The sequence below is a fragment of the Xenopus tropicalis genome, chromosome 2, assembly GCF_000004195.4.
Source record: "Xenopus tropicalis strain Nigerian chromosome 2, UCB_Xtro_10.0, whole genome shotgun sequence".
Taxonomy (NCBI): domain Eukaryota; kingdom Metazoa; phylum Chordata; class Amphibia; order Anura; family Pipidae; genus Xenopus; species Xenopus tropicalis.
The window spans coordinates 37,533,966-37,822,323 of record NC_030678.2 but is presented as its reverse complement, the minus strand read 5'-3'; the positions used below and the strand labels follow the sequence as shown (position 1 = coordinate 37,822,323).

General features: G+C 35.1%; 1 protein-coding gene across 3 annotated transcripts; it reads right to left on the bottom strand.

Moving 5' to 3' along the window:
• Positions 1-112,791: 112,791 nt before the first annotated feature.
• On the bottom strand, positions 112,792-281,436 carry nlgn4x (neuroligin 4 X-linked). 3 transcript variants are annotated; one of them, XM_018091124.2, is made up of 7 exons: positions 281,040-281,436; positions 218,672-219,434; positions 174,186-174,245; positions 168,376-168,528; positions 134,792-134,977; positions 130,126-130,915; positions 112,792-115,096 (listed from the first exon to the last, which is right to left on the bottom strand). In XM_018091124.2, exons 2-7 carry the CDS (start codon positions 219,141-219,143, stop codon positions 114,256-114,258), a joined length of 2,502 nt encoding a protein of 833 aa, XP_017946613.1. In that variant the 5' UTR covers positions 219,144-219,434; positions 281,040-281,436; the 3' UTR covers positions 112,792-114,255.
• Positions 281,437-288,358: the final 6,922 nt, after the last annotated feature.

Genomic DNA, 288,358 nt, shown 5'->3' with positions numbered 1-288,358 from the left:
CACCAAGGGACGTGCCCATTCTTAATTATTCTGAATATATTAATAAAAAGAAGGGGGGAAAAATTAATTGTTCTTATAGGAAAAAGACAAATGTACAAATAATGCACAATGTACTGAGCAAGCATATTCATTTTCAAAAGACCACCAATAGAAGAACAGGTGTGAGAGTGCTACAACCACATCAATATTTGCCTTCTTTCCTGCCAGTTAAAGCTACTAAAAATACTAACATGCAAGGTTAGTTTAAATATAGTATAATTGAAATGCAAGTTACCTGACCCAGTTATCCTCAGACTACGGCCATAACCCTTTCTATTTGTGTTTTAACAGTACTTATAGGAAAGGTGAACAATACAGTTCTGTCTCAGCAGATGTAAAACATTAATGCAATAAAATCATAAAAGTAAATAGAAAAATTATGTACTATACAACACAACAAGACAGGCAAGTGGTTATTTACAAAACAGTTTGAATTCTTTTGAACCTTTAAAACTTGAGCATCATTATATGCCATTGTGTTACCATTGTGAGTGTCCAATACTTTTTTCCTTCTTCTTTAAACTACATTGCTGTGAAATTCCACACAAAAATTTGCCACAACAAAAATTTTCCGAATGAGAATTATAATTTGAGTTTCACAGATGGAACAATTAAACCAGAGATTATTTATGAGACTTCAGTCATTTATCAAAAGATCTGAAGTGAAAAAGCATGAACCGAAATAAGTTGCGGAAAAGTCGCAAAAAAACTTTTGGGGGCAGATTTATCAAAATGTGAGTTTAGAGTTTAATACATAAAAACTCACCCACGTTCTACTTATTCCTGTGGGATTTTTTAAAAGTTTATATATCAAATCCTAAATTCTAACTTTCAGCCATTGATAAATATGCTTCTAAAATCCCATGAAAATGTCTGTGATTTTTTTATGTATTAAGCTCTAAACTCACATTTTGATAAACTGCTTCTTTGTACTGTTGCACAAAAGCCAGTGTCAAAACTGCCCGAAAACCTGTAAAACCATGAAAGAGAAAGATCTTTTAATTGTAAAAGGAATATTTGCCATTGACTTCTACATGATCTTGGCAGGTTTTATCTGGCATATTTCAGCCTTCTGAATTGTTTTGTTTTTGTCACATAATAAATCACAACAAATGGTGATAAAATTGTGTTATTGGCGGCAAATAACCCGAAGTAAAAAAAAAACGAGGTTTAGTAGATGCCCCCTTATTTAAAAATACTGTGAATATTGGGTCAGTGGTCAGTGATAGTAAACTTACTTCTAGCGATGAGCAAATCTCTCCCGTTTTGCTCCGCCAAAAAATGCCAAAAACAGCAGGAAAATCTGTTAAATTGGTTTGTTATGCAACTTTTTTGATGGGCGCACCATGTTTTTTTATGCACTCGCGCCTTCTTTGATGTGATCGCGACCACACCTATTTTGATGCGACTGTGCCAATTTGACATGACCACACCCAATTTTTTGGCTGCGGATTTTCGCTGAAGCTTCGTTAAACAATTCGCCAATGGCGAAATGTGGAAACTCGCTGTGAATCCGTGCGAAAAAATTCGCTCATCACTATTTACTACCTTTTTCAGTCAAACAACAGTTACTATTTTGCTAACTACTGTACGTATATTGCATGTCCTTATCATTTCACTGAAAAATATATTTTTTCAGTGGTTTAAAGCTAAATCTGTGTGTGCCTACATATGATTATTTTTTTAAATTGTATGCATTTTAATAACTACTTGTGGTCTCCTTTGTCAATATAATAAACATATTGAAACATTTTGAAACTGAAACAACAAGTATACAAATGAAGAACAAAAACATACAGTAATAAAGCACAGAAATTTTGGAGTTAACCCACCTCTGACCTTTTAAAGGTTATCTTGATGATTGCAGTGCAGTAGACTGAAAGTAAAACACGTTACAATCCAGACAAGGCCAGCTATGCTGGAATTTTGTTAGATGCAAAAGAGTCTTTCTTAATTCAAAATATTTTACAGTTGTAGCTTTCTCACCTTTCTGGGACTTTTATAGATATTATGTAGCTCATGTACATGTACCTCGATAACCATTTTATGAGGACAATATAAAATATGAATGTGTCCTTAATATGACACATGGGCTGGAGAGATAAATGGGATCTTTAGGAAAAATGCATTCCCCTTAAAAAATGGATTTTAATGACAAAAATAAAAATGTTATGATGTATTCTGATTACTGGTATGTTACAAAAAAGGCAGCAATTTGTATATACTGTAATGTGATTGATGTACATTTTGAAGGTGAAACTTTAAAGACATTTTCATATTCCCAGAATCAAATCAGATTTGTAAAAAAAGACATATTTTTGCATAACACTTAAATTAGGTACTGCCAGAGTGATTAATTACATACTTGATTGCTCCACGTGAGTCACTATTTCCTGTAGTTCACCTAAATGAGTTTAAAGGAACAATGCAGGTTTTTGAAATCCTTGATCTCAAGCATATTTATATGCAAAAGATCTTGTTTTTTTTTTATATAATTGTGCATTTGGTTCAAAATATAACAGACCCATAGAGCATTGTCTACAGTATTTTTTTTATTTGTTATTAGGTGACATAAGAAATCCAGGAAAGGAGGAAGTGAAAAGGGAACAGAAAAGGGGCAAAAATTGTAAGATTTCACCTTGCTAAATTTGTAAAAGGTAAATAAACATAACACATGTAAGAACCAGGAAATCCACAGGAAAATTTCAGGTGCACAGGAATGAAGCAGGGATTTAGAAATAGTGATTAGCGCATTTTTTGCCAGGCGTGGATTCGCAGCAAATTTCACCATTGGCAAATTGTTTAGCAAAACTTCTGTGAAAATTTGTGAGGAGAAATTTGGCCTGCATCAAAAAAAGTTAAGTCAAATTGGGCACAGTCATGAAAAAATGGCCGTGGTAAAATAGGTGCACGACAAAATGACGCACACGACAAAAACAGATGCGCAACAGTAAAAAACACGAGTGACAAAAAAGTTGCAAGCAAAGCTTGTTTTGCAGATATTTCGTGGATTTTCCTGTCATTTTGCCAATTTTCCGGTAAAGTGAAATGGGACAGATTCATTTATCACTACTCAGAAACAAGACAGTGAATATGAACAAGGCATGAACCAGTCAGAAACAAGACAAGAATCACAGGCTCTTTGAAAATAGCAGATGGTATCAAAGACCTTTATTGAATCAAAAAGTCAAAGAAAAAAAATAGGAAGAACTGAATTAACAAAGAAAAGACAGATCATATTAAATTAATTTACATAAAACCATATAACATCATTTTAAAATTTGTGACAATAAAAATTGTGCTTTCCGAAGATCTTCTTTAAAGGGGTAGTTCACTTAGTATGTTATAGAATGGGCCCTTTCTTAGCAAGTTTTCAATTTGTCTTTATTTGTATTTTTCGTAGTTTTTGAATTATTTGATTTGTCACTTTAGATTAGTGGAACAGAATGCTGGAAAGCATAAGTGCTACCCATGAAGCCACATAAAACCTAATGGGCATCACCATATTTTTTTAAAATTGTGGATAGTGTCAAAGATCTTCATTCATCATGATTAAAACAGTAGTATCATTACATCTTCCATGTTTACAGGGTAACCCTTTTGAAATAAAAAATAACAAAAGTGGTATAAAGGTGATACCTTTATTGGCTAACTAAGATAACCATAGCAAGCTTTCAGAACATTCTAGTTCCTTTTTCAAGCTGATTACCTTTTTTTTCAAGCTTGAAAAAGAAACTAGAATGTTCTGAAAGCTTGCTATGGTTATCTTAGTTAGCCAATAAAGGTATCACCTTTATACCACTTTTGTTATATTTTATTTCAAAAGGGTTACCCTGTAAACACTTTTTGACTGGCTAACACGGTACATCACCTTTTCCTGCATCTACATCTTCCATAAAACCATCAATATTCTGGGTCATGTAAGTTCTCAAAAAACAGAACTTTTCTTTTAAAGTCCCCCTGTACATCTTACCCTTTAGCTTTGTAATCAATTCTCTGGAGAACTAGACTTTCCTGAAAAAACACATAGCACATTTCACATTTTTTATTTTTCATTTTTTTGCATTTTAATTTTGAAAAGCACATCCTTTGCCTTTTTTATTTTCAGAGGATGTTAAAATGTTGTTTTTTTTGCACAGGAAAAAAGTTATATAAAAGACTAGCTTTCCTTTTTATATTTTGCTTTTTTAATAGATGTGTAGGATTTATTTTAAGACATAATTTGTGCAGAAAAATAATGTAAATGTATGCAGAATTAATTAACTACAACTGAGTATCATTAGGCAGTCATATCTTATGGGATTTTAAGTATATCTAGTATTACCAGACCCATGATATTGACCTGGACTGTTTGCCATGAAACCAGCTGCACTCATTTACATTATTGGGTTCAATTGGGGCCTTGTTTGTGCTAAGAGTAGTTGAATAATGGGTCTGTGGTGCATTATGGGTATACTAATGGCTGCTGTAATATATTGTTGCAGGGTCTGAGGAATCTGCTCTGATACTTAAAATTAACCTTTAAATTAACTTTTAGTACGATGTAGAGGATTCTATTCTAAGAAAATATGCAATTGGTCTTAATTTTTGTTTTTATTATTGGTGTTTTTTTAATTATTTAGCATTTTGTTTGAAAGAGAGACAGAAATATGAATAGAGGAGGGTCTAAATAGAAAGATAAGTAATAAAAAGTAGCAATAAAATTGTAGTCTCACAGAGCAATAGCTTTTTGGTTGTTGGGGTCAGTGACCCCCGTTTAAAATTTGTAAAGAGTCAGAAGAGGAAGGCAAATAATTAAAAAAGTATAAAAAATGAAGACCAATTAAAAAAGTTAGAAAGAATACTCCATTCTATAACATACTAAAGGGCAGATTTACCAAAATGTGAGTTTAGAGATTGATACATAAAAACTCACCAATGTTCTATTCATTCCTATGGGATTTTTAGAAGTGTATTTATCAAAGGGTGAAAGTTAGAACTCACCATTTCATAAATAGGCTTCTGAAAATCCCATAGGAATGAATAGAAGAGTGAGTTTTTTGGTGAGTTTTTATGTATCAATCTATAAACTCAAATTTCGATAAATCTGCCATACAATAACAGAACGTTTGCTATGAGATAAATGAATAATAAATAAATAAATGATTTCTAAAGATCACATTTGTTGTTAGAATAAACTCTAAATATGCCTTAAACTGTCACAGTTGTGTCAAGTTACTTGTATCTTTTTTTTTATATTTTAATACAGAATGATGGATTAGCCTTAAAAAAAAATGAGTATGGTTTATGCATTAGTTTGTCGTTTGAAATGAATGTGATAACAGAAATATGAATGTGACTTTACTGATAAATGGTAGAATATATTTAGAATATAATAGGAACTTTTTGGATCTTTTTATAAAACAGGCAGAGATCATGGCATTTACTCACACTGCATTCACCCTTTTTTCAGTACTTTGAAGGGGGATAATAAATGTATATGAAGTACCCACTTGCATCCATACAGTAAAGAAGTCATTTTCGACCAAAACATATGAGACTGATTACACTTTGCCTATAATGTTGTCAGTACAAAATGATTACCCTATGCCCATGTTTTCCTGACCCTGCCAATCAAAGAGAGATACTTTATAAGCGCCAGCAAAGAAATGACAGTTATAAGCTTTTTTCCTTTGAAAATCTACATAGTTAAATAGTTACAGGGGTAATAATGCTTGTAGTGTGCTAGACATTGCAGTCAATGATACTTTATTTTAGCAGACTACTTACACTTCAACTATCCTTGCAGTGGATACCCAGCATTAAACTGGATTATTATACATCCGCTATCACATAATCCAGGCAACCATTTAAGTATAATTAGCTCTTTCGGCTCACAACGCAGTGCTTCAAGCTTTTAAAAGAGTACAAAGGGTTTACTGTGTTTTAAATATGAAAGTTTTAGTATGAGCACTTTAAACAGTCTTTGCTGTTACACCCAAAAGCAACAGTATGTATCTACATATCGCAGACTGAATTTTAAATTGAAAGATGGTTAATTCCTAGTTAAAGGCATTCTGTCAATTTACAAACAGAAAACTAAGCAGTATGCTTTGGGTTGTACTATACTGCTAATGGGCACAATTAATTGCGGCCAGTTTAAAATGTGACAGTACTTGTAGAATATGGAATCTTGGATAACACTTGAAGGTCTCTGCAGTAATTATGGACTGCACGGCAGTATGCAGCCAAAAAAATCTCAAAGATTTAGGTTTCACTGTAACTTTGTTAAATGGTTGCATGAACTAACTAATTAAATGATTGCATTAAATAAATAACAAACTTATCACATATGGACGAAAGTTCACCATTTGATAAATACACTTTTAAAAATCCCATATAGTTACATAGTTACATAGGGTTGAAAAAAGACCAGAGTCCATCAAGTTCAACCCTTCCAACTAAACCCAGCACACACAACCCACACCTACCAATCTATACACTCATATAGATAAACTAAATATACAACCACTAATACTAACTGTAGATATTAGTATCACAATAACCTTGGATACTATGCTTGTTCAAGAACTCATCCAGACCCCTCTTACAGGCATTAACTGAATCTGCCATCACAACATCTCTAGGAAGGGCATTCCACAACCTCACTGCCCTCACCATGAAAAACCCCCTATGCTGCTTCAAATGGAAGCTCCGTTCCTCTAATCTAAAGGGGGGGCCTCTGGTGCCTTGATCGTTTTTATGGGAAAAAAGAACATCCCCTATCTGCCTATAAGCCCCTCTAATGTACTTGTACAGAGTAATCATGTCCCCTCGCAAGTGCCTCTTTTCCAGAGAAAACAACCCCAATCGTGACAGTCTAACCTCATAGTTTAAATCTTCCATCCCCTTTACCAGTTTAGTTGCAGTCTCTGCACTCTCTCCAGCTCATTAATATCCTTCTTAAGGACTGAAGCCCAAAACTGCACCGCATACTGAAGGTGAGGCCTTACCAGGGACCTATAAAGGGGCAAAATTATGTTTTCATCCCTTGAGTCAATGCCCTTTTTTATAAAAGACAGCACTTTATTTGCTTTAGTAGCCACAGAATGGCACTGCCTGGAATTAGGCAACAAAAACCCCTAGATCCTTCTCCATTAAAGATACCCCCAACAAACTACCATTCAGTAGATAGTTTGCGTTTATATTATTTCTACCAAATTGCATAGCTTTGCACTTGTCCACACTGAACTTCATTTTCAAGTTTGCTGCCCAGTTTCCCAATTTTGTCAAATCGCTCTGCAAAGCGGCAGCATCCTGCATGGAACTTATAGCTTTGCACAATTTAGTGTTGTCAACAAAAATAGAAACAGTACTGTCTATGCCCACCTCCAGGTTATTAATAAACAAGTTAAAAAGCAAAGGACTAGTGACTGACCCCTGCGGTCCACTAACAACACTGGTCCAATTAGAAAATGTTCCATTTAACACCACTCTTTGTAATCTATCCTTCAGCCAGTTCTCTATCCAAGCACAAATATTATGTTCAAGGCCAATATTCCTCAATTTGATCATTAATCTTCTGTACGGTACTGTATCAAATGCTTTAGCAAAGTCCAAGTAGATGACATCAACTGCCATTCCAGCATCAAGGTTCCTGCTCACCTCCTCATAAAAGGCAACTAAATTAGTCTGGCAAGATCTGTTACGCATAAAACCATGCTGGCACAAACTAATAGTATTGTGAACTGCAATGTATTTAAGTACCCTATCCCTTATTACCCCTTCCAAAATCTTTCCTACTACTGATGTCAGACTAACAGGCCTGTAGTTTTCACGCTGAGAGCGGGATCCCTTTTCAAATAACGGCACCACATTAGCTATTCGCCAGTCTCTTGGCACCATGCCAGACCTCAACGAATCCTGAAAAATTAAGTGAAGAGGCTTGGCAATCACAGTGCTAAGCTCATTTAATACCCTGGGATGAATCCCATCTTGTCCTGGACCTTTGTTTACCTTTACATGTTCAAGTCTCTTTTGAATTTCCTCCCGAGTGACCCATGCGTCAGTAGCTAAATTACTAGAACTGGGCATATAAAAAGGGAAGCCTTCATTAGCTGAATGAATAGAAAGTGGTTTTTCTGTGGTGAGCTCCAATCTCACATTTTAATAAATCTAAGTCTTGTCCAGTGTCCACTTTATGTTACTAGATTTAACCATAACTTGATTAAGGTATTTGGTGTGATCTGTTTGTCACAGGTAGCAGAAATTCATGATACAATTTCAACAACCAGGCAATTGGTTGAAAGTAACGATGGGAGAATCTATTCCATTTTGCCTAGCCAACGAAATGGCAAAAATTTGCAACTCACATTGAAGTCAATATGCATTTTTTTATGGCTACGTTTCCAGTGTTTTAGAGTCTATGGGCATTTTTTCATGACAAAAGCTGCTGAAAAAAGGAATTTCTGCCTTTAAAGAAAGGTATGCAGCCTTGAGCCCTACACTGTGTATATCTAGTATGCTGGTTATGTTATGTTAGCATAACTGGAAAGATACTGGAAATATATCTGTTCAAATATTTATGTATCTCAGCATTTCATAGTTCACAGATAAGCAAAATAATTTGATAACATGTGGATTTCAGATTTAATGTGTGATACACGGAGAGGCTATACCTTTTCTAAAGACAGAGGGGTACAAAGCTTTGACATACTGTATTTCCTTACAGTAATGTTACAAACTGTAATATTTTATTTAAATTCCTTCAGACTTATCAGCTTCACAAGCCAGTGTACACATTACATGCCAGTAGCATCAATGAGATATGTTCATCTCTCTGGCTGAGAACAGCCAACCGGTCCTCTCATCTGTTACATGTCACTGTTATTGCTTCTGGTCACATTTGTCACCAACCACATTATTTATAGATTGCCTGATAGCTTAGGGGTATATTTATCATGCTGTGTAAAAAGTGGAGTAAAACATCACCAGTGTTGTTGTATATAGCAGCCAATCAGATGCTTTGATTTGATTTTCTAACTGTTGAAATCTAATTGCTGATTGGTTGCTCTGGGTAACATCACCAGTACTGCTTTACTCCACTTTTTACACAGCATGATAAGTATACCCCAAAGTCTGAGAACTTTTCAGTGGTCTATGATCTCCATGCCCTCCATGAACTCTTAACCACTATAATTTTTAAATGTTGTTCTTAATGTATGCTTAAAAATGTAGGAATTTTGTTCAGGGTAGAATACACACAAGAAAAGTTATCTGAGTGTATGGGGAGGATTTGCATGAATCAGCTACATGTTTGGCCACTTGTAGTTAGATACCCAATGTTCTATAAGGCATAAGAGGTCATTGACTTACCTCACTCATTCCAGACACACAATGTTTTTTTTTTACCACAATGCAGCATTTTATCCCCATTCCAGTGTAAATGTGGTCATGAGAAGATGCATCTTGGGGGCAATACTGTATAATGTTTTAGCAGAAAAAATAATCAACTTTTCATCCATTATATCAAACCAGGGCTTCCAGGTTGACTAATTCATTTCAGCCTGGGGTTATTTCTGCTAACTTAACTATCTCTGTGACTAAAGTCATAAAAAAGAGGGAGAGAGGGTTGAGATTTCCTCAACTAAGAACTTTTGAAGCATGGAGAAAATGGAAGAGAAAGTTGTTTTTTTTGTAGTAGATCAAGTATGTCTTTTTCATTAATAATGGTTTGAGAAAATGTTTAAATGTAGGAGCTAATTCCTAGCCAAATGGTTTGATTTCAAAATATTAGATGTGGCAATATGACTCTTTCACTTTTAATGAAGCTGAATTGATTAGTGTTTCTATTTTTATAGATACTGTACTCCAAACTTAGCAGTCTAAGTTTCCTGTATATAGTTTATATAAGTCATTTGTAATTTGAAAACAATAATTTTAAAATAACAGCAGTTATTGTATGTTTAGATCCACCAATTTCAGGAAAATCTGTCAAAGGCTTTCTAATGGGCCCATTTACTAACCATCAGATTTTTTTTTCTCGACTCATGTTTTTAGTGCTAAAAGTCACAGGGAAAAAATGTTCATGTAGTTAAGTCAATGGCAGAGGTCCCTTCCCTTTACTGGAAGATCCTTCTTTTGTCACAAAACTTTAGAAGTTTCAGATTTGCGATGCCATTTTTTTGTGCGATGACTCAAAAAAAGAAGAGTTTTTGCAGCGTCAATTCAGAAAAGTCAAGTTTTCTCAGAAAAAAGTAGCATCGACTTTTCCTATCGGATTTTTTAGTAAATGTTAGACATTCGAGGAATTGAGTTTAGTCAAGTTTGAAAATAAAAAAAAACAGAAATTATAGAGTTTTTTTTAAATGTTCCCCTAAGTGTTGCAGGTAAGAATCATAAAAGACATTTTGATTTTTACAAGATACAAATCTGGCCTGATGAATTACTGAATACCTGAGAAGGGACCCATGGAGGTCTCCTACATGTACTTCATTTCTCTAATACATTCACTTGAATGTATTCTTCTGATGTACTCTACAACTCTACAGCTGCATAATCTTTTATTCTACTTGTTATAATTTTTGTTTTTAAGACTATTGTAATCAGGGACATATGTCTGAAACTAGTGAAGTGTTAAGGGACTTTTTCTTGTTTGGGAATGACTATAATATTCTTTTGCAGTTGGGTAATTATTATTAATTGAATTAACATATGATTGCAGTGAGTTGCTAATCCTCTATGTATAAACTACCCTACCCTTTGGATGTTGCTTTTGGTGCCTCCAAACCAAGTAGTTTATTTTGAATTTCTGACTTGGTTGAATAAAAACAAGATTTACTGCCAAATAAAATCCCCTGTAAGATGATAGTGTGCAAAGAGTCTGCATAATAGCCAATTACAGCCCTATTTGGCACCTCATTGAACTTTTATGGTGCTTGTGTTGCTCTCCAAGTCTTTTTACATTTGACTATGGCTTACGAGTAAGAAAGGTTGGGGACCCCTACCTTACATAAAGTACATGAAGAATCTAATGCTTGCATGAAGTAGAAAAAAGTTGTCTAAATTTGATGTATTAATAAGTTGGTTATGTTTGTAGAGGAAATCCCCTGGTCTTGCACTCTATATAGGGATTGGCAATAATATTGGAAGTAATTAGATATATAGATATATAGATTGTAGCAAAATGGCTATTTTGTTGTTAGTCTTTAGTGGAAGCAATATGTGTAGTATATATATATATGTGGTGGTAAGCAGTTTAGTACTTCCCCCCCCTAATTCTTAAGTCTTTTGCTTATGATTTAATTAGGCCTTGTCGGTATATTGATCTAAGAATGCTTTCAGTAGTAGACTATTTTCTTTCAAATTGGAGAAGGTACTTTTAGCTATGGATTCTTTATGGGACTGCTCTAGTTTATGTATGTCAGAAAGTAAGGCATTGATTTCTTTCTTTTTCTTTATTCTAGAACTTAATGTGATCAGATGGAGCCAAACTATGCATTTATGAAAATCCCAAAGGAGTGGCAGATTTAATAACACATGAATAATTATCCATGAATGCCAATTTCACCATCGCTCTCTCTAATTTGGTAATGAGTTTTAGCCTTTTATTGTAGCATATTGTTACATTTCCCGGTAAAATCAAATTTCATGGTATTTAGTACCATGACTGGTAAATGAGACCATCCCTTGTTTGATGTTTCAGTGCACTGAAATAGGTGTGACCAATTATAAGATGAAAATATGGAATCAATCTTAGTATAGCATGAGTGTGCTTTGTAAAAATGTGTGCATCTACAGACATTCGCTAGTCATAGGTCATTTTTAACTGGCTTTAAACCTTTTTTTGAAATGTTGCTCTTTTAACTTAAAGAATCTGTGTGGGTTAAAGGGATTCTGTCATGATTTTTATGGTGTACTTTTCATACCATTGTATTAAGTTACAATGTTACACTGTCCACACTGAAAATTATTTACTCTACCATTTAGCTGCAATATTTGTATGTAGGTGCCTGATTCTGAGCTTTCAGAAAGTGCCAGGACTTCACAATAGAACTGCTTTGAGATACACTATTGTTTCTCCTACTCAGTGTAACTGGAGGAGTCATGATTTTGGTGAGCTGGACTCAGATTTTTAGTACTATTCTCATATCTACCAGTAGGTGGGGCATGGGAGCATTTTTAGAAAGACAAATGAAATGAGGGAACTGTTATCTTTCTACCCTCCAATTGTTCTGCTGATAAGCTGTTGGGGAGGATGGAGAGGATGGGGAGGTGGCATCACTCCAATTTGCAATGCAGCAGTAAAAATGGACTGAAGTTTATCAGAGCACAAGTCACGTGGCTGCGGGCCATATGTTCTTATATGTTTGAACTTATAAAAACTTAAAAAATGGATTTCTGATGGAGCAGCAATATTACCAGGTAAGTTTCGAAAAGACATGTTATCCAGAGACAGAATCTTTTTAACAACTAAATTCAGACCTCCTCCCAAAAAGACATCCAGCCCTTGGTGAACAAGGCAAAGGTTTTTGAGAATTATTTTAAAAATCACATTTGCCCTTGATTAAAAACATACATACATACATTTATTATAGTCACTGTGTGTTTTTCAAAAACAATTATTGACCCTTTGAGTCCTTCTTCATATCTAGTTATCGAAAAGGAAATCTGTGTGTATCAAAGACACGTGTCCAATGTTTTGTTTTTTAATTAGGCCTATTGCTCATGTTTCTTAGAAATTTTATTGCCCTTAGAATAACTTTTAAATGGTGTTAGTTTAGTTTGACACTTAGGGGCCCATTTACTTACTCACGAACGGGCCGAATGCGTCCAATTGCGTTTTTTTCGTAATGATCGGTATTTTGCGATTTTTTCGGAAAATTATCACCACTTTTTCGTTACCAATACGATTTTTGCGGAAAAACGCGAGTTTTTCGTAGCCATTTCGAAAGTTGCGATTTTTTCGTAGCATTAAAACTTGCGCAAAAAGTTGCGATTTTTTCGTAGTGTTAAAACTTGCGCAAAACGTCGCGCCTTTTAAGTTTTACCGCTACGAAAAAAGCGCAACTTTTCGTGCAAGTTTTAACGCTACGAAAAAATCGCAACTTTCGGAATGGCTACGAAAAACTCGCGTTTTTTCTCGCAAATCGTATTGGTAACGAAAAAGTCGCGATAATTTCCGAAAAGTCGTAAAGGCGCCGAAAAAATCACAAAAAATACGAAAAAGTCGCAAAATGTTCGTTTTCCAATCGGAATTTTTCCAATTCGGATTCGAATTCGTGGGTTAGTAAATCAGCCCCTTAGGAAAAGAAAGGGTTTACTACAACTACTACTAAGATTTATACTAAATAGACCACCTAAAAACATTTAAAACCTTAAGTAAGTACTAATGATAGAAAATCTGGATTTGTTTTTTTTTCTGCATCCGGATTATTTTCTGGATAATTTACAAGTTAAAGAATATCTGAATTCTTTACAACAGAAAAAATTATGACTGCTTACTCTGAGTCTGAAATCAAGAAAGCCCTTGCTACATGCCACAACCTTCTAATTTCAGATAAAAAGAAATTGATTAAATGCTATATCTATAACAGAAAATACTTTCTAAATGCTTTACACCTTACCTCACCTTTTACAAGATATTAAATAATTGCTACCTAGCCTATAAAAATCACTTGGGCATCCATAACAAAACTACTTTCAAATATTTCACAGAAATGTAGGTGTAATGCTCCAGAAACTTTCCTTCTGAATATATTTTTAGAGCCAGTAAGCTCTTAATGCAAGACAGGTGCCAACTTTTTCACAGGTCATAAAGAAAGTATCCTCTAACCTGAGCTTTGAATCATCATTTTTATTTGAGTGGGGAAAAAAAAAGGCATTTTTACAAAATTGGTGTTTATGGAATGACTTTATTAAGTCACAATATACACACATTCAAGACAGATTACCCTATAAGTATATAGTAAGTAATCTAAGGTATACCATATTTGTGAAGTTTGTTATATTTTGGGGGGGTTTTGGTATTTTTTTCTTGTTAGATTGTATAACTTTTGCAGTCTCATTAATGATTGCAAGCTCAAATGGATTGGTGCTAAAATTGATGCAAATTGTGTTAATAAAGGAGCATATCAAAATGATGTATATTGCAGTGTCACCCACTGTAACCTGTAGCACCCAATACCTTCCTATTTGTGTCTGTAACTTACCCTTCCATTTAGATTGTAAGCTTTATGAGGCAGAGACCTCCATCCTCTTGTCACTCTGTAAAATCTTTAATGCAAATGTGCTTTTTATTTATTTGTATTCATTATTGTACTCTGTATTTATTTATCTATTAGTGCTAGTAGCTCTATATATTTGCTCCTGAAAGGTGTACTTCGACCATGATTTGCACAATTGCAAATGTGCATTTTACTCTTGTTATTTGGGGAATTAAAATGCCTTACCTTACTGTAAAGCAATATTATGTTTACAATAAAAATTGAGTTAACATCAACATATCACTTTCCTTATTTTTTTCATACAGTTTACATTCAGTTTGTTTGCTTTAGTATAATAGAATTATTTCAATTTAATTTGTACTTGGGTGCTAGAAAAAATACTTGTATACTGTGTCTTTATTTAGGGTTAGATTCTAAAGGAAGGAATATGTTATGAAACACGGATGTGTCATTAATGAATTTGCTTCAATGGAAAAGGAGATGGATTTATGTTACAAGGATTGGCAAGCTAACTAAACCAAATGTCTAGATAAACTTCCTTCTGTAGATGCTGCAATGATTTCAGTTAATTTTATTAATCCAAATATATTTAAGATTGTTATTCAATTTAGACTTATGGCTCTTGTAATTTAGCAAGTAATCAATGGTGATTGTAGGGTATATGGTGTATATTATATTGTCACCAAATAATCCCGTTTTGTGTGTTTCATTTAATATAATTTCAGTGGAATGTCAGTGTTTTGATGCAGTGGGTTTATGACTTAAGCAAACATGAATAGGGCCACCTGTATATGTATTATTACTTTTTTTTTTTAATTTACCTTTGCTAATAAAACTCATACATACATGCAAGAAAGTAAAACACAGGGCACCATGCAAAAAGGTAACACTTTCATTTTTTTTTTGCTTGTCAATAGCAGAACAGAAAAGGTTCCTTTTATCTCTTTTATCTTTAGGGCTCATTTATTTCCCAAATGCAGTGGGCAAGTTGAACTTCTCTCCGTAAAGAGTTGTGCATTAAACCACTCATTAAAGATGCTTACATCAAAATGCACTCCTTGCCAGGCTTCCATATAGTTGTGCTTGGTGCCACTTAGTCCATCCTGCCTTCCATTCCCAGTCGGGCACTTCTGCACCTGTTGACGCAGGTGAACCTTGGACCTCTTTACCAGGTGGCAGCTCAAGGTTTCCTTTAGTGCCCTGCAACAATAGGCGCAGCACACTTGCAACACTAGAAATGACTCCAGACAGACTTAAAAAATATTTGGCGCAATTGCGCCTGATTTGTGACACAATGCACGTGTAGTTGCATCCATTTTTGGCAAATCAGATGCCACCACAGTAGACATGGGGCACTTGCTTCCAGAGAATTACCTCTTTGCATGCATTGTGGGAAAAAAAGATGGCGACTGTGCTCAAAATTTCACTTTGCACCTCGCATCTAGATAAGTGAACCCTAAAATGTTTGGCTTGTTAACATATAATAAGGCCATTCCTGTTAAACTTCATTGTGAAAATGACCTGGATTTATAGAAAATAGAACAAACATGATTATAATATTGCTTTAGTAGAATATATAGTGCAAGGACTTACCACTAAATGGCAATAGTTCCCAAACTGTAGGTTTGGCTTTCCATTAAATTTCCATTATATAATATATAAATATGTAATGTATTAATACTATTTGGTTAATTTTGTTTTAGTCTAACTATATATACTGCATTTTCACATTGTAAGGCTAAATTGTAATTAGGGAAACATAGAAGCAATTGCTGTGTCTTGGAGTCTCAGAAAATGTCTTCATGGTTTTTATGTTGCTATTTTTATTTAAATTTACTGAACAGTAATTGCCTCTGGCTTGTACATCAAGCTGTTAAGTTACAGGGCAAAAACTAGGAATACAAAGTTTAATAAAATCATCATATTTTAGAAATATTTGGTAATTATTAGAATGTTATTATGCATAAATTGTACAAGATGTACATGTTACATATTCATTCCTAGTAAAAGTATGATATTTCAAAATGCTTCTGAAAGGACACATTCAAGTATTAGCAATAATAACTTAAAAATAACTTAATCATAAAAGTAATGGTGACAGTTTTCTCATGAATATCTGCAAGGCTTTGCAGGTTCTGTATCTTTCTCAAGGCAACTATAATAAATCACTTATAAGCTTCTATGGGATGACTTGCCTACATGGAGTGACAGAAACAATTTTTTTTATGACTGAGGACAATTTCATTTTATTTAAAAAAGGACATGCTATACAAAATGATATCAGATTATACAAATATTCATAAAGAATTCCAAATATTTCAGAAATGAGAATGGAAAATTGTATCATACTTACATTTATGATTGCTCAAACCTTTTGGGGTTTTTTTCACCAATTTAAATAAGTTCTGCACCTAAAAGCTGCCAAACTTTTTATTATTTAAGAAAGCCCCATTGGAGAAATAAAGCCCCATTGGAGAAATAAATCCTACTAATGAGGTATCACTACATGTGAGTCTCTTATGCGGGTAGTGATGAGCAAATCTGTCCCATTTCGCTTCGACAAAAAACTAGCAAATCTTTGAAAAAATTTGTGAAATGCAGAAAATTACACATGGCAAAAGAAAATGTTGAGAATGTTATTTTTTTGAGAAAAAATCTCTTTGACGCATGCAATGGAATTTTTCCATAGCAAATTTTTGTGCCCTTTTCACATAAAAGTCCAATGGCCAATTGCAAAACACGATTTCCCGCGAATTCGTGCTTGGTGAACAATTTTGCTTGTCACTACATGTGGGGTTCAAAGTTCCTTAACTCATATAGGGTTTCCTTTATGATTTGGGCGCAGTTGTGCAAAATATTTTTTAAGTTTGTCTGGCATTATTTCTGTTGTTTAGTGTATGAGTGATGTGTATACTCTCTTCTTTTGCAAACATAGAGAACATTTAGGGCCACATTTACTAAAACTCTATATTTTCTAATTTTTGTACATTTTCAAACTTGACCAAACTCATTTACTAAAAATATCCAATAAAAAAGTCCATGCAAGAAAAAGTTGAAAAACCACAACTTTTCCAAATTGTCGCACAGAAAAATCCGAAAACAAAAGTTTCGAGACAAAAGAAGGACCTTCCAGGACAGTGAAGGGACATCTGCCATTGACTTCTACACGATCTTGTCAAGTTTTAGCTGGTTAATTGTCGGATTCAGATTTTTAGCCCTGGACATATACAGTAGTTAATCTCTAAAAATTCAAGTTTTTTTTTTTAGTGCTAAAAAATCCCAATCGAAGTTCCCCTTAATATAAACCTTCATGCTTGTACTATAAGTTTTCTGTAAGTTAAGACTTTTTAGAGTTTGCTAAGACTTGATGTACAAAGTTGTGCATCGCATAGAATCAAGATTAATGTTTCTTATTGTTTTCTTAAAAAAAAGAATGCGTTAAACAGGAGGCATTTACCTATCACCAGCTGTTCCTCCAGAATATCACTATCCAAAGATTATTTATAACGTACTACTATAAATGTCTGTAGGCTACAGTGTGATATTTGAAGTGTGCTTAACAGATGGCCTACATCCCTTGGCACTAGCCAGTCTGTTAGCACCATTAGGTAAGCCGTTTTGTGTTTCTTTAAGCTTATTTTTGTCTTAGAACTACAAACATGAAACGGTGGTTATGTAATTCATGATTATTAATAACTTTGTAACTAGATATTAAAATTCTATTCAGCCTTTCGTTTTTTTTAATTTTAATGAGAATCTAGGTTATTAGTATTGTCTATATTAATTACCAGCAACTTTGCAACTCAAATCACAAATAAATAAATTTGAGAAATTCACATATTTGTTACTAGTCTAAAGAGGTAAATACCATTTGGAGATTTTATGCTCTGCTTAACCATGATATTCATGCATTTGCTAATCAGATGTCTGCAGCTTTTCACCCCCCTAAGCTAATTTATTTGTCCTTAAGTTTTGCTAACAAGCAATTCTGTATGTTAAATCAAAGGGTCACAAATTCCAGAGAGCTGCATTATGCCACAGAGCCGCACGTTGAAGGAGCATCTTGTAGTAGGCAGTGCCGCACAGTGCTTTACAACTAATTAAGTAAAATAAAAAGCAAGTAGAGGGTAGAGGTTAACAAACAGTTTTATGTTCAACATACATATATGTAACACGTAAACATGTATATATATATATATATATATATATATATATATTTTATTTATTTATTTTTTTTAAGATTTTTAGCCATATTTTCTTCAATATAGTGTTATTTTAAATTGCTAACTTTAAAGGCTTTTAACTCTATCATTGGTGGATTAATATTATCTTTTATAAAGCGAGTGCAAGGAAGAAGATGCACTTAAAGGAACAGTAACACCAAAAATGAAAGTTTTTTAAATCAATTAAAATATAATGTACTGTTGCCCTGCACTGGTAAAAGTTGTGTTTTTGCTACAGTAACGCTAATATAGTTTATATAAATAAGATGGTGTGTGGCCATGGGGGCAGCCATTCAAGCTGGAAAAATGGAGAAAAGGCACAGGTTACATAGCAGATAACAGATAAGCTCTGTAGAATACAATAGTGTTTTATCTGCTATCTGCTATGTGCCTGTGCCTTTTCTCCTTTGAATGGCTGCCCCCATTGCTACAGAGCAACTATGTTTATATAAGTTTCTGGGGAAAACCCCCCAGTTGTACCAGTGCAGGGCAGCAGTACATTATATTCTAATTACTTTCATACACTTTTATTTTTTGGCGTTACTGTTCCTTTAAACTCATTTAAACTCAAACTGCCATGTTTTTTTCCCAAAATGCAAATTTACCCAGTAATTCTAGTGCCATTGTAGGGCTAGCTATCAAAATGAAAACAAATATAATCAAATATAATTTATTTTGACAAATGGAGTGCAAGTGGACAATTTGAAGTGATAGGGATCAATAATGACACTAGTGACCCGGTCACTTGAAACTAGTGGTTTACACTCAACAAACCACCTGGCTATGACTAAGGATTTATTATAGGGCTTATTATTGTCCATGTTTGCATTTGCACACTAATCATAATAACAGACCAGTGGGGTTAACTGGGGCTTCCCATCATCTTGCTAGGAGCATGTTTGGTTTGAAAACTCATCAATCCAAACACCTGTACTGGCTTCCCCAGCCCAATCATATTCCTCTGTATTTCTTGGTTAATGCCACAGGAGAAAGTTCCTTTCATGACTTGGCATAGTTAATTGATGGAAGGATAACTAGGCATAGCCATAATTTACCTTCACCCACTATGTTATGGTATATTACTGTCTTATACAATAAGACAATTACACCAGTCTTGTGATTGAAAGGCCACAACTTTAATTTAAAAAAAAAATGTATTGTACAAATACCAATAATGTGCAATTTAACACATTATAACATTGAATATGTGTATGACTAATATAATATTTATAGATATAATATATTAAGTTATACAGTAACAATAGATACATCAGTGCTTAATGGTAGTTTGTTGGAGGAATCCTTAATGGAGAAGGATCTGGGGATTTTTGTGGATAACAAGTTGTCTAATTCCAGGCAATGTCATTTGGTGGCTACTAAAGCAACTAAAGTGCTGTCTTGTATAAAAAAGGGCATTGACTCAAGGGATAAAAACATAATTTTGCCCCTTTATAGGTCCCTGGTAAGGCCTCACCTTGAGTATGCAGTGCAGTTTTGGGCTCCAGTCCTTAAGAAGGATATTAATGAGCTGGAGAGAGTGCAGAGACTGCTACTAAACTGGTAAAGGGGATGGAAGATTTAAGCTATGAGGTGAGACTGTCGTGGTTTGGGTTGTTTTCTCTGGAAAAAGGTGCTTGCGAAGGGACTACTCTTGGATTACTCTGTACAAGTACATTAGAGGGGATTACAGGCATATAGGGGATGTTTTTTTCCCATAAAAATTATCAACGCACCAGAGGCCACCCCTTTAGATTTAGAGGAATGGAGCTTCCATTTGAAGCAGCATAGGTGGTTTTTCACAGTGAGGGCAGTGAGGTTGTGGAATGCCCTTCCTAGTGATATGGTAATGGCAGAATCTATTAATGCCTTTAAGAGGGGCCTGGATGAATTTTCATCTTTCAGCAGTTTTGAAACTGCTGAAAAATTTGTGAAATGGCTAGCACACAATTTCATATGACCACGACGGATTTGACATAAGCACAAATTTTTTATGCAACTTTTTCCTCACTCTGCAAATTTTTGCATCAGTTTCGTGAAAAAATTTGCCAATGGCAAAATGTGGAATTTCACAGTGAATCCATGCCTGGCAAAAAAATTTTTTGCTCATCAATAATTCCCACCAGAAGCATCTTCTGAACCAGTCAGGTAGCTTTCCGTAAATACCCTCAGGCCTAAGCCCTAAACTAGCAACTAGCAAGCATTCCTCACCAGCTGTGACAGATCATCAATGCATGAATTGGAATTGAACACAAACCTGCCTCAACCCCTTACCTAACTAATGGGTGGGTGGGACTCTTGCTGCTGCTAGAAAATGGCACCATATACTTTACCTCTCGCAAGAAGTTATTTCCTTTCTGATGCAATGCTAACACTGCTGCCCCCACTCCTCGCCACATCATAGCTCCCTGCCTACACTGCCCATTTGGGAGTCCCTTTCTAATATTTGGGGCTAGTGATGAGCGAATCTGTCCCATTTTGATTCGCTGAAAAATTTGCAAAACTGTGAAAAGTTCTTAAAACACTGAAAAATCTATTGTGTAACTTTTTTAATGCACACAACTTTTTTGATGTGACCATGTCTATATTTAATGCGACCACAACTCTTTTTCTGCAACCACAACATCCTCACTCGCCAAATTTTTTTTGTGGTGAACTTTTGCATCCGTTTCACCAGTGGCGAAATCCATGACTGGTGAAAAATTTCGCTCATCACTATTCGCATCAATGTTTTCCAGCAAAAAAAATAGATCTGTCAAAAGCAAGACCTTCAGTATACATGACCATTATAAGAACATATATTCTGGTACTACAAAATTTAAAAAAAGAGATAAAGAAAAAAGAAACTGCAAAATGGCAACTCAAAAGTCAAAACCAATCACACACAAATTAATACAGTTATGCAATTAACAACTTTAAGTCTTTATTAGAAGTATGTTTTCTGCAACCTTTTTTTGGATAAATGCCTGCCATTTGAAATAATTATTACTTGATTTCAAACAAATATAAATCTGAGAAATCGAGTTTTAGTAAATTTCCCTTCAGTTAAGAAAAAATTATTTCGATAAATAAAATATTTGTATTCAAAAGTGAATTCAATAGTAAATTTCCCTTATTATTATGGTATAAAACACATAGATAAGAAATTATTTATAATAATATTAGGAATAATTATTATAATTTACTAAATTAAAGATAATTAAATTTACATTAACAGTATTTTTCTTGTTTGAGCTTAAGGTATTAAACGCCCCCCTCACACACACACACAAACACGCCTTTATTGCATTTATGTAAGTACTCCTTCTGAAGGCTCTTCTTGTATTATACTGATTCTAGGGCACTTGTACTGTTCACTATTCTATGCTTTAATCTATCAAGATAATAAGTATTTAAATCAAATCAAGTACTCATTACAAAATTAATTCATGGTCTAAAAATATTTACATTATTCTTTTATGTCATTTACCCTCTCTATTGATGGAGTATGCATACATGCCTCACTTTTTTTTTTACCTTATTATTTTTCATTTTAAAAATGTGAAATTAGAGCTTACCACAGTTAAAGTTCCACTACTCTCTATTAATTTTTATGGGGGTTTAGAGGCATAATTATTAAATGGTTGACTCTTTTACCCATTGTAATAACACCAATAAAAATCAAAGGTTAATAACTGCAGAAACCTCAAACAGAGCTGAAAATGTGTAAATCCCAAGGTAGACCTACTGTATGCAGAGATGTTTCCTAGCAGATCACATAAACATAAAAATAAATGCATGTAAGCAATACAGGCAAACATATATTTAATAAACCAGTGAGAAATCTAATAGCAGAAGGAAATCTGCAGGGGTAAATTCAATTAAACAAACTGCCGAAAAAGTCAATGACCACCCAAGGTCAGTGTTACTACTGGAGGGTGGTAAATCACGTATAAAATTTACAGGAAAATGAATCCAAGGGCCAGACAAGAAACATATGGGTTAACATACAAATCCAGAAGCTAAAGTACCAACTGAACACCCATTTGTATTAAATATATAAAATATTGATGCAACAGCAAATACAAAGCATTTAGCACAAAAAAAACTTTACCCAACTCCCCCAAACAATTAGAACAGAACTCAGCTGGCTAGGCTGCATCATATCTTTTATAAACTTAGAGGTATATTTATTATTCTGTGTAAAAAGTGGAGTGAAAAATTACCTGTGATAATGCTCATATCAGCCAATTAGTTCTTACTTTGGTTTTCTAACTGTTTAAATCTAATTGCTAATTGGTTGCTCTAGGCAACATCCCCTGTAATGTTTCACTCCACTTTTTAAAAAGCATGATAAATATAAACCTTTTTTTCTGGGGCCCCACCATGAAGTACAAGCACGTATTAACAAAATGTTGGCCCTGTCCCTTGTATGTGCTACACAAAAGATGAACTAGCTGTTACGTAGACTTGGGCTAGGACAAAAGGTTAAACTGTATGTGTGTGTGGTTTTTTTTTTAACCACAGCTACTGTGACACAAACACCAATAATTTTAATAAAAAGGTAACAGAGCCTGAAGCTGCTGGGGGCCTAGTAGGATGTGCAGCTGCAACAAATATTTATAGAAAATGTTTTGTTCCCAAAGTTTAGGGGGCCATTCAACTGCGGAGTCCATGTAGGTGATAGCTCATATAATTCATTAAAAAGATCCCAATACAAAAAGCTGATGTTACCCTATAATAAGTAGTTCATAATCAGTTCATTGGGGGTCAAGAGAGTCTGCTAAGTTTAATCATCGCACCCCTTTTTTCCCACCCCGTCAGCATGATGTTTTCTTGATACCAAATTAACATAAGTTTTTGGGCAAGTTTAGGTGCCTATTTATCTTGCTGTGGGGCCCAGTAACTAGTCATTCCATTACTGAAATGTTATATATATATATATAGGATATAGCTCATATAATTTAGTAAGTAGATCACAATATAAATACCTGTATATATGATGTAATACTATAATAAGTAGTTCAAATAAATAGTTAAAATATAAATCAGTTCTAGTGATGGATTTTTTCGCCAGGTATGGATTCACAGTGAAATTATGCATTTTGCCATCAGCAATTGTTTTCCCAAAACGGCCAGAAAATTTAGTCATGAAAAATTTGTGGTTGCATAAAAAAAAATTTGAGATGAACTCACCAATATACAGTAGATGGTTCACATGTCTCAGACCTTTTGCTTGAGGGAGGTTATAAACAATTTTTCTTTATAATAGTAGGCTGCCATTTAAACCAAAAAATACCTAAAAACCTAAATAAAGATGCAAGAGAATTGACTAATGAAAAGATGCCAGGCATCTTGCTGTTATCTTACATATAGAGATAAATATGTCATTTTCCCCTTCATTATATGACACAGGAATCAAACATGGGGATAAAGGACAGACTTGTTCAGCGCTGGGAAACTGTACGTAATGCTCCCAACTCCAATTGCAGGAACAGAGAACAGGGAGCCAGATTTACACAGATCAGCTGGAATTCTCATTGGAGGTTTGTCTTGCATGTCAATGCTGCTGCAGGCACTGGAAAACCTGAAACGTTTTATTGTGCAATATTGCTTTAAGAATACAACCCTGATGTTGCTGTACTACAGCTCCCAGCATGGCTTTACCTTAATTATATGTTATGTTATTTTGGGATTTGTAGTCCAGCAACAATTGAGTAAAGTTTGGTTGAGCAGTGCAGTGCAGCAGGGTTTAGTGTCCCTTTAAAGAGTATCATCTCAGGGTGAACTTAATCATAGATTAAAGAAGTACCAAATAACCCTGCCACCATTGATAACGTTTCCCGGTTCACTCATTATGCACATATGTGTAACTTCGAGAACTGGGATACTATGCTTAGGGGTATATTTATGATGCTGTGTAAAAAGTTGAGTGCCCAGGGCAAACAATCAGCAAATAGATTTCAACAGTTAGAAAACCAAAGCAAAGCATCTGATTGGCTGCTATGAGCTACATTATTGGTAATGTTTTACTCCACTTTTTACACAGCATGATAAATATACCCCATATGTGGCCCAAAGTGGCCACACCTTAAGTGGTGGAAACATTTTTAATATGAAGGGTGCCCTTTAATACCCTGGATCCTAAGGGTCTCAATATGGAATCTAATTTGGAAGCATTTTCTGACATATAAGTATTGCGATCAGTAAGAGAATGCTGACTATATTTGGCAGTTTTGTATATATACTTTATATAGTTAGTCTTCTATCTTAAATGTATTGACCATTGCTTTTAAGACTTCCTGGATATATTTTATGTGATAGAAGGGTATTTAGCTGTGAATGATCCTAACCAGCATCATTTATTTAATTGGATATTTTAACATATGTTTCAGTATATTTAATGATCTAATATTAAAGAAAGCAATTTGAATTGGATTTTGTATGGAAGTCACACTTTTTTATTAGGTGAACCATTACACCTGATAAACCATGATGACTCCTGTAAAGTGTTTTGACTGTTCTTGGTTCTCTTAAGGACACATTTACTAATCCACAAATCCGAATGGGAAAAATTCAGATTGGAAACTAACATTTTGCGACTTTTTCGTTGCTGTTACATCTTTTTCGTAAATTGTTGCGACTTTTTCGTAGCTGTTACGACTTGCGCGAATTGTCGCAACTTTTTCGCAGACATTACGATTTGCTTGTATATTGTCGTGACTTTTTCGTATTGAGCGCTCGTAAACGGCGGGCAAACCTTTGCGACTTTGCATGATTTTGGAAGCCTCCCATAGGACTCAATGGCACTCAATGGCAATGGCTCCAACCTGGCCCAAGGAAAGTCATGATACTGAAGCTTGAATGAATCCGAAACTTTTGTACTCGGTGAGAAAAGGTCGCGACAATTCATAACGCTACGAAAAAGTCGCGACAATTTGCGAAAAAGTCGCAACGGCTACAAAAAAGTCGCGACAATTTACGAAAAAAATCGCAAAATACCGATCATTACGAAAAAAACACATTCGAACGCATTTCGGACGTTTGTGGATTAGTAAATGTGCCCCCTAGTCTTTTCTATAATCTCAGATGCTACCCATGTTTGTCATGCCTACTTGAACTCTGGGGTTTATGAGTATACAGCAAGTCTTCATCCAAATAGTATATTGATACGTTTTGTTTAATCTTAATATCCACAGAACATTTTTAGAGCATAGAATTACATAGAAAATAAAATACTTCACAATTTGCTGCACTAGTGAACATAATGTTTTTTGAATGCAAATGAAATCATTTGTATTTGTATGAAGCTCTGATTTCTGGGAATGCTATAAATATGTGAATACCCAATCACCCCAGGCAAAATATGTACAGTTATTAGATCTGTAATCTGGAAGTTCCAGATTAGGTGACATTTTGTAATGGAAAACAACATAGATAAATCAACATGAATTTATGGTAATTTAGGTATTATCCAAGTATAATCATTTAATCTGAAGGAACAGCAAATTAGTCAAGAATTAAAAATGAAGGGGGTTATTTATGAACAATACAGTAATCAAAAACTCTAAAGTATACATGCACTTTGCAAGTTTTAGATGACATTGTCGGATTCCGGTGACTTTTAATTTGAATCAAGAAAAAATATTCAGTGGTTAGAAAATGGGCCCCTTCAAGTTTTGGTTCAAAAACTTGAATGTCTGGTATTTATTAAGTGCAAAAATCTGAAAATCTATAGTTTTAGGTGATTGGTGAATAGTGGTAATTCTAATTTTTGTAATTCCACTACTCTTTTAAATACGCCTCTAAAAATCCTATAGAAATGAATATAGAGCAGTGGAATTTTCTTTGAATTGATAAATCTGTCCCATAGGGTCCATCCCTGGACCAGAAGTGATGGGATCATACATTGCTATAGCTATGCTATTATAGTCTGTGCATATTCTTTGTAAAATACGTTCTAGTCTATACTGTATTGTTTTATTTCCTATTTTAATTATTTCCTGCTATTTATATAGCGCATTTTCACAGTTATTTACAGAGATTATTTATCATTCACATCAGTCCCTGCCCCATAGGAGCTTGTGATCTAAGGTCCCCATTGCCATCTTAGGCACCAGACCTAAATAAGCCCCCCTATGTTGTGTAAGTGACATAATGTGCAGCACAAACATAAATAAATGCTGTTTCCCGCCTTAAACCTTTCTGCCTTGCTGCCCCTTACATTTGGAATGCCCTCCCTGATTTCCTCTGGAGAGAATCCTCCCCCAGTCTTTTTAAAACTAAACTTAAAGACTACCTTTTGGAGCACTCACCCAGCACCTGATCTGGAAACTGGCACTTATACTGTAGTGTCACCCACTGTGACCTACAGCACTTTTGCCCATTTGTGTCTGTAAATTACCCCTCCCATATAGATTGTAAGCTCTACGGGGCAGGGACCTCCTTCATCTTGTGTTTCTGACTCTTATTGCAACTGTACCTTGTATTTATTGTTGTACTTTGTATTTATCCATTATTATAACCCCCTGTTTGTATTAATGTATTTTACTGTACAGTGCTGCGTACATAAGTAGCGCTTTATAAATAAAGATATACATACATACATACATACCTACATTGCAGAAGTGATGTAAATGCTGATGTGTGACCCAACCCTCCCCATCAACCCCCCCAGTTCCATCATATTCATGTGGAAATCTGCAGTGGAGTGAATATTTTACTTTTTAAAAACAAATCAGAAACTACTGTGTATATAAATAAGGCCCTGTCCATCAAATTCAAACTCACTATGGTCAATTTAATCAGAAGTAGTGATGAGCGAATCTGTCCCGTTTCGCTTTGTGAAACGGCGAAAAATTTGCGAAACGCATTTGCTGCGCCCATTTTTTTTTGACACAACCACACCTTATTTGATGTGGCTGCGCCCGATTTGTCGCGCAACAAAAAAAATTCAGCTCAACAAAAAAAAAATGACGCGCAACGAATTTTCACGAAACGATTCACCTCTGCCGAAACGTGGAAATTCACTGCGAATCCATGCCTGCCAAAAATTTTTTCTCATCACTAATCAGAAGCCAATTAACCTGCCTGTATATTTCTGGAGTGTGGGAAGAAACCGGAATACCCAAAGGAAACCCATGCAAACACAGGGAGAACATACATACTTGCAGACTACACACTACTTAATCGCTAGATTGATGTTTAGAAGTTCTTGTAAGATTGCTGATTTACAGTGCTAAGGTTTAGGGTTTTGTTCTGAGTTGGGCACTTATCTACAGTATGCAGAGTTTGCTGGTTGACTGCATGTTTGCTCTGAATTCTGCAGGGAAAAAAAATAAATATATATATATATATATATCACTGAATTCTATTTAAAACAATAATTGTTCTATAAGATGTTTCTTAAATCTATGTCAGCAAGTTTCAGGTATCTGACCTATTCTCTCTCTAGTCTATTTTTGCATCACTTGCAGACTGTCTTTGAAAAGCAGATCTCTATTTATAGTGCTGAAAATGCAGTAAACCTTTTCAACTGTGTGGCATTTTAGGTTCAAGACCAAAGGTATTGTATCTGTGTTTTTTTCCCTTTGTATTATTATTATTTCTTTCTGACATTCTTTCATAACTGCACCTTTTGTTCCACAAGATGATGAAAGATGCAGCACTGAGCTCTGACAGTAATTTTATGTCTCTGGTGTGTGGCATAAGAAATGAATTATATGCTCTCTCTGATGCTTCATTTGCTGAGCTATTTCTGTGCTCTAGTGCTGCTGCAATATATATGAAAGAACAGCTTGAGTCTCTGCAATGCAGGTGCAAACATAAGAAACCTAACATTTAACAGAATGCAATTTCCGTGATCAAATTGTTAGGAGATAGGTTGTACTTTATAGATGACATATAGTGCCATATGTAAATCTCTGCCAAAAGCAATTGTTTGTAGATACTGAACAGAATTACCTGTGGGCTTTGCATTACAAAATTTAATTTAAGATAAAAAGGCAACCAGTACATAATTATAACAACGTCATTCAGAATGTTAAGTATCTGCTGTTGTCTAAATTATGTACCTTCCCCCATCATTCAAATATATTTATAAGAAGTTTGCATTCTTATACAACTGTATTATTATTAACAGGTCATGTAATTTGTACATTATATATCAGGTTAACCAGGTAAACAAAATAAAAACAGAAAAAAAACTAGATAGATAGATGATAGATAGATAGATAGATAGATAGATAGATAGATAGATAGATATCAAGTGATCATGATCATATATATACAATATATATACAATATAATAAATGTATGGTAAGGTATTTTTTTTTTATTTTTTTAGAAGAACCTAAATAATATGTACACAATTTACAGAAGGAGGGAGTCCTACAGAAATGGTCTGCATAGTAAAGGCAATCGATCAATAAAGAGGGAGCTTAATATGTATAGCTTAAAAAGAAGAAAAGGCTTTGTAAGACACAAAAAAACATCTTCATTAGGGAGTTTAGCCAGATATTTCAGAGAAAAGCTGAAAAACAAAAGGTCATCGGCAGAAGCTGGAAAGATACAGAGTTCCTGTAAATCTTTTTACAAAGAAAAGGGCAGCATTATGAAATGCATTAGCTAAAGGGAAAAAAAAGCCAGAACAAAGATAAGTGGGCTGGTTTAAGACATAAACATCTTCCTAAAAGGTGCTGTTAAGAAAGTATAACACACACATAATGGTCAAATACAACAAATAATATGCATTTCTGTGAATGTATTGTAGTTATTTTGTCAATGTGTTTTAATGCCAAAAACTGGCCCAATGAGTGTCATATGTTTTAAAATATATTGACAAATAAACAACAGGCATTTTATGAAGATTATTTTAGAATTTAATATAGATATGTGATCAATATAGATATCTGTATATAGATATATGTGGATTTGGTATATATATACTGTATATATATATATTCCCCAGAGAAAAAGGGAATTATTTGCTTAAAATTGACTTTATATGGGCCATGCTGTATGCTCTGTTTGTGAGGTTCTGGGTACATATATATATATATATATAGTATATATATATATATATATTATATATATATATATATATCAAAAACACTATCAAAATCAAACCAGTGCCAAATCAGAACAAAAAAAAGGAAAACTGGGAACCAAGGAAAACTAATATGAAGCAACAAAACAAGAAGCCTCTACCAATATAAAAACAAATGGGGAATGTAATAAAAGTCGTAAACAAAAAAATTGCACACAAATAAGAATAAACATTTGCATTTTGCAATGTAATATTGTTCATTAGACTGTTACTGCATTGCAAATTTGAATTGCACATTGCAAACTTTTTAAGGCATGCTTGAAGGTGGCGTAATCTTTTGGTGCAAACGTAACAACTTTTTCATTAAGAGGTTTTATTACATTCACTGCGCACTGTTGCAAACAATAACATTCTCAAACTTTCTTCCACTGTCAGAAGTGGTCGCTAAACAGCTTTCACATTCGCAAAGCCCACATAAAATTCGCACAGAGGCATACAATTTCAGAATGCAAATAAATTTCTTGTTACACACTTTTATTACATTACCCCCTAAGTGTAAGTGCAGTGTGCTCTGGCTCAAAACATTTTTCTGGCTCAAATCATAATTTTTTTTGCCTACAATGCAGTGTTTCCTCCCCATAATTCCAGCATCATTGTGTACACCAGGTAGAGTTGCATTTGGTGCTACTGTGGTCAAAATGCATTCAGCTCACTTCCTCTTCAATGGGAATCAGATTGAATTGTGCTGAAAGTCTTTGGTGCCAGGAAGTCATCATTTTCTGTGCTCTGCATCAAAATTACATCTGTATTTGATTCTTGAGACACAATTACACTGTGTCTATATGCAAGGTGCTGTGGGTAACCTGAAGATAGTGTTACTTAGCATTAATAATTCAGAACCAGTGTCAAGTGCAACCATACGGAAGTGCAAGGAGTTGCTTTGGACACAACGACTAGCATTAAAATTGACAATAACCGCAGCCATTTTTGAGCAACTGCGGTTGTGGTTTGTAAATGAGCCCTTGTATTTGAGGAGTTTGCATAACAGAAAAGAGATTTAGCACAGGAATGTTAAAAGTTATGGAGCATATATATTCTCTGAATGTATAGAGAAATTTCATGCCACTTCTTGAGTAACATTTTAATTTTTAAAAAATGTTTAAAAAACATCCACATAATACAGTGAGCCAAAACAGACACAAATTCAAACTGGACAAAGTCATTAGATTCCAAGGAATTATTAAACAAGTTATGGTATTTGTCTATAAGTAGCTGTTCTACAAGGAATTAAAAGCCAACATAATTCCAACATAACTGCAATGCCCAATATTGTTTTGTACATTACCCAATATATCATATTATAAAGAAAGCTTAAGCCTTCAATTTCTAAATTGACAGATATACATTTAAATAGTAAGTTGGGTTGAAAAAAAGACATTTGTCCATCACGGTCAACTCTTTAATGTCTGTTACGGACTGTAATTTGAGGAAGCCCATAGATTGCTAGTAACAACCCTTTAGGTAAAATAGAAGAGCCCTGGAAACCCTGGTTTTCAATGATGCACTTTTGGGGCTCAGGACATTCTGCTGCAGGGGAGACAGGTATTCTATACACTTCCATGGTTGTTACAAAATTGTGGTACAAAATGGATCAGGCAGAGGCAACTTCAGTGTCAGGCAAAGGGTCGAGGGCAGACAGAAAAGATTCAGTGTCAAAAAACCATAAATTTGGTGGCAAAGTGATGTCAGCCGCTGACATCACTATGCTCTGGCAAACAGGAATGCGTGCTGCGCCCAAGACATCTTTATTACTATATAAATACTATCACAAATATTCAATACAAATCTTTATAGCTATATGCATTGGTACATAGGTAACTCTAGAGTAAAAAGTGTCAATAAAAATTAAGAATCTTTTAAAGTATACCCTTATATGTTCAAATGTTTTCTCTTTTTTCAAAGTTACAGTTGTAATAGTAAGATTCATTTTTTATTAATACCTCTTTTTTGTGTTGCTTGATAATTGGGCGAAACAACTTCCTTAGTACAAAAATTGCTCTAATTAAAATAGGAAAAGAATCTTAATGAAAACATAATTAGGATTATTTAATAACACTATAGCTTGCATTAACTGCCAGCATATTTGTTGTATTATTCCCCTTATGTAGCAAGATGTACGATGATAAATAACTTAAAATGTCAAAATGTGCATATTTGTCATAATATAGATAGTATAGATAATATAGATATTAGCTAGGTGTTGGACCATGCTTACAATGTGGCTTGCAACTTGCCCTAGATTCAATGTCATTTGCAAGAAAACAACTGTGCACAAAACCCCCATTTTGTAAATGACCCCTTATTAGTGATGGGCGAAACGTTTCACCAGGCATGGATTCGCTGCGAATTTCTGCGTTTTGCCATTGGCGGATTGTTTCGCGAAACGGATGAAAAAAATCGCTGCAGAAAAATTTGCCATGTGTCCAAAAATTGCCACGTCAAAAGAATAGTAGCACGACAAAAGAATAGCTGCGGGCGTCAAAATAATAGCCGTGGGAGACAAAAGAATAGCCACGCAACAAAAGAATAGCCGCGGATGACAAAAGAATAGCCGCGTGACAAAAGATTAGCCGCGGGCAACAAAAGAATAGCCGCGAGACAAAAGAATAGCTGCGGGTGACAAAAGAATAGTTGTGGGCAACAATTTTTTGACGTGCAACATTTTCGCCGTTTAACGAATCTTTTGAAAGATTTGCGAATTTTTCGGCGAAGCAAAACGGGACAGATTCACTCATTACTACCCCTTATATGTTTTTGGAAAGTGCACATTACAATACCTTTTAAATAGTTAAATATTGCTGCTCCAAAATGAAAAAAATATTGCTACATTTTGAGAGTTATGTGAACCTTTTTAAATGTAATTCAAGGCTTCTAAATCACATCTTCCACATGTCAATGAGTATAGTTTTAAAACATCATAAATATTAAAGTCAGAGGTCTTCTGTAAAGTGTAGTTTCCAATATATGCCTGCGGTCGCCTGAACAAATTAATGCTCAATATGCATAGGTTACCAAAGTACTGTATGTTGCTATAGAGACCCCAATATTAGTTGGCACAGAAAGCCATATATTTTTGTAGAGTATGCATTCTGATGTATTCAATACGGGTAAAAATGTCTTTCTGTTCAAAAGTATTTAATGACAAACTATTACTAGATTTAGTAGTTTTACCAAATTTCTGGAAATAACCACAAAACATATACTTTTCTATCATGTGCTCATTTATGGTACAATGATAAAACATCATAATTATTACTGTCCTGACTCCTGAATAGTTCCATATTCAAAATGCATAGTACACAACTACCTGTATGTGTCACATTGAAATACAAAACGAATCTACAAAACCTGCAAAACAAACTGCAAGGCAAAACCAAGTAATCTGAAACTATAAAGAGGATTATCCCACAGTGATTGGTGGTCTAAGTATACCTTCTCTCCTCATCATTGATTTATTTTTAACCATCATAAACAAGAAATTAACAGCTATGTGAAAATGAAAATGCAAAAAAAAATTAAATTACTACAAATCTAATAAAACCTCCAAAATAAAAAGAGCAATTGCATAATATGATTCACCTTCACACTTTGGGAAAAAAAGGGTGTGCACTTGTGTGACAAAAAAGTGTGAAAAGTGTTAGTGTAAATGTGTGCTTTTAAAAAAAAAAGTGTGTGTGTTTTTGTAATTGGGGTGCAAGCAAGCAGGCTGAAATGCAGGATAGGGGGGCCACATTATGGTCCAAGATGGCAGGATATTTTGCTGGAGGGACCCCAGATGCAAGTACAACAACAGGTACATGATTTCTATAGATGGCAGGTAGAAAGCCTACTCATACCCTTTCCCCATGCAATATGAATGGGAGGTTGCCCATGGCTGCAGGACAACCCTACGTTTATACTATACATACCACTCAGCAATAAGCATCAAAAAAAGATGAAGGCAGATATTTTGCAAGAGAGAATAACCCCAACATTTCAGCTTTCATGCCTTTGTCAATGGAACTTGGGGTATCTGAGTATCCTTCAGTGTGCAAGGTCTTTATATGGTGTATCTTTATATATATATATAAAACCCTTTATCAGTGTCGGACTGGGCCATCGGTACACCGGGAAAAAACGCGGTGGGCCCCGGCCCAGACCCAACCCCTGCGTTAAACTTACACACACTCAGGGGAGGATGGGCGAGGGCCCCTGAGAGGGGTTAGGGAGGTGCAGCAGGGGTTAGGGGGGTGCACAGGGGGCCTCTGTGGAGGTTAGGGAGGTGCAGTGGGTGCCCCTAGGGGATGCGGGGGACTCAGCTGGTGGGGGCCCTGCACCCCCCAGTCCAACCCTGCCCTTTATTGGGAGGAATGTATGACCTTAGCACCTGAATTAATTATTTATAGGTGAAATTGTTTAAGAGCAAGTATTTCTGATTCCCTCCCATTAGTACAATCACAGATTATTTTTTTAAGCTCAAATGATAAGCATTTTACTACTAATTTCCACTTTCATTCTGAATTCACTGGATTTCAATAAATAATTCCAGGTGCCTAACATATATTTATGTGTAGGTAATGTTAGGGAGGCTCCATCCAAAGTGTAAGGGAACATGTAACCAATCCTTTACTATGGACTAGCCAAGATACTAACCCAAATTAATTAATATAAGAGGGTTTAACATAAAATGCACAGCAATACAATTGTGAACCAACACTTCTTTTAGCGTGCTCTTTAGAGGGTGATTAGGAAAGGATCCACTGATATTACTGTAATATTTGTAAACCAATGTTAAATATCCTCATTGAAAATTACACACTCATAAGAATCCTATTCCTATGTCAGCTTCAATACTAAATGAAATGCCAGCTGGCTCAGTGAGTTGTTTGGCACATGTCTGCCGCATCAGTTTGAATAACTTTTTATAAAGGGAAATTCAGTTTGAGAATGAATTGAATGAAATGTTCTGCTTTAATGACAGGAAAAAAAGTTTAAAGCATTTTAATTTGCATGCTTTTTGATTTTTAAGCATTTTAATTTGCAACTTTTATTGCATTACAAGACACAGTCCTGCTATATGTGTCAGATCAGCGACTAAAGGAGGATTTTTATAGTTCACCTGATGAAATTTGACTGGAAATAAGCAAAAATAAAATAAATGTTTCCTGTCCTTTTATGAAAATAAAAATTAACTTGTCATAAAAAATACTTTTTGTACTTGAAATCAAGAGCTTGATGAATCTGTTAAATGCTACATTGCTTTTTCTAGTGTTATTTTGCTTTAGAGGTTGTTTTAGGCTGTAAAGGAAAGAGACAATATTCCAAGTTCATTCGAATGTACATTCTGTAGATTTTGTCAGGTAAAGGTCAACAGCATCATTTAGGAGCTCGGCGACCATACAGGGTTACCAGTAGTAGATTACTAGCTCTGCTGAGTTGTTTTATAATAATAAGTATATGACCCGTTATCCAGAATGCTCGGGACCAAGGGTATTCCGGATAAGGGGTCTTTCTGTAATTTGGATCTTCATACCTTAAGTCTACTGAAAAACCAATAAAACATTAATTATACCCAATAGGATTGTTTTGCCTCCAATAAGGATTAATTATATCTTAGTTGGGATCAAATAAAAGGTACAGTTTTATTTTTACAGAGAAAAAGGAAATCAGTTTTAAAAATCTGAATTACTTGATTAAAATGGAGTCTATGGGAGACAGGCTTTCCATAATTTGGAGCTTTCTGGATAATGGGTTTCCGGATAAGGGGTCCAATACCTGTACATGTACTACTATCTATTGGTCAAAATGCTACAGTGTATTGATATTTATATATAATAATGCAGAGCTATTTTTACTACAACCATTCTTCTAAGGCAGTGATCCCCCAACCAGTGGCTCAGGGGCAACATGTTGCTCACCAACCCCTTGGATGTTGCTCTCAGTGCCCCCAAACCTGGTAGTTATTTTTGAATTCCTGACTTTGGGGCATGTTTTGGTTGAATAAAAACAATATTTAGCAGGATTTGGAATCAGCCGAATTCACGCTCCTGGCCTAACCGAATCCAAATCCTAAAAATCACGTGACTTTTTGTCACGTAAACACAGAAGTTGAAAAATGTTCATTGCGTGCTGCATGCACGCCAACATTAGCATATGCTAATTAGGATTCGCTTTAGCATTTGGGCAAATCCAAAAAAGTGTATTCGGTGCATCCCTAGTTAAAGGAACATAATTTTTTTGTCTACTTTGAAAATAGGTGCCAGAGAGGAGTAATCTGAGTGAGAATTAAAATATCTCATTTTGCTTTTAAAAGAATGCTACCAGGCAAATTTATCAACGTTAAAATTGAGTTTCTACTATAATTTGAGCTAAAACTCACAAACTTAAATGAGAGTTTCAGAAACTAGAATGTTCAAAATGTATTAAGCGTAAAACAAAAAAACAAAAACTCAAATAAATATTTTGATACTCAAGAAATATTCAGGATCTTAAAGTTGTCGAGTTCACGTAGAGTTCTAGGCAAAACAACAATTTATTTTGTACAATTCACGTTTTTTGAAAGATAGTAGACTCAACGTAATTTTGCAGCTTTTTTTCATGTTTTTAATTAATCAAGTTACATTTAAATAAAAAAGCACACATTTGTGTTTGGTGTATTATCAATTTTTTTAAAAATAAAAAACAAAAAAAATTCTCATATTTGAATTTTGCTAAATATGCCTCCCTATGAGCAGCATGGAGCATGGGAATATCTTTGGCTTCAAAAAAAAGTTCTCATTTGATATATTTTAGAATTTGAAATTTTCTGAATTAGGTGTGGATTGAAATGTTCTTAATTATAAATAAAATTTTATTACTGTCACTTAGTGATTGGTGAAAAAATTCGGCAGGCATTGATTCACAGCAAATTTCTGCGTTTCGGCATTGGTGGATTTTTTTGTGAAACGGGCGACAAAATTTGCTGCTTGCCCACGTCGAAAGAATTGTGGCGTGTCAAAAAAGAATTGTTGTGCTTGTCAAAAGACTTGTCTTGTGCCGAAAAGAATTGTCTCTCGCATGTAAAAGAATTATCTCTCTCATCAAACGAATCGTTGCTCATCAAACGTATTTTTGTGCAATATTTTTTTTTTTGATCACAACATTTTCCCCATTTCGTGAAAGGGACAGATTTGCTCATCACTACTGTCCTTGAATACATACACATACTTTTTAGCATTCCACAAAAAAATTCCTTTTTTTTCTATATTTTGTTAGCCTGTGTTTGTAAAACATATCTTTTGTTCAGAAAGAATTACTAGCAGAGTTACTAGCAGAGCTTACAGTATCTTTTTTTAGACTGACAAAGTCCAAGACAAAAGTTGGCTAGAACATAGATCTGTCTGTCTTCAGCATTCTCTTTGACTGTGTTGTTAAAGTTGCTGATTATGGCCATTACTGAAAACCTTCAGGCTATTTGCTCAAATCAATAGCAGTCATTTACTGTATATATCCCACCTTACCTTAACAATCTTTTTCTTCTCTGGTAGTTTTCATATATGAGTATTTCCAAAATGAATCAAGTATTTATTTTAAATCCTTTTTATTCTTGATTAAAATGTGATGGGAATAGTATCCATACCTTTAACATGTAAAAAATGTTTGTGTGAATAGTACAAGCTATTCATAATTATATTATAAGTACCCCTGTACCCCCATAATGGTGGCCCTGAACAAATATATCCACAATTATGTTTTGTGGTTATAAATATGTTTACCAATGTTATCTTGAATTACTTGCATTTTAACTTAGGGGCAGATTTACTAATCCACGAACGGACCGAAAGTGTCCGAACACGTTTTTTGGTAATGATTAGTATTTTTGCGACTTTTTCGTCACCGTTGTGACTTTTTCGTATGTCCCGCAATTTTTTCGTCGCCGTCACGAAAAAATCGGATTGGTTTTTCCGCCATTTACTATTGCTCAATATGAAAAAGTTGTGACGGCGACTAAAAAAACACGCAACATTTCCAATCCGATTTTTTCCCATTCGGGATTCGGATTCGTGGATTAGTAAATGTGCCCCTTAGTGTATCCACACGGAAGAAGAGAGTGGACTGCATTAAAAAGAATACACATGTTCTTTTGTCCACTACCGAAATATACATGGGTAGGTATACAAAAAAAGGAAAATGACAGGGAATATAAGAATTTACACATAAATACATTTAGTCTTCATCTTAAAAAGGGTGATGGAGAAACATAGGTTGCAAAACTATATTGTTATTATTAATTTCCTTTACTTACACTGGACTAACATTGTTCCCTGTTTAAGTGGGTACCTATTATCATTTAAAGGAGAAGGAAAGGTATGATCACTGGGGGGTGCCAAAATATTAGGCACAGCTTTTTCACTGTACTGCATGTTCGTCGGCCCCAAGAGAATCACTTGCGCAGAGGTACCCCAAGTTGATGCAGTTTTCTGCTGACAACAGAAACTCTTTGGAGACTAAGGGGCTGATTTACTAAGACACGATTTCGAATCCGAATTGGAAAAATTCCGTTTGGAAACGAACATTTTGCGACTTTTTCGTATTTTTTGCGATTTTTTCGGCGTCTTTACGATTTTTGCGAAAAAACGCGAGTTTTTCGTAGCCATTACGAAAGTTGCGCAAACTCGCGATTTTTTCGTAGCGTTAACACTTGCGCGCAAAGTTGCGCCTTTTTCGTAGCGTTAAAACTTAAAAGGCGCGACGTTTCGCGTAAGTTTTAACGCTACGAAAAAATCGCGACTTTGTGCAACTTTCGGAATGGCTACGAAAAACTCGCGTTTTTTCGCAAAAAAAAAAATCGCAAAATACCGATCATTACGAAAAAAACGCAATCGGACACATTCGGCTCGTTCGTGGGTTAGTAAATGTGCCCCTTAGTGTGTGCATTAATTGGGATTAGGTGGAGGAAGGCGGCTCACTATTTTTGGATTAATATAATAATTATCCACTTTATTATTGTTTTGTAGACTGTGTAAGGGTGGAACTAATTGAATATCTAATTTTATTTTACCTTTTTTTTTCTCTCACTTTCACTGATTCTCGTTATAGAATTGAAGGGACACTTACATTTTGGCGCGGGTTTGGTTATCTTAAAGGTAAGTGATAACAATTAGTGATGAGCGAATTTATCGGCAGACATGGATTTGCAGCGAATTTCTGCATTGCGTCATTGTCAAATTGTTTCATGAAACTTCCATGAAAATTTGCAGTGGAAAATTCGGCGCGCATCAAAAAAAGTTGTGGTCGCATTAAGACAAAAAAAAAGACGTGGGCAACAAAAAAGTCACATGACAATGCGTTTTGCAGATTTTTCGCTGTTTCACAAATTTTCTTGTTGTTTCATGAATTTTATGGTGAAGCAAAACGGGACAAATTCACTCATCACTAATTACAATCACTGGGGGGTGCCTAATATTTGGCACCCCTTAGTGATTGTACTTTTCCTTCTTCTTTAATTCCTTCAGCCCCTGAAACAGTAATCTAACTTTTCTTATAGCAGTTAAACCAGGGATCCCCAACCTTTTTTACCCGTGAGTCACATTCAAAAAAAGGGGAGCAACCCAAGCATTAAAAATGTACATGGGGGTAATAAATAAGAGCTTTGATTGGCTATTTGGTAGCCCCTATGTGCACTGGCAGCCTACAGGATGCCTTGTTTGGCAGTTCACATGGTTTTTTGCTGCTAAAACTTGCCTTCAAGTCAGGAATTCAAAAATAAGCACCTAGTTTAAGGCCTCTGGGAGCAACATCCAAGGTTTTGTGATCAACATGTTGCTCCTGAGCCACTGGTTGGGGACCACTGAGTTAAACAGTACATACACTCCAGTCAGTGTCATTGGGATCAAGTAACATATTATTATGTGGGAGGAAGCAAGAGCACATGGAATGAATATACAAGTTTGGACAGTCACAAAAGTTTTCAAGCACTTGTATTCACTTGGAGTTTTATTTAATGGGTAGACACAACCTGATATGTTCACCTTCACATACCTTCAATGTTACAAGGATTGCAATAATCCCAGTTACGATAATACAACCACCTTTATTTCATATATGCAGCTGCTACCGTGCCATATGTGAAAAAAAGGCGGTTTTATTATCGTGAGCTGGGAGTGCTGCAATTCTTGTAATAAGAATATACAAGCTTCCCAGAAATAGTATCTCGATCTAATATTGACCCCATCGCTACAAGGAGAGAAAAGCTGACCACAATGTCACTATTCCACTCCATACAAATGAATTAAAATAAGGAAAGAAGTTAAGACAAGGGACAAAAGACAAGGACAGGAGATAATATGAATTATTTACTGCATGAGTCCTGTCCTCTCAAAGTAGAAATAAATATGCAGTACTGAACGGCCTTCTGAGCAGCATGTACATTTTTGTTTAATAAAGCATAAAATGCTTGAGAAAAAATCATCTTATTTTTTTCTTGAAGAGTGTTATTTATAGTTATCTTATTTTTCAGCATCTATGTGTGAATAGCTATTGCATTTATCTTTTTTCCCTTCTTACCAGAAGATAGAGGCAAGCAATTTGAAGGTCATATCAAGTTGCCAGAAAGAATATTGGAAATGTGTGATTTAAATACTGATGAGGCCATGTGGGACTGTAAAATGTGATGTATTTTTTACTTTCCCAAGCTGTAGCTTAAGGTAACCTGATCAAAATCAAGTACAAATGCCACAGTGTGTATTACAAAGTCAGGCTATCTGTTCTTCACATCTAGCCTGATCTATACTTGTTTGACAGGCTTGGAAATGAGAATGAATAAGGAAGGGCTTATTACAATTTTAAAGAATGTTTTTTTAAGGCTCGGAAATTAAATAATTGATTCAATTAATTAAGACAATATATATCTGGGCTTACAAATTGTTAAATATTTGAAACTGTTTATTGAACTTTTTTTTTTAAATAATTGAGAATGTTTGCTGCAGTTGTATTTAAATAACTGCTGTTAAATTTAAAAATGTTACAGCACTAGTGTATACTTCTTATGGTTATTATTATTCTGCAATAAAGTAATTGTTAAAAAAAAAAGTGTCATAATCCCCTGGGGTCTTAGGGACATAGCTGCCATTGGGCCTGGTTCTCTAGGGGCACACTCAGACTAATTGTGAGCCATACCTGCAATATATCATTTAAAAATGTAAATTCACTCACCCAGGCAATTTTAATTGCTCAGTTGCCTCACTGTCCCTACTGATTACTCTGCTGAATTATTTGCAGAGCAGTGATAATTTTTTTCTTTAGTGAAGGTAAGAATAAAAGGGAGGGGAGGGGGTGGCACTGAATCAATCACAAAGGCCTAACAGGGTGTAGCTAGGTTCTCGGTTGACAAAGTGCAAGGTGTATGGCTTGGAATTGGGAACCAGGTAAGCAGGACCACTGAACATTATGGTCTGTTGTTGTACTGTGTAAAACAGAGGACTGTGACATTTTTGGATTTTTTGGTAAGTGTTTGCACAAGCTTGTGTGCAGTGTCACATAAGCAAGTCTTTACTTTGTAATTCTGCCTCCTGCTATAATTCCCCACCCTTATACATGCCCCAACCCCATACATGCCCCACCCCCATTTTTTACAGTAGGAAACCAGGAACACAATGTGGCATAGGTTACTTATTGTAGTCTGAATTCTATGGGTCTTTATTTGTTGCAATAAACAATGTAACAGGTCAGTAAAGAAGCTAAATACATTCTCCCTTCCCATTGCAAACCCTTGAATAATGGAAACCCCCTTTTACTAAAATCTGAGGCACAGGCAACAAATGGTCAAGGGAGTGGCTTTTGCATTTGGAGTTGGGGATAGGAAAAAAAGAAAAAGTGATTTTTAAGATGTGATCATTCAACTTTACATTATGTAAAAATAGTGCCTAAACATATAAATCCATAAGGATTAAAGTTTAATGCAGCCCCTCATTTCTGTAGGATCAGGTATGTCTATGTAAAAATCATATATTGATATTATTTTGTTCAGATAGTGTTTATGCACCTTTTCTACATCAGCCAACTGATTGAGTTCATGTCAAAAAGGGAGGTATATTTCCCCTTTAAAATAAGGCAAAAATGTGGCAGGATTGTTTAACATTTCCAAAGTAATGGGATGATTAACTTTTATACCCTGTGCTCAGGGTCAATTTTTGCTATAATGATGATAACATTCAATAAAGTCTTGAATAATGGAGTTCATAGGCAGGCTAAGGAACATTATAAAAACTTGTTTTGAAGGGGCATCTCTGGTCCAAGGTCCTCTATTAGGACAGCTTCACAGATAAAGCATTTATGTCTGACTCTTCATCTTGAGTGGGAGATGAATGCCCTATTAAATACTGAAAAAAGTTTAGGACTCAGAAGAAGGAGAGTGTAAAAATGTCATAGTAGACTAGCAATTGCACTTCTGGTTCATTTATGCTAGAGATTAATAATGCAGATTGAATATTTTTTTTTTTTTAATAATCGCATGGTGTACATGTTACAACACAGCACAACTCTTTACATAATGAATTTCAATAAAAAAAAGGTATAATAAAGATCTATTTAAATAAAGAGACCTGTTGGAACATGGTAAGCCATGCTATAGGTATCATAAAATCAAGCACTAGTCAACATACAGATGTTTACGAGTATAATATTTACCCTAACAATAATGGAATGCTCAAAAAAGGTTGTTCATGAGAGCTTAACTGTTTGTAGAATTTAGATAATTTTCCATGCCCCTCATAGCAAATTGAAATAAGTATCTAGGTTACATTCTTCTCTTCACAAATGCTTAAAAGCCCATATAGTCTCATGTTGACTAATTAGCTGCTGGACTATAGTCACTAAACTATAAATACTAGCAAGCCACTGACTAGGTAGAATAAGAGGAGTGCTCCTACAAAAATGTAAATGAGAAAAAAAATCATTATTTTGTTTATTGGAACAAAAATGTTCAGTGAATTTCTATGATACATTTGAAAACATCTGAAAATCTTTGATGTAGATGTGTCAGAGCAACTTTGAATATCTCAATAGAAAGATAGAATGAATTAAAAGGTTTTACAAGCAACAAAAGAATCCTATCAGGGCCTGGTCTTCTGCTAAACATATCTGAATAGAAGATACAAATCAAGGCTGAAGTTAAGAAGTAGAAAATATAGATAGAAAAGAACACTCTGTCTCATCCTTTTATTAAGAACTTTGTGAAATGAATGGCCAATTGTGTCTGTATGCATTGTTAAATTTTTAAAATATATTAATACATTCATTTATTAAACATATTTCTGAAATACAATAAGTCTAAGGTGACAAGTTTGATTTGGTAGGATAGGTATGGCAATTGCAGGAAGGCCATCTCCCTTAGACTCCATAATTATAAAATAATTAAAATTTTTATTAATGATTTCCTTTTATTGTGTAATAATAAAACAGTACCTTGTACTTGATTCCAAATAAGATATAATTATTCCTTATTGGAGGCAAAACAATCCTATTGGGTTTATTGAATGTTTAAATGATTTTAGTGGACTTAAAATATGATGATCCAAATTAAAGAATGATCCCTTATCTGGAAAACCCCAGCTTCCAACCATTCTCAAACTCCTATACCAAATTTAAAACATACTCCTTTGTTACCCGTGAGTTCAATTAATAGGGATAGTCCAACACACTATTGTGTTTTAATCACAAATATATATGATTGTGTTATTTATTGAGCTAAACAAGGCAAACTCAAAACTTGAAGCTACTCCATGTTTGGTCTTGTGAGGTACAGGGAATAGGGCTCGCGTTTCAAACTGCGCTTTGCTCACTGCACTTGTGGACAACATATAACCTAATGAGATTACAAGTGTATAGATATTATCCCTTTGCATAGTGTACTGCTATAGTGATAAGGGAATCTGTCCCGTTTCGCTGCGCCATAAAATTCGCCAAACGGTGAAAAATTCACAAAATTTGCATCTTTTTTTGTCACCTGCGTCTATTTTTTGCGGCCCGTGCTTTTTTTATGTGAGCACGCCCAATTTTGACATGTCTGCGCCTTTTTTTGTCGTGATCACGCCCAGTTTGACGTCACCACGCCCCTTTTGACATGCAGCAAAAAATTAATTGTGACTAATTTTCACAGAAGTTTTGCAAAATAATTCGCTAATGGCGAAATGCGGAAATTTGCTGCGAATCCATGCCTGCCGAAAAAATTTGCTCATCACTGGACTGCTATTAAAACAGTGAGTACAAAGGGTTTAGAAAGGAGCTTCTATACTTTTAGTCTTAATATGTACCTTGCAAAGATGAAATATTCAGCACATGAAATGATAAAAAACAGGCATTTTTCATGACAAAAATCAGCAAGGTTTGCTTAGCTTAAATCATTTTCACAGAGATACCATAAACTATGTCAGCATGGTTATTTCCATGTAAAAAATGCACATAAATATTTATAAACATGTATACAAGTCTGAGAATTAGTTTAAAAAGTAAAGACACCTGCAAGTTTTGTATGTTTTTTTAAGGTTTTTAAAAGCTTTATGTGGGAATCCAAGCATATTTAGAAAGTGTATGTTGTCCTGCCCCAAAGAAATTCCACTAAATTGAAAGACCAGTTGTATTTGTTTCAAATTTACCAATATATATAATATATTTGCCAGCATAACATAATGGCAGCATAAAATAATGGCACTTAGGGAACAGAGACATTCATTAAATAAAATCTATGATTTCAAACTAAAGCTACGGCTTCCCTTGCTTATTCTATCATATTTAATTGATTTAGTCCTGTAGATATGTTTCTTTTTCTGACTCATAAGGGCTCATTATCATGAGTAAGGGTGCAAGTACTGGAGTGCTCAAGAACCCAAGTTTGCACACCTTAGATATCTTCAACTTACCACTTGGGCCCCTGCTCATTTTTCATTGCACTTTTTTTTCAACTTACTTTTTTATTCGTTTTTACATTGCACCATAAACCATAATAATTACACTGCTTACTTTGTCAATATCTAAAAAGAGGAAAAGAAAAACACATTAACTTAATATTGCAGAAAGGTGCTAGTTAACCTAGCAAATTGAATCCCCCAATGCACAGGGAATGCTCATTCTTAATGACATGGCAGGCTAGGGCTGTGCCTTGTGCTGCCCATCTCCTTCCTCTCCTGAATTCATTCAGTCAGTGCTGCCTTCAGAGACAAAGGCAACTCTTTGCATTCACAGATTTTCACCTAAAGGCTCTAGATGCCAATTTTGTGGGGAAAAAAAATATGGGTTGTTACTTGTAATAAATGAGTCAAAAATTATTTTATTTTTCAAGAAATCAAGTAGATAAACTAAATTAGGCAGCAATATTGTATGGAGTAATGGTAATTACACTAATATTTAATCTTTTAAATAGTCAAGTATCAACAAGAACTAAAATGCAGGGACCTTGGCCTCTGGAATATCAGTTTACTCAAGATTTGTTCACCATTCTGCTTTGCTTAACAAATTTAAATTGAATGTGGATTGCCCATTATTGGGAGAGGCTTGGTTAAACAGTTTTATAGATGAAATATTTTTTTTTTTAATATGTGATACAATATCTTACCAGTTTTAAACAATTTCACTGTTTTTCCCCATTGGTCTGCAAACTTTTTTAAATGACATTGCATATGAATATTTCTTCTCCTTTAAAAGAAAGAGTCACCACATCAACAGTCAATGTTTAGAGCTGAGCAAAGGAATACGGCAAAACCATGGGAGATGTCACCTCAGCAGGTGTTGCTAAACAGAGAATGTTTTCTCTGTTAAAATACTTTAGCTATCAGGTCTTGGAAGCTAGAGTATTCTGAAAGCAACATGTAGGCCAGACACTGAATTCCATATATCCAGTTTACATGGTGGAGTTCACTTTCCACAAGAATGTTGTCCTGTAGAAATTTATATAATTGCAGTAAAAATGGCAAAAAAGGTCTCTCTGAGCAAGACATGGAGCAGGAAGCTCCTAGAAGGGCTGGGGTGGTGTCTGCAATTGCAAGATGCAAGAGGAGCAACTGACTAATTGAGAATGACAGAGAATTTGAGAAAATCCAGGAGGCTGAGCAATCACCCAAAGAAGTATTGTGAGTACAGGGGTGACCCCAGCATATGTGTATTTTTACTGATAGTCCACAAGGGACTCTGTATAGTAAGGAACTTACCAAATATACGAAGGTAGCACCCAGAAGGCAGAAGTTATTTTTATGATTTGTAATTTAATGTTACTATGGTCAACCCCATGTATTAATAAACTGCCTTACAGTGATGAAAGTGTCTGTTTTTGATCCCACAAGCTTCCAAGTTATACACAAAAAAAATACATTTTTACGCCAGCCGTTTCCATTACCAGATAATTCTGAAAACTTTAAAGTCTGTCAATTCTTTGCATCAGTTTTTATTTTCATACTGTGAAGCCAGTTTCAATTCTGAAGTTACTAGCAAATTCTGTGATGCTAAAATGAATTTGTTGCCTCTCATGCATGTTTGGTGTTGCCTGCTTATTGAATATGATGTGCATACAAGGCCTGGCTGGAAAAAAGATTGAGAAGCAATGGTCAGCACTATAATAATATTATACAGTTAAGTAGGTTTATCTCACTTCCACAAAAGTAAGGGAATAACCAGAAGTAAATAAATGCACTGAGGAGCACTGAAAAGCAATAATCTACACTATAGCATCATAAAATACAGTTAAGCAGGCCTATCTCACTACACAAGGAAAGGAAAAAAGTAGAAAGTATCAGAAAATATATTGGATTGCAGAACAAAATGTTGTGGGTGTCTCACACTTTAAAAGAGCCACATGAGGCCAAAAAAGATTGCTGCCGAGGGGAACCTGGGATAAGAGTCCATAACTTACAAAGGCTGATTGGCTAGTTTATGGGGTTTCAACCCTATCGATGACTTGGGCCTATGATCTTCTCTATATGTGAATATGATGTTTAACTTATCTATGATCATTTATTTTTCCTATTTTATATTCTAGATGTGCTGTAATCTTGAAGTGTTAATATTATTTGGTCATTTACATGGTCCTGTATTAATCTGCATTTTTATTCACTTTTGTAGTATATCAAGGGTGACACATAACTTGAAGGATAAAGTCATATGGTTCTTACCTTTTATTTAATTCTGTGATCAAAGTTGAAAGCTATTTTTGCTGCTATAATTAATCTTTTTCATTACTGGACAATTTCAGATTGCCGTATTCCCATTAACATTAGAAAACAGTCACGAGGTTACGCCCCTGGGGCATAAAGGGGAATTATAACATTACAGAAGGGCTAAGATAAGTGACTTTTGGTACAGGCAGAATCTTAATCATTAATATTTGAACAGGGAAATAATTATACATTGAAGTCTTTACCTATGTTTTATTAACTATATTAAAATAAGAATATAAAAAATTTGACAACTCCTATATTTTACATTGTAGGGGTCATTTACAACCTTTGAGACGGTTAACAAAATGCAAAAAATGATTAAATTGCACCCATTTCATGAATTGCCACAGGTCTTTGCACTTGTTTTCAGAGTAGTGATGAGCACATTTTTTCACCAGGCATGGATTCTGCATTTTGCTATTGGGTTATTTTTGGGAAAACTGGCAAAAAAGTCATAGCGAAAAAATTTTGCAGAGTGAGGAAAAAGTTGTGGTTGCATGAAAAAAAGTCACGGTTGCATGAAAAAAAATCACAGCCACATCAAAAGAAGTCATACTGTAGCTGCATTTTGCACATTTTTCAGCAGTTTTGCAAATTTTTCGGCAAGGCAAAATGGGACACTCATCACTATTTTTAGAGCACAGAGACCTGTGGCTGCCCTGATGGCAGCAGGAAGGGCAGGGCTGGTCATGCCCCATAAAGCTGTACTGAGAACCTGGGGCAAGGTGCACAGCAATTCTCATTTATTTTCAGCAATAAATATGTATACTATCTGTATCGATCGAGCAGTATCAAATTACAGTGTAGTTTCCATCTTGGATTGAAATGTATCTACAGTAGTGATGAGTGAATCTGCTACATTTCACTTCACCAAAAAATGTGCAAAACTGTGAAAAAAATCGCTTAATGGTGAAAAATTCATGAAACATGGCTATTGCGCAACTTTTTAAAACTTTTTGTGACACCTGCAACTTTTTTATGTGACGTGCGCAACTTTTTTTGATGTGGTCAACTTTTCTTTTTTGGTGCAACCATGACTTTTTCCTCACTCTCACTTGCAAATTTTTCCGTGTTGAATTCATGTCTGGCAAAAAATTTTGCTCATCACTAATCTACAGTAGATTGCACATTCAAAACCATAACATGCTTACTTACTTGTATTTATTGTTTAGTAAAAAATGGCATCACTTTGTAAATCAATATAAAATAGCAAGGTTATCAATTTAGTTCTTCAATATAATATTTTATGACTATGGCTTAGAGTTCCTAGAATTATCAATGAAGATAAAATGGAGTAAGAGATGTGCACATTAAGATTAGTTATGCATTTGTAAATAAGTAGATATTGTATAGCAATATTAATAGCATCAGCCTAATTTTTCCAAGGTCCTTATGGTTCTTAGAAATGATGACAGCATTGTCCTAACCTTGTTTTCAGGTTCAATCCATGTACAACGTTATTTAAGGAAATTTTAAATGTCATGTTCACCTTAACCAACTGCAAACTAATCTTTGAATCTTCTATTTTCTGACAGTGCCAGAAAGTAGTAAGGACTGGATGAAACAAAGTCTTAAAGAATCGAGATGTTATATCACACCAGCTTGCTCATTAGATCTATAATGCCGTATATGAGTGTTACATTCTGGCACAGGCAGTGTTTCACAAAATATATAATGAATAATGTACTGTATCCCCTGTTGTAAAATACAGGGAGTAATGTGACAGAAATTACATAACAAAGCAACTATACAGTAGCTCTGTTTATAAGGATATAATTTACAGGATATTAATGGCTCTTGTGTATTATAAGGTTACATTTAATGATGAGCAAATCTGTCCCATTTCTCTGTGGCAGAAAATTTGCAAAACTACAGAAAAATTTGCAAAAGCGTAAAAAATTAATGAATCACAGGCCTTTTTTTTAACGTGCCCGCGCCCATTTCAACCTACCCTCGCCTACTTTCATGCGGCCTGCCCATTTTTACAAGACCACACCCATTTTGACATGCCCATGCCTATTTTAATGCAGCCGCGAAAGTTTCCCAAGACAATTCATCACTATATTTTTTATTATTATATTATTTTTATTATGAAGAAACAATATCCTAATTATTGCCACAAAAACACTTTGCTACAGTATATCCTAAATCCAAGTAAAGCTGAAGCAAATATATAATATATATAGGAAAGTAATACTTTAAGAATTATTGCAATATAAGAATATTACCGTAATACTCTTCTTCCTGCCAGGCACTGATATTATGCAAACTACACTTCAATGTGGTCAATCAGGTTTCATGCAGATAGATATCCATTAGGCTATACTGCTAACCCCAAAGTCACACATAATTACATTTCACATACGTTACTTAAAGTGGACCTGTCACTCAGACATAAAAAGATGTATAATAAAAGTCCTTTTCAAATTAAACAAGAAACCCAAAATTATTTTTTTATTACCGCATACATACCCATTATAAAAGCATTTAAAAATCCCAGCTGTCAATCATATATTGCCTTCCCCCCCTCTATGCCTTAGGCATAGAGATGGGGCAGAGAGTTACTTTCACTTTCAATTCAGAACTTCTTAGATGTTGCTGCTCTCCTCTCATTCCCCCTCCCTTCGCACCATGTAATTTTGTAACCAGTGCATGGACATGAGCATCAGGTCCCCCCATACTGGCACAGAAACAAGATTTTGGCAGGATTCAATGCCTGCTTTGATAACAGTGTCCACAAAATGGTGCCGGCCTGCTTGCTGCAACTGTGAATTCCAAGGCTGAAGAATATAAGATCAAAATAATTTATATAGTGTAAGTAAAGTTTATTTTTCTTGACAAACACAAGAGAAAACTATTTGCAATTATTTCTTAAGGTGACAGGTCTCCTTTAAAACTAGTAGTTTATATAACAAACCCAAACTTAATAAAATGTCATCATGTGTATATATACACTCTGTTGTGTAAACTGACCTCATTACTGCTGAAGTAAATAAATTTGTGAATCTCCTGCAAAAGTTCACTGCAACAAAAAAAAACACTGGATTTTTCACAATTTTGCAAATTTTTCAGCAGTTTTGCTAATTTTTTGTATCAAAAATTGGGACTAGTGATGAGCGAATCTGTCCCATTTCGCTTCACCATAAAATTTGCGAACCGGCAAGAAAATTCGCGAATTTTTCAGTTTCCTGAATTTTTTCGCAAAGTGAAATGGGACAGATTCACTCATCAGTAATTCCTTGAAGGTTATATATTCTTCAAACAAGGAACATGAGAGCTTTTCGCCTCTAACTTCGTGGATGCATTTTGTACTTGGAGAATCCTGAGCTAAGTTAACCCCTTAAATAGTGTTGTCTTCAATGACCCTGCCAGTACAACCCAGATATCAAGTTAAAGTAAAATCTTCCATAAATATAGTTTATGCATGGGATCTGCTATCCAGAGTGCTTGAAATCTCAGCTTTTATGGATAGGATACGTAACACAAGAGGGCACATTAATGAAAAATCTAGTTAGTTTTTTTCTGTAGTGAAAATGTGAAAAACACTAGAACTCAGCAACTAAAAGCTGTTGAGAGTTGAAACATCTCAGAGGTGCCTTTAAACCTTTAGGGTATCCTATTGGGCCTTTGTTAAGACCAATAGAGAAGCAATAACACCAAAACTACTGGTGAAGCAGGACAGGTGAAAAAAATGGGCCTCCCATATGTAGCTGGGGTGTCCGAAAAACTTAAAAGGATTTTTAATAAACACTGCATCCCATTTTGCTTTAAACCCAGCAACACACTGAGACAGCAACTGGTTTACCCAAAAGCTGGTTTACCAAATCACAAAGCAAAAGAAGAGTAACACTGTGTAGCCAGTGCAGTGCAGAGTGTATGAGGGAGAAACCAAACAACAGTTACATCAGCGTATGGCACTGCATAGAAGGGCCAGCTCCTCTGGTCAGGACTCATCTAAAGAAGAAAGGACACACATTTGAAGTCACAATCTGGACAGGGAGGAGGCCTGGTTAAAAAGAGGTGTTAAAAAAACCATATACAGTATTTGAAAATGGAATAACACACACTTGAGCCAGGACACACATTTGAGCCAGGACACACATTTGAAGACTGCCAAGTCACAATCTGGACAGGGAGGAGGCCTGGTTCAAAAGAGGTGTTAAAAAAACCATATACAGTATTTGAAAATGGAATAACCACACTTGAGCCAGGGGGCGACATCTATTGTCTGCCACATACAAGGCTGTTTTGGCACCTCTCCCTGGATGTTTTAATATCACTTCATAGCTCCAATCATGCTAATGCAATTAACACCTCACCTTCATAAGATCCCTGATCCCCTGCTGGTTATGATACAGATTATGCTGACTGGAGCACCATTCCAGGGTATTTATTCCAGGATGATCTTTGTCATTTTGAATAGTGATGAGCATTTCTGTTTTATTTTGCTGAAAAATTTGCAAATCCTTCAAAAGATTTGCAAAACGGCAAAAAATTAGAAAAATACGGCAAATGATGTGCAGCAAGAAAATGGTTGCGCATGTCCAAATTTTTCAGCGAGAATATTAGTGCCCATTTCATGAAAAAATTTGCCAATAGCGGAATGCAGAAAATTCCTGCAAAACCATGTCTGGCAAAAAATTTCCCTCACCAATTCAGAATTGAGAAAGCAGACTGTTCAGATGATGTCTATAAGAAAAACACAGCATGTCCAGTTGATTTGACTTATTACTAGAGATACAATTGCGTAAAAAAAGATGCACACGATTTGTCACCCCCTTTTGTTTGCATTTGCATTTTTTTCTCAGCCTTCAAAAATTAGTAAATCGACCTCCCCTTCTAAAACCTATTGTAAAATATTTAAATATATAGATATTATAAATAACTAATGTCACACTTTTTTTTAACAACAGTACATAGTCACCTTTGTGCATTCACATAAATTTATAGTTGTTAGTTAACATCAAGAAGAAAAATTGTCATACTATTACAAATTTGTAAGTGTTGCTTCTTTTTTGTATCCATGTGATGACCTAGTTCATGCAGCAGAACTTTGTCCACATCTTTTTTCACTACCCCCCCATTTGCCAAGCAGATAATACATATTAAAATAAACAAAATATAAAATTTACTAGTGATGGGCGAAATATTTTGCCAGGCATGGATTTGCGGCGAATTTCCGCGTTTCGCCATTGGCGGATTGTTTCGCGAAACAGATGAAAAAATTAGCCGCGGAAAAATTCGTTGCACGTCCAAAAATTGTCGCCGGTGTCAAAAAAGAATAGCCGCGGGCGTCAAAAGAATAGCCGCGCGACAAAATAATAGCCGCGGGCGACAAAAGAATAGCCGTGCGGCAAAATAATAGCCGTGGGCGACGAAATAATAGCCGCGCGACAAAATAATAGCCGCGGGTGACGAAATAATAGCCGCGGGCGACGAAACAATAGCCGCACGACAAAATAATAGCCGCGGGCGACGAAACAATAGCCGCGGGCGATGAAACAATAGCCGTGCGACAAAATAATAGCCGCGGGCGACGAAACAATAGCCGCGCGACAAAATAATAGGCGCGGGCGACGAGACAATTGCCGTGCAACAAAACAATAGCCACGGGCGGCAAATTTTTTTGTTGCACAACATTTTCGGCGTTTCATGAATTTTTCGCCGTTTCGCGGATCTTTTGAAAGATTCGCAAATTTTTCGGCGAAGCGAAACGGAACAGATTCGCTCATCACTAAAATTTACATATTTAAAATTTTACATTTTTACAGAAATGGATTTTATTCCATTTTCTAAACTAACCTTTTTTTACTGAACAATAGGAAGGTGTACACAACAAACCTATTAATTACTGTATATACAAATATTAATTGATATGGGGTTCAAGCTCAATAGAGTTTACAATCTTAAAGGAGAAGGGAGCATAAAATACTAGAGGGCACCGGCTTAAGGCCCGACTAAAGGTCGATAAAACAAGCGCTATTTATAGCATGCGTTAAAAATTTAATCACTTCTTGTTTTTTGCGACTTTACACTCGATTCACTAAAAGGACACTTGTCATAATTAAGAAGCAATGTTCTTTGCGTTATTTAACTCATGATTTTTTTTTGCGTTATTTTCTGCCGCATGCATTATTTCCCGTTGCGCGATATATTTCGCCATGTGCGATATTAGCACACGATATTCCGCACGTAACCATTACTTTTTGAAAACTACTGTTCTGAAAATGACCATTTCCCTGCAAACTGGAGGCTGCATCACTCTAGGACGATCACATACTTGAAAAAATGCAAAGTCCATGTTGTGTTGCCAAAAGCTCACAAACCGCAATGTTCTTTAAGTACCACCTACCCCAAGTAGGTGTTACTATTCACACAGATTAAAGCGAAATTTTGAACGTTTAACGCTTCAAATGTGTTTGTGAATCATGCGTTAGTATTATTTCTATTCACTAATAAACGCAAGGCATTAGAAATAACGCTTTGCGATGATGTGTTTTTTTGCACATGTGATATGCGGATTAACACATGCGAAATGAATTCATTCAAATATTGAATAAACCCGATAGGCTTGTTTTGCCTCCAATAAGGATTAATCATATCTTAGTTGGGATCAAGTACAAGGTACTATTTTATCACTACAGTAAAAAAAGGAAATCAATTTTAAAAATTAGTCTATGGGAGATGGCCTTTCTGTAATTTGGAACTTTATGGATAAGGGATTTCCGCATAAGGGATCCCATGCACTGATGCATTATACATTTGTTTTCACCAGTTTAAGGTGTAGTTCTACAAATAATATAATAAGTATAATAATAAGTAAAATAAGTATAATAATTATAAAATGCTAATTATTTCAAAGTATTAATGTACTAAAAATGTACTTTTGAAAGTCTGTGAACCACTTTTTAAATATTTATTTGCTCAAGGAAGATTCCATTCTCAAATGTTGCAAGATATTAAAGTGGATTTTTCATTTTTAACTGATAGCACAGTTCAGCATTATCATTCTCTTGAAATGCATTTGTAACTCAATTTCATGAATAGTAATAATAAAAAAAATACCTACAGAAACTTCTAATTGCTTTGTCCACTTAAAAAGCTTCAAGTTATTCTCTCTGGTCATTTTCTCTTCAATCATTTACATTTTTATTGCTTTGTTGCTGATAACAATTTTAATGTGATAGAATTTTAGATTACTGTAGAAACTATTTTATCTTTTCAGAGATTATTAAAAAAAATGATAACACTTAAAACTGTGCTCGGGATTGTTTTTACTATTGAAGTTTAAAGTCAGCAGCTCAGTTGGCATCTATTTAAGCGACATAAATGTATTTTCCAACGCTTGGATTTTTAACTTTTTTATATTACAGTATATTATTAAGGAGATTTATGTAAAATTACACAAATGTACAGCATCTGAAATTGTAATCTATATCATCTGTGTCTGAACTCGATGCACAATTTTACAATATACCCTTTATTTTCAAACTGCAGCAATAAAATAATTGCGTAGAAAGGAATTTAAAATTGCATTAGGCATCACTGTTAGAATGAGCAACTGTGAAGCATGAAGGATGTATCAGTGGGTGCTGCTGTTCATGATTGTGGCTACTATGGGGATAGGAAGACACCTTCTTTGAATTTGAATGAGGAGTGATTTTGGAGAGTTTGAATTGGCAAAAGTTAAGCAACCTTTACTATACAGAGAATTACTGTAAGGGCCACCTGTAGAGAAACATGCATTCTCCTTAATGACTTTTATACATTGGTTGGTTCTTCATGGTAAACTATAAATACATATTTTTTGGGATTTATAACCCCTTATTAAGAAAGTTCAGGAATTCAGAATATAATTTTGTTTCATTTCCTATTCAATCATTATTTCGTTTCGTTTAAAGGAATACTGTCATGGGAAGACATGATTTTTTTTTTCTCAAAACACATCAGTTAATAGAGTTTCTTCAGCGGAATCCTGCATTGAAATCTGAATTTATTTTTTTTTTATATTTAATTTGGAAATTTCACATGGGGCTAGCCATATTCTTCATTTCCCACAGCCATGTGACCTGTGCTTTGATAAACTTCACTCTTGAGCTGCAAGTTGAGCTGATGGAATGATATCACCCCCCTCCCAGCAGCCGATCAGTGGAACAGTGGGAAGGGAGCAAGATAGCAGCTCCCAGTAGATATCAGAATAGCACTCAATAGTAAGAAATCCAAGTCCAGCTTGGGACTCCTCCAGTTACATGGGAGTAGGAGAAACAATAGGTTACCTGAAAGCAGTTCTAATTTGTAGTGCTGGCTCCTTCTGAAAGCTCAGACTCAGGCACAATGCACTGATCTGGTGCCTACACACCAATATTACAACTAAAAAATACATTTGTTGGTTCAAGAATACAATTTTAAATGGTAGAGTGAATTATTTGCTATGTAAACGGTGTAATTTAGAAATAAAAAATGCACCATAAAAATCACGATAGTATCCCTTTAAAGAACTGACTTTTTCTCGGTAACATGTTAAAAAACAGTACTAACTACTTGATCAAAACAAAGTTGGAAAAAAAATATAGTGGTGGTAAAGCAATATAAGTGTTATGGGCTTATTTATCAGTTATTAAATTTGTGAATTGCAATTTGTTTTTATTTTTAATTAAATAACTTACTTATTTAATGCTCTCTTATTTATTTATATGAGATTTTTAGAAGTGTATTTATCAATGGGTGAAAGTTAGAACTCACTATTTGATAAATATGCTTCTAAAAATCCCATACGAAAGAATAGACATGGGTGAGTTTTTATGGATTAAGCTCCAAATTCTCATTTTGATAACTCTGGCCCTATTAGTCCCATAGAAATAAATAGAGTGGAGGAATTTTACTGTGTTGAGCTAAATGGAGCAAATCAATCTGGGCACTGATGGCAATTTTGCAAACATAAACATTTTTTCTGCGACCAAAGTTGCGGTGTAACTAAAAGGCAGAGTGTGCACATAAATATTTGCAGTTATACCATATTTAAAAAATCTCTAAAGGAGAATTGCAGCTCAAATAACCATTAACAATTATATTTCGAAATTAAATATATATCTTGTCCAGCTTTATTAATATAAACATGCGTAGGGCAAATATGTTCCCTGTGTGAATCATTCTGTGCTGCATGAAGTTTATAAATGAGCCTCAGCTAGTTGTATTTGTAACAAAAAACTAAAAACAGAAAACTTGCCCTTACCTTTTGAAAATTAATTTTTCCCATTATGGTTCTCTTTTTCTAAAAAGGAGGTACTTCGTATCAGGGAAAACAAACTTATTTTATTGATAATGATGTCACTTTAGACTCTGGCTAATTTTAGTTCACGTATGTATTTGTTGTATTGTTACCAGTGTCTATTTATATGACATTTTGAGAAATGAATCATTTGCAAGCATACAGTATATTGAAATTAAAGAAACAATGTCATTGAGATCATATAATTGGAACTTGTCAAAAATATTCAGACATGATATTTAGACAGGATGAAGTAGAATGTTTTTTCTACTTCATATACTTCTTGCCAGGTCTTTTATAACAACGTCCCAATTAAAATGTAGCTCTACTGATATCATATTACTTCATACATTTAAGACCTGCCTTTTATCACAATGCATGATAAAACCTGTAACCTTAAGGTTAACATAGATGTTGCCATTGAATGCCTTAGGCATTCAAGAGAGATTTCCATTTATATAATATGTCCATGTGGAATTGTCCTCAGTAATACTTTTTGCAAGATGTTCTTCCTTCAGCAGCAACATTTATAGTATTTGCCTGAAGGAAGACAAGGGAGATAAAAACACAACAATGCTTTTAATTCATGGCCCTCGGCTTTAAACATGATTTTTTTTTATCAGCTAATGAAAACTTGAAAAAAAATGTGTTTAAAAAAGATAATCACATGTATGTGTAAACATAATTATCGCTTGTTGTTGATACAGGTCAGCTAATGTTTATAACATTTATTGGATAAATATTACCAGTAACAATAAATGTATGTAATAAATGTTTTCAACTAAACAGTGTAGATTTTTATGTTACAGATGATACTCAAACAACACAAAAATTCTATTGCACTAGTTCTGAGTTAATTAATTTGCAGGAAGATATAAGATCTTAAATGCTTATTTATCTGTTTTTCGAATTTATGAATTTGACGTTTTTTTTTAAATCCGAATAAACTAAAAAATTTTACCAGACTTTAATGTTTGCATTCTACTTATCATTTTCAATAGGCCTAAAAATGCTCAAAATTTTTTTAAGAGTTCCTAAAAATTAAAACAAATTTAGCCTAGGACAACTCCCATCGACTTCTACATGAACTTGAAAGCTTTTAGATGACAAAGTTTTATATTCAAATCTTTTATATTTTTTTGTGCTTAATAAATCAGGTTTTAAAAACCATCATTTGAATTCAGTATTTGAGCAAAAAATTTAAATAATGAAAAAAGTGTGAATTGAAATGTTGATAAGTCACCCCCTTTGTGGTTTAATGAATAAGCCCCTATGTATTAATCTTTAAACTCTCATTTTGATAAATCTGCCCCTTAGTGATTTCGCTTCAACGGAAAGTCTGTGAATCTTTCAAAAGATTCTTGAAACGACAAAAATGCTGCGCATCAAAAAATATTGTTGCTCTCGTCATTTGTAATATCCTGTTAAGAAGATGTTCCTCAAACATAGTAACACGCTTTCAAAATACATGCGCTATTTGCAATTGGGTAATAATTTTTATGAATGTTTACTTTAAAAATAATATCCCAGTTGGACCTGAATGTTTTATATCTGGTCCTGAGGGAACTAAGCTAGGCTAGAGACTAATGTCTTAAACTTTTCCCATTTTGGGTGTAAAATATATATCCTTAGTGGATTATACAGTATAAGAAAAACACCATACAGAAGTACACATTTTTTGACTTTCAAAAAGAGTCAGTGATTTTTAATGAAAATGTTCATACCTTGGTAAGTTTCCATGGAAATCATTTATGACACATATTTTGACCTTCTTTCAGCAAAATAAATACAAAAACATACAAGTTAAATCATCCTTTTCAACAATTCTACACAATTCTCAACCTTGGACATGACTGCGAAAGTGCTACCATGGATACATATATTATAGTCTAGAAATAGAAACAGAAAAACAAACAGGCAGTAATTAAAATCAGGGATACTCACCAAACAACACATTTTAATTTGGGTTTAAATTTATGTGATTTATGTAAGTATGTTTTCTATGAGTAGATCCATACACAATGACACATACAAATGCTCTGCATATAACTAACAACTAGAATTATAATACTCAGAAAAATTTGGATTCAAATTGAAATGCTCAAACTTGGGAATCAGATTATGCTATAAATGGCATAAATAAAAATGCATGGCACATTGAACAATTTTTAAAACTTGGTTTATCGAGACATGATTTCTAACTCCTTATAAATTTGCCCTTATTTGCATTGTCCAGCTATTGACTACTTCACATACGATGAAAATTATGAATATTTTATAATCTACTAACTTGTTTGGTATCTTTTGCAAATTACTCATAGATATTTAATGAGAATTGACATGTCTGCCACATAGACCATCTTTTCATGTTCTTATCCTGGTCTGCTATATAGTTACATAGTTACATAGGGTTGAAAAAAGACCAGAGTCCATCAAGTCCACCAATTTAGCATACACAACCTATACTTACCAATCTATACCAACACATATTATAAACTAGATAAACAAACATTACATACTAACTGTAAATATTAGTATCACAATAGCCTTGGATATTATGCTTGTTGAAGAACTCAACCAGGCCCCTCTTATAAGCATTAACAGAATCTGCCATCACAACATCACTAGGAAGGGCATTCCCCAACCTCACTGCCCTCACTGTGAAAAATCCCCTACGCTGCTTCAAATGGAAGCTCTGTTCCTCTAATCTAAAGGGCTGGCCTCTGGTGTGTTGATCATTTTTATGGGAAAAAAGAACACCGCCTATCTGCCTATAATCCCCTCTAATGTACTTGTACAGAGTAATCATGTCCCCTCGCAAGCGCCTCTTTTCCAGAGAAAACAACCCCAACCTCGACAGTCTAACCTCATAGCTTAAATCTTCCATCCCCTTTACCAGTTTAGTTGCAGTCTCTGCACTCTCTCCAGCTCATTTATTCCTTCTTAAGGACTGGAGCCCAAAACTGCACTGCATATATTACCAGGAACCTATAAAGAGGCAAAATTATGTTGTCGTCCCTTGAGTCAATGCCCTATTTTATATGCAGTAAAACAACTAGCCAGTAGTGATGAGTTAATCTGTCTTGTTTCGATTCAAAATTTGCAAATCTTGCAAAAGTTTTGTGAAACAGTGAAGAATTAGTGAAACGGCGAAAATGGTGCGTCGAAAAAAAATTGTCACGCGTGTAATTATTTTTTTTTTGGCGCATGACAAATTTCTTTAAGGCGAATTTTGTTGCCTGTTTCATGAATCCATGCCAAGGAGATTATTTCGCCCCATCGCTACTAGCCAGGGTCTGTGAGCCTCACTTGTGACCAAAAGTGGCCTGCTCTGACTCAAAGAATAAATATCACCAGTGATATTGCCTGTAGCAACCAATTAGGCCTTTGCTTTTATTTCTAACTTGTAGGTGACTGTTCAAATCTTATTGTTGATTGGTTGCTATGGGCAACATCACCAGAGATATTTATCTCCAATCTTAGTAAACACACCCCTAAGTGGCAGAAACCACTGAATGGTAGCTTCTTAATTAGTGATGGGCGAAATATTTCGCCAGGCATGGATTCGCGGCAAATTTCCACGCTTCGCCATTGGCGGAGTGTTTCACGAAACGGATGAAAAAATTTGCTGCACAAAAATTCACAGCATGTCCAAAAATTGTCGCGGGCATCAAAAGAATTATTAAGGATAATTAATTTGTTGATTCAATGGAATGCAATATTTGTACCCATGCTAAACCTCGCCATAATTTAATGTCTTTGTAAGATTTATCGCTAAATGATTTATTAATCGTTTCATTAATAACCCTTTGTTTTCCCTTATAAAAGAAGCATTTATAAGCATGTTATTCTTCACTAAACACAAAATCAGAAGATTACAGTTTCACAGAACTAAGGGTGTATAATGCAAAATCTTAATTGTAACAAGCCAATTAAACTTAGTTGACCTTTTTTGTAGGCTTTCACTTTAAGAAAATCAAATTGACATGGAGAATTTAAAAGGAATGCAACAGTCAGTTTTAATGTGTTGATAATTTAAAGAAGATAAAAGCAAATCTTTAAATATTACGGACGAGTTGCTTATAAAATAAATTACTATTGTTTCACTATTTGATATGTTAATTATGTTAATGTATATATATAGTTATGAGCAAATTTTTTTGGCAGGCATGGATTTGTAGCGAATTTCCACATTTTACCATTGGTGAATTGTTCCCGAAACTTCAGTGAAAAATCAGCTGCAAAAAAATTTGTTGCGCGTCAAAAAAAAGTCACGGTTGTGTCAAAATGGGTGAGGTCATGTCAAAAATAGGCGTGGCTACAACAAATTGGGCATTCGAGTCAAAATAGGTGCAGTCCCTGCAAAAAAAGACATGCACAAAAAAAAATAAAAAAACAAATGCGTTTTGTGGATTTTTCTCCATTTTGCGAATTTTCCATCGAAACAAAACAGGACAGATTCGCTCATCAATATATATATATAAACTTACAACTGTTGTAGTAGCCTAATAGGTCATTTATCAAATTTTGAATTGTGAAAAAAAAGATATCATTAAACATTAAACGTTTTTAATGGGTGCAAACCCTTGAAAACCTTGAAATGAAAATCTGTGTACATTTTGTTTAACTCCCATTGACTTCTACATGAACTTGAAAGCTTTACATTAAAGCTTTTTATTTTTTTGTGCTTAATAAATATCAAACATACAAGTTTTTAAAACCATAATTCGAATTTGGAAGTTTTAGAGAAAAAAAATTGAATTGCAGCTAAATTTTGAAAATTTGAACATTGAATAATCACCCCCTTAAAGTCCAGAGAATCAAACATCAGTCATAGGGTTAAATCTGGGACCTACATAAAGACATTCCTTTTTAAAATTAAATTAAGTGCAATTTCAGATGCAATTCACCATGTTTTTTTACATGTTGGGATTGCATAATTTATGGTTCTCAGGATGTGACCCTTTAGGGCACTGTCACATGGGGAGGATTTTCGGCCTGCGGAAGAATCCACAGCTACACTTTGAATGATGTGCCTGCAGAGCCATTGCGTCAGCCCGAGTGCAGGCACATGGAGCCATATAATGTAATATATAGTGGAGATTGAGGCATTCTGGGAGCTGTAGGTCCACATCAGGGTTGTATTCTTAAAGCAATATTGCACAATAAAACTTTTCCAAAACATTTTCCAAATATCCACAGTCAGTGGCTGCATTAAAATGCAATATATTCTCCAATGAGAATTCCAGCTCATCTGTGTAAATCTGGCTTTATGTTCCTTGTTTCTGAAATTGGAGTTGAATGCAATAAACATTTTCCTAGCACTGAACAAGTCTGCCCTTTATCCCCATATCTGATCACAGGATAATATAATGAAGAAAAATATAACATAATCTCTATGGGGCACATTTACTAACCCACGAACGGGCCGAATGCGTCCGATTGCGGTTTTTTCGTAATGATCGTTTTTTTGCGATTTTTTCGGAAAATTATCGCGACTTTTTCGTTACCAATACGATTTTTGCGAAAAAACGCGAGTTTTCCGTAGCCATTCCGAAAGATGCGATTTTTTCGTAGCGTTAAAACTTGCGCAAAAAGTTGCGATTTTTTCGTAGTGTTAAAACTTGCGCGAAACGTCACGCCTTTTAAGTTTTAACGCTACGAAAAAAGCGCAACTTTTCGCGCAAGTTTTAACGCTACGAAAAAATTGCAACTTTCGGAATGGCTACGAAAAACTCGCGTTTTTTCGCGTAAATCGTATTGGTAACGAAAAAGTCGCGATAATTTCCAAAAAGTCGTAAAGGCGCCGAAAAAAATCGCAAAAAATACGAAAAAGTCGCAAAATGTTCGTTTTCCAATCGGAATTCTTCCAATTCGGTCGGAATTCGTGTCTTAGTAAATCAGCCCCTAGATGTAAGCATCATGCCTAACATGTGCAGGGAATCATCATTCTCAGCGGTGAATTATTTTGCATTTATAATGTATAATAAAGTTTTTGTACTTGTTTTTTTTGTACTTTTCTTGCCTTTTGATGTTCCAAAACCTCACAAGACCTATAAAAAACTAATCCAAAAATGTCAACAAATAATGGGCCAGATTCAATTTTATGAGAAAAATTGTAAATTTCTTCATAGACTCCTATTTTGAGTTTTCATAAAATAATAATTTAAGTGTCCCCAGCATAAGCAAACCTATTAAAAGATGTTCTAGTAGGAAATGGTCCTTTTGAAGGCTCTGTTGTTTTCACCTATCTGTTGGAAACTTCCTTGAAAAAGAACCATACATTTTGATGTTTAGAGCTGTCACTGCAGTAGTGATTAATATTTCTATAGCTGACAGTAGTTTAATGTAGCCATGCTAACATGTGCCTCAGACTTTTAAAAACTAGAATTACTAAAACGATAACGTATGTGCTGAATCATAGATGTAATCTTAAAATTGCTGAATAGCTTGTTAGAAAACTGAAGTTACTGTGTAAAATACAAGTGTTTGGACACTGGATAGCTTCTTTCTGAAAGTGCATTTGATGCATTAATAATAAGTTTCTGCTGTTTGATCTTTGGTGACACTCACTATATCACTGAAGAAAAGCTCTTGAGATGTAAAACTTGTTTGAAGAGTGTTAGGAGAAAGAGCAGCAGGATATTGCACTCACAAAGAAAAAATCATTATAAAATATTGACAAAATAAATATTTCAAATAAAAACTGACATTATTACTTGGCACATCTGTGGCAAGGCTACAATTTCTTTCACAAAATAGAAACAGAGACTGGAATTTGCAAAACTAAAAGAAAAGGTTTTCACTTAATGAACAACAACAAATATTTCTTTAGACATTTTTAAAAATTCCCATTGGAAAAGCTTAGAAATAAAATGTCTTACTTTTCGAGACTGCAAAATACAGAATTTGAAAACCAGGGCATTTTACAGTGCATAAAAAAATAAAATCAACATATAAAAAACATATATACACATATAAAAATATAATCAACATGCATTTCTTATGAGGTTTTGAGTATATTTATTACCTTGGAGACATCTAAATTTATTTTTAAAACGTTTTTTTTCATAAAATAATGGACTTTATGTAAAGCCTCCAAGTCACTGAGTGATAAATGGTCAAGTAGGTAATTTGTATTATATGTTTGTTATTATATATTTGTATGTAAGCAAATTATATAAGGTTACTGTCTTCCATATTGCTAATAATAAAAATTACACTTTCATGGTTTTCTAATTCTCTATACAGGTATGGGGCCTGATATCCAGAATGCTTGGGACCTGGAGTTTTCCAGATAAGGGGTATTTCTGTAATTGTGACCTCCATACCTTAAGTCTACTAAAAAATAATTTAAACATTAAATAAACCCAATAGAATTGTTTTGTCTCCAGTAAGGAGTAAATATATCTTAGTTGGGATCAAGTACAATGTACTGTTTTTTTTATTACAGAAAAATGAAATAATTTGTAAAAATTAGAATTATTTGCTTATAATGGAGTCTATGGGAGATTGCCTTTCTGTAATTCAGAGCTTTCTGGATAACAGGTTTCTGGATAATGGATCCCATACCTGTACTACTTTTGCCATGCAGTGAATGCTATGAATATAAAGACTTCATTGGGCTCTAGCTAGGTAAATCATTCCAGACACATGTTTTGGCAGCATAAACGCAGCAAATATTAACACTGGAAACTTAACCAATAAATATTAAATCTTTCAGGTACAAATCATTCTACTAAGGAGACAGACTCTGCATGTAGTACTAATCAGGGATTCAGGATTTGGGAAGAGCAAATGTTTTTGCTAGGGGCGAAAATGTCCACAAATCTGCTCTAGAACTGTACCAAGTTTTGGTCAGAAAAAAATGTATGTTTTTTCATATTGGAAAAAAGAGAGAGAATAACACCTATTGACTCTAATGCATATTGCACAAAAAAAGTGGTGCAATTTTGCACATTTTTTTCAGTGAAGCAAAATGGGGCACTTTCACTTATCACTAGTCTGAATCTTTATGATTGACAGGGAATAGTGCCATTGCTGAGCATCTTAGCATAGGGCAGAATAGCTTTGAACTGTGAAAAGCAGCCAAACTGTCTGCCAACATGTATTTGATAAAGGTGTCAATCTATTAAAAAAAATCCTGACTTTAAGAAAAGAGCAGGAAAGATTTGACATAAGAGATCAAACTACTAGAAATCACAGACTTTTGGTCTTTTTTTTCAGTCAGCCCTGAGTTTTTCTGAAACCAGGTCACAGTTGTAAAATGTATGAGCATTATTGCAACATACAGTACATGTAATTAGATATTAAAGAAATCAAAAGTGTTTTGTTTATACACTGCCTATGATATATTTTGTGCTGTTTTTGCTTTGTGACTGTTTTGAGAAAAATACTACTAAGTTTGGTCATATTTGCACATTTCAACATTCTTTCATGGGATTAGCATAATTGTGCTCGCTGCATTCAGTGCCAGATACCATCAGTATCCAACAGTAGTTGGAAATGCAGTGAAACGCGTTTGTTGTGCTGCTTTTTTGTTACCTGTGTCTTTTTTTTTTTTTGACTGCGCCCATTTAGATGCTACCATGCCCAATTTGACATGGCAGTGCCCAATTTGACGCAACCCCAAATTTTTTTTTACGGTGACAAATTTTTCTGCAGTGAATTTTCGCTGAAGTCTCGCAAAACAATTTGTTAATGGTGAACTGGGGAAATTAATTGGGAATCTAGTTATCTTAACAGGTCCTTTATTTTCCTGTGTCCACTTCTGTGCAGATATCATGCCAAACCAGTGTAAAGATCATTTATAAAGAGAATTTAGCCAGCCATCCAAGTCTAATAGCTGCAAATACCTTTTTGTTATTACATTAAATTTTACATATTAACTATTTATCCTTTATTTTTCATTCTGTATCTACTGTAAGTGAGCTGTTGGCTTTATCCTTGAAAATAATATGAAAATGATTAAATGGGTCAGTTTAAATGAAGAGGTCAACATATGGTTTCAGAGTTTATGTTTTTGTAATATCTACTTACTACAAAATGTCAGTTCCATATGAGTTGGCATGTCTTTATAGGAACAGTGAAGGCTGATTACTGAGTTAACCTTATAGACTGTTGGATGTTCAGGGTCACGCCACTTTAACCTTGTCGCACTGATACATTTTAAAAGAGGCGCAGAAGACAATTTGGAATTCATGGGGAAAAAAAGTAACCAAATAGTTTCCCAGTACTGTTTAATGTCAGGACAAATTTCTTATATGCGGAAAGTGTTGCTTTATACTTTTCTACATAATAGTAATATTTGGAATATTTCTTCAAATTTCTGACTACCTATAGGACCAAAGTTCCTTTCTTAGGGGCTGATTTACTAAGACACGAATTCGAAACCGAATTGGAAAAATTCCGATTGGACAACGAACATTTTGCGACTTTTTCGTATATTTTGCGATTTTTTCTGCGACTTTACGACTTTTCGGAAATTATCGCGACTTTTTCGTTACCAATACGATTGGCGTGAAAAAACGCGAGTTTTTCGTAGCCATTCCGAAAGTTGCGCAAAATCTGGCGATTTTTTCGTAGCGGTAAAACTTGCGCGAAAAGTCGCGCCTTTTCCGTAGCGTTAAAACTTAAAAGGCGTGATGTTTCGTGCAAGTTTTAACACTACGAAAAAATTGTGACTTTTCACGCAAGTTTTAACGCTACGAAAAATCGCAAGATTTTGCGCAACTTTCGGAATGGCTACGAAAAACTCGCGTTTTTTCGCACAAATCGTATTGGTAACGAAAAAGTCGCGAAAATTTTCCAAAAAAATCGCAAAATACTGATCATTACGAAAAAAACGCAATCGGACGCATTCGGCCCGTTCGTGGGTTAGTAAATGTGCCCCTTAGGGGCTGATTTACTTACCCACGAACGGGTCGAATGGAGTCCGATTGCGTTTTTTTCGTAATGATTGGTATTTTGCGTTTTTTTCGTATGTTTTGCGATTTTTTCGGATTCTTTACGAATTTTTCGTTACCAATACAATTTTTGCGTAAAAACGCGCGTTTTCCTATCCATTACGAAAGTTGCGTAAAAAGTTGCGCATTTTTCGTAGCGTTAAAACTTACGCGAAAAGTTGCGCATTTTTCGTAGCGTTAAGTTTTAACGCTACGAAAAATGCGCAACTTTTCGCGTAAGTTTTAACGCTACGAAAAATGCGCAACTTTTTACGCAACTTTCGTAATGGATACGAAAAACTCGCGTTTTTACGCAAAAATCGTATTGGTAACGAAAAATTCGTACAGAATCCGAAAAAATCGCAAAACATACGAAAAAATCGCAAAATGTTCGTTTTCAAGTCGGAACTTTTCCAATTCGGGTCGGATTCGTGGGTTAGTAAATCAGCCCCTTAGTGTATGATATTCTTAGATTTTATTAATGCCTTATGATTTATGAGTATGTTACAACATTTTTCTATTGATTGATTGGCTCCTGTTTTTTTTTGTGCATACCATTTGTACCAGGTAGTATTCCTAATTTGTAAATTTTTTCAAGTTATTCATGGATAGGATGATCCTTCAGAGGATGATTTATTTTAGCAAGTGGCAACATTACTTAAGATAACTCAGGCAACTAATTACTTTATTTTTCAAACTGGATCGATTCTGATCTGCATTTATTTGGGTAAAGAACCCCAAAATTAAAAAAAATACATATCTTCTATGCATTTTATGGAAAAAAAGTGTATTCACTTTTGATCACATTGCACTTACCTGGTGATATTTCCATTTAACAGTTTCTACAAGTATTACAATTTCAAAAGTAACATTTCACCCTACATACCTCACCTTCCACTGTGGAGAGATGTCAGCCAAAAAAGTGTAGATAACCTAATTGTTTAATGATAAACTAACTCTATATACCACGCTCATAGATAAGAGGGCACCCCTTAAAGGGTTTGTTACTTTTGATCCTGCTTTTGAAACAGGACAAATGGCTATACAGGTATGGGACCTGTTATGTAGAATGCTCAGGACCTGTTGTTTTTTTTCAGATAAGGGATCTTTCTGTAATTTGCATCAGCATACCTTAAGTCTACTAGAAATGTATTTAAACATTACATAAACCCAATAGGAGTTTCTGGATAATAGATCTATACCTGTATGGTGTGGCAAGTATTGAAACAATTATGTTCAGTTAATTATGTATAATTGATCAAATAAGTCAACTGTCTGTAGAATATATTTGATAGAAGGGCAGCAGCATAAGCAAATTTGGCAGTAGTTGTAAGACAATGTATCCAATCAACCTAATTATATCAGATTAATGAACCATACTTATACAGATAAATCATCCAATAATGGTATGCAATTTTAAATGATATTGCGTTTTGGGTGGACATGGCACTATTTGATATTGAATGTTGAAGTATCCCAAAATAGAGACATAGTGCAATAATGTAGAGCAGCAATGCCAAATTGTGTGCTTGTTAGCCTTTCTGTACACATGGTATCAAATTCTGCAGTTCACATGACACCTTTTTACTACTCTAGGGGGCACATTTACTTACCCACGAAGGGGCCGAATGCGTCCGATTGCGTTTTTTCGTAATGATCGGTATTTGGTGATTTTTCGGAAAATTATCGCGACTTTTTCGTTGCCATTCTGAATGTTGCGCAAAATCTGGTGATTTTTTGTAGCGTTCGGATTCATTCAAGCTTCAGTATGGTAACTTTTCTTGGGCCAGGTTGGAGCTGCAGGGTGCCATTGAGTCCTATGGGAGGCTTCCAAAATCATGCTAAGTCAGAAAGTTTCGTCCGCCGCTTACGAACGCTCAATACGAAAAAGTCGCGACAAGATACGAGCGAATCGTAACGGCTACGAAAAACTCACGTTTTTTTGCGCAAATCGTATCGGTAATGAAAAAGTCGCGACAATTTCCGAAAAGTAATAAAGGCGCCGAAAAAATCGCAAAAAATACGAAAAAGTGGCAAAATGTTCGTTTTCCAATCGGAATTTTTCCAATTCGGATTCGAATTCGTGTCTTAGTAAATCAGCCCCTTGGTATAATTTATATTGCATAGTATTATATATATTGCTGTTTCTTTGCGGAATTCACAACTGTTTGGATGCAATATAGCACTGGATATGCGTAACTACTTGATTCTATACAAAGTAAGCAGTACTAAATATACTTATCAAATGTATTGTGTGCCAAACACCATATCTGTATCATTTAAATTTACATACCACTAGTGATGAGCGAATCTGTTCCGTTTCGCCGAAAAATTCGCGAAACGGCGAAAAGATCCGCGAAACGACGAAAAATTCGCGAAACGGCGAAAATGTTGTGCGACAAAAAAAATTGTCGCCCGCGGCTATTATTTTGTCACGCGGCTATTGTTTCGTCTCCCGCAGCTATTGTTTTGTCGCGCGGCTATTATTTCGTCGCGCGCGGCTCTTGTTTCGTCGCCCGCGGCTCTTGTTTCGTCGCCCGCAGCTATTATTTTGTCGCACGGCTTTTGTTTCGTCGCTCGGCTCTTGTTTCGTCGCGCGGCTCTTGTTTCGTCGCCCGTGGCTATTATTTTGTCGCGCGCTATTGTTTTGTCGCCCGCGACTATTCTTTTTTGCTGCCGGCGACAATTTTTGGACGTGCGGCGAATTTTTCCGCGGCGAAATTTTTCATCCGTTTCGCGAAACAATCTGCCAATGGCGAAACGCGGAAATTCGCCGCGAATCCATGCCTGCCGAAACTTTTCGCCCATCACTACATACCACCATCGGATGATGCATCCCTATCATTATTTATCATTAACCTAATATAATTAAGCTGATTGGATACAGTGTCTTATGATTACTGCGCTATGCTGATAAACAACTCCTGAATATATGCTGCAATCAGATGATCAATTATACATCATTAATTGAACATAATCCCTGTAGTATCTGCAGCTCTATGCTGACATATTTCCTGTTTTGGAACAAAAGCACCAAACATTTGGAGGACCCCTCCTACCCACTGTTTCTTGTTTTTGTGGGTTGGGAAGTACTTTTTATAATATTGTTTAGGACTAAGAAAAAAGGAAATGTATTTTATAAGTATTTTATAACTATTTTATAACTCTTGTTTATGATACTATAGATGTTTATGATTTTTGAAAGATATAGGGGGCCATTTATTAATTGTTGGATTTTTTGGTTTTCCAAGTCTATAACTATGTGTCCAAACAGCTAAAAACCCGAATCTGACAATTTGCCAGCTAAAATTTGGCGAAATGTAGAAGTCAATGGTAGATGTACTTTCCCTTTCCTGAAAGATTTGCCTCGAAAATTTAGATGGTTTCGGATTTTTGATGCTGGTTTTTGTGCAACAATTCATTTGAGTTTTCAGGGCAACAATTTAAAAAAGTCTCAGTTTCTGTGACTTTTTCCCACATGGATATCAGACATTAAAGACAGAGTTTTAGCAAATTTGCCCCATAGAGTGAATTTGTCATTAAACTTTTATAGTTTCATTCAGTAATACAAGTAGGCCTCCAAGACTGAATTCCAGTTAAAAGAACCCCAATTAGTTCATTTATTATGTTAATTTATTGCAGGCAGGTAACTCGTCATTACGACAGTTATGGGTAAATATAACAAAAAGTGTAAAGTATTGATCAAGTGATCAATAAATGCAGCCTAGTGATTGGTGGTTATCAAACATGCTAAATCCTGGTGAGAGAAATGGTGTTCTTTAACCACTGAATAAATCTAGTATAATATGCAAAGATGCTATTTTTTTCTATATGGGATAGAAAACACTAATGTTATATGGCCCTTATCTGCTTTACCAATATCATAATATTTCTATATGGGATATCTAATAAAGTAACAACTTCATTTTTAGTAATACATATTGTTTTGTTACACAGCTAAATAAAATGATGCATTTGCACAGAGCGCTATTGTGCTCTCTGCACTAGCAGAGCTAAATTTTCATTTTAAAAAGTGAAAATTCAGCTCTTAAAAGTTCCAGAGGCGGCTTTTTGCCACCTCTGGTAACTGGCTGCTACCTGCCACCTGAGGCAAAGGCAAGGTTTTCAACTTGCCTCACGGCAGGAGTGGCCCTGGTTAGAACCATTAGGCAGGTATTTCTTGGGACCACCTGCATTTCTTGTAATGAAAATAATAGAATGTGCCATGGCCAATGCATTTCCCAAAACCAAAAATAAAGGCACAAAATGATCAGTAGCATATTCGCTAACCACACTGCACAATACCCTTTGTGTATTATTTTGGTGTTTTTATTACATTTTCTGTGATTTTGGTGCATTTTTAGTCAATTTATTGCATTTTTAGCCATTTTATTGCATTTTCAGTTATGCATAGTTGTTGTTCGCTTGACTTTGTCTGTAAAACTAATTTGCCCAAACCAAAATACTCAAACTTTGATTCTGACTGCAGATATCACTAGGAAAAACCCCCCATTGATTTTAGCGTTTTTTTATTTTTTTATTTTAGCAATTTTATTGCATTTCACATTGTTCTTTGTTACTTGTTTTTGCACATGGACATTTTGTCTGCTGTATTTCAATTTTCAAACTGTTCATTAGATCCCTGCAGTTCATATTTATAGTGTTTTATGTTGATACGTTACAAAATGTGGGGGTACATAATAAGGTGAAAAACCGTTCTGTTTAGCATAGCTTTGTAGTTTGGAGGTTTGCAGTAGAAAGATGTATTTACCCATTTTTGTTTTGTTAGAATGTGTACTTTTGGAAAATGTATGGTTTTCTAGGGTCTCTGTACTGTTAGGGGGTCTTATGGCACATAATACACATACAAGGTGCAAAAACTGCACAAGCCGGAGCGTCATATGTGAAAATTCATATAGACTATTTTTATTTGGGTGCCACAGTACGCCACATAATTTGGTAAATCTATGCATATAGGGTATCAAACTGTTCAGTAGACCCCTGGTATTCATATTTAGAGTGTTTTATATTGATACATTACAAAATGTGGGAGTACATAATGGGGTAAAATGCAAGCTTTGTGACAATTTTCAGAAATGTCATAAAAACCGTTCTGTTTAGCATAGCTTTGTAGTTTGGTAGTTTGCCATAGAAAGATGTATTTACCCATTTTTGTTTTGTCAGAATGTGTACTTTCGTAAAATATATGGTTTTCTAGGGTCTCCATACTGCTAGGGGGTCTTATGGCACATATTACACATACCGGGTGCAAAAAAAGGAACGAGTCGGAGCGTCATATGTGAAAATTCATATGCACTATTTTTATTTTAGTGCCACTGTACTCCACATAGTTTAGTAGATCTATGCATATAGGGCATCAAACAGTAGACCGTTGGCGTTCATATTTACAGTGTTTTATGTTGATATGTTACAAAATGCGGGAGTACATTATGGGGTAAAATGCAAGCTTTGTGACAATTTTCAGAAATATCATAACAGTTGTTATGGTTAGCATAGCTTTGTAGTTTGGTAGTTTGCCATAGAAAGATGTATTTACCCATTTTTGTTTTGTCAGAATGTGTACTTTTGGAAAATATATGGTTTTCTAGGGTCTCCGTACTGCTAGGGGGTCTTATGGCACATAATACACATGCCGGTAGCTTATATTGCAGCGTATTCACTTTGTAGTTCCTTTTGGGGTCTCTAAATGCCAGATACATTGGTGATCCTATGCACAATGGGCATCAAACTGTTCAGTGGACCCCTGGCTTTCATATTTAGGATGTGTTTTCTTGGTAACTAATGTTATGTGGGTGGTAAGGTGCTTAAAAGTGGAAGGTTTGATGCGATTTTCAGGTATTTCATCAAAGCTGGTAATTTTGGGAAAGCATTGCAACTCTGCAGTTTGGAGTAGAAAGACATTGGTGCCCATTTTGAATTCGCCTGATGTGCACTTTCCAAAAATATATGGTTTTGGGCGGGTCAATGTATTTTTTGTGTTTTTACCCCACAGAAAATGCAGTAAACATGTTGAATTTTCAGTAGATAAATAGATCTCCGGGGAAATTTGTATGTACTACTGTAACTTCCTTTTGGGGTCTCTAAATTCCAGATACTTTAGTAATCCTATGCACAATGGGCATCAAACTGTTCGGTGGACCCTTGACTTTCATATTTAGGATTTCTTGCTATCTAATGCTATGTGGGAGATAAGGTGCTTGAAAGTGGAAGCTTTGAGGTGATTTTTTTGAATTTCCATAATTTTTTATAGAAACTGCTAACTTCAGGAAAGCTTTGCTGTTTGGTACTTGGGAGTTGGAAGACTTGGTTACCTATTTCGGATTCAGCAGAATGTGTACTTATCAAAAATATATCGTTTCCTGGGGTAAACTTAATATTCCAGGATTTTTGGCTTTGGAATCTAAAGTATGCCGTATTCTGCTGTAATGCTTTGAAAATTTAGTAATATACTGCTGGGAGTTTTTGATCTATAGAAGTGAGAAATCTCCATAAAGCTATACATATCAGGTATTGGCATGGGACTTTTGTATTTCAAGCTCTAAATCTTGTTCCAGAAGTGTAAATACACAAAAATTCTGGCAGATTTGGAAAGCTCAGGTTCTCCTGAAAAAAAACAATATATAGTTTGTCTACCTAAACTTAACCCTTCCCCCAGTAAAAGCCCCTACATTGAGAGAGCACAGAATGTTTACAAAATGTCTGGCACTGAGCGGAACCGAAATGTGAAATTCTGCTGGCAATTAAAGGGTTAAAGAACCTACAGAATGTGTTTTACTTTTTCTGATAATTTATTTACATATATAGGGTCTTTTATCTGGGTACCTGTGACCTGGGGTTTTCCAGATATTGGTCTTTTACATAAAATAAATTTATACTAGATTACAATCAAGCACAAGGTACTGTTATAGTATTAAAAGGAAATCATTAAAAAATAAGAATTGTTGGCTTTAATAAGCATTCCTTTATTTATAAGATTTCTGTATAAAACATTTAATTCCTAGGCATCAATACCATAGCACTGAAGTTTACTATTTAGAAATTTTGAGCATGGATTTTCTAATATTAAAAATTGAAAATTTCATTACTCATTATAATAATTTAATGAAACAGACAACTCATGTGTCACTGCGTTTATTTATATATTTATTGAGCTGCGAACATATTATCATAATTATAGAAACCTGTTATGAAACAAACATTTTGAAACAAATGAAATGGAGAAACTAAAATCAGTTCTGTCTGTTTTGACACACACACACTTTTAAATTGGTTCTGTTTCTCATATAGAACTAAGTGCATATATTCTATATAACAATATGCTATTATTTCATTTTAGGCTTCTGCTTTTTAGCAGATCTTACAGTTTCAGCACAGCTTTGAAATTCCATATCTGTGTGTTCCTCTTTCTTCTTTCTCATTCTCTAATGCCATGTGCTATATTGGTAATTGAAAAATGGAAGGGAAAAGAAATTGAGAAAGACAACAACATGTATACCTGAAGCAAGAACTTTAATATGTTTTCACCTTGAAAGTCTTTTGGAACAGGTTGCAAAACAGAATATACAGCATTATATTTTGTACTGCTGGTTTGTATAGTATTCAAAACAAGAAGTATGCACACTAATAAGCACACTAATAATATCTGTAGCTCCACACACACATATTATACTACAGTTTTTTTTCTATTATTCTATATTACATTTGTTATGGCATAGAGCAACAAAAAGCAATTGAGATTGTGGTATACTGTATATAGAATAGGTATAGAACATGTACGTTTTGACTGGTTTGGTTTTGATGTAGTTGTGTAAAATTGGTTCCTGTGCTTAGGGGCGGGCCGAACCGAGCGGGCGCCCTAGGCAACCCGGTTGGCCACCTTGCCCCTGCATCGCGCACGCCCCCCCCCTCGTGCGGGGAGGGGGGCGGCGATGTGCGATAAGAAGCAACGAGAAACAGATCACAGACTAGGGGTTGGCAGGAGAGGCTCCTGTCTGGCGCCCCCCAGTCGTTGCACCCTAGGCAGCTGCCTCTTCTGCCTACCCCTAGTTCCAGCCCTGCCTGTGCTTACAAGAGGTGTAGTTGTTGAGAAGTTTCTTTAAGGAAAATTTAAAGGTGTTGCACTTGTGCCTGACCGTTGAAAACACAAGGGCTTTAATCTGTAATTGCTTCAATATTTAAGTCCCACTATTGTTTTTCTAATTGTATCCATAGAATGGTGCTGTTTTTTTCAATATTCATGTTTGCCACTCATTATCAGTGAGTTCTGGCTTTTAATCTTTATCATTGCAAATACAAACCTGTAGTAATGGACAAAAACATTTGGCAGGAATGGATTTGTGGCGAATTTCTGCGTTTCGACATTGACAGATTTTTACACGGAATGGGGGTCAAAATTCAAAAAAAGAAAAATTTGCTGTGCATCCAAAAATTGACAGTTCATTTGGTCAAAACAATAGCCGCGCATCAAAAATAATTATCTCGCTCATCAAAAGAATTGTCTCTCATCAAAAGAATTGTCTTGCACGTCTAAAGAAGTGTCTCACTCATCAAAATAATTGTCTTTCTCATCAAAAAGAATTGTTGTGCGTCATTTTAACCATTTTGCAAATTTTTCACCATTTTGCAAAAAGATTTGAGAATTTTCAGTGAAGCGAAATGGGACAGATTTGCTCATCACTACAAACCTGTACAAGTTAGTCAATTTGATAGATGCATAGGTGTCTACATAATTTTTTATATTTAATGAGCTATCCACCTCTTGATTTTGGGGTTGTTATTGAGGAAAATGTCATTAATTCCTAAATATTTTTCCAAAATATCTTGGCTTAGTCCATAAAATAGCAAAGTGGTGCTGACAGATTTTTCATTTTACTTTCTTCCATATGCAAGAAGACGGATTTGGATAATGAAGCAACTTGTAGTTACTGGGCTCCATGAAAAAATCTGTTTAGTACCCAACAAAGCTTTACGAAGATGACCTGTTGTAAAAATGTGTATTTAACCTTTTCAGCTACCGCTATTGTTACACTTGCAACATTTGTATTTTCTTAAACAACGTACCAAAAGAGCAAAATGATATTTTTTTGTTTACTCATTTTGGATATTGGGAGACATTAGTGTAGCATCTTGGAAGGGGGAATAAAATAAAATTCCTTTAAAACTCCTGCTTTTTTCCAGGTCCTGCCTCATGCAACTCTCTGTCTCAGCTGGGCTCTTGTAGAATATTGGATTCTCACACACACACAAGATATCTTAAACAGGAACAATAATGCCTCACTTTATAAACTGCAGTTGCTTCAATATATTCAACAAGTATGCACACAGATTGCTCCTTTCTCATAAATACACAATGATGGTAGAAGATAGTTTCTACATAAATTAATCTCACCGCAGATGTCAGGTACAATTGACTCAAAGCCAATACAGACTACATCTAATCCCTACAGACTGATGTCTGGAGAATAGGGTCTCACATGGTAGTAGTCTATCACTAACTACAAACCCTCATTTACAGATTTATTTTTCTCTAACATTTACTAATGTTACTAACATTTACTAATTTACATTTATTAATTAACCTCCATACCCTAGGGTTGAGACTTTTAATTTATTGGGGTGAATATAAAGGGGTTGGTTAATTTTATTAAAGAAACACCAATAGGCAGTAAACTACATTAGTGGGGAAAAATGTGCAGTGCAAACAACTTCCAAACAACACATCCTTGTAAATAATTGCAATTGCAACTCCTCCTTGCAAAAGATGCAACTCTTTTGTTTCCAAAATGGAATGCATGTCTTTGTGTATTTGACACTACCTGCATTTAACAGTACTGCTAATGGGTGGGGAAGGAGATGGGCGGTATATGGTGGCATATTTGCCAAAAAAATTAAAGAAGTTAAAGTAAATATCATTAAACTTCATAGTCTGTCTGTTATTTTGAGGGGGGGAAGTCTTGGGTCCCAACAAACAGCTGTGTGGAAGAAATAGCTAATGATTTAAAAAAATGCAAAATAAGCCATAAATACCAAAAAAAGTGATGAGCAAATGCCTTTTGTAGCTTCCCAGAAAAATCTGCTGCTTTGCCAAATGCATTGGATTTAATGGGCATTTTTTTCTCAGTGTTTTTCTCATGTCAAATTCATTGAAGTCAATTTCTTACAATTTTTTGTGTGGGCATAAACTTGAAATATAACTCATGACAAAATGTTATCACAGATTAGTGGAAATTTGCGACACTTGTAAAAACACAAGTTTTGCCATGAATCTGTATTAGATGAAAAAATGAGCTCCTCCACAGTCACATGCACTACATACTAAAAGTCAAAGTTTAGATGAAATATCTATCAAAATCTGTTTTTTGTTTCTGCTTTACTTTCTTTTTATACCTCTGTCTTAATATTCTTGTGTAATATTATATATTCCTGGCTTTTGTATTATTTAAATATTAATAAAATCAATGCTTACATTCCTGCATCTTAATAAAAATAATATGTATCCTTTTAATATTTCATAACATCGCAACCATAACAGTTTTTAATATCAAATGTACTAAGGGAGTATTTGATATATGATTACAAATGAATATTAATAAAGTGAAACTGCATATGCTGTATTTAAACTTGAAGAGATTTGAATTGTCATCTTTCTTATACGTTGGAAACCATACGAACATGTAAATGCAAAATTATTTCCTAAAACCAATATTTTCCCAGCTTCCTAGCAGTTGTCTTCATCAAGAAATACATTATCCTTAAATGTATCTTTATTATCAGAATTTTACTTTCTGATCAGTGATGACACTGCAAATTATGTGATGTCAGAGATATATGAAGTTGAGTATTTTTTGGAATTTTTCGAATGTGGACTTCTTCTGTCTTCTTCTGTCTTCTGAAACTGTAAAATTGTAATTTAATCACATATACATTGTGAATCATCACAGCTTTTGAGAAAGTGGTGTGATACCACGAAACGCGTCGAGCGTATGGTCTTTTTCTGTATAAGCACAATATGCTTTTAAGGAGACTAAACAAAGAAATGTTTTTTTAAACAGCAGTGTGGATGTTGCTCCGTACATAGTTTTTTCGGTTGCGGATTGATTTGCCGTCTCGGTTTCGGCTGTGCGTTTGAGCATACACTGCTGGCTCGGTAAGTGCTCCCGTGAGTTTCTAAAAAATATGAATCATCACAAGACTCTTACCATGCATGTTCTTGTTGTCTTTGCGATAAAGGTGCACAGAACATAATTTGCTCTCTTCATCAATTTTTTTTACAAAAAGTAATGTGTTTGTTTGTGGGTTGATGTGGGTCAGGAATAGCTAACCCCACAGAGCTCATTCACCTCCCCCAGTTCCTCAATTCCCTTACAAACCCAGTTTCAAATAAGTCATACAAATTTCTCAATATGCAGCCTATTTTCTAGCTATTTGACCACCTGCTGAGATGGTTTCTCTTTTAGGGGGTTAGGAATATATAAGGTGCATGAGTCCCAGATGCAGTGGTGCTTGTTTAATCTAAGTTGTAACAAGGGGCCCATAACATAGTTCCTGTAACACAGATGTTTGTTTTCCACTTGGGTTTATTTTATAAAATCTATATAAATCTAGCTCCTTTGGAATTTGGCTTGATATCTACAATTACCCCACATAAAAAAAGAACAATCAGTCTGGATTTATTATTATTTTCTGGCAATGATTCATGGCTTAATGATGTGGGAAAGAATGTTAGTTATCACTTCATAAAGCCAACTTCAGTGCAATAAGAATAATGCAATGTTCCTCCTTCAGCTTTAGGAATCACTTCAGTGTAACAGTGCATAGCTGCCTTATATGATATCTTCTTATACAAAACATATTTCATTTTAAATGTATAGTTCACTACTAATGCAGTGTGGATTAGCTAACTATAACATACTGTAACTTGCCTGTTCAGCTTAATTTATAGGAAGGCCAAGTTGTGTATCCCTTCACCAAGAACCAATACAAATATCATACCTTAAGAAAACATTTGGTAAAATTAGAGCCCAGTATAAATGTTTTATAGGATGATAAAAGGCAAAAAAAAGTTCTATTATGTTTTGTTTTTTTACTCAAAGGCATTTTTCTTTAGGATCAAATGTCACTAAAAGGGTTTTGAATAGTGTTGAACATAATGGGCCACATTTTTTTAAATTTGTCATTATGTACAGTACATAATTATATTAATGTGTTAAAACACCACTCTTTGAATTCTCAGAAATAATAATGGGGGTAGATTTAGCTCACATTATAGGATGTTTATAATGACTGAAATATGTGAGACAATCTTGTCTCAGTAATGAGCTATAGTATATTCTTAAACCACCAGCTATCACAGGAAGTCCATTAGCACCTTAGCAATAAAGTCTCTTAGTAGCAGTGTAATACATTAGGCAATAATACATTTTAGTTATTTCATTCTGTCTGAAATACAGTTGTAAAAAGTTTAAACAAACAATTTCACAGACAACATGAAATACATGTCAGGACAAGATCTATGATGTATACTATACCAGCACTCCTTTTATTATAAGTTGTTATTATATATATTTGTGTATATCATATGCATCCAATGTATGTTTGTAAATGGCATTTTCACAGAGCGCCGAAACTTTGTGAAAAAGTTAATACTTTTGTGCGGATACTTTGTGGACTTTTTTATAAGTATAAATATACAAATATATGAGTATATATATATATATGCAAATAAAGGGTAAGGCACACACCTATATGAGTTACAACCTGGGTGCAAATCAGGAAAATACAAAGTTCACACACCGTTGGCCTGCATACCATTGTTGTGATCCGATTATTTTGCCCTATGATGTCCTTACCTCAAACAGTGTGTAAACCACTTATTCTCCAGCACATAATATGTACTTGATGCTATAAGTAGACTGAGACTAACTTAATTATAGCCACTCATACACCACAGCAGAAGTAACTGGCTGTTTAAATAGCCAGTCCCTAACAAAAAGACACGTCTGCATAGGTATTTAGTAAGGGGAGGATCCACACACTTGCAGCTCTAGTTAAAAAGTTAATCTTTCAGATAATATGTATTCATTCCTTGATCTATAGAATGATCTATAACTAGTCAACATCTAATTGGTCAAGCCTCCTGTGGATTCATCAGGTAAATTATAACAATTAAGCCAAATGACTAAAAATATGAGACTGACAGCATTTTACAATGTGAAATGTTATTGGCTGTTGGTGGCTAGGGATGTAGCGAACCTCAAAAAAAAAGTTCGCGAACCTGTTCGTGAACTTCCGCCGAAAATTGCGAATATTCGCGAACTTTGCGAACCCCATAGACTTCAATGGGAAGGCGAACTTTAAAACCTAGAAAAGCCATTTCTGGCCAGAAAACTGATTTTAAAGTTGTTTAAAGGGTGCCACGACCTGGACAGTGGCATGCAGGAGGGGGATCAAGGGCAAAAACTTCTCTGAAAAATTGACACACGCCGTTTTTCGAAATGATCGGTAATTTTGCGACTTTTTCATAATTTCCGGCGCTTTCGTAAAGTTATCGTAAGTTTTGCGACTTTTTCGGAGCATTCGTAACGTTATCGTAAGTTTTGCGACTTTTTCGGAGCATTCGTAACGTTATCGTAAGTTTTGCGACTTTTTCGGAGCATTCGTAACGTTATCGTAAGTTTTGCGACTTTTTCGGAGCATTCGTAACGTTATCGTAAGTTTTGCGACTTTTTCGGAGCAGTCGTACCGTTATCGTAAGTTTTGCGACTTTTTCGAAGCATTCGTAACGTTATCGTAAGTTTTGCGACTTTTTCGGAGCATTCGTACCGTTATCGTAAGTTTTGCGACTTTTTCGGAGCAGTCGTAACGTTATCGTAAGTTTTGCGACTTTTTCGGAGCATTCGTAACGTTATCGTAAGTTTTGCGATTTTTTCGGTGCCGGCGAACCCAAATTGCGAACATCACGAAAAGTTCGCGAATTTGCGGACTTGCGAACACCCGATGTTCGCGCGAATTAGTTCGCCGGCGAACAGTTCGCTACATCTCTATTGGTGGCCCTGCCCACTTTTTTCTGACTTTGAACAGCAAATACCCAGTGACTAATTCTGGCAGCAGGTTGAAAATCAATAGTTTAAATCTGATTGGCTGTTGGTGGCTCCACCCACTTTTTCTAACGCTGAACCGCAGTTACTTAGTGGCTAGGTCTGAAAAAAGTTTGGGGACCTTAGTATTAATATTTAAAGAATGGCAGCAGTTTAAATTTAAACATATGAAGTGTATAGGTGAAATCTGAAAATCTATAGTTAAAATCTGATTGGCTGTTGGGAGCCCTGCTGACTTTTTCTAACCTTGAGTACAAAGTCACCCAGTGACTGACTGTGCAAAGTTTGGGAACCCTGGCATCAAACCAATAAAATTCAATAGGTGAAATCTGATTGGCTGTTGGTAGCCCCGCCCACTTTTTCAAAACTAAAACTGCAGTCCCCTAGTGACCAACTGTGAAAAGTATGGGGACCCTGGTGTTATTACTGAGAATGGCAGCAGGTTGAATTTCTGCCAAGTCAATAGGTAAAATCTGATTGGCTGTTCACAGCTCCTCCCACTTTTGGGCATCCAACAATCATCATATTTTTATTCGGGCTGACCCCATGACTGTGTGATTCAAGTTTGGGGGGTGTAGCTTCAAAGCAGTTTGAAAATCTTCCCTGTCGAAGTCAGTGGAAAAATAGTGGTGTTCGGAGCGGCGCCACAAAACAACGGGGGGCCGGATCGCTTAGAAAAGCACAAGCAACCTGCTCCGTTATAGAGCGAAGAAGTGTGGATAGTTTGGGTGTTGCACCCCTAAAACTGTAGGAGGATTAGCTTTTAGAAAATAGGGGGCGCTAAGAATAAGAAGAAAAATCAGAAGAATAAGCTGAAGTCGAAGGTTTTCAACCCAACATAAATATATTAAATCAAGAAAATATCAGAAACACTGTATATAAATCAATGTACACCTTAGAATGGAAAACTATTTTTGTAATGTTTTCTACTTTTATGACTTATGACTTTTGTTTAACATATTTTTATAGTTAGGCAGAGAAATAAAATTAACCCCTTTTTGTTTATACTGTAAGATGAAATATCAGATGTTTTTACTTTCACAGCATGAAAAAACAGCCAAAGTAACATCATTATAACCAATCATTTTGTGACAAGCATGCACATTTTCTCATTTTATTTGTCTCTGTGAATGAAGTAACCTGTTTCAATATGTTTTACACTTGATTTATAAAGGACAGTACATGAGTTCAAAGACCAGCTTTGCATTTATTACACTTGATTTAATAGCAAATGAAATCCTATACAATAATTATTAAATCAAATTTCAAGTTGATATGCAATGCAACTACAACAAAACTATATGCTATCCCCCTCAGTAAATGTAATAGCTGAAATACTGCATTATAAATGATTTATTGTTTTTAAGCAAGTGTCCTTATTTCTAACAAGAACATCAAATAGGATCTTGGTCAAATTGTTTCTGAAGGCAATAGATTCCAGGGTAATGAGCCTGTGGTTTCAGACATTTTTACAACAATGCTGCAAGATCATATAAGGTATACTTCATAAATGGCGAAGTAAATGAGAAGTAAAAAGAATTCAACATTCAACTTAATCTCAAAGTAATAAAAAGAGGCTGAAAATGAGATGTGACTCTTGGCTCTCAATAACTTAACAGCAAAAAAGTGGACTGCAGTAACAACAAATTACACTATCCATATAGCTAATTAACAATAAAACCTATAAGCTAATGTGATAGATAGTGATGAGCAAATCTGTTCCGTTTCGCTTCGCCATAATATTCCCAAAACGGGGAAAAATTTGTGAAACGCATTCGTCACGTGATTTTTTTTGTCGCCCGCGTCTTTTTTGTCGCCTGTGTCTTTTTTGGTCACCCATGTTTTTTTTGTCGGGCGCACTTTTTTTGGAGCAACCAAGCCCTTTTTTATGCGACCGCGCCCTTTTTTGATGCGCCTAACTTGTCACAACAACACCCTTTGACGCACAACAAAAAATTTTTTACGCATGGGGAATTTTTCCGCTGAGAAATTTCACTGAAGTTTTGCAAAACAATTCGCCAATGGAGAAATGCGGAAATTCGCTGTGAATCCATGCCTGGTGAAAAAATTTGCTCATCACAAGTGATATAGATAGATAGATATGTATTAATATTTTGAGGAGTAGCTTCACTTTAATGTCTATTTATTAATTGTTGTGGGTAAGATTTTTATAGTGAGGAAGACATGATTTCCAGCATTCTGAAGAGAGTGATTCTTCACAAGTCTGTTGCATCTGTTGCATCTGTTGATGCAGCAAGCTGTGAGAACCCTAGAATTATCTATTTTTTTTTTCTTGAATTAAATACAACATTTTAGACCCTTAACAAAGAAACCCCACACTACTGGCAGCCCACAGGCCACATTTTGCCTGCTGCTTGTCATGTAATCTGCAGATAATTCTGTGTGACTTGATAAGCCTGCTATGAACAGTGCCTGGATTGGAAAACCATGACATTTAAACTGCTGTCAAATACATCCAATCAGAGCAAGGCTCCCCTGTTACTTATGTCAGAGTTTATTAAGGTGGCTAAGAATAACTTGTGATTTAATTGGCAGCAAAGGAAAAGTTAAAGGGAAAAAGGGGAGAAATTACTTTATTTAGAGCACAGAAAAATATTGAAATTGGAAAGCAAAAGGGCAAGAGGTGGGGTCCTACCAGAGATAAGAAGGAAAGAAGGAAGAAGAAGTCAATGGACAGGATTTTAAAGCATAAGGTACAGTGGAAATACAAAATATAAGGAAAGAAGATAGCAGTAGAGGCAGACAGATAGTAAACATTAATATAAACCAGTATAATTAACAGAAAAACGGAGAGAAGTAGAGTGACATGACACTTTTTGAAAAAATGGTTAAGCATCTACCTGATATAGATTTTAATTATCACGTTGTGGTATATTAAATTACTCTATACTGTATGCCTTAATTCTGTATTAACATTTTCATTTTCAAGTTCCCTTTTAGCAATTCACATTTGGCCTGAAACGCAACATACTGTAGGGCAAAAGAACATACTGTATGAAAACATTCCTGTATCAGCAAGTCATCTATTCATCCTAATTCTCGCCCTAATTGACTTTTTAGCTCAGCTCCCAGGAGTTCTCACCCCAGTAACTCTCGAGCTCAGCTTCCAGCAGTAACTAGAACATATATGTTGTACATGTTCTCCCTAAAGCTCACCATAACTAGCCTTCAGTTGGCCCAAACCTTACCACTGTTTTGGAGAATCCCTAGGAGAGCCAGCTACACATTTTCATTTTTTCAGAATAACTGTTTCAGAACTGGGATAAACACAAATCCTACAATACACTCTTTGAGAAAATTAAGATATAGCAGTACATCATGCCCTCTGCCAGCAAATTACTAGGATAGCCAGCTGTACAGACGTAATGGTGGCAGATTTTAATATTTTCTACATATTTTATATTCCTTGCTACTAGTTGTTTAGGAGTGCACATTTTTGGTCCATGTAAAATATTGTTTTGGGAATATTAGAATATATTAATATTAAATACAATCTTGTCTATCTTCATGTTTATTCTTATGCCATTATGCCATAACTACTCTTTCATCTACAATGCAATGTATGCTCAGATTACCATGAAATAATACCTTTCCTGTATAACATTAAAGAAAAATCTCATGTACACAATTCTCTTTGCATCTTGAAAACCCTTTCACAGTCTATGCATGTTTCCATTCGCATTTTGAAAACAAACAAAACTATATAAAATTATAACATTGTTTTAAATGCATTTATGAACAAAAACGTGTGCAAAAGCTCATCCAAGGAAAACATAGGAGTTTCATGCTCTGCAGCTTAATACACTGTACTGTGCATAATATATAAAAGAGGCACACTAGAACACACTAGAGATTTTGCTCACCAGGGCAGAGAATGGGGTAACTAAGAAATTGAGACAATTATCTATTTTCTTTAATAGTATCACAAATGGTGAATATTTGGTTTAAATTCCGACATTCAGTTTTCAAAAGTAATTTATTTAGAATACTTTCAGATTTTGCCATTTCAGAATTCCATTTCACAGCATGATTTTTTAAATTCACATTTTGATAAAGTAGAAAACCTACCAAATGTTTGGCTATGTTTGCAGTATCATATTCAAGAATGATAAAAGTATTATACAGGTATTTGTTTTATAAAGTGTATTTCTGTTATGTTAATTTTATTGTTTAATGAAATCACAATTATCTAACATATACTTATGGAATGGAATGAACATAAAAGTCATTATGTTTTTGTAATAATTGTTTTTATTTTACATAAAATGCTAACTGACATATATACTATTCCGTATTGATGAGTTTGCAGTAGTTTTAGCTGACCACTGGAATAGAAGATGATAAATATATGAAGAGACATCTATGTGTATATGTATGAGTGGTAGATTTATGACATGCAATTTTACATCTCATTTTACATTTTTTCCTATCTCATATTAGACAAAAAGCTATTCATAAGAATCAAAGCAATAGGGATCATATTTTGAAGAGCAATACTAATGGCCCTATACAATAGACTCTAAAGAGTGGGCCTTGATTTTTTTGTTCATGAATAGAAGCATCTCTAGACTTTATTCAAAAAAAGATTGAAAAGACAGAAAAATTACCCTGGAAAAAGTAGTGTATTAAAGGCAAGTCTGCCTGAATTCAAATGATCATACAATTTAAGCAATTTTACCAAGCACTCAATGTGATACTTTACAAAATTGTTAAAAAAGATTATTTTATTGTGAATTGTCCAAGATAGCTACTTTGCCATCCTTTATAAGGGCAAAATGTTCTGCATATATATTTCTGTGTTCTGCTTTTACGGGTTGGATTTTCTAAACCTTAGTAAATTATATACATATAAAATCCTTACAGATGCATAAAAAGTATAACAAAACAAATCATAATCAAATTATAATTTGTGAAATGAATGTATATGGGTTCAATATGTGGTTAAATAATTATTTTGGATGTGTTCATTCTAATATTTTAATTGAAAAAAAAATAATAGGTATTTGTTATGAAAATTAATGCAGACAATGTGATGGAAGGAGGAAGAAAAGCTATTATAGCTATATATGCCTACCCAATTATCATCTAGTTAATGAGCGCTTACCTATATCTATTATGTCTGGCACACAGTTGTACTAAAGAGGATATCTGCCACTTGTCATGCAAACACCATTACCAGTTCTTATTATGGATTTGAGCAGAAGGAAATAAGGCTGACAAGAAAACCATGATCCTTCTGTCGTTTTAAAATATTATAATCTTTGGTTTCTCTATATTGAAATGATCATTTTTCAGCAAAATCCCTATTAGGTTTGGTTAAGAAATGTATATGTACAACTGTATTTGTAGACTGCATGTGAAAACAGATTTTTTACAGGTTTTTATTTCTTGATGATGGAATGGTTTGTCTTATTTTAACATACAAAATCATAGAATATATTTTGTAATAATTGCTTGGGTGCATAAAGTCCTGAGTGAGGCACTTGAAATAAAGAGAACCCCTCACTGATCAGAGATCAGAATTTTGCATGAATCCTTTTTACCCAGGACAGGTTTGCGGCAAAAATTTTTCTGTGAATCTGTTATAGACTTTCACCATGCACTTGACAATTCTGCACCAGACCATCACATCCAACATCCCTGTGCCAAGACTGACACATCTGAATTCTTGCATCGAATTCGGTACATCATAGGTATTATGTTGCCTTCTGGAAAGTGTCACTCAGAGGAAGCAGAAAGCCTGCACAAAACCCTTTGTTGTATTTGATCTGGTTCAGGCAAAATTACCTTAACCATAATGTAATTTCATATCCCCATTGGGGATAATAACAGATTTTAGTGAACTACCATTAAAAAAAAACAAGCAACAAGTTTCGTTTTGGGTTAGAAAATAAAATGATACCTGGTTAAGTGTGAATTCTTTTCTTGTCTAACTTCACCAGGCATATTTTCACAACAGATATCATATTTAATGTAACTCTACCTTGGCCAGAAAAGGCCTTGTTTGGCTAGATGAGATAGAAGTCAGATTACATTGGACTCTAACACACAGGATAGGCCTTTGCTAAGTGGAAGGGTGAAGTGGAACAGTGTTGTGTGCCTACATCTCTCCAATGTCAAAAGTAATAAAATAAAAAGTATGCCAGAAGTTCTTTGCAAAACAAAACAGGGCTTTATTGTTCAAGACAATCCACAGGGTTAAAGTCAATGAGGAGACAGCACAGTGTGACTGGATCCCATACAGCAGAAATGTATCAGGGAATTAATATAGCCTAATTCTCTCTTCAGTACTGTGGCCCCTTTAGTTAGGCAAGCAGCGCCTAGAGCTGCTCCCTTCTACCTCTCCTAGTTGGAGTACAGGCTGCCCTTGCTAGCTAGTTGTATCTGTCTCACTTTGGCTTTGTTGGTCCCAGACTCAGTGGAACATCCAACAGGTTCAACAGATGCAGTCCAAGAAGGACTGCCCCTTGTCAAACACTAGTTAAACTAGTTACTTGGGCATCTAACTAATAACTAGGAAATAAGGAAGTATAGGGATTTAAAGCCATAGGTGACATTAATGCTATGGGCCCCTGCATTGCTAAAAATTACAAGTACACTGTTGTAAGAGAAATGCTGTGAATTTTCTCCTGCCATGAATTCACCATTTTCTATATATTTGTGCTGGGGAAAGATATCTAGAAAATATTTGCCATAAAAAATGATGTATGTAGAGGAGGTAACATAGATAATGAGACGCAAATGCTACTCTGTATTAATAATGGCAGTTAGCTAGTCTGAACTGGCTTTTTCTCAATGGAATCACATCAGACATAATTATCCATATACTGTATTTGTGTATAATTTTCTATATATATGAGACACCCCTGTGTTATGAAGGCATACAGGATCATATCCAAAAGTAAGTTAAGCCACTCTGTGAGGCTTTGAGAGCATTATTACACCATTGAAGTGCTGGCTTTGATTAATGGTTGGGTGCTGTCATTATGTTGAAAATGTAGTTTTCCATCATGCATTTCAAAACAGAGACAGCCTAATAATTTAATATCCTTCAAACCCACCTGAGGTAAATAATGGTGTACCTATTTCATTGGTCTGCTTGAACTGACTGACACAAATGACTCTGAAGCTGGCAGCATATCATTATTCATTTCTGCATCAAGTAACTCTATTATACTCTTTATCAGAAGGAATACAGCTAGGTTTTTGTACTGCTGATTTCCAAAACCTTGACATCTACAATGCATGTCTACTCAGCAACACTGATTGACTTTAGAGTTTTGTGGCTCAGTGTTAGCATATCCTTATACTAGAGAATATGGCCTTAAGTCAGTACATGCCATGTAGCATAGTTTCCCAATGTCACTGAAGGAAAATGCAGTGCTGTGCTTTGAAACAGCCATTAACCTCCAGCAATAGGAGTTGTGCCATTGTTTCTTATTTACTGGCTAAAAATAAGCTTGTATAATGATTTCTCTTCCCATATTTGAACATATTATAAAGTATTTGCTGACTAGTGATATACTCACAATACATCATGCTACTGCATTGATACACAGCTTATAAAAATACTTATTACTTTAAAGTATTATTTCATAGTTGTAGTGTGTGATATATGTTATATTTTAAGTGTTGTGAACAAAAACAACCCAATATATATCTATTAATGTACAAACGTTATCAAGCTGTTGCGATTCACACTTCTCTGTCTGAGTGCTATGCACCACTCCAAGGTATTTATCAAGCTGTATTTCAGGCTGTGATTGATTTTAGGTAAAAATGAAAAAGATTTTTTTACTGTTTATGTAGCATACATACACATCCCTTTGCATTGTATACACTGATATACACAGTGGAAAATGTACGTCACCTTGTATTCATACTGCAGGTACGGGACCCGTTATCCAGAATGCTTGGGACCTGGGGTTTTCTGGATAAGGGGTCTTTCTGTAATTCAGATCTCCCACCTTAAGTCTGCTAAAAAAATTATTTAAACAGTAATTAAACCCAATAGGATTGTTTTGGCTCCAATAAGGATTAATTATACCTAAGTTGGGATCAAGTACAAGGTACCGTTTTATTATTACAAAGAAAAAGGAAATAATTTTTAAAAATGTTAATTATTTAAATAAAATGGAGTCTATGGGAGATGACCTTTCCATAATTCGGAACTTTCTGGATAATGGGTTTCCGGCTAAGGGGTCCGATACCTGTACTATATTTGCAATCTGTCTCACCCATAAATTACATTAAAATATAAATCATATAATTTCAGTTATATAACTATTTACTTTAAAAAGCAGTTTAAAAAGCAACAAACTGCGCTGCTTGCAACAATCTCTTCGAAAATGACATCAATCACAACTTCCTGTAAGGCTGGTTTTTATTTGGCCCTTTATGTAGGATCAAAAACCAATGAATCCTATGAATGTAGGGTTACAAGGATACTGATACATTTTATAAATGTTAAAAACAAAGCATTGGTTTGTGATGCTCTGGCTGGAACCAACTTCCTTGGGATAAGAAAGAAGAGGCAGAACCAAAAATGGGACATTTTAGAAGAAAATGTATTCAAGATCAAGTTTAAAAAAAAAAACAAAATACAACCTTGCCTCGCAAAGCCTGGTAAGTAGGTAAAATTTTGCCAAATGGCTTGTTTTTTTTAGCCAAATGCATTTGAGTCAGTGGATGTTTTTTCACCCAGTTTTTTTTTCTTCATGCCAAATGCATTGAAGTCAGCGAGTGTGTCTTCATTGCATTTTCTTCTCACACCAAAAGCACTGGACACAATAGCCATTTTTTCTCTTGTTTTTTTTTTTTGAGTGAAATGCATTGAAGTCAATAGTTGTTTTTTCTCTTGCGCCAAATACACTGGAATCAAAAAGCAGTTTTTCGAAAATGTTTTTTTCTCGTGAGCAAAAAACACATGAAGAAATTCTAGCACAGTTTCATGGAGCTTATCACCACTCCGAAAAAAAGCAAATTTTGCCATGAATCTGCAACAGATGAAATAGTCACTCACCATTACTAGCAAAATTTTATTTTTTGCAAAAACATGATAGTAAATGTAAAAATGCATAATTGGGGACATAAAGAAGCAATGGGGTAAAAAGAAACAACTTTCAAGTACAGTATATGCCAATAATAAGTCATTTTTGATGCTAAGGCAGTTCCATATGTGTAGCATGAGAATACATTTTGTTTTCAGAAGGCTTTATAATGCAATTTAAAGGAACAACACGTCTACAAACATAACGGAATGAACTTTGCTTGCAATTACACAAATCCATATTTTAATTTTACTGTTTGCAATGAACTATTTCCATTCATTTTTCAATAATATCAAGCCCCATATTGGGTACCTAGTTAAATAAAGAAAAAAATGCAGTGTTTCCAATTTTATCCACTAGATGGCATGGTGGCTTAGGAATTATTGTACAGTTGTCCAAACATTTTTTAATATTGTCATTTAGTTTGGGTCATTTTTAAATCAACCAGTTCAAGACGGGACTATGAGTGGATTGGTGGGTTTGTATTTTTGTTAACTGATAACTGATAACTGATGATAATTGATCAGGCAAGTTTAAAAACACATTTAGTTGACAATTGTATCAGTCACCTAATAATTGCCCCTGTACTTGTATCCTTCATACACCTTTATAATACCACTCTTTCAGAAAATGTTTTAAAATCCAAACCCAACTTATTTTTAGGTTTTTAATAGGAAAGACGTTAAAGAGGACCTGTCACCCAAAGAAATAACTACAAATTATTTTATACTATGATAGTTGAGCAAAATAAACTTGACTTACACAATATAAATAATATGAATCTTGTTTCCTTTAGTCTTGGAATTAAATAATTACAGCAAGCAGGCAGCTGCCATTTTATGGACACTGTCAGTAAGGCAAGCTTTGTATCACCCCAGTACCAGTCAAACCAGTACCAGTCTTGCACTCTATCTTCCATTTGAAAGATGATGTAATTCTCAGGGGCTGATTCATCAAAGTACAAGTTCGAATCCTGAAATGGGTAAAATTCGGATTAGATACGATAATTTCTGTTAATCGGAAATGTCACGAAAATGCTTATGAAAAAATCGTATTAGTCACGATAATATCGTATTGGCGATCCGAAAGTCACAAAATTTCCGTATTCGAACGATCGGAAACGGCGGGAAAACCTTTCTGACTTTGATCCTTCTGTGCATGATTTTGGAAGCCTCCCAAAGGAATCAATGGCACTCTGCAGCTCCAACCTGGCCCAAGGAAAATCTCCCATAGGGCTCAATGGCACTCTGCAGCTCCAACCTGGCCCAAGAAAAGTCTCCCATAGGGCTCAATGGCACTCTGCAGCTCCAACCCGGCCCAAGGAAAGTCTCCCATAGGGCTCAATGGCACTCTGTAGCTCCAACCCGGCCCAAGGAAAGTCTCCCATAGGGCTCAATGGCACTCTGCAGCTCCAACCCGGCCCAAGGAAAGTCTCCCATAGGGCTCAATGGCACTCTGCAGCTCCAACCTGGCCCAAGGAAAGTCTCCCATAGGGCTCAATGGCACTCTGCAGCTCCAACCTGGCCCAAGGAAAGTCTCCCATAGGGCTCAATGGCACTCTGCAGCACCAACCTGGCCCAAGGAAAGTCTCCCATAGGGCTCAATGGCACTCTGCAGCTCCAACCTGGCCCAAGGAAAGTCTCCCATAGGGCTCAATGGCACTCTGCAGCTCCAACCCGGCCCAAGGAAAGTCTCCCATAGGGCTCAATGGCACTCTGCAGCTCCAACCCGGCCCAAGGAAAGTCTCCCATAGGACTCAATGGCACTCTGCAGTTCCAACCTGGCCCAAGGAAAGTCTCTCATAGGGCTCAATGGCACTCTGCAGCTCCAACCTGGCCCAACGAAAATCACGATACCGAAGCTTGAATGAATCCAAACCTTTCGTACTCAGCACAACAAATATGATTATGTCGCAAAAATTGTTGCAAAGTATAAAAAAGTTGTGCAAATGAAGGAAAAAGACGCAAAAAATACGCAGAGTACGAAAACTTAGAAAAAATACGATTTTTTTTTGTATTCAGAAGCGATCGTACTTTGATAAATGGTCCCCTCAGTGTCTTTAAATATAATGGGGCATACATTGGCAGGGGACAGAGTGGTGGTATTGATCTCAAGTCAGCATTTTTCTGCATTTACTTTTATTATGACATCATGATCCCTCACCTTTTTAATAATACATCTATTATAGTAGAAGCTTATCATTTATACCAAGTCTATAGATTTGTTCCCCACATCTTTACTTCTAAACACCTATAGGATAGATAACCAAGTAGTAAAGTTCTGTCATTTGTATCTACAGAAATTTCTACAGAGTTTTCTTTTAAGCATGGGATTAACTTTCAATGCATATTTGTCTGCAATTAGTTGAAAGAACAATTCAAATGTGTCAATTAAGGAATGTGCAACCCTGGATTGCATGTTAAATAAGCAACTCTGTCACAGGGCCGGATTAAGCACTGCAGTCCTATAGAAATTCTGTTATTTGTTTAATATGAGTAGGGATGAGCAACTGTATTCACCCTATACAGATTTGCTGCAAAATTTAACTTTATAAGAGTTGAAAAATATTATTGTGAATATGCTCTAGAACTTAAAATTGACATTGACTCCATTGCATTTGGCACAAGAAAAAAATGTATGAAAAACATTGACTCCAAAGCATTTGAAACAAACAAACAAAAAAATACCCACTGACTTAAATGCATTTGGCACAAAAAAGGCCCATTGATTCCCTTACATTTGCCAAATGCTCTGTGACATTTTTGTAAAGACGTTACCATTTCACAAAATAAATGTTAAGCAGTAGGGATGGAAATATCACTGTAATGAAACTACTCTGACTAGTTTCCCTGTATTGTTTTAGGAAATAATGTTAAAATAAATATTTTAGACTATACTTATTTTAACACAATTGAAAGGTTTATTTATTCAGGTATAGGATCCCTTATCCGGAAACCCATTATCCAGAAAGTTCTGAATTACGCTAAGGCCATCTCCCATAGACTCCATTATAAGCAAATAATTTTATTATTTTTTTTAAATGGTTTTCTTTTTCTCTGTAATTATAAAACAGTACCTTGTACTTGATCCCAACCAATAAAATGCAATTTTACTACCATATATAATATTTATCATAAGTCACAACTGAATAGCATGTATTTATAATTTCAACATGAAATGCATTTCTTGAATCCAGCTTCCCCTGAGCATAAAACGGCTTCTCATTATTTATTGTTAATTAATGCAACCAAACTTGAAAGCTCAAGATATCTTTAATATCCAGAGTATGGGGAAATCAATATCCTTTTGGCCTAGTTATCCAAAGTAAATATTCTTTTTTTTTCTTATTCATTTGCCGACAGCTAAATATTCATTCATCCTGAGTTTCCAAAACACATCAACAAATTGTGTTAAAGTTTGTTTAAGCGTACTACTTTTACATAAACAAAAGGTCGCAAAGTATTGATTAGACCCCAGTATTGTATATATAATATATATAATATGTCACCTAATTAACTATATATATATATATATATATATATATATATACATACACACACACACACAGATTTATCAAACTTTGAGTTTAGAGCTTAATACATAAAAACTCACCCACGTTCTATTCATTCCTATGGGATTTTTAGAAGCATATTTATGAAATGGTGAACTCTACATTTTACCCATTGGTAGATATGCTTCTAAAAATCCCTTAGGGAGGAATAGAACGTGGGTGAGTTTTTATGTATTAAGCTATAAACGCAAGCTTATCTGACGGAGATAAATTACAGGTAAAATAAATAAAGCCAAATGGTATGCTGGTAACTTCACCATTTAAAATTCAAACTAGTGTTCACCATTTGATAAAATATACATCTAAAAAAAGAGCAGTTACATTTTCCTGTGGTAAGCTGTTTTTTATGGTTTGATAAATCTGGAATGGAGCACTGTAACTAGTCTGAAGTCCTGGACAGTTTATATAGAAAAATAAAATGGTCCAGACTCATATAAAAGCAAAATAAGTTAGTCTGCATGGTGCAGAAAAATATCCTTTTTTCGCTATTATATGAGTCTGGACCTTTTTGTTTTTCTCTATTGTGTGTGTGTATTTGCATAATCCCAGACAAATTCTTTAGTTTAATACTGTAATGCTAAACCTTCTGCAAGATGAAGAAAATATATTTGTAGCAGCAATCCACTTAAGCACAGTCCTAATACTAAGAACCAGGGACACTGACATAACAGATCTATAATTTCACTCAACAGATGAGTGCTTAGTAGTAGTTTAATGTGGATAGTATACCAAAGTAATCTAAGGACTGCTACTTTACTAGTATAGTATATATTAAATAGAAAGTGTGTGACTTTTACTTTGTAATGATTCCCATGTATCAATTTGTTATTGTACAATGTTTTCAAATATGTGGTAATTTACTGCTACAGATTAATAAAACAAAGTAAAATAACAAGAATAGCTGAAGAAGAGTACAGTCAGTACTCGAAACGTTGGATTTTTTCAAATAAATTTTTTCACTAATCCCTAAGTCCTTGTGCGTGCGGCTCTCTGTCCTTATATTTCCTAATTTTGCCAGCACCCAAGGCATTTGAGCCTTTGTAGGGTGTGCTCCACTCTTCCTTGTATATATATATATATTCAATGTATATGGCTTTCCAGTTACAGTAAAAATATACAGTAGAAACACGAGAAAAGAGCCAAGTAATACATATTTTAGGTTAATTTATTTGATCCCCCATTTGATGACCCAGGTTCAAATATGAGTAAACCTTTTTTTGCAGTTGTTCATGTTTTTAAAGCAGTGCAATGTTTTCAAAATTTACTGCCCTTAAACTCCCCCACACAGTTTTATTCTCTCCGCTTTAATCAATCTCTCTCCCTCCCACTTCAGCTTTTCTCAATTTGTCAGTTTTTTTCTGTCCTTTTAGCTCTCCATCATCCTGTTCTTTCCCTTTCCTCGATACAAGCTTCTCATTTTCACAGAGCAGGGTGACAGATGTCTTAAAAGAAGAAGAAAAAAATAAAATAATAATTGTCTGATGAAATAAATGTTGAATCGTATATCTCATTTGTTGTATCTAAAGTTGATTCATGCACATTTTTACCAGATATTTTCAAGCTGTAGTTTGAATTCTATGCAGACAGCAAAAAGGAAAATATTGCATACAAAATGCAATTATTTTTCACATTATATATGCAGTTCACACACTGTACACATACATACATACACACAGGAACACATTCATACGCAAACTTTGCAAAGTAGATCCACACTCACATGACTTATTTTTTCAAAAGTGCATTTATTTAGGAGACTTGTGGCTGGGTATTTCCAACCTCCAACTTCAGGGTAAGCAGTTACATAGTAATTGAGTTTGAGACAAAGCAAATGCTTGTCAAATTTAGCTTTCTGCAGTAATGATTCCTACCTAACATCTACTGTAGGCTAAGTCCATTAAGTCTTGTCAGCTGATGTTAGTGACCAATGCTACTGTATCTTTAGAGGTTATTAGTCAATATCTATTTAATTCTAAAAGGATTATTATGTGACAATTGTATGCTACAAGAACAGACAACAAAATGTTTCAGTGAGATAAAATAACATTTAATGGCTCAAAATGTAAACAAACAATTTACAAATAAAGCAAACCATATTATACCAAACAATGGAAAGTTGCATCCCAGTGCCTCATGGTACCCACTCTCCTAACGCATTTCGCACCAATGGGTGCTTCATCAGATGAGGTGTGGCATGTTTGTGTAACTTCCTTTTTATACCCCCAATATATCATTTACACAGTGTACAGAGTTAATATCAAGCTTAGTACCAAGGCTTGGTATTAACCCTGTACACTGTGTAAATGATACCATCAAACCAACCAGGAAACCTGGAAGTGAGTTAAGAAACTTACACAGAGTTTCAGGGAAAAAATTTGTTTTTCGCTGAGATATTTTTCCCTGAGTGAGCTTTCTTAAATAATACAAAGTTTGGCAGCTTTTAGATACTGTTTTTAGACTACAATGCCTAGTGATGTCTGGTGTATTTGTCTAGTACTGTATAAGTAAATCTAAAGCAACTGGACTTGTTAAGTAATCATTGAAGACATTTCACTACTCATCTGAGCAGCTTCTTCAGTTCAACTGACTGGTATGGGAAGTCCCCAGCATAGGAACTCTTCCACTAATCCAATCACAATGGCACATTGTAACTTCTTCAGAGAGTTATGAGTAGTGAAACATTTTCAATGATTACTTAACAAGTCCAGTTGCTTCAGATTTACTTATACTAGATATACCATGACCTGGATAAATGAAAATCTTCAAAGTCATCTGGTGTATTTGGTTGCCATTTTTTACACAGTATGATAAGGCCCTATAACTTCAACTGTAATTTTTTTTTTATTATTTTACAATATGCTTTTTTCATTTGAGATGTTCGGCATCCTATTAACATTTTCTATTTTGTAATTGCTTTATCAAGTTTTTAAATAATTTTGCCTTTTTAGCACTTCAAAAATCAGGCTAATGGCTCTTAGCATATTGGCAAATTGGCTAAAGTACTTAATTTGCCAATAAAATCCCATGAACAGAAACAATTAGTCAGCCTTTGAAATCTGTAAAGGAGATTATATTTAGGCATGAAAATATTCCTTCACTTACCTTTAACTGGAAAAATGATAACATTCTCTCTATTAAGTGAATTTAATACCTGAAATTAGCTTCTAAACTTCCCATTTCCTATTAGTCTATAACATATTAGCTAATTTACTTTAATGTTATACCTTAGCCAACAATAAAAATTGAAACTGTAAGCTAATATATAATTCAAATTTAATTTTCATTTAAATTAGGTGTTTCACTTTGTTCCACTGCTTGTAAAATGTTGTCAACACTTTAATTGTTCAGATCACATACATTTTCACATGCATTCAATAAAAAAAGTAATATAATATTAATAGTAGCTTTGCTTCTTTTATTTTACAAGGGTGTCTAAAACTTTTTGAAGCAATTCTAACAATGATCTATCAACAGGAAATAATCCACAATTTTCTTACTCCAACACTGATAAGCGAATTTGTCCCCGAAACACGTTTGTATCGCAATTTTTTGTTGCACGCGTCTTTTTTTGTCACGTGCATGTTTTTTTGGTGTGATTGCACCTATTTCAATGCGACCGCACCTATGTTGACACGACTACTGGTATCTTGGACATGATCGCGCCTATTTTGACATGACTGCACCCATTTTGACGTAACCACAACTTTTTTGCATTAGTGAACATTTAATTGATCTTTGGGGCTTATACTTTTATAAGTTCCTCTGAGATATCAGCGAGATTTCTCTGTACTAATTTGCACAAGTGTCATACTGCCTATTGAGAATGTTTTCTCCAGTTTTGTCGTACATTTTTTATAATTGTTTTTGCTGTTTTAACTATATCAAATCCCAAACAAATAATGGTCAAACCAAATGTAACAAACAAGAGAACCAACATTTTTGAATAGGTGCTTCACATAGGGTATTCTTACTTTTATTTCTGTAGTACTACACGGTAACTACATAAGTACTTAATGAAGGGAGTTTTGTCATAATTTTTATGGCATGGTTTTTTATTACTAAATTACACTGTGTACATTGCAAATAATTAATTGTACCATTTAAAATGTTCTTTATTCCCCAATAAATGTATTTTTTTATAATATTGGTATGTTGGCTCATTGTGCCTGAGTCTGAGCTTTGAGAAAGGGCAAATATCAAGGGTACAATATAATGGGCCGGTGTGTTAACTATGTTAAGTGGAAATCTTTTTACATTACATAGAAAGGTTATAATTGGGATTGGCAAAAATGTGCATTGTAGGTTAACCAGAATCATACGAACATTTTAGCAATTATTTAAGTAAAGTTGAATTAAACCTGCTCAAAAGTATTCAGGCAATAAAAAATAAATTATTTTAAACCTAATATTACACAATAATAAGGCAAAAGGTTTTAAAGTTGTTCATGTATATGTTTTCTAAGTTTGTTTATGAAAATTAGGTTAGACTCAGAGTAGCAACCATAAATGATTAGTTAACTGAAAAAAGAGGTTAGAGTATTTGACGTTAAGGAACTACTTTCTAGAGGTGTGCCAGATCACAATAGCATTATTTCATTCACATTAGGCTGCTCTATAGACCAATTATGCAAGATGCTTTTAAAGGGAACATTAAAGTACAGGTATGGTATCCGATATCCGGAAACCTGTTATCCAGAAAGCTCAGAATTATGGAAAGCCCGTCTCCCATATACTCCATTTAAATCAAATATGTCAGAATTTTAAAATTGATTTCCCTTTTCTCTGTAGTAATAAAACAATACCTTGGAATTAAGTAATTAAGTTTTATTGATTTTTTTAGTAGACATAAGGTATGGCGATCCGAATTACGGAAAGACCCCTTATCTGGAATACCCTTGGTCCCAAGCATTCTAGATAATGGGTCCTATACCTGTATGATATATTGGAATAATATTCAATGTGCAACTTGGTAGACTGATATACTGTAATATCTTACCTATTTTAGGTAATACTATGGGGCCCATTTACTAAGGTTTTTTGGGAAATGTTCAAATGTTTTTATGTTTTTTTTAATTTTTTTATTTATATATGTGTTTTCTGGCATTGTAAGATTGTTTCTTTTTTTCTTAAAAAAAATAAAGATAATTCTAAGTATTCTCTTGAAAAATTAGAGATTTTTTAAAAACCCACGGACGTTCGAGATTTATAAAACTTTATGTGACTTTTTAGACTGATAAAAAGCATGCCAGGTTTAATCTGCCAGGGAATAGAGATGTAGCGAACTGTTCGCCGGCGAACTAATTCGCGCGAGCATCGGGTGTTCGCGTTCGCGCAAATTCGCGGACTTTTGCCGATGTTCGCCACTTTGGGTTAGCCGCGTTTTTTTTGGCGCCGCGTTTTTTCGCCTTGGTTTTTCCACCGCGTTTTATCGCCTATGCATATACATAGGAATAGCTTGTGGGTTTTTTTTTACGTTATTTTTTTGTGTTTTTTTGGCGGTTTTTTTTGGCGGTTTTTTTACAAAGTATTTTTCAGATAAATTTTTGCTTGATCCCCCTCCTGCATGCCACTGTCCAGGTCGTAGCACCCTTTAAACAACTTAAAAATCAGTTTTCTGGCCAGAAATGGCTTTTCTAGGTTTTAAAGTTCGCCTTCCCATTGAAGTCTATGGGGTTCGCAAAGTTCGCAAATATTTGCGAGTTTAGCCGAAAGTCCGCGAACGGGTCCGCAAACATTTTTGGCGATGTTCGCTACATCCCTACCAGGGAATATTGAGTCCTATGGAGGCTTAAATTAGTAGAGAAATAGAATAGTGAGTGACAGCCTGTCTATGACACATTTTAAGGGGGAAGTTAAATGCATTATTTATTTCTATTTTACACACCTTCAAGGGGAAGCTAATCCAATAACTGTTTTCTATTTTACACACTTTCAAGGGAAGTTAATCACATCATTGTTTTCTATTTCACACAGTTTCAAGGGGAAGTAAATCCCATCATTGTTTTCTATTTCACACAGTCTCAAGTGATACTGAAACACATTATGGTTTCCAAGAATGAACTCCAATGCTCCTAATATGGCCACTGCAGCACATCCTGTTTGGAAGTTCATGGAAATGAACCTGACGATTTTTTCGAGAAATGGCAATTTATTTTTAAAGATTTCGTAAAACTTTCACCAAAACTCTCTAATTTTTCGAGAAACGTTTGTATGATCAACTTACAAATTATTACGACTATTAATAAATACATCATTGATCAAATTTTTTAATAAAAAAACGCTCATGAGTTTATCTGATTTTCTAAAAACAAAAAAAACAGATTTTTAGTAAATCTTCCGATATGTGTATAAAATTTAAATACCTTAAGATCTTTAAAGGAGAAGGTCTTACTAAATGCTTTTAGCCTTGCCATTAGACATTAATTTAAACTATAGATATAGATTTATAGCTGGAACATAAAAAGTACCCTTTATGTGTTTCATGTCAAGAATGATATTGAGAAACATGTAATTCATTTTTTATTGGTTGACTATTTCTTTTCACTTTCCACTTTAATTACTTACCACTGGCCAAAAACAGGGCCAGAACTAGGGGTAGGTAGAAGAGGCACTTGCCTAGGGTGCAATGGTGGTGGAGGTTCTGGGCAGGTAGCTTTTCTATCTATCCCTATTCCTTGCTCTCTTGCCCCCCCACCAATACTTGTCACTGTGCTCTCTTCTTGCCCCTCTTCTGTGTCACTATGCATGCATGGGATGGTTCACTCTATTTATGAGTAGGGATGTAGCGAACCTCAAAAAAAAAGTTCGCGAACCTGTTCGCGAACTTCCGCCGAAAATTGCGAATATTCGCGAACTTTGCGAACCCCATAGACTTCAATGGGAAGGCGAACTTTAAAACCTAGAAAAGCCATTTCTGGCCAGAAAACTGATTTTAAAGTTGTTTAAAGGGTGCCACGACCTGGACAGTGGCATGCAGGAGGGGGATCAAGGGCAAAAACTTCTCTGAAAAATTGACACACGCCGTTTTTCGAAATGATCGGTAATTTTGCGACTTTTTCGTAATTTCCGACGCTTTCGTAAAGTTATCGTAAGTTTTGCGACTTTTTCGGAGCATTCGTAACGGTATCGTAAGTTTTGCGACTTTTTTGGAGCATTCGTAATGTTACCGTAAGTTTTGCGACTTTTTCGGAGCATTCGTAACGTTATCGTAAGTTTTGCGACTTTTTCGGAGCATTCGTAACGTTATCGTAAGTTTTGCGACTTTTTCGGAGCAGTCGTAACGTTATCGTAAGTTTTGCGACTTTTTCGGAGCATTCGTAACGTTATCGTAAGTTTTGCGATTTTTTCGGTGCCGGCGAACCCAATTTGCGGACTTGCGAACACCCGATGTTCGCGCGAATTAGTTCGCCGGCGAACAGTTCGCTACATCTCTATTTATGAGGGGCAGGCTGCAAGAATATAATGATCTATGTGCAATGTAGAGACCCCCAACATGAACAGTGCATAAAAATGTTCTTGGCAACTTTAAAACACAAAACACTGCCTGTGTTTTATAAGTTATAAAAGTCCTTAAAGGTGTACTAAACTGTGCTGTGCTGCACTGCACTGCTCAACCAAACCATACTCCGCTTTCCTGGACTACAAATCCTAGATGAATTTAACATAAATTGAAGGATCGGGACATGCTAGGAGCTGTAGTCCAGCAACATCAGGGTTGTATTCTTGAAACAATATTGCACAATATTGCGAGTAGCTGCATTAAAATGCAAGAAATCCTCCAATGAGAATTGCAGCTGATCTGTGTAATTCTGTCTCCCTGTTCTTTTTTCTTGCAATTGGAGTTGGATGCTTTAAGCACAGTTTCCTATCACTTGTGAAATGCATTTGTCGCCTGCATCTATTTTTTTGCAGTCCGTTTGACGCACCACTTCCAATTTGCCGTGACTGCATCCTTTTTTGTTGTGACAGCGCATTTTCACAGATGTTTCGTGAAGCAATTCGCCAATGGCGAAATGTGGAAATTCGCTTCGAATCCATGCCTGGCGAAAAAATTCACTCATCACTACAGCCTAGCAATATGTAAATACTGCATGGTTTTGTAGAAAAAGTAAATGGCAATTTTACATTTAGATTGGCTACATGTTACAGTCGCATATGTGTTAAAATGTTATTATATACAAAACTACACACTAATACACACATTACATATGATCCCAGCAAAATAAATCTAATATGTCTGCGTATGATACTCTAAAATATACCATTTGCATAAATGATGCATGTATAGCATCATTTTTGCTTCAGCTGAAATTAAACAAACTTATTAAAGGAACAGTAACACCAAAGTGTTTAATTAAAATATAATGTATCTTGCCTTTGATGCCCATAAATTGAGCACTAGCAAACACTAAAGACATTTACAATTTCTGATTTACCCCCATTCTGTGGCTAAGCTGTTATTGATTTGGAGCAATTTTTCTGAAATTTAAACTAGGAAATTCAGTTCAAATTTAATCGCATGCATTAATACTTTCCTGACTGGCCTAAATTTATTTTTTTGCTTTTGTTGGGGTTTTATAATTTAACAGCAGAGTTGAACTATAAAATCACATATTTTTGGTAAGTCCCTGAGTACTGCATTCATTTTAATGAAAAGTAAGTCTATGGGGGGCTTTCCGAAGTGGTACAAATCATTTTCTATGTTACTACACATTGATAGTAAAGCTGAAAATTATTTGTACATCAAAGCCATAATTATTTTTAATGAACAGTAACTCTTCCCTTTAGGGTTTTGTTATATATTTAGTCATTTCTGTCCTTTCTGATAAAGGTTAATTAAATGCAAAAACTGACTGAGGCTTTGTAATTTAAATGTCTGAAGGCTGTATTTTAAAAAACAGTTCAGACAAGAATATAAGCTCTCTGTTACCACCTATTATCATATGTTCAAGGAAATAGCCAAAATAAAATATATGTATCGTTACCTCATTTGTTTTTGTAACCATTTGCACATAAGGAAATTGGTATTTTGTGACCTTTTTATAATGTATAGAGACAGGCAAAATACAAATGATTACAAAGTGTACTCAAGGTACATTATAACTTCAATGTATGTACATTTATGCATTAGGTTAGCAAGCTTACATATGTTAGAACATAAAATGGCTTTTTTTCAAAGCAAGTGCAATATGCAAAGTTGTGTACTTTCCAAAAACATATGGATATCTGGGTTGAACTTCATTTATTGTGGCTATATACCACATAAAATGCAGTAAATGTGTTTATTTTGCAGTAGCATTTTGGGACCCCTACATGCTACATACTTAGGTAACCCTATGCACATGGGTATCAAACTGTTCAGTGGACCCCTGGCATTCATATTTATTTATTTATGGTTTATCTTGGTACATTGTGATATTTAAGAGATAAGATGATGCAAAGTGAATGCTTTGTGGTGATTTTTGGAAATTTAAACAAAATATAAAAAAAGTTTTGGAAAGCTTTGCAGCTTGTAGTTTGGAGTAGAAAGACATAATGACCTATTTTGGAATTAAGAGCATGTGTACTTTTTAAAAATATATGGATGTCTGGGGTGAAAACTATATAACTTGTTTTAATAATACACAAATTCTGAAGCAGAAGGTTTTAGCTAATTCTAACACTAAGGGGCACATTTACTAACCCACGAACGGGCCGAATGCGTCGGATTGCGTTTTTTTCGTAATGATCGGTATTTTGCGATTTTTTTCGGAAATTATCGCAACTTTTTTCGTTACCAATACGATTTGCGAGTTTTTCGTAGCCATTCCGAAAGTTGCGCAAAATCTGGCGATTTTTTCGTAGCGTCAAAACTTGCGCGAAAAGTCGTGATTTTTTCGTAGAGTTAAAACTTGCGCAAAACGTTGCGCCTTTTAAGTTTTAACGCTACAAAAAGGCGCGACTATTAAAGGAACAGTAACACCAAAGTGTTTAATTAAAATATAATGTATCTTGCCTTTTAAGTTTTAACGCTACGAAAAAGGCGCGACTTTTCGCGCAAGTTTTAACGCTACGAAAAAATCGCCAGATTTTGCGCAACTTTCGGAATGGCTACGAAAAACTCGCGTTTTTTCGCGCAAATTGTATTGGTAACGAAAAAGTCGCGATAATTTCCGAAAAGTCGTAAAGGCGCCGAAAAAATCGCAAAAAATACGAAAAAGTCGCAAAATGTTTGTTTTCCAATCGGAATTTTTCCAATTCGGATTCGAATTCGTGTCTTAGTAAATCAGCCCCTAAGGGGCAGATTTATCAAAACACGAGTTCGAATCCTGAATGGACCGATCGAGCGATCGGTCGGAGCATTCGTGGATAAGTAAATCTGCCCCTAAACTTTATTGTAAAGTGAAAAATCTGAAAAAATACTCTGAATGAAACCTATAAAAGCAATATTCTGTATTAGTGATGAAATTTTTTTCCCCACAATGACTATTTTTTTCATGTAACATACATGAGGTATATGGACATCTTGTGGCAGCATTTTTTGCTGCAAAATTTTGTGGTAGTTTCATGAAAATATTAGGTGATGGTGAAATTTGGGATTTTAATGCAAATTTATACCACATGAAAAAATTTTGCTCATCACTACAAATAAGTGATCATGGAGGATAGTGTTAAAAATGACTAATTAATTCCTCCTCTGAAATGGCTCTATATTCCTAATCAAAACCAATAAAACATTATTTCTGGTGACCTTTGTTCATTATGTGGCTTTGAATTTCAATTTCATTAGATTATTTTTATAACTACAATGCCCTATTTATGGTACTGTGATAGTATCACTTATTCAGAATCCTGTTATCCAGAAAGCTCCAACTTAGGGGAAGGCCTCTCCCATAGAGTTCATCTTAAGCAAATAATCATCATTTTAAAAATAATTTCCTTTTTCTCTCTATATAATAAAGTTGTGCCTTTTCAAATGTAAAACTTGTAGCCTCTTGAGTTTATAAATATAAGTATTACTGCATAAGTCTAAAGGAATTAAAAAATAGAATTAGGAATAGATTTGTAGTTGCTATTGTAAAAAATGTTGGTATAGTTAGATTTCACTAATCTTAATTATAGTGTTTAGAAGATAGGTTTCTGGAGATACTGACATTTATATTAATGTAATTTTTCCAAAATGTTTTGAATTTTCCCATAAATTGTGAAATATTTCAGTTTTTTATTTCTTCATTTTACATTTAACCTTTAAATTGTCAACAAACATTGGATGAGTTATTTCTATTGTCTTTAAATCATTAATGAATGTAAAAAATTCAGTCAAATAAGGCATGAATTTGTGTTCTGCTCTTGTATTCTGGGTATACAAATGAAAAATTAAAAAATCTTGAAAATCTCAATTTGAAAAAAAAAAAAATCACAAAAAATGCATAGGGCAGCTTCCATTAACTTCTATGTGAACTCACAAGCTTTTGGATGCTGAAAGTTTTACATTTGAGTTATTTGAGTTTTTTGCACATGATAAATACCAAACATTCTTTTTCTTAAAATTTCTGAAAATTTCTGAAAGTATAATTTCATTTCTAAGTTTTATCATAAACCAAATTTGAATCACTGCACAAATTCAAATTTAAATATTGATAATTCAGCCCATAATATCTTTGTAAAGGGTTTCTTATATATATACAAAACCTTTTATTTTTATTCTGTATTGTATTGTACTGTATTATTAATCTTTCTAAAACCACTGTATTTTATAATGAATATTAAGTACCTGAATTTTTGGTCCATTTTGGCAATTTTGTTTTGTATTTTGGATTGCATAAGTTTAATATATTTGATACCAGCAAAAGAAGGTTTATTATAGAATAAATGTAGTTTGGAAATATTCACATTTTTCAAAAAAGTCAGTCCTTTCTTTTAAGTTGATACATATTGGGTTCTAATTTGAGGTGTAATTGTTAAATTTAAAAAGAGGCACATCCTCACCAGGTTCCTCTTTGTAAAGTTTTTTGCTTTGGTTTTGAAATTTTCCCTTCAGTTACTAAAATTAACTGAATGTATTTTCTATTATTAAACTGGTACTGTAGTACATTAGTAGCTTTTTTAAGTATCCCTTAAATACTTGGAAGTATTTCCAAGAATACTTTCAGGAGCATGGTTTGGATGAGAAAGTTTTACAGTATGTACTTTAAAGGATTAATCAAATATAAGTTGATGTGTATTTACTTCTAGTACAAGTACCACATGAGTACCTATGGGGGGGACCTATTAATACTAATACTTAATGGTGTAAAGCAGCATCAAAAGGCAATACTCGAATATGATGAACTAATTGCTTCATGTGCAAAGACTAATTGCAAACAAATTTGGACATATTTTGGTTATAAGTGACTCAAGGGTTGATTAGTTCCTCTTCCCAATGTATACAATCTGTAAAGGAATGAATGGGTTAGCACATGACATAGATCTGTAGAGCATGTAACATATTTAGTAATGGATTAAAAAAAAAAAAAGATACATGCCCATCGGGTTCAAACTTTTATGTCTAAAGTAAACTTGCCTAACTGCTAGTTTATCCAGATGAAAACCATTACACCCACATGTAATTAAAAAGCTTTGTTATGTTTTAGCCAGGACACTTTCTTCTGATTTTCTTAGACTCCCTATCACCTAGTATCAATGGATACTGTCATTCTTATATATAAAAAAGGGATAACTAGCTCAACCTGGCAATTAAAGGTCTATAAGTTTGACAGCTGTTATGTGAAAGTTATTTGAAGATTTGTTAAGTGATCATATTCAATAGTATGTTCTGCATGTACTTCATGCAGTACTTGCTACTTAAAAAGTGCTTTATTACACTTTATAAAAAGCCATTCAAGCATGAAACATGATTTAAGAACTTTTTTAAGCAGCAAGTACTGCATCCATGGCTTTCTCTCAAAGGCTTTAATAAGCAAGTAGATTTGAGCATGTACGCCTGTGGTGGGGGTATACACTATTATAGAAACCTGAATTATTAAACCCACATGGCACAACAAGCTTTACCGATTTAACGAAGGACAGATCATGTCAAACACATTTAATGCTTTTTATTATCAAGTAAGTAGGGGATTGATGGGCTTTTATTTAATCTGGCCTCCTTGAATTTTACCAAAGCATTGATAACAGTTCCACATAAATATTTTCATCTTAACTTAGGTCTGTGAATCAGTAAATATGTTTGTATGTGGATGGAAACTGGCTAAAGAATTGTGTATGAATGGTGGTTATTTACTTTCAGTAAATGTCTTAGTGGGATACCAAAAGGTTCTATATTGGGTCCACGTATTCACTTTGTTCAATAATGTATAAGCAATGTATGCATGTTTTCTAAGTACATCCAGGTGACATCTTGGCAAAACTGGCAATCTGGATGCATTCTGGGTGCATCCAGGATATTTTGTTTATAGTGTTTATAAAAGGTAGTGAAGAAGCAAGGAGCTGTAAACTCAGCAGCTTATAGAATTCAAATCCGATATAACAGCAATCTAATTTTTTTAATGAATTACCAAATACATTTACAATAAAACATTACAACAGATTGATATCAAAATGTAAATATGAAAGATTCATAATTAATAAGTGAGTGGCTTTTCATTTTCCTAGTAAAAAATCAGAAGCCAAATACATTCTACCACAAGAATATAGTTTATAAAGTAAAGTTGATCTAGATATTTTGGTATTTTGTTTACGATTTGCTTTTAATGTATATGATTTTCTTTTTGTAGATAAATCTGACCTGTTGGGAAAGGATAGGTATGGTAATTGTCTCTGGATAGTTTGTTCAAGTTTTAAAGCTAACTTTTCAGCCTCTAGGGGATTATTAAAAGGAAGAGCTCCTGCTTTGTAAAAATATCTTAAGGGTTGCAGGATAAATCAATCCTTACCTAACATCAACTTAAATTGCTATTGACAAGTTTTTGAAAACTATCTTTTGAGAGTTTTATAGAGAAACTGTGAATATTAGAATTCAGTGCGCCTCTAGTAATATGTTGCTGCCCTGTTATATGGTTGTAGTAAGGTTGTTATAAGGTTGTACTTTTGTTTTCTCAGCATTGTCTAAAGAATTTCAATTATTTGTCTCTGGTTGTTTGTTATAGGAGGACCAATACTGTGTTCTCTTTTCTTTTTAATAGTTGAATTGACATTCAAGATTAGGGGGTAGCCATTTAGAGATTAATTTTATGAGATAACCTGTTATAAAAGATTTAGGTATTCCTTATTCTGTTTTCCATTTACAGGGTCCCTTGCATTTCAGTAAAATAGCTGCCCTGTGCAGTAACTTGTTGCGCCATTTTAGTAATCTTTGTAATTTCTCAACAGCTTTCCCAGGGACCTTTTCTAATGTATGTTTCATTTGGTTAGCCATTTTGGCCATCATTTTCTTACAGTTCAGCTCATTTTGTTTGTCAGAAAATGAGTTACCTTTTACTTACATTTTCTGTTCTTCTCGTAGCCACCATCTTGACCACAACCATCAACAGCCATAACCTTCTCTGCTGTTTTATTTTCAAATGCCAAATTTTGTGGCTCACAATAGGCCAGTCTACTTTCATTCAACACTTAAATGCACCCGAGGGAAAACAAAAGCCTCTACACAGTACATTGTTTCTCTTTCTCAGGTGCCATACCCCTTGCAGTTTTAGCATTTAGCAAAGCATGAAATATATAAAAATAGATTAGTGGATAAACTAATTCCAAATAGTGTGTTTGCCAGAGCAAAAGATACATGGTAACATTTTGAAATGAAACATAAACAAATGGCATGAAAGTAAATACCCTCCTTGGCAAAATGAGTTAGCCAATAACAGTACAGGTATAGGACCCATTATCCAGAACGCTTGGGACCAAGGGTATTCCGGATAAGGGGTCTTTCCGTAATTTGGATCTCAATGCCTTAAGTCTACTAAAAAATCAATAAAAAGTTAATTAAACCCAATAGGATTGTTTTGCATCCAATAAGGATTAATTATATCTTAGTTGGAATCAATTACAAGGTTCTGTTTTATTTCTGCATAGAAAAAGGAAATCAGTTTTAAAATTCTGAATTATTTGATTAAAATGGAGTCTATGGGAGACGGGCATTCCGTAATTCGGAGCTTTCTGGATAACGGGTTTCCGGATAAGGGGTCCGATACCTGTATTACCTTTTCTCCACTTTTATTATGTTTCATTTCAGAGGTTTTATCCTCTAACCTTTTATCTCTGTAATTAACAACTTTCGGGGAAAAGGGTTTCCTAGAAATTGGAACTTTTATCAATACTTTACTATACTTCAATACATATCCTTAAATTGTTATCCAGAATTATGCTATTCTTCTCTATCTTCCATTTTCTTGTTTTTTCATTCACCTGCCATTAAGTCCCACATTAAGTCCCCCAAGGACTCTCCCTCATTATGTATAAAACCATTTACTAATAGCAGCGCTCTCCTTATCAGAAATGTGCTGTTCATTTAAAACAACTATTTATGCCTACCATCCCAAAATTTGAACCAGCATGTTATGGGGGCTTTTATCAGCATCTAACTGTATTGGATAGTCATTACATTAAGAGACCTGAAAGTAAACCTTATTTTAAATCCTAAAATGTTCAGTATTCCTTTTGTTTTGTATATAAAGAATTTTAAGTTTTTTGTCACTGATTAATCTCTCCTCAATATAATGTTTCTTGTGGAACCATTTCTCTGGCTTTTCATACTGATCAAACATTCTGCACAAATATGATGATGCCTCTTTTGTTCGCTACAAATGAGTTGTTTATATGGAACTACCCAGCTTTACATATACCAGACAGAGACTGCTACACTGATTAGAACTTGCATGTTTTTATATGCTGAAGTTTTACATTTGAATTTTCAGAGTTTTTTTAGATTAACATACATTCAAGTTCAGTGCTGGGAAACTGCACTTAATGCTCCCAACTCCAATTGCAGGAACAAAAAACATGGAGCCAGATTTACACACATTAGCTGGGATTCTCATTGGAGGATTCTTTTGCATTTCAATGCTGCCGCGGGCACTGGAGAGCCTATAAAGTTTTATTGTGCAATATTGCTTTGAGAATACAACCCTGATCTTGCTGAACGACAGCTCCCAGCATGCCTCACCCTTCATTATATGTTACATTATTCTGGTATTTGTAGTCCAGCAACATCTGAGTAAAGTTTGGATGAGCAGCGCTGTGCAGCAGGGTTTAGTGTCCCTTTAAAATCAGGGTATGTAAAATTGAAGTTTCACTGTAATAATAGAGCATCCAATTCTACAACTGAGCCCCCATATTTTTAACGTAAAAAACACTCTGTGCTAAAGGAGAAAATGTATGTATACTGTAGATAACCATTATTTATATGGATATTCATTTTCAGTTCAAACATTTACAATGGCCAGTGCAATGACCACCTATAAAACTCAAGCACAGTCTTTAGGGTTTGGTCTACTTTACATGACATGTTCAAGAACTTTACCTCTGATTCAAAAACGAACTATATTATTGGTTTATTAAAGATGCAATATAAAATTTCCCAGAAGGTAACATGACTAACCCTGAACTCCAATACAGGTAAAATATATAGTACAAAACATAGTTATGTATAAAGCAAGGCTTTTGAATAATTAGACCTCCAGTTACCTGCTATTTATAATAATACATAAGAAAAAGATTTTTATAACAACTAAAGTAACAAAAATAAATAAAAAACCAAGCCATCAACAGTGATTTTAATCCACATTGATCACAGAGATCATGGAAAGTAAACAACACTGGAGTGATAATGTATAGTACCTGCAGATATGCAGTTCATTCCTTTTAGAAGGCTGTGTTATACATTTAACTATCAACTAGAATTACAACATCACTAAAAATATATATTTGTAGTAGTGACCCTAGCAGCCACAAGGGAGTCTGATTTATAAGGCTAGGTATTTATTGCTATTACTTGTATCTCTTTTCAGGCCCACTTAAGTTATTTACACTGCAGCCTGAATGCTGTTATCTGGAGATCTCCAGCACAAACATGTTACAGCAAAAAAAAAGATAATAATATATGAAGATTAGGCACATAATGCCTTAGAATACTATGGTTTATATCATATTAAAAGTTAATATAAAGATTCACTTGATCCCTGCTGTAGATAGCCAATCAAGTTTGCTATTAAGCAGAGTACTCAGCAGATAGGTTAATAATACTCAGCTGGCAACTTGTCATTTACCATGTTTGAAAGTTGGCTAAAAGCCATGGTGGACACTAATAAGGCAAAATTCATGAACATGGAGATGTCTGGCCACCTTGGCATAACAGTAATGATGTTATGATGATTTATACTGTTAATCAGTATTAAGTAATATATATATACAGGTATTGGACCCGTTATCCAGAATGCTGGGGACCTGAGGTTTAATAATAAGGGGTCTTTCCGTAACTCAGATCTCCTGCCTTAAGTCTGCTAATAAAATTATTTAAACAGTAATTAAACCCAATAAAATTGTTTTGGCTCTAATAAGGATTCATTATATTTTTGGGGGGATCAAGTACAAGGTATTGTTTTATTATTAGAGAGAAAAATGAAATCATTTTTAAAAATGTGATTTTATTAAAATGGAGAATATGGAAGATGGCCTTTCCATTATTCAGAACTTTCTGGATAATGGGTTTCCGGATAAGGGGTCCGATACCTGTACACCTCTAAATAGACACCTCTAAATAGATTTCTGTATTATGCAAACTGTGCCACTGCACTTTTTGTTGTTTTAACATGTCCTGATTGGAATTATGCACTGTGACCTTGTAAATTGCTGCTTTACCTAAATGAAATAACCTTAGCAAAGACAGTTAATATGAAGATGAGGTTCTCATTTAAATATTATTAATATTCAATTTTGCAATTCACAGTATCTAAAAACTGAAGGGCAAATTAATAACAGTGTGTAAAAAAAAATAGTTTTAAAATATAGACATTTTTACATGTATTTATAGAGCAGCGTAATGATTTTAGCTTTTCATTGATTCGTTTTTTGGTTACCATATATCTCATTAATTTACATATAAAGATAATAATACATAATGTATTGTTAATTAATTTGTACTATGTTGTGCTGTAAAATACATTTTAAATATGCCCCTAAGAGTGCGGCTAAAATGCTGATATGCTGATGTCATACAAAGAAGAAGTCTATGAAAGGGTTATTTTTTTATCCTCTTTGTATATAAATTTGAAATTTCCAAAGGGATTCCATGTACCCACACCTTATCACCTTATGTACCAAGACTGTCTTACGTAAAAAGACTGAATGGCTCATTTATAAAGCGAGTGCAAAATGAAATGAGGAAGAGTGCAAAGTTTCCCAAAATCCAGTGCCCACTCCATTTTGTGTCTCATAAAAGGCCTACTCTTTACAAAAGGTACATCAAGATGGTCCATTTTATTATTAGTATTAATTTTACTTTTTAAAAATCATGGACTTTTATGACCAAATTAAAATTAAAACATTTCCCCTATAACCTTTGCATACTGATATCATGCATTGCTCAGTAACTTCTTTCCCTAGTGGGTTACATATCTCCTGTCTTGGCATGTTGATATTTGTGTGTCAGCCACAGAGATTTTAAAAATAACAATATAAATAAAAGGAATATGGAAGAGAAGATACAGGGCTTCAGGAAAAGTACTGACAGAACATGTTTGAGATCTGATTTTCTTCCCAGATACAAGAATAATTATGCCTTAAGGATAACACACCACCTTGGTTATTAAACAGGAGGCCCCGAAGAAGTATTTAATTATAAAGGAACCGTTATATATCTATATATATATAATACACAATTGATGCGGTGATTGAATAAACAGATTTTTCTATACTTGGATGCCGTGAGTGCTCTCTATAAATGTGCTTTATATATATATATATATATATATATATATATATTTTTTTTTTATACATTAGCTCATAAGACCATTAAAGTTAACTTTTCATTTATCAGCTTTCGTGATTCCTAAGGGTAGATTTACCAAAATTTAAACTGGTAAATCCTGAAGGATTCCCAAAAGTTAAATAATTAACTTATGTATCAATGCAGATTAATTATCAAACCTGATGTGTTAATTTATCAAATCTGAGTCAACTGTTTAAAGACTTTCCAATTATATTTAATACAATACTCTTCTATGAGCACATTCTAAAGCAGTAAAAGTCACTTTACACATTACCATGAATCGGTAACATAGGAACTGCTTGTTATTTTGTTGAGAAAAAAAGAATTAAAGTCGCTATAGCAGCCTCACATTTGTATTTGTGTTTTTATTGCTTAATGTTAGACTGTATGTTTTGTTTATTGTACAGGGCTGCTTTTTATGATATTTTAATAGTGCATTCATGTTGGTATGTATGAATGGCACAATACATTTGTTTTGTTGCTGTTGTTTTTTTTTTCTCAGTTCTGAAAAATGTTTGGAACGTAGACATCTTTTCCCCTTTTCCCTAGTTTCTATATATTAAGAATGTGGAGCCTACAGCAATCAGCCTATAATGACAGTGTTATGTTAAGCCCCCAGAAGTCAGTTCTGATGGCCCTTTACTTTTTAATAAAGACATGTTTTTCCAAATAAAGTATTCTAGGGAAAGATTTCCTATCACTAAACTAATCTATACTTTGATAAAGTTTGGTAAAATGCCTACATATCTGTTGGATAGTTCATTTTCAAAGCCAAACATGTATTCATATTTCAAATTTACCTTGATACAAGTGTTGATCAGTTCATCTTCTTCTTTCTAACCAGCACCAAAAATGACTAGCAGCTGTTTCAAAACTCTGAACTACTAACTGGAGCTTTAAAATATTTAAATAAAAGGGGTATATCAATTGCTGAATGTGTTCAGGCAAGATGAACCATTAAAACTGTACTGCATATACGTTCTATACATTTTTCTGTTATCAATGCAATAAGCATATAATCATATTATTGAAATATTGTGACATATTTTAACATAATACAAGTTAAAAATTGCAAAGATAGATGTACACAGTGCAACTTAGTCAATAAAGAATGTAATTCTATTTCTGACTGTTATGATCTAATAATGCAACCATTTTGATTAACAATTTTTATTAAAATATGTAATCATATGTTGAATGACAAAATCACTAGCAGAAAGTACAGTTTATTCTTCTTTTGACATATAGCAAACTTTATGGATTATAATAATTGGAGAGGAAAATGATGTTTGTCCAATAAAATGCTTAAGATTTATTTGAAAATCATTTGGTGATCTTTCTTTTGTATCTTTCAATAATGTGCATTAAGTATGTGACAGATACATAAGGATCTAAAAAAAAAAACAGACTCACATTTATATGACAAACATTGGATGCTCGATGTAGTGATGAGTCTCCTAGGTTACGTCAACCAGGCCAAACAGGCAGGTATAGTTTGATGATGTTAAATAAAATTAGCGGAATATGATTTCTAACAATTTCTATTAGCCAAACAGTAATACTGCTTTGACTTTCTCCATGAAGGGCTATAAAATTGGAGACTTATTTTATGACTCAAGGGCAGGTTTACTGTCTGAAAGTATATGCCTAGGGTAAGTGGGGAAACAGTTATTTGAAACATACAAAAACATAATATATTTTTACTTTATTATTGTCATTTCTAAATGTTTTCAGGTATGACAATATCTTTATAAAACAAAAGATAAAAAAGAGAAAATGTTGCTGAAAAGAAACAATAATCAGTTATTCAGGTAAAATTATACATGCAGTTGTATAACCTCAAATGGGCGTTTTCTTCAATTATCATATCCAAAATGTCATCATCAGTTGAACTTGCATTGTTTCCTACAAATGAAATAGGTTATAAAATTCCAAAACATGTTTCTTCTTTATTAAGAAGGCTTTTTTTTGTTCTGGAGGCAACAGAGATGGATATTGACAATGTATATACACATAGGTAACAACTAAAACACAATCTTTCTAAAAGTTCTTTTTAAACTTAAAACCAACAATAAAAGATATTTCCCCTTAAACTCACATCTATTTACATTTTTTACAAATATGATTCCTTTAAATACAGTTCAGATTGGCATATACCTTAATTGCCAGAACTATACATTTTTCTCTGCATAGTCAGTCCTCTTTTTTTAAATATGATTTCCATTATGAGTTACAGCTTCATAAAAGCTCATTATATGAATTTATTCGACCAATGGCCATTCACTTATGGCACACAGAGAAATTAGAAAACAAAAACAAAGCAGTAAAGACACATGTTCTGCTTCAGAATAATATGTCTCACCATATGTCATAAAGGAAACATTCATTCAATTTAAGGAGGCTGTTTAGAATGTATGTCTTATTGAATATAGTCTAGCAGGAATAAATTCATTGGCAACAATATGATAGCAATTTACACTTTTCATGTCTTGGGCTGATCTTTATAAACATTTGATCCACTGGACGGAATGAATAAGAAAATAATCCCTTCCTTTCTATGTCATAACAAGTTTTCTGTTTGTTTTTGTTTTCTTCAAGCGGTTGAAAAAGTGACAAAGCTATACCCGAGTGGTGGAATGCCCATGGGGTAAATTAGTACTATTTTGGCCTCCACTAAATGTGTTAAAGGTATGCAGTGGTTGCATTCCTGTTAATGTGTTCGGAATCATTGTTATAGTGTTTGGAGTCATGAGGGGAATGTCATCAGGAGACCTCCTCAGTGTAAGGGTGTAGTCAGGTGGACATGTAAGTCGCAGAGTATCATGTGCCTGGAGAGCTTCACATTCATGATCATGTTCCAGTTGTTTCATCTGTAATGACATTATTTCTTCATTTTGTATGTGAGCTATATCATTTGTTGTATTCCTCTGAGGGCTGGGTCGTCGATGCGTTTCATGACGCCTCTTATCTTTCTTGTAGTATAAAGCAGCAAAAGCCAATATATTCAGAAATAGCAGTGATGCCCCTACCGCTATTGTAACACTAAGTTCTGTGGAATAATCCCTTTTGTCTTCTGTAATAATAGTATTTTCTCCCAAGACATTCTTTTGAGTTTCCTTAGCATTGTTTGCTGGTGTCATGGCAGGACGCTTTGTTGTAATCCTTGGTTTTAAGGGTGGGCGTCTTGTAACATGGGGATATGATGTCATGTCTGGTGGAGGTACTTTTGTAGTTGTCGAGACATACTGGAATATTTCATTGAGGTTGTGTAAATGTGGTACAAGTTCTAGCCAGAAAGCCACCTTGGTTGCTCTATAATGGTCTCTTACTCTTGGCTTCAAGCCAATGTGCAAATATAATTGGTCCTTTGGATCATATTTTGACCAGGCAACTTCTTCAAAACGATTTGGCTTTGTATGGATAAACTTTGTATCTTGAGGGACTGGCTTATTTGGATCTCTACAAAAATAAAATAGGGAAAAAACTGTTTAAACATCAGTTACCATATTATTTTTGATTTTTTGATATTGTATCTCAGCAGTTAGATCTTACAAAACATTACAGTTATGGTAGTGACAAAAAGAACATAGAAGGTAGTTTTTTTAAATCCTTGTTTAATGTCATAACAAGCTTTTTGAAAAAGAAACAAACAGCATATTATGCTCTTATTGGAAAAGCCAAGTTCTGAGTAGCTTACCAATAGTTAGTAACAGGAAAGAATTCAGGAAAAATAGTTTCTTACAGATTGCAAAAAACATAACACACAACATAAAGGATCTAAATGTTTAGACCATTTAAAGACTTTTATGTGTGATTGAGACTGTTTTTTTCTTACTGTATTTTCAAAACAGCAGGTAAACAAAGTGTAAGCATAGAGATATAATAAAAAAAAATTATTGAGGACTTAATGTCATGTAATTGGGTAATGGCTTTAAAAATGATTTTTGGTTAAAGTGGACCTGTCACCCAGACATAAAAAGCTGTATAATAAAAGTCCTTTTCAAATTGAACGAGAAACCCAAATTCATATCTATATTAACACATCCAAACCCATTATAAAGGCATTTAAACATACCAGCTGTCAATCATATATTGCGTGCCCCGCCTCTATGCCTTAGGCATAGAGGCGGGGCAGACAAGTACTTTAACTTTCAATTCAGCTCTCACTTCCCCCCCTCCCTCCTAACCATACAATTGTGTAGCCAGTGCATGGGCATCTGGTCCCCCATTCTGGCACATACACAAGATTTTGGGGTGAGACAAAGCTTGTCTTAATAACAGTGTCCACAAAATGGCACCTGCCTATTTGATGTGATTGTGTAATTCCAGGACTGAAGGAAACAAGATTTATATTACTTATACAGAGTAAGTAAAGTTTATTTTGCTTAACAAACACCATGGAAAAGCATTTCGAATTATTTCTTAGGGTGACAGGTCCCCTTTAAGAATGTATATACCATTTTAGTATTTGAATATGTTTTCATTATCTAAGTAAGATACTACATAATAAAATGCATTTTAATTCTGTTAAGAATATTATGTAATAAGTGCCTTTATTTTCTAAATATTCAGTATCATAGCGGAGATGGCTTTTTCATGAATAGGTGTAAAATGCAAAAGCAGGGTTTTTTGCATGTTGCATCTTGTCCTCTTAGAATTTGCTTTTAACACCTCTTTGGATCACTAGAATTGAGTGCAATTGTCTCTGCAGGCATCACAGTGCTGCATAAAGAGAAAGTGAGATATGGGAGTGAGATGGGCAGTCCCCTTACATCACTAGCTCTCAAAGAAAGTACAAGCCAAGTGTGAGGTAACAACATTCTAGGGAGCACTGTTATGACAGGTACCATAGCCCTAGCATTCTTGCTCATGTAAAAGAGCCCCTGTAAGTAAAAAGTAGAAACATATATTGTACAGGTATGGGACCTGTTATCCAGAAACCCATTATCCAGAAAGTTACGAATTACAGAAATGCCATCTCCCATAGCCTCCATTTTAAAGAAATGATTCACATTTTTTAAAAATATTTCCATTTTCTCTGTAATAATAAAACAGTACCTTGTACTTGATCCCAACTAAGATATAATTACCCCTTACTGGGGGCAGAACAGCCCTATTGGGTTTATTTAATGGTTAAATGATTCCCTTTTCTCTGTAATAATAAAACAGTACCTTGTACTTGATCCCAACTAACATATAATTAATCCTTATTGGAGGCAAAACAACCCTAGTGGGTTTATTTAATGTTTAAATTATTTTTTAGAAGATTTAAGGTATGAAGATCCAAATTACAGAAAGATCCCTTATCCACAAAACCCCAGGTCCCGACCATTCTGGAAAACAGGTCCCATACCTGTACAGTTAATGTATTCCAAATTATAATGTAGAAATTGAACTTGGTGGTCTTTTTTCAACCCTATGTAACTATGTAGTGAGGGCAAACATGGATTTACAATATAGGACAATGCCTGACTATTTTATTTAAAGGTGGCATTGTTGAGAAAATATATTGGTTAGAATGTTTTGTGATTTTGCTACATTAACAAATAAGAGAAAAGTTGATGGATTTTTGCCACTTGTATATGAATAATGACAACATTTGAATGCTATGCTGGACAAAAGAAATTTTTCTTTGAAATATTTCAATTGGAATTATTTTGGTGAACTAGTCAGTTTTAATTAAGGCTCAATGATCTGCTTATTTTACTTGCTTTAGCTGAAGTTGCTTATATTATTTAGTATACAAAGAAGAAAAACTTCAACGTTGGTCCTGTGATGTTATAATTAGTTCCTTTAATTCAATATAATAGCTTCCCACAACATTGTAGACTTGATATTTAGCTATATATCAATGATATAGTCATTTTTTTAATATGTTAGAAATGAAAGACACTTTTTTGTCTGTTAATCTTTGTTTTGTGGGAAAGAAAAAAATGTAGTACATCAGTTTATTTAAAGATATAGATTTTTTTTTTTACAAATAAAACCAAAAACATCCTGTGTTATTGTATAGGATGTATCACCTTAACATATAATGTTCAATATTTTTTTTCCTTCCTAATGTAGACCAAAAAATTTACAATAAAATATGATTAACTGATTCAGAGATATGCTTATAGCAATCATTTTATTGATTGCTAATGAGAATCTCCACATTTCTACAAAAGTGATTGCAGGAAATATGATGAGATAAATAGGAATATGGAATGCTATTACTAGTAGTAATACTTGTAAATTTCCACTTGAAATTATTTAATCAAATGCAGTGTAATTTTTATAAAAGAATTATTGTTATTTTAGTTTTAGCTAGTATTACAGGATGTTGACTATTTTGTAGAATCTCAGATGTTGAGCACTTACTCATAGAATTATATGTAGAATGTAATAGTTAAAGCATGAAGCAGTTTATCCACATTCTGCCTGATGCATTTTTCAGTATGTTGTTCAGTGCAAAACATAGCAGACTAAGGGGCACATTTACTAACCCACGAACGAGCCGAATGCCTCCGATTTCGTTTTTTTCGTAATGATCGGTAATTTTGCGATTTTTTTTCGTATTTTTTGCGATTTTTTTCGGCGTCTTTACGATTTTTGCGAAAAAACACGAGTTTTCCATAGCCATTACGAAAGTTGCGCAAAGTCGCGATTTTTTCATAGCGTTAAAACTTGCACGAAACGTCACGCCTTTTAAGTTTTAACGTTATGAAAAAGGCGCGACTTTGCGCGCAAGTGTTAACGCTACGAAAAAAATCGCGACTTTGCGCAACTTTCGTAATGGCTACAAAAAACTTGCGTTTTTTCGCAAAAAATCGTAAAGACGCCGAAAAAATCGCAAAAAATACGAAAACGTCGCAAAAAATACGAAAAAGTTGCAAAATGTTCGTTTCCAATCGGAATTTTTCCAATTCGGATTCGAAATCGTGTCTTAGTAAATCAGCCCCTACCTTACAGAATATGAATAAAATACTTTATGTATTAACTGTGCCTGCCTACATACTTTCATTGATTGCTCACCATCTTAGATATTGTTATCACTCTTTGCCAAAAGTCTGGGATATGTACATCTGTTTTAGCATTTACTAATGTGTTGTGCATTTTGTAACATTACTAGTTATTTGAAATTATTTCATACCTTCTGAATGGTTCTACATAAGAATACTGCAGTACATTTTACAATATCTCTCTATAAAAATCATATGCAAATTTAATTGGCTGTTCTTACTAATGCTAAACCCAGAATTTGTTTGCCTATTTCTCACTGGTCATTCTCTGAGACCAACTTATTTAACACTGTTGTGGGAGGTCTGGAACATTATAGGGTCAGGTAGCCTAAGGCTAATATCACATATGGCATTTTATCTGCCAAGCAAAAGCACTTGTGGATAAATAACCACTACATTCCATGATCACCAATGCCTAATGGAACTGACTGCAAAAGCATCTGCCTGTCAGTACACACATGGGGTGAAGGTGAATTACAGCCTGAAAAAGCTCAAGTGTGGATTTCTGGCTATGGCAGTGGTGCCATTTTTCTGCCTGTAAAAAAATGCAATGTATGTTAATGGTTAGTCAAGTTTAGGCAGTAACACTTTTACATAATTTTCTAGGACAAAATATACACTTTTATCTCAATATGTCTATTAGAATAATACAAGGAAAAGAAAAAAATTATTAAAAATATAACCTAATTTTTAATTTTTTTCTTTTCCTTGTATATATTGTTATATTATTACTTTGAAGCTTAAAAAGAGTTAGTAAATCCAGTGAATTGTCTTTTACTCTCCAAGTTAGGTTAACATTCAACTAATTTAGGACCCTATATACTTATTTTAAATAGCTACAATCTGTAGTATGCAATAGTTAGGTTAAATGATGACCTAGTAAAAAAACACTGTTGTACATTTCACAGCTTTATGAATGTTATTGCTTACAGCAATGTTTCTGGTAAGAGATTTTACCATTCTCAAAGCAGCAAGGAAGAGGGAAACAACAAGGAGTGTGTTATCTCCTACATCATACATAAGAGAAACTTCATACAAAATAAATAATGGATTTAATTCAATCTATTTCATGAGCAATTTTGTGCCTTTTTTCATGCATTTGTCTCTGCCCTACATCAATGATCTCTTAAATGATTAAAGTTATTTGAAACCTACAACAATGAGAGAAAAATGATAATGTACAATAATAACAAAATAAATGAGATTCAGTGCTGATCTTGGTCATGTACTATTTTTTTACCTCATTGGGGAATTATTCAAAGTTCCGTGGGACAATAGTTTGAATCTGATATATGAATTTTTGAATGGTGTATTGTTGCCCCTGAGGCCATGCTAAGACAAAAAGTTGCTTTGTATTTAACTACAGGCTAAATATATATATATATATATATATATATATATATATATATATATATATATATACAGTATATATATATGATAATGTAGGCTCTTGAGAGAAGTTGTGCTCATGGCAAGGATACAGCTGAGAACCCTTTATGCTTACCCACCTTCAGCCCCTAGGGTACAGGGTGAGTAAATCTGCCAGTTCACTGGAATATTTATTAAAGTAACTATAATTCTGGGAGTCTGCTAGAACATAAACTTCTGTATTCTCAAACAGACTGGGTCAGCCCAAAGTCAAGGTGTTGTTAAATGGTCAAGCATACCAATAAGGACAAGAAAAAGTCAATTCCAGGAACAGACATGTACATTGGAAAGTTAGACACTGCCTAAATGAAAAAGACAAATCATGCTCTGTATACCATATCAGTTGAAGTGTATATTGATCAGATGAGGCCTTACAGGATGTCACCTGCCCTGGGACAATGGTAATAGAAGAGTGGTCACTTGGACACACAGATTAAAAACATGTAGCAATGCAGCAAAAATGTTCTGTAACAGTTTCAGCACAGATGTGTTCTAGAAAAATTATACAAAACTCTGTAAAACATCCATTACAGATTGTATTACTTGAAAAATAGCACTGCAGCCACTTAGTTAATTAGTCAAATTAACTGTATTATTCACTATTATTATTACTATTATTATTCAGTAACTGATACTATAACATGTGTAGCAATAAATGTTATTTACTTACAAAAATAAATACTTTTGGGTCATTAAGTAAGTCTCTTTCTCATACCAATCCTGTGTAAATGAAATTTTCATTCATACCTTATATAAGAAATTTCCATGCAAGTGTACCATCAGGCATGATAATATTCCCAGACAATAGAATAAAAAAGTATTTGTATTAAGATAAGCTGATATACTCAGATAGTAAGAAGTTATGGGTTCTTTACATGATTGCATTTTGTTGCATGTTTACTGGCAATGTGCTATGGGAATTAATTTTCACAGTATCTGGACATAGAGTAGGGGTTGTTATGCTTGGGGCTTATGTTAAAGAAGAGCCATTAATACAAGAAATAAGATCTGAGCTGGCAAACAAATTTCTAAGATATTTTAGTTAAATTATATGTTTTTGTTCTTTTGAAATATACAAACTGTGTAGACTGCATACTTCCAACATTTATATATATGATCAAAAGGGGCAGATTTACAAAAATTTAAACAAGTGTTTCCTAAGTGATTCCAAACAATTTGATTTTCTTGACACTAAAGTGCTTTAACATCTAAATTTATCAAAGCATTTATATCTTTTTAAAATACAGGTATGGGACTTGATATCCAGAATGCTTGGAACCTATGTTTTCTGGATAAGGGGTCTTTTAGCCATACCTTAGGTCTCATTTCAACATTATTTAAACCTCACAGAATTAGTAATTACTAATTATATCTTAGTTGGGCTCAAGAACAAGGTACTGTTTTATTACTACAGCAAAAAAGGAAATACAGGTATCGGACCCCTTATCCGGAAACCCGTTATCCAGAAAGCTCCGAATTACGGAAAGGCCGGCTCTCATAGACTCCATTTTAATCGAATAATTCAGAAATTTAAAACTGATTTCCTTTTTCTCTGTAGTAATAAAGCAGTACCTTGTAGTTCATCGCAACTACGATATAAATAATCCTTATTGGATGCAAAACAATCCTATTGGGTTTAATTAATATTTTATTGATTTTTTAGTAGACTTAAGGTATGGATATCCAAATTACGGAAAGACCCCTTATCTGGAATACCCTTGGTCCCGAGCATTCTGGATAACAGGTCCCATACCTGTAATTTTAAAAAATTAGACTATAGGAGATGATCTTCCCATAATTCCGAACTTTCTGGATAATGGGTTTCCAGATAACGGATCCCATACCTGCAATATATATATATCCATTTTGTCAGAACAGTTTCAAAAGCTTTAAGCAGCCAAATGAAGCTATTTTCTATGGGGGGTTGCAGTTTATAAATAAATCAGTTTCTAAGTTTCTCTATGCGTGGTGAACTTTACAAAACAATAGATTTTGCTTTAACAATCCACACCTAGTAGATGAGGACTATATCTATGCCCAATGAGGTTCACCGATAGTCATTATTATATCATTGGGCCATGTTTATAAATAAGTCAGTTTCTAAGTTTCTCTACACGTGGTGAACTTTACAAAACAGCAGACTTTTGCTTTAACAATCCACACCTAGTAGATGAGGACTATATCTATGCCCAATGAGGTTCAGAGTTGATGAAATCACCAACGATAGCCATTATTATATCATTGGGCCATGGGAGAGATATATTTTTTTTCCATACCAAGGCCAAGGTCACCTTTACTTGAGTTAATAATAAGTGACTGCAAAAATCAAACAATTATTGACACATTGTAGTTTTTGAGTAACAGCTTTATAACTAGGAATTGTCTTGTGTTAAGTACTAATAATTCCTAATTAATACCCTGTGAAGATGGTGAAGTGCAGAATTAGGCCTGCCAACAGGCTTTAGTAAAATATGTTTCACTACAATCCCTCAGTGCACCACGTTCTAATTCTAAATGATGTGCAAACCACATGTTTATGTACTGCATTGTTTATTGCACTATTTAATATATATATATATATATATATATATATATATATATATATATATATATACAGGTATTAAGTCTTGTAAAAAATCAATAAAACATGAATTAAACCTAATAGGATTGTTAATTATATCTTAGTTGGGATCAAGTCCAAGGTACTGTTTTATTATTACAGAGAAAAAGCAAATCAGTTTTAAAATTCTGAATTATTTGATTAAAATGGAGTCTATGGGAGAGGGGCTTTCCGTAATTCAGAGCTTTCTGGATAACAGGTTTCCGGATAAGGGATCCCATACCTGTATATATAATATATAATATGTATTTATAGTAGCACTATATAAAGATATTCATGCATGCTTTATTATCAGTTTTGAATTACTTAAATAGAAAATAGCTCATGGATAGTGTTAAGCAGTTCAGAAATTTTTCAATGAAGCTAAACAGGACAGATTTGCTCGTCACTACTCATGGAGACCATCAGGAGGTTTACTTTTATACAAAACATGTTTAATCAGTAGGTACTCAGATTTGTTTTTTCAACCTATATGTTATGTAGAAACATGAATTCTTCCTGACTGCTTACCACTACAGTACCTGTCCATATGTACTGAAACCTCTTTATTGTAAATAGTTCATCCTTTTTCTTTTATTCCATATCTGTGACTGCAGCCTCCACTATTGAAAATATGTTTTATGTATATATTATCAGAGTTTTAAGGGAGAACAAAACCTATGTTTTAACTTTCTCCCCAAATGATCTTTATGGGATTCTCTTCCTGAAGTGCTGAATCTAAAAATCAATTTTCAATGTACTTTACAGGCTTTACTCCCCCAAAATTAATCACGCAGAGCTGTTGACATGTTTGTCCATAACAGCGCATACACTGTAAACCTGTAGCAAGAGAAGAGCTGAGTCTGAGAGACTGCTCCTTAAGAAGAGACTGTCTCCTTAAGAAAAAATGCAACATTTAGTCAAAATACATTTAACAAACCAAACGCATTTTCGTGAAACGTCAAAAAAAATTGTCGCCCGTAGCTATTCTTTTGACAAAAGAATAGCCACGAGACAAAAGAATAGCTGCGTGACAAAAGAATAGCCGCGAGCGACAAAAGAATAGCCGCAGGCGACAAAAGAATTTGCTAATTTTTTGACGAATTCACTCATCACTAAACATGATCTCTCTTGTGGGGCAGAACACAAAGGAGAAACAGGAAGGTCAGTAGTATCACGTGACCTGAATGTCATCACTGAGCACTGAAGAACCGGAGGTGTATTACATAGAAATGTGAATTTGATGAAAGGAGTGCTAATGGTACGTACAGTAGATGCACACATAATAGCAGTTGCATGGGCAACAAATTATGGACACATTACATTTACATTTGTAGACCTATAGACAGAGGGATGAATATTAAGCTGGACCAAAAATTTTTGCACTTCATTGTGCCAATCACAGGAAACATCAAAGGGCAAAAATACAAAATACATATAAAAATGAATGTAAAGTCAGAGTCTTCTTGCTGGAACATACATGTACAACAGAGAAGCCTTTAGTAGAGTGATCCTAAACCAGTGGCTTGTTAGCAACATGTTTCTCACCAACCCCTTGGATGTTGCTCTCAGTGTCCCAAAGCCAGGTAGTTATTTTTGAATTCCTGACTTGGTGGCAAGTTTTGGTTGAATAAAAACAAGATTTACTATCAAGTAAAGCCCCCTGTAAGCTGATAGTGTGCATAGAGGCTGACTAATAGCCAATCTAAGCCCTTATTTGGCACCTCCATGAACTTTTATTATGCTTGTGTTGCTCTCCAAGTCTTTTTACATTTGACTGTGGTTCACGAGTAAGAAAGGTTGGGGATCCCTGTCTTAGTATAATAAACTTATTGAGCTGCTCCTTATCTAAAAACCTAGTAATAAAGACTACAGGAGCATGGGAAAGGAGGTTGCATGGGAAAAGAAGGGGTTTGATTTGTTTTACCTTTGGAATGAACTAGGAAGTAAATTGTGCCTTGTCAGTTTTTGTCCTATTATAAAGCAAGAAATAACATAAAAATACATATTGCTTAATTAAAACAATAGGCAATGTTCAGCATACTATTAATTGAATTAATGTTGAAATGGGGGGTGTATTGACACTTTGGCTGTTGTCATTAGTTCATCCACTAAATTAGTTTTGGTGTCATTCTTAGTATGGTGGGCAGCTGCAGTGTGGTGTTCATCTGGTCCCTGGACAGTTGTGAAACTATATATTTCCTTATATCTTAAAAACCTCTGTGGAAGTGTCCAGATTAGAAAGCACCACCTGCTTGGAAATGATGGGTAAAATACATCAGTCATGCATCTCAATTTTTTTTGCTCTTTTTTTCACCACCAGAATTTACCTGCTGTCTACATTTTTCCCATTGTCTTAAATGGGAAACACCATAAAAAGATGGTAACCAGGTGGTGTAAACACTTTTTAAATTCACCATATATTTTAAAGTACTTTGTACCCTGTTTTCCACCATAAACAATTTTATGCAGCATGATAAATAGGCCCCTAATAGCACCACAAGCCAGGAAGCCCCTAATTCAGCAGTCTGGTTGGATCCTCAAACTTATGAGAAAGCCGCCAAGGCCCCGGACTATGGTGGCAAAGTTTTAGGTGTGGCATGTTACCAGCTTTCCACAATATTAAACAACTGCACCAGCGACTGCACCTGGTGTGACTCTGATTTCTTCATGTAGAGCAACTTGTGGGGTGGTCTTTCTGCTCTTTCTGCTCTTTCTCTTGTGTGAGCATGTGTCTGGCAAGAGATGAGGGGCAGGCTGGGTATCTGATCTCTGGCCTAGACACACATAACTTTGAAATCCAGCCCTGATCCTAGTGCTGTTCATTCACCTATTGCACTCAAATTAGCTTTATTACATGGACATGTGCACATATGTGACCAGCAATGGAAAGAATAGCCAGTTTTTATCATTTGTATAAAATATTCCATTTGTCTAGCATAAATAAACTGATGCTGGAAATGAAATATGACCATGCATTCAAAGCATCTTTTTTATAAATCCGAAAAGGAATAACTTAAACAGTTATGTTTATTCATGTTATTATCTGCACATCTATCGAAATGTTTTTTATAGAACATTTAATTTCTGGGCTTGATATAAGTGATATCATAATGATCATAATATTAAATTTCCTTTCAACATTGTATTTTCAGGCAACATTATTATTTTTTAATAATGCTGCAGTCTGCACACTGCACTGCAGTAGAACTGCAGTTTGGAAAGCCTAATCCTGCCATTAAAATCTTCATTGGGAAGATTTACAGCCCTCTAGTGCTACACTGAGTGTGCCTTTATTTTTATTTCAGTGTAAAAGACTCAAGGTTAAAGAAAAACAGTATGCCGGCAGAAAAGCTGAAAATATATTGTAAAAAATGATGCAGGATGAAGGTTAATGCAGAAATAAAATTCTTATTATTCCAGGGATCTGCAGGGTATTTTATATTTATTATATTTATGTTCTGTTGAAATAAACTATATTCTGGTTCACCTATTAATTAGGAGATGTGTAATGCACTCCATTTATACTGGCAGTTTCTGTCATTTACAGAAAATGAGCAATCAGGCTAGCAGGAGAAACATATTGCTATTTCCACTGCTTCCTTTTTAGGTTCCTAAAAGTAATTCATTTATTGTCACTTAAAATCAAAACATCTCCAATAAATCTTGAGTAATTAAGGTTGACTTGTGACATGTGACCACTGTACATTGTACTGACGGAGCTATGGACGTAAAATAACAGTATCCCCCTTTCCCAACATGAATGCAATCAACTTATTCTGAACATACGTTTTGCCTATCACAAAACAAATCTGTATTAAACTATATTAACTGGGAACTTGGAGCTACTCCATGTTTGGTCCTTGTGAGTTAGATAATATGATTACAAGAGCCCTGCCTATTGGACTGCTGCTTATCTGGGCTTTGGGAATGTAATTAGTGATGAGTGAATTTTTTTGCCAGACATGGAAAAATTCACCACGATACAAAAAAAAAATGAGGTCCGTCAACAAAAGTCAACAGTTTCATAAACTTTTCTCCATTTCGTGAATTCTTTGAAAGATATGCAAATTTTTCAGCGAAGCAAAACTGTCTAAACTACAGTTCAACTAGCAAGTAAAGATATCTATTCATATAAAACATGTTTAATGATGATGATGTATCAAAAATGAAATGGAAGCTCATGGGCCTACCTACGGCTAATTCCAGCATGGTCTTCTTTCAGTATACAAGTTATAGATCCATCTTTATCCACTGCATATGGGAGCTTTTTTATGGAATTCCGGACTACCCGTAGCCCTCCCAAAAACTATTCTCAATTTGAACAAAACTACATTATTGAATTAATGGGAATTAAATATAAAATACAACCTTAAACACATCAAATTCATTACTGATTTCCATTCTTGAAAACCCTCTATTCCACCTGGAATGCAGAGTCTTGGGGGCTAAAAGCAATTTTTATGATATAGAGCTTGTTACCCATGAAACATTACAATTTTTCTTAGGTAGCACATTAGGAGAGAACTTCTCCCAAGCCCCTCACAAAAATGGATAAATCATATTCTGACAACTTTCCACTTATCAACAGCAGCTACATGGGAAAGACCAGTATTGCTAGTGTTTTAATATTGCAGACAATACTGGAAGTCCATTAAAGACTCATTGGTAACATGTCTTTTGAAGGCACAACATTACATTTAAAAAAGTGTCTATATACATAGATATTTGGGGCCCATATAAGCTTTTAGCTAAACTATTTGATCCCACACTTCTCTCTATATGATTTTAATTTCACTGCATTATCTGAGTATAACTCAACAGCTGGACTTTCTGGAAAACCCAGAGATATTGCTCATGTAAAAGTTTTATTGCTCCTGCAGTCTTACTGTTCTTCAGTGTATTTCATTATTACTAGATTCTCATATTGGTACACTTGTTTGTCATTTTCTTTTAATTTCCTTAACATTATGCCCATGGTTTTCCTGCATCTAAAATGGACACAAATTTAGTTAATTGAATGCAAAGGGCAAAAGACTTACCTAAACTATACAGTGCACTCAAGTTACTATTTGCGGGACTCTCTGTGTCTGCAGTTGACTTATATTGCTATGACTTACGTTTTATTTAAACAAGGCACAGGTTAAATCTAAAGGGGTTTACACCCACGGGGGGTTCTAATGCTGGCCTCCACCTATACAGCACTCCAACTGAAAAGTCTTAGGAGCAGGGTAAAAAGGGTGGTCTTTGCTATAAAGGTGCCCTATTGTTTTAGGCTATATATGCTATATACTAGACATACTTCTATTTCTGCCGTGTTTTTAAGAACTTTGAGACAGACCATTATTTGGTACCAGAGAAAATTCTGCATTTACATTGAAGACATCTTGGATGTTTTTAATGCTATTTTAACTTTTTTAATTGTATTGTTGTGAGTCCACATCTATCTATCTATCTATCTATCTATCTATTTCCCTTCCTCTTGTACATCTTTCCAGCTTTAAAATGGGGGTCACTGACCCCATCAACCAAAAAACTTTTGCTCTGTGAGTTTACAATTTTATTACTGTTGCATTTTATTCCTTATAAACAAGACCCTAGCAACCAGATAGCTGCTGAAATTCCAAACTGGAGAGCTACTGAAAAAAAAAAATACAACTTAATAACTGAAAAAAACACAAAAAGAAAAAAATGAGATCCGATTTAAATGTGAACAACCCCTTTAAATATTATGCAAGCTAAATGAATCATACAGTAAGATTATAGCTTGTTTTAATAGATTAAGAGATATAAGAAATCACCTATTTGATATAGCTACGGTTTAGCTAGGGTTTAGGAGATGATCTCTTTAACATACTTATAAACATCCCTTTAACAAGGGAAATAAAAATAAATTCTCCAGCAATCTTCTAAACCACTGAATAATGTATCCCCATTAAAAACCTATGCCATGATGACCAGCAGACTATGTTTTAGTCAGCAGACACTTAAGGGGCATATTTATTATGCTGTGTAAAAAACGGTGAGAAAATCTGCCACATATCGCCAGGCATATTGCCATGTAAAAAATGGCGTACAATCGGTGTAATTGTTTTACACATTTTTTCTTTTGCTGGAACTAACGTAAAATAACAGTGTAAAATCTGGCGTTCGGACGGCGATCTTCTCATTTTATTTTACACAGCTTTTTATGCCATTTTTTCAGAGAATTTGTTTTACACAGCATAATAAATATGACCCATGGTTTAAAAATGTTGCAGAGGCTACAGAGATTTGCCTAACATAGTATTGGGCTACAGGTTGTTCATATGGTTTAGTCCCAGAGAGGTATTTGATCAGCTAACAATAAAATAATAATGCTTGATGACTATATAATTAAGATGCTTGATGCCGATTTCATCAGATGTATACATCTGATATTACTACTTACTGGTGATGCAGTAAAAGTAACCTGTTTTGATATTTTTGATGGCCTATAAACATGGCTTATCTGCAGCAGATTAGATTTTACACACAGCACATTAAGAAAAAACTCGATGAGAGAGATCAAGACCTACTGTGGAAACTTTGGAATGATGGGTCACAAGAGGTATTAAAATAGTTTCAATATCTTCAAAAACTTAAATGTCTTTTACCATTTTTATTTATACTATTATTATTACTATTATTTATACTATTGTTTTATGTTACTTGTTAGACTCTTCATATATAATGCCAGTTTAAAACTGTATTGTTTAGTACTTGGTAAGAGGAAAGATAGTTTAGGGTGACCAGATCACTAGTGATTAGAAATTTTTTTTGCCAGGCATGGATTCTTCACAAATTTCCACATTTTACCATTAGAGAATTGTTTAGCAAAACTTCAGTGAAACTTTGGTGTGAAAAAATTTGTTGCGCGTCAAAAAAATGTTGCAGTCACGTCAAATTGTGCCAAAATGGGTGTGGTCATGTAAAAAAAAGTTGCACGCATTTTCCACCATTTCATGATTTTTTCTGTCGTTTCACAGATTTTATGGCAAAGCGAAATGGGACAGATTCGCTCATCACTACAGATCACTAAAAAATTCAGGGACACGTCTAATAAATACATGTTTAAAATACATTTTAAAAAAACTGCAATCAGTTCAGCCCTGCAAGCTTGATTTTTAAGATTGAGTGTAGGAGTGTACCTGCATTTTCAAGTGATCTGGTCACCCTAAGATACAGGCATTGTACAAAAAAACATGACTAAACCTTACAGTGGTAGTACAAGGCAGTATGCAGACCTCAGGATATATATTTGAAACTATAAAATGAATAGTACAATTTTTTAATGTATTATCATATTCATTTAAACTGTGGATTCTTGATTGAAAAATGAACCCTGACCTACAGTTGGTGGTTTAGATACAGTATTTAACAATACATTGTTTTGTAAAAAAAATAAAGTAATAGAAAATGAGAAAAGATAGAAAACATACCCAGTCTTGGCAAAGTTTGTCCAATATGTCATAACAACAGCGCTGAGCATGACATCATTCTTTGAGAAATTGCAGTTAAACAGTTCAGTGGGCCCAATCATTGGAATTCCAAACACATAAGGGACTTCATCACCATGAGCAGAATCAGCCCAGGTTGGTTTCATTTCACTTTGGCAATGGTGATAAAATGCATAGAAATATGTAGGAGAACCATAACGAGCATGTAGATCAGCAGTTGCCACTGCAGGAGCTACCCACTGGTGGTCTGTAAAAAGTGCTACTAAAGTCTTCCTTCGGGTTTCAGGATTTTCCTTATCTGCCCAATCGGTATACATAAATTTAATAGTTTCTCTGAGTGTATCTTTTCCTTCAGGATAACCATACAGATTGTCTACAAAGTTGGAGACTGAAAAGTCAAAGTCACTTAGAGAAACTCCGTCTTCATTATCTACCATACCATCAACAAATTTTAAGCCTTCCCCTTGATTAACTCCAAGCATAATATCATAATTAAGGAACTCCCCCTGTTCCATGAGAATCTGAGGATCATCTGGAATGACATCACCATCGATGACTGGTCCAAAGGCAATGTGGTACGTGGCTGGCGTGATAGACTGCTGAATGAGTTCTTTGTAGTTCTTATCCCGAAGGCATTCAACCAAGTCAATAGTATCCAGCATGTCACAGCCCACTTTATCTGCCAATATCCTAGTATACTTGGCAGGCTGGTAGTTCACTGCCCAGCTGGATAGGGCTGTTCCACTTTGTATGATCGCTTTTTGGAACAAACCTGCAGGTGCAAAATTTATAAATGCAAATGTGAATCTTAAAAATAATACAACAATGCAGCTTTTACTAAGCAGATAATACATGCATTGTGTCTGTGTAATCTACATCCTAGCCTCTAACAGAATCATCTTTGGTAAAAGAAGCACGTTTCTTCACCTAGTACAATTTTCTCTTATTTCCAGTCTACTATTTAACTGATTTGCAAATGTTCATATTGAGCTGTGTTTAAATCTTAAGTACAAATAAAATACTCTTTTACAATAACTTACTCTATGGTTCTTAAATTATTGAAGTACTTATGTAATTTAAAAATTGTTCTATTGGGCAATCATGCCCTCTTGTCCATTTAATAGACACTTGACTCATCTTTATTCTTTCAAAGGGCCACAGGAAAGTATCTTCGGTTTCATGTTCTTAAAGAATATCATTTAATGACCTTAAAAAAACCTCTACACATGCTGCAGATAATAACTTCATTCATGATTTTAACCAGTATGTATTCTTGTCAGTGCCAATGTGCAGGATTTTCTCTGTATATTAGTTCATGTTAATTAAACAAGAACTTTCTCAGTACCTCAGGTCACAGACATACACAGACTTGGTATGCATATAGCAGACTGCAATGCTGCATCAATATAGCAAAATGTTTATTAGGGTGATAGTTATGAAAAGATCTCCAAATTTAGTATCTAACTCAGAGGAAGGGTGATACTTATAGGAAGGAGCATAAAAAACTGTTAGATTTCAGTCAAAATAAAAAAGGAAAGAAAAGGCAACTAGTTCACTTTTTACAGTAAATTATCAGTTTAGCTCTGTGGTGCAGATACATTGCATGTGATTTATTTATTGGTTAACTGCCCATGCTTGCACATATCTAACATTTAGTTAGATGTACCATGAAGACATTTCCAAAACTTATAAATTTCATTTAAATAACAGGTAAATAGATAAAATACATTTATTTCATACCTTCCTAACAGAAAATTAAAAAAACATTGGAAAATTGTATTGGTAATAAAAAATCCACACTTGTGCAAATATTCTTTCTTGGGTGAAGTTATCCACCTTTCTTCAATCATTACAATATTGCTCATTCTTGTAGATATTCTCAAGACCAAATTGGTTAAATAGCTGGTAATAAAACATTTGTAAATAATCATAATAGTACTTTGGTTGTGCCAAACCAGGAGTACCAGAGGTGCTTGAAAGGATCCAGCTCAGGTATTACTTCCAAATAAAAGATGAGAGGATGGGAAAAAGATTCAAGGCAGCATTCTCGCCTCACAGAGCGAGTGATCACAGAGAGTAATGCCTGACACATGTATCAACCTTGATAAATGTGTCTATTCCTTCAAAACTTTCTTGACTGTCAGGAATATGTCCTTCACAGTTAGAAAAGTTTTCTTTAAAAAAAATCAAACTGCTGAGATTCCTCAGTTTAATATATAATAAATCAGTCCCTAAGGGGCTGATTTACTAATCCACGAATCCGAATCCCGAATGGGAAAAAATCGGATTGGAAACAAACATGTTGCGACTTTTTCGTATTTTTTGCGATTTTTTTGTCACCGTCGCGACTTTTTCGTAGCCATTACGACTTTCACGAATTGTCGCGACTTTTGCATAGCCATTATGACTTTCGTGAATTGTCGCGACTTTTGCATAGCCATTATGACTTTCGTGAATTGTCGCGACTTTTGCATTGGCATTATGACTTTTGTGAATTGTTGCGACTTTTGCATAGCCATTATGACTTTTGTGAATTGTTGCGACTTTTGCATAGCCATTACGACTTTTGCGAATTGTCGCGACTTTTTCGTATTGAGCGCTCGAAAAATTCGCGAAAAAGTCGCAAAATACCGATCATTACGAAAAAACGCATTCAGGCGCTTTTCGGACATTCGTGGATTAGTAAATGTGCCCCTAAGTGTTCTTCTGAACCACAATTTACCAAACAGTTAACTCTGTAAATTGCAAGTTATTTATTTTGAATAATTGGAATACAAGAATCCTCCCATTGGTGCCCAATGCAGGTTCAGCATGCAATGATGACTTCATGTGTCATGTCAGATCTTCATGATGATATTAGCCTGGCTAAATCTACCTCCACTGGATTTACCAAATTGGAGGTGCAGGGTGCTTTGTATTTCTAAACTCAATTCTAAAAATGGATATGAATTTTGTATCTTTTGACAAAATGAGTATCATGTGTCAGATACTTTAAATTGGTACAAAGTTGTTTTTTTTATTAAATCCTATTTATTTTTTTCATTATAGAGGGTTTTGGAAATTGGTTTGGTACTGAGGTATACTACATGTGATAGGAGTAATATTTGAGTTTCATTCTTATTCTTTCTGTTACTATTGTATTTGATCTTCTATTCTCACTGAATGAATCACTATGAACTTTTTTTTTCAGAAATCGATTGTACCATAAGACCCTATCTACGTTAAAACTATGGAAATTCCACACCTCGATTTAGGAAATTCACTCATATAATACATATTTATTGTACAGGTCTTAATTATTTATTGGAGTAATTTTCAAACAAATGGGCAAAGTCCAAGAAACAGGTGCTTATTTCCAACTTTGCACCCTGTACCACAGTGAGTGGAGCTCTCATGGAGAGAAAGAAACTGCACTTTTTAGCTAAAGAGCTACCTGGAATGTAGAGGGTCATAATATAGATATGATATACTTTTACTGCTAGTATGGAAAACTTGTTTTCTCTAAAACAAATAGTTCATAAAAGTGCAAATAGTGTATAAAAGTGCACTAACAGTGGAGTCTTACTTACTACCTGGTCCAGAATGTAACCCCAAGAGGCAGAGATTGCAGGACATGCCAGGGGGACTGGTAAGGCTCTGCATCACTCCTGTACTCTACCTACTGCTAGCACCTCTGCCATTTGATCCATGCACTTGCAGGAGTAGGGGGTGGTGGTAAAGACAGGCCCTGAAAATGACATTGCAAGAGCGCCTGGGAAAGTTAAGTTTTTCTACTCCTTTATCCTTTAATTGACCGCTTCTCTCTCCACTAGCTTAATAAACAAAGTTAAATTATTCAAAAAGCCTTAAGACTGGCATTGTCAGTATTTTATGAAATATATAATAAGCATCATTATACAAGGATCTGCCTCTTTGTGTTGTTTAATAAATGTGTATATTTCAAAATCCCATTAATAATTTTATGGGCTTATTTATTAATTTTCGAGTTCGTTTTTCTAAATTGCATAAACTCGCAAATCGAATGCTCACTTAATAATTAATAAGGAAAACTCGTTCAAATAAAAAAAAGTTGAATACCTTGAAATTTCGACTTATATTTAAAATACATATATTTTAAATTGAAAACATAGCTTGCCTTTGCCTAGGACTCCCATTGACTTCCATAGAAACTTGCAAGCATTTGGATGGCTGGTTTTTGTGCTTAATAGATACCAAATATTTTCATTTTTGAACTATAACTCAAATTTGAGTTTTTTTAGTCCAGAAAAAATTTTGAATTGTAAAAAAAAACAAAACAAAAAAAAAACTGTTGATAAATCTCCCCCTTATTGTAATACCTATACTGTACTAAAAAACAAACAAGGAAGACCAGGGAAAAAGAGACAATATAAATGACAATACATTTTCACAAGTATATTAAATATAATTAAACAAAATAATGTGTAAGAGCTGAATAGTTAATAATGCAGTTAAAAAGCCAAGTAAGTTGGTTTTTAAATTGGATTTTTCATTTTATTGAATTGTTGCACCGTGCACCTATAAGGGATCTGTAAAGTATGTTGTAAAATCATTAAATGAAAAGTATAGTATAAATCTACATTTGATAGCTACATATGATATATTCTTTGAAAGCTATTAATAAGATTACCTTCAGAATAGTGGGACAATGTCAACAGGCTTACACAGGATGCTCCGGCCCCTGAGCCAAATATAGTTACTCGTTTTGGGTCTCCTCCAAATGCTCCAATGTTTTCCTCAATCCAACGTAATGCTTGTATTTGGTCCAGTAACCCATAGTTTCCTTTTGCAGCTTGATCCCCGGTACTCAGAAAACCTGCCAAGATAGATACAGATTTGACATAAATAAATGCACACCTGCTGAATATTTATATGTACATTTCTGACAAATCATTAACCCATGGCAGTGTAGCAGTCTATTTTGGACTTATAGGTAAATCTTTTCTGTTATTACTCTATTTTGTTACCATGTAATGAACATCCATGAAATCCTGCAATGAATACTTCTAATAAGTATTTAGAACCTGTTATACACAATACTCGAGGAGTTTCCAAGATCAGAGGTCTTTTTCTCGCCATGCTTTAAAGGTACTAAAAACCTCCTTCCTCTTCTCTTCATTGCTAAGATTATTACATGGATGAATAGCTCCACCTTTCAGGGGTCCATGCTCCAAGCCTCCACAGCAGTAAGGCTGAGCATTGAGTGCCTATCATTTAATAAAACAAATTCATAAGACTGATTTGCCATCAAAAGGGATTTATGCTATCTTAAATAAAATTAACTACTGTCTAAATATTATAGAGAAATAGCACTTTGGGTTTCTGGATAATATTTGTTAAAAAATACATTTATATGTGAGTCAACTGCAGCGGTAAAGTTTTAATACAACTGAGATGTTTTATTTTCCTTGCTTTTCTGTTTTCAGTTTAACAACACAGTAAGCATGCTGGCTAGGACAATTAACATTATGTCTCAGTCATTGAATCCAAATTATCATGGAGAGCCATGCGTTCATGTTATTTATCTTTTCTGCATATTTATGACAGCTCAACTGATGGGGGAATTCTAATGGGATTATTTTAAACAGATGGAAGTTCACTGGATTTGGTAATATAATCCTAGCTGTAAATGAATGGTCTTCAAAACTGATTTTGGTTAAAAAGTGTTTACATTGCTGTTTACTCAAGCTTTCATTAGCAGGAAAGCAATAAGGTCTTGAGATGTATTAAGGAACAGTTATAATGAGCTTTATTTACAGTTTAGTAAAACTCTTTTTATCCTTAGTACACTTGAACAAACGTTATTTTAATCCCTTCAAACTTCTCTTGAAAGTCAAAGAGAATATATAAAAAAAACTTGCATGGGTTCCATCTGACTGAAGCCAGGTTGCAGCAACAAGAACAAATGTCATCCTAGACACTTGCTTGTGAATGATGCTGCCAGAATTTCTCCAGCAACGAGTTATGTCTCTAAGGAAAAACTGGGCTTCCAGTATAACACAGGCAAGAGCTGACAACTGAACAGATGAATGACAGGCAGTGCGCAATGGGTCACAGTGCATTCTATACCACTGACTATTTCCAAGATGTCAACAGGAAAATAGAACAGGAACTCTGCTCTGGGACTACAGGGAAGCCCAGGTGAAACCTTTGCAAGTGGGAGTGGGAGATAACAAATGTCTTATGGATTCCATACAGTATCCATAAGGAATATGGCAAATGTGTTGATCAAGGAGCAATACAGTGAAGGGATTCAGGATGTAACGTGCTTTTATTCTATACTAGAATAGGTTTTCTAAGTACTAACATATAAACACATATGTGCCAAAAATGTTAAGAATATTGTAATTAGTATGAATATACTTAAGAATAAATTCTATAGTTAAAACTTCCCACAGGGCTAGAGTACTAATACATATACTGTACATAGTTACATATAATTATGATGGGTTGAAAAAAGTACAACTCTTTTAAGCAAACTTCAGCACACACACACACCGACCTATCTATACACTCACATAATAAATGATATATACTAACATACAATACTAACATAAATACTAATTGTAGATTTTAGTATCACAATAGCCTTGGATACTATGCTTGTTCAAGAACTCATCCAGGCCCCTCTTATAGGCATTAACAGAATCTGCCATCACAACATCACTAGGAAGGGCATTCCCCAACCTCACTGCCCTCACGGTAAAAAAAAAAACACCTACGCTGCTTCAAATGGAAGTTCTGTTCCTATAATCTATAGGGGTGGCCCCTAGTGAGCTTTTATGGGAAAAAGAACACCCCCTATCTGTCTATAATCCTCTTTAATGTACTTGTACAGAGTAATGATGTCCCCTCACAATCGCATTTTTTCCAGAAAAAACAACCCCAACTTTGACAGTCTAACCTCAAGGTTTAAATCTTCCATCCCCTTAACCAGTTTAGTTGCAGTCTCTGCACTCTCTCCAGCTTATTAATATCCTTCTTAAGGAATGGAGCCCAAAACTGCCCTGCATGTCCTGACTTATGCTCTGATTAATTTCAGTGTCTCTTTATTGCTGCATTGTGATTTGAAGTGATGTCCCCTCTCCATCCACCCCAGTAGCCTATCAATAGAACAACGGGAAGGTAGCAGATAGCAGCTCCCTGATACCTGCATTGCTAAAATTGCTCCCATGCCCCACATAGCAGTAGAATATGTAAAAATAAGTCCAACGATGAGCCCCATGACTCCTCCAATTGCATTGAGTAAGCAAAATAATATTATCTGAAATCAGTTGCATTGTGGAGTGCTGGCTCTTTCTGAAAGCTCAGGATCAGGCAGGATCAGACACAAATCACTCAGAAAGCTGCCTACACACCAATTTTACAATTTGAAAATTATACATTTATTACTGGTTAAAGAATAAAATTTTAAATGGTAGAATGAATTATTTGCAATAACCATATGTAATTTAGTAATAAAAACTATTATACAAAACCTTGTTGCACTGTGTTGAACCGAATACATCAATTAACCTATTCTGTTTATATCTTCCAAGCCTATTAGAGACCCCAGTAAGTCCACCTACAGTGTGTTTTATTTTTCATATATACATTTCACCAGTACCAACTAGCACCAAACTTAAACCCCTACTATTGTGTTTGGAAATATATCAAATACAGTTCAATGATTCCCTGCAATAGTTGAAATAGAAATGGCAGAAGAAAGGGACAGTGGAGCTCCTTTAGGAGAATTTAACTCTCTGCTTACCCTATTGACATAAAATTAGCTGTTTAGAATCTGTACCTGAAAATGATGTTTGAGATTTGTTAAAGATGTAATGAGCTTCTGTTACCATTTTTTTTTTTAATTGTGAGACAAATGACTCAATGCTGGGACACCTACACCAGCATTTTACTGCATTGTCAGAGCCCATTCCATTATTTATGGTCCTGGGTAGGGTCTTTTTCAACCCCCAAAATTTCACGCAGTGATACTCCTATATTTCTAATACAGTGTACTGATAAAGTTGCTAAAAGAATCTTTAATGTAAATTTACCCCTTTACAACATACTACTGTATGTTTTACACAGATAATTCATTTAACTACACATTATGTTCACAGGTAGCTTTCCTACAGCATCATATGCCAAGGATATAATCTGAAAGTCATGGGTAGATTTCATTGAAACACTTGCCTAGCTAACCTGTAATTATTCTGACAAAACCTGCACACTAACATGTCCGTTTCCTACTAAAGGAATCGTATACCACATGTGTCATGTTTTCTAAATGCCCACATTAAATCTGCCCAATTTGTAGAAGCAGCCTTGATTTACATAATATTAAAGTCAAAATCCCCAGTTGGTCATTATAATGTCCCTTTAGCTTGACAGAAAACTGTGAATTGATTTCTCTGTGCCTTAAATATCTCTTCACAGTATAAATTACTATCAAAAATGAAATTTGTGCTCAGCACTACAATTTTCTTTTACAAGTTCCCAGCTCCAGTTCTCAGGTGATCCCTGTGGAGGCCAAATAAAGGAGACTTAGTCCTTTTATAAATGGCCAAAAATATAATATTGTAATTCTGAATTAAAATAAATTAATATAGGACTAAAAACCATGTTTGATTAAAGCCCAGGGCACTTTAAAGCTTGCATTTGCACAAACTGTCTTCATGTGATTTAATACATGAATAAGACTGATTGCAAAGGTTGCTTATCTTAAATCAAACAAAAAGGTTTGATTTAAAAAAATGTATAAGTTCTTTAACAAGCCCTCCTGCAGAAATCTTGCTGAGACATCCTTACATGAGTGGTGAGACATAGTACCCAACCAGACTCATAGGCAAAAATAAGTTAATAAGTCACTGTGGAAGATCTTGTTTCTCTTAAGGTCTCTTAGAATACTTTAGCTAAGTCAAGTAACATGGAACGTAGACTGACTTAAATACAATTTTTACAGATAATTACAGTTCTATGCCCAGAAGAAGAATTGCCTACTGTATGTATGTATTTATTGGCTATTTAGTGAAAACTCAGGGTAAGATGAATGCTACTTACTGTAAAATACTGTGTTCTCCTTTAAATATGGCTATTAAAATTACAGGCTATAATTTTAGTTCTATGAAAATACAGGAAACAGTCAAAGGGTATTTTTTTTACCATCGGGGCCAAAACTAAATCAGAATTCCAATTAAGCATTGAAATAAATATATGGGAAATAATAAGTAAACACAATTATGCAGATACATAACTACATGAACCAGCTATTAAGATTTTGCTGCAATCAGCACTAGATTACATTCTGACTGCAGTTTGCAAACTAGGCTTCAGATCAACAGAAAACTGCAGTCAAGGGATATTCAAAATTGATACAATAAGAATTGTGGCAAGAAATTAACCTGCTAAATTGTGCAGTCACACACTATGTAGTCACAAAAGTTCCTGACGATAGATTTATCAATTTAGCAGAATACTTTCTATAGCTCTGAGCTGAGCACCATTCTGCTCAGTGGGATTTTACACCAGAACAACCCTTTATTTATTAATGCAAGATGCAAGAACTACTGGCTCCAAGAGGGCAATCCGACCAGTCCCTGGATCAAATTTGTACTAAGATCATTTCAGCAACCTTGTTTTTTCTCATTTGCTAAAATGGCATCCAACCTTTTCTTAATGCTATCTAATATAATAACTGTCAGCACAACTGCTTCAGAAACAAAAGTCCACAACTTCACAGCTCTCACTTTGCAATGGTGGCAGTTTAAGAGCATGCATGGGTGCAGTTACCTCTGTGAATATAATTTTGTACTGGATCCCTATTGTGTTGTGTGGCAAGTGCTGCTGTGATACCAACCATGATCTTCCTTCTATCACAACTCTGACAATAAGTCTTGCTCTTCTGAAGGGACATGAATGCCAGACTGCACTGAGTTTGATCATCAGTAGGTGGTGAACACACCAGATGCATGGCTAACAGACAAGTTGAGAAGAGTGAGCTCCGGCTGTGCTTAAATCCCTAATCCCCTTCAGGTAGTTTCTTATTTCTCTCACAAAGTACAAAACTGACTCAAATAAAAGCTAACTGGTCACAATTCAGTTAACCCTGTTTAGTGAAGTAAGTCAAAAAGAGGTCAATCAAAGGATCAGTGATTTGTACTAAAATGCATGCTGCAAGAATTATATATTTATTTTTATGTTATCTCATTTATTTATATTTTAAAATGGAAGGTACTATATGATCAGTTGTTTCTAATATTATGTATTTTCATATAAAACATTACATTTATTAAAGACATGAATAGTGGTGGGAGTTTTATTTCAGAATGCTTGTGCTTGTTAATTATAATCTTGCACCCGATTTTAGAATCACTAACATTTCTCTGGGGAATAAATAATGTGCATTTTAGCAAATAAGGGACAGTATTTGGCTACATGCTGGATTCTCCATATGTGCGACATGGAACATCTGTGGTTTACAGTGCAGTGCAAGTCCAGTTCTTAACTCCTGCTCCAGGATAAGACTTCTGAGCATATCCTATGTAATGACATTAGGGAATATACTGTATAGGTGGTCCTGAAAAGCTATCTACAGAATCAATAATGGTGGGAACCTATCCAGTGTTAAGAGATATACAGAGCTATATAAGGTGAAGTTCACAATTCTAGCACCCAGGCAAAGATTATAGTGAATTTATAATTTGTGTTGCTTTAATGATGTTGTATCTGTATATATTCAATAATGGAGCAAAATGTCTATTACATTTTTACCCCTAGCTTTGCATTTTTTTAAGCATATACCAAAGAATTAGCAAGTGTTTACTTCAATTTTGTGTGTGCATGTGTTTATAAAGATAAAATGAAGTTTCCATTCTTGTACAGTATGTTATCATCACCTATTGACCTGGGCAAAAACCTCTTTGCAAAAACAAACGAGTTTGAATTATTGGAAGGTTACATTGATTTAATTTTCCAAAATCAATAAAAAAAATAAAAAATAAATGTTATTTTGTAAAATACAGTTATTTATATTTAAATATATGTTTGATAGCTGCCTTAAGAAAATTAAAAATGCATCACTGCCTTCTATCATACAAAAGTTGGGACTGGGTGTCTCTTTTGTTATATACGACAAGAAAAGCTACACAAAGCATTAGTTGAGTTGCAAAATCAATAACTGGTTGAAGCATCTGCCTTTTATAGATGTTAGAATACATAGTATAATCATTACAATGGGATGGTATTGCATAAAAACATAACTGTACAAGAAAAAAGATTGCTAACTTCAGGTTGTACATTGCCCTGATAGTTGCCTGGTATTTGACATTGTCATTCCATAACTAACCTTGGCCTCGGGTGCATCACATATTGATTAGCTGCCATGACATCCAGAAATGTTTAATAGGTTTAACTTTAAAACTGGAAACTGTGACACCAATGTGGATGTGTTCTAGCTAGATAATGCTCGGAGTCTTTTTTTTTTAACAAGCACTCATGACAATGTGGAGTTCAGTTGTTTTTTACTGCTATTATTTTCTTCCACAAAGCATAGACATGTCATTTTTAAGGAATGGAAGTGCAACATTTTTCAAAGTTTCTCCAGTACATTAACCTAAACCAGGAATCCCCAACCTTTCTTACCCGTGAGCCACAGTCAAATGTAAAAAGACTTGGAGAGCAACACAAGCATCATAGAAGTATGGGAGGTGCCAAATAAGGGCTAAGATTGGCTATTAGGCGGCCTCTATGCACCCTATCAGCTTACAGGGGGCTTTATTTGGTAGTAAATTTAGTTTTTATTCAACCAAAACTTGCCACCGAGTCAGGAATTCAAAAATAACTACATGGTTTGGGGGCACTAAGAGCAACATCCAAGGGCTTGGTGAGCAACATATTGCTCGCTAGCCACTGGTTGGGGATCACTGATCTAGAAAGACCAACCAATTACAGTTCTGTGGTAGGCTGACCCAACCTAAATGCTTAACAATTGTTAGGCATTTGGGCCATGTACTATTCTGTGACTAAGCGCTAAGTAGCACGCTTATGTTTCTCTCCAGAGGCTAAGGGAAATTAAATTAATTGAATATGTTTACAAATACAAAACCTAGGGGCACATGTATTTATTATTATGATTAGAATTTTTTCGAACTAGTTGTTTTTTATCCTCCTGTAGTAATGAGTGAATCTGTCCCATTTTGCTTCGCCATAAAAATCGCGAAACGGCAAGAAAATGCACAAAGCGGCAGAAAATTTGTGAAACGCATTTGCCGCACAATCCATATGGACCCACATCCATATTGATGAGACCGCACCCAAATTTGCCACCACCGCGGCCTTTTTTGATGTGATCACACCCAATTTGACACGCGAAAGTTTCACGAAACAATTCACCAATGGCGAAATGCGGAAATTCGCTGCAAATCCATGCCTGCTGAAAAAAATTTGCTCATTACTATCCTCCTGTTATGGCAGGATTAGTCAGGAGGTTTTGAAAAAAAAAATGCAATCACTGAAAAAATGTGACTGTGCGCAATAACAAAAGATGTGTTATTTATTTTATTTTTGCCTTGGTTTATGCGAATTACACCAAAACACAAACAATAATAATTATATACTGTATCCCCATGAACACTGATGTAGCCATAGGAATCTAATTTTAGCATTCTGTAAAACTATCGAGTTATAGGTAACGCAGGAAAATATTTCACATACTGTATGGCATAGTTAATTGCTTGCCTACTGTAGATTACACAATATATGGTACCAGCGGTTGGAGACTACATACTGCCAATAAGTATATTTTATGCTTTTTTATTCCACCCTCTATCAATACCACTATACCATTATTTTACAGAACTACAAATTATAACATATGGTATCATGAAATCTGCTTTTGGACACAACAATTTTTTATAGGGTACCTTTAAAAAATCATATCTCCAAAGCATGCTCTTATACCAAATGAATTAAATTGTTTTCTTTCACAATACAAAATCATTTTATACATCTGCCTTCATTCTCCCATCTTTTTTTGTATTGCCAAAGGCACCTTTCTTTCTGGAGTTTTCAGCTGATCTGACTAAATTAGTTATTTACAGTAACGTCTCACTCAGTCCCTGTTTACACTGCACAATCATTTCAACTTTTTTCTCAGCATTCCTCAGCATTCTCACTTACCTCCCGCAGAAGTTTGCACCTTGGTATTCTTCCCACATTAACTCTTTTTTACACATTAATTTGTTCTTTACAATTTAATCTGGAATTATTTTCAGTTCATCCCTGCCTTTAGTGTTCAAACAAACTAAATTGTAGCAAAAATGTTAAAAGTATTACTACTTTGATTATTAATAATCTCCAGAGATTAGAACAGATAATGTTATTCACATGACTGTTACATTTGGATTGAGGAATATCTACTCATTTGATTGAGTCAACAGGATTTCTGGGAAGGAAACTAAGGTTTGTCTCCTGGGTTTTGAATTTCTGCCAGAGCAGCTGCTGAGCTAATTCAAACTACAAGTTATTTTGTCCCTGTTAGGGGTTAACCATTGCATGGTGGCATGATCTAAGCAGAGATGTTTGCCCTACCCTGATGAGCCCCAAAAAAAGGTAAAGCTGGAAGCTGGTATGTAGTTGAGATTTTGGCAACAGTTACTACAGTTTTTCTTTAGAACCCATTGACTGACCTTCAGTAAAGCAACATGCTATTTGCTGTCCAGTGTGGTAAATAGTGTACAGATACGATATATACACTAAGGAGATAAAACAACCATTCAGAAAGCCAATTACACAACATATTAGGGGTAAATCTTTATGACCCAGAAGTCTATCTGTTCTTGAATTTACACATTTTGGACCAAGAAGACAAAAGGTTTGGAAGAGGCATGAAGACTCTTTTAGAGTATGTCAAGCTAAAACAACCAGACTAAACAAAAGATGGGCCCTTCACATACAATGCCATTTTAGCATCTTTACCCCAGAGGATTCAAAACAATGCACACCAGTCATGAAACATGGAAAATAAAACCTGTCTGAGTTTTATTATACAATTGTACTGAATCATACTTTTACATCTCACTATATTTCAGCTAACACCTGGCTAAATACGTTCAACAGGATAATATGATTGCATTTTGCTCATTGTATTATGCTTCAAGATTTGAACTGAAGCAGCTGTTTAGATGGGTGGTGGGACATTTTCAAGATTATTCAGTCCAGTTGCATTAGGTTTATCACTATCAGAAACCGTTAAACCACAGGCTGTTCGATGAAAATGTAAATTTAAGAGTGAAACCAGAATTCCAGCTTTTTATTCACAAAGATATAAAATTGTGGTACCCATTTCTTTTCTTATTTATCATTTTGATCTACAGTACATTAAGCATCAGTTACAGCTGATTGCCTGACACCTCCTACAAACTCTCTCCTTCCTTCCTTCTTGTGGTCTGCTCACTGCCCTCCCCTTATGTATTCTGTTTTAAAGGGGTTGTAAACCTTGCTGCACAGCGCTGCTCAACTAAACGTAACTCAGGTGTTGCTGGACTACAAATTCCAGAATAATAAAATATATAATGAAGGTTGAGGCATGCTGGGAGTTTTAGTGCAGTGACATCAGGGTTGGAAAATTGTAATAAAACTTTTCCTCAAGACAAATGCGGAAATTTGCTGAGAATCCATGCCTGGTGAAAAAATTCTCTCATCACTAGTGGCTCCCTGTTCTTTGTTCCTGCAGTTGAAATCAGCATTCTCACTGGCAAATTCTTTTGCATTTATAATTAAGTTTTTTGTTCAGTAGAATTCTCATTGGTAAATTTTCTTGTATCTATAATGACTAGTGATGAGCAAATCTGTTCCGTTTCGCTTTGCCGACAAATTCGTGAATCTTTCAAAAGATCCACGAAACGGCGAAAAATTTGCGAAACAGCGAAAATGTTGTGCGGCAAAAAAAATTGTCGCCCACGACTATTCTTTTGTTGCCCGCCGCTATTATTTTTTGACGCCGGTGACAATTATTGGACGTGCAGCAGATTTTTCCGCGGCAAATTTTTTCATCCATTTCGCAAAACAATGCGAAACGCAACATTTAAATTTCCAGCATCAAGTCACTGAGATTTAAAGGGGATAAGGTAAAAACAATATTGCACGTACTGATTGTAAACCTAAAAAGAAACTTTAGGAGGGAAAGGAGATAAACAGTGGAGTCAGCTGCATAGAATTGGTTATTTTAAAGAAACGGTAAAAAATTCCAATTGAAGTTCACTGCAAATATACTTCTTTTTAGGTTTACAATCAGTACATGCAATATTGTTTTGTGCCTTTACATCCCCTTTAAATGCTGCATATACTGATTTCAGTAAACTGCATTTACTTATAATTTATAAATCACCAAAAATATGTAATCCATGCACGCTGTAAAGTTTCTTAAAATTCATTTTTTATTCATTATGCATCATTTTGCTTCCTTGAAGGAGCATCCCGCTAGAGCCGACAGGTCAAACTCATTAAACCAGGCCTTGCCAGGTCAGGTCCTAACAAAGTTACAATGGTAAATATAATGCAAAATGAAGAATTGGCAATCAGCAGGAGAAACTTCAAGACAGTATCAACACTTTTATAAGTTAAGTAATGAATATTTTAGTGTGTAACCTGGGGCTAACATGACATGAGAATCATGACAGATTTTCACATTTCTGCTCATAAAATATTTAATACATTTGCTGAAACACAATGAACTCCTTTAGGGTTTCTTTTGTTACTTTGTCATCTTTTTTCTGCAAACATTATTTCCATGTCAGGGCCAGATCCTAGTTATAGATTGCACATTGGTGCAAAAGTATAAACATTATTGTGTCAAATAAGAAAGCAATTCATGCAAATCAAGATCTGCTTAAATATATGTATTTATCTCTAGTCCCAGCCAACAGGTTCTCAATTTAACTGACGGGATAAATAATATCCTAGATTCCTTGGGTGAGTCCAGAATTTGCATTCATTCACATTGCCTGCACCATTATTTTACTCACGACAAGACTAATTTCTTATTTTTATTTTATACCCAGAAGACTGAGTTCTTTCTACATGAGATATTGGAATATCAGTATCCTGTAATGGCAGAGACTGAAAGACATTAATCTGCTATATGCCAATTAAAAGTGTTTAAGAGAAAGCATACTATAATTTATCTGTGTTGCTTACCTTGCATTGCCTTTGTCTGTTTATGAGCTTTTTCACATGTGTTTGTGTTTTACATGGCGCCATGCTGCAGGCAGATTTCCAGCACAGAAAAGAGCTTTTTAAGTCTGACATGGTAGGTATTTCTTTACTGTATGGTCACCATTACCCATAAGTACAAAATATAAAAAATAAAATGGACCCTTATCAAAAACTTTATTTAGAACTGAGAAGGGAGCAAACACACAAATGGAATATGCAATCCTATGTCTGCATTATTTCCTGAATTTGAGAGGCAATTGTGCAGATATTTTTGACCAGCTTGTAAGCTCTGTTCAGTTGAAAGTATTTTTTCTATTTGATCTTACATGGGCAGTCAATGAACATTGAGTGCAAACACGCAGTGATATTACATACCCGCGCCATATTCTGTGTAAGGTAATCCATTATTTGCCCACAGATAAACTTTCCTATGTATTTTGTCATTCATACAAACATCACTGTTTACCGTAGTACCACTAAATGATTATTGTTAGTGATGGGCGAAATGTTTTGCCAGGCATGGATTCACTGCAAATTTCCACATTTCACCATTGGCGGATTGTTTCGCGAAATGGATGGAAAAATTTGCCTCAAGTCCAAAAATTTCGCAAGAATAGTCGCACATCCAAAAATTTCGCAAGAATAGTCGCACATCCAAAAATTGTCGCAAGAATAGTCGCGGGCCTTTTTTGCCTGTTCGCGAATCTTTTGATTCTCAAGTTTTACAGCGAAGCGAAACAGGACAGATTTGCTCATCTCTAATTATTGTTATTGTTGCAGAACCTTCTTATATGTATCAGTATAGCTAGACTATATAAGGTAGGGGTATATAATACAGTCTTCTTTAGATTAGGATAAGTAAAAAGACCATGCTAATGCTAATGCTAATGCTAATACCATGCTAATATCCCTGTGACTTCAGAGAGGCATGATCTGCTTGAAATGAAAGCTGTATGGGGAGGTTTTCCATAACTTAGATAAGGTAAACACTAAAGAGAGAGCACAAGTAAGGATTATACTATATTTTCCTGATAACCTCCCCATTTTGGGGTGTTATTTTTGTCAAATATGTTCATGTTAAATGTCTCATAATAGTACCCCCGGTTGTAAAAATCCTAAGCAGTGGGGATTTCTCTAGACCACTCTCAGTAGAAAGTCTAAAAACCAATCAAGGAAAAATTAAAAACCAATCAAGGAAAAATTAAACATTTCCTAACCAAATGGAACTGTCCTAAATGCTAACATCTAGCTGTCAAATACTGGGGGTATGCTGAGGCTTGTAGTATTAACAGTAGTCGCTAAGTCAGTTATACACTAATGTAGGTACTAGTTTCACTAGTGTGTTCTTTCGGTTTCTTGGGGAATATTTTGAGGTAAGTTAGTTTTAAAGAAATACTTATTCAAGACTATTATATGTCCAAGGGGGTTAAGTTATCCTTTGCAGAAAGACACCATTAACAACATCCATTATTCAGCCTTTTAATAAAAAATCTAAAAGAAGACAAACACATAAAAATGCAAAAAGCCAATATGGAACTCATTTTGGATGTGATTCACAGAGGAACACAAACATGCAAGATGGGAACAGTGAATCTGTCTCCTCCTACGATCAGCTGCAAAGCTATCATTTATTTGGCTCTCAATAACAGATGATATGATTATAACTAATAAACATCTCTAAATTTATCTGAAATCTTGAATAGAATTCAGACTACTTGCCCTTTTTCAGGTTTAGACAAACAAAATCTGTTCAAAAAGTAACATTTTGCCAAAAATGCTGAAATGCTGAAAACCCAGTCGTGTCTAAAAATAAGATATCCCAGATTTCCAACAATTACCGAGATAATGTAGGTGTCACAGTTTTCTACATTCCAACCCTCAAAACCTAAAGCAATTTGGATTTATTTTGCTATGATTTAACATAATTTGATGAATATTTATGAAAGATAACTTTTCTCGTTGCACTGAGATAACCATTTAAGGCCATAAAATGACTGCCTTTACTGCGCAATCCTAATATACACACATGTTGTTTGTATTTCTGATTAAGCACTCCATGACAAAAACATATGTCACTTATTGCCGTCATTTTCCCACGCTGCATCTTAACATTGTTATCTAGGGAACAGTACTTTACCTACATGCAAGCACTTTTCAACAAGGCTGAGTTTCTTTATAATGGATATAATGGCACATTACTAATGAATGAGAAATGTTAATAGATATTAAAAAATACAAAAGAGTTTCTGAGGCAAATTTACTAATATAGTTTTGTGCTAAATAGCACATACTGTATATATACGCACCTACAACCATTTTAAACTACGAGTTTGTATTAATCTACTGTTAATTTAAATCAACCAATGTTAAAGTAGAAAAATGCTGTAGTGAATAGGGGAAAATAATTATAAATAGATGTGTTCCTATTAGGTTCCCATTGGTAACCTGTGCTATATAAAATATTGTGGTAAAACATAGAATGCATTTCAAATAATAATTAGGCCAAACATATTAAGTTTGGGGTGTGTTTCACCCATCTCTCACCATCTGTATTTCTTTAAAAGGGAACTCCATCCAAACACAATTTAAGCTTTTTGAAAAGCAAACATAATTTCAAGCAACTGTACAAAATACATCAATTAAAAAATATGCTGCCTTTCGATCGCCGTTACAATTTGTTTTAGTCCCTCCTCCCCTCCTGATGCAGGAAGAGAAGAACTATTTTGCAGATGGATTTCAGCATATAAAAATGGTATTTATTCATATTTTTTGAAGGAACAGATTACAGTGATAGGTATATTAGGGGTTTCTGTTTTTTTTCCTTTGGTTTGGAAGCCAGAGTTCCCCTTTAACTGTCCATGTGTTTTTATTCACCCTCTCTTTTTACCCAACCTTTACTTCAAAAGATAAGTTTCCTTTTTAGTAAAGTCTTCCCAGAAGTCCTTACTACAAATACATATCGAGATAATTATGTCATTCTTTCCCTTCAAATATGACCCAGGAATCAGACATGGGGATAAAGGATAGGTTTGTCCAGTGATAGGAAACTGTGCTTAAACCTTCTCCAATCTTCTCCAAATCAACTCCAATTGAATGAACAAAGTACAGGGAACCAGATATACACAGATTATTATTACAATGCTAATTCCTGAATATAACATTAGCAAAAAGTGGTATTAAACGTCAGAGAGATAATATGATGGAGTATGCTACAATAACTAATTTATATCTCCATTATATGCAATGGAACTTTGCAGAAAATGATGCTGTGGCCTATTCCATAATTAGTAGACTTGCAGACTTTGTGCATTGCCAGAAAGTAATAATTTTTGTGCAGAAACAATAGATTAAAAGCTTGCAGAAGGTAAATGTAAGCTTCATAGGGTGTGTGCTTGCTATATGAGAGTAATGCCAGTCATGGGAAAGTAGCTATGAATGAAATTAAAAGCTCCTAAAACGTCCATTGACTGATGTGGGATCTATCAAGCAATGCTTTTCAGAGAAAACAAATTATCACATCATTATATATAGTGGGAGACTGTTCATCATTGCTGTTAGGATAGAAATGTCATGCTACAGAGTGTGGGGCAAAATGTTATTGGTTTTACAGACAGCATAGAATAAGTTGGAGGCCCTAAAGAGTGTACAACGTACCCAGTCTCAACACAGAGCATAGGGAGTGTTTCAGGTTTGTATTACTATAGGGTGGGGGGCGCCCCAAGATGCAGCATAGTTTTTTTTTACAGTGAGAGCTATAAAGAAGTGAAACTCTCTCTCCCAAAGAGTGTTGTTCTGGCAGATACAAAAGACCAGGGGTCTACTCTAGAGCCATAGTCAAATGTACAAAGACTTGGGGAACAACACATCATAAAAGTTAATGGGGGTGCCACAGGGGGCTTAGATTGGCTATTTGGTAGCCTCTATACAAACTAACAGCTTACATAAGACATTGTTTGTTGTACATCTTGTTCCGTTGTATGGTTGGAAGGTGTTATCCTAGCTAGAGAAGTTGATTTGAACTCCAGGAACTGGGAAAAAATTAAACAAGACAGAAGAGAAAAATAAAGGTGTAATAAGGTATAAATCTAAACCAAAGGTGTACAAAGTGATATACTGTATATAGGCAACATAGAAAGCCCTAAAGATGGGAAGGACATTTAACAAGTACACAACCATTACTTTATTTTTGTTCTACAGGTTCTGGAATATAAACGAATAGTGGGTTTACCATCAATCTCCCTCTCTCATTCGATTCTTAGAGTTTCATCTTTTTTTTTTCTCTTGGATCTGTTCCTATTTAATCCTTTTTTTTTCATTCTCTCTTAATTCCCATTATTTTCAGCTGTAGATTGCGCCAGCCAGAAGCTTAGCTGTATTTTAAATGTGTACATGTATATTACTGATTAGGGTATGATTAAATACTCCCTGCAGCGTGACATGCCACTAATTCCCTCGCAATGATGGCATGCTATTTCATTTGGATCTTCCAATACAGCTTTAAATTGTTTTATTATTGGATCAGTGTGCCTGCAAAGCAGGACATATAATATGGCATGGTAAATCAGATTGTTATTCCATTAACACAAAAGGGGAGTTTTCTATCCACCAGACTCATCCCATTACCACATTTATTCCAGTTCTGAATCTATCCCTGCATAAATACCCTTATGTCGTAATCCAGCATCTAGACACCTTCCATTTTGCTGTCATTGTAGCTTATTTTATTAGATTCTACATGGGTAAATAACAAAGTTTGTCGACATCTAGAAATGTTTAGTAAATGCTACATGATGATTGCTTGCAATCGGTTACTAGACAAGTAGCAAACTTAAAACCATTTATTACATTACCTCCACAGCTCTTCTTTCCTTGTTTTTAGTTTACAGTTGTTGTTGTTTAAAGAAGAAGGACAGTTAAAAACAGTGGGGGTGCCAAATGTTAGTGATTAAGATTGCTGCCATGCAGGTGAGTGATCCTCTTACTTCATTCTTCTTTTCACTGCAATTCTATTAATGTATATATGTGTGAGTACCCTGCCTTTGTTTCAATTGTTTTGTTATAATATTTACTTGCATTCTCAAGAGCAGAGACCATTTAATGCACTTTTATTTGGAAAACTTATACTGCTCAGAGCAGAGCAGGAAACTTAAACACAAGGACGGCTCTCTGTCCTTATATTTCCCCATTTTTGCCAGCACCCAAGGCATTTGAGCTTGAATTGGGTGTGCTCCACTCTTCCTTGTATATATATATATATATATATAAAATTATCCACCATTTGCAGCAGCAAAACCTGGGTGCTAGTACAAAAAAATGCACTGGAACAAGGACAGCACTCCTAGGATTTAAAGAATTGTGAGCAAAATGTAAATGCAAAAATAGAAAGGTTTATTACTCGACTATGCATATCTCACAAAGTAGGAGTATAGCAATTCCCACATTTTATATTACTTAATGAAAATATTCTTTTAGCCCTTTGAGAATCGTAAAGGGACCAACCATTAATTTTGTGCACATGAGTAGTTAATGTTTAATCTCAGCATCCTTTATAATGGGAGTATTTAAGGCATCTTTTGTCACTTGATATGGCAAGGGCACACTTTAGCTGTGAGAGAACTTAAGGTGCGATCGGCCACAACCGGCCACAAACCGCTCAGGGCTGAAACGGCAGATAAGGAGGTAGAAACAATAGGATTTCTACATCCTTCTGCCGATTCAGCCCTGAAGGCAGATTTTGCTCAGGCGCCTTCTATGGTGCCCGATCAAAATCTTTTACCTGGGCCGATCGGCGAGTTGACCGATATCAGCAGCTTCCTGCGATATCGGTCGACTCGCAGACTTTCGTACGATATTATCGGTGCGTGTATGGCCAGCTTTAGTCCCAAAGCTTGGACAAGTGTTAATGCGTCCAAAATGGCACTAAATAGATCCCTTTTATAAAGGACATGGTTCCTAAATATTTTTTCGCATGTGCCTTAGGTGTCTGCTTTGCTTTTGCAAAGCTGTGGTCTGTATATTGTAATGTAATGATATTGTAGCCATTGCAGTTATTGAACATTGCACTTTTTTGGCTATATAAAGATAGTTTTGAAATATAAAACATGGTCCCATGTTGTGCATGCATTTAGCTTTTGTTGCCAAAGAAGGATGTATAAAATAACTGTGGTTGCAGATAGCCTTTTCTGTGTGAATTGGCAAGCTGAGCAACCTCACATTTAGTTATTCTTTTGGCCATGGGCAAGAAGGAGGGAGTTGAGGTAGTGAAGTACCAGGGATTAAGCCCTTCATACTGTAAATTATTGTTGTAAAATGCAGGGAGCACAAGAAGGGACATGACCAACAGACAGAGCTTTCCACACAGCATTAGGTAACAGATGCCAGAAGGAGTATATTTTACTTAATATGACAAGTCTCAGTAGGTAGAAAGAACTCAAAGGGGGACATTTATCAACATTCAGATAAATATGAGAACTGCAACTTTTTTTAATATTGTCGCACAAAGCCCAAACCCCCCCGGAAACCTCTAAAGCCATGAAGCAAAGAAAGATCTTCCAACTGTAAAAGGGACATCTGCCATTGACTTCTACATGATTTCGACAGATCTCGACAGGTTTAAGATGGTGTATTTTTGCTTTTGGATTTGTTGCAGTTTTGTCACATAATAAATCGCGGAAAAAAATCATGTCTTTTTGTCTGTGACAAAATTCTATTTTGGCACCAAAAAACATGAATTGTGAGCATTAGTAAATGCCCCCTAAAAAGTCAAAAATTATTTTTTTCTAAATCTACCCCCCTGCGCAAGCTTATATACCGTATAAGTAAAGCAATGCCTTAACTTTTGCTTTAACGGGGTATCTAGCCTAACTAATATGTCATAATACAGGTATATCATATATTATCTAATTTTATAAAATGTTGCTCATCTGTAATTATCAAAAGTAATATATAAAGCAGAAATTAATTCGTATGCAGACTGCAGTAATACAGAACTGTTCACAGGTATTAACAACCTGTGAAAAAAAGGCTTATGCATAAACCAATTATTCATTTACTGTTCTACCTAGAGAATTGCAATGTTCCTAAGGAATCTAATTAGAATGTGATCATTAGCTACTTCTCATGCTGTGTGTGTAGCACTTCAGTTCTTCAGGTGTTGATTTGTAATTAGATATTGATTACTGCTCAATAGTCTATCATAGCAAGGTAACTTATAATAACAAGGCTATCATTGAGGTGAAAGTGATGTTTCAATATACCATAAATATAACCGGTTCCCTTTGGAAATTTACATTTTGAATGAATTTTCTATTTGTTAGAAAGGATAACCTTATGGAATTATTTAACAAAAAGCTGTAGCTACCAAGAGAAAGAATTCAATTCATATGAAAATCACCAGTCTGACCATTTTACTGTCATAGAAATAGCATGAATAGGGTTTTTAGGATTATGTATTCACATAATGTGCATGTGTATCTGTATGTTTAAGTGTAAATCCTTAAACTAAAATCCTTAAAAACAACCTAAATGTACAGTATAAGGTTTGGTTCAGGTTCTTCTGCTCTGGACCAAGTTATTCCTCTGACTTGCAATGCTCTCATTTTGGCTGCAGATGGTAGAAGAGATTGTTCCAGATTAGTTTTTACTGTCATGCGTCTCTCGTGAGGAAAATGAGTAGATTTGAATGATGAGCTTTAGCATTCTTAGCTCTGAACAGGTTTTGCCGAAGTGATCCTAATCTATTCACTTGCACATTCGTGCATGAAATATTGTGTATTAGTATTTTTTTTCAGTAGGATATTTAAAATGACTGTTGAATTACTTTTGCTTGCTTTCATTACTCCCACATGCAGAGGGAAAAATAAACCTCTTATGTTACTACTTTATGTTGCATCAATGAATCAAGCTTGTTTACATATAAAGAGATTAAGCATGGAAAAAAATACATTGCTAAGCTAATGCATAAGCAGGAGAAAGCCTTGAATGTAGCTGATGTAACTAGAAAGAAAACTGATACACGTGCCAGGACAGAGGGGAAAGCATCAGCTTTATGAATAAAAAATAGTTTTAGTGCAATGGCTGAGAGTGAGCATATAATTGTGTATAATACAGAGAGCTCGAAAGTGTGAGTAAAAAAGAACTGTGAGTGTGTTTTATAGAGATTCAAGTGCAAGTAAAGGTAAGTGTGCGAGTACAGTGGGCTCATTTACAAAACAAGTGGAAAAAAATTATGTTGCAGATCAGACCAATGTATTTTAGTCTGTAGTTTAGTTTTGGTTAGCAATGCAAAGATGCACCAATAACCTGAAGAACCCATTAAGTTAACCCAGGGTCCCAAGTTTAGGTCATGGGTAGAAGGAAAAGTTTAGGGATAATGAGTGGGATAAGGTTGGGTTTTGGTCAGATTTGTTACTAGCATCCATTTCTACTGAATATCTTAATAAGCAGCACTAATTAAATTAGGGAAATTATGATGTGCAAATATGTATAAAAATTATGTCCAGGTTTGTTTGAGATATCCTGTGCAGTGTGTGGGTGCAGTTATATACTGCAAGATAGCCAACTATCATTAGGTGGAAAACCATTATGTTTGGTCAAGAGACGATATCATGGACACTCTGGATATCAAACATGCCAGCAATTACTCCACCAACAATGTTGACAATAAGCAGATATTGGACCTTGCCATGCTTGCTTGCTCCCAGCTGTTGAACCCAATGTCAATGTAACTGCTGAAGACAATAAAACAGCTAGCTTCTATTAGCCTAAAGCTAACCTTTTTTTTTGTCCCAGAAACACAAGCTGATATTAGCTGATGTGTGCTGGTATTGGCTGACATACTCTCTTATGAAAAGTTGATGGAAGCATTCATTTCTGGCTTAAAAGATGTAGATGTTGTGAGATGCATAAAATTGGAAATAAAGTAATAACAATGCAATCCCTTACTTCATGCTGGTTACAATTAGAGATTAAAAAGGCAAAAAAAGAGTAAATAGTAAAATAAATATTTTTGTACCTCATGTTAGTACCATTATAAGTATATTTACAGATTTTTTTACAGATAAATATCACTATATTCTATAAGGGAATAACAATACTTTTGAGAAAATGACATAGTATATATTAGCAAAGTGTGGACCGGCCCGCAACCCGAGGGACCCCCGGGTCAGGCAGGTTTGGGCCTGACACAAATCAGCGGGCCAAGTTGGGTTGCACATCACTATAAATATATATTTAAGTAAAATATGCATTATTGTTATGTTTCCTCTAAATCTTATTCACAGATCATTGTCACATCTACTTGTCTTATACAGTAAAAAAAAATTAAAGTGAAGTTTAGTATAAAATATTGTTTCAACTTTGTACTGTTTCACAAATATACATTACACACCTCTTTTAGATGTAATATAGGAGCTTAATTAGAATATTAAAGGAACTGTAACACAAAGAATGAAAGTGTTTTAAAGTAAATAAAATATAATATACTGTTGCCCTGCACTGGTAAACCTAGTGTGTTTACTTTCGAAAGACTACCAAGTTTATATAAATAAGCTGCTGTGTAACCATTCAAGCTGGACAAAAGGAGAAAAGGCTCCGGTTACATAGCAGATAACGGATAAGACACCATTGTATTCTATAGAGTTTATCTGTTAGCTGCTTTATAACCTGTGCCTTTTCTTCTTTTTAATGGCTGCCCCCATGGCTAAACAGCATGGTATTTATATAAACCCTAGTAGTGTTTATGAAATAAATATACAACTTTTACCAGAGCAGGGCAGCAGTACATTATAGTTTAATTTCTTTGATATATTTTCATTTTTTGGTGTTACTGTTTCTTTAATTAAAACCCCGTTGTTACTGTGTGATCCCCAGATTCAGTCTAACCCTAAAAGTAGAAGTAAAAGGCTAATTACCATGTTCTAAAACAAGTTTCATGTAGCCAGTAAGCAAAACTAAAGTAAGCTGTTTTGAATATATTTTATATATAAATATGACCTTATAACCAATATAAGATATGTGATAAGACATGACTATACATTAGTAATACTTTAAAATATTATTTTGCTAGTTTTAGCTTGATGAATTAGAGAATACTGATGTTTTATGTGAAAAGATCTCACATATCATTTAATATTTAAGTGTAGTTATAGACCTTTAATAAACAGACCCTTAAAACTGATGCTACATAGGTTTTTTTGTTAGTGTAACTCCATGAATAGTTTATGGCCGTAACACTGGAGGTCCGGTGGCAGCATGGGGCACTATTAAGATTTTTGTGTGGGGCCCAAACATTTCTAGTAGAAGACAATTCCTCTATATAACCTTTGGAGACAAGAAATATTTTATTATAAGTAGCATTTACCTAGATTGTATTCAAGCCAATGTGGAATTGCTATTTGCCGTTTTTTTGTAATATAGATGCATAACAAACAAATAAATACACAGAGTCACCAGAATAAACTCAAATGACATGAACAAAGTCAAGCTGAAAAAGAAAAACGCACTTGTAAATCATGTAAACACCACTTAATCGTACACTATATGGGGACAGAGATGTCAAAAGCACTTTGTCAATTTATGCTGCTTTTTGATGAAACAGCACTGTATTCTCTATGACAAAATGTCATCTTTAATAAACATGAAACACGGGGAAATAAGTGCATGGCAGATTGTCTTTTCACATTACATAGAACTGAATAAAATGCTGTTTATTAAATTGTCTCAGTTTTAGAGCATGGTTAATTTAAATGCTGTTTATAGTACAAGTTGATAAATTCACTATTTAATTTGTGTCTAGCAATTTTCTTAAGAAAAAATTGATTTATTTGCTTATTTATAAAGGCATATTTTTAACATAATTTAGTGATTTAGGACCCCTTCTTTGACCACTCCATCTCCCCCCCATTCTCTGCTACGAAATATCTGTAAATAATGTCTGGGATTGGTTACCATGTATCAGTAGCCGAACAAACATATAGCTGTTGCTGGAGGGAGGTATGTAAATAAAGATTTTCTAGCAGTCCATTATATACAGTATCCTCACCTGCTGATGGCACAAAGTTTGGGTTCTAACAAAAGTCTGACTTTTCTTTAAAAAGAAATTCTTACTTTGATTCTTTCAAATGATTGTAAATGAGCAAATGTGTGGGATTTACACAACTACTGAGTTTCACATGCAGATATATAAACACTTAAATATCATAAAGAAACATTCCTTCCGTAGTTATTATGACTTTCCTTTCCCCCTCATTTGTGTCATTTTAATACTGTACTGTGCATACTGACATCACTTTCCTGCCCCCCCCCGTGCCCTCTCTTCCCGAGTTGACAGCTTTGCTATTAAGATAAAGATGATGAGCCTATGATTAAGGGTCATGACTTGAAGTGCGTCAGGCTTCAGTTTTCCATTTAGGCACCTATGTTTTTAATTAAATAATAAACTTCAGTTTTATTTTTGGACAAGGAGTTTGGATATTTTCCTTGTTTTCTTGATATACAGCAGAAGACCTTTGAATTTATCCACCCAGGAGTCCTCCAGAGTTCCCCAGCTTGAGTAGCATCCAGAGGGTTATACAGATTTTTATCCCTTTTTTTCTATTTATTATGATGAAGAAGGTCCAAGTACTTTTTATATTAGCAAGCAAAATATAAATGATTCCATTCTATGCTAAGCCTGTACTTGTATATTATTCCACACTGATAGTAATAATTGTAAACATCTAAATATTAGAACTCATTAATCAGAAATGGGTCTTGTCATATTTAGAAGTGAAGCTATTAATCTCCTGGAACTTTTACAACCAAGTCTAAAATTTCCATGCTTCAAAGCCTAAAAGATACAGGTAACCTTTGTAATAAATATTACTAATTCTTAAAATGAATTGTAGCGTGAAGGGCAAGGAAGATATGAAAATGCAGGAAAAACACATTTAAATAACGTGTGCATTGTCTTAATACAACTCTAAATATGAAGCTCATACATTTACTCAGCAATTTAGCAAGTTCTAGAATTTTCAGTGTTTATCCTGATTATATAGTAAGTGATAAAATATTTACCATTTATATACTTTAAAAATCTCTCTATGGAGTTATTCATGAGCAACCAATACATATAGTCAAAAAAGGTTGAGATACAACCCCACATTTTCTTGCTGTTACTCTTCTTGCACTAAGGGACATATTTATTAAAAAAAAAACAAGTTTTTTTCACAATTCAAGAAAAAAAATATGAATGCAAATATATGCAAAGTAATGTTTTTTGAGATTTACTTTGCATCAAAATGGCAATAAATCTGAATCCAACAATTTGCCAGCTAAAACCTGCCGAGATCATGTAAAAGTCAATAGTGGATGTCCTTCCCTGGAGGATCCTTCTTTTGATTTAAAACTTTAGAGGTTTTAGATTTTTGACATTGGTTTTTTGTGCGACTTTCAAAAAAGTAGAGGTTTTGGTGCGGCAATATGAAAAAATCACAGTTTCACAACTTTTCTGTGCCTTCCACATGGAAGTTTTCATTTCAGACTTTTAAGTAAATTTCAAACATTTGCGGAAATGAGAAGTCAAACAGAATTGCTGTTAGCAACTTCTGCTGACATGTGACTTTTCTTCCATAACAAAATATGAATGTGACTATTTCGTTCAAGTATTTTCTTAAATTAGCTTGCTTTCTAGAAGAAAAAGCATTCGCATAAAAAAAAATTGCCATCTGTCTGTATCAACAATGGGTCATTAGTTTCATAGACAGTAACATGGCAGGACTTCAAAACATTATATCTGTTGTAACAAGTAGAAGTGAAGTGTAACAAGAGAAGTGCATTGTTTATTTCAGCAGAGTAGGTGTTAAGATATAATAATATGATTATGTATCAGTCATTGGTTATTAACTCTGTTATGCCAGTTATATATTTATCAATAAAAAGCTTTCAGTGCATTTAAAATTGGAACCATGAAAGTTCAGTTGGGTCTGAGAGGTGGGAGAAGGGAAACCTACATGCCACTCTGATCCACCCCTCATGAATACAGCACTGCCAGGGCTATATACAAAATTAATTATCATAAATTCAGTTGAAAATAATAGGGTCTGTGCCTGCCATATTCATTAGCACCTTGTACCCCACACTTCCCTTATTGCAAATACCACAGAATCTCACATATGTAAAATATGTCCTTCTAGCATCACTGGCAACTTTACAGCATTTGAAATCAATACAAACCAAGAGGAAACCCAACAGGCTTAACATGCTCTACCTGCAGGGTCGGGCTATAACCCTGGCCATAGAGAAACATAAAGCCAGGTAAAATACATACAAACACACACACAGAGGTACATAGAATCGATTTCACACAGATATATATAAACAGCTATTAGAGTACAGGACCCTTTGCTGTAGAGAGGTGACACTTAGCAGAAAAACTGTCAAATGTGTGCGCAATATATAATTTTTAATCCAGACAGACATACCATTGAATGCTTGAATGATGAGTTGAGATTTTCACCAACAAGTTCTACATTTGGTTTTATATCCAACATTTTTATGCATTGGATGCTACATTACTGCTTTAACATTAGGTATAAATATATTTGATACAGCCAGGCTTTTTTTTGTATTTTCCTTACTTTAAAAAACATAAACTGTATTTAACAATCAGAGAACTACATTTGGTATGACAGATTGCTGTATACTACAGAGTTTTTGCAATAATAGTTGCTGCCTTAGCTAATATCCAAAAGTTTAAATGGTGCAGTAAGTGGAAATCATACAATGTGGTTTTCTAGTGTTTTAGCTGTCGATATATATAATGTTGTTAACATCTTCGATCAATGAGCAAATCATAAGTAGACCCTTGAGTATTTTTATGTTTAATATTTAATGTAACGTTGTATGTTTAGCCTACCACAACACCAAAAGGATAGTTTATCATTTATACTGTGCTGTGTGTTTACTTCCCTGTGGGAGTATTAAATTGCAGGCCCAGCAAGTATTCCATTTCAAGCACAGCAAGCTATCCAGATCCAAATTGGCCCTCATAAGGCTTTCCTTCTTTTCTTCTTTTTCATATGTGATATGAGCCTGCTCATTAAAGTGTCTTCCAATCAATGGTGTGCACTACTCAGTGTACTATTAGTCTAATAAAGCTTGCAGTGATAAATGACTTGAGAACGAGTCTTTCCTTTCCTCTAGATGAAAGTCATTACTTTCGATTAAGGGATAAGATTGAAATGATGGAAATTGATGATTAGCCATAGCCAATAACCTTTACCTGTAGATATTTTCTGAAGAATCCACTTACATTCATCAGCAACTGAGGGTTTGTTTAGTCACCACTTTGTCTCCCTTCAAGGACATATTTACTAACTGTAATGGTGCTCTTATAGATGTGCAGTGAACTGTATCAAGTGAATAGGAGTGTGTGGGTTTGTATTGAGCATAACAGCATATTCAGGCAGAGCTACATATATTCAAAGCTCCTGTATTAAGTACACAGATAAAGCATATTCATATGCCTCTGCACAGCTTTCTTTGCTTCTGTCTACTACTTAATATGAATTACCGGATACTGCAAAAATACATTCTCTGCTCGGTATCCAATTTCAGATTTTATTATTGTTCTTGCTTATTTATGCAAGCACTATTTTATTTAACCCCCACAAAATTGTTATTTTCAATAAACTGCCTTTTTTGACATTAAAAATGAACATCATGAAAACCTGAATGGTGCCTCTATCAGTTCCATCATTTTTTTCCCTATATTAAGTTCCATATTTACAAAGTGATATAGCATTGATGAACCAATTGCATCTACAGAGAACTAAAACTTGAATGGATTTTTTTGGAGAAACAACTCAAAAGATAAAGTGCAAAAAGAAGGGGAGAAAGATTTGTGGTGGGGAAAAAACTGTTTGGTTGTAAAAAGTGCATGTATGGGATCCCTTATCAAGAAACGTGTTACCCATAATGCTCCAAATTATGAGAAGGCCATTTAATAAGCAATTAATTCTATTTTTTAAATTGATTTTTGTTTTCTTTGTAATTATGAGACAGTACCTTGTACTCAATACTAACTTTAGCTGCATGAATCCATATTGGTGGCAAAACCCTATTGGGTTTATTTAATGTGTAATTTTTTTTTTAGCAGACCTAAGGTATGTTATTACAAATTAAAGAAAAGATTTCCTATCCAGAAAACCCAAGGTCCCAAGCATTCTGGATAATAGATCCCACACCTGTAACTTACAAATTAGCATTTATCTACAAATATACAGAGTTACAATTTAAGAGAGATGAGTGATAAGCCAATAAGTATCAAGCACCTGAAATTTGGAACCATCATCATTGCATCATTGCTTTTCCCCACTATAGTTGCATAACCTGAGTATAAGTAATATCTGGTAGTAGGGCTTCTCAGTGCCATGCAAACTAATTAAAATGTACCCCCAAAGTAAAGATGTGCTAATAACAGATAAAACATAAAATAAAATATTATATCCTATATATACAGATTTGCTTACTTGCCAAAAAAAATGACATCTGCATTAAGATCTATCCAAACTAGTGTAGCAAAGAAAGACTGCACATTTATTCTACAATTTAATTATAGATTGATGTAAATGTCAATACAAACTGCTTACCCTATTATTTCTGCTGGGAATATACTTGGCCTTTTATGCAGAAGTTGTAAAATCTAATTAATATATTAAACTACATACATCTCTTACTACCCATGTTAAAATATAAGGTTATATGATATTTTGATAAAATGTATGCTTCACAAATTTTTATGAATTTGTGATTTTAACATAAACTTAAATATTTTATTTTAGATATTTTAACTATAAGCCTAGTGGTGTGCCAATAAAAGTGTAACCTTTCTCTGTTTATTTCTGGTATTCATTAAAGTCAATGTTTTCATAGCTCAAAGAGCTGGATTAGCAATTCTAATAATTAGGCAATAGATGTGTATTAAGGCAGATCTTTTCCTTTTGATTATTCTTCCATCTTACTGCTAAGTAAACACACTGACAGTCACTAACTTTATTGCTTTCCTGTTATTCTCTGTCATCAGGACTCTTTCCATTGATTGCATATATATCTACAGTGATTTATGTCCCCTCTTCTTTTTTTAGCATTATACTGTATGTTAAATACGAAATATTGATTACCAGTATAGCTGGTCATTCATAAGGCCTAATTTATAGCACATTGTTCTTTCCACCCTTTAAAGGTTTTATTTCTACTCTACTAAAACCAAAAATTAAAGTAGTATGATCACTATACATATATATTTTTTTGCAGATTTCTTTAAATAGGTTTAAATGTATAGAGAGGTACATTTTTAAAAATGATTTCTGTTTTCTCTGTAATAATAAAACAGTACTTTGTAACTGGTGGTAACTAGCCATGGGTGAAATTTTTCACCAGGCATGGATTAACTGTGAATTTCCGCGTTTCACCATTGGCAAATTTTATCGTGAAATGGGCGACAAAATTTCTGCTCCATTTATTGTATTAGCTTACACATTTTTAAAGATTTTACAATAGAAATGTTGCTCTCAAAACAGACAGTGTGTGGGTGAGATTGCTTACTGGGCAGAATATATTAAGGGGGACATTTATTAATGTACGAACGCTCCGAGCATATTTTGTGCAACACAAAATCGTAAAAAATCACAACATTTGTGCGACAAAATCGTATTGTCACGCCAAGTACAAAAGTTTTGGATTCATTCAAGCTTTGTTATTGTGACTTTTCTTGGGCCAGGTTGGAGCTGCAGAGTGCCTTTGATTCCTATGGGAGGCTTCCAAAAAGAAGGATCAAAGTCGGAAAGCTTTTTCCGCTGTTTACAATCGTTCGGTACGAAAATTTCGGATTGCCAATATGATATTATCGTGACTAATACGATTTTTTCATAAGCATTTTCGTGATATTTGCAATCTTCCGAAATTATTGTATACAATCCAAATTTTTCCCATTTGGGATTTGAACTCATGATTGAACGAATGTAGCCCTAAATATAAGCAAATGCACTGCATACTCAAGGCAAGTCCTTACTGGGAATCTATAAATAGAATAAAATTATGTTTTCATCCCTTGAGTCTAAAATAAAAATTTACATAAATCCTAAACAGAATTGTCTCATATACATACATACAGGTATGGGATCCATTATCCAGAAAACCATCATTGAGAAAGCTCAGAAATAAAGGAAGGCCTTCTCCTATAGAGCCTATTATGAGCAAATAATTCAAAATTTTAAACCATATTTCCTTTTTATCTTTAATAATAAAACAGTAACTAAGCTGCGTGTATCTATACCTACGCAAAACCTTTGTACTTACAGTATTTCTGGAAGAGTCTGCCTCAGCAGAATGTTACATATAAGCTCAAAAGCCTGCTGCATAACTGATATTGATATGAATATGAAATTATATAAAATAAGCCAAAATCTGCACATCAGTGGAGCAAGGCTTGGGACTTGGGATATGAATACTTAGTTCAATACCTGTACTTGAATTCAATTCCATAATAAAGAAATTACTCCCTAGTAATGCAGAAGCATTTAACACCTGTTAAGTGAGAAAATATTTTTTATAATAAATTGTCAGTGCAGTAGCTTCTTTACATGGGCGCATAGGAGCTTACACCTTGATACAGATCTCCCTCTATTTATAAACTAAGCTATAGCTTTTTAATTAGAATAACTGGATTTTTTCTTTAATAAGCATGTATAGATTTCTTGTGTATATGTGAAAATCCCATATCTTCTAATGAATATTCAAATTACAATTTGTAAGTTATAACTCAAGTGTCAACCAATTCATAATCATTGGTAAATGATAGATTAATCTATAAGAAAATACTGTAGATTTTAATGTGTTCAAGTCCTTGGGCTCTCATTGATCTGAGTGGGGAGCAGGTCATGCTTCACATTCAGCTCAAAAATAAATAAATAAATAAATGCAAAGTAATGGTTTACTGCTGACTTTGTATAACTCTGAACCAATGATCTCCAGTCCTATTAGATACAATAGAATAACCTCTTATTTGGATGTGATTTTTGTAGCCCCCCCAAACAGCCAGTGGGGAATATGTTGTGGGATCAATACAATGATTAATTAGGATATCATCCATTAGGCATGAGATCACAGCTGAAGGAAAATGAAGAAGATAACCATGCATGCTCCAATGTAAGCACAGGTTGAATATAAATGTAATGTATTAATTTTTTTATGTAATTTAGTTTCTCAAACTTCTCTGCTGTTCTAAACATTCTATATACATATTGTATTTTATATATTAGTGCCTTTTGGGTACAATAATAGTTACATAGTTACATAGGGTTGAAAAAAGACCAGAGTCCATCAAGTTCAACCCATCCAAGTAAACCCAGCACACACAACCCACACCTACCAATCTATACACTCACATACATAAACTATATATACAACCACTAATACTAACTGTAGATATTAGTATCACAATAGCCTTGGATATTCTGATTGTTCAAGAACTCATCCAGGCCCCTCTTATAGGCATTAACAGAATCTGCCATTACCACATCACTAGGAAAGGCATTCCCCAACCTCACTGCCCTCACCATGAAAAACCACCTACTCTGCTTCAAATGGAAGCTCCGTTCCTCTAATCTATAGGGGTGACCTCTGGTGCGTTGATTGTTTTTATGGGAAAAAAGAACATCCCCCAACTGCCTATAATCCCCTCTAATGTACTTGTACAGAGTAATCATGTCCCCTCGCAAGCGCCTCTTTTCCAGAGAAAACAACCCCAACCTCAACAGTCTCACCTCATAGTTAATGACACAGTGTATGTAGTCTGAGGTATAATATTATAATTATATTCAAATTAAAGGGTAACTCCACCTAAACACACCTTAAGCTATTTCAATAATAAATATAATTTCAAGTAACTTTGAAATATGCATCAGTTAAAAAATATGCAGCCTTCATGATTTTTAATGTAATAATATGGTTTAAAACAGTTACCTAAACCCGGCCCCCTGTTCTCCTGCTGATCAGGCTGACTACATTGAGACTGAAAAAAAAAAAGTAGTCTGTCCTCAACCTGCCTTTAGAATGCAATCTCCAAATGCCACAACTCCCTGCACATGTGATGTCAATAAGAAAAGAATTGTCACAATGCAGTGCATTGTGGGTTATGTAGTTCCTGCATGCTGTCTGTAAACTGTAGAGACATTGTTACAATTTGTAACATCAATGTTTTAGTTCCTCCTCCCCTGCTAGAATTTCAAATGATGCAGAAAGAGAAGAACTGTTTTGCAGCTGGATTTCAGCATAAAAAATTGCATTTATTCATACTTTTTGAAGGAACAGATTACAGTGATAGGTATGTTAGGAGTGTCTGTGTTGTGTGGGGCGCTTTAACAAATTTTGGTTTGAAAGCCAGAGTTCCCCTTTAACATAGAATATACCTCATGTGCTGATAACTATTTATTTCAGAAGTTTATTACAAAGTTTAAAAAGCACACAATATATAACAAGCTCTGGAAGCTATTAAATAATTGATTATAGACGTTATACAAAACTTTACAGAGATTGTTCACAAGTCGCATCTGTCTCTATATTTGGAGATGTTCTTCTGTATATTTAATAATGTCACTAGATACATGAACCCTGAAATGCATGCTTAGGCAGAAGGAGCATTATAGTCCCCCTCACCTTTGAACTAAATTAATTTAGCCTAGATTGCTTTCTAGTATTAGCACCTTCAGGCAAGCTACTGTGCTTCCTTAATTATAGAAGGTCTCACAATGCCTGAAAACGTTCTGGATAGATTTAAAATGAACACTGCAGTATTCTTCTTATTTTATTAACCTGCAGATTTAATCAGGTCAAAGGAAGGAACAACTTTTCACATTCTTGATTCCTGCTGTGATAAAAACAGCAAGACACAGTATATCCCACTGATTGAGAAAAGTGTCAACCAAGGAAAATGCACGCTACCAAAGCAGAATTGAAAGAATACATATATAGTTTTATTATTTATTATTTTCAATTATAATTTCAGTTGGATGTTGGTGATGGGGCTTAAACTGTTTAATATCAAATTGTTATAGTTTCTAGCTTTCTAATAAAACTAGAGTAAAATTAAATTCTTATCTCACATAGCAATTTTATATACAGACTGCAAAAGGCTGCACTGCCATATGTAGTAATATTGTTAACTAGCCATGAAGTATAGGGATATTTATATGTGCCCTGTTGTTAAATGTATATATGATAATGATGTAAACATCATGAGGGCTATGAACAATGTTCACGCTATACATAATTAACACCAAAAAACATCTGTACCAGGGCTGTATCTTAAAAAGGAGTCTGCACATCTGGTCATAGAAGAATGCAAACTATGACCTTCTTACTCATTGTCATCTAAAGGACATGGCCAAGTGAAATACATATTTGCTCTGTGTATACCCCGCTAAATGTTCTTTCTTACTACAACAGAGTGCACTTTGACACACATTTACTACCACCAAAAACCTTAATAGCACTGATTACAGTGTAATAATGGGAAAAAGTTGTACAGTAATCTCTCTATAATAGATAAGAGGAAGATGATTTATGTAGCACAGCCCATATTTTCTAAATAGGCACTGGAGGCTGAAAAATTAGGAAAAATTTGCAGATGTCAAAATGTGGAATTTCACTGCAAAAAAATCACTCATCAGTAATAAGCAAAAAAGTTTCACCACAAAAAAAACCCATAGACTTTATAGATGGCATTTTGCCATCTGTGAATGTTTCCAAATTTTTCGGAGAAGCGAAAAACTACAGATTTGCTCATCACTATAGCTTATAACTAGTTGTGTTACAATATACACATATCAGATTAAAAAAAAAGTAAGCACTTCATGTTACTTAATCCTTAGGGGCCCATGGGCCATGGGCCGAATGCGTCCGATTGTGTTTTTTTCGTAATAATCGGTATTTTGCGTTTTTTTCGGAAAATTATCGCGACTTTTTCGTTACCAATACGATTTTTGCGGAAAAACGCGAGTTTTTCGTAGCCATTCCGAAAGTTGCGATTTTTTCGTAGCGTTAAAACTTGCGCAAAAAGTTGCGATTTTTTCGTAGTGTTAAAACTTGCGCAAAACGTTGCGCCTTTTAAGTTTTAACGCTACGAAAAAAGCGCAACTTTTCGCGCAAGTTTTAATGCTACGAAAAAATCGCAACTTTCGGAATGGCTACGAAAAACTCGCGTTTTTTCGCGCAAATCGTATTGGTAACGAAAAAGTCGCGATAATTTCCGAAAAGTCGTAAAGGCGCAGAAAAAATCGCAAAAAATACGAAAAAGTCGCAAAATGTTCGTTTTTCAATCGGAATTTTTCCAATTCGGTCGGAATTCGTGTCTTAGTAAATCAGCCCCTTAGTGTCAATATATACAGCTCTGAAATATATGTTGTTGATTAATACATTAATACAATTCAACATATTTGTATTTATGAATTTATGATTTACAAACCTTTAATGCTGCTTAAATTCAAAATAGTTTTTTTACTCACACACACACACCCACACACATGCTTTTTTTATAACTTACTTGCAAAGCAAAGGGAGGAACCTGGAAAATTATCTTGGTCAGTTCAATAATCGAATACAGTTGTAAAAAAAATACATCTTGGGTAAATCTGAGATTCAGACAAATCTACACATGATTCTAAAAATGAGTCAACTTGCAAGAACATTCTATAATTTCTATAAAGTGCATTCATATATGCATGGCTCTGATTGGGTTACCATGTTCATTCACCTCTGTTGTTGATTCAGTATTCTGAACATCACTAGCATAAGCAATATGAAAGTGGATATTGAAGAACTAGCCTATGCAGCCGAATATTCTAGGAACGCTGTATGCAAATAGAATCTATATGATTTGATCAGATCGTAGATCTGTCAGACATTGTTTGCTCAGCTTTTCTGGAGGGATAGAAAATGCTTAGAATGCTACAGGAATGCAAATAAACATAATTTACTTACCTAAAACTCCTAGCCTGTAATTAACGGTAATAACAATGACATTTCCATGACTTGCGAGTATACTTCCATCAATCATGTTTCCTGTGCCCTCCATATAGGATCCTCCATGAATATATACCATAACTGGTTTCTTATTGTTTGGATCATGGATATCTAAAGAGGAAAACAGACAATGATCAAATAAAGGTGAAGTCACATGAGGCCAGAGACTGCATTTATTAGAAGCAACCCTAGTTCTCTGTAACTTTACTATATCAATTTAATGCCAATACATTTAGCAACGTTACACAATCATGAAGAATAAATATGTTACAGGCTGTAAAGTATAGAAGCCTGTAACTGCCAGGGATAACCTCTTAGGTGAGACAGAAGGTTATTCCTGGAAACGCGGTACAAAAGAGATCAGGCAGAAGCAAAGTCGAAATCAGGCAAAGGTCCGTGGCAGGTAGTGAAGAATCGTAGTTAAAATCAGGCAAGGAGTCAAAAACCAGAAAGTCAATCAATAGGTATACTTAGCAAAGATCTAGAAACACAGAACAACCTTGGGCAAGGACAATAACCTGAATAGGGCTTTTAAAGTTTGAATTTGGCACCAATAGTGACATCAGCATGTCCGCACATGCGCTTAGGGCCACTGTGCGCCAGAGCTCGACCGGCTCATTTTGAGGTAGGGAGACGCCGGTCTCGCAGTGCTCCTAACAAATACACAGCTCCTACACAGCCCTATTTCTCAACCTTGGGTGCCAAGGTGTTGCTGGACTACAACTCCCAGCATTCTTCAGCAAAATAATAAGGGGAAAAAAAACAATTGGGTAGTCCAGCAGCATATGTGTAAAGTATAAATAACAGCAAGGGCACCACCCTGTCTTCCTCCCTTTTTGAACTGGCACAGGTCCCTGGGCACTATACCGAAGCAAATAGACCTGAGAATGAACCATAAATACAGTGCTGCAGTTCAGCAGAGGGTGAAAGGCTAAGTCATTATAACTCTTTTAACCAAGAAGCCTGCAGAGTGTAGATTACACATGGCCCCAAAACTGTTAATCATTTTGGGACTTTTAAGTGTTAAGCACTTTTATAGCTCCAGATCCATAAGCAAGATTTAAATCAATTATCTTCTGCATTGCCGTGTAGTGGCAAAGTATAAGAATCCCCACTACAGAAAATACAGGTAAAAGGCCAATGTGGGTTTTCCAGAAATCCCAATACGATACTGTTACATCTCTGCTGCTCTGACAATACATATTATTGCAGGTGTAGGGAAGGACAGGTTTGAAAACATATGGTTTAAAGTAAAATGAAGTTACCTTAAAATACCCTTTTTCTCTTTCTTGTCAGAGGAAAGAATTATAACGTTTTTGTGTGCAATGCCCAGAGGATAATGTTGGTGGCATTTATTTCTCAACTTGCTTTTCCATATGAATGTGTACGAGCTGTTTTGCATATCCTAAAGGCTTTACATAATTTTAAGACGCTGCAAACATGAATTTTATGCTAATCATTCTAAAAATGTCGTTTTTTAAAGCCGGCTCTGATCACCGACATATTTCAGATAAGGTACATTGTAGCAGAACTGTACAGTATTTTTAAAGTTTAATCTTAAATTAAACAAATGAAAATTTCTTTTAAGATTTTCATAATTAGCCATCTAAAACTAAAATAAATGGTCCTTCAGTGCTGTCAAAGTGCAATTCTTTGCAACTCAATAGACAGGCAGTGGATACATTTATTGCTATGATTATTCTCAATATTAGAAAACTATATACAGGTACTAGTCTGAATTGTCAGGAATGAAGCATTTACTAATAAAAAATACTGAGCAGTAAAACGTGTGCTTATTGGTAAAAATTAGTGATAAGAGAAATTATTTGCCAGGCATGGATTCAATGCCAATTTCCAAATTGCACTATTGGTGCATTGTTTCACAAACTGGGAGAAAAAATTTGGTACAGAAAAATTCGGCATGCGCCAAAAAATTGCCGTAAGTGTAATTTTTTTGCTGCATGCGACAATTATTTGACACTCGTGTCATTTTTCTAGCACTTTTGGCCTTTTGCAAATTTTTAACCATTTCACGAATCTTCCTGCGAAGCAAAATGGGGACAGATTCACTCATCACTAGTAGAAGTCCCTCTATTATATATTTATTTACACATTTGTACCACATGTATGGGACCTATTATCCAGAATGTTTGGGACCTGGGGTTTTCCAGATAAAGGATCTTTTAGCCATTTGAACCACCATTCTATGAGTGTACTAAAAAAGAATTTAAACATGAAATAAACACAATATGATTTTTTTTAATAATTATATCTTACCTGTGGTCAAGTACAAGGTACTATTTAAATATAACAGAGAAAAAGGATCATTTTTTAAAAAATAAAAATTAATTTATTTGCCTAAAATTGAGTCTATGTGAGATGGCCTTCCAATAATTCTGAGCTTTTTGGATAATGGGTTTCCGGATAATTGATTATTAATATATTTCTTCATGTATGCATTATTTTCTTGGTGCATTTTAGTACCAAACACCATTTATCATGCCATGATTTTACAGTAAAAGTTCTAAGAGGATATGAATAGAGATATCTTTCTGCTGTCAAATTTATTCTTTTTAGGGCAAAAGAATATTCTGGACATAATCAACATTTCTTTAACCCCTTCCGATTTTAGCTATAATCTATGCCACGCGTGACCATGTAAATACACATGCATCATAGATTATATATTTGACCAGAAATTATATTTTCGTATGGGAATTGTCGATTATAATTTTTATGGCAATAAATGAAAGAGTGAAAGTATTTTTAAAATATGTGCTTTCATTTTCACTTATTTTAAAAATAGATTATGTCATTATTAGTGATGAGCAATTCTGTCCCATTTTGCTTCACAAAAGATTTTGTGAAACTGCTGAAAACTTGAAAACAAAATGGTAAAACTTTTTTGAAATGTGGCTAACACATAACTTTTTTCACATGCTCAACTTTTTTTATGTGACTGCAAATTATTTGATGCGTCTGCGGACCTTTTTGATTTCTTGACATTGGTCGCAGAAGAGATTCCACTACTGATATATTGTTGGAATGTATTTAACTTATTTAATCTAGTATTCAATTTAGCATTAAACAAGTTCATTTTTTTTTAAACACAAAGAATGCTCTACTTTATACAAGTCAATTACAAGTTTTCCATTTTTTTTTTGGTTAATATGCTGGTTTATCTTACTGTTTTTATTAGCTAAAATAGCATGTCCATTGGTGATGACTAAATTTCATAATAAAAACTATATCAGGGGATAATGATTGCTCATCCCTAGGGGGAGATTTATTAAGACCCGAACGGGTCCGAACGCGCCGAGCGGATTCGCGCCCGATTTTTTCGAGCGCGGGCGCACGAAAAAGTCGTGCGAAAAGTTGTGCGCCCGCGCGAAAAATTTGGAAAGACTGCCGCTGTTTGCAATGGTTTGGTACGAAAATTACGTGACTTTCGGATCGCCAATACGATTTTTTCGTGACTAATACGATATTTTCGTGACTAATATGAATTTTTCGTAAGCATTTTCGGGATATTTGCGATCTTCCGAAATTTTCGTTTCCAATCCGAATTTTTCCCATTCGGGATTCGAACTCAGGTTTTGATAAATCTGCCCCTTAGTATACATCTTTTATCTTTTGTCTAGGACCTGAAATTCACCCACATTTCATGCTACGGCAATGGCCTGAAATCACTGGTGCACAGGTTCATTATTTGAATTAGGATTATAGGAATAATGTCTTACAAAGCACTAATAGAGGTATTTATAAAGCTGTATATTATTGTTTAGCCTAGACTAACATTGTGATACAGGACGAGTAAAATTTTTAGCTCTGCAATAGCAAAAATATTACCTTACATTACCTTCTCTAACCTTTGTTAGAGAAGCTTCTTTCCACACCTGTTATTAATTGAAAATAAAAAGGGTCCTCTTTAAGGAAAAAAAAACCCCAGATTCTACTGGAGCATAAGAATGGATTTATGTTAATCAAAAAAGCTACAAAAAATAAATAAATAAACAAACCATAAGATCCAATCTGCAGCAATAAAAAAGTAATTATACAACAAAATGCACAACAAGCTTTCAATAAAAGACAGCTACAATTTAAAGGTAATCTTTTATTATGAGTGAAAAAAGATGTATTAATGATATATAAAAAAAGTATGACATTGTAGAAATATATATGGTGAAAAGGAAGCAAAAAATAGAGGAATACGCTCCACATTTCAGGTAGCAATTGTCCATAAGAGTCAGCACAAAACATTTCCACATGTACTGTCACCATTTGTTTTCCGGTTTGATAAACACTGAAATGTAAACTATAAGATTTCTTTGGTATTTGCATTTTTTATGTGCGCATCACATCAAACATTTTAGAAGATTATGTTGTTGTTAATGTATTGTATTGTGCAATAAATATCAGTTCATTTTGTATACATTGCTAGAATACACTATTATACTGATATTATGTCAGCTTGAAGGAAGAATGTCCTCATAGTAATTCACTGCAAATGTGGTAATTCTCACTGGTCTATATAATGTTTCTGTGACCCTTACCTGTTTTATGATGGCAGTTAGTAACTTAGAGTTCATTAAAAATAATTGAATGTATATTTTGACTTCTTTGTGATAAAATAATGTAAAATAAAATAAAAATTTTTTTTTAACATGAATCACATTGACTGATTTGAAAATGTATTTTTAAAATAATAGATAGACAATAAAGCGTTTTCAATCAATACACCTCAATTAAAAAGATATCAGATACAGTAGTATTAAAAAAATCAAGCCCTTGATCTTGAATATAACTTCCATAAGTTGGGTTTTTCAATAATCTTCTCTGGAAAAAAATGGTTCCTCGTATATTTAAGTTAGTAAAAGCTTAGCATGCTGGTTTTTGGGAAAATCCATAGATATTTATATAATTGATAGTACCCCAGTATTACATATTAAAGACATAAAAATTACATTATAAAGTAGACAAAAGATTTTTTTAAAAAGATATTTAAGATTTTTACCTAACTAAAAAGCTTTATTGTTGGGTTTTTTTTGTTTTGTTTTATCAACTCTTTATTGTAGATAATGTGGCATTTTCCAGTTAAACATATAGGGCCCGATTCACTAAAGTCGGAAATAAGGAGTGCTATTTATAGCATGCGTTAAAAATCTTATCACTTCTTATTTTTCGCTCGATTCACTAAAAGGACACTTGTCATAATTAAGAAGTGATGTTCTTGGCGGTCTTTATCTTGCGACGACATATTTTCAAGCAATATATTACGCAGCACACAACATATTACGCAGCACGTAGCTTGAAAATATGTCGTCGCAAGATAAATAACGCCAAGAACATCACTTCTTAATTATGACAAGTGTCCTTTTAGTGAATCGAGCGAAAAATAAGAAGAGATAAGATTTTTAGCGCATGCTATAAATAGCACTCCTTATTTCGGACTTTAGTGAATCGGGCCCATATTATATTATCTGTCAGGTTAATAATTACTTACAGTATATGTGTTGATACTGGTTTAACTCTGAGATGGACTTTAAAAAAAAAATTGCATTCAAAATATCAAAATAACCATAAATTAATTTATAGTGCTTATAAAAAATAAAAGGAAAGTAAGCACCTTCCAAACAAAAAGAAAATCAAAATGAGCACAAAAGCATTCTGGGGGGAATAAGAAAATGAAAAAAGAAAACTTATTTTGGAATAAAAAAAAAAAAAAGAATATTCATGCATCAAAATTGAGCTTGAATATAAAAAAATACCTTCATCTTCCCCACGATCATTATTGGCTATATCATCAGCTTGTTTCTTTGTGGTGGCTCCTATAGATTACAGTAAAAAAAAGAATAAAAAGGAAACAAGATGATTCAAAACCAGGTGGCTTGTAAAAAAAGTGGGAAAACAATTCTGTAAAGGTAATGTAACATACACCAAAAATAAATACTGCAAGTGTTACATTACATCCGATAGCACATTGCACATTGAAGATGTGACAAAACGTTTTGTTTTATACAAAAAAAATCATTTTTTAAATTTTTTTTAAAGAAATAGTCAGTCCTAGATATGTATATACATGTATAAATAAATATGTAGGCAACATATAGTTTAACCATTTAAAATTGCTTTCAATCAGAAAAAAAGAGCATTATGAAGGATCATAAACTTTAGCCATCTTTTCTGTGCTGCCATAAAACTGTCCACCTTCATAATAATGTTATAATACATATTTACTTGTGAAGAAAATATTTTCATTTTACTAATATGACTATAAACTATACAGATAATACAGTACTTTTAAAAAAAAATGTATTCAAAGAAATAGACAATTGACAATGTATTTCACTAATACATAGAAAATATTAAACCTTAAATAAAGTTTGTTCTTCATCAAGAAATAGCATTTGTAGGTATTTGTTAGCAAAATAATTAATGGGATCAAAATATACTTAAAGTGCTTAAAGGAGAAGGAAAGCCATTTTGACATTTTACTGCCAATAGATTTGCCATGTTAGTGCTACCTAGAACACTATACCTATTCTGCAGAAAGTATTACTATACCTAAGTAAGTCATAACAGGATTCTGGGAAGAAATTCCTTAAGGCTCCTAGAAAAGCCCCATTTACATGGGTTTATCCTATAGGCTAAAGCTCACCCACTGGGTTTAAAGCAGAAGCCAGGATAATAGCTGATCAAATTCCCAACTACAGACTGGTTTTGCCTTTTTGGGGCTCATCAGTGTAGTGCAGGGTTTTCTGATCAGCTTAGGTAGAGCCAGGAGTGGGGATTCACGAACAAGCTAAAGGATTGAGGAGACTGCCTCATACCCAGTGGGTGAGCTTTAGCCTATAGGATAAACCCATGTAAATGGGACAAAGCCCATGTAAATGGGACTTTTCTAGGAGCCTTAAGGAATTTCTTCCCAGAATCCTGTTATGACTTATTTGCATACGTATGAGGCAGTCTCCTCAATCCTTTTAGCTTGTTCATGAATCCCCACTCCTGGCTCTACCTAAGCTGATCAGAAAACCCTGCACTACACTGATGAGCCCCAAAATGGGTGAAACCGGTCTGTAGTTGGGAATCTGACCAGCTGTTATCCTGGATTCTGCTTTAAACCCAGTGGGTGAGCTTTAGCCTATAGGATAAGCCCATGTAAATGGGACTAAGGATAAATAACATAATAGTAGTACATATGCTCATAAGAAAGGATCTCACCTATAGTATAGGTTGGCCCAGGTGTTCATGCCCCAGACCTTCAGCCAAAGGGAGCCATCGTGGATATGTCTCAAAAATAGAGAAGTGGCAGGCACTCCGGTAGAGTCAAAAGTGAATAGTGATTGTTCATGAGAAGTAGGAGTAAAATCAAAAAACTTTTTATTTAACACATGATACAGAGAGCCTTACGCGTTTCGTACCTCCTGGTACTTAATCATAGGCTGGGACTAAGCCCATGTAAATGGGACTTTTCTAGGAGCCTTAAGGAAATTTTTTCCCAGAATTCTGTTATGACTTATTTGCATACGTATGAGGCAGTCTCCTCAATCCTTTTAGCTTGTTCGTGAATCCCCACTCCTGGCTCTACCTAAGCTGATCAGAAAACCCTGTGCTACACTGATGAGCCCTGAAAAGGGTGAAACCGGTCTGTAGTTGGGAATCTGATCAGCTATTATTCTGGCTTCTGCTTTAAACCCAGTGGGTGAGCTTTAGCCTATAGGATAAGCCCATGTAAATGGGACTTTTCTAGGAGCCTTAAGGAATTTCTTCCCAGAATCCTGTTATGACTTATTTGCATATGTATGAGGCGGCCTCCTCAATCCTTTTAGCTTGTTCGTATACCTAAGTAAAGAGCCCTAGAAGCTCCCTCTGTTTAAGACAACAGCTGTGATTTTAAGAAGCTTCCTGCTTGCAGCTCTAGCTGTTGGTAGCTCAGATTACACATTCCTAAGGGAGGGGGAAGTGAGTCCTTATGCATTCTTAGGGAGGGGGAAGCAGGTGAGAACTGCACAAACTCTGGCACTCGGAATGAAGGATTTTTCAGAGAAAGGAAGTCAGATACCCAAGAACATGTTTACAAAAAAGGAGACAAGAATGCTGTGCTTCTTTAGATAGACTCGGTGCAGCTTTTATGTATGTTACATTACCTTTCTGATAAAGCTTTCTTAGTTTTTACCTTTCCTTCCTTTTTTTCCTTTCCTTTAAAGTTATATATATATCTTGTGGTACTATATATCTGAATGCTATCTTGTACTTAATTTAGTCAGTATCAGTATCCTTATAACAGAATTCCACATAAAACAGTGATTAGAGATACCATTCACCATAACAGGTCTCAGTATAAAATAACTAATGCTATTATAATAAAATCAATTTTGAATAAATGTACACGATTACAATGATAATTTACCACCATTAAATATTTATTATTCATTTATTAGTTTGTAAAGTAGATTCTAATAACTGCCTAAGGCCATTTAAAATAAATGTGGTGCTGAAAATATGTTGTGCTCAGCTTTCCAGGTAGTTTCTGCTCAAGAATCTCTCAACCCAGTTGCAAGTTTTCCCAACTTATACTATGACTGATTGGATGTTATGAGTTACTGTACCTTTTATTACATATGGGGAAACTGTCCCCACTATTAAAAATATTAGTAAACATGTTATCATAAGCAGCCAATAATACCTTAAAAGGCAGAAAAGTTCCTCCAATGTTGATTGAAAGCATTTGTTAAATCTTTATTTTATACATATTCCTCCATAGAGATAGTAATAGTATTTTATAATTACTTTTTCCAGATAAACGTATTTCTGCCAGTCTCTACGCAATCACTAAAGGCTCCAGCAATGAAGAACCTGCAACTGTGAACAGTCATGTCAGGGCAGTGTGTAAAGGACCAACAACATTGCACCTTGTGTCTGTTTTTTTTGCACTTTTGCACTGAGCCCTGCCTTTTGTATGTATGTATGTATAACTTTATTTATAAAGCGCCACTTATGTACGCAGCGCTGTACAGTAGAATACATTAATATAAACAGGGGTATTAAAATAGATAAATACAAAGTATTACAATAAGCACAAATAAATACAAGATACAGTTGCAATAAGTTAAGAGTCAAAGACACAAGAGGATGGAGGTCCCTGCCCCGTAGAGCTTACAATCTATATGCCTTTTGCAAATGCACCTGATTATCTCTAAATTATGAAGTTAGAAAAGGAAGCAATGAAGAAAATAAAATCAACCACACACTGTTTTGTATTCTACAAATAGATTTAGCTACCAAAAACTGTAGGATAATAGAGGAAGAGGTAGAGGAAAAATGCTGAATTTAAAAGGGAATGCTTGGAATATGGTCGAAGCTATAAAAAAGTAACTGAAATTAAATATATTGGAACTGTAAGCCTGAAAGAAATTATGTTAGGTTTAAGAAATGGTGAATAAATAATATATATTTTAAACTATAAATGACCTCATTGAGGTCCTTGAAATCCCAATTCAGCAAATATATATTTAATTTAGTTTATCTTTCTAATTTTTTCACTTATCCTGTTCACATAATTTACTACATTTCCCATCTTTTAATGAGCTCACTATTACATAGTAAGATGATATAACCATAGGACCAGTTAAAATATTAATATTATAGTACATTTAGTGACCTTTGTAAACTTTATCAGAAAAGAAAAGTGCCAGAATAGCCAGTGCTAGTGTATGGCAAGAAAATACATTCATAGTAGAATTTAGAAATATACATTCTGCAAAATCTTAAAATATGATTATGGAATTTGTAAACATTGATATATGTAATTGTTTTTGCTGTGCTATACATTGCCCAGCAAATAATTCTATTTCATATTCTATAGCAGTAGTTAACAATTTTTGTTTGCTTTTACCTCAAAAGATTATCTTAATCATACAAGAAAATTAACCCTTTACATATTTTCCTTACCATTTGTAAACATTGTACAAGAGCAGAAGCTTGGTCTGAGTAAGACTTACCCAACAGAGTAACATTTTCTACAGCAATAAAACAACTTTTTAGGATAATTAAATTATTCTGTAACACATGTATAGGTCTTTAATGCCCAGAAATAATACACTTGAAATATAAATTAACATTAAAGGGACGCTAAACCCAACTGTAATTCACCGATAAGAATTCTACGGACTAAAAACTTAAAGATGCAAGAGAATTGACCAATGAGAATGCTGATTCCCAGCACTATGCCAGGCATCTTGCTGATATCTTACATATAGAGATAATTAAGTAATTATTTCTCTTCATTATATGACACAGGAATCAGACATGGGGATAAAGGACAGACTTGTTAAGTGCTGGGAAACTGTGCTTAAAACGCAGAGAATATGGTGCCAGATTTACACACATCAGATGGGAATCTCATTAAAGGATTTTTTTTTGCATTTCAATGCTGCCATGGGCACCGGAGATCCTGAAAAGTTTTATTGTGCAAAATTGCTTAAAGAATATTGTTTGACTACAGCTACCAGCATGCCTCTAGCATCATTATATGTTACATTATTCTGGGATTTGTAGTCCAGCAACAGCTAAGTAACATTTAGTTGAGCAGTGCTGTGCAGGAGGGTTTATTATGCCTTTAAGGCAATCTGCAAAACTATCTGTTACATTGTTATATTTTCTCCACTATATATGATAGAGGTAGTCATTATGTTGAAAGCATTATCTCCATACTCTTATACTGTTTGTTTTACAGCATAAACTTGACTTTCTCCATTAGTATTTCTTTAAATAATTCCAACTATAAATATTTATATGGTTTTAGAAAATCAGTTTTTGACAGGGTTTGCTAATCCACCTGTGGTTTCAGTAATTCAGTAAAATAGATGAGTGTTTTGCAATTGAAAAATGTACTGATGCAAACTCCTCTGAAACAATGCAGTCATCCACAACTAATTGAAATAGAACAGTTATCACTTATCCCCTTCTGTGAAACTACTTTACATTTTAAATAGTAACTGATTTTTTTTAACATGGGTATTGTAAAAAATTAAATGAACTCTTAACTGTGAAAAATGCTGTTAACAAAAATGATGTTCCATAGTATTTGGTTTTATGGATGCTTAAGAATGAGCAAAATCAAAAGTGCTCTTTTTTAAAATAAAGTTTTGCTATGAATTCCAAGACAAAAAAAAGGTGGTCCCAAAAAACCTCTAAAAAAAAAAAAATATTGAAATAATGAATATTCAGTTTCTACTTTTAGGTGTACATGCAATATTTACTGCTCCTGGCCCATTTTCCATCTTAGGCAGCAGGCCAAATGCTGTCCCCCTGGGCCAAGGGGGGACAACTGCCTCTTTAAATTACCAGAGGCATGGATTTGTGGCAAATTTCCATGTTTCGCCATTGGCAGATTTTTGCCTGTGTCCAAAGAATTGTCCCTCCTCAAAAAGAATTGTCCCTCATCAAAAGAATTGTCTCTTGCATCAATAAGTATTTTCTCACATCAAAAGAATTGTCTCGCACCAAAAAGAAAAGAATTGTCTCTCGCATCAAAAGAATTGTCTTGCGCCAAAAAGAATTGTCTCTCTCATCAAAATAATTGTCTCTTGCGTAAAAAAGAATTGGCGTCCGTCATAAGAATTGTCGTGTAAGAATTTTTTTGACGTGCAATATTTTTGCCATTTTGCAAGTTTTTTTGCCATTTAGCAAATCATTTGAAGCAAAACGGAACAGATTCACTCATCATTAGTGACTTGTTGCTGCCTCCGCAATTCCAACTGTGGAAAGTTTCTTACTTTACCTCATTGCACATGCAGACCTGATTTTTTTTTACTAAAAACAATATTAAAGCCATTATTTACCTAACCTACTTTTTCATGTTCAAAGGAATGCTTACAATGCAATGAAATGATTGTCTTCATATGAAAAAAGCACATGCATGGCTACATAATTCAGTTTCTCTCTTTGTTGCCACTTCACTTCAAATGATACATAATTATGTATTTATCTGAGAAATATTACCCTGATCTGGATATGTCCATCCAGCTGAAACTAACAACATCATCTCTCTACATAACTTTGAAACCTATTCAAATTGAATTTATCTGAAGCTGAATAAAAAGTTAAAATGTAACTATGTTCAGAAACATATATTAATATAATTTGTACAACTGGCATAATGCACACTTTTAAACAAAGCAGACCAAATGAAGTTAGAATTTATACCTTGCCACTTAAAGCTAAAGAAATAAGGACCTGTTTTTTAATGATATTCACTGCATGAGTGACAATAAAGTGTTACTGGCATACATAGGTCTAATTATGCAATATTATATATTAATATCTTAATGGATACAATATTCTCTCTGTTTGATATGACATGGATAAAATATATTTAGTTGTAAATAGGCTTGATGACTGGAAGATTTATTTATACATGGAAGGCTAATCTGGAGAAAACTATGGAAGAGGGAAGGGCTGCACCTATGGAAGCACATAAGTCACAAGAAAGCTCTGTATTTTCTTGACTAAAATGTAACTCAGCAACATCAGCCCCATAGAGCGTACCCATACTCATACTAAAATGATCATAAAGGACCATTAAAAGACATAAACTATGAAATCATCTATTAGTATCAATAGTACTATAAATTGCACTATACATGGGTTGTAATTAAAGAATAGATGTATATATAAGCTATGATGATATCATCTGTGGTATATGCATATTGTAATATGGCCACATTGAGTACTTTAAAATTTGTGGGGGTTTTTTGTTTTTAGAAATTCAAATTTGTAAGTTGATCATACAAACATTTTGAATTTTGTGTTATTTGTAAGTAAAATGTTTAACCTTTTTTTCCTCACAATTTTTTTTAAATTTTCAAAAATATATTGTCATTTCTCAAAAAAATCAGGAAATTTCCATGAATCCTCTTTATTTTTCCCAAGCAACAAGTGTTCCAGTTGCCGTTTTAGGAGCATTGCTCATTTTTGGAAACAAAAATGCATTTAAGTTTCCCTTTAAAGTGTGTAGAAAACAATTATGTGATTAACTTCCCCTTGAAAGTGAAATAGAACACAATAATGTCTTTAACTCCCCCTTGAAAATGAACAGGCTGTCACTGGCTATACTATTTGTTCTAGAGTTTTTAATAAAACTCTAAAAATGTAAATATTAAAAGCCTCCCTAGGTTTCAATGGTTCTTGACGTTCTATTTATCAGTCTAAAAAAATCACAACGTTTTCTAAATCTCGGACATTTGTTGTTCTTTTAAAAAAATTTAATACATTTTTCAAGAAAATATTAATTATCTGAATTTTTTTTTAAAAAAACATATGTAAATTTCAAATATAATGAAAAAATTACCATTTCCCAAAAAATGGGCCCCTAAGTACAATAATATCTTGAGGATTTATTAGTATTTTTTGTGGGCTATGGGATTAGCATTCTAGCTTGACTTATTCCTAGTGTGCAGTATTGGTTATGAATCACTATCTCTTTATTTCTTTGAATTAATGTAATTATTATTACTGTTATTATTATCACCAATTGATCAAATATATTTATTATTTATAGTTTTCTTTTTTTATAAAATTCTGGAGAATTTGATACAGCCTGCTATAATAATCTTTATGTAATGTAGTTGTGCTTATTTATCATTTCAAATGTTTATCCATGCTTTAAATAAAGGCTATATCCAAGAAATGGAAATTATACTAATGTACAAAACTCTCCTAAAATGGCAAACTACAAAGCCTTCTGTCATAATATAGGCCTGTAGGGGTTAATCTTCCCTAATGTGCCAAAAACAGAAAATTGTTTGTACTTATTTTATTGTATGTCCTTTTTTATAACATCATATTTTATATATGCACTCTTATACCTTTTATAATATTAAATCTAAAATTTAATAAGTTTGTCCTTGATGCTCTAAAACATACCTACCCTCTGAGTGTGTAACTGTGTTGTGTGCCTTAGCCCTCTCCATGCTGTATGCTGATTAACCCTTTGAATGCTGGTAAGGAGAGTGTGTGTGTGTGTGTGTCAGTTCCTTACATTAACCCTTTCTCTACCAGTGTGCTTGGCATTTCTTATCGCAAGTGTAAGAAGTATGAGAGTGGTGGCAGCAAGTTGTGTATGAGTTTGTGAGTGTTGGCTGGACTTTGGGGTGCTGTGATGCTAGTCTGACCTGTGTGCAAGGTATGTGAGACTGAGCAGGTGACCCTCTAGACAGCCACACCTACAGTCACGTCCGTCTGAAGTGGCGGAATTGTGACACCTTCCCTGATACTAAATCCATCTATTCCATTCCAAAAGTTGAAACATAGCAGTGATCCCTCTAATGATTACTTTAGAAAATGACGAGTATAAAGACTCCATAGTACATATAATTTTGGTTCAAAATGCAAATATTGTTCATTTCCCTTGCTTGTTCAAATAAAAAACATCTTGAAAAGTTTACAAGCTTTTAGAATATGATTTGACTTTGGCTATGACAACTCCCATTGACTTCTATAGAAACTCACAAGCTTTTACATGGCAAATTTATACATTCAAATTTTTGGGATTTTTGTACCAGCCATTCGAGTTTTTAAACCATAACTTATATTGAGAAAAAAATCAAACTAGACCATTAATAAATCACCCCTCGGTGTGTGCCCTGATAAAAAAGCTATGTGCCAACAAATTCATTAAACATCGTATGATTGCTGTTGTTTTTACATTTAGGGGGTGATTTATTAACTGTCAATAATAAAAACCATAAAAACAATCAGCGCACCAGAGGTCACCCCTTTAGATTAGAGGAACGGAGCTTCCATTTGAAGCAGCGTAGGGGTTTTTCACGGTGAGGGCAGTGAGGTTGGGGAATGCCCTTCCTAGTGATGTTGTGATGGCAGATTCTGTTAATGCCTTTAAGAGGGGCTTGGATGAGTTCTTGATCAATCAGAATATCCAAGGCTATTGTGATACTAATATCTACAGTTAGTACTAGTGGTTGTATATATAGTGTATGTATGTGAGTGTATAGATTGGTAGGTGTGGGTTAAGTGTGCTGGGTTTACTTGGATGGGTTGAACTTGATGGACACTGGTCTTTTTTCAACCCTATGTAACTATGTAACTATGTAACTATGTCAAGGTTGATTTTTTTTTCTCAATTTGGGTTTTTTGAGCTGAAAAAACTTGAATTTAGAAGTCCCATAGAAGTCAATGGGAGTTGTCACAGGCAAAGTCAAGCCATATTCTCAAACTCAAATTTTTCAAGTTTTACGAGTTTTTTTTATTTCAAGTAAGTTTCCCTATCAATAAATAAGCAACTATTTGATATGCTAGTTTATTTGATATAGAAAAACAAACAAATTCACAAACTCGAAAATTGCTAAATAATCCCTTAAGACATAAATAGCCTTTTCTATAAAAGGAGAAAAACATTTACACATTTACTAACAGGCTGGTGGCTGGTTGAATCAACTTGCTTTCATTTCAACTAAAAAGGGATAAGTATTCTTTACTAACTTTATCAAAACCATTGTGTTTTTTTACTGTTGGGTTTTATTTATTTTTTTTCATAAGTAATTGTTGTTTTTGGAGCTAATTTACAAAGTTTGTGGGATCCATAGGCTTACAGCAGGTTACATTCCCTTGTAATTACCCTCAGCTTGAGGAGGGTGGGGTTTGATTAGTTCACCTTTACAGACTGCATAAATAGAACCACAGGCACTCCAGTGGAGCTTGCTCTGGTGGTAGGTGCTCTGTAAGTGATTGCTCTTTAAGTGGGACTCTGTAAGTGGAGTTATAAACTCAGGGAGTTAGTGGGGACTCTGTAAGTGGAGTTATAAACTCAGGAGTTAAACACTAAGGGAGTTAAAAATAAGGTAAAACAAGGTATTTACTACAAGTCCTTACACCTATTTTTGTTTAACTGTTCTTGTAACTGGGAGAATGAGTGGTAGCAACATTGAAGGTCTGACACAGTGCACAGCCTGCCACATGTATGCAGTTGTGGAACAACAGTTCCAAAGTGCATACCTCTGTTGTGGATGTGAGCGAATTGCCACTTTAGAGGCTCGCGTTAGAGTCCTAGAGGAACACGTCGCAACACTGCGTTCAATCAACAATCTTGAGAGGGGTCTCTTGTTAACTGAACAAGAACTAGTGGGGTCAGATAGTAGGGGGGGAGGGGAGCAGCAAAAGGATGATAGGGCAGTAAGCTGGGTGACAGTTAGAAAATCTAGTGTGGGGAAAAGGAAAAGGGAGGCTGCTCCAGGGTTTGCGCATCCCAACAGATTTGCCAGATTGTGTGAAGAAGATGGGAGTGTGAACTCTGGATTGGCGGTTCTAGGTGAGGCTGATCTCTCTAACAGCCGGGAGACCAGTTTCACTAGTAGTGGTGGGGAGGAGAGCAGAGCTAGGCCTAAACAGATGGTGGTTATAGGGGATTCGATCATTAGGAAAGTGGACAGGGTAATCTGTCAAGCGGATCGCTTCAACCGGACAGTTTGCTGTCTTCCTGGTGCCAGGGTTCGGCATGTGGTTGATCGGGTTGACACATTATTGGGAGGGGCTGGGCAAGACCCGGCTGTCTTGGTACATATCGGTACTAACGACAAAATGAACGGTAGGTGGGGGACTTTAAAGAGTGAGTTCAGGGATCTAGGCTCTAAGATTAGGCAAAGGTCCTCCAATGTCATTTTTTCGGAAATTTTGCCGGTGCCGCGTGCAAGTTTAGGGAGACAGCGGGAGCTTAGGGAGCTAAATGCGTGGCTAAAGTCTTGGTGTAGGAAGGAAGGGTTTGGGTTCCTAGAGCACTGGGCTGACTTTTCCTTGGGGTACAATCTATACAGCCCTGACGGATTGCACCTCAATGGAAGGGGGTCTGCTGTGCTAGGGGAGAGAATGGTTAAGAGGTTGGAGGAGTGTTTAAACTAGACAAGGGGGGGGTGGGTGAGCTAGAATTCCATGGGAAAATTAGTGTAGACGGGGTAGGGGGACTAGCAAAGGGTTGTGGGGGAGGAGTGAGGGGGGCATATAGTTTATCAGATAAGGAGCTTCCGTTACAAGGAAAGCAGTCTCATAATTGCCTTAGCTCTAATTCTCCCTTAGCTAATGTAAACATCAGAGGGAGAAGTAATAATCTCCGCTGCATGCTGGCTAATGCGCGTAGCTTGTCGGGTAAATTAGGGGAGCTGCAAGCTATTGCATGTATTGAAAATTATGATTTAATAGGTATCACTGAGACCTGGTGGGATGATAAATGCGACTGGGCTGTGAATTTAAATGGGTATACACTTTTTAGGAGGGACAGAGAGATTAAAAAGGGTGGAGGGGTTTGTCTTTACGTAAAGTCAGACTTAAAGCCATGTAATAAAGACATTACCAATGAAAACGTCGAATCTCTTTGGGTAGAAATTTCAGTAGGGCTGAAGGTCACAAAGAAAATGATCATTGGTGTATGTTATAAACCACCCCGTATAGATGAGGGGGATGAGGCCCAGCTATTGTTGCAAATGGAGGAGGCTTCAAAACTGGGTCAAGTTGTTGTTATGGGGGACTTTAATTATCCGGACATTGACTGGAGTAATGGGGTGGCTAAGTCAGAAAAAGCTAGTAGGTTTGTAAATATGCTAAATGACAACTTTTTATTTCAGGCAGTTCAAGAACCCACTAGGAATGACGCTATTTTGGACCTGGTGATTTCTAATAATAATGAACTTATCTCTAACATTTGTGTGGGTGAGCATTTGGGGAACAGTGATCACAACATGGTCTCCTTTGAGATAATGCTGCAGAGACAGCGCTATAAGGGAGTAACTAAAACACTCAATTTTAGACGTGCAGACTTTGCCAGTATAAGGGCATCTCTGCAATGTGTCAACTGGGAAAGGCTTTTCATGGGGTTAGACACAGAAGGAAAATGGAACATCTTTAAAACATTGCTTTGTAGGTATACGCAACAGTATATCCCCCTAGTAAGCAAGGAGAGGCATCGCAAAGCAAAACCTTTATGGCTGAATAAAAGTGTTATTGTCGAGGTTGGTAAGAAAAAATGTGCTTTTAGGGCATTCAAGTTAGCTGGGACAGCAGAAACTTTCATCAGGTACAAGGAAGCAAATAAAGCATGCAAAAAAGCTATCAGGCAAGCTAAAATAGAGATGGAAAGGGATATTGCTGCTAGGAGTAAAAAGAATCCAAAATTATTTTTTAATTATGTGAATAGTAAAAAAATGAAGCAAGAAGGGGTGGGAACTTTATTATCACGGGGGGGTACGTTGGTTGATGAAAACGGGGAAAAAGCTGAAATTTTGAACTCTTATTTTTCATCTGTCTATACATCTGAGGAGCCAGATAATGAAGGCTTCCCTTGTAATATGCCCAGTTCTAGTAATTTAGCTACTGACGCATGGGTCACTCGGGAGGAAATTCAAAAGAGACTTGAACATGTAAAGGTAAACAAAGGTCCAGGGCCGGATGGGATTCATCCCAGGGTATTAAATGAGCTGAGCGCTGTGATTGCCAAACCTCTTCACTTAATTTTTCAGGATTCATTGAGGTCTGGCATGGTGCCAAGAGACTGGCGGATTGCTAATGTGGTGCCGTTATTTAAAAAGGGATCCCGTTCTCAGCCTGAAAACTATAGGCCTGTTAGTCTGACATCAGTAGTAGGAAAACTTTTGGAAGGGGTAATAAGGGATAGGGTACTTGAATACATTGCAGTTCACAATACTATTAGTTTGTGCCAGCATGGTTTTATGCGTAACAGATCTTGCCAGACTAATTTAGTTGCCTTTTATGAGGAGGTGAGTAGGAACCTTGATGCTGGAATGGCAGTTGATGTCATCTACTTGGACTTTGCTAAAGCGTTTGATACAGTACCTCACAGAAGGTTAATGATCAAATTAAGGAATATTGGCCTAGAACATAATATTTGTAATTGGATAGAGAACTGGCTGAAGGATAGAGTACAAAGAGTGGTTGTAAATGGAACATTTTCTAATTGGACCAGTGTGGTTAGTGGAGTACCGCAGGGGTCAGTCCTTGGGCCTTTGCTGTTTAACTTGTTTATTAATGACCTGGAGGTGGGCATAGACAGTATTGTTTCTATTTTTGCTGATGACACTAAATTGTGCAAAACTATAAGTTCCATGCAGGATGCTGCCGCTTTGCAGAGCGATTTGACAAAATTAGATAACTGGGCAGCAAACTGGAAAATGAGGTTCAATGTTGATAAGTGCAAAGTTATGCACTTTGGTAGAAATAATATAAACGCAAACTATCTACTGAATGGTAGTGTGTTGGGGGTTTCCTTAATGGAGAAGGATCTAGGGGTTTTTGTTGATAACAAGTTGTCTAATTCCAGGCAGTGTCATTCTGTGGCTACTAAAGCAAATAAAGTGCTGTCTTGTATAAAAAAGGGCATTGACTCAAGGGATGAGAACATAATTTTGCCCCTTTATAGGTCCCTGGTAAGGCCTCACCTTGAGTATGCAGTGCAGTTTTGGGCTCCAGTCCTTAAGAAGGATATTAATGAGCTGGAGAGAGTGCAGAGACGTGCAACTAAACTGGTTAAGGGGATGGAAGATTTAAACTATGAGGTTAGACTGTCGAGGTTGGGGTTGTTTTCTCTGGAAAAGAGGCGCTTGCGAGGGGACATGATTACTCTGTACAAGTACATTAGAGGGGATTATAGGCAGTTGGGGGATGTTCTTTTTTCCCATAAAAACAATCAACGCACCAGAGGTCACCCCTTTAGATTAGAGGAACGGAGCTTCCATTTGAAGCAGCGTAGGTGGTTTTTCACGGTGAGGGCAGTGAGGTTATGGAATGCCCTTCCTAGTGATGTGGTAATGGCAGATTCTGTTAATGCCTTTAAGAGGGGCCTGGATGAGTTCTTGATCAATCAGAATATCCAAGGCTATTGTGATACTAATATCTACAGTTAGTACTAGTGGTTGTATTTATAGTTTATGTATGTGAGTATAGATTGGTAGGTGTGGGTTAGGTGTGCTGGGTTTACTTGGATGGGTTGAACTTGATGGACACAGGTCTTTTTTCAACCCTATGTAACTATGTAACTATGTAACTATTTAAAAAATATATATTTTTGCTTCACTTCAAAAGTCTTACTCCATAATGTAATAAATACTAATGATAATTGTAGAATATAATTACGTAAGTATTTTCCTTGCATGTATGAAAATAGCAAAAAACGAATTTATGTTATTTTTTTTGTGTTAACAAAATACAAAATTCCCAGACTGCTCATTATTTACAGAAGATTACCTGACAAAAATGGTATGAAATTACTTCAAAATATATCCTGTTCTGCAGACAAAGAAAGCTTTCTCCTATAGCAATTTACACTCTTACACAACATAGACACAGTTGGGGCCAATACTGAATTTGTCTTATATGTATCCTTTTTCATTTCATTGCCTCAATTTTCAAGTTGAACTCATTGTTTGTTCTCTTTCTCATTTTTCAAGAGAACTGTTAGAGAAGAGACACATGGCTAACAATACAATAGGTCTGTAGCTGTGATTCTCTCATAAATGAAAATTCTATCTGCCATTGTTTAAACTCGGGTGTTCAGTTTTGCTATTGCATTGCTAAAAAAGTTTTAAAAACAAATCTTAAAGAGATCGCTAGGTCTTGTTAATAAACAATTACATTTGTTAGGGTTTTTTATTACTTTTTATTTACATTTTTAGACATATTACCTATAGGTTGGGCCAGTTTTCTGAAACATCTATGGCAGGCAGCTCAACAAAAATGAATCACTACTAAATTAATATAATGTTGCCACCAAAGAAGATTGTGTTGGTGTCACCAAAACATGGCCACTTATTTATAAGTAGAAGGTAAACTTTATTATTTAGTCTACTAAAATATGATGATTTAAGCATGGGGTAAATGTAAATCTTTAATCAATATAAATGTCAGACAGGGAAAAGGGCACAGAAGCAGGTGTCTGATTCACTGGTAAACTGAGTTGTCAAAATATTCTAAAGCACACTCGGGCATCTCTTGTAAAATCCAGTCAGGCCAAAGTTGTCTAAAAGCTCCCATGCATTGGTATATAAAATAGCTGCAAGCTAGCAAACTGATGCACCATTTTCCAAAATATCAAGTTGGTTCAATGAACAGGATCTGCATTACACATGCTACAAGATATCTTAAGTTTTGGGTGTTTTTGGAGCACACTCGCTCCTTTATTCTTGTAAGCCACAAATAATTGGAAGCAGATTTTTAAAAAATTGCATTTTGAATCTTCAATTTTTTCAAATTCAAAAAAAATCTAACTTTAAAATCTTGAATTTGTGTTTCTTAAAAACTCCCATTTCAAAAACTTTATTGAGGAAAAACATTAAAAAAATATATGAACAGTGAAATTGCATACTAGTCTTCGTTTTTAATGAGTCTGCCAAATTTAAAATGAATCTAAATACTCTAATTGAAAAATAGCTTAAATTTTGTTAATACAACTCCTACATGAACTCAGCAAACTGCTCTGTTTGTTTGCAAAACCGTTAAAAAAAAAATCTGCAAAATGGTGACATTTACCCAAAATTATACCAAATGTATAGAAGTCAACTTTTATTGGTCATTCTTTGTGTTTTTTTCTTGCAGCAAATGCAAGTTAATAAGTCTTTTTCTGATATTTTTTTCCCAACAAAACACATGGTGAAATTCTAGCACAGTTTGTGAATTCTAAATCTGTGAAATCTAAATCACATGAAGAAAATATGGTCCCTGCTTGTCACTACATTCTTGAGGTAATAAAACTTGGCTCCAATTGAAAATGTGGTGTAATAAAAAAAAGTACCATATTATGTCTATTTTTTATACAAAGTAAAAGCCAAGCTAATTGATCCTCAGATCAGGAGTGACTTTAATATGGCTTTATTAGATTCTATTGGAATTATTTTTAATAGCAGTGCCATGTGGGAAAAAAAAAATTAGTGGCAGAACGAGCATGAGCACCACTATAGTATCACTTTAGCATGTCAACAGAAACTGTTGCTGATTAATCTGGGTCTCCTGTGTAAATGTTGCCACATTTCTGGAAGATAGCTTTTTTGTCACAGAGTATCCATCACTGTAGTAATTAAAATAATTTGCATAGAGTTCACAGCACACACACAACCAAACAGCTGACAAGTAAATACTACCTACTAGTAGTTTCAGTCTTATACCAGTCTAATATCAGTCTTAGACCCCTTAAAGGGAGCTAGCTCATATTTATAGTAATTTAATAAATATATCTGGCCCTAAATATGCAACAAAATATTAGAGTTAATTGCTCCTCTTGCACATAGAATACCGTATTTTTCGCCCTATAAGATGCTCCGGAACATAAGACGCACCCAATTTTAAAGGAGGAAAATCTAGAAAAAAAAGATTCTGAACCAAATACTGTAGTAAAATATTTTATATCAACTGTATAAAGTTAATTGTCTCTGGGCTCGCACATAATGAGGCTTCCCCCAGGCCCCCCCCTAAGCATCCTTCAGCTTCCCCCAGGGCCCCCCCAAGTATCCTTCAGCTTCCCCCAGGCCCCCCCCAAGTATCCTTCAGCTTCCCCCAGGGCCCCCCCAAGTATCCTTCAGCTTCCCCCAGGGCTCCCCCAAGTATCCTTCAGCTTCCCCCAGGGCCCCCCCCAAGTATCCTTCAGCTTCCCCCAGGGCCCTCCCAAGTATCCTTCAGCTTCCCCCAGGGCCCCCCAAGTATCCTTCAGTGTCCCCCAGGGCCTCCAAGCATCTTCCAGCTCCCCCACGGCACCCCCAGCATTCTTCAGCTTCCCCCAGGGCCCCCAAGCACCTTCCATTTCCCCCCAGCGGCCTCCGGCTCCCGTGATGTCTTCCTCTCTGTGCCGCGGCTCCCAGCTGCTTCTGTGCTTTTATAAGGTTGCGCCCTGTGCGTGTGACATCAGTACGCACGGGCGCAACCTTATAAAAGCGAAAATGCGGCAGAGAGCCGCGGCACATAGAGGAAGCGCAGTTCGCCGTATAAGATGCACCAACTTTTCCCCCCCAGTTTTGGGGAAGAAAAAGTGCGTCTTATACGGCGAAAAATACGGTACTTGTTTTAATACATTTTTCAAAGAAATATCATTGTCTCAGTCAAACACAGCAATATGATTGCTCCTGCTTTATTTATATGCAAAGAACATCAAATCTAGCTATTTTATCATTGTTATTTCCTGAACTCCATAAAAGGGGATGTTCACCTTCAGACAATAGTCTGAATTTGGGGACCCCCTTTCAAAAAAACATTTTGTATATTATCTTTAATGAAAATGTGTAGTTTTGAAGCTACAGACCAGGATCAGCGCTGCTGACTTTCACTACTTTGCTCTCTGCTCTCTCTTTGAAAGTCATCACCAACACCAACTTGCATTCTGACCAAACAGGAAGTTGACGCTGAACAGATTACTGGTCATGCCCATTCCTGCTTAATTTACATTTCACTGATTTGATTGGCTGAATCTTACCAGCCAATGGCATCACTGATATGCAAATAAAGCAGGAGAGGAAAGGCATGGGCATAACCAGTTCAGTGTAAATGTTTTAATTTGGCTGCCTGCCAAGTCCTGGTCTGGGAAATCCCCGACTGAGAGAGGTAAGAGTTTATTTAAGCAGTGTTAATCCTGGTCTGTAGCTTTAAAACAAAGTATTTTAAATAATAAAGATGAATTACAAAATGTTTTTTCTCACAAGGGCTGTTCAAATTCAGACTATTGTCTCAAGGGGAACATGCCCTTTAATTTCCTAACAGGTAATTAAAATTCCAAATTAATACATGTTGTTTCAAAGTATAAAATAGATCCAATTTACTTGTGTCCGATCTGCTAAATAAGTTGCTGTATCAATCAGAGCTTGGCAGCAATTTACATGGCAATAATAAACATTATAACAGATTACCGACTTTTAAACCAGACCAGTGGCTCTGAGCCATAAATATTCTGCATAATTATTCTTTGAGACTTTTTATGACCAAAATAAATAAAGATACAAACATACAATGTTTTCTGCTGATTCAAGCTGTTTAGGGAAATAATAGAAGGAAATTCAGGGTACCGATACATGAATCATATCAAAATTCTTACAAATACAGATACAGTTATCCAATGTCTTATCAAGGTTGTTACTTGTGAGAAAAAATAATGTATGAAAAATAAATTTGTTGTTTCAGTATCTGTGTAAAATTCTAAAGCAAAAATATAATTTCTAAGGGATTGGGTTAGATTTTTTTAGAAAAAAATGTTATTATATCCCAGAGCTTAAATCAGGTTGATTATGGGTTACAAAAATCACACAAACATTAAGATTATATTGCCAATAAATGAACATCTCAATTTTCTTGTCTCGGTTTTACATTTCCATAGGAGCTATGAAACAGAACATGACATATATACAATAACTAAAACTCAAACAGCTATGGTTAACAGGTACGTTGTTTTGCCACTAGTATTTCTATGTTTATAAAGTTATAGTATTCACAATAGGTTGCTATCATGAGCAGTCTATGGCATAAAAAACACCTTCCTATATTTTCAGGCAATCATTGAATGCTATGCGCAGCAGCCATTCTAGGAAATGTTTGTTATGCATTTTTCATGTTTATTGCTATGCAGTACTGAAGCATGTGGTGGGACTGAATGGCAGAGCCAAGAGAAGTAGTAGTGGTAGCACCCAAGGGAATACTACTTGGCCTGGTGCTTGCCTCCTGCTGCTGCCATTTCCTTACTTCCCCTGATGGTCGTTTACTCCCTTGCTACTCCCTCTGGTCACTCTCTCACTTTTCCTGTGGATCTCTCACTCTTTCACTTACTCTGTGACATGCTTGCCCCCTCACTTCTGCAACCTTTGCAGTTTGAGTTACTATAACTTCTTTTTAAATATCCATACTATTAAACAATTTTGTAAGTTACTTTGAATCCAATAAACATTCTCTAACTTCCCCATCCAAAGGTTAGTTATCATATTACATGATATTACACCTATTTATAAAAGTGTAATAAAATATTACAGTATATACAATTATATTTATTATTGTATATTACTGCTTATATTTAGAGAAGGCAACACATGTATTCTGTAAATTCTCAGGATAAAAAGAGGCTCCAAGGAACTGCAGACAAACATCCTTGAGTCCTACCCACTCGAATCCTTCCCTGAATCCTTCCCTACATGCCACCTGGTGAACTACCTCACACTAGATCTCCTTGGTGGAGCAAAACAGCATACCTTTCCATCACTTGGCCATGGGCTAATGTCCTCATGTTACAATTATTTTCATTATTTTTACTAAGCCCTTATATCCACGGTCCACAGCATATTCACCCCTAAAACCACAAAGAAGTCCAAAGAAAGAGCCATGTGCTCTTTTCCCTAAAAAAATACTACAACTTCCTGAACCAGTAGGGTGTTAACCCCTTAGGTCATCTACTTGATGGTAACATTTATGCTTTGAAAGACACTGATTACTGCTAGGATCTGACCAAGATAAGGAGGCCCTGTAGAATCATTTCAATTGATTCATTAAGGCCTGCTGAACCCATGCTCTTAAGATTCTATAAAGACTGTTATGTTATGATGTAAACATAGTAGTTGCTTTGTAAAATATTACATCACCCTAATGTTGCCTATTAGTTTATTTGCAAAAAGTAAAAAAAATGCTTGCTGAGAATCCGCCCCGCTACTATAACACTTCCTACTTGTGCCTGCACCCTGAAGCATTGAATATGCTCAGCTAAGGGTACATGTAGCATATTTCTGCCTGAAACAACGTAGGCAAGCATTTTCAGGCAAAACACTTCATATGCTTTCACCCAAGTGTATTAAATGCTTCTGGGTGCAGGCACAAGTAGGACTTTTTTACAGTAGCAGGGCAGATTCTCAGCAAGTGTTTTTTTTAGCTTGCTGAGAATATGCCATGTCTAGCATTAGCCTTATAGATACAGCATAGGCTGTAAGTTATTTTTTACAAGCAACCCCTAGGGGCCCATTTACTTACTCACGAACCGGCCGAATGCGTCCGATTGCGGTTTTTTTCGTAATGATCGGTATTTGGCGATTTTTTCGGAAAATTGTCACGACTTTTTCGTTACCAATACGATTTGCACGAAAAAACGCGAGTTTTTCGTAGCTGTTACGATGCGCTCGTATTTTGTCGCGACTTTTTCGTAGCCTTCGTGCCGAGTACAAAAGATTCGGCTTCATTCAAGCTTCAGTATGGTGACTTTACTTGGGCCAGGTTGGAGCTGCAGGGTGCCATTGAGTCCTATGGGAGGCTTCCAAAATCATGCTAAGTCTGAAAGTTTCGCCCGCCGCTTACGAGCACTCAATACGAAAAAGTTGCGACAAGATACGAGCGCATCGTAATGGCTATGAAAAACTCGCGTTTTTTCGCGCAAATCGTATTGGTAACGAAAAAGTCGCGTCAATTTCCGAAAAAGTCGTAAAGGCGCCGAAAAAATCACAAAAAATACGAAAAAGTCGCAAAATGTTTGTTTTCCAATCGGATTTTTCCAATTCGGATTCGAATTCGTGTCTTAGTAAATGTGCCCCCTACAGTTAATGTGCCTGGTTAAAAGTTTGCATCACCAATACTCTGTATCACTCTACTAGAGTAAAGAGAATTTTGAAGCTACTATTATGGCTTAGCATTAAGGTAAATCTGTACATTTTCAGCTTCACACAGCAAGTCAAATCTTTAAACTAAAAAAAAGCAACAAATGTTTAGCATTACAACAGAACCCTGAAGGTATCCCAGGTATGGAAAGTCTAAGAGCATTGTGTTAAAGGGTTCTGAACAAAATCAGCATGGTTTAGTGAATTAAAGATACATAAGATCAAATATATGTGCGATAATCATCTGCTATACTTTCAGCAGCTGCTGTTAAATTATTCCTCTAATCAATTTCTGCTTTCAGACACGCTTAACACTTGCTGTGCTATGCACTGATATCCATAATCCAACTTTATTTTATTGAACTGTCACCATATGCATTCTTCCATGCTGCATCATTTAGATTACATCTGTAAGGCATGAAGGCACAGTTTCGGCTTTGTATTTCTTTCCAGGCTTTCACCAATTTATATAGCAGTTTTCAAGAGTTTTGTATTCTTTATGGATATTTCATTTGCAAATTGTTCCATAAAAAATAAGATAAAAGAAGGAATGGCATAAAACTAGCACAAAAATGAACAGTCAACTTTTTTTTCATGATTCAATTTTTTTTGTGTGCAAAATCCAAATTTCGGTTATGGTTTACAAACTTCAATACATTTATTAAGACCAAAAAAATATGAATTGGGTTCATTTGAGGGTTTTTTTTCATAGTCACATTTTTTCACATTTGATTATTTTTATTGTTTATGATTTTTTTTTATTAAATAAGCAAATGTTCGGGTTTGGTAAAATTTAGATTTTATTTGAATTGAAAAAAAAACTCTAAAATTCATTAACAAAAATTGATAAAAAACCCTTCCGATGTATACATTTTACAAACCCAGTGTTGGACTGAGATACCAGGGGCCCACCAGAAAACCCTGGACAATGGGCCCACTCTCAAAACTTTAATTCCTCCTCTCCTCTCCTCCCTCAAACTCTTTTTTATCTTTCTTATCTTTCTTTTCTCTACATACTATACACTATTCTTCCATCCATCAATCTTCCTTGTTCCCATACAGAAATAGGGAATGACTATTAAATAGGCTAAACGGTTAGAAGCATCAGGGCCCATTGACACCTGGAGCCCACCGAAACCTGGTATCCTGGTGGGCCAGTCCGACACTGTACAAACCTAAACATTCCAGAAGAATTGGGGGGGGGGGGGAATACCCTTCCATACACCTTCCTTTATCAGGGGTTACCTGACGATGGAAGATTTAACCCACCCCTTTGAAAAGTCGTGGTTTTTCTGGTATGTCACAATAAAACTAATACAGCATTGCAATTCTAGTGTGTGCTGAGCCCCCTTCTTTGCACTATGACATGTTGTTGCCAAATGTATAGGAGTTACACGGCTTTAACTATCAGTGAAAAGTGTTAGAAGTGCTCATTAAATAACTTTCAATCTTTTAAATATCTTAAATCAACCTTTACAATATATTTAATTATAGGAAATCTGCAAGACGTTTCAGACAATTTATTGAAATGTTTTGTTTGCTTTAGCAGTATATTATCTTAGTTGTATAGCAATATGCAATTAACAACTTATCTGCTATTTTAAAAAAGTGAAAGCCTTTATATTTTAAAGGGGCTGTTATACCAAAAAAGTATGGATTTTATGGGCTTGGTATACAGTATGGTATAATGCAATGAGTAGGTGTGTATTTGCAATATATTGTAATTTGTAATAAATTACATTAGAAATATAGCTTTTGTCATTAAACTTCTGTGCAGCCACAGGGGGTGCCATTCAATATCAAGTTGTGTTGCTGTTTCCAGATTTTTAGTAGTTGATAACTCATTTTTAAACTATGCTTAAATGACTATACACCATTCTTTCACTTGAATTTTTAGTGCAGAGACTGCATTGGTACTGTTTTTTTTCCAGCCTGAAAATAGAGTAATTGTTGTTTAAGTGAATCATGAGTCACTCTGCCAGCTGTAAGATGCTAGAGAAAAATGACGTATTCAATGGCTTATCTCCTTGCGAAAGAATTATGTTTTATTTTACATATGGCACTCGATCTATCACACAAAATTGATCCCTAAGCAATATAATGTATGGCTTGTTTGGTTCTTAATGGAAAAAGTGTTAATATATATTTTTAGTATTCTTATTGTTTCCCAGCTTACCTTGATATCTACAGTTTGGTTTACATTCAGGATACTCTCTGCTCTCATGCCTCTATGTCTAAAATTCCCTTCCATGGTCTGTAAGACTCTTCCCTGCCTTTAAAATGTAAACATTTCTTAAGACCCACCAATTTAAAGAAATTATTCTAGTATACCCTGGATTATTAACCAAGATACAATACCTTAAAAAAAACATAAATTATTTCAAACAACCCTTTTCCCCCCCTTATGTAATAAAAGTCTCCAATTTGCCCCGATGCAATAACCCATAACAACCAATATGGTGGACCAATAAATTCTACCAGCTGTTTGGTTTCTATTGATGACTAGAACTGTAGCAAATTTAGCAGCTTTTATTAAATAACACCCTGTGTGTGAATTGTTCCACAACTAAGATAGTAAGATCATATTATCACCCATATAATCCATTTAAGTATTAAATACAGCTCAGGGAATGCCAGAGATGAAAGAGGAGGTTCAGTCTCTTTGAAGCCTGTATGCTGGATGGGTTGGATGTAGTGATGAGCGGAATTTTTGCAAAAATTCTGCATTTTGGTATTGGCAAATTTTTGGGGCGAAACTGCATCAAAAAATTTGCTGCAATAAAAGTGGGAAATCCTGGGGGAAAGGCAGTGTTCTAAGTAGCTATCATAATGCAGTCAAAGGCCTTTAACGAATATGTTTATGAGCCAAACATGCATCAGGCATTTCCCTCTGAGGGGATAGATTTGTTTTAATTTAATCAAGCTCAAGTAGCAGACCAAATTGTACTTAGTAGTGTTGGATGCAATTGAGGTATGAGAAATTATACAACATAGAGCAAGAAATACACATGAAGGCAAGAGGGGCACCAGGAGAGAAATAGAACTTTAATGGTGTTTTGTTTTTTCATAGTGAGGTAAGGAAAGAGGTGAGGCTGAGCCCAGCTGACTCTACCTTGCCCTAGATTAGCCCAGGTGTTCACAGAAGTATGCTGCGTTATTAGGCCTGCTCATGATTAATGTCTCTGAGCAGGTTTTCTAACTTATGCAATTCCTGTTTGTTGTCTAGCCTACTAGGCTTAATTAATAGTTGAATGCAGCTGTAAATAAAATACTGATTCTGATCCATAACAAATTATCTGATTAGTTATGGTCTTATAATTGAATGATTACCAATCATTGTTATTAAATAATCAGATCATTTGTTTAGTAATGGATAATTGTACATTTGACCCAACTCGTTAGTTCAGAAGCCTAGGGTCTCATCCAGGTGCTAAAATTGAGCCATTAGCATCAGTACCCCACTGGATGATTTTCTGTAATTATAAGAGCTGTTTCTCAAAAACTGCTGCTGTAAACTCATACCTTTTTTAACACACTGAGGTGCATTTGCCCACATCTGCATCCCATAATGTTCTCATCTACCAAAATGCCTCATTCCATCTGGAACCTTTGAAGAATAACATAATCTTTACTTTTGACCACCTTCCCAGTTGAGAGATTAAATAAATTAATATTAATAATTACAGTCAATATAAAACTGATAATATTGCCAAGATTATTCTTTGTGATTACAAGTCCAAGTAACCGTACCACACTGTTAATCTGTATATTTTTGCTACAACATGGTTTTATTGGCTCAAAAAGGTAGACAAGAGAAAGGCAATGTTTCGGGCCTTACTGGGCCTTTATCAAGCCTAAAGTGGTGCTCACCTCTAGATATTCTTTCTGATCATGCATGAATAAAAATAATAATATTAAATGAAATGTCTTATAACCAGACCCCGCCAATCATTTTCTAATTAAACAAGAAGCTGTATGATTGAAAATGTACTATATGTGAGAAGAAACTTCCAAAACAAATCACAAGTGTACTGTGTTTTTTTTTTCTCCGAAAAGTATGTAATGCTAGTTATTTTCTCACATATCCCCAATCGATATCACAAAGTAACAGCACCAATCTTTCTAAATTTGCTCTAGTAAAATTAGTATCAAATCAGCTACTAAATGTATAAGGAAACCTATAGACTTGTACAATGTACAGTTGAAATAAGCCAATAATATATTTACTGCTATTGGCTTATTCAGATATTGAATTATGCATAATCTGTATATGAATTTGATTTCGTTTTTTCAAAACCACTTGCAGACAAGTTAGCTTTTAGGAGGAAATTTCTGAAATACATGTATTTTTGGCATGTAAAGCCAACACAAGAAATGTACATATACACTCATTACAATTCCTTAAGAATAGCAACAATGAAGGCAATTTCATTTTTTGAAATAAAGATGTAGCTTCATCAGTTCCTGGTAGGTTAGCTCTGATGTAACAAATATTTTGTTCCTGATAAATTAGACTATTTGGTCACTGTATTTGCAGTGATAAACATTATTTGTGATCCCTTTTTGAAAGTCCTAACAGTGTTTTTAAGGGCTTGTCCTAGGGAAATGCATCCCAACATGCATCCCAAATGCTTTTGCTTAATTTCTAGGGACTTAGAGAACATTGGGGATCTAAGGTGATACATGTGGGCTAAAATATTGGGAGATTTTTTAAAGCTATATGGTATACAGTATAATGTGTCGCGATAGTGTTTTTTTTTTTTTTTAACAAAGGGTGTTTTTTAAAGTTTCTGTTTCAATTTGGTATATATGATATTGTACAGAAGCCAAAGTAGGTACTCTAGTTTCTTTTAAAACACTGACAGTTAATGTGGCTAAAGATAAATGTCAAAACAATGAATCCAAGGTCTTCACTATCCCTTTGACATGTAGAAGTTCAGTGACTCTGTGTAAGAAATAATTGGTTGGGAACAGTCATATCAAGATGTACTTTAGAAATTCCTGCATTACACATAGCCACAGGGTAGAGAAAAGAGCTTAGCAGGAAGCCACAGTGAATAAAATCTACTTTCCTATCAGCCTAAAATAACATTTTATGAGTTTTTAATGATTTTTACCTTAATCATTCTATCAAGATTGCTCACGCTAAATTGAATTGTATAACTGGTCCAAGGTAACTTGGTTTATTGATTTAGAAATGCAGACACATATGGAATTAATTTGCATTAGATAACATCTTTGTAATTTGTGGTCATTTTCTTTTTAATCACTGAGACAGATGAGTAATTTATCTTTATATTGATCCACAGCAAAACAATCCAAGCTCAGTGCAAAGTTTTCCAATTCAGAGATGGTGAAATATAGTACACATAATTCCATTATGATACAAGGAATAGTCCATTAAAGCATTTACAATAGTCAGCAACCCCTTTCACAGGGAAAAATGTACAATTAATGTGAGTAGAAATTAATATTTCAAGAGATGAGACATGTCATAATGTACACACAGGAAGCATAAAGAATTGAGTTTAAAAATAAGGCTATTGATATGTAATACACACTGTAGTAAGTATCAATTATTAAGGGGATCTTAACCCCATAAACGCATTTATATTTATTGTACAGTGTGTACATTGTGTTTTAGAGCTAGTGTATCTTTTATTCCACAACTTAATTTATGCTCTGTCCCTACTGGGGGACTTTAGTGAATGTCAGTAGGGTTGGGTATGTAATCACATAAGAGTGCTCATTTACGTCTGTAGACACAGTGAGAATATTGTAAATTTTCCTGCAATTAGCTGCGACTAAAACCACTTTCATTAAAGGTATTTGTATCAAAATGCACTCTACACACTTAGCACCTCTCAGTCCTCTCTGCCTTCCATTCCAAATCAGGCACCCAGGAACCTACCACCACCTACTGACCAGGCAATAGCTCCAGGGATCTTTTCCTTTTTGTCAAAAACCTGCCATTTTTGAACCAGAGCAATAAATTACTGAAAACCCATATGAGTTCCAGAACTTGCCAGTTTTCTAGTTTTTTAAAAAAAAAAAAAAAATATACATAGGGTATGTACAGATGGTAAAACACCAACAGTAACAGCAAGGTCCATTCTGGCTGGGTAAGCGGAATTCAGCAAACAGGTCGAACAGTTGTATAATTCATGTTGTGAACATGATTTGGGTATGCTAAAAATCTATAAATATAGTCACATCTTATCCCCTATTTCATTTAGCCAAAAGCATACCTTCAAACTTTGGCCAGACTATAATAATATCTTTTTTATGGGCTCATTATTTTTGTCTTTTCACTTAAGTAATGTAACACTTGTTTGGCTATGATATGGCAAAACCCAGGCTAGTGATAGGTATAGAGCATGTGTTACATGCGACCTTAATGCACAGGAGTGGGCCTCCGCTATATGGGAGGTATTAATGGAGCTGAGGGTGTAGTTGAACTACAACTAGATAGAGCTTGTGTGGTGCAGATGGAATAATGGACGCCAGAAAGGTTCTTGCTCATGAACTATAGTACAATTTATTTGGACAAAGGCACAGCTTAATAGTGCAGCAGGGTTATACTCACAGACACAGCAGTATATGATCTCACAGATAGTACAGCAGATGTGACACTTTAGGCACAGAATAACCCACTTGGAGGATGCACAGAGGATTAGTTGACACCTGAGATATAGACCTTTCAGAAGGGAGTGTTCCGGCCGACTGTGGTCCAGGGGAGAGCTCCTAACACTGGTACCTGGCGTCTAATAAAACCGGTCCCTAAAGAACGACTACAGAGCCGGGGTGGACTAAACCCTTTGTTACAACTCCTGGTTGGGGCTATTGACTGCCCTTACTAAATAATCTGACTACTCTCACCACTCCTAGAGGGTGCTATAAGTAAACCTGTCTGTGCTGGCTAATTCTCATTCACGGGGCCCTGTCCCCGACTTACAAACTGACAGTTCTCTTTACTGAGACCGTGTGTCTCAGGCCCGATGACATGCAGCCTGAGAGAACAGCAGCCAAAGAGGAAGACACTTCCTTGTGCAAGACACTATATAGTCTGCACAAGGGGAGTGGTCAACCTGGGCTAAACCTATAGGGGGTAGCCTAATACTGTAATCTGAGTGTAGAGGGCTCTGCCCTATTACAGCACAGATAAGGAAAAGATAAGGGATAACACCATAGGGAGCTTAACCCTATGGGTCCCTACAGTAACATAAATATCAAAAAGTTCATTACAATTACTGACATTTTACATTTGTTTCTCTAGATATGAAGATGTCACTGACTTTGCTATAGTAACCAATCAATCTAACAGACCCAATGCTCTCTTTCACATGCCTGATGGGGCAACATCAACTGATAGGACCTTTTCCATTACCAGTCCTTTGCACCCTCATCATTAAATAACATACCTGACCAAACATCATATTGGGTAGAAAAGACTGCAGCTTATTTATTAACACTAGTGATGAGCGAAACTGTTCCATTTTGCTTCGCAGAAAAATTCGCGAATCTTTCAAAAGATCCGCGAAAAATTTGCGAAACAGCGAAAATCTTGTGCGGCAAAAAAAATAGTCGCCCGCGGCTATTATTTTGTCGAAGGGCTATTCTTTTGTCGCCTGCGGCTATTATTTTGTCACGCGGCTATTATTTTGTTGCATGGCTATTCTTTTGACGCCCGCGACTATTCTTTTTTGACGCCCGCGACAATTTTTGGACGTGCGGCGAATTTTTTCATCCGTTTCGCGAAACAATCCGCCAATGGCGAAATGCGGAATTTCGGCGCGAATCCATGCCTGGCGAAACATTTCGCCCATCACTAATTAACACATTTACCTGAACAAATATCAAGCTCTACTGTGTCTTTTATCACATGGCACTTAATTTCTGTGTATTTATACTTATTTATTGTATTTATTATAACACTTGTCCTCCCTGTGTGTAATTGTGTATATTGTAAGATTTTACAGTGTTGCATATCCTTGTAGCGCTATATAAATAAAGTTATACATACATACATATAAGAACAACCCACAAAAGTGTAATAAGAATATATACCAGACAACAAATGTTAATTGCCACTAAAGGGCACAAACAATGATTGAGGGGTCAGCATGGTGTCACTCCTAGGTGTGACTCTCCCCTATAGCTCCTTATAGCAGGCCCCTCCCATCACTTTGACACCAGGCCTGACCCCTGCCATGCCCAATGCTCTGAACCTCTATGACCAATTTACCAGTTGCCACTGTACAGAAAATCTGTACAGAAAAGACAGGTGTGAACTTCCCAGGTTAAATTAGTCTCAAACCCCTTTTCCTTCCTCTGTTAACCCTATGCTACTCCCTCTTTTCCACCATTCTGTAAACTAAAAGCCCCACATTTCCTATCCCTTAAACACTCCAGTTCCCCATTTCTAACTCTGTCTAACTGCCATTCCCCATTCCCCTGCCTCACTGCTTATGACACATTGCAAGTAAGAGGGAAAATGCCTTTCTTTGGCTGTCATTCCAGCTGTTAATATCTCTGGGATTGAATGTGTAGCATGTAGAACATCTGTAAGTCATTTTAGCAATATAAAACTGCTATGCTATTCTCTTTTCAAATGGAGAAATCTGAAAATTGTTAAATTCAGAGAAGCATATTGAGCTTTTCTTACTTTAATTTTCTCTTCAGGTTGGCACAATCTAAAATAGTTTTTATACGGGCATTCTCAATATATTCTAATATAACAGCCCTCACAGGTCTTATGCAAACATTTTGATTGATAACTACTAAATGAAAATGACTTTATAAATGCAAATAGACAAAGAAGGACTTTTGTGCTCAAAGAATAAACTATGCCCTCATACTTCACTGCCTATTTATGAGAATAGATGAGCATATCGTACATGTAACAAGAGGGAGTCTAAATTAACCTGCTGAATTTTTACCATCACATCACAGAGTGTGAATGTCTTACAGCTGGAGCAGAACCTCTGGTTTAAATCGAGGAAATACATCAACGCGTATTCTTTGACTGCATATATAAAACTGACATATTTATCAAGCAGAATAAAAAGCAAAACAAATGCAGAGTTCTAGAACAATTCTTGCAGATTGTAGACATGTCAATGCCTCAGTTATCATTATTTCACCCTATAAACATAGATGTGCAAAATGATTTGTAAAACTCAGTGCAAATAGCAATAATTCAACCCTTGATTGCACCCAGATTTTCAGCTGGTGTTTATAAAATTAAGCTAAATTGAGTTTCAAAATGAAACACTGCTGCTTTCATCATCTATAGTTATACATATAGTAGGGATACTACAAAAGTAGCCTTTGCAACATAGTGCAATGACCAAGCTTAATGTATACAAGGCAGGCTCAACCCATAGGTAGCCACAGGACCAGAACAAGGGGTTGGCATCACATGCCTAGGATGCAACAGAGAAGGGGCACTGGGCACTTACTTCTTCTGTCTGGATACCCCTATATCTGACCTGTTAGTAGTACATCACTGAGCTGTGGGGATATTTTTTGTGGGTTAAAGACGGAGTTCACACAGGTCTGCCCATTCTCCACCCTCGTGATGTCACTGATCAGCACCTCCCCCTGCAGGCTGTTAAAATCCATAACAAATTTCATTGGACCATGGTCACTGGTTGTCCCTGATTTAACTGGGCATTCTGTGGCAACGCCTGCCCATGCATCCATGTATGTCCTCCTGCAAAAATACCTCTATAATAGGTTTTATTGACCCAAACTAATTATGCACTAATGCATGAAACAATATGGGGCAGATTTATTAAGACACGAATGCTCAGAGCGGTCATTCGAACGCTCGGAGCGTATGTTCGCCAAATTTTTCGTGTCTTGCGCGACTTTTTCGAAGCCTGCGTGACTTTTTGCATATGCTTGCGCGACTTTTTCGTATGCTTGCGGAATCAGTAAGGTTTTCCCGCTGTTTACAATCGTTCGTTATGCAAATTTTGTGACTTTCAGATCACCAATACGATATTATCATGACTAATACGATATTTTCGTAAGCATTTTCAAGATATTTGCAATCTTCAGAAATTTTCGTATCCAATCCGAATTTGTCCCATTCGGGATTCAAACTCACGTTTTCATGAATGTGCCCCCTTGTCTGATTCAGCTAAAACTTTTCTACAACTGATACAATTTTTTTTTTTTCAAACTCCAGTTTTCTTTTTATATAAGTGCAACATAAAAATGCCAAACAGTGATCAGTGCTTAAAAGATTTTCTGAACTTGAGTCCTGAATCTGAAACTCAGCCAGTGTTGTAGTTGGCTGCTCTGTAACCCTATCTGCCTCCAAAATTTAATAAAATGGGTTTTAGCTGAATTGCAGTAGGGAGGGAACTGTATTGTGTTTTGGGTGGCAGCTGTGAGAATCCTTTTTTTCCCACTTCATTCTTGTCTGTGGGCATGGGAACCAAAGTAGGACCCATAACACTGAAATGAATTGCAGCATACCACAGGTAAACCAATGTTTAACATAAGAAATTGCCTATTTAGATATAATTTGATGCAGAGTCTAATTTACAGAATTATCATAGTTACGAGACAATTTACAAAACAACTTCACCAGCTTTTAAAAATGACCAAGCTGCTAAAAAGTATTTCTCTCCATTTCATTAAATAATCACAAGACAATGCTCTAATGTTGGTGTTGGTTGGGAACTTTATATCTAATCTAAGGACAATATATTAAAGTGTCCAGATTTTCTGAATGAAATAAAAGAGACTACTGCAAGCAGGTTGCAAAAAATTCAACCACAACCACTTAAAAAACCATGTTTTTATTTCACTTTTATTAAAATCTCTACCTCTAGGCAAATCACATTATTAAACCGAACTCTGCAAAACTATAGCATTTTTTAGTCTGCTTATACACTTGAATGTACAGGAGGAAATCAATATTTTTTTAACTCTGACACATTAAAATAGCAGTCATTTGACAAAGTTGTCATATGTCTTGGCAAGATATCAGTGCCCCTGCTAAATAGAGCAGAGGGAACAGCTTTCAATGATGCCTCGGGGAACAATTTCTATCCATTTAAAGATGGACTATGCTGTTTCAACTTGTCTAAAATAAATATTGTACCTTTATTGTAAAATATGATCATATTTCTAGTAACCTCACAGTTCCATGACCTGTATAAAGGTATAGCATGGTCATGGAACTCATGACGTGACTTCTAATATTCTATAGTTTGCAGTAGGGTTTAAGTGGGATCAGGCAGACTGTTCCAGTCTCTGTGACAAATTTCAAACCAAACAAAACCTTCTTCTACTTTTGAGCTCTAACAAACAGACAGGATTTGAATCCCTCCCAAGGACAAGTCCCCTTCTATGCAGTAAAATAAATATCAATACCTTTTTTAGCTTTGTAATCTAAAATCTAAACATAGGTATCTGTTTGGTACTGTCTAGCCCTTAGGAGGCTCTCACCCCATTAGGTGCACTAGAAAATCACTATACTCAACAACCCCCAGATGAGGGTGAGTATAGTTGGGGAATTTAACCCTCACAGGACCAAAGTACACAGGGCAATAGGAAGAAAACCAGCGTAAATATATCTCCCTCCATAAACTCCTCCTGAGTAACCAGCTTACAATTGGTATACGTTATTCCCTATAAATAAGACATATTTAAATAATATAATTGAAATGTGTAAATATAGCAAAAAAGGGGCCCCAGCAATAAAGAGCATTCTTTTTTAGAGAGGGAAAGAAAAGGGAGTCTTTGACATGGCTCTGAAGAACAAATTGTGTTCTTTCAGGCTTTGGAAACCAAAAGGGAGTCTAAAGGATCCTGAAGAAACTGCCACATGAGTTGGGGTCTCCCAACAGGTTTGAAATTATACCACAGTCCTGACCCTGGGTCGAGCAATGTCATAAGTTCAGTGAATAGGACTTGTGCTCGACTTAATTTTTGTCTATTGGTTTAACCAGAGACAATATACAATTTTTGTTATTTCTTAAGCCAAACAGGACAAATATGTAAATTAAGGCTACTCCAAGTTTGGAGTAAGGCAGATAAGATTACCAGTACCTTGCAAGGCAGATAAGATTACCCTTATACACCCCCTATCCCTTCACCCTTTGTTGCGACTGAGATGTTATCAGAAATCGATTATGAAGAAGGTTTATCTGTGCACTGATAATCTAATTATCTACCTCACCAGAACCAAACCAGGAGTAGCTTCAAGTTCACTGTTAGCCATCAAAATGTTTGAATAAAATAAAACTTTCTACGAAATACAGTATTAGTATAAGATCCTTTCCATTTCCATAAGCTACACTATACAGGAACATTCTGACTTTTGATTTATATCACAGAGCTCTCTGGGTTTTAATTTACACTCACTGGTCAATTTTGCACCAGTGCAGTAATTAATTTGCTTACATTTGCTTTTAGTTCCTAACTGGCAGAAGACTGTTCAAAGCTATTTGCTGATTGGTTTCTATGGGTCACAGCAATGGTGCAAAATTGACTAGCATTTGAGGATAAGATTTACTGAATTCTAATATCCTTCTTGTTTGGCACCAGGGGTGCATTATCCCATATCTATTTTTTCCTTGTGCATTCTCATCTTTGCTACAGTTAATTTGGATCTGCAATGAGCACTTTGGTTTTAAGCCATTGCTTAAAATGTAAAGATATTTCTAATTAATTCTTGGCATCTATTTGCCTCCATTCTCAGACTAACCATTTTAAGAGCTTATTATTTTCTTAGCAAGGTTCATTTGCAGCTCATCTATTCTGTGCAGCTGTAAATTCCAGGCTGAGGTATATACACTCCCTAAAAGGTTTTATGACACAAATCAAAGTAATTTGGTTATTCTACAACAAAACATCTGTGACAGGCTTGTGACATTTAATAAAGAAAGGTTTTGTCTCTTTGCAGGGGTCAGATTGTTATAATCAGACAGCAATCTCTTTCCTATCTTGTTCTGTATAGCACAGAAAATTCTGATGAGAAAGGTCAGGGATTACACACAACAGATTAACATTTTGCATCCTCTTCAATCTCTTATTTCCAATGTTGTTAAACCCCATTAAGTCTCAGGCTGCCCTCAATATAATTTCTCCTGCATGACCTTCTTGAAAGTGAAACTTAAATTCCCTTTACAAACAAGAACAGGTTACATTTAATAAGCTACTGACAATTACAAATATTTTTGTGTCACAAAAAGAAATATAAAAGATTTAAAATCTGGCAGGAAAAAGACTTTTCTGTCCCATCTGTTTGTGAAATCTGAAATGTAACATTATGGGGCACATTCATACTGTGTGTATTTTTTTTTACTTTTTCGTTAATTTGTGCAACTTTTTCGTACCTTGTGACAATTTGCATGACAATTCTGCGTGACAATTGCGTGAGAATTTTGCGTGTCAAAATCGTATTTGTCATGCTGAGTATGAAAGTTTCGGAATGATTAAAGCTTCATTATCGTGACTTTCCTTGGGCCAGGTTGGAGCTGCAGAGTGCCATTGAGCCCTATGGGAGACTTTCCTTGGGCCAGGTTGGAGCTGCAGAGTGCCATTGAGCCCTATGGGAGACTTTCCTTGGGCCGGGTTGGAGCTGCAGAGTGCCATTGAGCCCTATGGGAGACTTTCCTTGGGCCGGGTTGAAGCTGCAGAGTGCCATTGAGCCCTATGGGAGACTTTCCTTGGGCCAGGTTGGAGCTGCAGAGTGCCATTGAGCCCTATGGGAGACTTTCCTTGGGCCAGGTTGGAGCTGCAGAGTGCCATTGAGCCCTATGGGAGACTTTCCTTGGGCCAGGTTGGAGCTGCAGGGTGCCATTGAGCCCTATGGGAGACTTTCCTTGGGCCGGGTTGGAGCTGCAGGGTGCCATTGAGCCCTATGGGAGACTTTCCTTGGGCCGGGTTGGAGCTGCAGAGTGCCATTGAGTCCTAGGGGAGGCTTCCAAAAACATGCACAGAAGGATCAAAGTGAGAAAGATTTTCCCACCGTTTAAGATCGTGCGGATACGAAAATTTTGGGACTTTCGGATCACCAATACGTGACTATTCCGACTTTTTCGTAAGCATTTTCATGACATTTCCGATCATCAAAAATGATCGTATTTAATACGAATTTTACCCATTTCAGGATTCAAACTCATACTTTGATGAATCTGCCCCTATATCTATCCTTTTGCAAAATCCATCTGCCTGTAGAACCCTTATATTTTTTCTGCTGTAATTTATAAGGAGATTACAACATGGTATCAAATATGCCTCATCAAAAAGTAATGAGTTAAGAGATATTTTATTTTTATGACATATAATTAGTGATGAGCGAATCTATCCTGTTTTCCTTCGCTAAAAAATTTGCAAATTTTTCAAAAGATTCAGGAAACTACAAAAAATCCGTGAAAAGGGAAAAATGCGCGTAAAAAAAAAAATTCATACATTTTTTTGATGCAGGCGACTTTTTTGTCACAATGAACATTTTTATGCAACAAATGTCACCCATTTTGCTAAATAATCTGCCAATGGTGAAACGTTTAACTTTGCAGCGAATCCATGCCTGGCCAATTATTTTGCCCATCACTACTCAAGCATACCTTTACCTAATTTTTATTTGAAATTATACTGGTAATTTTCAAACTTCCAGTATAGGGCAAAAGTTTGTGGCCATCTTTTCAAATGATTGAAATTAGGCATTTAAGCCACACTCAACACTGCTGACACAGTTGATATTAATATTCATCATTTTTTTCTTCCTACATTGTGGCTACAGTTTGAGAAAGGCCCTTTTATATTTCAGCAGATAACTCTAGGCATAATATCTGTACAGAACTGGATTCCAAAGATGGTGGTAGGAGAAGTTGACTGGTTTACACAGAACCCTGACCTTAACTGACTAAGCACCTGTTGGATAGACTAGAATACTGACTGTGAGCCAGGTCTTATCATTCAGTAAACTTGGAGAATGGAGGAAATCCTCCAAACAATGTTCTGAAATATAATGAAAAAGCCTTACCAGAAGAGTAGACTGTACTATAGTGAAAAAACCTTACCAGAAGGGTTGAAGGTACTGACTTTATATTAATATAATGTTACCATCAATCCCTGTTTCAGGGGGACTGACCCTATTTTATCCCTGTCCCTGTGGAAAATTAACCTTGGCATGCTTCCCCACTTCTGAAAGTTGTTCCCAGCTGTCCCTATGGCAATACGCTTCCCCCAAGCCAGTTGTTGCTATTTCAGTATAGAAGAAAGGAAGGAGTGATCTTCTGTCATTTGACACCTTTTCCTCCTCCCACATCCTCCAAACTTCCTGCGCCAGCTATGCTGTTGCTGTATAACACTATTTTGGAGCTTTTCTTATATAGTATAACTATGGGAAAATTTGTTACCAGGACACAGTGCTTTAATGCTGCATAAGTGATGGGTGAATATTTTTGCCAAACATGGATTCACAGCAAATTTCCACAACTGTTTTGTGAAAATTCGCTGTGAAAAAATTTGTTGTGGATCAAAAAAAAAGTCACTGTCGTGTCAAAATGGACGTGGTCGCATCAAAATCGGAGTGTTCGCATAAAAATTGGCACGGCCAAGTCAAAAGAGGCGCAGACCCATAAAAAAAGTTAAAAGTAAAAGCCTTACAAAAAAAAAGTAGCACGACACCTGTGTTTCGAGAATTTTTTACCATTTCGTGAATTTTTCTGGTGTTTCACAAATTTTTCGCTGAAATGGGACAGATTTGCTCATCACTATTAATAAGAAGTATAGCTGGGCTGTTGCTGCCTCCCTTAACTTACGTCCCTCAGCAACTCACCCTGCTTAGAATTTACTCTATTCTTCATACATTAATTACAGTATTGGTACAGGTTATAACATTCCTTCAACAACATTAAAAGAAAAGTAACCAACTGCTTCCCAACACTTTCTATGACAAGGTAAATTACACATTAGCCATAGACTTCAAAGAAATAATGCCACACTAGAGCCACAACATTTAATAATGTCACAACATTTAAAGCAAGATGGAGGATTTCTTGCTTTACTGCAGCAATGCTTTAAATGTCTTTAAGGCACAGGATTCAAGCTCTCTACACCACTGCCCACTGGCATTTATCTACTTTTGAATAATTTAGTTGTAAAACAGGATTAATAAATGTTATGCTGTATTTTGGCTTTAGGCAGTCCTATAAAAAGAAAATCCAAATCACAAAAAAAACATTCATTCCTAATAAGTTCCTTTCATGTTTAATAATTATGTATTATGAGAATTGATATGCTATATCATATATTATTTCTGTTTATTTCACAAGGGAAATAAAGAAATAATAAACAGTTATATGAAAACTACACACAGTATTTAAAAAAAAAAAAGTCAAACTGTTTGCCTTTCAAATAACTAGGAAATCTGAAGAACTGACTGTAGCATTTAGCTGTACATAAGTTAACATGCTGAGTACTTAATAAAACTCTCATTGCAAGTAACAATGTTTTTTTTCTCAAATGCCAAATTTGCTTATATTTATCTCCTCAATACTGTAATAATGTATCATGCTTTAATAAATATGTACCTATATTAGTTTTCAGAAAACCCATAATGCAGATATTGTATTTTTTTTTTGGCTAATAATAAGCAATGCAAAATCTGAGCAGAAATCATACCTACTGTTTTTCAATTTTGCTAACTGTTATTGTGTTAGTTCATAGCACTGGTACTGCTAAATGTAGATCAGTCAATAGGAAAAGAAACTATTTTACCATTGCAGTTAAATTACATACATCTATTTACAATGGGAAAATGCACTACCCTACAAAGCCATTTTCCTATAAATATTATAATCCTTTCCTCTACAGGGTACTCCGTACTCAGGAATGTAACTTTCCAAAGGCACTCTTTTAATGTGTGCAGCATTTCATCTATGGAATTGCTTAGCAACCAGCTGGAATATAAAAGCCTTTCAATAAGTCATTTTGCTGGTTATGGGGGTTTATGTGGTCTGCCTTTTTTAAGCATTTATTTAAATTGCACTAAAATGCCTTACTTTATTTTACTCTGGGTTATAAAAGCAATTTTTATTTCAACATGTTTTTTCTCATGAAATAACAGGTTAAAAATGAGTAACATTTTTTTTTCTTTCATTTATAGTTATTTTTAGTCCAAAACAACTTTGTATTTTTCTGCATTGTAACTATTATTTGGGACTATGGTTAACTTGTTTGTACAAATGTAGAATCCATTATCTTGAAAGTATGTATTTATAAAGCTCTGAATTATATAGGGGCACATTCATCAAAGTATGACAGCTCCGAATACAAAAAATTTGGTTACAACTTTTGCGTATTTTCTGCGACTTTTTCGTACATTTGTGCAACTTTTTTGTACTTTGCGACAAAAAGCGTTACAATTTGTGTGACAAAATCATATTGTCGCACCAAGTACGAAAGTTTCGGATACATTCAAGCTTCGGTATTGTGACTTTCCTTGGGCCAGGTTGGAGCTGCAGAGTGCCATTGAGTCCTATGGGAGACTTTCCTTGGGCCGGGTTGGAGCTGCAGAGTGCCATTGAGTCCTATGGGAGACTTTCCTTGGGCCGGGTTGGAGCTGCAGAGTGCCATTGAGTCCTATGGGAGACTTTCCTTGGGCCGGGTTGGAGCTGCAGAGTGCCATTGAGTCCTATGGGAGACTTTCCTTGGGCCGGGTTGGAGCTGCAGAGTGCCATTGAGTCCTATGGGAGACTTTCCTTGGGCCGGGTTGGAGCTGCAGAGTGCCATTGAGTCCTATGGGAGACTTCCTTGGGCCGGGTTGGAGCTGCAGAGTGCCATTGAGTCCTATGGGAGACTTTCCTTGGGCCGGGTTGGAGCTGCAGAGTGCCATTGAGTCCTATGGGAGACTTTCCTTGGGCCGGGTTGGAGCTGCAGAGTGCCATTGAGTCCTATGGGAGACTTTCCTTGGGCCGGGTTGGAGCTGCAGAGTGCCATTGAGTCCTATGGGAGACTTTCCTTGGGCCGGGTTGGAGCTGCAGAGTGCCATTGAGTCCTATGGGAGACTTTCCTTGGGCCGGGTTGGAGCTGCAGAGTGCCATTGAGTCCTATGGGAGACTTTCCTTGGGCCGGGTTGGAGCTGCAGAGTGCCATTGAGTCCTATGGGAGACTTTCCTTGGGCCGGGTTGGAGCTGCAGAGTGCCATTGAGCCCTATGGGAGACTTTCCTTGGGCCGGGTTGGAGCTGCAGAGTGCCATTGAGTCCTATGGGAGACTTTCCTTGGGCCGGGTTGGAGCTGCAGAGTGCCATTGAGTCCTATGGGAGACTTTCCTTGGGCCGGGTTGGAGCTGCAGAGTGCCATTGAGCCCTATGGGAGACTTACCTTGGGCCAGGTTGGAGCTGCAGAGTGCCATTGAGCCCTATGGGAGACTTTCCTTGGGCCGGGTTGGAGCTGCAGAGTGCCATTGAGTCCTATGGGAGGCTTCCAAAATCATGCACAGAAGGATCAAAGTCAGAAAGGTTTTCCTGCATTTTACAATTGTTCAGATATGAAAAAATTTTACTTTTCGGCCATTATATGATCAGATCTGATTTTTTCGTATTTTTAAAAATATGAATTTTTCGTATTTTAAAAAGCGCGATACTAAAAATCGTATTTGATAAATCTGCCCCATAGACTCCATTTTAATCAAATGATTTTTAAATATCATTCCCCTTTTCCTCTAATAATAAAACAGCACCTTGTACTTGATCCTAATTAAGTTACACAAATCCAAGCTAGGGAGCAAATAATTCACTCTACCATTTAAAATATTATTCTTGAACCAACAAATTTATTTTTGTAAAAAAATTTTTTGTTTAATATTTATTTGTAATATTGGTGGCCATCTCAGTGCATTGTGTCTGATTCTCTCGGAGGGAGCCAGCACTACACTTTAGAACTGCTTTCAGGCAGCTTTTCAAACAAACTATAGTTTCTTCTGCTCAATGTAACTGGAGCCGGACTTGGATTTTTTACTATTGCATACTATTCTGCTATCTACCATTTATAGTAATACAGCTATCAAGGAGCTGCTACCTTCCCATTGTTCTGCTGATCGGCATTCTTTCCTATTCATATTCCCACCTCTTGTTCAAACAACTGCCTGGTTGCTAGAGTAAATAGACCTAGCCATCGAAATACAAACCTGGAGAGCTGTTGAACAAAAAGCTAAATAGCAAAAATTGCAAATTGTCTTAGAATTGTCAATTTAAAGTTGAACCCTTTGCTAATTTACTATTTTTCTGATTTTCACTTGATTAGGACATGGCTATCATTTTAGTCATATCCCTTTAACATTCATATTACTAGTAATTTTGAGACTGCTATCAAAGAATGGGTCTTAAGCTAATTGTAATTTAGGGATGAAGGTCATATGAATAGAGCATCAGCTATTTATAGTTTGTTTATTATTTATATACTACTTCAATTATGAAGCATAATTGCCTATTTCCTCTATATATGTGTGCCAGGGTAGAAGGAAAACTTGTTTTGACAATGTGCTGTCATTGCATTATTTTAATACAGGTATGGGATCCCATATCCGGAAACCCGTTATCCAGAAAGCTCCGAATTACGGAAAGCTCGTCTCCCATAGACTCCATTTTAAGCAAATAATTCAGAATTTTAAAACTGATTTCCTTTTTCTCTGTATTAATAAAACAGTACTTTGTACTTGATCCCAACTAAAATATAAATAATCCTTATTGGATGCAAAACAGTCCCGTTGGGTTTAATTAATGTTTTATTGATTTTTTAGTAGACTTAAGGTATGAAGATACAAATTACGGAAAGACCCCTTATCCGGAATACCCTTGGTCCAGAGGTCCTATACCTGTACCAATTTTTATCCAAGCTCTAATAATGATTCACTATTTTCTTTCACAATAGAGGTTTAAATTGTATAAACTTGTGGCTATATTTAAGGCTAAACTACAAGGAAGATAGTGTAAGATGGTGTTGGACAGAACACAACCTATAAAATGGATGAAGTCACACAGGTTAAAGAATAATAGGACTGATTTGAGGTATGTGCAATTTCTCTACAGTCAGTGAAAAACCAAGTAAATGAGCCCTTAAGTATGATGGTGTCTAAAAAATTTCTTCTTCTCATTGAAACACATTGACTGTCAGTTGTAGATGATTTACGTTACAGCATTGGGGATCAGATTTTGTAGGATCCCATAATATCTTCTGTTTTATAGTAAGGTTACCAGTTTTCCAAAGTGAAATCTAGGGACTGGATATGGCAAAACATTATTTGCCATGTCCACTTTTTGGTAATTCCCCTATTGCCAAAAACCTACTGATCATCACAGCCACATTTTTTTTATATTAATATATTTCCCTAGAAAAGCTCAAAAATAATTCTATGTATATTTCTTCCTTTAGCAGCAGAAAAGCTGGCACAGGAAGTTTGGAGCATGTGGGAGGAGGAATGGGGGTCAGGTGACTCTTTCCTTCTGCTGTCCTGGAATAGCAACAATTGGCAGGGGGAGGCTCTGTTGCCATGCGTGTAGCAGGGGGACAGCTTTCAATGCAGGGTTGTTTGCCCTTGTCAATGTTCCACGGGGGCAGGGAACTTGAAACGAGGACAGTATCCCTGAAATGGGGACTGATGGTAACCTTATTTTATGGGTCCAAATCTAACCACAAAATCTGATCAATATCTCCTATGTAGTTTAGCCCTTACTTTCCTAAGCTACACTGTAAGTTTCCTTATCTATTTCACTCTCATTGATAACTCAACCATGTTTTTTTCCAAGCAGAATTGTATTAAAGCTAATGGCTCACAGGGCAGTTTACTTATGATGCTATCACAAGTAAATCATTCTTCTAAGACTGCTTTTCTGTCTTTTATACAATATCAAGAATGACTTTTAGGCAAAATGTAATACCTTTAGAAACAGATATACTCTCTAGTGCGTTGTGTTACTCATCACTTCCAGGCATGAATGGCACAGTTAGAGACAACCATATGCTTTGCACCTACCCCAGCTTCCCTGTGAGGTGCAGACCAATCCAGGCTGTACTGCCAAACAACTCTCCATGCTCTATTATAAGGGTGAAAAGAGTTGCACCTCAAGAATCAACTCACAAAGCAAAAAAAATTAAAAAAAAACAAAACTTTTTGGATACTTTGAAATTTACACTTTTCTTCTTTTTTTGTAAATAAGCCCAACTACATTTTACAATATTACCTTCAGTTATCCTTTCAAATCATATGTTTGTATAGTCAGTACATATGATAGAAATAAAAGATGACAACTATTTCCTCCATTGTTATTTATAAAGACTTAAGGAGCAAACTGCAATGTTCATTTTAAGTTGCAGACATTCAATTAAATTACTTTCCCTGAATTGTCCTTCAATGTACAACACAAAATATGTAGCACCCATTTCAGTTAGTTTAAAGAGTAAGCAAGTATTTTTAGATTTGTTTTGTAAAAACAAACATAAACCTTAAACTTGAATTTAACTCATTAATTCACATTTGGCCCTTTGACTTGAAAAGCAAATTTCATGGCCTGTCTCCATAACAACAGGAATTCTTCCGTCAGAGAACTGTCATGTAAAGATAATAATCAGATTGTATGGACACTGGTTGGATGCTGCTAGCTTACCCCATACTGATTTCATTGTTTTCATCTTGCATTCTCTGAAAAGAAAAACTGCCACTTTGCTTTCAATAACATGAATTGGATTTAAGTTCACAGTATACTATTATTATCATAATCCTTTATTTATAAAGGACAATAAAAAACTTTTCTGCATGATTCACACATTTAAAAAGGAGAATTACTTTCACAGCAAGGCATTTCAAGTCTACAATTATTCACTTATTTTTAAAAGGAAAAGATGGTAAATTACTTTAGACTCAATATATATATATATATATATATATATATATATATATATATATTGCAAAGTACAGCACTCTGAAGGTCTTTTGAACAACGTTGAGGTTTTTAACCAATAAATACACTTTGACCTTATAAATGCTGTTCTTTGTAAAACAACTAACTATGCATTACTACCACACAGGCATTTTGAGTTATTTTTTCTTTTTGTATTATGTATATCCCGAAACCCCATTATCCAGGAAGCTCTGAATTATAGGAAGGCCATGTCCCATAGACTCCATTTTAATCAAATAATTAAAAAAAGAATCAAAACAAAAAAAACATTTCTTCTGTGATAATAAATAAAACAGTATCTTGTACTTGATCCCAACTGAGATATAATTAATCCTGATTGGATGCAGAACAATTCTATTGGGTTTATTGTTTAAATTAATTGAAATTACCGAAAGACTCCTTAAACGGAAAGCCCCAGGTCCTGAGCATTCTGGATAACAGGTCCCATACCTGTATATTATAAGGGGCAAATGACCCAATAAGGGTTCTTATGTATATATTAAAAATAAAGTTTAATTAAGTTTATATTAAGTTTTTTTTTTATAATAACTGTTGTGCCAAATTAAAGGGAAAAAATACCACAGTTAGCTCAGCAAACAGGACCAAAAGATTGACTTAGCTTAAATTGACTTAAATTTAAAAAAAAACATCTATCTTCTAAATGAAAAACTCAGGAGTGCATAACAGTGTATGTCTGTATGTGGATATGAACATGAAAGAATAAGAATGACACTCGCATATATATTTTAAGCTCCTTGCCCTTTATTTAAAGCTATATTTTCACTTGTAAATTGAAATCAACATTTCAGAGGAGGTTAAACACTCAAAAAAACATTGAATACATTGTACAAGTAAAACTGTGGCTTGAAATAAATGGCAAGGAGCCTAAAGGATATATGGGAGTGTCATTCCTATTCTTTCATGTTCATGCTATAAGGTGCTGTTAAGCCAAACATCCAGGAAATATAGTGCACCGCAGGAGAGTTGAAGGTAAGAATCCTTTTTATACATTTGCATGTGCATATGAGACAACCCTATTGGATACTATTTGCTACAAATACCATTTCCCATGTGGCTATCTGGAAATCAGACACATGTGAAAAGCCAAGTGCATGCAATTTGCTGCAAATAATATTTCTCATTTGGCTATATGGGAAGTCACATACATGCACTTTGCATCTAAGATGTGTCTATTATATTACTGATCTTGTATACCTGGACACTGCATCAGGTTTAGATGCTTTATTGATTTTAATGTTTTTATGCATTTGTACTTTCATTAAAACTGCATATATTATTTGAGGCACCTAAATAATGTTGTTATAACTGACTTCCAAATCATTTTGTCAGATGGCTAAAGCGATCCTTCATTTGTATACTACACTGCTTGATTTTATGCCTAAATATAGCGTAAATAAAAAATATAAGTGGTAGGCAAAACAAAATCCTTAAGTTTCACATATCTAGGCAGTGTATGCATATATTAATGTATCATTTAGAGCAAGAGTATTTGAAAAACAGTATACTTCAATCAGTCAATATTTTACCAATAGATAGACAGACAGATTGTTAGACATATAGATAAATAGAGAGATGGATTAATATATAGATAGATAGATGATAGATAGATAGATAGATAGACACTTGTAGATAGATAGATAAAAAATAGATAAGAACTTTTCTGATAAATTTCATACTATACATACCATCCTCCGTTGGCACATAAATATTTAAATACAGACAGTCTTCATTCTGATCTTGCACATATGAAACAACTGTATCCAAATTAGCAGTAAACCATATCGGCAGCATATCATTTAGTAAAGATCTTTCATCCAGAAACTGGGGGCAAACTGGAGCAAACTGAGTTGCATTCTTAATACCAGTCCAGGACGAAGGTGGCTCTGGGGGTTGAAAGCGTCTCTCTCCAGTGGGGGGTGAGGCATAGGGCACTCCCAAATATTGCTCGACAGGGCCAAGAATCTCAATGGGCAATGGTGTTCTTGTGCCTCGTATTTTCCCATAGTTCGTCGGTACAATCGGATGCTGTGCTTGGCAGTCGACTATTGTAAATCGTACAGCAAGAGCTGCTATCCATAATAGCAAGTTTGAATTTACCAAAACACAGACTGGAGTGAAGATCAAAGGCAACCATAATAATCCGTTTGGTCTCGACATTGTTTACATCAACATCAGCAAAGGTTTTATCTCCCAGGCTGAGAGTACAAAGGCAAGTAAAAAAAAAGAAATCAGGCAGAGTAAAAATAATCCATATAATAAATAAAGAACAAAAATTATTGCCTCCTTTGTGCAGGCGTCATCCGTGAGATCCAATATAGAGATGAAGTGAAGCCCATTCCACAATAACAATTGTAATTGTATGTAAATATTCCAAAGATCTTTATTGGGTCTTCTGTTTTTCCACCATTTCATAAATCAGTTATAGTTCATACTGTTTTTTTTGGTAACCTGTAATAAAAAAAAAGGAAAAATTGAGATATTATGGAATACACTACTGTGAAAAATTACATATACCTTTAATAACCTTACCATGCAGCACTGTTACTATATATATGTCTATTTCTCATCACTGTTATTGTACAATCAACATTGTTAAAATTCAATAAAAATTTAAGTTACAAAAAAAGGAAAAAGTCTAAATAATATATTCAGATATATTCACATTTTTATGTTAAATAAAAGGTATAATAATAAAAGGAATAAAATAACAGTGAAAACTTTTGCATTGTTTGATAGATATTTAAAAAACAAACAAACATATTTTGCTGTTTTTATTGATACTTTCTCTTATTGAAGTATAATTCAGCCCTAAGTATTAAAGAGGTGTAACAAATACCAATACATTAGCATGAATTTCAGGGTCCCTTTTAAATGTAATTATTTCTTTTTTCAAATTGTCTATATCTTTCTTGCTCTAGATTGGAAATTTGATAGAGGTCGGGTTTCCACCTTTTCAATACAATAAAAAAGTAGAAGTGGCAACCCTAGATAGAAGAGAGAACCCCTGCACTTTTTCTGTGGTTCGAGCCTAGTACTGATAGGTAGGATGCCTCATTGGATCTGAGTTAAACTGAATAGCTATCCTGAAAGCATGCCAAAGTAGCAAAGTGGCGAAAAAATCTGCCACAGCCAAAACACGAAAATTCGACGCAAATCCATGCCTGGTGAACAATTTCGCTCATCACTATTCATCTGGTCACCCAGAAAATAGGCTGTTCACCGTCAATACTACAGCTGTGATTAATCCTAATAGCAATCCTGACAACTCTTGATAAGAGGTAGGACATTATGCAAACACTAACTGGAAGTATGAAGGATTTCTTTTTGTACAAATGCAGTTGAGAACTCTTTCTCTTAAATGTAATAGCCTTTACTCATGTTCCCTCTCTGTCACCCTCATAAATAAACGAGCCAGGCCATGGCCTCATTTCATGAGTATATTCACACAAGCAGGAGGTGACACCTGGCTACACTATGATGTAATCAAAGTGATTTATGCTACGGAAGGAAGAGGACACAAGCATACCTCACTACTAAGCTCTGTCATGGTGCAGTACTGGCTCAAATGTCTTTATGTATTCTGGAACACTGTCTCCCATTAGATGATTAATGTATGTTGATTTCTCTGCAAAATACGAATCCAAACCTTTTACTAACTTCCTGTACTTTGGCTACTGGTCACAATTGGAGATTTACAGTTATCCTGTCATTGGCATTTTGCCTTTTACCAATGTGTATAATAAATGCAAAGATATAATGCTATAGATATTATACCTTCTGCAATGGGATGGCAGGGAGAGGCAGATAATAGATATTAGATTTGATAAAAACTCTGCTGCAGGTAGGTTGATTGAGAGAGATGGCTGGGGTACAGCAGGTAAACTTGGGGGCAGCCATTGGATTAATTAAGTGGGGTTTATGCCTTTTGCAGGCGATTGATATAGAGGATAGTACTAAGGTCAGTCACTAAGGACTACTCAGGTCTGATACTTGCATACATGCCTTTGGGTTATTGGCACAGTATTGGCACATATATATTTAGTTACATATGTTCCGTTTATCCATGAATTTATACAAAATTCAAGACAAATGTTGGGATGGGCACTTACTGCACAATCACAGAAGCATCCAAAGTATCAATATCATGCATATATGCATTTAAACTTTTGGTTCAATGATTACTATCCATCCCCTATCATCCTAATACAGTTGTACAACTCAATAAACAGGTGAATTGTTTGCTCTAAAAAACTGTTGATCAATTTGTAAATATGGTTATTCTTTGATTGTACATATTGTAACAATCCAGTACAGGTATGGGTCCCTTAGTTCCAAACCCGTAATCCAGAAAGCTCTGACTTATGAGAAGGTCATCTCCTATATCCTATATCCTATCCATTTTAATCAAATAATTTAATTTCTTTCACATTATTTCCTTCTTCTCTGTAATAATGAAACAGTACATTGTACTTGATCTCAGCTAGGATATAATTAAACCTTACTGGAGGCAAAACAATCCTATTGGGTTTATTTAATATTTAAATGATTTTTAACTAGACTTATCATAAAAAGAAAAAACTCTCAGGTCCCGAGCATTCTGGATAACTGGTTCCATGCCTGTATTTACAATGAATTATATCAAATTATTTGGTATCATTTGAGTTTCTATGCATGTCCTTTGTAAGTGCTCTGTGGGTTTAATGTGTTATTGCATGTCATATTAGAAACACTGTAAATCATTTTAAGAAATAATAATTAGCAGCTCCATAAGGCCTTGTGTTCATCTTCATCTGTATCATTTAAATTACATGCAAATAAAGGGTATTTTTGATCTTAACAAGTGCAAGTTTATTAATTATGATTCGTCTAATGACATTTTAAAACAAAATAAAAATATACTCATATTATGCAAAGCCTGTAGGCGGTTAATAGCTTTTATTAATATTTTGGACTGGCATATTTCCACTGCTATTTTTAAAAAATGCAAAGCTAAATGCCACAAATCAGACTATTGCATGACTAGTGGCTTAACAAAAATCCATAACTATCCATAACTATATATATGTATATATATCTTCCTGATCATTATTTGTAACAATAAATTTAAGACTGAAGATTGAGTTCCTTCCATTTTGTTAGGTAGGTTATTATTTATTGTACAGTACTATATAGTAGCAATTCCATCATTCCCATATTGTACAGTGATATAATGATGTTTGAAATGATGAAATGAGAATGTCTCATCCCAAACAAATCATTTTTTCAGCTTAAACAAACACAAAGACAACAATAAAGTGGGAAATTGGAGCACTGTTCAAAAATGTTTTTTTATAAACCCAATAAATGGGTTTTACAACCATAAAAGGCATTTCAAGAAAGATAAAAAATGACAGTTCCACAGTAAGAAAAAAATACACGCCTGAGTATTAGAAAATGCTCTGTAATCTCTCTGTATAACAGAAACTATTTCTGATCACAAAATATACCTGCAAATAGAATATTGGGTGTATCTTGTGTTTGTATATGGAAGGACTCATAACCTTACTTGCATATGACTGCTGATTATGAAATTGTAAAAAAAAAAAAAATGAAAAATTAAAATTTTGATAAATAGGCCCCTAAGTGCTCGTGTGTCTTACCCAACATGTGTGTAAGGTGGTGTATTTGTGACACTGATGTTATTTATATATATATACAGGTATGGGACCCCTTATCCGGAAACCCGTTATCCAGAAAGCTCCGAATTACGGAAAGCCCGTCTCCCATAGACTGCATTTTAATCAAATAATTCAGAATTTTAAAACTGATTTCCTTTTTCTCTGTAGAAATAAAACAGTACCTTGTACTTGATCCCAACTAAGTTATAAATAATTCTTATTTGATGCAAAACAATCCTATTGGGTTTAATTAATGTTTTATTGATTTTTTAGTAGACTTAAGGTATGGAGTTCCAAATTACGGAAAGACCCCTTATCCGGAATACCCTTGGTCCCGAGCATTCTGGATAATGGGTCCTATACCTGTATATATATATACAGTATACTGTATATATAGCTTTTTTTTTTAATCCAAGAAGCAGAAAAAACAACTCTAGTCTATAACATCTTGTTTGGCAGATTGCAATTAATCAACTGCTGTTTTTAATTCAATGAGAATACAGTCACTTTTTCAGTTAAAATGAATTTGTATTTAGGAACTAAGAATATTATAAAATAGGCACTCTATCTTTTGTTTAAGGCCCACATATATCTCATCTGCTTAATATTCCAGCTTTTAGCTATTGGATCAACACCAGTTAACTGCTTAGACAATTTATTACAATGGTCAGTACTTAACCTGGTGAATCACTTGCAGTTTGCATTTGTAGTTTTTCTGCAATTACCAGGTTAACATGTAGACTTTGCACTAGTCTGTCTCAGTAGTACATTTTTCAAAGATAGATGACTACCTGGCTGGCAGCCAAGAACATTTAGCAAACTGCACAATGCCATTAAGGAAGGGCAAGTTTCTGTTGCCACTTGTCATTATGATGGACCTGGACATTGCCAATGCCCGGTGAACACTACAGTTGCATGTGACAGGGATTGCTTCAACAGTAAATGGTCACTGCAAATGAATGTATAATATTTTTTAAAGTGGTCATTTGTCATTTTCTTCTGTCTCTTTCAGCCTATATAGAAGGCTTCATACTAATAATAGCATCATGTTACACTTCAGAAAGTAAAACAGTGAAGTGCTTTTACAAAGAGGATAATATGTTTTTGCAGAATGTAACAATAATGAATCTCTTTGCCGCTTTACTATAAGTTTGATACAGGACCAAAAGAGTCATCATTTAAGTTGTAGTGGCTGCTTAAAGGAGAAGGAAAGGTAAAAACTAAACTAAAACTAAAAAAGTAAGCTTTATCAGAAAGGTCTATGTAAATACAGCCATAAGCACTCACAGAAAGGCTGCACTGACTTCTCTGTAAAAAGATTAGTTGTGTCTGTTTTCCTCTGCCACAGACATGCAGCTTTCAGCTTCCTGCTCTCTCCTACTCCCCCCTCCCTCAAGAATGCTAAGAGCTCACTCCCCCCCTTAGGAAAGTGGATCTGAGTCAATCAGCAGGAAGCTGACTCATAGTCTTACTAACTAAGCATGTAAATCTTGGTCTTGGTGTCTGTGCAGGAACGAGGCATTATGGGAACTTTCTTTACACAGCTCAGCGTTTTTCTTCCTGTTTGGCTTCAGATCTTCTGAACAGGAGAAATATGGGGAGACTTAAGGGCACTATTGAGACAACTGAAGGTATGCCTGCTGCTTGAGATTAACTCTTAACTAGCCTTTCCTTCTCCTTTAAGCTTTAGCCTGGTTGGCTTACCTTCCCCTGATCCCATATACAGCCAAATTATGCATGTAATAATCAATTTATCATAGAGCCCTGAATATTTATGTACACAATTATGGCAAGGTCTTTAAGGTTTAGGAACACTACTTAAAATGGGAATCTGCATTGGCGCAGATTAGAACCATAATAGAAATGATTGTTGGGGGAGAATAACATTGCCAGTAAATTTATAATATTGGACCCTGGCTTTAGTTGATAATTTACTGGATAGGTTGTTGAAATACTGACAAGTGGAGACACTACAACTGGAATAGCACAAAACTTCCAGTGAAAAGAATAGCTTGAATAACTGATTTCTACAATGACATCTACAATGTTGAACATGTTTTGTCAACCAGATTCTGATAGTTCAATGTGCTGCCTGACTGAGTGAAAAGCCATTACCCACTCAGTCTATTATTTGAGGGTCCCTGTGTCTACACTGCCAGCCAAGGCTATATGATAATAATAAGCCCACATCATGTCTGGAATATTGCAAAAGACAGTCCAATAGCTTGTTACATGCTATAAAGATCTAGCCTTGTATTTCATAAACTACAATATATTTCACAGTGTATACTGCTGTTATTTAGATAACAGTACACCAGTATAAGATGTATTTAACTCCATTTATTTTCTTTAATAAACAGTAAATTCTCCCTATATAAGTGGTAGCGTTATTACAGTACATTATTGCTTTAAGTAAGACCAGCCTCTTCAATGCTCTCTAAGGATATTGTGTAATGGAGAAAAATACAGCAGCAAGAAATAAAATACTGCCTTTTTAACCAGCAGAAACAAGCAGAAAAGTAAGAAGCTGGACATTATTAGATTAGGCTCCTCTATCAATGATTAAATGTTGTTCTGCTTTACATACACCAGGGACACTACCAAACTGATACCAGTAGTATTAACGTTGCCTGAGCTCCAAAATAGAATAAAAGGCAGTGTCAGTTTTCTTGCTGATTTCAATAATGAGAGTGTAGAACAGGTAACTCATGAGCACAAATTAATGTCAAAATGATCGATGGTTCATTGCAAGCAATCTGCAGGCAACATTTGTCATTTATTATTTCACCCATAATACTTGGCAACCATTTTTTCTCTCGCTCTACAAAGCTATGCTGATGGCAAAATATGGGCAAATTTTGGTATGTTTAGATTCCAATGCTTGTAGGAAGATCTAAAGGACAAACGTATAGGTGTAATATTGCATTTGCCACAAATGTTAAAATTGTTAAAATGAAAGCACACTAGTTATCCAATTTAGTATAATCCTTTAATAAAATAAGTCTACTAAGGAGGAAGGAACAGATTGAAAACTATAGTATATTGGTCTATAACCACCGTACTGATCATGTATGTCTGTATGCTGAATTATTTAAAAGTAATTTATATGTAAGGCACAACATGATAAGGGAATCAAGGAATTACTATCCACTCAAGGCAGATATTTATTACAGGGCTCCCCTGTATTTGAACACCTTTACTCTGCACCTTGTAGAAAATTCATCAAAGCAGGCTGAATATGACCACTGACACATATTGTAAGGCATGTGTAAAAGCACAAATACCTTTGTGAATATTAAAATTATTTAAAATGCTTTAATGATTGAACCCTTTATTATTTCATTTTTAATATGGCCAAAAAGCAGTAATCTGTACTTGTTGTACTGTTCTTCTGTAAAAGGTTATGACAAACATTTACTTAAGGATAATGAATGTGTAATAATCATAAGGCAGTGTTGATATTGAACTGAGAGCATGCTTGTGGAAACTACAGAAAGAATGAATAGAAGTAGAAACCTGAATTACAGGACTTCAAAATACAAATACAATTTTAAAAACAAATCATGGTGCAAAACAAACTGCGTTAGGAATCTTGTTTTTTTGCAGCAATTCCATATGCCTACACACAGTTCATACATTGCCCTTACCGTCTTCTTTCCACATCTTGCCTAAATAGTTAACTTATATTTGTCACACACTGCCCTGAATTTCCAAAATTAACTACTGACCTTCTGCGGAAGAAGACTGGATAATGGACCCTCACCCCATGATCACCCAATACTTATCCAGAAGGCAGTTCAAGGCCTCTCCAGCAATAACTCTGTATTTCAGGTCAAGGGCAGTATTGGAAGGTTATTAGTAAGTATTTATTGCTTTTTTATTTCCTTTTTACAATAAATCTATTGTTCATTGTTCAAAACAGCCCTGGATCTGTCACCAAAGAACATTGCAGATGTCTGAAAGGAGGAACCTCAGACATAAAGTATCTTTCAATGATCCTCTGGCATTTTCGAAATTGTTTCAATGTGACATATCAGGATTGCCGTACCTCTTCTCTGACATTTCAAACACTTCCTCTGGTATTGCTTTTTTTTTTAGCACATAGGACATTTTGACCAGTGATGTGTTTAAGTGGAAAATGGGAATTGAAAACACTGCTTATGGCAAACAATCTTAGCAACAGATCCCTTCCTCCAAAAAAACCTTGTTTTGACCCCTGCTGTTACTGTGTATAATGATTCAAAAAGTCAAAACATGTTACTTTTTTTGAAGTAAGCATAATTATTGATCATACATACTGTATGCATGAGTTCATGATTAACATAATAAAATCAGAAATATTTTTGCTGACATAGAGCACATTAGTAGGGATAAACTCAAGGAAGAGCAGTGCAGTCTTAAGAATAGTTGGGGAAATATGTAAGGCCGCTAGAATCTTGCATGTTAGCATCACTCTCATAATTAAAGAAAAACAATAAAAAGACATTCCATGTAAACATATTTTTTATAAACAAAACTACAATTCCTTGTACCTTTTACCTTATATATACATTCATAGAAGAAAAATCTGGAACTGTCCCCGTTTAAAAACATACAAGAGAACACGAAATGTTTTCAATTACACAACCAGAATTACATTTACCTAAGTCTTATTAAAAACACTACAGCTCAGGGTTATTAAATGAGCCCCAATACATTTTAAAAATGTACCCTGGACTTAACTGCACAAGGTGATTTTGCCAAAGAACAAGCAAAAAACAAAATAGAATCTATGGCACTAACATAAAGTACAGGGTGCCAGTTCAACAGAATTGTTGGGGCCACACACGAGGCCCCTAAAATCTTGTATATTAGCATCACTCATAATTAAGTTAAAGACAATAATGAGACAATCCATGGTTTTCAATCACACTACAAAGTATATGCGTTAAAAAAAATTCTGGATCTGGAACAAGAAGCCCTTTCAATTACACAACCAAAATTACCTCCACTAGCGATGAGAGAATTTTTTTTATCAGTTATAAATTCCACATTTCGCCATCGGCGAATTTGTTTGTGAAACTGCCACAAAAATTTGTCGACTGACGAAAAATTCACGTTTTGCCAAAACGAGACACATTCACTCATCACGAGCCTCTACCTAAGACTTCATGGCTAAAACAGAAACATTGCTAACACTTACTACATCTTGGTGTTGATAAATGAGCCCCAATATGTTTTAAACATTTGCCCTTTAAGCTCCGCCCCAAAGGCCATACAAATTTTTATACATGAGGTGCTATTCCCACTGAACAAGCAAGAAGCGAGAAATTTACGGCACTGACACCCTGTGCATAGATTTTATAATATATGTCTCTTCAAATGGGTTATCAAAAAGTAAAAAATGCCCAACATTCATAAACTGACCTCTTATTTATTTCCTATTTCTCTCAACAAAAAGCAAAAATGGGATCATAACTTATTTCCTAATTTTTGGTACTAAATGTCCCCCCTCTTTCTCTTACAAGTAGTTTGGAATAGGTCAGAATACAGGTTCTAGCAGTGACTTAACACGTGCTACCCTGTTGATTTAGAGATCTATGGCTGCAGTTCATTTACTTCTACACTGACCTTCAAACTCACTATATAGCTCAAAATGTTTTACAGTAGCAAAATGTGCTGCTGTTTCTCTAGCAGACGTTTATATCATTTCAAAGCTTTTCTCAGTGGTACTATATCTTCCCTTAAGGGAAATTACATCTCAGTTGAAGGTTATCAGTTCATTAGCATCAGTTTCAAATGAGTCTTTAAGAAAATAGCAAGTGCATTTCTGGGAAGAAGAAACAAAACACAGCCTTATTGCACAAAAGACATGCCATTATTTTATGTTTCCTTGTAAAGTAGACAGCAGACATAACTCTTTCAAATTTGTGATGGACCAATGTCATTCTCGGTTTTCTTGATGCAATAAAAATATTTATCAGGAGTCTTATAATGGCCCTGTGTAAAATGATTACAGTTGAGATTATTTAGAGTGTGCCATCTGTTTTCACAGCATAACCCAAGCTGCATGTGGACTCCCATAATTTTAACAGATGGTGCAATGAATCCTTTGGTTTTCCAGCATGCTCATCTGACTATACTTTATGTGCACAGCTTATGTCATTCATTGCACATACTGTATGGGGATGCATCATATTGTAATTACCAAAAGGGGCAGTAGCAGGCATGGGAGATATGTGCTTGTATATGATAGCATTACATAATACATGGTTTGGCTGTTGAGAGAAGAAATGTTAGAAATGTATCCTCCCTTTAATTAGTCTTAAAAGCAGGTTGAATTCTGCTTTTGTTTAAAGAAAAATAACCTTGATGCAGGCTAAAGGAGTTTTTAGGTTTTTCCTTACATTAAGAGCCCATAAAAAATATTTCTCTCTCTCTCGATTTGGGTCCTAGGGTTTTCCAGATAAGCATCAACTATGAAAGCATGGGCCTGGAGATCTCAAGAATTGGGCTTGACCTAATTAGCACGGGACACGGCCTATGGTGACATCACTAATGACATCACTGTGCATGCACACACCTAAAATGGCCTCTATTTGCATCACACATTGCTCTCTGCACATGTGTACAGTGAAACTTGAAGGGATATTTTTTTTAAATGGGCAGTGGTCTCTGGTGACTGAATAACTTCCAGGAAATCCAGTGGAGTTGACATGTTTGGATATAGGGCCCATTGCATACATTTCCCTTATACTTTATCAGTAACATTCTAATAGTACCCTATGAACTATCATGTATACTTGATATCAATGAGGATCAAACTGCAATTCATTGGCAGGGCATTTCTTAAATACGCATAGTGTAGCTAGCAAAAGCTAGTCTGTATTAAATCCAGAGGCAGGTTAATCTTAGGCAAAAGAACAATGCATGCCTAAACAAGCAGATTTTTTTTTAGAGGTGTCCCACATATTACAGTACATTTTCCCATGATTAAGTCATTGCTTTTGACACATTCAAGTATAACAATATAACAATATAAAAGTGGATGGACGCTCTTGAACTTCGAAATAACTGGCTTGAAATGAACAGTAACACCAAAAAGTGTTTTAAAGTAATAAAAATATAATGTATTATTGCCCTGCATTGGTAATAAAAATATAATGTACTATTGCCCTGCATTGGTAATAAAAATATAATATATTATTGCCCTGCATTGGTAAAACTGGTGAGTTTGCTTTAGAAACACTACTATAGGTTATATATAAGCTTCCATGTAGCCATGGGGGCAGCCATTCAAAGGAGAAAAGGCACAGGCACATAGCAGATAAACTCTATAAAATATAATAGTTTTCTACAGAGCTTATATGTTATCTGCGATTTAACCTGTGCCATTTAGCACTATTTAACTGCTTCTATTGCTACACAGTAGCCTGTTAATATAAACTATAGTAGTGTTTCTGAGGCGAACAGATCAGTTTTATCAGTGCAGAGCAACAGTACACTATGGGGCAGATTCACTAATGTACGAATCTGAATCACGAAATCCAATCATTTCTGATGATCGCAAATGTCAAGAAAATTATTTTTGTTTCAATGCGAAAATTTCGTACTTACGATACGAAAGTTCTGAATTTTTTTTATTTAAACGATCTTTTGCAAATGGCGATCCGATAGTCACTAAATTTTCATATCCGAATGATCGTAAATGGCGGGAAAACCTTTCTGACTTTGAACTTTGAGTGCCTGATTTTGGAAGCCTCCCATAGGGCTCAATGGCACTCTGCAGCTCCAACCTGGCCCAAGGAAAGTCTCCCATAGGGCTCAATGGCACTCTGCAGCTCCAACCTGGCCCAAGGAAAGTCTCCCATAGGGCTCAATGGCACTCTGCAGCTCCAACCCGGCCCAAGGAAAGTCTCCCATAGGGCTCAATGGCACTCTGCAGCTCCAACCTGGCCCAAGGAAAGTCTCCCATAGGGCTCAATGGCACTCTGCAGCTCCAACCTGGCCCAAGGAAAGCCTCCCATAGGGCTCAATGGCACTCTGCAGCTCCAACCCGGCCCAAGGAAAGTCTCCCATAGGGCTCAATGGCACTCTGCAGCTCCAACCCGGCCCAAGGAAAGTCTCCCATAGGGCTCAATGGCACTCTGCAGCTCCAACCCGGCCCAAGGAAAGCCTCACATAGGGCTCAATGGCACTCTGCAGCTCCAACCTGGCCCAAGGAAAGTCTCCCATAGGGCTCAATGGCACTCGCAGCTCCAACCCGGCCCAAGGAAAGTCACAATACCGAAGCTTGAATGAATCCGAAACTTTCGTACTTGTTGTGACAAATACGGTTTTGTCGCACAAATTGTAGCGCAAATTGAGGAAAAAAAATCGCAGAAAATATGCACAGTTCTAAAACTTAGAAAAAATAAAAAAATTTTGTATTCGGACTAAATCGTACATTAATGAATGTGCCCCTATGTTTTAATTATTTATAAACACTTTTTGGTGTTATTGTTCCATTAACCAAATATAACTAAAAAGATAACTGCTTGCTTGGAAAATTAATGAGAGATGCGCTTAATAATACAAAGTAAAAGCTCTTCAGTAAATGGGGAATAAAAAAATAAAATGTATTGGTTAGTGCTAGATTGAATGTACAATAGGACAGGTTACAATGGGAGTGATTGGATGCAGTTACACTACAAGCTCATCTGCCTTCATAACCTTGTATAAAGTACACTACTCAAAGAGAAGCAAGATAAAGTGTGTATTCACACAGCCATGAATAAACTAAAAATAGAACACATTTATTATATTGAGAAAGGTCATTTTAACTAAGCATTTAATCATGTGCTGAAACTCACGCACAATTATTAGCAAAAGCACTGAAACAGAAAAAATCAGAACTTACCAAGTTAAAAAAAAGACGGTTGTGATAAAAGCCTATAAAAATATATTGTAAACCCCCAAACTTTTAATTAAATGATAATTCCTAAATTATGTCTGCAGATTTCTAAACTAATTATAGCATAATCTGTTAATAAAACCATTGTAGCTCCAAAAGAATCATTTTTAAATCTTATTTTTTAATGTCACAGGTCAGATATAAATTTCCAATCTTAAGAAACATTTTATTTTGTTTCTAGATCAACTGTAATGGAAAGTAAAATCTTCCAGTATTCTCAGATGGTGTTAATATAGCGGCAGGTGTTATCTGCCAAGTAATTCTGGCTGGTTTTAGCAACAGGCTTTGAGTCAACAAGAGGAGGAAGGAATAGGAACACCAGGATCAGAGCTTGGTTCATTATACAAGAACATGACTATATATCTTGTTGTATCATAATCATAATTTTGTACACTAAATGGGAAGTTTGTCCTGGCTTTATACCAGCACATCAGTGCAGATTATTTCTGGCTGAAAGAGAACTTTCAGTAATAAGGTGGCTTTGGATCATGTTGGGTGGCTTATTGGATGATGATATTGATACTGGAACTAAAGTTCACATTACTCTGAGTCACACAGTTGTCAGCATCTGATGAGGAATAAGTTGCATAGATACAATTGTACATAGTTTCCCCTATTTTATTTTCTTGCAGAATATGTAAAGTATATAAGAATCTATTGTATATAAGGATATATAATATATTTTACATAGGTATTTTTCTGCTTTTATAAATGTATTTATAATGCTGTTTGTAGGTGTTTCCTTGTTGAAGATATAATACTGAGGAACTTCAGTTGCACTTAATTATGTTTGAGGGATGTCTCAAAATCAAAAAGCATGTTTTATGGACCTAAGTTGGGAAAGCTTTTCTTTGAGCCACAGCAATGTTCTTACTCAGCAAGAACTTATTTTATCAAAATGGCCAAATATTTCCCTTTCATGGCAATAAATGGTAGAATTTTCCTTTCATAGAATTTGTAGTGATGTCTAGAAGAGCTTTATAGTTGCTTAAGACAGTATATTGTTTGGTTGCCTTATATATTTATACATGAGTATACTCCCCTGTAAAAAACCTCTTCCATAATATAAGCAAACCCAACCTTATGTTCTACTTCCAACTGAGATTCTATATTCCTTATATTAATTCAGTCACCCTTAGGACAGGGGCACACACTGCCTCTATATGCTTCAATCAGCCCATTTTTGTCAGTCAACGAGCACAAAAGCAGCTGTTTTTCAGGCCGACCTCAGATCCCTTGTGTGCCTGCACTCAGGCAGTAACTGTATTTTTAACGGCAGGCACACGGTGTAGCATAGGCAAGCCTGAGAGATATACATGCCTTATGCCCTTGCTCTTAGTGTTTTTTTTGGCAGGCATAGATTTGCGGCAGAATTTCAGATTTGGCATCAGCAAATATTTTCATGAAACCACCCCAAAATGTTGCACCATGAAAATATGTTCCAATTTAACTATAGACTCCAATGAATTTTCTGCAAAAACAGTTGCACAAAAGTGTCCGTAGACTCCAATGTATGCTGCACAGAAAAGGTTACTGCAAAAATGCCATAGTGAAAAAACACCCACTGATTTCAATGATTTCATGAATTTTTTGCCATTTTGCAAATGTTTCAATGGACAGATTCTTTCATCACTAGTCACCCTCTCTTTTAAGTCAATCTGATTTGATAATGGCCTTTTTTGTGCTGGATACCCATACTGCTACATATTCTAGATGTGCTTTAAACACATAAATCATTATACTGTTTTCGTGTTTGTGTATATATATATATATATATATATATATATACAGGTATCGGACCCCTTATCCGGAAACCCGTTATCCAGAAAGCTCCGAATTACGGAATGCCCGTCTCCCATAGACTCCATTTTAAGCAAATAATTCAGAATTTTAAAACTGATTTCCTTTTTCTATGTAGAAATAAAACAGAACCTTGTAATTGATTCCAACTAAGAAATAACTAATCCTTATTGGAAGCAAAACAATCCTATTGGGTTTAATTAATGTGTTATTGATTTTTTAGTAGACTTAAGGTATTGAGATCCAAATTACGGAAAGACCCCTTATCCGGAATACCCTTGGTCCCGAGCATTCTGGATAATGGGTCCTATACCTGTATATATATATCTCCTAAATTCTGAATATTTTTTTAGCCCTTACTGACAGAGACATAGGAATTGTTTACACTAAATTAAACTTTTATTCATTCACATTGTCACATCTGTCACTTGAACAGCTCTTGATTTTTAATACATAAATGAAACACTCATATACTTACTGTGAAGTAAGATAAGCTTAATCCTTTGCGAGAATGTACCTAATTAACTAAAAAAACATCCTCTTAATTATCAAGCAGAGAGAAATGGTTAGCTCATTCCAGCAATGAATTGAAGCCCACCACCTGTTTAATTTAAAGACATCCACACATCTAATTCTCCTAGCAAGTAAGGGTAATTAAATGAAACTGTTATTTAGCAACAGCCATCCCTGTTCTCCAAGACACTGGAAGTAATACAAATTATGTGCAGTCTACAACCTACTATCACCTGGATTTACTTAATCATGTAAAGCAACTTCAATGTGCAGAAAGAGAAAGATCAGAAACATATATCTATATACAGACATTATTAAAGGAGAAAGAAAGGTAAAAACTAAGTAAGCTTTATCCGAAAGTTGGTAAATACAGCCATAAGCACTCACAGAAATTCTGCACTATCAAAAGAAACACAGAATTTCTTGTCTCCTTTTCTTAAGCCTCTCTCAGAGTCTACACAGTTCTCTCTTCTCCCCCTCCCATACAAATTCATAACATTCACTCCCCCCACCCTTAGGAATGTGTAATTTGAGCTATAACGGCTAAGCTGGAAGCAGGAAGCCATGAAAACTGAGCTAAAATGGCAGCTGCAATCTTAAACAAACAGATGAAGCTTCTAGGTCTCTTTACTCAGGTATGATAAAGCTTTCTGAGAATAAATACATTGTTCTAGGTGGCACTTATGTGGTGAATCTATTGGCAGTAAAATGCTGAAATAACTTTGTTCTCCTTTAAATGGCCTATTTATAAAGTGTTAAAGAAGTAATGCTTATTACTTACAAGAGTATTGATAGAAACTGTCAGTATTGGAATTGCATATTTATATTTTAAAATTTTTAAAACATTTTGTAAGCAGTAAAATGTTAAAGAAATGTTATTAGGTCAAAAGTGTTTCAACTTTGCCAATAGAACTGAAGTGTGCCAATATATATATATCAATTTTTTTTTCTACTTTCACTCCTATCATAAGAGGTCTGATTGTGATAGTTTGTGATTGTGTTAGGACTGAATTTACAAGATATTTATAAACAGGGCAACACAATAAAACAATTTTAGAAATAGGAAAAAAAAAATAGTATGAAAATCTCAAACAGGTGAATGTGAAAGCAGTTAGCAAAATCCGCAAACTTCTAACTACTAGTCAACATCTCAATCATGTTCTCTTATTCACATCATCATTTTTTTGCATTTTTTTTAAATTAAGCAAGTTTTAGGAGGGAAGATTTTTCCTGGTATTGCAGGAAAAAAACTGCGAGAACAAAACCTGTGTTCACAAGTAAAATGTCTGTGTTTTAATAAAATAAAACCATACAGCTGCTATTTTATATTGTAGAAGTCCAAAATCAATCTCAGCTTATTCCCTTGGGTCTAAACATAAAACTACAGTAGCTCTATCTTAGAAATGTCCCTGTATTAAGCAAGGATAAAGGGGTATATGTATCACCCTTGATTTTTTTCCTTCGTGCACCGTGAAATGTCTTCAAAAGTGAGTGTAAATGAAAAATATTTTTTATATACAATTCCATTTGCCTAAACAGACAGACTACATCCATTCAGACACACACACAATATGTGGATGTAAGCAAAAGAGTAGCAATACAAACAGAGGCAGTAGAATTACAGCTCTTTTAATTGTCTTGCTAGAATTAAACTGCAAAAACTTTAGGATAATTGAAGCCAACATTCTGCCAGGATAGCAGAATTAGTCAAAATTAAACCACTCTCCTATTGCATGAAATTAACTAGAAAGGGGTGTAAATTATAGGAATAAAGAGACCATTTATTGATTCACAATGGAAAACATTGAAAATGTCTAGAATTAAACGGGATACTTAGCAAGATTTACAAGAAAAATCTGAGTGCTAATAGTATTAAAGGTTTTCGGTCATTCTTATTTTATTTTTTTATTTCACTTTCATATTTTTTTGTCTAGGATAAAAAGTACATTGTACTTTCATCTGTGATTTTACATATATTTTACAAATAAACCTTAAAGGTTAAGGCCTATTCCATGTGTTGTAATTGGTTGTCATGGTTTTCTTCACAGATAAATCATGGAGACAAAATACCAAAAATAAGTGCCTAGCAAAATCTATGGGAAAGCTTTATAAAGACACAAAAGAATGCTTTGTTCATGATTATCTCCAAACTGACAGCAGCGTCTTGGGAGATACAATGATCCAATGTCACTAATACAATGACCTCTTGTGACTTTAATTCTGTTTTCCCATTTTCTTTGGAGAGACCATTGGAACAAATTTACAAAACTGGAATAAACAAACTTTGAGGTATTTCAAAGGAACAGTAAACAAATTATTTACATTTAAGATGGAGGAAAAATATTTAGCTTTCTTGACGTGATACAGTCAACAATTGAGAAAATACAAGCTTTTTCCCCCTCAATAATTATATTTAAACATGCTCTGTATACTTTTCCATGCTAATGTGTAGCTGTGTAGCAATAGAGACAGATTCAGAAACCCCCTAGGAATATGTTTTCTTTTGTTCATTACTGTAGAAGCAGGAAAAGAACTAGGCAGAAGAGACATGTGTCTAGGGTGCAACAGGCAACAGTTGGGGGGGTTGGTAGTGAACAAGTACCTCTATAAGTACGTGTCTATCTAGGGGATTAGTATGTGCAGGAATCTGATTTCAGCCTAGTAGGTGAGCAAGTAATTGGTGTGAGGATTAGGGTTGGGGCTTGCATTGGGTGCCCTGTACCTTTGGCCTGACACTGCTGTAGAGTGGTGTATTGTCATTGGTCAGATGTGCAGAGCTGTTATTTTTGGTAAATAGATCTTATATTAAAGCTCACCACCTTTGAAAAGGTACATGTTTTGTCCTTTATCAAAATGTATTGCTGAGTAGTAATCACTTATTATGGAATGGTGCATTCTCACTGACCAGATAAATAGGGTTGAAATGAAGCAAGAGATTGCTTTTTTGTAAAAAAAAAAAAAAAAAATAGCCATTGACTTCCTTGTGGATAAAATAATCTGATTGGTCAGAGTGGTGAGCTATTATAAGCAAGAAACCTATGTTTTAGCAATAAAAATGGTGGATGACCTCATCCTGGACAGGGGAACAGTGCCAGAAAAGTGTTGTTGCATTCTGTATCCCAGTGAATAATATGTAGTAACATGAATTAACACTGTATATGGGGAGCAAAGAGGAATTTCAACATGGAAACAAAACTTTATTTTTTCTTTTCTTAAAGTAGTTGTTGACCATCTTGCAGATGAGAGGATTGTCTCCAAGAAGCTTTATAGCATGTAGTCATACCATAACCAAGTGCATAACGACATAAAGAACAAAGCCATAATTAAAATAACGGCAAAAAGGAAACATTTTATCATTTATATATAAATATATATAGAGAGAGTGAGAATGAGAGAGAAATAGAAATATAGAAATAGCCCTCATGTCAGTATAAAATAATATGAATGTTCTATATAGGAAAATAAGCACTACAACGAAGCATTAATAGTGTCAGCTGAAAAAGAATTCCCGAAATGCATAAAGATAGAAACAGAATGTGCTACATTTATAGAGAGAACAAAGAAGCAATTTTTAATATGCCAGCACAGTAAGGGGTGAAAAATGAGTAAAGCACAGCTAGAATAAAGACACAGTGAGAGAGTACATGGAGGTTAAGTGACTTTCTTTTACCCAGGGTCTTGCATAACAAGATTTTGTTGCATTCCATGTCGATGAGAACATTTCTGTTGAATAGGTCTCACAGTATGTAACTAGTGAGTCGCAGACCTGAACTTTAATTGCAACCACAGGTTTAACAACTATGTGCAATTATTTTGCATTTGTTTCTAACAAAAAGGTAGTTTGCCATTTACCCAATAAACACATTTGTTGCAAATGGGGGGGAAATGTGGGTAGCATAATCCATAGTAATTATTTTTAAAGGTCATATTTAAATGTATACTTTAGATTTCTTTTTATACTACAAAGTAAAGGTATATTTTTTGCTGCACATGCAGCACTCATACTGCAATTAACATTTATAGGTAAATAGCATAAAGATTTACACTCAGTCTCTTGTAGCCCTTACAATAGCAGAGAGAGTATACCACAACAATCTTCTTAAGCCTTAATATTTAATGTAATGTTTGCTTCTGTCTAGTAACCCATTCCAACTGAATAATTTTTTGATTTCAAATTCTGGAATCGACGCTACTTTTCACATATATTGCTACTTTTTCTACATATGTGCATTTCATTAAAATTCACCAATACCGTAGTAGAGTAGTAGAGGTATGTGATTCAAGAAATCAATTTTCCTAAAATATCAAATTGCTGGTAATGACATTCTGCACATGTAGTGTTTTAATGGGCAAGTTGGTACAGATATAAAATGGACAACAAAAAAACTCGCAACTTACATGTCTAACATTCTTAGAAGTCCAGGCATTAGTAAGTTTAAAGTAGATTGTCTACAATAAGCAAAAACCACCCCTATAATAATAAAAAAAAAAGAAAAACAACATTCTTACATACCCATGAAAATGACCCAAAAAAATAAGAATTTAATTTTATTAAGCCTGTTAACCAGAGTCCTGTCTGTCTGCCTAGAAATATACAGAGGAGAAAACGCTTATTCAGGCATGCAAGGAATAATGGCAAGAAAATCTGGTAGTTTCATAGTTAACTAATTTAAATTAGATTAAAAACAAAACAGTCCATTGTGTTAAGCCTTAAGGTGGCCATACACGAGCAGATCCGCTCGCTTGGCGATGTCGCCAAGCGAGCGGATCTTCCCCCGATATCCCCACCTACGGGTGGGCGATATCGGGGACCATTTAGGTAAAAAAAAAATAATCCGATCGTTTGGCCCTGGGGCCAGACGATCGGATTATGTGGGCGGCAATGGGGCAGTCGGATCGGGGACCGCATCAACGAGCCGATGCGGTCCCCGATCCGACCAGATTTTCTAACCTGGCCAATCGAGATCTGGCCAATTTCAGGCCAGATATCGGTCGGCCAGGCCGCTCTGCTCTCCCCATACACGGGCCGATTAGCTGCCGAATCGGTCCAAGGGACCGATATCGGCAGCTATAGTCGGCCCGTGTATGGCCACCTTTACTGTAAGAAGCTCCAGATCAGCTAAACTTTCCTACTCTGTTATGTAGAAGAGTAATGATGAGCGAATCTGTCCCGTATCACTTTGCTAAAACATTTGCGAACTTACAGAAAAATGTGCAAAATGGTATAAAAGTTGTGAAACACGGGTGCAGTGTGACTTTTTTTAAGCGACCATGACATGTTTTGATGTGACAGTGATTTTTTGTGGCAACATTTTGTGGAACTTTCACAAAACAGTTCGTCAATGCTGAAATGTGAATCCATGCCTGGTGAAAAAATTGCTCATCCCTATAGAAGAGGACTGAGAAGGTTAATTCCTCACATGGGGGATAATTACTTAATAAGCAGTCACCAAGCAAATACCAGTATAGCTCAGTATGATCAGAATATAGAGAGGGTAGCAAAATGGAAACCTGTTTATAACTGAAAAGATTCTAGAAAAGGGATATTTTCTCTGATAATGCACCAAGTTCCATTTAAAATGGAATATTTTTTACTGGGATTTCCAACAGCAGGACTAGCGCTAGCAAGAGACTAGTTAGAGACCAAAGAGGTCAAGGGTTTTCTTTATTGTTTTTTGCTTAGTTTAACTGTGTGTGTGTCTGGTTTCTTTGATACAACATAACACTTTTCTTCCAAATAAATAAATGTCTGATCCCAATTACAATGTGCATCTGTGAAATTGCTTGCCAAGAATGTGAGCAATGCTTTAGGATAGGGGTCGGGCCCAAGCAGGAAGATAATTATCCAAAAAATCTGAACTGATGTGAGTAAATGATTATTAGGAGTAGTTGATTAAGTACAGTACTTTAGTAATAAAGATGAGTTTCAAGTAGTGTTAAGTTATAGTTGTGCATAAAATATGATAAAAATTTGTGTCATAGGTTCCACACAGAATTTTTTAAAGCATTACTAATTTGGAAATGTATATATATGTAAGTGTATCAATGGCATTTTGTTATGAAGGGGGTTTAAATCCTCAATGAAGCAGCAACCAAAAAAAACAAAAAAATCTGATCAGTGGTAAAATATAGTATATATACTAATGACCTTTAATTTGTGTGTGCACAAGATCTCCTTACTCACAGATACCAAATAGATATTTGCTTTAAAAATTGTAGCTAGTAAATGCATTGTGCTTATTGCTACTATAGAAAATGATGGGCATCTTTTTGCCTGTGATTTTAGGCTTTGCATTATACTGGTACACTGGGAAAATATCCCCTACCAGTCATGTTAGGATTGGTAGGTTGGTCGGTAATTGATAATTAGAGTTAGGACAAATTTGTGGTCTGAGATTTTTAAGCTTAAATAGAACCTTTTGTAGGCATACTGTAATATAGAGGTATGGTTAAAAAAAAGAAAAAGTATACTAAAAGTTTGTGTATGGTTCTGCTCATTTATAAACTTGTGTAATGATTTTATATACATTATAATCAAATATACATTTTTTGCATTAAAAGGTGTCAACTTAAAACCCATTTTGAGGACAATTACTTTTTATACAGTATTTTACACTCTTCTTGAAAACAAAAAATCTTGAATCCTGAATAAGTCCCATTAAATCCAATGGGATTTTTATTATTTTTGGTATAAACAATTCGATTTGTTTTAGTAAAAGGGAAAAGCCATTGGCAAAACGCGCATCAGGAGAGAGTTATAGTGAGGGTATCATTGTTTGTACCAAGCCCACATTGATTGGGAGTTGGTATGTATGCCAATTTATGTAAGAATGTTTTGCTCCCCTTGATTCTACCTCTAATGTCTGTTTTCTCTTAAAGATCCCAGGAGTTTAAGGTTCTATTAGGTTAATTAGCTCTCTCAGTCAAGTTTAGGGAAGGTAAAACCCGAACAGCTCCAAGGTTCCTGCCTTGTCTTTTCTTATGGTATTCCCAGGGCTTAGATAGCCAAAATGAGATAGTAGAAGATTTTGGGAATATCTCCACCATCTATAATTTTCTAATTTTCAATCTTGCTCTATACACCAAGGTGGGATTTATGGTGTGTTTTTTTAAATCCTAAATAGCCCTAGTCATTTTATATTTAACACAATCAAATTTCTGAATTTTTTAGTGAATGAATTGTGGTAGTGATTTCAGGAGGTGATTTTTTCAAGTTTTTATTTATTAATGAATTTATACTGTTGCTAAAGTATTTTATGGCAGCACTGGCACTTATGGAATAGCACTGTTTCACTTTTTGGCACAGTTATTGGCACTATACTGTTTTCCGTTATTAATTTGCAGTGAATGTGCACACTTGGGGAAATGGTCTTGTTAACCAATTGAGGAATGAAGTGATTTGATCAAGCATATATAAAATAATTAAACATAAGAGGGTTGTCTTTTTTTCTCTCCTTTAAAGTGATACTGACATGAAAAAACTACTTTTCAAAATATGAATATACATAAAAAGCTACCTATAGGTCTTGTTGACGGTTTTTCGCTGACAGGTTTGGTTTTGTAAGTAATTGTTACTTGAAGTTCCTAAATCTGACTGTTTTGCCAACCTGACTGTCCCTTCCCAACCTGTCAGTTATAGCTTCTAATGCTAACAGACAAATATGGCTGCCCCCTCATACAGGAACAGAGGGTCAGACAGGTAATGTAAACGCATCAGGCAAATATTTTTATGGCAAAATTATTAAGTTCTTGCAAAGACAATGTTATAGATGTGAAAAAAAGATTTACTTTCTGGTGTCAGTATCTCTTTAACATTTGTTTTAGTTTAAGATTATTTTTCAATAGAGAGCTCAATAGAGCTTTATAAATATGCACTGCTTCCTACCAATATTTACACCATAATTTGGACTAAAATCTTTTAAAAACCATTCTCAATATACCCCTAGGGGCCAATTCATTAAAACACGAGTTCAAAGCACAAATAGGAAAAATTCGGATTGGATACGATAATTTCTGAAGATCGCAAATATCACGAAAATGCTTATGAAAAAATCGTATTAGTCACGATAATATCGTATTGGCGATCCGAAAGTCATGAAATTTTCATACCGAACGATTCTAAACAGCGGCAGAACCTTTCCGAATTTTTTGCACAAATGTACCAAAAAGTCGTGCAAGCATATGAAAAAGTTACACGGGCGTACAAAAAAGTCGCGCAGGAACGCTCCGAGCGTTCGTGTCTTAACAAATCTCCCCCCTAGTATCCTTGTAAATTACATTTTAATGGATAACAAATTGAACTTATATATAAAAAAATATTGGACAAAAAATAAAAAAAACTGAATTTGATTTTTCATATAGCAGACCTAACCCGGAGCATGACAAACATGACATTCTGTAAAAGTGATGCATTTCTGCTTGTAGCATTATAAATAATATTGGATGTACATATGCCCAAAAGTCATATCTGGGCAGGTTAAAGTCTTTGAAACATTCAAAGGTTTTAAACCTTGTTTACAATACCTGAAACGCATCTGACTTTAATCTTTTTTCCAGATAACTAAAGCACAATAACAAGAAACCCTGGGGAAATTAAGGTACCTTCAGATACAGAGAAAGTAGAGATGGGATTGTGAATATATATTGCTTGTGGATGTGAAAATCCCAACTCTCAAATAAAGCATGCAATAAAGGAGTTTTAAAAATAATAGTGTCTTGGATTCTGAAACTTAAAGGGTAGCAATTTTTATTAATGTTTTATCAGCAGACATCAGGGATTTCATTATTTTTAGAATAGTTTGAAAAATGTAACACATACCTCACATATATATTGATACAGTGACTACAGTAGGTATTCCCTATACAGTACTATAGCGTCTGAAAATCTCTACTAATTATAATCATATTTATCATTTTTTATTCTTTTGGCTGAAGTCTCATTTTTCATAATGTCTCATTCTTCTATTCATATTCTGTATAGAATTTTGTTGGACTAACCCTTACTTTGGTACAAACATAGGGGGACACTTGATCCATTGGAAGACCTGAAAGCAAACATTTAAGGCCTAACTCCAGTTAAACAATGAAACAAAATCATTGGGGCCTATATGCTAACATAGGCGCTAAATTGCAAAAGTGCATTAAACTGTAGTAACCAGAATAATGTACAGTAGTAAGAATAATGCAAAGATCTGAAACAAATATTTACATAATGCTAACAATGAAATTAATACATATTACTCAGTTTTCTTAATTTAGAGAACACATTGTTGTATTTTTTATTGCAGTGGTGGGAAGTGGGCATCAATTACCCCTCAAAAAAATACCCCAAAAGGTATAATTTTCTGCAGCTTCATCATTTAGAGTTTTACTGAAACCTATACATAAAATTTTAGATGTTAGCAATGTATTTATAAATATATATATATATTTTAATTTATTATAATCTCTATAACAGTACATCATAAATGCATGTATTATGAAGGTTCTTATCCTTGTGATTTTGCATGTGATTTGATGTTAACACTAATAGATATTATTTATAAAGGTGTGTAAAATGATTTATACCATAAAAGGTGTATATAAGAGTAGGTGTTAGAAGATAAATTGACTTTTCTAGGAGCCTTAAGGAATTTCTTCCCAGAATCCTGTTATGGCTTATTTGCATACGTATGAGGCGGTCTCCTCAATCCCTTTAGCTTGTTCGTGAATCCCCACTCCTGGCTCTACTTAAGCTGATCAGAAAACCCTGCACTACACTGATGAGACCCAAGAAGGATGAAACCGGTCTGTAGTTGGGAATCTGATCAGCTGTTATCCTGGCTTCTGCTTTAAACCTAGTGGGTGAGCTTTAGCCTATAGGATAAACCCATGTAAATGGGACTTTTCTAGGAGCCTTAAGGAATTTCTTCCCAGAATCCTGTTATGACTTATTTGCATACGTATGAGGCGGTCTCCTCAATCCCTTTAGCTTGTTTGTGAATCTCTACTCCTGGCTCTACTTAAGCTGATCAGAAAACTCTGCACTATACTGATGAGCCCCAAGAAGGGCAAAACCAGTCTGTAGTTGGGAATCTGATCAGCTATTGTCCTGGCTTCTGCTTTAAACCCAGTGGGTGAGCTTTAGCCTATAGGATAAACCCATGTAAATGGGACAAGCCCATGTAAATGGGACTTTTCTAGGAGCCTTAAGGAATTTCTTCCCAGAATCCTGTTATGACTTAATTGCATCTTTAAAAAGCTCCATTATTGCCTTTATATGAGTGGTTACACCATACATTGTGTCCTAGAAATTATCTGTTAAGAGCTAATATTAGTATTTATAAAGGTGTGTAATTTTATATGCAAGATTAATTCTGTAATGTATTCAAGTCAAAGGGAAATATTCAAGCAACAAAGGAATGTTGACAATGATGTGTGCAAAGTATTTCTTTGCTTCAACTTATAAACATTTTATATACATAAAAGTGTTTGTGTGCGTATTATAAATTACTTGTTCACATCATTTATATAATCAAAATATAGGTTGTATTTAAAGTCAAATAATAGAAAGTGAAATCTTTTTATAAACATCTATTTTATTTAGCATCTTATATAATTATAACATAATTGTTTAGAAAAGTAAACTCTACCCCCTATGTACTCTGTATGGGTTTAGGTGACTAAAACATGAACAGATATTGTTCTGAACAAACACATACCAAATGGCATTTTTCAGGTAAGAGAAACATAGAATAGGCTAATCACAAAAAAAATTTGCAAATCAATATAATTAGATATAATAATTCAACATAAAGTAAGCTTTGGATAACCTGAAGAAATTAGGTCTGATAAACTGTAAGCATAGAAATGAAAACAAAAATCTTATTAAAATATATCAATATGATCAAATATGATAAACTGCAAAGTTATTTAAAAAAATAGAGTAAATAAGAAGTTAGAAAAAGAGGTAGGTGGATTTTTTTTTCACAGTTTTTTTTTTAAATATAACAACCTTATCTCTACCACCAAATGTTTTTACTCTTTAGAGTAATTTTGTTTAAATGTGCAATTCATATGAAATCAAAGACAAGAAAGATACTTTCAATTGAACTTTTAATGTACCAATGCCATTAGTTTGGTCTTTTAAAGAAGTTTGAATAATATCAGAACTCCAATTATTTTAAAATAACAACAGTTTTCTTCAAAAAGAAACTTACAATTTATTACTTGTATTCTTTTTATTCAGAATTTATGAAATTATAGTGGTCTATTGGAAGAACCATTTAAATATGTCATCTAAATGTAGAAAAATCTAGAACTGAAGGTATATTAGGTGACGAAAAAACCACAGATGTAGGGTCTATTATGCAAAAAGTTTGGGATCTGGGGTATTGTATGACGATAACATAAAAGAGAAGGAAAGTCATTTTGGCATTTTATTGCCAATAGATTCACCATATTATTGCCACCTAGAACACTATATTTAGTCTGCAGAAAGCATTACCATATCTGAGTAAAGAGCTCTAAAAGGTCCCTCCATTTGTTTAAGCAGCTGCCATTTTATGTAACTCCCTACTTGCAGCTCTAACTGTTGGTGGCTCAAGTCACATTCCTAAGGGAGGGGGAGGGACAGGAGAGGTGAGAGCTGTGCAGACTCTGAAAATTAAGAATTTTACTGAGAGAGGAAGTCAGATACCCAAGAACATGTTTACAAAAATGGAGACAAGAAATCCTTTGATAGAGGATAGTGCAGCGTTTCTGTGAGTGCTTATGGCTGTACTTACATAGACCTTTCTGATAAAAAATGTTTACCTTTCCTTCTCCTTTAAACTTACCTAATATTTTTAATATATTAAATTAAGTAAAAAGATTGTTTCTTGGTAAAGGATCCCATAGATGTATAAGCAACAGATATCACCAAATTTTTGTTTAAATAGTTGTATTTATAGTTATATTCCATTCCAATGATGTTGAATTACTAATATAACATTTTCAAGACATAAATGACAAAAGAATTTTGATCAGATCCGTTCTCCTTAACAGGACAGCAGAAAAATAAAATGCCTGCTTTTCTTGGGTTTTAAGGGCTTAGATTCTTGCAACCATCTAAATGATGGTTTTTAGAGAGGATGCCTGGCATTATGATCTAAAGAAGTCTCAGGTATAAAATGATAGAATATCAGCATTAAAGAATGAGAGTATTGCAACTCTTTGGGAGACATAGCCATTTCATATCCTGATGCATACTAAAATTTGAATACAGGTTACACATTTTCTGGCATTAATACAATTACTATATTTAGATAATAATATTATTTGCCGTACTACCCTAGGCACAGGACTGTCAGCTGCAGCCTCCTTTACCAATTGGTGAATGCAAAGTACTTTACTGTACAGTACATCCCATGTTTTTACAGAAAGTATAAACAAGAGTTATAGGATTATCCTACATGCAACAATAAATATTTCCATATTTTTTGTTAGATCTTAATTGCTTTGAATATAGTTTCCAAGCACAAAAACAATTTTGACAATTTTCTCTCTTTCAGCAATTTATAGAGAGTGGTAAGCTAACTGATAGGGATGAATTCAATGTGAAAAGACAATAATTGAATCACGCTTTCCCTGTATGAACACTTTTTTTACTGATACTGAGAATAGATAATGCAATGGGTGCATTATACAAAGATCATTATGTCTTCTTCCTTCTGAAAGAAGAATTGGGATAAACAATTATTCAAGCTCTGGTTTACAAAGAGTTCAGGCTTTGTTTTTGTGATTTATCTAAACATGAGAGACTAATTGTTATGAATTAAAATGAAAGCTGACTGCATATTGTGCAATGATTTGTTATATAAAAGACTCACAAACTATAAATGAAACCTTTAACAGCTCATGGTCAAGGTCTGATGTTATGAAGTGCATGGCTAGCTAAACAAGGAAATACAAAGAAACTGTTTATACCATGGACAACTCTTGGCTTTTTCTCAGGTAAAAAGAGAATCCATAAAAGTATATTGTTGTATTTCCTACTATTATATATCAGGATTATATGATTCAAACAGTAAGTAAATCTCTTATGGGTTTTAATAAACTACCTCAAATTAAACCTGCTTCTGATATTTATTTTTCCCTTGTAATACTAAAATATCTATAAACCGCTAGGCTTTTATTATATAAATATATATGATAAGGATCAATAATTTTACATTTATATAAGTAGTACTTAAGTGTGATGCTTTCCAATTTAAAAAAAAAAATTGTGACTCGTATTTCCAGCTATAAAAATCTTTGTAAAATCTTGCCCAATAGAACTAGTGCAAAAGATTAATAACTAATTAACTTTTAATTATTAATGGTATTTAAAACAATGTATAACCAATTATATTAATTATACATTCATAATTAACAATATATTGTCAATGTATCCTTTTTTAATATTTATAAATATCTTTAAATTTCAATTATTAGCAATTAATTTAGTAATTAATGTATGTATAATTCTTAATGCATTAGAATCATTAATGTTTACTTCAATGTTGTCAAGTGGTTGTCAAGTGTTCATTCAACAACAAAGCTATTTCTCTACCAATATACTGTATAACAGTATACAATAACACACAAAAATTAATCAGTCTATAAAATATACTGCATTATTCAAAACATTGCCAGCCTATTAATTAATGTATATGTATTAATAGGTTGGTCTAAATATATTTAAGATTTTTTAGGATATTTTAATATCCTAAATATCCCAAAATTCAAAACACACAAGGCAGATGATAACATACAGAAAACACCTGTAAATTACTTTAAGAGCTAAAGAAGCTGAATTCTAAAGCCAGAAAAAGAATAACTTTTAACACATTTTATTTTAAACCTGAGTGAAACTTAATAAATGAAAAGAATGGAGGCTGTTGATAAATTGTAATAATAATAATAGGATACATTCATGTATGAGAGATCACCTGGTGACAGATAATGGTAAAATAATAGATAGGACCTACCAGCAGTTACTAGAGCATGTATTATGTGCATAAATATGAAGCAGTACAAAACTGGAAAGAATATGGGCCAGTGCCAGCCACAATTTAGTTCATGGCAATCCCCATGCCACCAATCCTCTATGCAACCAACACCTTACAATCCAGTTTCCTTCAGAAAAAGTCAGTTCTCACTCACTTCTAAGTGGTATAAAGCAGTGTCTAGATTGATTTTCACCTCTCCAACTTTCTCCACACTCTATAGCAGAAGCAAAACTCCTGGGAAGAGTTGGTAGGCCAATATGTTAGTAAAGTGTTTTCACAGAGGACTGCCTAACATATTGATTATCCTTTAAGCTTTTTAGCTCCCAAATGCCTTCTTCCCAAGTCAGTTCCCCCAGATATATACTAAAACTCTGGTTCGACAGAATTTTGACATACATACCTCACAAAAATATTGCTCTTTAAAAGAGAAATAGTTGAGCCATGCATATATAAATGAAATGAATGAAACTACGCACAATACACAGTAAAAACTCATGGATAAATTCAAAGGGACTGTTATTAAAATAGGGCTAAGAATAAGTAATTTATTTTGCACATACATACAACACACACATAGACCATGCAGCAGGTAATTTCACTTATGGAAGTTATAATAGTCATTTTTGATGTTGCTATCATTAATTAATACTATAATGATTTAGGGGCATAATTATGGTTGCTTTTTTGGTATTTCTAGCAATAGTTGTTTTTTATTCATCATTGTTGCCACTGTACCCTACTACCTGATAGTTGGTTCAACTATACTACTCAGTATTGTTGAACCAACTGGGATAAACTGGCACACTTAACGATAAAAAAAAATCAAAATGTGCCTATTCGGAAAGTGTTAATATTTTTGATAAAATTTAAACTGCCATCAAGTCATCAATATTCAGCAGTTGAATGGTTTTACTTTAGAAATATACAGTATTTTACTTACAGGAATGGTTCCATCAGATGCATCCTTTAATGAATATTAATGTTTCTTTGTCGTGGCAAATAATATATTCTTTCTTCCTAAGCTATAAAAAATAGCTTCTGAGAAAGCAATAATATAAATATTCCTGACATTATTTTTATCAGATTATTGCTTTGCTCAAAGCAGAAAGCATACAGAACAATAAATAAAGCCTTTGACTTTGTTGAGGTATATATTTCATGACAAAGAACGGTTATGATGGAAATATATTACCATGTTATTTTCTCTTAGAAATATATATGTATTATTCAAACACTACCTTTATTAATAAAAAGCTTAAATAAAAAAACTATGTGCAATATGTGCATATACCCTACCCTATAGATTGTAAGCCCCCCTGTAGACAGGGCCCTCATTACCTATTCTATCAGTCTGTCAATCATTATGTATTTACCCTTATATATAGCAAAGTGGAATATATGCATTATGAATAAATGCAACAAAGCAAATATATTGTAGGTACCAGGTTAAAAGAATGGGAGCCTTGAGAGGGCTAGGAAGGCAGGAGGGTCAGAATGACGTAACAGTGAAAAGTAGGGGGAAGGAGTACCTTGTGTTGCCAGGAGACCACAGCAGGATTGAGTCAGTGCTTTTTGGTTCACCAAAAGGGAAGGGGAATTCTGTGGTGTTTGGGTGTTCAGCTTCTGCTAGTGGGATTTTGGGTAAGTCACAGCTTGAAGGTTAGTGTGGAATGCTTGCCAGGGTGGGAAGGGGCTAGTACCCACAGGCGTAGGGTTGTTTGGATCATCCCCCTTAGCTAATGGCCCTGGGAAGTAGGCATTCAAAATGAGGCCTATTTATGCCTTTACTTGCCGACAACAGCACAGTGCAGCTGTGTGGCTGGCATTGGAGGTGGCCCATTCACTCCAGTGAAGTAGGCAAGCATTCCTGGGGAGTATTACTCATCTAAATCATTGTTTATTAGACTGTTACTTGCTAGTTTGATTATACTGTAATAAAGCTGTGGCCTTTCTACATTGATCCTGGACTCTTTTGTGTATATTCTTGGAGTGTACAGAGAAAATGGTAAGTGGCAATGGTTCAGTAAGAGGTCTGGATGACCACATGCCACATGCCCTGGTCAATATATATATATATATTTTTTTTTATACTGAGAAATACACTCTTGTTTAAAAAATTTATATACCAGCACTTACATAGACAACCAGTTTACAAGAAGCATCTGTGAATTAGAGTGATGGATGTCCCATAAGAGATTATGAGTTATTAAGCTTCTTTTTGAATGCCAGACACTCCTTTTCAAGCAAGCTGACTTTGATCATAATTTGATCAATAATTTCTCATGTCCTAGTGCTTTTATGTTTTAAATTTGGAGCTTCAGGTGAGAATGTCTGATCGTCACAAAGGAAGATATGTGATGTGTGTGCTATATTAGAGTGGTATAGGATAGCATTCCCTAACCAATTTAACCTGTCTCTGGCCAAAAACACTGAAAACTGGCATTTGTATTTTTTTTATGTAAACAGTACATATCAAAGCTGGAGAACTTTCACCAGTACGCCATTTGTATTTTTTTATATATACAATAAAAAAATTTTATGTTCTGTGAAGCTTGTCTTTTCCCATAGTATTAGATGAAATCCATCTATTTGCCCCCTATCCTTTTCTAGCCTTTTGGCCATGGATCTTTGCATTATAAGAGTAAATTCCATAATGCCTCACTCCTGCACCGAGTCAGAAACCAAGTGTACATGCTAAGTTTGTAAGACTATGGGGCAGATTTATCAAATCACGAGTTCGAATCCCGAATGGGAAAAACTTGGATTGGATACAAAAATTCCTGAAGATCAGAGATATCACGAAAATGCTTACAAAAAATCGTATTAGTCACGATAATATCGTATTGGCGATCTGAAAGTCACAAAATTTTTGTACCATATAATTGTAAACAGCGGTAAAGCCTTTTCTGATTTTTTCGTGCAAACGTTCGTGCGGCGTACGAAAAGTCGTGCGCCGTATGAAAAAATCATACAAACGCCCAAACAAAACGGTGAAAATACGCTCGGAGCGTTTGAATGAACGCTCCGAGCGTTCGTGATTTGGTAAATGTGCCCCCTATGAGTCTGGGAATGAATTACAGACACAACAAATCTTTTGACAGGGAACTCAGTGTAGTGTTTCTGTGAGTGCTTATGGCTGTATTTATATAGACCTTTCTGATAAAGCTTACTTAGTTTTTACCTTCCCTTCTCCTTTAAAGTGCAATAAAGGTACTAAAGTAAAAGAATTCTAAAATCACTTTAGCATTAAAAATGCCATTTGCATTGTCGCAAAATAATTGGATAACATTTCCTAACAAACAATTTATGGATGGCAAAACTTACAATTTTTATGATAATTAATTTTGGTAAAAATAATTGCTCTCTAGTATTCGCAGATTCAAATAAAAACAAAGTTGTCTGACTATCAAGAAGCCTATCTTGTCCAGAGGCTCAGTTGCTAGATGAGGATGAGCAGTATTGACAAAGATTTCCAAGCAACTCTTCAGTTGACAGACAGTGAAATATGCGACATGGTTATCAATGAAAATTCAGACAAAGAAGCTGACAGCAATGAGCAAGATGTAAGTTTAGAACAAAAAATTTATATTGACAGAATGATAAGCCTAATTGGTGGCATGGAGCACAGAAGCTTTATATCAGTTGAACAAATAATATTAGTCTATAATACCATAATTACTCTTACAAGAAGACCAAAATACATGAAACAGATGCCACATCTAGAAATGTTTCAAACAACATAAAAGCAAGTCTCGACCACTGATGCCAAGCTATAAGCTTTTTTCTTTAGTGTAAAAATGATTTGAAAAGTACAGCCATCAGTACAGAGTTTTTATTGAAGTGTACATTTTAATTAGGGCTTTAGGATGCAACATTGTTTTAAATGTTCAAAAAATAACACAATTTTCCCTACTAAAGCCAACAGTAAGCAAGCAAGCAAGCATTGTCATTACTGCTAGGACTTACAGCAACATATTAGTGGGCATGGAAACTACACAGGAAAATCAAGATTTTTTGCTATGTCTTTATTAAAGGGGATATATACCATAAATTTTTACAATGCACTAAACCATGTAAAATAATGTTGCCACAACTACACATAACATATAAAACTACTGACTGTGTTTAACACCTATGTTTTTAATGTGATATCTATCTGAAAAGTAGAATAGTAGCTACAGACTATGATGTCATGAAGAATGCTATTTTCTTAGAAAAATTAAAACTAATACCTACACATAAGTTATCACAAGCGAGTAAAAAAAACATCTTCACTGGATATTAATTTTTATATTTTTTTTTAATCTTTTTACTAATATTAAAAAGGTTCTTAAGTATTTAGGCTAAATTATTTTGTACAGCAATTAAACAAAGTAAAAATGTGTCTCGTATTTTACTAAGTTGTACTTTGTGTCTGTCATCTGAAATGTAATGCAGTGTTTTTATAAGCTTTCGAGATGTCATATTTGGGGATGAATAAAAAATATGCAGAACACCAACTTCTTTAATAGGTAGTATTAATCTAAAATGAAATATGGAAATATTATCCGACTTTTAAACAGTACTGAAGGTTATTAGAAGTTCAGTTATCCACCAAAAAAAAAGATACAAATGAGGGCTTGTTGTAAATGTTAAAATAAACTACAAAATTGATGTTATTTTTTAATTATAATAAAGCTCAGTTTTTTTTAGAAATTTTATCTAAATGAACAGGATTTGTTGACATGATACTTTACAACAATGACATTTTTTAGTTTTTGGTTGCAAGTGTAAATATCACCTGTTTATCTTAAATTAATTAATTGCATAAAATCTTATGAATGTCCATGCAAATCTATATTTGTCAAAGGCTGAACGAAGGCAGAAAGGATACTTTTTATGGATCACAACAAATATATATATATTAGGCATGTACTAAATTATAATATATTTTAATTGGTATGTGCCCAAATTTGAGTACCTAAACTATGATTCAAAAGTGGATGCAGTGGATACTAGAAATTGATTCTTTATGTGAAATTTAGTAACAACAAAGTGGGATATTTTACAATGTAAGCGCTTGCAAGCAGGGTCCTAAAGTATCCTAACAAAACCCAATTTTAACTGTGAATCATTTTTGGAAACAAGTTTGTCTGTACAGTATATGTTAACTGTTTGTCTAGTATTTCCCTGTCTGTATCCCTTTACATGCTGCATAATTTCAGTAAAATAATTGCTTCTGAGGGACTCATATTTAAGGACATATTAATATCATTTAGTTGATATACTTCAATGACTTTTATAATAACCAAGATTTTAAAGAATATATGGGCCTGTACAGCGCTGCGTACATAAGTAGCGCTTTATAAATAAAGATATACATACATACATTATCACATGCTGGTCTCTGACTAAAAAGAATGCCTGTGGGGAGTGGGCCAGGAACTAAGTACAACAACGCCATGACAAGGCTAGGAAGGAGGGAACCAGAAAAGGGTGTTAGAGATTATGGGTGTTGCAGTTGCTATTGGGATAGGTGGCAACACAAGGGGTTAAAAGAGCACCCACCATCCCCAGAACAAAGGGAGGTAGTGGTGCAGAGGTAGCGTGGTGTCACAGCGGGAGGGGCTTCCTTGGGGGAGAGCTGGTGATGGTGGTATCAAGTGTAGGGCATAACAGGGCTTGAGCCTTGGGCTAAAGTGACAGAAGGGGCGTGAGTTATAGAGGAAAGCCACACCTTGGGTACAATTATTTACAGCTTTCAGCTGTTGTTGGGAGGGGCACATCAGACTGATGTTTCCCCTGTTACGGTCCTCTCAGAAAGAGCATTCCCCTGCCTAAAACTGCATCACATTCAAATCAAAACAATTGGAAATGCGCTACCTCTTGCAGATGGTGACAATTACAGATTGGTACCAATAGATGATACTCACTTCCATGCTGTAGATAGACAATAGTCCCAGTCCAATGATTGGATCCTACATGCCCTTGCAGATTAACCGAGGGAGAACCACATCCATAGCCAGATGCAGTCCATGAACAGTATGTTTGATCCTTTTAGATTAATATTAGTGGTGAGCGAATCTGTTCCATTTCGATTCATCCAAAAATTTACGAAAATACCGAAAATGACACACATAAAAAAATGTTGTTGTGCATATCGAAAACAATTGACAATCAGAGAAGTTTCTTTGGCAGCCAGTATATTGGTCTTTGTGTGGCTAAAGTGAAAATAAAATGTCATAAATATATGCAGTCAATATTACATATAATATTAAAGTAAAGCTTTTAGCCAATAAGCAGTTTTACAATGTCATTAGAGGAAATAATGCTAAAATCACTGGAGGGATTCAGAAGTCCTATTTTCCAGGGTAGTCCACTTGTAAGTTTTATATTTAGCCTAGTTATTCCTATAATCACCAAAAATGGCCTTTAATATGACAACTATCGCTTACATTGTAGACTGCCATTTAGAGATCTTATCACAAAAAAGGATACTTAGTTTAAGGGATTGTTCAGATTAAATTTAATGAAGGCAGTTGCATGATATGTGTCAAGCACTTCACAAAACCCAGGGTTAATGAGGACCCCTATGGCTAGTAGGCAGATCAGTAAGTAGCAATTTACTTAACTTTATACACTCCTTATGATGAAACCCACTGGATGGGGTATATTATAAGTATACAGAACAGATGTTTAATAATTGACTGATTTCTACAAGTAGTGTGATGAGTAATTAATGCATATATGTGTAATTGCTGTGAAATCATCTAAAGTATTTTAATTTTATTTTTTTATTGTTGATGTCTGGATATAACTCTGCATTTAACCGAAAAACATAATTTTCTTTCAGCAGCACTGGCTATTATAGTCATAGGGGGAATGAGATTTACAATATTAATGGAGCCCTAAAGACTTTTTTTTTTCATTCATTCGTATTCATGTGTCTCCTTACAAATCTGATGGCTTTCATTTCAATTAAATATTTTTGGAGCTCACTATTAAAATGGCAATCATATCCTCTGTAATATCATTACAGAGTCACAGAAAACAATAGGGGATATTCACTTACCTAGTATGCAAAGTGCAGTTTTGAGCACAAACACCATGTTTTTTCCCATATGTAGCACTTTTTCCCAGAATGTAAGCACCATTGCAGATGCAACAAGGCAATTCTTTTGATGCCATTGCGCTGCACCTACCACAGTTGTGTCCAAATCACTAAAATGGATGTAACAGCAAGTGTGCTTTATTGCAAATCTGCCTGGCGTCATTTCTCATGTTCATGTGTAAGTGAAGTGTGGGCCTGATTTTTTAAGCACAACTGTGCTGTGCCTAGTGACACAGGGCACTGATGGATCCCTGGAGGTACTGCCTAGTCAAGATGCGGTGGTAACTGTGAAATATGCATGATACATTGACATTATCCTCTCACCATTCCCTGCATATAGTACAACAGTAAACATGGGCACTGTATCTTAAAAGTGTTTAAAAGTATTTTCCATCAACCCCAAAATATCCCTTTCTTACTGCTCTTCTTTGCCTTCTCCCTTACATCGCTGAATTTACCTGCCTTATTTCCCTATTTAATGGCATATTCCACTTGAGTACAATTTTTTGCATTATAAGATTATTAACTACTACAAACTGGATTAATCCAAGGCTTTTAAAACATTTCCACAAAGATCTTCCTTTTTGAATAGCTACTACTATTTCTTAAACTGTTCACTTACAGATAAGGAAAAGCATGTTCTATATTTGCTTAGTGAATGTCACTGTAGACCTTTGAGCTGCTTTAAAAATAATCCTCCATTCTCTCTTATAAAGGTCATTTTCTCTTTTCATTCTCTTCCTGCTTTTGACATTGTCAAGTAGCATCTTTTAAAAGTACTCTCTTGGGAAAACAATGGGTATTCCTTTTAAATTTCTCTCTAACTAAAATTTTACTTTTTCATTTTTTATTAAATACATTATTTATGTGGTGTGTATTTACGATATAATTACACATTAAGGGGGATTCACAAAAACCTCTGTTTTTGTGAACTGTCATGGTTTTGTCACAATAAACCTTGAAAAATTTGCATTTTTTTCCCGCAAAAAGTTTGGGTTTTCAGTTGCACTTTAGTAAATGCCCATTGAGATGTATGTACTGCTGCAATCTACCTTGAACTTTGGCAGGTTCTGTACAGAAGAGACTTTTTCATATCATACCTTCTAAATAGGTCCAAGTCACATGAGAGACACAAGATTTTTTTTATTAATTTGTATATATATAGTACAATCCATGGAAGCATGTACTTTTTCATAACATTGCAACTAATACTAGTTTAACTTGATTTTGTCAGTATACCAACTAAAATCCAGTAATAGATATAAATGAGAGCAAATGTAAGATATAAATAAGAGCACATAAAAATAAATAAAATAATTTAAATCACAACAAAATACTATGAGGAAACCCGGTGATAATATTTCAGTACCTTATTTGAATTAGCTTGCATATTAAAAGAACTCAACTCACGTGTCTGCTAGTGTTACCCTGTCCATTCAGCTGAAGAGCAGAGTCTTATCTTTATGCTTTACAACAATGGAATGCATTATCATAGATTACTGAAGGCTCATTTGCTACTGGAAGAGATGCAACTGCATAAATAAAGAACCTTTTAGTAGAGAATTTGATAAACTTAGATTGTAGAGATCATTTAAAAAGACCCTAGACAAAGTGTAAGAACATCTACAGAGACACCAGACAAAGTGTAAGAGCATTAAAGGAAGCCCCGTAGTGGTAATGCACAAAGTACAGTACTTCTGTCTAGGCTCTGACTGCACTCTACACTACTACACTATGATAAAAAGGATTAGTAGCTCTCCTTTGGGCCACATTAACATATATCTATCACATTTAGGGGGAACTTAATCAATGTTCAAATTTTGATTTTTCTGCACTAAAAAAACTCAACTTCGAATTGTGTTTCAAAAACTCAAATGTTTATTAAGCGCAAAAAAACCAAAAACTCAAATGTAAAAAATTCACCATCTAAAAGCTTGCAAGTTTCTAAAGTCAATGGAGTCCTAGGCAAAGTCAAGCCGTATTTTAAAGGGATATTGTCATGATATTTATGGTATACTTTGATTTCTAAATTACAGGTATCGGACCCCTTATCCGGAAACCCGTTATCCAGAAAGCTTCGAATTACGGAATGCCCGTCTCCCATAGACTCCATTTTAATCAAATAATTCAGAATTTTAAAACTGATTTCCTTTTTCTATGTAGAAATAAAACAGAACCTTGTAATTGATTCCAACTAAGATATAATTAATCCTTATTGGATGCAAAACAATCCTATTGGGTTTAATTAATGTTTTATTGATTTTTTAGTAGACTTAAGGTATGGAGATCCAAATTACGGAAAGACCCCTTATCCGGAATACCCTTGGTCCCGAGCATTCTGGATAATGGGTCCTATACCTGTACACAGTTTACATAGAAAATTATTCACACAACCATTTAACATTTTATTCTTGACGCAATTTTTTTTAACTGTAATATTGGTGTGTAGGCAGCCATTTCAGTGCATTGTGCCTGAGTCTGAGCTTTCAGAAGGAGCCAGTGCTACACATTAGAATTGCTTGCAAATCATCTATTGTTACTCCTACTCCCATGTAACTGGAGAAGCCCCAAGCCAGACTTGGATTTCTTAATATTAAGTGCTATTCTGATACCTACTGGTAGCTGCTATCTTGCTCCCTTCCCATTGTTCTGATGATTGGCTGCTGGGGTGGGAGGGAGAGGGGTGATATCACTACAACTTGCAGCTCAGCATTAAAGTGTGACCGAAGCTGATCAGAGCATAGGTCACATGGCTGCAGCACCCTGGGAAAGGAAGAATATGGCTAGCCCTATGTAAAATTTCAAAATTAAATATTAAAAAAAAATCTCTTCATTTCTAAAAAATAGATTTTAATGCAGAATTTTGTCATGATTTTATGGTGAATATTTTATTTCTAAATTACACTGTTTACATAGCAAATAATTCACTCTATCACTTAAAATTATATTCTAATCTTAAACCAACAAATGTATATTTTTTTAATTGTAATATATGCTTATCTGCTGCTTTTAGATAACCCATTGTTTCTCCTACACCCATGTAACTGGAGGAGTCAGACTTGGATTTCTTACTATTGAGTGCTATTCTGACTGGGAGCTGCCTTCCCATTGTACTGCTAATGGTCTGCTGGGGAGAAAATTGATAGGGGTGAAATCACTTGTAGCAGAGCAGTATATAAGTATGTACACTAAGTATGACTAACGTTTATCAGAGCACAGGTCACATGGCTACAGCACTCTGGGAAATAAAGAATATGGCTAGCCCCATGTGAATGCAAGATTCTGCTGGAGAAGCTCTGTCAACTGATTAATTTTTTGAGTTTATAAACTCAACAAAATGGAGGTATTCAAGTTTTTTTTGTTTAAAAACATTTCCTTATTAATAAATAAGTGAGCCTTTGGTATGCAAGTTTAGTCAATTTAGAAATACAAACAAATTAACTCAAAAATTGGTAAAAAAAAGCCCATTGGAGTGCAGCATTATGACACATTTCTTATAACTATAGAAGCATGTATGGATAAAGGAGAAATCCTTTTGAGCCTTACCAGAAATGCAAAAGAGCCTCACAATTTGCAGTAAAAGTATAAATGTACACATATGTCCAATAGTGATGAGCGAAATTTATTGCCAGACATGGATTCGCTGTAAATTTTTGTGTTTTGGCATTGGCAGATTTTTTTGTGAAATTGGCACAAAAATTTGGGGTTATTTTTCGCATTTTGCTAATTTTTTGCTGACAGATTCCACAACACTAATGTCCAAGTCATAAATTAGGTTAATGCTAAAAATGTATTCTATCTATTGTTTTAGTTATAAAAACATTATATAGAAACAAATTATTAAATCTATCATATTTACTAGTTAATTTGGCCACACATGTGTAAAGACCAGTTGCACCAATCCCATTAACTGAGATACATGTTAAGGTCAATATTTAGTGCAATGCTATATTGTGGAAGGCCAATTAATCAAAATTTGAATTTTTTACATTTTCTAATTTGAATGAACTCTCAAACTTAACAAACTCAATTTTTTGCCTATATACAGAACTCAAATGCACTCTACTCATTATTTTCCACAATCTCCCCCCAAAAAATTCAAAGATTTTAAAAAATGAAAATTCAAAATTTATCACAAACTTTGTTAAGACAACTCCCATTGACTTCTATTTGAACTCACATAGATTCACTCTTAGGGGCACATTTACTAATTGACGAACGTCCGAAAAGCGTCCGAATGCGTTTTTTTCATAATGATCGGTACTTTGCGACTTTTTCGCGAATTGTCGCGACTTTTCGAGCTCTCAATACGAAAGTTGCGACAATTCGCGAAAGTCGTAATGGCTATGAAAAAGTCGCGACAATTCACGCAAGTTATAATGGCAATGAAAAAGTCGCGACAATTCACCAAAGTCATAATGGCAATGAAAAAGTTGCGACAATTCATGAAATTTGTAATGGCTATGAAAAAGTCGCGACAATTCGCGCAAGTCGTAACGGTTACGAAAAAGTCGCAACAATTTACGGAAAAGTCGTAACGGCGACAAAAAAATCACAAAAAATACGAAAAAGTCGCAAAATGTTCGTTTCCAATCCAAATTTTTCTCATTCGGATTCGTGGATTAGTAAATCAGCCCCTTGGATTCCAAAGTTTTACATTCCCATTTTGTGCCCTTAATAAACATTCAACTTGTAAACCGTAATTTGAATGTTGGGTTTAGTACAAAAAAAAAGTGAAATTGTTTTAAAAATTGCATCTTGAACATTGTTAAACCCTCCCTTTAATGTTTTTCAATTATTCTAATGTGTAGATAGGGATTGTTAGTTGACCTGCTTTTCAATGTTGGCCTTTCCAGGGCTTTAAACATTAGTCGGAAATTAATTATCAGATCGTCAAAAAGCTACCCAGGTATGGTCAACAGATTTTTTTCATGGTAGTATTTTAAATTAATTAACGTTTTTTATGTTTACTTTTTTGATTATAATTATAGAAAGTTGCATCTTTCTCCTGTGTTCTCATGTGCAAGGATTCTCAATAATGAGGGGAATTCTATATGGCTAAAATAATAGATGTTCTGTCTAGTTCCTGAGGCAGGCAATCAGAAATAGGGTCAATTCATTTATACTCAGAAGAGATGTTTAGTATAATCTACATTTAGGTAGTTCTACTTATTATTCCACTAGTGTATAATATCTGACACAGTGTTCGATTTACACCAATTAAATCTACTAATCTTTAAATATATAAGATTAGCCACTTTTATTGGAAAACAATTTTACTGACAAATGTTTTAATTAGAGACTGTTTCTAAAGCACTTACAGGTAAATTTTTTTTTTGTCCTATTAAGCGTTTCATAACACAAATTCATATTGTTAAGCAGTTTACTTGGCAGATCTTAAAAATATGTTTTCAGGTCTTTGATTCTACTTGTATTTGACTTTAATACTTCATTGAAATGTTTTCAATGTATTATTTGCTGCCCTGTTAGTTAGAAAAGTGTTTCTTTACCATAGCCAAGAACCAGAAGAATGCAACACATTTGCATAGAAGGCTTGTTTCTTCCATGTAGAGAGTAGGGTTGCCACCCAGCTAGTATTTGACCAACCTAGAGGTCAAATCACTGGCTAGGGCTTTTTCTACCAGAAATAATTTATGGATTTCTAAGGATGGCAACCTTACATATAAATCCCTCCCTTTCCTTTTCCATGTCTGATTATTCCCTTTTAACTAGCACCTAAAATGTAAAGCTCAATCATGTATAGCCAGTGACTTTCTGAATATGTCTAAACTGCACCTTTTGTGGGTTCTACCCTGAATAAAGCAAACAAATATTGGAAGATATTGATGGATATTTATGGCATTGCTTATTGCCAACCTCTAACTTTCAACAGTGCATAAACTCCATGCACATCTTGAAAATAAGGTCGTATAACAGTTGTGCTTTATTTGGTCTATTATTTAATTTAATTACAAATGACAGACTCAAATGGCTCAAGAGCACTTTATAAAAAAGTTGTTTTTTTTTTTTTTTGCTGGGATGTCAAGAGTGGCAGTTCAGGTTTGATCATCAATTCTGGGGAATATTTATTATTAGAGTCACATATGAAACCCGGCAGTAACAAGAATGACAATAGCTAAATTGTACAAAGCCTATTTCTAGCAAGTTTGGTTTTCATTATTTATTTTTTTTGATCATTTTTGAATTTTTTTGCCTTTCTCTTCTGACCCTTTATGGTTTTCAAATGGGGGCTAAACCCGGGTAGCTAAAATCAAGTGGAGACCAGTCAGGCTACAATATTAATATTATTGTTACTTATATTACTTATGTTTCTATGTAGGACCTTTCCTATTCATATTTCCATTTTTTTGTTAAAACTACTGCCTGGTTGCTTGGGTATATTAGACCCTAGCAAACAGATTCTTGTTGAAATACCAAACTGGAGAGCTGCTGAACAAAAACCTAAGTAATTGAATAAACATTCAATATAAAAAAAGACATTTTAATTTCCTGTATACTGTTTGATAACTCAATGGCTGAAAATCAAAAAAGGCAGTAGTCAACATAAGCATGATATATACATCTGCAGAAATCCAACCACACATTGGACCAGATTCCGTTTAGTGAGAAAAAGGTTTATCACATGAAAACTGTATGGGAAAAAAACTGGAATTGAATTTTCTTTGAATTAAATGAGTTCATGAGTTTTTACATAAACCAAAAGATAACTTTTTTTCTCATTGATTTGAATCTGGCCCTATTGTTGGGAAACCCCTGTACCTATCTTTTTTTTTTTTTTTAGTTCTAGTACAGGTATGGGATCCCTTATCCTGAAACCTGTTATCCAGAAAGTTTCGAATTACAGAAAAGCCATCTCCCATTGACTCCATTATAAGCAAATAATTCCAATTTTTAAAAATGATTCCCTTTTTCCCTGTAATAATAAAACAGTACCTTGTACTTGATCCCAACTAAGATGTAATTAATCCTTATTGGAGGCAAAACAATCCTGTTGAGTTTATTCAATATTTAAATGATTTTTTAGCAGACTTTAGTTATGGGGATCCAAGTTACAGAAAGATCCCTTATCCCGAAAACCCCAGGTCCGGAGCATTCTGGATAACAGGTCCCATACCTGTAGTGTATTTATAGTTGTCAATTTTAGACAGCTATTTGTCTCATCGGATCTCTGCTGAATTAGTTTTAACATCTTCAGCGTGTTTTAAACTGTCCCAGTGGAAATAGAGGATAGTGATAGCATTACTTATTAATTATATTTCTGTTAGTTGTACTAAAGCCAACGTGTTATCTTGTACAGTACATCGAGAAACTATAATGCATTCTAGGGCTTTTTTTTTTCTGGAAACCTGCCAAGTTTATAGCACTATACAGACTGTTTTGCTTTTGAGCAAGTAAATTCATGGTGTGTTAAATCAAATGTCTGTGGGTTATTTACAACTATTATGATGTGAGAATATACTTTGCACATATTTATAAACAATTGATAATATATGTAGCAGATGCTTAATGTAAGCTCTCAGGTCCCATTATTATATTTTACCTAGCCAATAACTCACTCACTATATATTGCCTTTGGTTCTAAATATCTTCCCATTTGCTAATTTTCTCATTTAAATATTTTAAATATTTATTTTTAATTCCAATCCTATAATATAAGAAAAACATATTATGCAGATTTTGCCTGGGGGTTGTTCTCAGTTCACAGGACAATTGTATATTTTAAATCAAACAATATGTAGAGTAACTCATTTCAAGCATTTATTTGTTCAGAGCAACCAAATTCAAATAATAAGAATTAGCATAAAAACATCATATGAAAAAACACACCACAAAGCAATGTCTTCCCTCTATCTGCATACCTCATGTCAGCCACTCCTGCCTGATGCGTTTTGCGCCATTGAGCATTTCATCATATGCAGAAGCTTCATAAACTAAAAATGTATGACCCTCATCACCCAACTTGCTGTCAGCATAACTTGGAAATTATAACTAATTACATCTATTATATATATATATATATTTCTTTATATCAAAACACATATTTACATATAAAAATGAACTACTATATTGTTTTTTTTAAGTCAAGAAAACATCATATTAAATACACAAATTCAAGTTTTATTTAATCTCAAATTATAACAGAAAAGAAATGCTATATTCTGATTGGTTGCTTTAGGTGATAAAAAGTATAGCAAACTTTGCTCCTGATATTACATAACCCCTTTTGTCTCTTACTATTACTATAGTTTAACAGTTGATAAATAGCCCATGCATGTTTTTAACTCTTGTAAAATTTTTGCTGGTATTACTAAAGGTTAATTAGGAAAAAAATGTTGTTTGGGTTTATTATATTGCTCTAACCAATACTACCAAGTACATTTAAAAAGTAAAAATTCCTGGGTATGAAAAATATTGAAAACAGTTTGATTGTAATCTGCTGCAAAAAAAAGCAGTTGCTCGTGGGGTTAATTAGGAAAAAGCACAAATTACAGGAAAACTTCTTTTGAAGTCAATAGGAATATCTGTATCAAGTGTCCCAATTAGCAATGCTGCAAGCCCTAAGCAAAATTCCTAAAGAGAAAGCTACAGAAACCAATGTAATGAATTCAAAAGCTTAGCTCTTTTGTACTCTACAATCAAAACTGTAAGTACTTTAGGCACGCTTACAGTGATCTGTATCTTAATTTGCAGAAGTCTGGACATTGGATGAAATTGTAATGTGCTGTACTGTACAGATGTGCATTTGGTGAGACTTCTTGACAAACTGTATCCATGCCTGGCAAAAAACAGAATCATTCCGGTCTTTACAATCTCCTTTAAACCAAATATTTTATCCGTATGACTCATTTTCTATGTATACACTGTCTTATTTTGCTTAATCCATTTCTCATTTATCAGCCCTTCTAGTTTCTAACATTTTAAAACAGTTTTTGTTTCACAGACTGCGTTCTCTTCCATCACTAACTTTTCCACTCACATAACTTGGTGGACCCCATGCAAACTGTTGCTTAATCTGCACAATGCACATGATAATACAGGTATGGGATCCCTTATCCAGAAACCCGTTATCCAGAAAGTTCCGAATTATGGAAAGCCCATCTCCCATAGACTCCATTTTAATAAAATAATTTAGAATTTTAATACTGATTTGCTTTTTCTCTGTAGTAATAAAACAGTACCTTGTAATTGATCCCAACTACGATATAAATAATCCTTATTGGATGCAAACCAATCCTATTGGGTTTAATTAATGTTTTATTGATTTTTTTAGTAGACTTAAGGTATGGAGATCCAAATTACGGAAAGACCCCTTATCCGGAATACCCTTGGATCCAAGCATTCAGGATAACGGGTCCTATACCTGTACAAATAATAAAGGGCTCATCATTTTTTAATTCTAAACTCGATTTAGAATTTTTTCAGAGAAAAAACGCTGCAACTTTTCCAAGATTTACTAAATGGCTAAAAATCTGAATTCAATAATTCGTCAGATTAAATGTTCTGGGTTCATGTAGAAGTAAATGTCAAAAAAGTTGAATTTTTTAATTTTCGAATTTGAAAATAAAATAAAATGAGAAATTATGGAATTTTAGTAATCTGCCCCCAAATGTCATTTGAGACCATTGACCATTCCATTCTAATATACATTTTCTATTGTCCTTTGATATTTAGGGGCTGATTTACTTACCCACGAACGGGTCGAATGGAGTCCGATTGCGTTTTTTTCGTAATGATCGGTATTTTGCGATTTTTTCGTATGTTTTGCGATTTTTTCGGATTCTTTACGAATTTTTCGTTACCAATACGATTTTTGCGTAAAAATGCGAGTTTTCGTATCCATTACGAAAGTTGCGTAAAAAGTTGCGCATTTTTCGTAGCGTTAAAACTTACGCGAAAAATGCGCAACTTTTCGCGTAAGTTTTAACGCTACGAAAAATGCGCAACTTTTTACGCAACTTTCGTAATGGATACGAAAAACTCGCGTTTTTACGCAAAAATCGTATTGGTAACGAAAAATTCGTACAGAATCCGAAAAAATCGCAAAACATACGAAAAAGTCGCAAAATGTTCGTTTTCAAGTCGGAACTTTTCCAATTCGGGTCGGATTCGTGGGTTAGTAAATCAGCCATTTAGATTTCATCCTGGTTCACTTATTTTTAATTGATTCATACTTGTGTCTTTTTCTTACAAAAACATGTCCCACTTAATGTGGGATCACTCGAAGGGTATGCAATTGGTTCACTGTTCTCCTTATGCATTCTGAGGCAGGTTTACTCAGATTCAAATTGGGCAATTCTTAAGGTTCTGAGTAGCAGTAGCAGTAGCAGCTTCTGAGGAAGTGGCATGTTGCCATGAAACGTGTTAAGCAAGGCTCTTTGTGATGTTTTTAATCTGGAAGCAATAAAGAAATATTTTTACTGAGAGAGAATCCAGTGCTCCGCTTCAATCCTTTCTTACTGCTGCTTAAGTACGCCTGGATCGGGGGCGTTTGGAAGCGTGGTAGCACGGGTAACCAACATATGGGCTACTTTCCTGGTGAGTGCTCCCCTTATTTATAATGTGAATTAAGGTTCTGAGTAATCAGAACAGTTATTAAACACATTCCTAACTGCCTGGTAAGTGTTTGTCAGAATCTATCACTTTTTTCTAAGCAATTGTGCCAAAATCCATGCCTTTGTTTCTGCAGCAATAGCTAAAACACATACAGTATATAGTCCCTCATCCTATCCCAACAACAATTTTGCAATTTTTTAAAGACTGGATTTCATTTTCTAATACAGTTTTCCTTCTCTCACCTAATTTATAACAGGATTTCCAGTGGTTGAAATCTGCTCTTTCTGTGAAACCAGTGTTTGTACATTGCTTTTAGAAAGTGGTTTAAATTTGGTTGCTTCTAGCAGCTTGCCTATGCTAAGGAATGGTTTAGACTATGGAGAAGGAACTATTCACAAAGAGAGTTTCATGCACCTGTCTACCAAAGGATATCTGTTGAAACACAACTTTTATTTTTCTATTAAAATCATTATGGCTGATGTGCGTTTCGTGCGTCATCACACTTAATCATAGGTGCCTATAAGTGCGATGACGCATGAAACATATCAGGCTTAATGATTTTAATGAAGACATAAAAGTCGTATTAGATGAACATCCTTTGGTAGACTGCTACATGGAACTCTCTTTGTAAATGCTTGTTTTGCCTCCTGAAGCTATGGGTTCGGGGCTCTACGCACCCAGACCACCATCCGACAATGGTGAGTGCTAGTTATTTATAACACTGCTTTCAACTAAGTCTGCAGTTACAACTGTGTGATAGGCCCAGGGTTTATACACACACGGCATTGATTTTACTTGGGTAGGTCCTGATATTTCTACTTGTTTCACTTATTACTTGGCTTTTTCTACTTGTTTCTCTCATGACTTAGCTTGGATGCATTTAGAGAGTCCCTCTTTTTTAATTTTGGGATTATATTTTGGACTTCTTTTGGTAGATTGTTTTTGGAGATTTTTGGGAGATTGTTTTGTCAAATGTACATCAAGGCAATAGGATTCATTACTTTCCTTCATTTTCTTATAATTACTGGGTAAAAGCATGTTATCATCATCTATTTTAGTAATTTTTAATATGGAAAATTGTTTAAAATAGACAGTGGTTATTATATACAGTATTAATGACTTAATCAGCTTTGAATGTATTTAACTTTTTCTACAGTCATGTCAGGCCCTAATTGGTTGAAAAATTCAATTATAAATAACTAACTTGGTTTTTTAAGAATTTTTTTATGAATAAATTATATTTCTATGGAGAAAAAGTATATTTTGCTTTCATATGTTTGGAATACTCTGGTATGATTAAAAAAAAACTATAATAATATATTACATAACACAGATAAATGGATGTATATTAAAGCTCTTAAACTGATTTATATGGCATATCTGAGACTAGAGTATTATCCATGGAATTGTTCTCACTGGAAGGTGAATAAAATAAATGTTTGGTCTAAAAAAGCATTTTTCAGATCCAGCAGTTGGAGCCAAACAATATATAACATTGTATGTAATGAAGGAGTGCTATATGAACAAGGAGTTGTACAGAGCACAATTTCTATATTCAAAAAAGGGTGTCATCTAAACCACCAGCTCAAGTTGAGCTGACCACACTGTTAATACATTTTAATTCATTGTAATCGTATTTCCTGTCTTTCTAGATCTACCCAATTCTGGAATGGAGGTGTTTATATCATTAAACAATATGTAACTATGCTAAGCTATTCTAAATGCTAAGCTATTATAGAAGATTCATAAGGGAAGTGTCAAGTGTACAATATTAAGACATTTTTAGACATGCCCTTAGGTCACACTACCAAGAAGGGCAGCAAGGCTAGTAGAGTAAAGGTGGCCATACACGGGCCGACTATAGCTGCCGATATCGGTCCCTTGGACCGATTCGGCAGCTAATCGGCCCGTGTATGGGGAGACCAGAGCGGCCTGGCCGACCGAGATCTGGCCTGAAATTGGCCAGATCTCGATCGGCCAGGTTAGAAAATCTGGTCGGATCGGGGACCGCATCGGCTCGTTGATGCGGTCCCCGATCCGACTGCCCCATTGCCGCCCACATAATCCGATAATCCCTGGGGCCAAACGATCAGATTATTTTTTTTTAACCTAAATGCTCCCCGATATAGCCCACCCGTAGGTGGGGATATCGGGGGAAGATCCGCTCGCTTGGCGACATCGCCAAGCGAGCGGATCTGCTCGTGTATGGCCACCTTAACAGCTGATACTAAGAAAGGCTAGACAAACTATTCATCTTAAGCAAGGAACGAGGGAGCTTGTGTTTTGTTTTTTCTTACTCTTCATTACAAACATGCCATACAGTTCAAGACAGACGTCCACTGGGTAAGACCTGAGAGGTCCCATAAGAACAATACAAGCATTCCTTGCTGGGTTAAAAAAAACCTCTAAAACAAAAAATAGAACTTGTAGTCACTATCATTAATTAAAATCCATGAACACTTGCCAAAATATTATTTTGTGTGGTCATAATGATTCCACAAAAACAATACGTAGGTACAAATAACTGTATACAACTTGGGAAAGTCTTGGCTACTTTTAATGTTTTTTAGATGTGTGTTGCTTATATTTTACAATTTGACAAAATAAGGTATGTTTTTGTTATACCAAAACCACTTTTAGAAAGATCCCTATAGGTTGTTTTCTGTTTCTTCAATAGTTTATTCTTCTTTGCATATATCACACTTAACACCTAGGGGAGTTCCTGGGGAATTTTTCCTTCAATCAGGGGTGGTTGAGATAAATAGTGCATCCTTTTAACGGTTTTCTTTACCAACTTTCTTCGAGTCAGTTAAGTCTAGCAACATCATTGTATTATGGCAAATAAATAGTTGCGAGTCTACAAGATGTTAGCATGTAAACATGATTATTTTGGACAAATATAATGTCTTGAAATATTTAAAGGACAAAAAGTGCTTAATCATTTTGAAAATAGTCACAATATATGGCATGAATTTTAAATGAAGCAAATATCCTGTCAGGACAAAGAACAAATACTGACTACTGATTTAAGACAGAGATTAATAGCTAAGCTTACAATGGCTCAGTTACAAGTCATGCTTAATAAGTTGCCATTGATCCCATTGGTTTACAGACATAGCTGGATGCATCTTGAAGTGTTTTAGGTGGAAGAGGGTTATGAACTGTGCATATAGTACTAAGTAAGCACTAAAAGGGTGGTTTGTTGTACAGTTATACAATTGAAGAGTCCAATAATCATCTGCTATTTAAGTAAGCAAGCAACTGTTAAGTGGATATCGAAATTCAAATTCCACTTGTTAGGCTAGGCAGTCAGATGGGCATTTCTCAAAGAGTTTTATTGTGTTAGATCTTCTACACTTTGAGCCGTTAAATACAGAATGTATTGTACAGTGTTAGCTATAGTTCGGAAAAAGTTAAAAAAAAATTCTGGTAAGGTGATACTGTCTGATATATGTCATTATGCAAGCTTTCAAGGAAAAGATTAACAATGACATCATTTCATCAGGCTTTTTTTTATGTCACAGTAGTAACTATGGCTTCAAGAATGGAATTTCTGGATATGGTATTGTATCTGTCAACTCAGTTAACCCTGAGATACCAAGCTATGATGGCATATTGTAAACTCCTTATTATATTGGCATAACTAATGTTGAACAATCATTTATTAGTGTTCATTATTGAAGGGAATGATGCAAGCAAAGTTTTCAGGTGAACAACAGAGTTTCTCCCTAAGTATCCTAATCGTCAAATAATCAGAAAGCCTGTATCATTTACATAACCCCTGCTTCTTAAAATTCAGTATGATGGAAGTAAAATTAAAAAAAAGTCAGCTTTTGTGTTCATAATAAACATGGGGTACATTTTTGCTATGCTTGAAATACCACCCCTTTTAAAATTAACATTAATATTATCAGAATACCTTCAAAACTGCCAATACCTTTAAACATCCATTCATCTGCCTTGGGCAGCCACCTTATACACTATACACAATATTTTGGCCAACAATTATATACGACTAGGGGTTAGTAATATTCAGTTGGTCATGGCCTGTATACACAGAACAATATAGCTTTTGGGTGAACGGATATATTTTAACTGCTCCAATTGAAGTGATGTGATGTGAATGAGCACAATCACTTATTAGAAAAGGCAGTAGTGTTCCATACAATGAAGTAGATTTAATCTTGGTCAAAACTTAAATCAACACCGCCTGTGTATAAATGCCTTTGATTAAATATTTTTTGCATATAGAATAGCTATTCACCCAAAACAATATGTATAATTTACACTAAATTTTATTATAAGAGAACAAGTATACACAGCAAATTCACTGCTATAAAGGCATCCTGCTTTGACACAATGCCACTGACTAGTGGCACCTTATGTCAAGTATTGATTCCATTTTGTCACCATAAGCAGCTAATGTGCCATGATATTGTCACCATTTAAGCAAAGCATTCTGTAGCGACCAAAGAAAAACAGAACACTATTCAAGAGAAATCACCGTCACAGAGATGTGAATCATACACAGCAGGTGATAAATACATGTTCTAATAATGTTTTTGTTGAAAAGGGAAAGTTACTGTAAATATCATCTTGGGCAAAAACGGTTTTCCATGCATGACCAGGATGCAGTAAAAGAACATTGACTGAGAGAAATGATTCATTACTAAGAAAAAAAAAACTACAAAATGCTGATATTAACAGTTACTAAAATAAAAAATCTCTACATTTCCATTTCAAATCGTGTATATACAAATGTCACCACCATGTAAAGCAGTAAGAGAAAAATGCTCAAGCTTAAGGGTATTTTTTTATGTTTCTCTGCTTGTCATATGGTGCTAAGGAAGGTTGCTTAGAAATCTGATTTATAAGGCACTGTTATTTAAGCCAACAGGTATATTTAATGGTGTATCACCTTTTTCTGATTAGCTGTTCATATTAAGTTAAGTTCTTATTTTATAGTCTATTTTATACAATATATATATATAGATGTCTACACTGTCTACATATCTACATAGCGCAATCCAGTGAAAGATTATAGTATGCACATGCATTGATTGCAGTACTTTGGTTCTCATAAACTGTTTTAGTGAAGCGTCAGTTTACAGATGCACTGCTACACTGAAAAATCAGATTACACAGAAAACCAATCACAGCTCAGGCAAACAAATTGAAGGAGTTCATCGAGCTGCTAAGATTTATTTGGGATTTGCATCATACCTCATTTAGCTGCATGAAAAAACCTTCACTGGCACGAGCTATGCTGGCTTTTCTAACTAATAATTTGTGGAGGCATTGCTGAAACTTAGCATAAGGAGACCATCCATAATGGCTCATAAAAATTCTCTACAGAGGTTCAGCCCATGATAATAACTATTAGAGTATAGGCAAGGTCAAGGAATTTGCACATCAGTCATCTAATAATAGGGGTTTTATTCATAAAAACAAAGTGTATTTTAATTGAAGGATTTAAAAAAGAATGCCTCAAGTCTGTCAGTGCAGGAATGAAAAAATCATATTAAAGGAGAACTGTGATACACCTATAAAATATATGTGCGCTAAACTGCAGTGGATGCTTAACTTTTTTTTTTTACCACTAGGATTTATGATTTATGATTTATGTCTTTATAGTTTTTGAGATATAATTGCTTTATGGGTATACTTTCCTAACCCAACATTTTTTCCTCCTGCAAACAACTCATGCTTTGTGTCCGTAGGACATTTGAAATTAATGACTCCTGCTGGTATCAGCCAGTTAGAGCAGGTGATATCTGTCAGCAATTCACAGCAGGAGTGTGATGTTTGCAGCATTATATAAAAAGGTTGGGGAACTTACAACAAACCTTAAACCGTATAAACATATATAAGAAAATTGTAAAGTCTATTTGTGAAAACAGATTTGTTAAATGTGCATTAGGGTTTAGTGAAGTTTTTGAGATAGCCGTATGTTAGTATAATAATTTCCTTTCCACTCAGTAAGTGGAAGGTTCTCAGTGCATGACTATCATTCAGAAGAAAACCAGGGAAAAGGGATAGTTATGCATGAGATTACAGCAAGTGTGCTGCAACTCCTTAGACACCATTAGGTTTATTGCAGTTATGTCCACAAGAGCCATGAGTATTCTGTAAGTACTATGGTTATAAATGGTGCTTACTAATTTCATTATTTATAATCAATGCCTGGTGGTGTAATTTATGTCACATGATTCACTTATAGTAAATAATGTACCCCTTATTGCAAATATAAGGATATTAGAAGTCACTGAGGACTTCTATGACCAAGTAAAAGGCAAAGGAACTCGAAGATGACTTCTAATCTTTATATTTTACAACATGGGGAATTTATTTATTATTACACACACGTTTTCATCATGTGACAGAAATTAAATTACTAAGCACTGATTTTAACTAATGACATTAGTAAGCACCATTTATAATAATATAATTTACAGGATATTCATGGCTTTTGTGTATGAATAAAATAATATACTTTGTTTTTTGTAAAATATAAGAATATTAGAAGTTATCTTGATATTTCATGCCAGCTGTATAAAACCAGTCAGCCTTAGGCTTTGTGCCTTTATAAGGTTGGACTGGATTCCTCTGTAACTTCTGTCTTTTAGTTTTACAATAGGAGATATTCCCAATTTTATACAGGGCAAAAAAAGTTACTCCAAATTAAGTAAAACTACACCTTCCAGCATCCCTCAATCAGCTGATCAGAACTAGATTTAGAACAAGACTTAGTTCTGGAATACAGAATATTCAGTACAGCAGAGTCCAATTCATCACTGGACAATTCACAAATTGATTCTGACATTATCCATAAAGGCATAGGAGGAGCTGTGCAAACTGGTGTTTTATATATATATATATATATATATAAATGAAGAACAGAGTGCCGCAAACACAGGGACTTTAAAAAAGAACAAAAAATCTAAATGTGTTCTTCAGGGACAAACCTGACCCTGAAGAACACATTTAGGGGCACATTTACTAACCCACGAACGGGCCGAATGTGTCCGATTGCGTTTTTTTCGTAATGATCGGTATTTTGCGATTTTTTCGGAAAATTATCGCGACTTTTTCGTTACCAATACGATTTGTGCGAAAAAACGCAAGTTTTTCGTAGCCATTCCGAAAGTTGCGCAAAATCTTTTCGTAGCGTTAAAACTTGTGCGAAAAGTCACGATTTTTTCGTAGCGTTAAAACTTGCGCGAAACATCGCGCCTTTTAAGTTTTAACGCTATGGAAAAGGCGCAACTTTTTGCGCAAGTTTTACCGCTACAAAAAAATCGCAAGATTTTGCGCAACTTTCGGAATGGCTACGAAAAACTTGCGTTTTTTCGCGCAAATCGTATTGGTAACGAAAAAGTCGCGATAATTTCCAAAAAGTCGTAAAGTCGCCGAAAAAATCGCAAAAAATACGAAAAAGTCGCAAAATGTTCGTTTTCCAATCGGAATTTTTCCAATTCGGTTCAGATTCGTGTCTTAGTAAATGTGCCCCTTAGTGTTCAAAATGTTGGATTAATAAAGATTTTTTGTTCTTTTTTTAAAGTCCCTGTGTGTGCGGCACTCTGTTTTTCATTTTACATAAACTTCTGGCCAGCACCTGGGGCAGTTGATTGTTTGTAGGGAGTGCTCCGTTTGTTTCTTATATTTATATATATTTGGCTTCCCCATAATTAAAAGAACTGAATACCTAATTTTATATTATTCTAACATGTTATTATTACTTAATGTTGTCATATCATTTATTCAGTTTGATGAGTACTGTATGTATATGTATGAACCCATGAGCTAATATAATCTTAAACTTATTATTATAATTATTATTATTCATGTTTTGAGCTAAAACGTACAAATTTAATTTAGGGTTTCCAAAACTTGAATGTTCAAGATTTATTAAGTGTAAAAAAAAAACACTTGAAAAACTTGAATGTAAAAATTCATGTAGAAGTCAATTGGCCTAGGCAAAATGTAGGCAGTTTCTTTAATTCATACTATTTAAGTTTTCCACATTTTTTTGAAAGTTGGTAGATGCATTGAAAAGGCTTAATAGAAATAGCAAATTTTATATAACAGTTGGGATCAAGTATCTTATACTTGATTCCAACTAATATATAATTAAATCTTATTGGAGGCAAAACAATTCTACTGGTTTTAATTAATATTTAAATTTTTTTTAGTAGACAAGGTATGGTGATCCAAATTATAGAAAGTCCCCTTTTCCAGAAAACCCCAGCCCAGAGCATTCTGGATTACAGGTCCCACACCGATTGTAAATAAGGCTCCATTTATTTATCTGTTATAAAAGTTAACAATGGCCCATTTATTTTGTGTTGACTTTGGCTTTGGCTTTGTTCTTAAACGAGAAGGAAAGTAATTTTGGCATTTTACTGCCAATAGATTAGACATATTAGCTTCATAGCTTCCTGCTTGCAGCTCAGCCATTATAGCTCAGATTACACATTCCTAAGGGTGGGGGAGTGAGTTTTATGGCAGCAGGAGAGGAGAGAGAGGAGAGAACTGTGCAGACTCTGGCCCCGGGAATGAAGGATTTTTCTGAGAGAGGAAGTCAGATACCCTAAGAACATGTTTACAAAAAAGGAGACAAGAAATTCTGTGTTTCTTTTGATAGAGGACTCTGCAGCATTACTGTATGTACTTATGGCTTACTTAGTTTTACCTTTCCATCTCCTTTAAGAGGTGGCCTATGCTAGGAACTCCATTCATTATGACCACTGTTCTGAGAAACACCATAATTTGTATGCATGTGTTTGATCTAAAAACATAATTACAAGTGTATATTACCATACTTATTACCATATTTCAAGATCTCTAGTGCAGTAACTGGAAAAATGTTAAATTGTTAGAAATATGAATTATGTGGAGAGAAGAGCTTCAACCAGGTTTATTTATTAAAATATCGAAGCAGCACTACCTTAATTACTTTTTGATTTCAGAGAACTAACCTTATAACGAAATAGCAAGAATCCATTAACAGACTGAGTGTAAACAACTATCCGGGCGCAGAGTATTGGGGAAGAAAGCACAGGTATTTTGTTATATCATTTAGATCGTAGGAATACTAAGGCAAACAAGAGGAGAACTATTAAAAGGTGACAGAACCGAGTACATAACCCTGTCAAATGTGGGGATCGAAATGGCTCAGAGCATAAATGCTTTACAAACATTGCTTGAGTGCACCTGAGCTGAACTGTGACAGAGAAGTACCGCTGTTTGAAATGAGAACTCCATATTGATCTGCGTGGCTTATTGCCAGCTCTCCGCTTACAGTTAGACCTTTATTATCAGCCTTCTCACAGAATATTTAAACTTCTAACATACAGGATATAGGATAGAAGTTCAACATGCTAGTCATTTTCTTTTTAAATATCATTAATGCATGGAATGTGCTGCTTACTTGGGTACAGAACTGGGTTATCTTATTTTCCGCTTTGCATGTGACTCTGTCACTATGAATGGCTGTCACCTCAAAGGGATATAGTTCCTATGAAAGCTGGGGGGGTTGTATTGGGAATCTGTCAAAAACAGAAGCAAGACTCTTCTGTTATGTATGCAGAATTTACCCAGTCAATTAGTACAGCACTGAACTATAAAAATGTTTCCTCATAAGGGTTCTGTTAAATGTTTTCAATTAAGTACCCTCAATTAAACCCAGCTACTCTACAATTCTGAGACAAGCAGATTATACCCCTACCGCATTCAATGAACAAGTGTGAAAACCTTAATTAACGACAGTTAAATCTGAAACAGACACTAGTATTTTATCACTGATTTTTAGCAAACATTTTTGACGTAGTTAAAAGGGACATTTATGTTTGCCTTTGGTGTATATTTGATGTATTTCTGTATTTTACTAATAAAAAAGAAAAGATAAATAAGCAAATAAATAAAAATGCTATGGCAAAAAGCAAAGTAATTGCTACATGATCTTTGCTGTACCAAACTGGAAAATATATGGCACCTGACAAAAGGGTTATTTTCAGTGTAATTCCAATAAAGGCACTGAAGCCGCGTTTAAATAAAAAGCACTGGGCCATGGCACATCATTCATGATAGTTACTGCAAATCAAGTGTAAAAAATGCTTAAAACGGCCATTGTTATAGTCTTTGAAATGGGCCAGCTAAATATAATCTCTGCCTGTCCATATGGAATTAAAATATATTGTGTCTGAAATGAAAAAGAGGGACCTGGAAGCAATGCAGAAAAGAGTTTAAAAAACACTGAGCGAATCCATACAGGCCATACAGGCCCTCTGATTGGATGTCTCTTGAGTGAACTCATTAGCTGATCACTGGAGTCACTACCCTGATGGTCGATATTCATAGGGCATGCTTACAAAGTGCTGAGTGATGACAAATGACTTCAGTAAAAAATTAATGTCTGTAATGCCTTTAGGGATATTTGAAATCCTCAGGGAATATTTATCAATGCAAGTGCAATACCTAGAACAGCATTATTTTGCCCTGCCGATCCAACATACTTGGGGGCACAAGGGAAAGTTGCACATGACACAATTACATCTGACACATCAAAACACACAACTGTATGAGAATACTTTGTAATTGCAAGCACTTTCAGCATCAAATTGACTTCTGCTTATGACTTTTTAAGTGCAAGTCTTCCATGCCTATTGGTCCAGTCCTTTAGGGTGGGGATAGCTCTAGGGTTCTCCTGCCTTAATAGGTGTACTTGCATGCAATTGTGCATACAATATTAGGACTGATTTGGTGGCAGTGTCATACTTACCATGGGATGTTACCTGAGCCCTCCACCAGCCCCCCCTGGACCCACGCCCCTCACACTCCTGCACACAAGCTTGCACAAAAAATCCCTAGCCCTTTCTTCCATGATATACCTTTTTTGTGGCTCCAGGGGGGCCCCAAGGAGGTGCAGGTGCACCCCTCACCCCTGATAGTTAAGCCACTTCTTGGTGGGTGCAATAGAGTTTGGTGAAAATGTATGCAAGTGCAGTGTTTATACACAATACACACAACTGTGTCCATTGCTTTTGCCCATTAATTGTGGCTGCGGTAGTTAATGAGCCCTCTTGTGTTTATTTGTGCTCTTATGGTAATTGTAGAAATAATGGTTGAGTTAAACATCTTGTTGCTATTTAAAAAGCCACATGGTTTGGTAAATGATGATACTTGTGTGACCTTGACAGGAACAGTCTTTCCACTAAAATGCTAAGCTTTAAGCAGCTAAATATAATCTCAGCTTGTTCATTCTGTATTACTGTACAATATTGTGAATATGGAAAAGGTCATGCAAGCAATGCAGAGTTCAGTTGAATGTAAAGACTGTCTTTCATACATGCCAATGATTGGGCCACTCGTGAGGTGCTCAGTGGTTGTTTAATGGCATCTCCACAATGACGGTTGATACATTTTCTGCATGGTAACTGGTATAATATATATAAATGTAAATAGTTCATTACTATTTAACTAGAGAAACCATATAGAATTTTAAACAACTTCATATATCCATTAAACATTTCAATTTTCCCCTCTCTGTACTGCTTGTTATGTTAATCAGTTGATTTCTCTTAAATTGTGTGAACACCATTTAACAAAATAGAAACAGATGAACGAATAATAATTTTAAGAAAAATGACTTAAACAAAAAAACTCTAAAACCATTGATAATATTGAATAAATGCTTTTAGAAATTTCCTTAGAATTACAAAAAAAATTAGATGGATTTTCCTTTTCTGCTAGCCGATGTATTAAGGCATGTCAAGTTTCCTTTTGAAAAGCATCTGATTTACCATTTTGTTGCTTCTTTGTGTTACACATATTGCACTGAGCCATGTATCAAAGATATAAGCCTTCTACTCATTGGTTTCTACAGCTTGCAATTGAGTGTCTCCTCCCCTATCCCTGACATGATAAACATGACGTAAGCAAACCATGATGGGCCTTTTCAGCACTTAGCTATTTTCCTGAGAACCCTCCTAATTAGTAGTCTGCAGTGATTAGTTGATCAGTTTATCAGCTCAACTACTCATTAAAATCTGAGTTTTTATTAGCACTATATATGACCTACAATATATTACAAGGCCAAATATACCATCATGTCATGCCCTATAGCCCTAACACACTTTAGATTTGCCATTTAAGAGTTTATAGTATTTCTAAAATGCAGGATCCATATGAAAAAAAACTAGTATTAGAATTGTTGATCTTGGTAAGCTGTTTGCCCAAGGTTGGAGTACAATAAGTTAGGTAAAGATGACATGTGTATCTTGTAAATGAAATGGCCTATGAGTAAGCCTTGTGTGTATGCTTTTGATGCTTCCTTAGCTTACGCCTCCTCCCCCGGCCTGTTGACATTGTGTGCTTGTCTATACAGCACTCACAGATTGGGTCCCTGCAGCACTAGCAGGTTCTTCATCAGCCACTCATGGACAATGGAAGCCAGATACTGTAGGATAGCAAAAGAAATTCATCAGGAAACACAATCAATGAATTGTGTTCTCATATGGTCTAGAGTTTTTGATGACCTTTCCATGTACTGAAGAACCTTTAAAACCCCTTTGGGAATCCTTGTAGATGACACCTATAGATACATGAGTCACATTGCCAACATACTTGTTTCAGATGCTCTCTCAGATGCACATTTGCATTTGTGTATGCACAATCAACAAGAGAGCGAATTCAGAAAACACTGACATTTCACTCCAGGTTGGCTAATTGAATACAATGCAAAAAGGGAAGAGTTCCCTAGTGTTTCAGATGAATTGTTTAAACATACAGTATGGCAGAAAAGTGGCAGTCAGGTGTCCTTTGGAAATTATTTATTGACTTTCATTTGCATTTCTTGTAAGATTGATGTCCTGAACTTTAAGACTAATGGAAAATCCTCCAGAACTGCGTAGGGAATAGCTGTCAATAATTTCATTGCAATGGCATAATACTCTAGAATGTGAAGAACAGATTTCTAATTAGCAAAGTCAACACCTAATCATTCAGTGAGTGACTGGAGGTTCTGCATGAGCGCATTCCTATTCGACAGTAATGTTAGAAATATGCCCTTAATCATAAATGTGAGCACAGGATCAATTCGTAAAACAGCACCACACACACATCTTGCAAATAAGCCAATAAAGTGTTAAGTTCCCGTGATCCAGCCAATGTGTTCTTTTGGAAGAGTTTGATTTATCAGATTGGTGTAGGTGACCGAGAAGGCCATGAGTGAATAATGGAGGCTCTGATACACTTGTTGGTCTTTAAATATAAAATAGATCACTCTCGGAGAGACCTTATATGTGCATCAAACTAAATCTTTCATGTAAGTGACCAGTGAAGAAAAAGGTTGTTGATAAAAAAAGTGTACACACTACCACCTTGTGGATTCATCTTTAAAGGACAGACACTGTCTCCTGTAGCTGTAACCCGTTTATGATTTCTGTAATTTACGACTGGCTAGAATCATCTCCTGTACAGGACTAGCCATTTAATGACTCACTACAGTATGAAGCCAGTCCAATATATTTATATCTTGCAAATAAAAACGCAGCATGAATTCTTAAAACCCGAAGGCATCGCATTAGCAAAAGAAGCCAAAGCCTTTGCTTAATGATACAAATGTATCCAGAGTTACTCTCTTCTCATATCATTTCAGCTTTCATCCCAGTCTATTATTTAATAGTCAAATTTGGATATAGAATTCCAGTGCAGACTATGAGAGTGAGAAAGGACAGAAACAGCATAAAATGACCCATGATGCATATGGCTAGAAGCCTTAATGTGTGCAAAGTCCATATGAAATTTGGGTTATCAGCCTAAAATGGCATATTGGATAATCTGTTAATACAAGTATAACCAGCAATTCAGCTACACACAAAAGTCATTTGCAATTTAAGGTTTTATGGGGTCCTTTTACCACAATATTCCAGGGTTAGAGGAGCACCAGCGATCGCATGTGCATGTGGATATGAATGCTAATATATAACCCAAGAGTCAAAAGCAATGCCATAAAGAAGACACCCAACAATCTCCCGCTCTGTATTAGTATAATTACTGTCATCTGTTTGATTATGTTTTACTAAACCCATAAATACTGGACAAAAAAAAAAAAAAAATCTTGACCCATTCAAATTCCCTTTGCCAAAACCTGCAATGCCAGGAATTAGTGACAGTAGTTCATCAGTGCACTGTTCCATAATGCACCATTATGGTAGAATGGGCCTGCAAAGCAGCATCGCCACCCTGGCACTGAAATGGTTAAAGGGGAACTTTTCACAAAAATCCCTTTGTGAGACATCTGTGTGCATCTGATCTGAGCGACTGGTGCGATTAGTAAGTCATATGAAGCTAGCATCCACCCTCGGACATTATCAACGTTACTCATGTAATATGTGACTGCATCAACCTGCACAATATTTGTCACAGACACTGAACCTGGCAAAGGTGCCAGATGCAATATTACAGATTGGGGCTTACAGGCTACTGAGTTCCGACTTGCTGTAAAAAAAAAAAAATCACTGCATGCAGAACTGTGAGGGGACTTTACAGCCTGTGTCAATTCAACCAGCATTAGGATGCCACATGGGCTAATGCCTGCAAGATGAAACCAGCCACATATCTTAAAGAAGGGATGGGTGAGGGAAAACTGTATATTTTACTAGGGGGTGAGTGGGGGGGGAGCAACTGAGTTCTGGTGAAGATTTGCCCTAATTGATTTAGCACTGCAAAGACTGCAGGGTGGGCTGTAAATGGACAACATGCCTAAGGGGGGGGGGTATGGTGGGATCTTTACTGGCAGCATTTTTGTAAACTTTGCAGTTGCTGCTGGTAACATGAGCATTATCTGGGCTCCTACTGAATGTGCAGCATTTGGTTCATGCAATGCAAGGTGCAGCCTAGCAATAAACCAACACAGAAACCATGTCATGAGCAGCCTTGCAATAGGGCATCATAGCCCCAGCTTCACATAATGCCCTTCAATTCCAGCCCAAAACAACACCATTCAGCACCCCATGTGCCCCCAACCTGCCCCAACACATGCCAGCATATTGGTACAAAGCAGAATAAAACAGACACAGCCAGTCTGATAACATTGGGGAGAAGGATACAAACTGCGACTCCTTTTTTTTTCTGCTCAGATTTTCCTCCTGATCTTTCTCCCCCCCGACTCTTTGCATTTGTCTGAAAGGCTGATTAGCTACTTTGTAAACACCACACACAGCCCCCTTTTTTTTTACTGTGTCTTTCCACAGATGCGACTGCAGCAAAATAATGGTATCGGTCGGGAAGCTATACAGCATGTATATAGATATATATTGTATGGGGAGATGAGCAGGGGGACAGGGATCGCTGTGCAGCACAACAGAAAAAGTATTGACTTGTAACCGTTGGGGAAAAGTAGTGGCAGACAGGACTGCAGCAAAGCCAAGCTCAGTAGCACACACACAAATCCATGGAAAACTCATTTTCCCCTACCTTGATCTTGCACAGCGACAGCAGGGAAAGCGACAACAGGAGAAGCGACAACAGGGTAAGCGACACAGATGCTCCGGTGCAGCCAAATCCCGCAAAGGAAATTTCCTAATCGTGATACCTCGAAGCCGATCGGGCTCCCTTTATGGCTTCATCCAAATAAACATGTTTGTTTCCAATCCAAGGCGATCTCTTGCCCGACCGAAGGAATGCGACTACCCAGAAACAGAACGATGTGCTGAGGGCAGAGAGAGGGAAGAAAAACAGGGCTGTGTATTCGCTGAGCAGGAAAATACATTGGAATCAGTGAGAGGAGGCTCTGCTAGTAAAGAGCTCTGATTGCCTATGCAGAGACAGGGAGAGAGAGAGAACGATCTGCAAGAAAAAAAAAAAAAAAAAAAGGGATTGAGGAGGGAGAAACGACCAGGCTGTACCAGTCATTCTCCTTTAGCTATTGGAGCAAACTGAATGAAATTTACCAAGCCGACAGCCAATAGTTTGTTGCAGTCTGCATCATCTCTATAGAAACCGTATCTACATCTGCACGCTAATGAAAAGAGCAGCTAATTCTAGCGCAATTTCAATCGAACGGCGAGGTTGTCGGTGCGACTACAAAGAGCGGGGTGGGGTGGGGGCTAATGGGGAAAGTTTATATATCTGTAACACAATCACTGGGCTGCTGGGAGGGTATTAGCGGGGGAAAGCAGGTGTTTGGCAGCCCATAGGCTTATAGGGAATCAGGGAGGGTAGGAACTGGTCAGTGGGAAAGGGCAGGCTGAAAAGTGCTTGTGGGAGTTTTGGGTTCAAGCTCTTTAAAAGTGCAACCTTTGATCACAAGGGAACAGATATAACATTATATGACATTACATTAGTAGATCAGTCAGCCATATTTCCAAGTATATCAAGGATAGCAAATCTAAAGCTGGCTATACATTATAAGATCCATTGGTTTGGCAAGGTCTCCAAACAAACAGACCTTTCCCCATTATGCCCAGCTAAGGTGGGTGATATTGGGCCGATGGATAGTGATGAGCGAATGTGTCCCTGTTTTGATATGCACATCAATTTTTTACCGCACACATTTTTGTTGTTTCACAAACAATTTTTTTTGACGCAAGGCAAAATCTTTTTTTTTTTGCTCAAAAATATGGCAATAGCGAAACACGGAAATTTGTCGCAAATCCATGCCTGGCAAAAAATTTTGTTTATCCCTACTGATGAATCAGGGAAACAGACCATTGGGGCAATGACCCCATATTAATGAATTAATGGGGTCCTTGCTCTGATGGGAAAATCAAACCTGCCAGATCTACATCTGCCCAATTTTCGCCAGATATTGTTTGGGTAGACCCGTTGGAGGGCACCGTATATCGGCACATAATCTGCAGAATTAGTCTGAAGGGCCCGAATTGGCATCTCAACTCTGCCTGTGTTTGGCCACTTTAAGCTTGTAACCCAAATCTCACCTTAATTGACTTTTAGGCTGAACATTCAGAGGTATCTAAAAGAGCAACTAACCATTTCCTCAGATTCAGTGTGGGACCCCTCTGTCACCAGGACATCCTCAAAGTTTGGGTACAATTTCTATAAAATATAAGGTGAGTCACTAAAGAGTATAAAAATCATTGTTTTATTCAGGGGGGCTGTAAGAGCTGCGGCTAGCTGACTCAGCAACCCTGATGCCGTCCCCCTTTTCCTCTGCTTACCTTTTTCACATCAGAATGGGTCATCAGGGGCCACATTGCTTGTTTAGAGAGTACAGTTGCACTGTCTGTTCCAGAGGAGCCAAATTACATTTAAACCAAGGAAATCTGACACTGAAGGGGCCATTTTCTAACTGTTTAATAGTGATGAGCGAATCTGTTCCGTTTCGCTTCGCCGAAAAATTCGCAAATCTTTCAAAAGATCCGCGAAACGGCGAAAAATTCGCGAAGCGGCGAAAATGTCGTGCGACAAAAAAAATTGTCGCGCACGGCTATTATTTTGTCGCGCGGCTATTGTTTTGTCGCACGCGGCTATTGTTTCGTCGCACACGGCTATTGTTTCGTCGCATGCGGCTATTATTTTGTCGTGCGGCTATTGTTTCGTCGCCCGCGGCTATTGTTTTGTCGCACGGCTATTGTTTCGTCGCACGCGGCTATTATTTTGTCGCACGGCTATTGTTTCGTCGCCTGCGACTATTGTTTTGTCGCACGGCTATTGTTTCGTCGCATGCGGCTATTATTTCGTCGCCCGCGGCTATTATTTTGTCGCACGGCTATTATTTTGTCGCCCGCGACTATTCTTTTTTGATGCCGGCGACAATTTTTGGACGTGCGGCGAATTTTTCCGCAGCGAAATTTTTCATCCGTTTCGCGAAACAATCCGCCAATGGCGAAACGCGGAAATTCGCCGCGAATCCATGCCTGGCGAAACTTTTCGCCCATCACTACTGTTTAATTCTTTTTCCGATTTAAATTTTTAGAGCTAAAATTTACAGAAAAAAAGTTGCAACTTTTTCACGATTTGCTATGCAACAAAATGGCTGAAAATCAAAATCCAACAATTTTCCAGCTAAAACTTGGCTAGATCATGTAGAAGTCAAGGGCAGATGCCCTTTCCCTTCCCGGGAGGATCCTTCTTTTGCTTCGAACCTTTAGAGGTTTTGGATTTTTGACGTTAATTTTTTGAGTGACAATGCCCTGAGGGGCATTACATACATAAAAACTCACCCAAGTTCTATTCATTGCTATAGGATTTTTAGAAGTGATCAAATGCTGATGAGGACAGGGCTGCCTTGACCCAATTGATGCTATGATCTGCACCTCACCCTCAATATTTTTATCTAGTATGAACTGCAGAGCACAGTCAGGCCCAGGACAGAAGTACTATTTCAATAAGTCTAAGGCACATGCTTTTGCACCTTTAGCGCTCCTGCACTTCTTACCAGGGTCTCAGAAAATATCCCTTGTATATTCAGATCTATTTTAACCATATAAGTCGAAAGTGTTGTAAAGGACACCTGATGCATATTATACACCTGCCTGGGTGCAACTATGTATCGTTTTCATTTTTTCAAAATAAAAGTAAAAATGGACCCAAAGCTGGGCTATCTAGGAGATTTTTGAATGCATGATTTTCTATCTGTTATCCAACAGACTGATGGGAGCTGTATTTTATCTTTTCATCCATTACCATAACATCACCAATTCACAAATCTCCCCCTCCTCTGCCTCGAAAAAAGAAAGGCAAAAAGTGCCCAGAATGTACACCTTGTACCTTGGTTCCTGCCTAAAATTAGTAATAAATGTGTTGTCTAAGGATTTATTTGAGACAAACATCAGTCACAGTCATGTGCATCAAGCACCAGACAAGCATCAGTCAGAGTTTATATTAAATTGCCCAATTATCTCTGGGATAATAATTAGCTCACTGTATTTTTTTTTTTTTGCATTATTATCACTTGAGGAGGAAATACATTCATACACTCCCACAACACATTCAACAATTTTTTTAAAAGCCATGTGAACCTATGACAGTCACAAATACACAGCTGTTACGTTACAAATACATCACACTGAACAACTTTTGTTGTGTTTTCACGGTAGCACTGCAGTCCAGATAATAAAACTTGGTGGCAATTTAGGCTTTGGGCTGTGATAATGTGGTTACTAGTCTTTAATAAACATTGCTTGATGGTTTAAATGCTGAAAACATGTTTTTATGCTAGAAAAGTAGTAATACATCTACAGTATATATCCTGTTTATCAGTTCCTTAATGTAACTCCAAGGGGCAGATTTAGTAAAACTCATTATTTTGGTGTAAAATTTTGAATAAACTCGTTTCCACAGCAAGTCTGTGCGGGAAGAGATACAGAAATGTCATGAAAATTCTAAATTTTTTGACCTGTCACAAAACTGCGACTTTCTCAAATTGTTAGACAAAAAAACAGCATCAAAAATCAAAGCCTCTAAAGTTTTGAAGCAAAAAAAAGGTTCTTCAAGAAAAGGAAATGGACACCTGCTAATTACTCCTACATGATCTTGACAAGTTTAAGCTGACAAATTGTCGGAAAAGTCTCAACTTCTTTTTTTCTGTGACTTTTAGGGGCTCATTAAAGTGCGAGTTCGAATCCCGAAATGAGTAAAATTCAGATTACATTACATAAAAATATGTTATAGTCACAATAATATTGTATTGGCAATCCGAAAGTCACAAAACTTTTGTATCCGAACGATCGTAAACGTTGGGAAAACCTTTCTGACTTTGATGCTTCTGTGCATGATTTTGGAAGCCTCCCATAGGGCTCAATGGCACTCTGCAGCTCCAACCCGGCCCAAGGAAAGTCTCCCATAGGGCTCAATGGCACTCTGCAGCTCCAACCTGACTCAAGGAAAGTCTCCCATAGGGCTCAATGGCACTCTGCAGCTCCAACCTGACCCAAGGCAAGCCTCCCATAGGACTCAATGGCACTCTGCAGCTCCAACCTGACCCAAGGAAAGTCTCCCATAGGGCTCAATGGCACTCTGCAGCTCCAACCTGGCCCAAGGAAAGCCTCCCATAGGGCTCAATGGCACTCTGCAGCTCCAACCCGGCCCAAGGAAAGTCTCCCATAGGACTCAATGGCACTCTGCAGCTCCAACCCGGCCCAAGGAAAGTCTCCCATAGGGCTCAATGGCACTCTGCAGCTCCAACCTGGCCCAAGGAAAGCCTCCCATAGGGCTCAATGGCACTCTGCAGCTCCAACCTGGCCCAAGGAAAGCCTCCCATAGGACTCAATGGCACTCTGCAGCTCCAACCTGGCCCCTGGTACTTTGATAAATGTGCCCCTTAGTGTTACAAATCTGAATTGGAAAAATAAAATCTGACAGTTAGTAAATGGTCCCCTATGTTGGCTTTTGTTTCCTACATTACTACTCATCCTCCTCTGTACCATTTTGTTTACAGCCTTCCATGTGGGTTTGCATATTCCTTTTTTTTCTATGAAAGCTGCACATACATTATCACTGGACCAATGTTATATTGCAGAGCTGATGAATACTGGCTAGAATACTGGGACATGTTACAAATTGCCTACATACTGCCCAAACACATCTGTATCCTAGACTGCAGATTATTGCCTGCATATTTGCTAGGCCATAAAGTCTCATCTGCTTATTAGGTCCTACTGAAATATTTGTATCCCTTAAATATTAACAGAGGCTAGAGGTCCTACAACCCAAATATTTTATTCAGTCAACAGGTAGAACTGTTGTTATGTCTCTCAAGAGTTCAAGGTATATTGTGATTGCAATACATGACTGTGTACATTAGGTTTATTTCATTATCTGGTGAGATGTCTGGTTCTGGTGAGTGTAATGTAACTAAAAGCCATGGCTGATAAGTAAGTGACTGTAACAGCGTTTGATATTTACAGTATAGTGCTTTAGAGAGACTCCGAGGCAACAGCATTAACACGTGTGCACTTTTATGTACAGATTTTTTTTTATTGAATGATCCAGCTACACGTACATTGCCAGAGTGCTATAATTCTGCCAGACCCCATACTTGAGCATATGATAAGGCTGGAGTTACTGTAAGTACTAATCCTTTTGCATATGCCTGCTGTCTCACTAACGTGCAGTTAACAATGTGTAGACTGTCACTAAGTTTGTAACAGAATAAGACTTCAGTAATTTAACTAGCACTAATTGAGTACTAGTACAGGTACAGGTATGGGATCCCCTAATCCGGATACCCGTTATCCAGCTCTGAATTAAGGAAAGCCTGTCTCCCATAGACTCCATTTTAATCAAATAATTCAGAATTTTAAAACTGATTTCCTTTTTCTCTGTAGTAATAAAACAGAACCTTGTACTTGATCCCAACTAAGATATACATAATCCTTATTGGATGCAAAACAATCCCATAGGGTTTAATTAATGTTTTATTGATTCTTTAGTAGACTTAAGGGATGGAGATACAAATTACGGAAAGACCCCTTATCTGGAATACCCTTGGTCCCGAGCATCTGGATAACAGGTCCTATACCTGATAGGATCCTAGGAAACCCATTATCCAGAAAGCTCTGAATTACAGAAAGGCCATCTCCCATATTTTAATCAGATAATTTACTTTCTTTCTGTAATAATAAAGCAGGACCTTATCCTTGATCATCCCAACTAAGATATAATTAATCCTTATTGGAGACAAAACAATCCTATTGGGTTAATTTAATGTTTAAATTGTTTTAAGTAGACTTAAAGCATGGTAATTAAAGTTATGGAAAGACCCCTTATCCAGAAAACCCCAAGTCCCAAGCATTCTGGATAGTCTCATACCTGTACTAGGACTAAGCTACATTGAAGGAAAAAAGGAAAAGTTGTGCTCATCACTAAATTTTAAACCATTAGGCGGGGGTGCAATGAGGTTGTGACAACAAAATTGATATAGACAGCAACAAGAGCCCCTCTGCACTCACCCATTATCATTATATATAGGACATTAAGCCATTCTGTGCATTAAGCTGCCAAGAAATACCCTCCCTTTTAAGAAAAACAGGGATTGTTTGTCCATATATTGCAATATACTTCAAGCTGGTCAACTACATCAAAGTTGCTGTCTAAGCTACACTGAATCCCTATAGAAAAACTTGTTAGTTACTGATTTAACATTTAATTAAAATACTGGCTAAACCTAGTGGTTAAAATATAATGGTGAAAATAATGACTTTTGTTGTTATTATAAGTAGAAAAATATAAGATAAAATATAATATGCACTTGGGGTTATGTAATAAAAGGCAATAAGTTTGCCCAGGAGCAGTAACCCATAGCAACCAATCAGCAGGTAGCAGTTACTGATCACCTGTTTCAAAGCAAATATCTTATTGGTTGCTATGGGTTATTGCTCTCTGGCAAACTTAGTGCCTTTAATGGAATAACCCCAATTGGAGTTAAACAGTTATTTAGTTAAAGGAATTCCGTCATAGAGAAACATGTTGTTGTTTTTTTTTTTAAAGTGCATCGGTTAATATTGCTCCTCAAGCAGAATCTTCCCATTGGCCCATTGGCAAATGTCCCATGGAGAGATTAGTCTCTATGATTTTTAAAAAGTGAGTTCCAGCAACAAGTCATTTATTTTGTCTCTAAATAAAGAACAATATGAATCTCCACTACCTAAACCGATGATACTACTTTAAATTGCACATCGCTCCGTTTCGCTATGAGCGATGTTACAAAGAAAGCATTGCCATTCAAAACTATTGGAATCGCTGAAAGGAAAACCCATTGGGTGGGAAGTCGCTGCGATTATATGCAAATTTCCCTATTATGCCGGAGAATATGACACGCTGATTTGTGGGAA

What these genes read in the sequence shown, in the direction of transcription:
- nlgn4x (XM_018091124.2), bottom strand. Translation starts at nt 219,143, where the DNA reads ATGTCGAGACCAAACGGATTATTATGGTTGCCTTTGATCTTCACTCCA. An exon ending in TTATGTGCCAACGGAGGATG is followed by an intron (nt 174,246 to 218,671) that starts GTATGTATAGTA and finishes TGTAATCTATAG; the next exon opens with GAGCCACCACAAAGAAACAA. An exon ending in ACAAACTTTGCCAAGACTGG is followed by an intron (nt 115,097 to 130,125) that starts GTATGTTTTCTA and finishes TTATTTTTGTAG; the next exon opens with AGATCCAAATAAGCCAGTCC.